The sequence below is a fragment of the Rhamphochromis sp. 'chilingali' genome (assembly GCF_963969265.1).
Source record: "Rhamphochromis sp. 'chilingali' genome assembly, chromosome: 15".
Classification (NCBI taxonomy): Eukaryota; Metazoa; Chordata; class Actinopteri; order Cichliformes; family Cichlidae; genus Rhamphochromis; species Rhamphochromis sp. 'chilingali'.
Window position 1 is genome coordinate 23,258,639 of NC_137942.1, and position 264,365 is coordinate 23,523,003.

General features: G+C 42.7%; 14 protein-coding genes, 2 long non-coding RNA genes and 1 pseudogene across 29 annotated transcripts; 7 read left to right on the forward strand and 10 right to left on the reverse strand.

Moving 5' to 3' along the window:
* Positions 1-6,959: 6,959 nt before the first annotated feature.
* fscn1a (fascin actin-bundling protein 1a) lies at positions 6,960-25,997 on the forward strand. The gene is made up of 5 exons (XM_080904704.1): positions 6,960-8,006; positions 19,770-19,926; positions 20,996-21,117; positions 23,113-23,280; positions 23,572-25,997. Exons 1-5 carry the CDS (start codon positions 7,166-7,168, stop codon positions 23,778-23,780), a joined length of 1,497 nt encoding a protein of 498 aa, XP_080760830.1. The 5' UTR covers positions 6,960-7,165; the 3' UTR covers positions 23,781-25,997.
* A 7,123-nt stretch (positions 25,998-33,120) lies between these two features.
* Positions 33,121-52,474, reverse strand: rnf216 (ring finger protein 216). Of its 2 annotated transcripts, none has more exons than XM_080905001.1 (17): positions 52,340-52,474; positions 51,193-51,326; positions 50,185-50,315; positions 48,730-50,079; positions 48,499-48,575; positions 47,489-47,597; positions 46,444-46,605; positions 46,246-46,354; positions 45,988-46,121; positions 44,496-44,546; positions 43,124-43,261; positions 42,572-42,720; positions 41,154-41,232; positions 35,338-35,435; positions 34,632-34,854; positions 34,177-34,246; positions 33,121-33,753 (listed from the first exon to the last, which is right to left on the reverse strand). In XM_080905001.1, exons 2-17 carry the CDS (start codon positions 51,257-51,259, stop codon positions 33,362-33,364), a joined length of 3,339 nt encoding a protein of 1,112 aa, XP_080761127.1. In that variant the 5' UTR covers positions 51,260-51,326; positions 52,340-52,474; the 3' UTR covers positions 33,121-33,361. The 2 variants fall into 2 exon arrangements, with proteins under 2 accessions (XP_080761127.1, XP_080761128.1); XM_080905002.1 differs by lacking the exon at positions 52,340-52,474 and adding an exon at positions 51,925-52,293.
* Positions 52,475-54,152: 1,678 nt separating this feature from the next.
* smurf1 (SMAD specific E3 ubiquitin protein ligase 1) lies at positions 54,153-73,365 on the reverse strand. 2 transcript variants are annotated; one of them, XM_080904457.1, is made up of 18 exons: positions 73,078-73,365; positions 66,551-66,589; positions 65,927-66,035; positions 60,767-60,900; positions 60,589-60,654; positions 60,379-60,454; positions 59,930-60,141; positions 59,753-59,837; positions 58,430-58,576; positions 58,003-58,237; positions 57,776-57,879; positions 57,332-57,446; positions 57,072-57,250; positions 56,811-56,948; positions 56,576-56,696; positions 56,199-56,400; positions 55,831-55,906; positions 54,153-55,745 (listed from the first exon to the last, which is right to left on the reverse strand). In XM_080904457.1, exons 1-18 carry the CDS (start codon positions 73,130-73,132, stop codon positions 55,646-55,648), a joined length of 2,193 nt encoding a protein of 730 aa, XP_080760583.1. In that variant the 5' UTR covers positions 73,133-73,365; the 3' UTR covers positions 54,153-55,645. The 2 variants fall into 2 exon arrangements, with proteins under 2 accessions (XP_080760583.1, XP_080760582.1); XM_080904456.1 differs by having other exon boundaries at positions 55,831-55,915.
* A 7,243-nt stretch (positions 73,366-80,608) lies between these two features.
* On the forward strand, positions 80,609-105,009 carry LOC308411786 (myosin-16-like; annotated as a pseudogene). Its single transcript has 24 exons — positions 80,609-80,775; positions 82,802-82,969; positions 83,075-83,168; positions 83,206-83,303; positions 83,394-83,445; positions 83,643-83,741; positions 90,499-90,566; positions 90,744-90,868; positions 91,073-91,216; positions 91,299-91,464; positions 91,558-91,690; positions 91,774-91,943; positions 93,826-94,081; positions 94,958-95,047; positions 99,371-99,480; positions 99,814-99,955; positions 100,042-100,123; positions 100,211-100,381; positions 100,679-100,759; positions 101,113-101,259; positions 103,466-103,604; positions 103,707-103,839; positions 104,225-104,426; positions 104,543-105,009. The product of its transcript is annotated as a myosin-16-like (transcript).
* A 1,357-nt stretch (positions 105,010-106,366) lies between these two features.
* LOC308410816 (WD repeat domain phosphoinositide-interacting protein 2-like) lies at positions 106,367-109,777 on the reverse strand. Of its 2 annotated transcripts, none has more exons than XM_080904463.1 (6): positions 109,624-109,777; positions 109,304-109,411; positions 109,028-109,192; positions 108,228-108,335; positions 108,041-108,138; positions 106,367-107,808 (listed from the first exon to the last, which is right to left on the reverse strand). In XM_080904463.1, the coding sequence occupies exons 2-6, from the start codon at positions 109,378-109,380 to the stop codon at positions 107,696-107,698; spliced, it is 561 nt and encodes a 186-aa protein (XP_080760589.1). In that variant the 5' UTR covers positions 109,381-109,411; positions 109,624-109,777; the 3' UTR covers positions 106,367-107,695. The 2 variants fall into 2 exon arrangements, with proteins under 2 accessions (XP_080760589.1, XP_080760588.1); XM_080904462.1 differs by having other exon boundaries at positions 109,298-109,411.
* Positions 109,778-112,481: 2,704 nt separating this feature from the next.
* LOC308410818 lies at positions 112,482-113,533 on the forward strand. Its single transcript, XR_013974265.1, has 3 exons — positions 112,482-112,594; positions 112,892-112,972; positions 113,332-113,533. It is a non-coding gene; the product is annotated as an uncharacterized lncRNA (long non-coding RNA).
* Positions 113,534-114,041: 508 nt separating this feature from the next.
* LOC308410817 lies at positions 114,042-116,023 on the forward strand. Its single transcript, XR_013974264.1, has 4 exons — positions 114,042-114,176; positions 115,010-115,534; positions 115,674-115,812; positions 115,915-116,023. It is a non-coding gene; the product is annotated as an uncharacterized lncRNA (long non-coding RNA).
* Positions 116,024-118,574: 2,551 nt separating this feature from the next.
* wipi2 (WD repeat domain, phosphoinositide interacting 2) lies at positions 118,575-131,240 on the reverse strand. 5 transcript variants are annotated; one of them, XR_013974263.1, is made up of 13 exons: positions 130,911-131,240; positions 130,018-130,100; positions 129,593-129,751; positions 127,011-127,180; positions 126,801-126,897; positions 123,101-123,198; positions 121,955-122,047; positions 121,735-121,805; positions 121,512-121,625; positions 121,242-121,406; positions 120,438-120,545; positions 120,251-120,361; positions 118,575-120,019 (listed from the first exon to the last, which is right to left on the reverse strand). XR_013974263.1 is itself a non-coding variant. In XM_080904458.1 (13 exons), the coding sequence occupies exons 1-13, from the start codon at positions 130,982-130,984 to the stop codon at positions 119,907-119,909; spliced, it is 1,443 nt and encodes a 480-aa protein (XP_080760584.1). In that variant the 5' UTR covers positions 130,985-131,230; the 3' UTR covers positions 118,575-119,906. The 5 variants fall into 5 exon arrangements, 4 of the variants coding, with proteins under 4 accessions (XP_080760584.1, XP_080760585.1, XP_080760586.1 ...); XM_080904458.1 differs by having other exon boundaries at positions 120,251-120,348; positions 130,911-131,230; XM_080904459.1 differs by having other exon boundaries at positions 120,251-120,348; positions 121,518-121,625; positions 130,911-131,227.
* A 4,265-nt stretch (positions 131,241-135,505) lies between these two features.
* On the forward strand, positions 135,506-152,052 carry mmd2a (monocyte to macrophage differentiation-associated 2a). Of its 2 annotated transcripts, none has more exons than XM_080905991.1 (8): positions 135,506-136,174; positions 139,588-139,669; positions 142,149-142,309; positions 146,833-146,907; positions 147,000-147,101; positions 147,284-147,353; positions 148,866-149,062; positions 151,914-152,052. In XM_080905991.1, exons 1-8 carry the CDS (start codon positions 136,146-136,148, stop codon positions 151,996-151,998), a joined length of 801 nt encoding a protein of 266 aa, XP_080762117.1. In that variant the 5' UTR covers positions 135,506-136,145; the 3' UTR covers positions 151,999-152,052. The 2 variants fall into 2 exon arrangements, with proteins under 2 accessions (XP_080762117.1, XP_080762116.1); XM_080905990.1 differs by lacking the exon at positions 151,914-152,052 and adding an exon at positions 151,060-151,197.
* An 822-nt stretch (positions 152,053-152,874) lies between these two features.
* ap5z1 (adaptor related protein complex 5 subunit zeta 1) lies at positions 152,875-162,335 on the reverse strand. The gene is made up of 18 exons (XM_080905989.1): positions 162,204-162,335; positions 161,749-161,886; positions 160,755-160,935; positions 160,348-160,498; positions 159,885-159,997; positions 159,536-159,701; positions 159,217-159,264; positions 156,816-156,956; positions 156,680-156,717; positions 155,279-155,441; positions 154,939-155,117; positions 154,712-154,854; positions 154,499-154,617; positions 154,134-154,261; positions 153,931-154,028; positions 153,706-153,838; positions 153,369-153,583; positions 152,875-153,270 (listed from the first exon to the last, which is right to left on the reverse strand). Exons 1-18 carry the CDS (start codon positions 162,242-162,244, stop codon positions 153,018-153,020), a joined length of 2,448 nt encoding a protein of 815 aa, XP_080762115.1. The 5' UTR covers positions 162,245-162,335; the 3' UTR covers positions 152,875-153,017.
* A 2,364-nt stretch (positions 162,336-164,699) lies between these two features.
* card11 (caspase recruitment domain family, member 11) lies at positions 164,700-185,266 on the forward strand. Its single transcript, XM_080905590.1, has 25 exons — positions 164,700-164,914; positions 169,589-169,788; positions 169,894-170,031; positions 170,468-170,644; positions 171,444-171,592; positions 171,733-171,912; positions 174,559-174,705; positions 175,083-175,208; positions 175,289-175,483; positions 175,598-175,753; positions 175,896-175,965; positions 176,053-176,249; positions 176,425-176,531; positions 176,642-176,682; positions 176,803-176,920; positions 177,024-177,225; positions 177,498-177,624; positions 177,705-177,948; positions 178,235-178,319; positions 179,091-179,186; positions 179,372-179,489; positions 180,454-180,636; positions 181,240-181,361; positions 184,188-184,303; positions 184,836-185,266. The coding sequence occupies exons 2-25, from the start codon at positions 169,599-169,601 to the stop codon at positions 185,038-185,040; spliced, it is 3,489 nt and encodes a 1,162-aa protein (XP_080761716.1). The 5' UTR covers positions 164,700-164,914; positions 169,589-169,598; the 3' UTR covers positions 185,041-185,266.
* Positions 185,267-187,203: 1,937 nt separating this feature from the next.
* LOC308410866 (carbohydrate sulfotransferase 12-like) lies at positions 187,204-195,158 on the forward strand. Its single transcript, XM_080904521.1, has 5 exons — positions 187,204-187,393; positions 190,023-190,538; positions 191,155-191,307; positions 191,461-191,640; positions 192,030-195,158. Exons 2-5 carry the CDS (start codon positions 190,173-190,175, stop codon positions 192,576-192,578), a joined length of 1,248 nt encoding a protein of 415 aa, XP_080760647.1. The 5' UTR covers positions 187,204-187,393; positions 190,023-190,172; the 3' UTR covers positions 192,579-195,158.
* A 3,085-nt stretch (positions 195,159-198,243) lies between these two features.
* Positions 198,244-205,403, reverse strand: c1qtnf6a (C1q and TNF related 6a). The gene is made up of 3 exons (XM_080906087.1): positions 205,296-205,403; positions 202,204-202,386; positions 198,244-201,137 (listed from the first exon to the last, which is right to left on the reverse strand). Exons 2-3 carry the CDS (start codon positions 202,376-202,378, stop codon positions 200,584-200,586), a joined length of 729 nt encoding a protein of 242 aa, XP_080762213.1. The 5' UTR covers positions 202,379-202,386; positions 205,296-205,403; the 3' UTR covers positions 198,244-200,583.
* A 15,172-nt stretch (positions 205,404-220,575) lies between these two features.
* Positions 220,576-230,756, reverse strand: il2rb (interleukin 2 receptor, beta). Of its 2 annotated transcripts, none has more exons than XM_080905992.1 (10): positions 230,565-230,756; positions 229,887-229,984; positions 229,633-229,765; positions 229,413-229,479; positions 229,233-229,323; positions 228,953-229,098; positions 223,519-223,714; positions 223,227-223,350; positions 223,034-223,112; positions 220,576-221,768 (listed from the first exon to the last, which is right to left on the reverse strand). In XM_080905992.1, the coding sequence occupies exons 1-10, from the start codon at positions 230,567-230,569 to the stop codon at positions 221,043-221,045; spliced, it is 1,665 nt and encodes a 554-aa protein (XP_080762118.1). In that variant the 5' UTR covers positions 230,570-230,756; the 3' UTR covers positions 220,576-221,042. The 2 variants fall into 2 exon arrangements, with proteins under 2 accessions (XP_080762118.1, XP_080762119.1); XM_080905993.1 differs by having other exon boundaries at positions 223,227-223,329; positions 230,565-230,755.
* On the reverse strand, positions 225,049-228,920 carry LOC308411934 (uncharacterized protein). 4 transcript variants are annotated; one of them, XM_080905994.1, is made up of 4 exons: positions 227,934-228,269; positions 226,725-226,775; positions 226,369-226,464; positions 225,049-225,825 (listed from the first exon to the last, which is right to left on the reverse strand). In XM_080905994.1, exons 1-4 carry the CDS (start codon positions 227,946-227,948, stop codon positions 225,508-225,510), a joined length of 480 nt encoding a protein of 159 aa, XP_080762120.1. In that variant the 5' UTR covers positions 227,949-228,269; the 3' UTR covers positions 225,049-225,507. The 4 variants fall into 4 exon arrangements, 1 of the variants encoding a protein (XP_080762120.1); XR_013974475.1 differs by lacking the exon at positions 227,934-228,269 and adding an exon at positions 228,284-228,920 and having other exon boundaries at positions 225,783-225,825; positions 226,721-226,775; XR_013974476.1 differs by having other exon boundaries at positions 225,783-225,825; positions 226,721-226,775; positions 227,947-228,277.
* A 9,131-nt stretch (positions 230,757-239,887) lies between the features above and the next one.
* LOC308410690 (SUMO-conjugating enzyme UBC9-like) lies at positions 239,888-244,931 on the reverse strand. Its single transcript, XM_080904238.1, has 7 exons — positions 244,590-244,931; positions 244,253-244,338; positions 244,044-244,127; positions 243,170-243,242; positions 242,231-242,340; positions 241,919-241,998; positions 239,888-241,364 (listed from the first exon to the last, which is right to left on the reverse strand). The coding sequence occupies exons 2-7, from the start codon at positions 244,316-244,318 to the stop codon at positions 241,301-241,303; spliced, it is 477 nt and encodes a 158-aa protein (XP_080760364.1). The 5' UTR covers positions 244,319-244,338; positions 244,590-244,931; the 3' UTR covers positions 239,888-241,300.
* Positions 244,932-246,860: 1,929 nt separating this feature from the next.
* LOC308410867 (3-mercaptopyruvate sulfurtransferase-like) lies at positions 246,861-250,142 on the reverse strand. Its single transcript, XM_080904522.1, has 2 exons — positions 249,417-250,142; positions 246,861-248,518 (listed from the first exon to the last, which is right to left on the reverse strand). The coding sequence occupies exons 1-2, from the start codon at positions 250,018-250,020 to the stop codon at positions 248,220-248,222; spliced, it is 903 nt and encodes a 300-aa protein (XP_080760648.1). The 5' UTR covers positions 250,021-250,142; the 3' UTR covers positions 246,861-248,219.
* Between the last annotated feature and the right edge of the window lie 14,223 nt (positions 250,143-264,365).

Here is a 264,365-nt window from a genome sequence, read left to right on the forward strand (position 1 = left end):
TGTGTGAAGAATGGAGGTGAAGGCAAGTAGAGGGTGGGGGGCTGCCCAGTGGCTTCAGCTTCCAGTTCTTTGTTGGTGGAGAGGAGGCCCTTGGTAGGGCAGCAGCTGTGTGCACACACTCACAAGAAAACACACACACACACACACATTCCTTACTGATTGCAAGAGACACCAGCACGCACACACAGGACCCTCTCAGACATCCACTTTCAGGATTGCTTCAGTCCATCTTTCAAAAAGTTTTTTTATGCAGTTTTCTTCATATAACAGTACTTATAGAAACATTTAAAAGGCTTTAATTATGACTGACTGGACATTTAGCAAACCTGAAGCATGAAATCTGGAGAACTGTTTCTCAAGAATTTAAGAATATCAAGTATTTAATTTGTCGATGGCTGAAATCAAAGCCAACATAAAGCATAAGAACAAAAAAAATCCCTCTTACATTTCTGACTTTATTCAGCTTTGATAATGAGACAGATTTGGTTTGAGGTTTTAAGTTAAAGTATTTCCACTATCAGTTATTTAGATTCAGTTATTGCTTAAGAAATTTGACTCTCAGACATTAGAGCTAACTATAGGAGCCCTATTGGGGGCTTTAACCTGTCGTTAGCATTTTTCAGGGAGAACTTCACCAATTTTCAAGCTCTTCTTAGTGAGAAAGACTCATGAGGGCAGGAAAACAAAGAGAGGGAAAACAGGCATTTGTTGGTTTCATGACACAAGACTGTAATGACCAGGAAAGTGATCAATACAATCAATGGAAGGACCCTGTTGTAGAACAAATTTAGCTCGTTATGTCTCCCACACTAGACTGGAGCACACTAGGGATCGAGCAGTGATGGGAGGCTAAGAAATCATTTGACGCTCGGGTTTGAAATGCTGGCACGTTTGCTACAACCTTCTGTCACAGCATCATATGATTTACTGCAGCAGGAAAAGTGGGACAGTTCATTCATGTCTTCACTGAGTTGGTCAATGCTCACTGTAAAATATAGGTTAATGCTTGAGAGGTGACGCAGATTCTGTTCCAGCCGGTTTCTCATTATTGCTCTGCCGTCCCTGGCGAGCTAAAGCTGCTCTGCGCTCAGTTGTGCATGTCTGCTCAGACCTGATACAACCCTAGCTGACCTAATATGAGATCTGTAGAGCGAGGACACTCCATACACTTTGGTTTGCGCTTGCCTGCTCGCACACACTCACCATCAAACAATGGTTTCCGCAAGTTGGGGTTTGTAAATATAGGTCAGAGGAGAGGGAGAGTCCCCCTGCTCTCCCCATCGTTCTCCCTTTCTTTCTCACCCTGTTCATATCTGTCCCTTTCCTGCTCCTCACATTATTTTCTTTGTTCAGTTTCAGTCAGGTTAGTGAGTCACGACTAAAAACGCTGCAACAACTTCTCCACAGCTGCAGACAAAAACAACGGCAGGGAAAAATGTTGCCATTACTTTAATTAGACTCAGGCGTCTTATATAAAAAAAAACAACAACTCTGTTTTAATAAAAATGTCTCCCAGGCTTCCCTTTGATTTGCTGTTTTGTCCAAAGATGTTTCCTGATTGGTTGATGTCATAATGCAGCTGTGGAAAAGGAGGTGCCATTGGCTCCAGTCCAGAGGTGTGTGTCAAAGGCGGAAGCTTATTGGTCAGCTTAGCGTCCTCTGATGCAGTGCTGCGCCGTCTGCAGGTACTGAATGTAGTGCGCGCGCGCGTGTGTGTGTGTGTGTGTGTGCCATCTACAGCAGAGTGCCTGCCCTTCATCAACTGACAGATTTGAGGCTGATCACTATAGCAACCATCCTCAAAGCTGCTTTGAGAACAAAGATGGCGTCCCTCTCTCTTTCCCTCCCTACCTCCCCCACTGAGTCTCCACAGAGGCTTGTGCTGATGGGTGCTTGACTGAGGTGTGGTATAACATAACACCGCAAATATTACCACTCTCATCAGGTCCACAGCATCTGTAAGAGATGCATAATGAGACTGTGTGTGTGTGAGAGAGTAACTACCTCTCTCTCAAACATAATTTAAAGATGCATCAATGGAGGCAACACTGCATAGCGTGAGAGAGGTGTAAAATGTTCACACACACACTCTATAGTAATGAAATGCCATTCCCATAGGCTGTATATAAAAGATGGCATAGCTGTCGCGATGTAGCTGATTGGTCAATGAAGTCGTGTTTTGAAGGCTTGATTTAGAGCTGTTATTATTTTGTTTGTATTTGTTTTTTTTAAAGAAGTGTTTCTTCCTCTGTCTGTGTGAAGCCACATTTTCACTGTAGTTTACAGACCCTGATATTAGCCCCCGACTTATAGAAGTGAAACGTCTCACCTGTGTGTTTCAGGCTCCCAGAGGACTGTCATGCAAAGCTGACCCACAGTCATCAGAATGAATTCGTTGCTTGGATGAAAGTCACTCTACGTCTGATTGTGTTACACGTTTATGTTGCTGTGAAATGAATTACTGTGAAATACTTCAGATTTACTGCCCTCGCGTCATTATTGTTGCTTCATCTAAATAAGCACGGCACAAGTAACGACGTCTGAATGTTGTATGAATGTTCATCCATTGGTTTCTGAAGTCTTGTTTAAAATGTGCATTTTCAACTTTGTCATTTTAGTTTAAAAAAACAGGTGATAAGGATGAGTGAGTGTTGCTCATTGGCTAACAACTTGTCAGCTATAAGTCGTTAGCCAATGGGAATTGACTATGTGCACGTTAGCATATGCTACTTCCAGTGCGGAAACTCCTGTGGGGAGCTTTGTTTCCGGTGTCCTATTCGCGCCCTGTTTACGGTCCAAAACAAGTTAAGCAAATGAATGAATCAAGCAGTGATTTACATTTCTATAGATGTCTCGGGCATTTACCCAATATATCTGTAAATGATGTTCATTGACTTGTCGATATTTTTTCCCTGCGCCTCAGAGCAAAAGAGAAAAAGGATTCAAATGTTATATTTCTCAGTATCTGTAAACAGCGGTCCCTCGTTTTGTTGTGTTCTAAAAATAACCAGCGAAAGGTGAAATCAAGGTGAAATCAAGGTGAAATCAAGTAGCCAATTTTATTTATTGACGGTGCAAAACGTTTCGTGGACATCGTGGACATACAGTACTGCACCTCAGAGTCACACTGCTAGCGATCGATGCAGCGATTCTGTACTGTACAGGAGAGACGTCACGGAGGAGATCGTCTGCAGCGATCAGGACGCAGGACACAATGTGACGTAAAAAAAATAAGCATGCAAACTTGCACTAAAAAATCTGCGAAACAGCGAGGTGAAAGGTGAACCGCATTATAGCGAGGGACCGCTGTAATTTTTAAGGTAAGTCACAACATAGCGTTCGTACATGTTACCAGCAATCATTCATTTTGTGTGTGGGTTTTTTTCACGGTTTGTTGACATGCTGTGTAGGTGTGTACTTGACTAGCTGATATCGACATAACGGGGGAAACATCTGGTTTGACTATTCTTCACCTGTAGTTTGAATGCTGAACATTTGCCTGTTTACATCATGAGACCAGTCACTATACAGAGATGTGCTTCTGAATGTGGACGATGTGTCTTCTGCAGTAATGCAGTTCTGCTTGTGTTGAGTGATGTAAACATCTGATCGATCTAAACTCTTTAAACGTCAAAATTGATCATTAGATTTTTTTATGACACAACTTTCCGTTTTCGAGTTTTGGACATGATTTTGGAGTATATCTTCACAGTAGCGATTGACCGCAAAGTAAAGCTACTGGAAATGTACAACCCCACATCCGGTCTCAAACCAGGAAGTTAGCATTTTCTCGTGCACAGGGTCTATAATAATAACATTCTTTCTGAAACATAGAATGACCAAAAGTACAAAATCGATTTCATTTTCTTTTCAGCATGATCCAAAATGAATGACTGAGCCCACAAACACATCAGGAAAGTGTTGACAGAGGTCAAGTGAGAAAGCCATTTTCTTATAGACTTCTATAGGACTGGAAGTCTTTTATCAGCCACAGCTATCGCCATCTGGTGGCCTTCAGGTAGGTTGCAGGTTTAACTATCTTCTGCATTGGCTTCACTTTCCCCACCTGGAAGCTCCATCCATCATGTTTTATTCTGTCTAAGAGCTCGATTTACTTTTGGTGCCAGCCTCCAGTGGCCATTAGAGGAACTGCACTTTTCATTCCTTGGTTATTCCTTGAATGTTGTTGTCGTGTGAGTGATTCATCAATCATTATGTTTCTGATTTCTTTTTATTAATTTTTTTGCTGGGTACACCGATTTGTTGTCAGTGACTTCATCGTTTCCACACACTTAGACAGAAGTAAAAACATCAGTAAAAACATCTACAAACATGTAGCATGACGAAAAAAATCACAAAGTAGTTAAAGATGATTTTCCTAAACAGGCATGGCCGCAAACTAAAGCTGTAATTGGGATTTTGGTAAAGGGGATGAAATTCTCTGAGCAGCAAACAGCCTGAGAGAGGAGGGGAACATGTGTGATTGTTGACATGTCTGCTAATCCCACATCAAACCCGAATCAATTATTCATCTGAATCCTCTCAGTTAATTTGAGCTGCGTTTGTCAGCACATAATGAGAAGGATTCTGCACTTAGGAGAAAAAGCTCACTGATGATGCTGCAGGCAGGCAACCCCCCACCAAAAAACAGCCGATTCTTTCCAGTTCAGCAACACAAGTTGTCCTACAGATAAGACTACCTCTAAGATGGATGGGTGCCTGAAACACGATCTTTAAAGGATTGGCTAGCTCAGCTCAACCTAAAGACTAGAAACAGCTACGTTGAGTGTGTCCACAGTAACAGAAATAATCTACCAAGATCTCAAAACCTCACAAACTGAACTCTTGAATGATGTTGAACTTTTATGGGAAGCTTGATTATTGCACTTTTTCTTTCCTTGAGCTGTTTTTAAAATGAGCATGTTGTGCATGCGTGACCCAGAAGTTCTTCGGTACATTGAAAATAGTTGAGGCTGGTGTGCTGACACATTTTTTGCATGCTGTTAATCTTTCCATGGAAGCTCCACTGGGATCGCCACAGCTTCTGTACAAAAGTACAGATGCAAATGGGTTCTGTGTGAACTGCAATGACTCAAAAGGTGATGTTTCCGTGCTGATCTGCAGTTTAAAGTCACTGCTTTACCACACACACACACAGACCCTTACACGCACATTTTAAAATTAAGTTTTGCAAAATAAGGCTGTTAGAAATGAAAACAACACAAGCCCCCAAAACGGAAAAAAATACATGAGAACGAGTGTGGTGATTTTATTAGAGTGGAGCTGAAATTACACAGAGATTTGATTTGTTTGAAGATGTTCTGTCTGAAGATTGGATTTATTCAGACTGCAGGAGAGAAAGGCAAAGATTACTAGTGATTAGATTACTGGTTAGGGGTCAGATTACTTTGCGTTTGCAAACCCAGCAGAGAGGGGAGTAACAAAGACCTCAGAGCCTCGTGATCAGTTCACCAGATGTGACAGTTATTAGTTTTTTTATTAAATGAAAATGAAAATCCTGTGTGTTTCTAACTATTAAAGTTGGTATTGTATTGGTTAAGATGTATAGGACTAGAGTGTGATGTACATCCAGGCCAGCTGCACTGTATGAATGATCCAACAACAGAAGCACCCATTCATTCATGAAAGTGAGTGGGAGTACATCACTCTTTACTCCTCAGCTCCAGACACAGCAGATGACAAACAGAGCCACTGTCTGTTATAAATATAACTCAAGCACTCATTAAATAAAAATATGATTAAACAAGAAAAATCACAGTGCAGGGAGGTTTCAGTGCTTTGGCTGGAGGGGGGGCATTTGGCACTCTGAACCTCTGCTCCTGTTGGCAAAGTTAAAAAAGAACCAAAACTTTATTAGTAATAACATTCAAACATTAGAATAACAGAACATATAATGAATGCATATTTAGAAGTTGTTTTTAACATGATGTAACACATCCTTTCTACCAACATGTGCAACACTTTTTACACTGTGGTGCTAATTTTTTATTTCTGAAATAATTTTTGTTGTTCTCCTGTTTTGTTTTGTTGGGTTTTTTTTGGGGGGGGGGTTGTTGTTGTTGTTGTTTTTTAGCTCGATGACAGATCTCTGATCACGATTGACGCCAGCTGCAAAGGTAGCAAAGCTAGCTTGTGATTGATCTTACTTTGCATAGTTATGCAGGTGGAAAGAATATTTGTGTTTTTTTTCTGTACCCAGATTGGAAACTCCAGCGCTGTCGCTCTCATGGCGCCGTGCCATGGACGTGCACGGGTCATGTTTGGAACAACTGCCCTTGAAATTTCACTGAGCCATGAGCTACTTCTGCGTTGGCCGATATCTGTTTGTATGTTTTGTTTTGTTTTAAAGTGTACACTTTGTGTACTTTTGTGTGTGTGTGTGTGTGTGTGTGTGTGTGAGAGAGAGAGAGAGAGAGAGAGAGGGGGGGGGGGGGGTGCTCACTCATGCACATGGACTGAGAAGATGCCAGTGTGATCTGTTTGACCTCTTTGTTTCCAGCCCTCTGATGTGCATGCTCGGCCCATGAATAGAGCTGTTTTGTGAGCGGACACACGCACACGGTCCTCGTGATTTGAATGCTGAACCGGTCTCATATGTGTCTGAAAGCGAGAGAAAGTGATATTATTTTAATGCTTGGGTGGAAATCGAGTCGCTAGATATTAAAATAGAGGGCTTTTTAAAGAATTTAAGACAATTTTAAGAGTTTTGAGCTTGTACCAACACACACTGTTCACAATTAGACTTCTAGGGAATTCTGATGGGAAGCGGGAAAACAGGGGAAAATACCTAAACTAGACGGATAAAAGCAACAGGGTTCGAGCAGAGGAGACAACCAAGCTCTGCTCCCAGATTGCTGGTCATCCTGGAGGGCGTGGTTTGATGTGCGACGTCACTGATGGTTATATAGGCTGCAGCTGTGGCGGCGGTCTCGCGCTGCTGAGACAGGCAGAGCACCGAGGACCGGCGGCGCGCGCTCACAGACTCCCCCAAACAAAGAGAAGCACGCGAGGCTGCACAGCATCCCACCCTTTCAGCCGCGAGCTCACTTGCAGAACCGCTCCTCCTCCCCTCTCCTCCTCCTCGTTCTTCTCTCATCCCTCTCAGGACAGAACCGGTCCGAGGCTCGAGCGCACAGAAGCGACAATGACAACTAACGGAGCGACGAACGGAACCAGCGACATGCTGCAGATCCAGTTCGGTCTCATCAACTGCGGGAACAAATACCTGACGGCGGAGACCTTCGGCTTCAAAATCAACGCGTCCGCCACGTCCATGAAGAAGAAGCAGATCTGGACCCTGGAGCAGAGCGGCGATGACTCCAGCGGGAACGTGTTCTTCCTCAAGTCACACCTGGGCCGGTACATCGCCGCCGACAAGGACGGGAACGTCACCGGAGACAGCGAGACCCCGGGTCCGGAATGCCGGTTTGTCATCACCGCTCACGACGACGGCCGCTGGTCCCTGCAGTCCGAGCAGCACGGCCGCTACCTGGGCGGCACCGAGGACCGGATCATCTGCTTCGCCCAGACCGCCTCGGTGGCGGAGAAATGGAGCGTGCACATCGCCATGCACCCGCAGGTGAACATCTTCAGCGTGACGCGCAAGCGGTACGCGCACCTGAGCGACAAGGTGGACGAGATCGCCATCGACCGGGATGTCCCGTGGGGAGTGGACTCCATGATCACGCTCGTGTTCCGAGATCAGCGGTACCACCTCCAGACGTCCGACAACCGCTTCCTGAGGAACGACGGCGCGCTGGTCGCCACGACGGACAAGAGCACCGGCTACACGCTGGAGTTCCGCTCTGGTAAGGTGGCCTTCAGGGACTGCAGCGGCAGGTACCTCGCGCCCTCCGGGCCCTCCGGTACCATGAAGTCCGGCAAGAGCGCGCGCGTGGGCAAGGACGAGATGTTCGTGCTGGAGCAGAGCCACCCGCAGGTCGTGCTCACCGCAGCCAACGAGAGGAACGTCTCCACCCGGCAAGGTGGGTGTGGTGGTGGTCCGGTCCAGATCCCGTGTGTGTGTGTGAGAGAGAGAGAAGAGTGTCTGGTAGAGGAAGGGTTAACGTGATGGAATTTTGAGACTGCATCTCCCTCCTGCAGCGCGCTCTCTCTCTCTCTCTCTCTCTCTCTCTCTCACTCACACACACACACACACACACACACACACACACACACACACACACACACACACACACACACACACACACACACTCTGAATGATGGACACAGAGCATGGCCTAGACTTCTAGTCCCACACCAGAGGCCTGTGCGCACTTACACATGTTTAAACAATGTCTTTTGGGCCAAATCACCCTCTTTTCATAAAAAGTACTCCTCGTGTGCCATACCAAGCAAATACAGGGCCAGTGTTGTTGATACCAGTACCAATACTTTTAACCTATAATGGCAGCTTATGTAGGGGAGAGCAGTGTGTCATGATTTATGAGAGGAATCTCTAATTTGCAAATTCTGAGCACATTTCAATGACCACTGAATCACTGATTTTTACATTCCACTATAATTGGCACTAATGCAACAAAAACCCACCTTTCAGCTTTTCATGTACTCTGAATCTAGGTTTTTGTTTTTTGCATTTTTCATAGTGCATGTTTGGGGTAAATGATTTCCATTGATTCTATCACGCTTGTATCCATCTGATGTCAATACCAGCATTGGTATCGATACTATCGATATTTGGATCGATCAGCCCACCTCTACAAAACGCAGCACGAAATCACCACCACCACCACCCCTCCCCTCCCACCCCTCACTATTCCCAACCCCCTCAGGCTGGAGCGGATTAAAAGCACTGTTGTATCGTCTATGGTCAGTAAACTTTACAAACCACCACCATGTACACAGAGTTCTCAGCCTCTTACACACAGAGCACGGTGTGCACGCGTGCCTTCATTCAAATGTAAAACAGTCTTAAACTGGAAGGCTGACCGTGCCACCGAAGCAGAATGGCTCCACAATTAGAGAAAGGGGAGAAGATGACTGAAAACTTGGTAGGCAACTGCTACTTTTGTCTTTATACCAAAACAGCTTGCTTAATTTAGGTCGGGTGAGGTTCTGACTGATATGACCAGGAGCATTTAAAAATGCAAGACTAGAGTCCTCACCATCTGTGCAGCAGAAAAAGCTCCACAGTCTCAGCTGTCCAGTGAATGTGGATGGAAAAGCTGAAACTGGAGCCTTTGTGTCTCATTAAGAGAGATGCACAGCAGCATCCACAGCTGATGTGATTATTAGCTTCGATAAGGCGGAATAGTTTTTGTTTTTCTTCAATCTCTACTCCCCCTTCCCTCCATTACTGTTTGAGTGAGAGCTCATGGTCTTCATGCATGTCTGATTTTCGGCTGCATGACTGGGCAAGGACACAAGCTTCTCCCTCCACCTTCTTCCTTCCTTCCTTCCTTTTTTCCTCACCCCTCCTTACTTTTTTCCCAGTCTCTGTCTCCTTTATTGTTCTAACCTTTGTTTTTAACACCTCTTCTATATTTCCCCTCCTCCTGCCTTGCCACCCCCTCCCCTCCCCCACTCATACCAAGCCTTCAGGCTTGGCTGCTGTGTGTCTCCAGTCGTCATCGATGGCATGCCGCATGCTGAACAGTTGTCAGCCTTGATGTGTGCCTGAATATCTCTTTTCCCATCATTAATCCGAAACAAAAAAAAAAAGTATGATGAACTCAGCAGAAATTTGAGATCAGAGCGAGAGTGTGTGAATCATTCTCTAAATATCACTGTGAGCCAGCGCAGTAATCTGAGTATTTGCATGAGGCCGCGAGGCTCTGAAAGTAATGAACGACTTATAACTGATGCTCTCTGAATCACTCTGAATATCTGGCGTCTGCTGAGAAGACTGGTGGTTTAGTGGCTTTTTTGCTTTGTTTTTTAACTACAGCTTCTATTTTCATGAAGTGTGATCTGTCTATCCTTTCATTTTCCTCTCTCATCGTTGTCACACCCGGGCATGTTTGCTCTGTCTCCCTGCTTTGTTTACTTGTCACAGAGACATTCATCCTCGACTCACAAAGTAGGAGTTGCTACTTTATTTTTTTTATTTTTGTCCAGCTTCAAGCTCAGTCCCAACCCACAAAATGGTGGTCCATTTTGAAGGTGGAGGTTGCGGTATTAAAAGGATGGGCCCCTGCAATGAGAGCACGAACTGCTCTTTAATAATCCACCACAAAAACAATCACACTGTGATATGAATGGCTGGCTGCTCCACCACAGTTTATTATGGAAGGTGCAGTATCCTGCTTACATGCATGTGTTTAAGCAAATTTTGATACTAAGTGGCTTGTAATCGAGGAAACTGCAGTTTGTCATATCTATCTCTTTACGATTTGAGTGACACATGGAGTATTGGATGCAGCGTGGTGGATCTGCATTGATGGTTACCTTGTAGACAAACAAAAATGTACTTGCACGCGATGTTTCTCAGTGAGAAAAAGGTCAAACAGAGGTGTTGGGTTCAGAATGTCTCTTGCCTGCGACCAGAACTCGTCTACAAACCAGCGAGTGATGTCACAGGTGGTGTGAGTCACTTTTAAGTGCGTTGCTTTAACTTAACGGTGCAGGGAAAGGAGCACTGCTATCAGACTGCTTCTCGTGTCTTTAGATGCTTTATGCTGAAATATTGGAAATCATATCAGACATGTACCCATGATGCCTTGCTCATGGGTGACTCAACCCAAGTCGTCCCTTCTGACCGCTACAACTTATAACGAGCAGAAGATCCGAATCTTGAGAGGGGGGGAAAACCACATTCAGCCCGCCAACAACGGGATCATTGTGATGCAGATTAAATGCCAAGTGGAATTAAACTGCCTCCAGATGTTTTTTCAAATCAACAGCTGCTTATAGTCCCCTCCACTCCATTCTAAAGCAGCTATTTGGCTGACAGACCCAAGTCGTGATGATGGTTAAAATCGGCTGGCTTTTTTTTGGGGGGGGGGGGGGTTGGCTCGGGCCAGCTCAGTCGGGTCACTCTGAAAGCTGGTTTTGTCCAGTCAAAACTGTTGATTTGGTGACTCGCGCTTAATTGCTGTTTGTCAAGTTCTCACGCTCAAAAGCAGTAAATCCAGTTTAGACATCCTTTCATTAGTCGGCCATGATTATTGAGTCATGAAATTCTCTTTTTTTCTTTTTATCTTTCTCATGCACCCCTACTTTAAGATAAAATTATGGTCTGCATTGTGTGTTTTCAGTTTTGGCTACTGCAGGTTAGTTTGCACAGACACAGTGTTACAGTGGAGCTCGCTGGAGGAAAAAGATTCAGCTGCTCGTTTCAGGTTTAGCACATTTGATTTGTTGTGGTTACGTCATGGGAATCTGCATCCGCACACCTCAACGGTGCAGATGGTTAATATATTATGAATGCAGCTTCAGCTGATAGTATTAAGTCAGCTCATCCAAACACACCTACCAAAGACTCTGAGCTGAATGGGATTAGAAACGTTATCAGTGCTTTTGTTTGCACTTCTTCATGAGACCTCCGTTAATCTAAAATGTTGCAAATAACTCAAATGTTGCAAATGTTTTTACAAGAGAGGAGCTGACTCTTTACTCCCTTCTGTGATTTATTTTATTGTTACAGCCCAGCAGTGTTTTAATTAATCCAATATTTCATATTGGTTCACGTAAAGTCTGATGTCCGTCATTGTGTGACTTTAAACAAAACCCAAACGGTGCCACAGTTTTTGCTGTTCACTAATCTGAACTCACAGCATTTGTAATTGCTTTTTAAACTGACTCAGTGCTGCCGTTTGTTTCCGGCTCATAACATCCACTCTTCTCGTCTCTGGTCACGAATTCTCAGAGAGGCTGTTTAACGACCCGCATATGGACTCGGACGCAATTATCAGTCAGTTAGCCTGCAGCTCGGTGGCCCTTTAGTGGCCTGTTCTTCCTCTAAACTGTAGGGCAAGTGTGAGTGAAGACTGAGTGCTGGTTTGTCAGCTAAAACAATAAGAATCCGTCACATCCTGTTGGCGACCGGTGGTTGCTTTGTGACCACCGAGTGTTGACTGTTCTTTGTAAGCAACAATTCCCTGAGGGGCAAATGTGAGGTGACTCGGGGGGTCTTTGGTTTTTGGTGACAAAGCTCCTGCTGTCTCCATAAAACCCAAAGGACTATGAAAACAACTAGATTCAACCAAACCTCCAACCCCCATTGTGAAACAGTTAGCTTACAGTACTGTGTACCATCTTAAGTCTCCCTTTATTTCTTTGTAATTTACTAGGAAAATGAGAAAGAAGTGCAGCAGCTTGTTGAAACATGCAATATCATATACTGTATGTGTATAGTTGTGTATATAATAGAGATGGCACGATACCACTTTTTTATGTCCGATACCGATATCATAAATTTGGATATCTGCCGATACCGATATGAATCCGATATAGTGTTTTTTAATCAACAAAACTGTTTTTTAAATATCTTGCTGCATTTTGTATAAGTTCATACTCAAGTTTAAAACAACAACTACACTAAAGCTATTCTGTTATACCTGTATGCAAAAAAAAATATTTCATAGTTCAGCAATACTGATCAATCTAATAAACTCAAACCTGCACCATCCTCCCTATTCTGGTATTTTAAAGAGTACTTAGCATAAATATTAAGCAACCTAACTAATAGGGTTCCAACTCCCAGCAACAACAAAAATAAATAAATAAAAAATAGGGAACCACCCCTCACGCTCCACCTCATGATGCTTAATCGACGTAATCAACCTTAATTTGATGCAGTGTGAAAAAAAAATGCACAGAAATCAATTATTTTTCAAGAAATATTAAATAGATTCAACATCTTTCTTCAACAGAATTGCAGACTGCACAGATGGTACCTTCCCAAAGGAAAAAGTACTATAGCTTACAAGGGTATATATATTAGACTTAATAGTTACTATATACAGTAATGGACTTCTATTCCTTTTACATCAGATTAAAACTTTGGGTGTCAGATAATTATTTATTAAAAGCTAGACATTTTAAATGAGAATAAGAAAGAAAAGTATGTCTTTGTGCCCCCTTTTCCCTGTTAATGCCCTATCGGCCCCCCTGGCTAAACTTTGCTAGATCCGCCCCTGCACAGTTACCAGCGTCAGCTACGTAGAAAAAGATCCTGGTGTAGAAAGTAATATTAAATACATTCTAACAACAGCTGATCAAGCTTAAACGTGCTGCTGTTGTTCAGCCGCTGGTTTCCTCTTTCTGGTGCAAAGTGGGCCAAAAGCAAACTAGAGACACGGACTCCCGACAGAAAAGCCGATCAGCTGATCGTTAAGCAGTTTCATGATTGAAGTAGCAGCAGGAGAGGCAGTCGCTTGTTAAGCTTAAGCAGGAATGCTTTACAAACATTCAGAGATGGACTTACACACTTGCTTTACTTCTCTCGGGATAACTTTGTCGGAGATGAAATGCCAGGTTGCTAGCGAAGCTCCACATGCTATCCAGACCACCGACAGGTCCCGCATGCCACAGCCGCTCTATCACGTGATGCATACTGCTCCGACGTGCTAACGTTCTGAGGTGAGTTACGGCGTGTTGCAAGTTTTGTGAGGTGCTTTCGTGATATTTAATGGATCGGATTACATTTTTTTATTTTTCTCCGATATCCGATCCAGTAATTTAGGTCAATATCGGACCGATACCGATACGTAATATCGGATCGGTCCATCTCTAGTATATAATACTTTAAGTAATCTTCAGGAATAGTTCTCAGGGCTTCTTTAAGGGCATTCACAGTTCTTCTTTGGGTTTCGGCTGCTGTTTCTTCTGTTCTTTGTCAAGATGATCCCAATAATGTTCAACAAGGTTGAGGTCTGGGGTGTGGAGGCCAATCCATGCCTCTCAGGTCCCGTGTCAGGCCTTTGCATTCTTTTTTCACCTTTATTTCTTAATGATGTAACTTTGGCATTTTTCAGATATTCAAGTAAACAAAATGTGAGCTAATGTTTTGTTTTTTTTCTCTTTTTTTTTTTTTTTGACGGGATGCTAGTAATAAATTTACTATTTAAAACTGGTTCTATACTAAGTTGTCCAGTATGTGCAGACACTATGCTGATTTATCTCTAGAGCTGGGAGTCGGTTTTTAAATCTCTTGAATGATTCGGTGAGTAGTAACAAAAAAACAACCCCATTCCTCTGAAAATGATCAATTGCAACTGATGCAACGAAAAACAGCCTGAAGATGACATATTTTAAGAAAATCCGGCTCCTTGGAAGCGAAATATCAGAAAATGAGGTGTGACTAAAGACACTTGCACAGTCTGGGGATCGAACAAACTGAGCTTTAAATGTAGCCAGCCTAAACATCTCTATTGCCTTACAAAGCTCACTCTTGTTAAATGGTTGCTTCTCCCTATAAAGTCATCTATACGGATTACAGATTCATCTGTGGTTGCTTTGCATTAATTTGACAGAATCCTCATCTCCTAATTCATAAATAATTTTTAAGTCTGCACATTAGTCAGGGTGAAACCAACCGTGCAATGTGTGGTAAACTCAGGAAGCAGAAACACTGGCTCCATGTTGTGTCTGGCCACGAGTCAGCCCTGACACCCTATCTGCCTCCTTCATCCCCACCCGCGAGCAGGAAATGAGACGTGAGAGGCGCAGCTCTGACCTTGGCTGGTGTGCGATAATCCCCGCGGGGTGAAGGGCGACTATTTGCTTTCTCTCACTGCAACAAGGTCGACCAGTAGGATAAAAAAGATGGGAAGCATTTAATTTATGCATCCTTGGTAATGCTCGCTGGCTGTGACTGAGTGGGCACGCTGGCGTTTTAATGTTTGCACGCCCTCTGCGTGTTTGTGTGCTGGGAGCGCGCCAGAGGATCGGCCTCGCGTCAGCTGCATACCCACGAGGGGGGGAACCTCTCCTCCTCGATGTCTGCGCTTTATTATAGGTTAGGGTTCAGCTGGTCTCCAGCGTGTCATCCTGCCGTGCTCTGGGTGTGTCTCCACATCGCCGTCCTTGAGTTCACAGCAACTGTACTTCAGTAGAGACGAGCTGAACACACAGTTTGAATCAATTTGCCCAAAGAGTTGGGGCATCCCCGGGCACGATACTCTCTCACATGCCTGACCTCCTTTTCTCTGCATGCATGTGTGTTGTTTTTGTTTTTTGAGTTGAAGCAGCAGTGTTTCAGTCAGTGTGGGCCGGCTGGTTACACTCTGTGTGTTTGGATCAGAACAAAAGCTGATGATCTGGCTCCCTGTTTGTGCCCCAGCTGGTCGCCTCCTCAGTCAGGGCCTGGTGAACAATAGGAGCCACACAAACACACAAAGTAGGCTTGATAGAATCGCGTGCGTTCACAGCAGGCCTCTGGTGCTGGCTCACTGAGGACAATCTGTGCCTGCCGCCATTAGGCTGAGTGCGATGGGTGGAGTGGATTGTTGTTTAAGTAGAGTGTGTGCATGAGGTTTGGGAGGAATCGGCATGTGTGGTTTGCTGGTGTGTGTACATGATTGCAGACCCTCTCTGTCCTCCTTCATAACCCTGTGAGCTTCAAGACTGATCAGTGTGGACAGATCTGGTTGTGTAGCGGCCTCACGGCTGAGGCTGCACGGCCTTCAGGGTGACTGTTTTGTCTGTCAGTCTGGTATTTTTATAGCAGTTTTTTTTTTTTTTAAATGTCCTTGTGATAACTCAAGACAAGGCAGCTGAATGTGTGAAAGTGTCTGACACCATCTGCAAGGCTGACTGAAGTTTATTCAAATCAGATATTCAAAGAATCATTTACTCAAATCAGCTCAGCATGCAAAACTGCGTCTTAGTTTCCGGGTTTATTTTCATATAGTGAAATTCATGTTTGTTTTTCCGCTGAAACTAACAGTTCCAAACTCACGCCAGACTTTAGCCGGTGCCGGTTTTCAGTGTCTGTGTGAAAATGCACATTAGACATGCACGTAAAAATCAGACGTCTTAGATTTGTACAAAAATGAAGTAAATGAAAAACATTGAACTGAGAATGAAAAACAGAAGCTAAAGTGAACCCTGCTGACCTTTTATTCAATATTTTAAACTGAGTTTAAAAGTGTGTGATGCTTGATATTACCCCAAGTCATCGGTCACTGAAATGAACGTATTCGAGCCTTGTGATGATTTGGTGTCAGCGGTTGTTTTATTTTAGACTGAAGTAGTTGTTTTGCTTGGGCAGAGCGCAACTGAATAAACTGTTTGTTTGAAAAATTCCCCAGTTTGGGAAGTATGCTTATCCTCTTGACTGATGACAGTCAGATAAGATGTGTGGTTACACAGCTATACGTTTTGAAGCTGTAATCTAATTTCACCGGTCGCCTCATAAGCAGAAAGAAAAAATCTCCCAAAATATTACCCCGCCAGCAGCAGCCTGAACTGCTGGTACAAGGCAGCATGGATCCACACTTTCATGTTATTTATGCCAAATTCTGTCTCTAACGTGAATGTTGCAGCAGAAACTGAGACTCCTCAGACAAGGCAGCATTTTCCAAGTCTCCTGTTGTCCAATTTTAATGATTTTGTGTGAGTTTTAGCATCAGTTCGATGGGTTTTCTTCTACTGTGGTCTTCTGCTGCTGTAGCTGAACTGCTCAAAGGTTTGATGTTTTACATTCAGAGATGCTCTTCTGCATGGCTTGGTTATAACGAGTGGTTGTTGGAATTACCGTCTCCTCAGCATAAAACAGCTTGTCCATTCTTGTCTGGTATAAACAAGCTGTTTTATCCAGAGAATCATTTTTCTTCTCAGACCATCCTCTATAAACCGATGGTTCTGTGGGAAAATCCCAACAGGCTAGCAGTTTCTGAAATACTTGGACCAACATCATGCTATGTATAAAAAGTAACTTGCATCACCTTTCTTCCACATTCTGATCCTCGCTTTGAACTTCAGCAGGTCGTCTTGAACAGATCTACCTGCTTAGATGTGTTGAGTTGCTGCTATGTGGCTGACTGTTGAGAGATTTGCAAAAACAAGGAGTTGAACAAGTGGCCAGTGAGTGTGCAGTCTTTGAAAGCAGTTAAAGGATTTTCATGCAAGTTATTTTTCACCATATGAACATATCTAGCTCTTTTCACCAGAGCACTGATTTAAAAAGCCATGCCAGTTCATAATATGGAAACAGCCAGCAAAGAAAAATGATAGGAGGACGTGCATACTAATGAATAGATATGGCCGCCACCAACACCTGTGCTCCATGTGTCATTGATGAGTGGCTCAGGTTTCCAGGTTTGGCTCTTGATTGGTTCTTTTGGAGGACGACGCGAGAAAACCACCAACTTTGCCTTTGAATAGATTTCTGTTCAGTGACTTTGAGTGCTGTGAGTCTCGTATGTAATTCATCACATTTGTATGAAGCTGAGGTTAGCACCAGGTTAGCTTGAAATGAACAGATGTAAGCAGCTAGCTTGGCTCTGTCCACAGTAACAAGTCCACCTACCACCTGCTCTTTAAAGCTCAGTAATTACCACACTGATTTGTTCGCCTCGCCCTGGTTGTCTGGTTTGACCCCAAACTTCCTGAGCTGGATATCAAACTGCTTGTTTTTCATAGAGCCGCCTCGACACTGTATCAAAACAGAGCCCATGCTACTGCTTTGAATGAACAGCTCACATTAACACAACCCAGATGACATAACTCACGCTTGACGGGCTTTTTCTTTGTGCTCTTATCATTTACAAGTCAAAATTTCAAAAGTAAAGACCTCATATTAAAATGAGGTTTTGAATGACTTTCATAAGAGTCTTTTGTAGTGTTTTTAAAATTAGCACATTTGCTATTTGCATTGTAAAGTCGTCTCTAATACCAGCCAAAAGCTCGTCATGGGTCAAAACCACCAGCAGATGGTTTGATCCACGCATAGCCACAGTCTACATACATGGGCTCTGCTTTGCTACTAGAGTTGCGTTGGCTGAGCAGGAAGCAGCGAGCATTAGAGGAGAGTTCAGAGACGTGTCCCATCTTGGAGGACACGGATCTTTTTTGCCAGTTTTCTTTCTCCTTGTCCTCTTCAAACCCTTCTAAATGAACATTCTTGTTTCCTCCGTACCCCCTCCTCTCCATGTGGTTCCCATTATGGTTATATTTTCCTTCTTAATCATCTGTGTGTGTGCACATGTGTGCATCTCTGCATTTTTCTGCAGAAACTCAATCCCGAGCGCCAGACACAGTCCGTGAGCAGTAACTGTTGAACACCTTTATGTAACGCTGGCTCTGTGTGAATACTGTTACTGAGTGCTGCTGGCAGAATAGTTACTGTTGGGGTAAAGGTTCCCCTCTTAATGTGTTCACAAACATGTTGTGCCACTTGTGCGGCTGTTTTTTTTGTTTTGTTTTTTCTTCGTCTTCTCCTGATTCGCCCTCTCACCTCTTGCTCTGCACACATTTACATAGCAGACAGGCTCTCTCTCTCTCTTTTGTGAGCCCTCTGGCTATAGGTCAGTGCACAGTATGATTTCATCATATACAATGGCGGGCTTTGTGCTGCTTAGATTGTATTTGTGCGTCTGGGTTTTCGCTCTTAGGTAAACACATGAGTCAACCATCTTTGTTGCTCTTGAGTGCCTGACTAAGGTTGATTTGATTTTAATGAGGTCTGCTGATCTGTACAAACACACACATGCACTCACAGACTCACTGATTTTTGTAGTTTTTTTTTTTTTGGACTACAGATATACAGCAGGGGAAGAAGGACGTGGAAATGACAATTATAACTGTGATGTATTTTAAATGTTCACAGAGCTAAAGCTTTTTTCTTTTTTTAAATTGGCCTACAAGTTTTGTCAAGGCTAGCTGCCATCGATTAAATAGCCAATCAAATTATTCAGATAGTTCCCATTGCTTTTGGTACACCTTAAGGGACACCATCACTCTCGTTTCGTATTCTTGGAATCTGCTATAGTAGCTTTGCATGATTCACAGTTCAAAATAATCCTTTTATCTTACACTGGGCCTTGTTGCAGTTTTCTTCTGATATCTGATTGGCTGCCCCTCATGAACAGGAGGTTTGAACTGCAGGTGGGTGGAGCTTCTGTGTGCCTGAGATGACCATATTAGGGATATGTTCTCACTGACATAATGCAGAGTGGGGGGAAAAATATCTCTGAAATACTAAATGCCTACAAAACCAACAACTTATACTTTAGTTGAGTAATGTTTTCATGCTAAAAATGGAAGCATGTTAATATTTTATCATTATTTGGGGATGTAGATGTAAGTATTTAGCATCAGAGCTGCTGTGCCTTCTCAGATTCCCGCAGAGACTGTTGTCACTGCTGGCTAGCAAACTCTGTGTGCTGTGACCGTCCACTGTGACACCTGATCCTTTGAAGTGTAGTGGGGTCTGTCTAGACCAGGACAGATGTGAGTGGGTGGGTGTGGGTTTGTGTGCAGCTGTGTTAAATCCTTCACTAATCTAAGCAGACTGATGTTGTTCATTTGGTACGTCTGATCCTGACCAGCGGATGTGAACGTGTGGGCTGTGTATACCTCGGTGGGTATAAGGGTGCATGCAGCGCTGTCCGGACATATTGAATTATGTGGACAGGGCTGATGTCCTCATAATCCTTGCAAAGAAAAAGCTTTTGGAGAATGTTTGTATAGAAGTTTCAGAAGAAGTCCTTACTATACGGTTACCTGCCTCACGTGTGCGTGCGTGTGTGTTGAATGTTAATGATGAATCTTCTGTGGTTATTCATATCCCTCTCATATTCATCAGCCTGACAAGGTCTCCCCAACATTTTAACCCCACACAGGTATGGACCTGTCAGCCAATCAGGATGAAGAAAGTGACCAAGAGGTATTCCAGATGGAGATCTGCCGTGAAAACAGGAAGTGCGCATTCCGGACTGCCGCTGGGAAATACTGGACCCTGACGGCTAACGGCGGCCTGCAGTGCACGGCCTCCACTAAGTAAGAATCGCACACATCATCACAGCTACCCCTGCTTCAGTGAGGTCCGTTCATTGTCCGTGTGTGTGTCTGCTGACTGTGGAAAACTCAAACTGGTCCGTCATAGCTTCTGGTGTTTAGTCCTCACTCGTAATTTGACCTGTGTGTGGGAGGGATTGATGGCATGTTCATAGCTGTGGCATGCTGTGGGAGTTGAAGTGCATTTGTGTGCAGCCCTAACCTGTGGAGTCATTTGCTTTAATGTACAGTAGTTCAGTTCAACCAGAGAGCTAGCTATTAACCCCTGACCTTTGACCCTATGCTCTTGAGTCACTTCTCTGTGAGTCCCCAGACAGATCCAGGAGTGGGAGTCTGGTCATTTTACATGTCATGAGAGTTAAGAGAGTTTTACTTTTAAAGCCTCTTTCTTGAGGAAACTATGTGCGGTGATCAGGAGGAGCTGCAGATGTTTAGCATTAGCGTGTTTGCACGTGTGCAGGAATGATGCAGAGGACAGCAGTAAACTGATCAGCTCGGTCACAAGCATGCGCTATGAGGGAGCTCAGAAGCAGACCATTCTGTTTAAGATAAGACCGAGCAGATCCTCAACACTGAGGGGGGCCTGCAGGAACTTCACCAGATTACTCAATCACATTCTTGAGATTTCCCTCTGTTTACTTCTCGCAGATTAGACCACCAAAGTGCTTTTTTTCTTTTTCTTTTTTTTCTTTTTTTTTTTTAAACCAGCTGTGGTCTGCTGAAAACATTTTGAGGATGTTTCTGAGCTTCAGAGAATCAAAATCAACTTAAAAAAAATTCTCTCCCAAGTGAAAGGATTTAGTAAGCTACTTGATTCCACTTAACCAAAGACTTCAAGCTTATCCCTCTACCCGGGTCCTACATATCTAATTACCCAAGAGTCACTTGCACTGCGATAAAGCTGCTGGGCGTCTCAGTCTGTGAAGATGTTTGTTTTTTGTTTTGTTTTTTTTAGCTGACAATCCTGCGAGTGCATTACTGCATATCTGACTGCTGTGTAAGGTTTTTTGGGTACTCCTTTAACTCTTTAATTTTCTCTCCGTCTCTGCAGATCAGCTAATTGCTACTTTGACATTGAGTGGCGTGGGAAGAGGCTGACGTTCCGGGCTGCTAATGGGAAATACGTCGCCGCCAAGAAAAACGGCCAGTTGGCGGCCACCATCGACAGTGCAGGTTAGTGCGACGTGTTGATACAGCCGTGCAAACAGACGCACGGGGGATAACCAATTTACACCTCTGCAGTGACGGGGAGAATTTCAGTGCAGTGGAAGTAATTCAATTGTGGCTCCAGTTGTGCACTTGAGTGGAGGGGTTCTGTTTTGTAAGCTGTTTAATGCTTTTTAACTCTGTTGCAGTCTTTTCGTTTGCGTTTTTTGCCAAGTTTTTACTCGATGTATTGAATTAATGGTGCTGATTGGAAACATCATGGGAAAATTCCTGAGCAAGCAAGAGTGTGTGTGTGACACTAAAAATAAATAAGGGCTGGCTTTTGTTACCAGTGTTGTGCAATGAGTGAAAAGCTTCCTGCTGACTAAAAACAAAAAACCTCTTTATATCTCTCACAGCCATGAATGTGCTGTTTATCAGCCACAACATGGAAAGTGAAACCATTGCCCAACACATTATATTGGCATTTTAGAAAATACAGGTTATGCTGACATTATGAAGGTTTTTTTTTTTAATGTTACCTTCAAACACTGAATATTTTAAGCTCTTCTAGTACTTCAAAAACTGAGTTTATACAAGACTGAAAGTCAATATTTGGTAAGATCCCCTTTAGTCTCCAACACAGTCTGAACTCTCTTGCGCAGGTATAGAACAGTTCTCCAGGCTTCTTGAAGGACATTCAAAGCTCCTCTTTGGATGTTGACTGGCTTTTGCTCTGTTCTTTGTTAAGATGATCCCACACTGCTTCAGTGGTGTTGAGGTTTGGGTTCTGGGGAGGCCAATCCATGACTGACAGTGTAACATTGTGTTTTTTCTATCGAGATATGCAGATATGCTTTTATCCCATTGACAGCGTGTTGGGGATCACTGCAAAGCGCATTGACACAGATTTTCAGTCCAGTTCTTGTATAGTTTGGTATACCTATTACAGCCTTTTCTCCCCGTTTGTCAGTAAGAATGACTTCTTGACAGTCACCTTTCTACTGAGACCATTTCTCGTGAGGCATCAGTGAACAGTAGATGGGTCAGGTGAAGTTCTGGATGCATCTCTCAGGTCGTGTGTCAGGCCTTTCACCTAAGAGCTCTATGCGGGGGAAGGAGGAAAAAAAAGTGAAACAAATGTGTTCTTTTTGGGGGGTTTTTGCAATAGGCTGCTAGCAACAACGTGCCTAAAGGTGCAATTTAAAATTGCTTGTGTTGGGTGCCTTTTCTTCATTCTTGAATGATTCATAGTTCTAAACAAAAGATCTTCCCTGTGAAAATGGTCAGATATAAGAAGACAATGTTGAAATAACAGCTTCTCCTAACAGTCTTTTGTAGTTGTAGACAGATTTGATGTCAGTGCTAACCAGCTAGCTAACCGGCTAGCTAACAGCTGCAGATTTTCCTCATACACTGATGCCACATATTGTCAAGTAGTTTGGTTGATTTGTGTTACATTGATGTCCTTACATTGACATTACACTGAATTTTTATACATGTAACGCTTGGCCAGATAAGTTTTTATTAATAAGTGTTTATTAACTTTGGCTACAAGCACATGATGAAAGTCTTTGTGCTAACTGGCTGCATGTAACATTAGCATTTAATAGGCAGATCAACACTCTGCAAACACCTTTTTCCTCACATTAGTCGGTGGCACAGAGGTTCTAAAAAAGGAAATGCCAAGCTTTTGCACAGAATTTAGGCTGACAGAAACTACAAGTCAGCAAGCGGATCACAAGATGCTCCGCTTATAGATCAGGCGTTGGTCTCCAGCATTGGCGGATCAAAGCTGACGGGTTTTTGCTTTGTGCTGCAGTTTCTCTTTCAGGAGGCTTTGGCAGCTTGAGCACTCGCTGACACAGATTTCTGACATGAGTTGCATCACATACGTTATTTTTTAATGAGAACAAAGAGTCAGCATTTTTAATCATAAGCAGCATTCCAGCAAAACAAAGAAGCACAATGTGCTGATGTGAAGACTGCACATTGCTCTGACACATCTGTTGTCTCTTTCAGGTGAGTCTGAGGAGTTCATCATGAAGCTGATCAACCGCCCGATCATCGTGCTGCGCGGGGAGCACGGCTTCATCGGTTGCAGGAAGGTGACCGGGACGCTGGACTCCAACCGCTCCTCCTATGACTACTTTACTCTGGAGTTCAGAGATGGAGCGTACAGCCTGCAAGGTCTGTTTTTGACACAACTGGGTCCTGCAGAGGAGAAGTCATATTAATGCAAACTTTCATTTGTAGTAACCTTAAACAGTCAGCAAGCTGATGCTATAACGTCAGTATGTGGAGAGACACGGACACGGGGGGTTTAATCATTTATTCTCCAAGAGATTTAGATTTTCACTATGGACTCACAAGGTGTCTGTGCCAAAAAAGGATTTCAATCTTTTGTTTCTTCCCCATGATTATCATTTTTAATCCTCACTTTTCCTCCTCCCCTGTGCCTCCTCTCCACTCTTCCTGCAGACTCTACAGGTAAATACTGGATGGTGGGGAACGAGCAGTCGGTGGTGAGCAGCAGCGACACGCCCGTCGACTTCCTCTTTGAGTTTTGCGACTACAACAAGCTGGCCATCTGCCACGCCGCTGACGGGAAATACCTGCGCGGCGACCATGCCGGCGTGCTGAAGGCCAACGCCGACGACCTTGAGACCGCCACACTGTGGGAGTACTGAGGGGGAAGCGGAGGGGGAAAACCCGCGGCGAACGGGGATGTGGTCGCCTGCCGCCGTGATGCCGGAGGAGGGAAACGAGAGCACGGCGGCGGCTCGACGACACCACCCGTCCACACATATATGGTGTCCTCACCCCCCCTCCCCTCCTCCCTCCCCTCTTGCTCCTCAGTATATCCTGTACTTATAACTTTATATGTTGATGAACTGCACAGAGAGAACAGGAAGGTTAGAAGAAGGAAAGAAGGAGACGCTCCTTTTTCCTTTCCTTTTTATCCTTCCTCTCTTTTTTCCAGCTCTGCTCTGCAGTGCCGACCTTTATCTGTTGCCATAGTTACCACAGGGCTGTGCACTTTTCTTCTGCTCCAATCTGGTTTGCTGCTCGACCCATCCCCACCCCCCCATCCTCCGCCACTCACTCCGTCCTTGCCTTACGATTGGGCTGTTTCTCCCCCCCAGAGCAGAGCAGAGCCACGTTTAAAGAGCCCCCTCCTCTCTGAGTGAACCCCCTCGTCTTTCCACTCGTCTCTATTGTTTGTGTGAGCGGCACACGGTGGCAGTATTTATGGTGTCTGAGCTGATCTGGTAGAGTCCTTTTTCTACTTGATCTGATCTCTGAAAACAGACTCAAACCTCATTGCTGTGTCCTGTCAGGTGGCTGTAAGATAGGAAGGAGGAGGTCTGTTTCTCTGATGGTTGGCTCTTGTAGAAACTGGTTTTCTCACCAGGCTGTTTTCTATATTTTCTTAATTTCCTTTTCTCTCTCATGAGCGGGCCTCGTGCGCCTGTGATGACTGTGATACAACTGGAGTGGATCTGCTGATGATAAAGATGTTGAAGATGTTCTGATCGAAGGGTTCAGTCTCGCCCGTTTTTCATCTCAAGTGTAGGAAATGTCCAAACAGTTTCCCGTGTAGTTCCTCTAGCTGTTTCCTCATTGGTTTGGCAGGAAGTCTGATTTCCTAGACCAAACGATGGGAAGTAGGAAGTTGATCGCTAATACAATTGTCACAAGAATAGTGTAAAGAAACTAAGTGAAGCATTAAAAATGATGGGCCACGTGTGGTATGTGTAATGGAGGAGGAAAAAAGTCTGTGAAACACAGTTGGATTCATTTCTTTTTCCATGTCCGAGGCACAGACATTATCATGGGTAAGTGTACAGTAGGTAGTCCTAAAAAATAAAAACTGGAGTAAAATGATTTATAAACTCTTTGAAAGCTGCTTTTTCGATTCCCTCGACTTGGCGCACGCCTCAGCCTTTACATGTAGACCAAACCTTTGATACTGGAACCGACAAAAACTGGAACCTGGTGCTACTAACAACGTCCCGTCGAACATCTCGCACACCGTCCGGGGACGGTTTTCCTACTGCCTGTCCACCTCTACACCCATTCCCCATTCCCTAAATCTGCTGCTTCTTTTCGGTCCGAGCAGCGCCATGACCGCATTTACAGCGACGTCTCCATTTCTGTTTGCGTTGGATTTTTTTTTTTCTTATGTCTGAACTGTTGGTGAAAGTTCAGTAGAGACTTGTTTTAAAAGGAGGAAAGAAGTAGTTTGATTACAAGTGGTCTGTAATGCAGTCATGTAGCACGCTGCACCCACGGGTCCCCCCCCACCTCTTCGATTCTCCACCCTTCAGCAGTCTGCATTCATACTAACAGAAGCAGAAAGTTTCTATCTGCTGCTTTTTTTTTTCTTTTTCTTTTTTTAACGATCCAGCAAAGATGATCTTGGCACGTGCACCCCCGCCCCCACCTGAATTATTGGGCTCTTCCACCCATCATCATCCAGCATTCCTCTGATCTGAAGGTCAGTATGGAAAACCAATCACTGCTTAGCCCACGTCCAACTTTCTGAAGGTTTTTATTTTTTTTTATTTTTTGGCATGAATGGTTGAGAATCTCGAGTGAATAAAAGGAGCAGTTGTCCTCGGAGAAACCAGCTTCTCCAAGGTAACCAAGACATGGGCTTAGACAAACGGATGTGGAAGGGTAAACATGTGGTAATGACTGTGCCTTACTCTTGAGTTTTCGGGCAGTAGACAAATTAGAAAAAAAAGAGTCCACATCTTTGCTTTGTATAACTGGAACTTCCTTTTGTATTATTTTGTATAATTTTTCTTTGATATTTGTGAATTAATCTCTTTCTCTCTCTCTCTCGTGCCATTGGTTCACCTAAAATCCAACGACCAATAAAACTGGGATTTGGAACGCTATGTGGCTCAATGGTATTTTTTTCTCATTTCCTGGCAAGTTTCAGACAAAACCCTGGTGTCCTCAGTGACCTCCTCTCCAGAACTGTTTTTTGTTTTTTTTTGTTTTTTGAACTGCATGTAGTTTTAATAATAAAAAAAAAAGTGCACATCTGCTGCAGTAGTAGTGCTCAAAGCTCTGATTACATTGATCACGCAGCTCACCTAGATACTCGGTCAGTTATAGTTTCTGTGAAAAAGAAGCAGTCAGGTATGATCAAATGGAGGCTTTAAACTTTAGTCTGAGGGGTTTAATGTTAATATTGCATTACTGCTGTGGAATTGCAGACATTTTTAATATTTTCCTATATTTTCAAAAAGAAAATCTGCTTATGGAGCAACGTAAGCCTATAAAAATCAAAAACTCCAAAAGGCCTGAAAGACTACAAAAGAGTGCATGATGACAGAATTATTTCCATGGTTAAGAAAAACAATGTGAAAACCTCAAACTAGGAAAATACTATTGGATGCAAACCAGAGGTATCGCATCACAAAAAGGTAGGGGCAAGATTTAAGCAGTCTGATCAGTCCAGGAAAGACATTCATGGACAAATTAAGATTAAGAATTAAGATAAACTTCAAGAATGATGGGAAGAGAAAAGCCTGGAAAAGTACTCCTGATCTGAAGCGTGGTGGAGGTGTGGGCACTCAAAAATAACTGGGTCAGTTTTTTCATATTGTGGCTGCTGATTGGATCCGGATCTGAGAGCTACACTTTATGACGGATTCAGTCAGACGCCGCAAATGGATTGTATTAGAAGCAGCCTGCATGTTTCTGAAGCAGTGTCCTATCAAAGTGCTTCTTTAGGAAAACTGGGGATTTAAAAGCGCCAAGATCACAATGCAATAGCATTTATGTCACTTGCTGAAGGCTACCTTGAAGCTGCAAAGACCTACAAACAGCAGCACAAAATGGTTCCAGTAGAGACATGTCAAAGGGGGATCTTTACAGGTTCCAGACTTTAAAAATATTTACAAATATTTGATTCTTTTCATCTCAATTCAGTTATTTATATAGCATCAAATCACACCAACAGTCAGATGATCAGCTATGAACAAGCACTTTGTGACTGTGGGAAGGAAAAACTGGGTGAAATCTCCAGCAGAACTCTGAGGGGAGGCTGTTCTTGCAATCTTAGTTTGCCTTTTACTTTTTTTTTTTAAGTATTTCAACATGTGAAATGTCAGGAAATAAGACTATGTTCGTGTCCATCTTGCACTTTGATGGTCTCATTTCACATGCTTTATTGTGAAGGTAAACTTGTGAAGGAGAAAACTATCCAAAAGCTTCACAAATTTTCTTTCTTCACTACTTTCTTCAACCGCAGAGGACGGATCAGGGCGATGAATGTGCCAGACTAGGGGGGCAGGGTTGTTAACACATATAAGGAGAAAGTCTGTGCATTTTACTCGACATTTAAAGCTTACTTTGAAGCCCAAGACTTTCTCAGGCTAAATTCTTCTTTTGTTCTTGCAAACTGATTTATTTATTGTATCCTCAAGAAGACGACATTTTCCAAGTTCAACCTGGATAATTCTGGAAACCCTAGTCTTTTCTTCCCCTGCTCATTTCTCATGTAATCATAGCTTCATTTTTAGACTCTTGCCAGTTTCTGACCACAGCAGCTCCATTTGTTGCACACACACAGACACACACACTTTTTTTTTCTGTCTCCTGAATGGAGCCGTTGTGTTGAAACATTTATTCTAGCACAGAGAAAGGGCAACTGCTCACTCACACACACAAATGCACATTTCGGGTGGTAATGTAATGTTGGGGCCTCCAGAGAAGCCCTCTAATCCATCCACCCCCCCCCCCCCCCCCCCCCCCACACACACACACACCCCTGTCAGGTTTGCAGATCCCAGGGGAACACCCAACATAGCAAGACAAACATACACCACCCTATCTAATCTGCCCCCCAACCTCCTCTCCTCCTCCTCCAGCTGCTGACTGATTCTTCTGAAAAAATGAGTCACTCAGAATATGACCCAGATCCCAGGAATGGGTGCAGCGGTTTGTGGGTGAAGTGTGAGGCTGCAGGCGGAGCTGGTTTGGCTCGCTCTCTCTGCCAGGAGGGGGAGAGAGAGGGAGGAGAGGTTGTGTGCGAAATGGCCGCTGTCTCCACCCACATCTTGTGCACCCCAGCAGTGTTACCATGGAAACACCAGCTGCTAGAAGCTTGGATAATGTGTGTGTGTGGCACTGTCAGGGCGTGAAGTGTCAAAAACCTTCATTGCATTACTGATGCTCAGGCCTGGTTAGGTTTAATTTGAGGGGGTGGGACTGCACTGAAGGGTGAGGAGCCTTTAGGGAACAGCACCAGGAGGAGGAGGTCCCCCTTTGATCAGAGAACAGCTCATTGAGTATTTAGTATTTATTTATTTATTGTCATTGTCAAGAACAATGAAATTGCGTTTGGGGCTTCCATACAACCCAAAAAAAAAGAAGAAAATAAAAAATACCCCTTAAAACCCAAGTGTACATATTTAACCCAGTGTGACTCCAATGCAATAAGACAATCCTTAGCAATAATGTTCGTAGAAATTCAGACAAAGACCTGAGAAACATGACAAAATACAACAATGCAACCCATTCAATATTATTGTACTGTGAGATATGATATCAGATATGATAGTTATCTATTTAAGAAAGAGGGGGGGGGGGGCAGGAGGGGGAAGAGAATAAAGATATGATGCACCAATGCAGACCAGTTCATTGCTATTAAGAAGTTGGATATGGTTATTGTCCGTGAGAGGGGGGCAGAGAGTTCAGGAGCCTCACAGCCTGTGGATACAGGCTGTTGGCCAGTCTGGATGTTCTGGCCTGTATAGACCTGTACCTTCTCCCTGAGGGCAGCAGATGGAAAAGGTGGCGCGCAGGGTGATGTTGGTCCCGCAGGATACTGTGCACCCTCCTCAGACAGCGAGTGGGGAAGATATTACTGATCTCTGGCAGACTTGTTCCAATAATTCTGCCAGCTTCTTTCACCACCCGCTGGAGTGCTTGCTGATCGGCCTTGGTGCAGCTGGGGAACCACACTAGAAATCCATACGTCAGAACGCTGCTGATGGCACAGTTGTAGAAGTTCAACATCAGAGATCTGGGAATGTGTGCGCTCCGCAGTCTCCTCAGGTAGTAGAGGCGCTGTTGGGCCTTCCGTACAACTGAGGTGATATGGTTGCCCCAGGACAGGTCCTCGGTCACAGTTACCCCCAAGAATTTAAAACTGCTCACCCTCTCCACCGCCTCACTGCCAATGAAGAGAGGCAGATGGTTGTTATGACCCCTCTTCCGGAAATCTACAATGATCTCCTTGGTCTTTTTGGTGTTTAAGACCAAGTTATTGTCGTGGCACCATGACTCTAGTTGTTGCACCTCTGTCCTATAGTTTGTCTCATCATTGTTGGATATAAGTCCGAGCACTGTAGTGTCATCTGCAAACTTAACACGCTCTACTGTGCGGACTCCTCCTCCAGCATCCATCCTGTGTGAACGTACACTCTCCTCCACCTTCGCTATCAGCTCTCTCCGCTCTAATCAAATCTACCTCCCACCATCACCATGTTTTTCCACTCTCAGGCAGTGGGTCAGTGGGTCAGCGTGTAATCTCTTTAGGGGATGTGAGTGAGCAACATGGGTCTGTGCAGGATGAATAGCAGGTTGACTCATTTTTACAAATCAGCCATCAAAGGCACGAATGACGCTTTCTGCATAGTTTCACATCAGCAGTGGGTTGGTGGTAAAGGTAGCTGTACTGAGGGGATACAGCTGCATAAGCACATGCTCATTAAAAACATACAGAGCCATTAAAGAGACACACAGACGATAACACACACAAACAAAGCCAGCGGAGGTGGAGCAGCAAAAACCATCAGGGGACCAAATGCTGCCAGACACCAGCGCTCCCTGAGGAGGAGAGCTCCAATATGCATGCACACACACACACATGCACACACACGCCTGCAGTTCTATTTTTGTGAGGACCTCTGTTTATATGATGCATTTCCTTGTCCTGATTCGGAGCAAGAAGACATCCCAGATTGCTCTCACTCTGCTCCGCAGAGGTTGTGCTGGTCACCATGTAACATGCAAACAATATGTATACAGCAGTGTGAGCACAGGAACGTGGATGCAAAATAACAGGAAGCAGCAGGAAGCCGAGGCACTATTTGTCCATCACAGGTGTCCCAGAAGATATGTAGGTCACGTCTGTGGTTTGTGTTTTCAGGCCTGCCAGAATGCGACGCATTTAAAATCCGTTTCATCGTTCAATCCCACTCAGAGCTTCGGCTCCACAACCACTATTCAGGGAAAAGACTCGGTGTTTGTCTTTTAGAGGCTTGAATAGCCCATGGTGATACTGTTATTGTTCACATTTATGCATCGCTGCAGATAAGGACAGTCTGTGCATATTTACATGACCTTTTCTGCACACAATGACCATTCGAGGTACTCCACCTATCACACACAAGACTTCAAACTAAAAGTACAGTCTGTGTTGGTGACATAAAAGAAATCCTCTAATCATAGCTACTTATGGGATTTGCGTCTCCTAACTGAAATTAACTACATTGGAATGGCTGGTTTTGACATATTAGTAAAGATATGCAGCAAAATATAGTAACACAGCTGGAGATAATAAAGGTATTGCTACCTTAGGACAAATAGTACGGTGAAAACGCTGATGAATGTGAGGTTTAAATAGATGACGGCGATGCTGTTATTGTACTGACTGAACTCCTGATTTGCCCTTTTATGCATCAGTGCAGTTAAGGACAGGCCCATGTATATTTATATGACCTTTTCTGCACACAATGAGCATTCAAGGTACTCCACCTATGACATACAATAACATAAGGGACGTCTGTGTTGCTTCTGTGACTGAAGTCCTCTATTATTGCTACTTTTGTCTGCGCCCTTATTCACACAGCTCCACATGTTGGATGTAGCAGAGCGTTTGCACTAGATGCAAACACCCACACTCAAAGGGATTTGTGTCTCCTACCTGGTGTGAAGCAGGTAGCAAATGTGCAAAGCACTACTCTGGGGATGAAACCCTCTGTCAGCTGCTGCTATGTAATTAGCACTAGAAGTATAGTGATCTAAACTGACTGGGCCAGATGAAGCGGCCCACAGTGGACGAACTGTTTATTTTTCTTGTCGGCTCTGGACTGGATGCATTAGCATGCTGTTATCTAAGCAGGAAGCATGGCTGAGGCTGACTTGGTGGTTCAAGCCAACCTTACTGAAGTCGTGGCACAGGAAGTACAGGAGGTCCTCTACCAATCGGAAGCTTTGATCCCTGTCTCTGCATGGCGACACTGAATCCTGAATTACCCTCAATGCATCCATCAGAGTCTGAGTGTGTGTGGATGTTAGATAAAGTGCTTAGAGGTACAGAATAAAAGCACTGTGCGTGTCGCTCGTAGCAGAAGGTCCTCAGTAAACTCTACAAGTCCCAGTCCGTTTACTGCACGAGCAGCACATTAACACACACACCCTTCTCTTCAGATGTACTTTTCAGTATGTTTGCTATACTTGTGTACTTACACTTTCCTCTAATACTGTAAAAAGCAATGCCTCCATCCATGACAGTGTTTCAATCATAATACCAGGGTAACTATTGAGAGCTTGAATTGTGTAAGTGACAGCATCGACTGCGTTGCCAGAAATCTCCTTTATTCAATCTAATCATGTCAGCTAAGCCCGCCCTTTGTTGTTTGAATTAAATGAGTCATTAGGAGATAATTCCCTTTAATGCTATCCAACTGTAATCCATGACCCACACGCTCTTCTGGCAAGCCCTGGGGTGTCTTTGGGGACTAGAAAAGAATAGAGTAGAATAGGATTTCTAATTAAAAGAAAAGATTGTTTCTCAGGGATTCAAACTCATGATGCCGGCAGCAGTGACAGTCGGGATGAATTCTTACAGGCTCTGAGGTCAGGGCTAACAGAGGGTGGCCACAGCAGTCATGGGGTTAGCTGGAAACAATGAATCTTTGAAGGTACAGTCCAGTGAGTTTACACATTAGTCAGTCATCATGAAGGCATCACTCAGCTTGTAAAAATAGCACATGGTGTTATGAACAGTGACCCCCCTCCCCCTGTCTTTGGAAAGGCTTTTTAATCACATCTGGAAACTAAACTGATGATGTCACAGTGATGTCAGCAGAGCTTTTTTTTTTTAGTTCATTAGTATAATAAAATCGCTCAGTTATTTTAGCTCAGATAGAGTTAAAAAAAGGTTTCAAATAACTTTAGCTATATGAAGAAGAAAGAAAAAACCTAAAATGATGCAATCATGCGTGAACGTGAATTTGAGTGAACGACCCAAAAACGACAAACGTCTGTGAGCCTCATTTACATGATTCAATTCATGTCGGCTTGGCTGGTTTAAGATGAAGAGTCTGATTAAAGTCTAATTCCAGCTCTCGAAGTCTGTCTCCCACCACCCATGACTAAAACCATTAGGACCCCCAGGCTAAAATGGAGCTTTGCTGTTTGCTAGTGTGCACGCAGAAATAAGAAGACAGCAAAGTGTGTGCTGCAAAGTGATTTGTCACACTTGCAGCACGCTTGGCTGAACAAAGGAGTCCCCTCTGCAACATCACAAAGCCCGGCTGTCGCGACACGGCGATTGGTGGAAAACAGTCCGTCTGTCATGTGATTGGCGCATAGCCCTGAGGCGGGGTGGGGGCTCAGTTATCATGAGTCAGCCCCTTTTTCTGCATGAGCTGAAGGAGGAAGGAGGGGGTGAAAGAGAGGCTCAGACAGAGAGAAATGTCTCCCAACATCGGCTTTGCAGCAGGTCTAAAAAATGCGAACAGAGGACTTTATTAAAAAGTTTGCAGTCTCACATGTTACACAAAAGATACAGAGCAAATGCTAACAATATTTTTTTAATTTTCCGCTTTTATTACTCAAAAATATCTGTATAAACGGGAAAGAAATTGCCTCAAGATTCTCAACTGTCCGTGAACATTTTAACGAAAACAAAAAAAAGGTGGAAAAGAGTAACAAGAGGATCTCGCCATTATTGAAGCCCAAAATCAACACGAGAAGGCAAAAGTATCTGAAAGTGTGTTTGTGATTCTCTAAAAACGCACTTTCAGTGTGTTTTTCTTTATTTGAATTGATAAGGAGAGGCTAGCTCGCAGAGCTATCAAAACGGATGAAAACACTAGAATGAAAAACAATAATGCACAATAAAAGGAACGAAAAATAATAATCAGACGGGGGAAAACTTTACTGAAATACTGTAGTGAGGGTACATGAGTGTGTGTGCAGGGGCACACCGGGTCAAAGCAGGATTCACGCCATCGCGTTAGAAGCGTCTGTAGTAGCGGTGCGGTGGCCCGTAGTGCATCGGCATGTCCATCACATCCATGTTGTGCTGATGAAGGTTGAAGGGACCGGGGTTGTGGTGGTGATGGTGGTGGTTGTTGTTGTTGTTATTGTTCAAGGGTGGGAGGTGCTGCAGCGGGGGCACGTAGGGCGCCGGGCGAAGCCGCGGCATGATCACCTGGGGGTAGTGCGGCGGTGGCGCCGGTGGGTAGCGGGGACGCGGAGGGACGAAAAGGGGAGCTTGCACTGCCTGGGGCAGAGGAGCGGGCGGGGGGTTGGGTATGGGTGGGTTTTCTGCAGGTGGACCGACACGGGGCCGCTTGGTGTCTGCGACGGGCTCCGGTGGTGGGCCGACTCTCTTCCCTGAATTATCTGAGAGGAGAATGAAAATAAATAAAAGGATCGGTGAGGTGCACAGCGGGATCAAATGTTTCCCTCACGCCTATCCTTCACATAAACCACACACAGGAAACACTCATGCAACTGCTGCCAGCACGCCTGAATAAATAATAGTCAAAGGGATGAAGAGGAAACACCGGAGAGGAACAGTGTTGTCGTGGCAGTGCCACAGTTTCCTGCCAAAGAACATAATTCACTGCAAACTGAGCGATTAATAGCAGTTTGATGAGTGCCAACATTATTTAATATGTTATTATTATTAGGGGCTTTTTGCTGTTATTATATAGTGCAGTGAAGAAAAAAGTGGGGCGGAGAGACACAGCAAAACCGCTGCACTCAGCCTGACGGCGTATGAGTTAAAGCTCATCGTTTTCAGAGCATGTTTTTGTGACTGACCTGTGCACTTCTTATTCAGCTCCGCCTCCCCTTCCTTCTGGATCTCCTGAATGATTCGCTCGTCATCTTGCTGTAAAAACACAACACACAGAGAAGTTGACACATTTCCAAAAACGCTGTTGCCATTATTACTTGACCTTAAACGACTGAGCTGGTTCGTGTGTTAAACGGTCGTTAACCTGCAGGTCTGCATTATGTAGTTCCCTAAACCAAACTATTTCTAGTAGCTAGAGTTCGCTTTACTTCCTGCTCTGTGCTACAAGTGACCGAGGACATCAGACTGGAAACTGACTGGAAACTGACTGGAAACTAAAGGCTGCCTGTTGGTTGCCAGTGATTCTGTAGCCAGGCCGCTGTGGGCAGCCACGGCCTCAGATGGTCAAGGTCAAAGTGCAGTGGGAAACACAACAAGAATCAAGATCTGTGATTGTGAGAGTTTTGAGTTTTGAGCGCACCGTGGGGTCGGTCCAGAGGGAGCACTTGCGGCAGTGGCGGCAGGGAGCGCCGGGAGACCGGGCGTGCTGGCAGAAGTGGTTATAGCCGGTGATGGGCTCTCGGCAGAGGTAGCACATGAAGCTGCCGCAGCGGCACGACATCCGGTTGCAGCCCTCCGATTTGACCAGGCCCGTCCCACACTTGACGCACTTCCTCACCCGAGCTGCCGTCATGCGCTCCTCGCTGCAGCACAGAGAAAGTTTAGGAAAATGTGACGAAAGAGGATCGGTTCTGGGATTTTCATTGAGACACACACACACACACACACACACACACACACACACACACACACACACACACACACACAGTATAACAGAGACATTTTCTGTGAATGAACAGATCCTCTGGATGCAGCAGAACAAACTCCTGCTACTATGATTCCCTTTTAGTTTTGTCCTGTTAGAATCATCAGACCTCGATCCTCTGATCTGTCTACCAGGCCGCTTCCCGTCTCCTTCAGCGCCTGGAAGTAAGACGATCTGCGACCGGCTCAAAACAGGAAGCACTGCAGGAAGCAGCCGGCCTCTCAGTTTCCTCAAATGTTGTCCGGGAAACTGAAGTGTTTACCCAGCATCCTCTCTGGTAGATGTTAAATCTAGCTCTCCTCACATGTTAAATCTGAGCACCCTGTACATTACTGATGAAGGATTCCTGTGACCCACTTACAAGCGCACCCTCATGCGGATCTCGTCTCTCTCCAGGACCTCATCGCAGGTCTTCCCAACATGCTGCTTCCACTGGACGTGGCACTTTCGACAGCTCTCCTAAACAGAAGAAGAAGAAAAAAAAAGACAGGAAGGGGATGTTGAGAAAGAGGGTGCTGCTTCTGTGCTTTTCTCATCAAAAGTCAGGAGATGCATCCACCCATAGTTTTCCCATTAATGCTGAGCAGGCGGTGTAAGTGGGTATTACACTGCAGTCAGAGTGTCTCCCACACACACATACACACACACCGCTGCCTCTGCTCAGCATGCTGCTGGTGCTGCCACTGCAGGGACTCGGGGCTTGCACGGTTAGGTGTGGCTCTCTCTCTGCATGACTGCAGCGAGAGCGCTCGTCGCTGACTGCTCGGTTGCCTAGAAACAACGACTCCAGGCTCCAACCTTTCTCCGTCTCCTCAGCCAAAAGCGCTAGGTTAAAGGGATGTTGGGGAGTGGCGGGGTGCAGGCGGCTCAAGACTCCCACTCTTCCTAACCCTTAGCTAAGTGGTGTCACCATAAATATTTGAGCCCCTCATCTAATATTAAACAGTGTGACAGCTGATGCAGCAAAGCATGATCCACATCTCCACCGCTGCTGCTGCACCTTCCCTCTGTGTCCTGTGACCTCCTCACACATCCTCCTTTCACTGGGGGATTTTTTTTGTTATCATGCATGTAAGTCAGAGCTGATTTCACAATATTCAGTGGGACAGCTCTGCATGAGTAAGGTCAGCCAGAGGGTGGTGGGGGAGAATCTATGGTTTTGGTTGGTGCTTGAGTGATGAGCGCTCCCTAAAAAAAGGCACAAGATCTGGATCTAGTTTAGTTGTTTCTTCAAAAAGAGAAAAAAAACATTCTGAATAAAACTGATATAGAGATGAAAAGCACGGATTCAAACCATATGGAGGTTTGGGGTTCATTATGTCAATTATTATAAAGACCCAGTGACCTAATGGATAAGGCAACAGCGTGCGGGGCTCAGGATTGTGGATTCAAATCCCATCTGGACTACATTTTGTCAATTTCCCAACTGTGGAACTAATAAAAGTGATATTAACTTATCTAACTGAGGAGCAAAGACATTAGAAACACTGTGTGACACTGATCTTGTAACTTGTGTTCTGCTAATAAGCTAATAAGTTGCCAATAAGTCTCCCCGACAGCAGTGGTCTCCCAAGAAGATAACTGCAAAACTGGAACATCTCCGGGACCCCGAGAAAGTGTTTAAGATGCTGACTCAACCTGACACAACCAAGTCAAGAAAAGCCCAATCATCCACACACACAAAATATGATGTCTCAGCCGTCACAAAAACATGTTAATCTGCAGGCCGGCTGATGTAATCATGCAGACGAGTGAAAGCTAAAGAGGAAAATACCCCTATAGTCTGTAGTTAGAGAATAACTGTTAGAGATTACAGAAGCGGAATAAACAGGAAAAGCTCAGGTGGAAGAAATATTCTGCTTAAACCTCAAAAGAAAAGAGCCAGAGTGAGCATTCCTGGACTCAAGTGTCACAAAACCCCCCAAATCAAAACAAGAAAACGCCAGCTCACACAAAGCCAGACCAGGGCGAGAACGACAGAACGATGAGAGATCGCCCCCTAGTGGTGACATCGAGGAACGAGGAGAGCAGAGCGAGCGCGCCTGTCCGAGACCTGTTTGACAAGACACTGAAAACCAGGAACACACCTGAGTTCTTATAGTGCAGCTAAAAATACAGCTGCTGATGTCACAGCCAAACCTCGAAGGGGGTGTGTCGTCCACGCCTTCACTTACACACACACACACACACACACACACACACACACACACACAGGAAAGAAAAAGAAACGAAAAAAAAATTGAAGCAGGCTGAAATGTGACAGAGGTCACAGAGATAAACACACAGCAGCAGCACCACAAGTTTGTCTTTTTCACCCTCTCTGCATTCATTAATTCACACTCACTGCTCCTGCTATTTTTTCCCCAGCATGTTCCAGCTCGCCTTACTCCTTCATTCACTGCTCTCCTTTTCTGCATGCCACTCCCTAACAGCACCTCCTTCCTACTTTCATTCATATTTTGCGTCTCCTCTAAATCTTTTTCTTCTTCTCTTGCGGTGGACGCTACAGCAGCCCTTATAAGGATGTGCACAGCTTCTGATGGGCTTGTAAGGGGATGTGTGTGTCTGTCAGTGTGTGGCTTTTGCTGCAATCAAACTCGAGTGGCATTTCGAATGGCAGGAAGGAAGAGGTTAAACCTGACATGACAAGCCATAAGCTTGTTGCTTGCAAGCCCGTCACAGGACTTGCTCCTTTGAGAAAATTCATCTGATGTACAGGAACAGCAACACCAAGACTGCAGTGTACAGATTTGCACAGTGCTTCCACTTCCAGTGTCTCACATATCACATTCCTCAACAAGTAATCATGCACAGGCCGGGGACAAACCTGTGCAAATGTCCTCACAACCACATGTGGAATATGTTTGTGTAGGTCAGACAGAGCCAGGACAGATTGGGAGAAAGAAAAAAAAACTGAAGGAGAGGACAGAATCTGGGTCAAATTTGATGAGAACCACATTTGAAATGGACGAGGAAGTGTGACCGACCAGTCAGAAACCAGTATGAGGGGAGTGGACAGTGTGGCTAGCCAATGAGACGGCGGTGTGGAAGAAGGCGGGTGGGCTTACGGAAGTGTGTCAGTTACATAATGAGGCCCCGCCCTGCTTGAGCGGGCTGTGGGGTAGACTGTACAGTGTGTGTGTATGGGAATAAAAAACACACACACACGTGAAAACAAGAGAGGAATTAACACCTCAATATCACCCGTCTCTTATTAAACACTGGTGATAGTACCAGCGTGTGTGATGGGGGTTTCCAGGTAACAACACACATCCCAATTCTAAGTGGAAGTGGAAGCAGCTTTTTGCGGCATACATAAGCAAACATAACAGAGCTTAAACGTGCTGGCTTTAAAAGCTGACTGAATTTGCACTGCAGACGAATCACTGAGCAAGGATCAGACCCAGAGTTATCTGGAGCATGTCTAACTTTTACGTCTCTGGGTGTGTGTGTGAGCTTGTAATGAGGTGCAGCTGTGCAGTGATGCTGCAAGGCCAGCAACTGTAAGCCTATGGCTCCACCTACAGGCTGCTGGCAGGAATTGCATTGGATTTCTATTCTTCACTGCCTGAGGCGAAAATCTGCAACAAATGCAAGCATAATGCCGAGCCAAAAGGAGGCATCTGAGAGCCACGTGCTAATAGAGAAGCTATGGTAAAGACAAAACGCTACTGTGGAGCCACAAGTAAGAAGAACTAGTCCAGCTTGGGCCAAGTCAGCAGATGTAGGATTACAGAAGAGGTTTGCTATGGAGGAAAAACCCTGCTGGCACATGGAAAAGCTCAGGTGTAATTAAGAATCTGGTTAAAACCTCAGTTTTAGTTTCCTCCAAAGTTCCTATAAAATCTTTTAAAAAGGCCTCTGGGAAAGTTGATGCTGGAAACACCCTAAAATACCAAGGCAGCAGAAATGCTGAGGAGGATAACTCACATGACTCATTTCTTACTGTTTCAATGTGGTGTCTGCACTGCTTTGAGAGCCGTTTAAAGGGCAAACAAGTCTTACACTGATGTCTCACAGCCCTCTGAAACTAAAACAGGGTTTGCTCAAACACAAAGACAAAGTGCTGCTCTTGTATGAAAACAAATTAAAAAGTTAAGTATATCCCATTTTCAAAACAGAAAATGACAAAAAGGAAAAATATTTTACACTTTGGAAGAGACTTTTTAAATATGTGCTTACACCACAGGGACATGCTACACCATGAAGCCAATTCACAACAACCTGTTTCACAAGCCTGAATATGAGAGCTACTGGCAGCTTCGGGCATTTAATAAAATATTTTTTCTCTTGACTTGTCTGAGTCCAGGTTCTGTGGGCAGCACTCTCAGCAGAGACACCCAGAGCACCCTCCTCTCCCAGCTCATCTAGGAGAGATTCAGTCTGTCCACTGTCCCTACTTCAGGGACTCCGCTCTTTAGGAGGTACCCAGAACACTTCACCTGTGAGGGGGTCCGGCATCCTAGTCAGATTTCCAAACAACCTCAACCTGCTACCTTTGCTGTGAATGACAGCTCTACCCAAACGCCTGCACTGCTCCCACTGTCCCTGATGACGAGCTCAGACTGCCTTCAGACGAAGCTAATTCCTGCTGCTTGTATTTGCGATCTCATTCGTTCATTCATTTGGTCATCCACTGTCACCAGAGCTTGTGACCACAGATCTGCTCAGTCACACAACAGTGCCTGTACAGATTGCGAGCTTTACAGTTTTACTAATGTTTATGTGCAATGCCGCCATCTTGGATTGTTAAATTGGGGCTGGTGGGGTTGCTTCAACTGGGAAGTCTGACTTGAAGGGCTGTTCAAGTCGAAAATTTCAATTGGGAACTTGGAAATTCTGACTTCAAACAGAACACACCAGAAGAACCATGTCCTCAGTCTTGGAGGTGCTAATTCGCCCCTCTCCACTTCACACTTGGCTGCAAACTGCCCCAGCACAAGCTGGAGGGGCTCGCCCGATGGAGCCAGAGAAACAACATGATCTGCAAAAAGCAGAGAGGTGATCCTGAGACCACCGAACTCGATACCATCGGCTGCACCTAGAAATGAAAACTTGTCTTTTCTTCTTGACCGTGTTTCTACAAGTCTCACAGACCTGATCTGTGCGGGCAAGATCCTGCAGTTTGCCTGCACTGTACAGACTGGCCTTCTGCCATGAAACTGGTTGAGCTCACCAGCTTTATAACCATGTTCTCCGTCCATTGGCTACCAATTGGTTTGAAAGCGATTGCACTACTCCTGCTTCTCTTTCTTCTGCTTGGTCTTTTAGCCTTTTTCTGTCAACTACTTTGTTAGCTTGCAGGTTTGATCTGTGTTTTTCATCATGTACATGTGCGATGTTTTGTTGGCCAGATTAAAATCTTCAAACGGCCCAAATCTGGCCCACGGGCCTTCAGTTTGACATGAAAATTGGAAGAATGCGAGCTCATCGGTTAATGAAGGGTTTGACCTTATACCACTGTGCGAGGAGTCACACATTTTTCTTGTATGGCTACTGACATAACCCCCTCCCAACTTCTCTCCTACCTTTGAGGGAATGCAAAGATAGCAGAGGTGTGTGTGTGTTTGCTTCTCTTTACAGTTGTGAGCAGGAGTGAGTGCGAGACGTTTACAGAAGCAGAGCTCACAGAAAAACAGAGGAAAACGGGAGGGTTGTATTTATGTGGGGAAAGGAGCGTGAATGAGCCTGTGTGTGTTTCTGCCAAATAATGGGGGTTTTTTTTTTGGCCTGGAATTTGTGCGACAACTCCGGCAGACAAAGAGCATCGCCTCCCCCTGCATTCCTCAGACAGAGGGAGGAGGCCCCGAGATAAACAGAGAGGGAGCCAGAGGTGGCGACCTCGCCACATGGAACGGTTCATCATTTCCAAAAGCTGCTCATCAATCTCTCCTCTGCCTCTCTCTCTTATGCATGTCGGGCTTCGTGTCCAGGCTGCACGGAGATGATTTATAGGTAGACACCATTTTGCTGTCACGACGCTCTGAATTATTCACGATTCAGTCGTCCACTCTTGGTTTGAAAATTTAGATTAGATCTTCTGTGCTGTAAGTACTCTTACCCAGGGTCACATCAGAAGATGTGCAGATGAGTGTCGACCTACTTTGGTGTACACTTCTTTGCGAGAGTGTTGAATTTACTTTATAAACAGAGAGAGAGCAGAAGAGCAGAACTCACCTTGCGGCACCGAGGGTTGGGACAGCTAAACAGAGACATGTCTTTGTCCAGCAACGCTGGGAAGTTGCAAAACGGACACCTGGAAGAGATCAGAGAGGAAAAATGAGCTAGACAAAGCAGCCAGATCTTCAACATCCCACATTAGGAGAGACAAAGTGCTAATCATAAATAGGTTAGGCTGCAGCTAGCTATTATCAATCTGCGGACCATTTTCTCACGGCAATTTCTCTAAGCCCCCCTTCCTTTCGTTCTGTAAAAGTGAAGATGAACCATACTGAACATGAATCTCAGCTGACTGGCTTTTGCATTACAGCTGAAATATTTTCTACCGTTTCTGTTTGCATCACCTGATTTGAATTTCCACCCACCCATGTTGTCGTGTAGACTTTGAATCTACTCCTGATGCTTTGTGTTTGCTTTGAACACATGATTAGCCCATGAGCCCAAGTTCTAGCCAATATTTTAAAAGTTTGATTTTTTAAATGAAAATTTTACATTTTCAATAAAGGCTGGAGGCCACTTCTGCAAAATGACAGGGGGCTCAGCAGCCAGTTATTAAAAAAATAACTGATTATCATTTATCATGATTGAATTTCATTCAGTTATATTTTCATAGCACTGAATCACAACAGTTGCCTCGAGGCGCTTGGTAAGACCCTGCAATAGGACAGAGAAAACCCCAACGAAACAAATCAAACGACCCCCTCAAAGCAAGCACTTGGCGACAGTGAGAAGGAAAAACTCCCTTTTAACAGGAAGAAACCTCCGGCAGGACGAGGCTCAGGGACGGGTGGCCGTCTGCCAGTTGGGGCAAGGAGAAGGAGACAGGACAAAAGACAGACAGAGAGCCAGAGATTAGTAATAACTGATGACTGCATGCAGAGGTGTGTATAAACAGAGTGAGTGTGAAAAAAGGTGAGTGAAGAACACACACTTGCAGTGCATCATGGGAAGCAGCCTAGGCTTATTGCAGCATGGTCACCAGGGTCACCTGAAGCCCTAACTACAAGCTTTATCTAAAAGGAAAGTCTTAAGCCTAATCTTAAAAGTAGAGAGGTTGAATCCAAACTGGGAGCTGGTTTCACAGAAGAGGGGCCTGAAAGTTGAAGGCTCTGCCTCCCATTTTATTTTCAAATATCCTAGAAACCACAAGTAAACCAGCGGTCTGAGAGCGCTCTGTTGAGGTGGAATGGTACTGTGACGTCTTTAAGATAAGACAGGGTCTAATTATTCAAGGCCATAATTCTATCCATCTGTAAACATTGCTGGAATCTCTTTATTCAATTTTATTAAGTCAATTAAAAATCTGTTTGTGGACAAACTGGCACCTCGAGTTATCAGTTACTTTATTATACCTATAAATCTGGGAGCAAAGAAAAGCAGAATCCAGCTACAGAGCTACCCCCACACACACTTACCTCACTAACTCATCTGCACAGGTGGCAGCAACCGCCTCCTCCGCCTGCCTCTCGTAATATTTACACAGTATATTCTCTGGTAGGACCTTCTCCAGCTCACACACAGGGTAGGAGCACGGGCAGCCCCCCTCCATGCAGCTCAGGTCCGACTACAAGAAGAGGACGGAGCGCGACTTCATTACAGAGCAGAGACGCTGCACGTTCACAGCCACCTCCAGTTTAACTGACCATTATTATGACACATTATTAGGTACAACAGTGCGCTCAGATGAGGCGGATGAAAAACACGACAACCTTTTATGCAATACAGGATACACCAGTACCAGCAACAAGGCACCTAATAAATGGGAAAGTCTTTATTTTCACAATAATACATGGACAACAAACATTGATGATATGCGAAATCTGTGCCCCAGCTCATATTCAATCTTGACATTTATTTGACAGCTCATCACTCAAAGAGGTGTGTATTATTATGGGATTAGTCAATTATAGTTGCCAAGCAACATTACCAGTTAAGTCGTATTGAAAACAGAAAATGTCTGCGTGTACCTTCCCAGAGCCGAACACCGCCTCCTGAGCGTATTTGACCAGGCACTCTTTACAGAACAGGTGACCGTCCGAACACTGCGTCATCTTCTCAAAAGCAAACTCCCCAAAACAGCAGCCACACTCTATCAGCTGACCATCCTGGAAAAACAATCGGAACACATCATAAGTCAAAAACCTCACATTATGCAGAAAATCCTGACAATATCTAAAATGAACCTCGAATGAAACCAGCACATTCTGCAAGCTAACAAGTTTTATACTGGATTTATTATGATTATTTCTGAAATAGAGAATATGAGGCAAAAACAGACATCGTAGAATTCTAAAAAGCTTAAATTTCAGTATTTTGTACCACAAAAGACCACATTTATTCTTCAACACAATCTGAGCTCTCTTAGGCAGCTTTCTTGTCATTTCTTTAAGTCATCTTCAGGAATAGTTCTCCAGGTTTCTTTAAGGACATTCAAAGCTCTTCTTTGGATGCTGACTGCCTTTTGTTTCAATCCATGACTGATACTTTCCATTGTGTGGTTTTATATCTAGGTTTATTTAACTGCATTGCTGGTGTGTTTGGGATCACTGTCATGCTGAAAGGTTAACTGTTTCAGGTTAGATACTGAGTAAGATCCTCAATAGTTTCTCAACAGCCACCCTTCCACAAAGACCATTTCTGATGATCCTTCAGTGGATTAGTTGGATCTCTCAGGTCCTGTGTCAGATCCTTGCTTATGTCTTCAGGACACGACTTTCAGACACTGAAATCTGCTGTAGATACTTCTTTAGACCTACCACTTCTTCTTTCATCCTCCACTTCTCCAGTTTCCGCACTGCTGACCAAGCCAAGCTAGACAAGCTTTCAGGTAATACTTTGGGAATCATGTTATATTCAATTTTATGCCTGTCAAACTGTGTTGTAGGTATTTAGCATTTTTAGCAGATTCAGCGAAAGAAATGGGAACAAATAAGTTTTTTGTGACAGGCTGCTGGTAAAAAATTGGCTAAAGATACAATCAATATAAAACTGGTTCTAAGCAAAGTTATCTGTTATGTGTAGGCACAGCACTGGTGTCACAGAAGCTGCCTTATTATCATTATCATTATTATTAATACTATTATTATTGTTGTTTAAAAGCTTGATTGAAATGAGTGAAAAGGCAGCCAAATATCCAAAGAAAAAATGTAAGAGCTTTTTAAAGCCGCAAAACCACGTTAATTAAAAAAAACAAAAACAAACGTCTGGCTCCTTGGCAACACTATAAAAAGAAATGAGGGGTGTCTCAAGACTTATTCACAGCACAGTGTTATCTGGAAACATCACTGAAAAGCCACTTTAGACTGAATCAACAGATAGAGTCCTATAGATGAATCCTACCTTTTTATACTCATCTTCATTGACCTGAAGAGCAAGGAGGAAGTCCTCATGCTGGGGAGAGAGAGAGAGAGAGAGAGAGAGAGAGAGAGAGAGAGAGAGAGAGAGAGAGAGAGAGAGAGAGAGACAGAGAGAGAGACAGAGAGAGAGAGAGAGAGAGAGAGAGAGCGAGAGAGAGAGAGAGAGAGAGAGAGAGACAGAGAGAGAGAGAGAGACAGAGAGAGAGAGAGAGAGAGAGAGCGGGGCAGTCGATTAATTGGTGAAGATCGGGCGCACGAGGTAAGCTGTAAGTCAACATTGCAGAGAGTGACCTGAAAGCAGAGGTGACCTGAAAACAGAGAGTCCCTGGGACTGAACCGGCTCCGCTGCTGGGTGTATGATGCCATGGGTGTATGCTAATTTAGCTACTGACTGTGCCTAAGTTTGACTAACATATTCACCCTACTAAGTGCTTGAAATCTAAATGACTGAACATTAGCCTCAGAAACCTCTGTATTCCATGTTATGCAGCACATCACAAGGTTATCAACAGTTACAAAGCAGCTCTATGCAACATATCCAATCATTATAATTGTTCTATTCGCTGAAGCAAGGCGCCTTTAATATACTGAGCAGCACCACATTATTCCCTGGTCTTCGAACAAATGCAGCTTCTAACAGTGGAGTTGTCCAATTAGTAACTTAAATCTTCAAGCGGCAGATAAATACAACCGCCTGTGCAAGGCAAGAAATTATCATCATGAAGCTGACTGCACAATATGAAGCTCCAGACTAGTTCCTATATGCTTCAGTTTCACTATGCAGTTCTATCACCTGCTAAATGGTTAATGGCACAAACAAAATAGGGAGAGGATAGCTACTGGTGGCAACCACAGACAGGGGAAATAGCAGACAGTGGAAACTCTACTCAGCAAAAAAAATAAATAAATAAATAAAAGGCCTGGTAAACAGAAGCAAAGAAGGTGAAAGAGACCTAATAAAAACAAGAAGGAGCTTTGGATACTGGATGGAGAGACCTCCAGGAAATGAGAGGGATTTAAAGCAACATAATTAGCCCCATATACCCGACTGCTTTAAAAGCCAAAGCTATCCAGTCTTTGAGACAATGGTGCAGGGTGGGGAAGGGTACAGTGGGAAAAGCTAGAAAGAGTGCTTGCTATACAAATGAGTTACTGCATTAGAAAGCTACTGTTTAGATAAGTGAAGTATATCATTATCTGTTAAAAAATGAAGGCTTATAGAGTTCAGGGTTTTCTTGCACAGAGGAATTCTTGGTGCAGAAAACAAAGAGGTTTTTACACAGCCATAAACACCCCCGTAAGGAATGTAAGGTAACACAGACTTGCTGCCTTTATACTCCATGAACCAATTATGGTTGTTGTGCTCAGTTCACTCCGCCACCCCCCACATAGGGCCATTCTGGGCTATAAAAATCGTGATAAATGCAACACTGAAGGAAAACAGAGTGCCCGAGTGAGTGTATTTGTGTGTGTACCTCTGCCCATTCCTTTGCCTTCTGCTGATAGAACGAAAGCTCCTTCTGCACAGATGCCTCCAGACTGCTGTATGTCCTACAGTACCGACGGTCATTCTCCAAGAAGTACATCCTCTTGTCAAACTTAACCGAACCTGGCGGACAAGGAAGAAACCAGTTACTGAGAGTTTCCAGTGGCTTGTGAAAGCAATTTCTGAATGTGCAAAAGAGCAATAAGTAAAAGATGCAAAAACAGGTGCATGCTAAAAGTTTTCTCACCGTACTCAAAGTGGAAATCGACGTAGCAGCGTTCCGAGGTCCTGCTCCGTCGTTTCTTTCCCGACGGGTCCCCTGACTCTTGCCACTTCTTCAGCGCTTCACATAAGGCCTGGGAGGAAGAGCGAGGGAGAGTTGAAAGGTACGACAGCAAAGAAGACAGAGGAGGCATGGTGTGCTCTCAGATGGGACTTTAGGTACCTTGCGTGTGATTGCATAGTGTCCCTTCAGGGCGTTGAGAGCCCATTTAATGTCCTGACAGCTGAGCATCCTGAAATCTGCCATGAGCAAGTCAGCGGCCTGCATCACAACTTCAGGTCCCACTGCGCCCAGCTTGCCATAATCAAACAAGTCCTCGGTCACCTGAAAGACCGCAAACATGAAAACAGAAACACACATTAATATACGATTCACAGATTATATGAAGCTGTAGTCAGTGATCGGCTTGAGTGGAAAGGTAAAATAAATAAATATCGGTAAACCTCCAGCACTTAAAAGTCAATTCAACAATGAAAAATTGCAGTGTTTACTTGAACTAACAGCTACACCCTGACACAGGCAGTCATAGCTAATAGCTGTCTGCTAGGCCTCACCTCCACCTATTTGTATCACTGATGTGAACCTATTCCCTACATTTACATCGGAGGAGACGTCTGGGACATTTTTATTATAATAATCTCAAAAATAAAAAGGCCTACTCTGAGATACATCCATAAGGATAGTCCCTCAGTTTTGCTTCTATTACTTCTGAAGTCCACGAATTGGTAGATATTAGGGTCTGATTGTTGCAGTTAGCTAATAACTTAGCACTCAACCCTTTGGTCTTAATATAATCACTTCTGACATCAAAATACCCCCAAAGAACATAGACAGTCTATATTTACATACAGCATGATTTATTTCTTTTAATTTGGTTACTAGACGGAGCCTCAGCACATCCATTCCATCATTCTACATCAACACTCTTTAACCACATTATAGACATAATCTGATACCAGAAATAGTTCCATTAGAAACTATAATGGTCTGCTCAGCTTGAATTCATGTAACGAGGAACCACGTCTCCGTTATTAATTTGTATCTACACTTTACATAACTGTCCTAAAAGGGCTTTTAAACCCTGACCCACACTGCGAGATCCTAGCTTACGTTGCACTTTTTACTGATTGAAATTCTACTGTTTGCACATTAACACCATTTACACACATTTTCTGTGCATCTAACACGCACACACAAAGACACCTGCCTCATTTTGGGTGCCACCAGACTCTAGTAGGATGCTGGTGGGAGCTGATGTGGCCGCTGCCGTGTCTTTCCTCGGATAATCTTGAGTCTCCAACAGCAGGTTACAGATACTGGGAACAGAGCAGAGGGAAGGGGGGCTGCATGTGTACAAGCTCTCACAAACATTCACACAGTTACAACTGCACACAGTTGGCAATCATTTCATATGTGACCACCTACACCTGTCTTTATGACGCTGTGTAACATACAAGCTAAAACAGAATGCAATAATTTGCAAATCCTTTCAAAGGATAAAGGTACTACCAGAGAGTTAGAGACTGTATTGCTGACAAATATCAAGAAAACTGAGAAAAATTGTTATACTATCAGTCCAGAGGCCAAAAACTCTTGACCCCGGGCTCTTTGAAGACAGACTGAGGAAAAGGGGAAAACTGCCCTGTGATCAGACCAATCAGTAACTATCTTTACTGTGTACTCTGCACTAAAGCAAAGAGTTTAAATCAGCTTTTTTAAATCAGTGTACAGATCAAGACCCAAGAGCCGTGACGATACAGACGTACATATATGAAGGCATCACTAATACTGGAGAAGGTTCTGCTTATTTTAGCTAGATAATGGGAAACCACATGTTGCACAAAAATGATATATTATACATGTAACCACTTGAAATTGCAGCTTAGTATCCAAAAACTTGCAAATTGCTGATAAAAGAAGAAATGACACAAAAGAGAGGCAGATTTGACCTTGTCCCATCTTTTTCTGAATGTGTTCTTGGCATAAATTCCAAATAAACTTGTGTATTTAAAGGAAATACAATTTCTCAGTTTCATCATTTCTTTTTTCATTTGAACTATTTTGAATTAATCACAGACTTTATATGACTTGCAAATCACTGCATTCTGTTTTAAAATTCACATGTGGCACATTGCTTCGAACATGGTTACCCAACAAGATATAGGTATCTATTTTAAAGCTCTACGTTAAGGTTAAATTAGATAAGATGATTCTTACACATTCAAGTCTTTCACATTATTCTTTTGGATCAGTTCTGCTACATAGGTTTCTTGGACGTCGGGGAGTAGATCCAACTGTAGAGGATATTCAAAAAGTTGAGGAGAGCATGGCCGGAAAGAAGAATGGGGTTGGAACGGATGAAATGCGAGACAACACAGCACAATTACACTCATTTAACTTTATAACAGATAAAAGAGATGCAAACAATTTTCGTAATGAGATACTCACAACACCATTGATAAGGGCTCTAACGTGAGGCTGGTGCTCTGGTCTCTCCTGTTGTGCGGAGGGTCCAGGCCTTGCATCCTCTATCTGGGGAATGTCCTCTGGTGCTGGAGGCACTGCGACCAGATTAAGTCTTTCGGGGTTCTGACCCAGAATAAGTCGTGCTTCTTCTCTGTTGTGTGGGACTGAAGCTGCGGGAGCGGGAGGAGCTGGAGGAGCAGGAGGAGGGTTAGAGTTCACACCAGGTACCCTAATGTTAAGTCTGTTGGCTGGCTGAAGCAGACCCGAGGGACCAGCCTGAGCTGGAGGGTTTGGAAGGGCATTTTTGGGTGCCTGGCTCCCCAGGATGATCCGGTGACCTGCTTCTGGAGGACCCAGTCTCTCTGGGGCTGCAGCTATTAGAACTGCAGGGGGCATCCCTGGTATAACCTGAGGGGGTTGAGGAGGCTGGGCCGCAGCCTGGGCAGGGGCCTGAGCCAAGGGCTGCGGCTCAATCTGAATGAGATTGCCCCGCATTCGAGTGACTGGCACAGGCTGCAGCAGACCCTGGGGCTGGGTTATTAGAGCCGAAGCTTGATTTGGCTGTGGGGGAAGAACAACTAGCTTCACCTCCTTCAACTGGATGAGGTGGGGCTGCACTGGCACTGTTCCACCAGACTGGAACAGTGAAGTACTAGGCTGAGGGTGCGTCCGTATACGAGATGGAGGATGTGCAGACGAAGTACTGGCCTGAGGATTGTCTTGCGTAAGGCTACTCGTGCTAGCCTTTACTTGAGTCTTTGTAGAAGAACTTGAAGCAGTCACTGCAGCAGCACTAATATAGTGTGTGGCACTGGCAGAGGAGTTCGCGTGATGCTCCAACCGTAACTGTGCTGAGGAGCCAGGTTGTGGATGCGCGAGTCCAGATGTGCTAGGCTGAGGCTGGACAAGCACTTGTTCAGGTACTTGTGCAGGTATTCTGGATGAGATGGTGTTGGCCTTGGCATTTGTGGAGGTAGATGGGGTGTGGACAGAAGAAATTGCATGGAGCTCCCCACTTGTGTCTGCTGATGTACCGTTGTGCTGCTGTGAGTTTATGGTCGGTTTTGGCTGGGAGAGTGATGAAGGGCCGAGATCCAGCAGTGTGTTTCCAGATGTGCTCGAGTGCGCCGGAAACTGTACTTTAATGGCTGCTTGGGGAGACGTGGTTCCCTTGGCATCTCTGGAGGTAGAGGGGGCACAGGCAGGGACTGGGTCCAGTGTGGAAACCCCAGAAGATGCGCTACTTTGACTTACAACTTTAATTGGGTTGTGCGAGGCCCCGCTCCATTTCGCCGCTGGGCGGATCACGTGTCTGCGCGCAGGCATTAGCGGCTGAAGAGAGCAGAAAGAATCCCAGAAAAATGTATTCAAACATATATAAATAAGTCTCAAGTGACATACACGAAGAAAGGTTCAAGAATAATCTGCATCAGTTACCTCCAGTATGCTGACATCGTCGTCATCTGCATCGTCCGGGACCAAAACGGGACTGCTCGGTACAAGAGTCACAGGCTCTTCATCCGAGTCATCAGAAATAGTGATGAGCTCTCTCAAATGAGAGCGCGAGCCTGCACAGACACACGCACAGTGGAGTTATTAAACGATGCATTTACAGGGGATGTAAAAAGGGACATTCACTGCATCGTGTAGAAATTTAAGACAAAGGAGATGAGCGATTGCAACATGAGCCAATGCTGAATTTCTTTGCAGAAACCGTTAGTTCATCAGACAACTAGCTGAGGTGCTGAAAATAATCTGCACTTTTGCACTTCCTCCTAAAAAGTACAAAACACGAGGTTTATATGCGTGTGTGCAACAGGTCAAATACACGAAAGTGGCTGGACCTCTCAGAGCATAAGCAGAACATTTACATCTTAAAACGTGAAGCTCTGCAAGGCAAGATATTCGAGCACATTTTGATAATTGTTTTTAGGTTTTTATTAACATACTGTTACTAACCTGAAGTTTATAAAGGTGCTGACGGGTTTATTAGACCAGCAAATTATTTTTTATGTAGTTATGGAGCATCTGTTGCACTTTTTACACTGTTACAACAAATGCATGTACTATGCATGTCTGTGACTTCTCTCTGTGTACTCCAGCTTCCTCCCACAGAGCAAAACATGCTTGGTGTAGCAAGGCTGACTTACAATTCTAAATTGACCATAAAGCTTGATTTAGACTTCTGGTTGAGATTTATGGAAGGAGTTGAATTGGAGTGTTAGTGTGAATGGTTGTCTGCCTCTATGTGTTAGCTCTGCAACAGACTGGTGACCATTCCAGGGTCTACCTTGCCACAGATGCGAAAGGCTCTAGCCCTTTCCTTGGCCCTAACTTGGACAAGTGGAAGCAAGCAAATGGATAGATGCATAAAAACAATAATCATATATCCTGGAGACAGACAATTGTGTCTACATGCATGCCGGTGTGGATGTGAAGTCTCACCTTGGCTGCGGTGAACGTTGAAGCTTGCCAGGTGAATGACCTCATCATCGCTGCCTCCATCTGCCATTGTGAAACTACACTTAGCAGCTCCCTGAATCAGCCCACATACACAATCACTGCTCAATCAGTAACATCTACACCCACACACACAGACACACACATACAGAGAGTTATGTTTCCATCAGAGGACATTACATACACACGCATTACTTTCCTGGAGATTTACCATAACCATAATCACTGCCTTTTAAACCCTTACCACAAACAAACTCTTGAAACGAAAATAGATTCGTGTTATGGGAACTTGTTTTATTTTATTTTTCTCGTAAAAAGGAGGCAAGTCCCTTCAATGTGACTTTTTATAACCATTAATTTCTATCGTTAGAATGTCTATGTATGACACGCGCACAACAACACTATCACCCTGCTGGTATTCCCCTGGAATCCAGCAAATGGTTTCAGTTTAACATCTGTCACATTTACAGAAAACGAGGAGAGCTGGACTCCACCCTGAGAACACAACTAATCTAATCGCACAGACTACTAAAGACTCAGGAGCACGTTAGTGACTCCCCCAAACACGTTACTAGAGAGAACTCAACAAAGACGGAAGCTCCACGGGGAAACAGAATGCGGAGTTGGGCTCATTTAAATCACCACCGACGAATAACATTAGCGCTACCACTGATGTGTTCGCCGGCACAGTCGTGTAAACAAATATGTGCTAACGACCTGTATCGGCTTTACTTGCGGGCGCAGCTCTGATCGTCCTCGATCTGATCAAAGGTGGCACAAATCTTGTGTTGTTAAAACAGGACACGCTAACCCAGCGAGAAGCTGCCTGTACACGTCCCCCGCACTTGCACCGCTTTCCCCGCCGTGACATTAGGTTTAACATGGCCCTTTTAGCATCAAGTTTAAGGCGGTGTTTGAAAACAAGCATCCCATCATGGCTATCGATCATTTCCGCTGACACAAACAGAACAAACTGCTCTTAGCCAAGCTAGCATTCGTTAGCTTGGCTGGCTAGCTAGCCAGACTAGTTAGCTGACTTGTGCGAGGCTTCCTGTCCACAGAACCGCTTCAAACAGTCCCCACACGGCTTGAAGTCACAACACGAGAATATCTATGTAGAAAAGTACTATACCGCAGCTCCGTCTTGGTTCATGAGTACAATACGTCTTCTTGGTCAAGTGACAAACCGTGAATAACGAAACAAACTGCCAAAACAAGAAGAGCAGAGACGTCACGACGTTAAAAACACCCAGTCACCACGTTCAGAAGGCCCGTGGGAAATGTAGTCCCACCCACACTTGCCTGATTCTTCACCAAGCGTTAAGTCCAAGATACAAACGTACCCATTCTGTCGCGAAATACAGGTTATCTACTGCGTGAGGTATTGTATTTATATGTAGGGCTCCTTAAACAAGAAGCAGAAAAACTTTGAACTATTAGCTCTCTCTCCCTTTTAGTTAGGATTAAAGAAAACCATACTCAAACAACAGATCAAAATAATATACTTAAAATGACTTTGAATATGAAAATCATATGTAACTATCAAATCTGTATGTTTAAATGCTCTGTAACGCTATAACCTATTTACAGGAAACCAGCTATGCTTTTCACGTTTTCCTAACATTTATAGGATTCTATTGCAATGATGAATTAAATAATCATAAATAAACAGTTCAGTGTCTGTCCAAGTTATCCCACAGACTGCACTAAATACTCTGTTTCAGATGACTGACTCAGCCACTGAAGAATCTCCAATTTCTTTGCCTCTTGGGTTATTTTTTACAGTTTGCTTTGGGTCATTATCCATTTGCAACGTGAAGCTCTGTCTTGCAGGATTTAGCTGAATCTGAGCAGACAGTACAGCCCTATACACTTCACAATTCATCCTGCTGCTTCTATCAGCAGTCACATCATCAATAAACACTGTATGGCAGCCATACCTCCACCATGTTTGACAGATGATGTGGTATGTTTCAGATCATGAGCCGTTTCTTTTCATCTCCAGACTTTTCTCATCATTCTGGTAAAAGTTCATCTGAGTTTCATCTGTCCATAGAACTTATTTTGTTATTTTACAGAGATGCAAAGGCTCTTTTAGATGTTTTCTTGCAAAGTCTAATCTGGCCTTATTCATGAATAACAGTTTGCACCTTGTTTTGAAATTTCATTCATGAAGGTGTTTCTTGATTGTAGACTTTGATAATGATATGCCTACCTCTTCCAGGGTGTCTCAGGTTTGTTACATGTCGAGAGCACCCTGGAAGAGGTAATCTGCTTTTCTTAACCTTGGGAGTTACCTACTGAGTTGTTGAGCAGGTCAGGACATTCTGTCTTTTACAAATGAACCAGATTGTTGATTTGCGCTCTCTCTCTGCGGTTTTATTTTTGCAGTCTAATGAAGGTCTCCTTAATTTGCATCAACATTTGTTTGGCTCTCATTTTGAAAAATCCAGTAAACAGCTACAAAATCCAACACTTGGAATCAACTCCTGATACTTTCTGTGCTTCGGCTGTTATGGAATACCATGGGAACAGGCCTCACCAGACTGTGAAACTGTTTGTCAGTCAATTGCCCAATTACTTCAGAGCCTCTGTAAATGGGGGCACTGTGCATAAAAATGGCCCGAATTCCTAAACAGTTGTTAAACCCATTGAATTCAAACTGAAAGTGTGCACTTCAATCACAGTTCCTTTAAAATCCACTGTGGTAGTGTACAGAGGCAAAAATGTCCAAATACTTAAACTTTACTGCAAATATTAATCATTTTGAATCGATTTGTGTGATTCATGCAAAGTCCAAGAGCAAAGCAGGTCTCTTTTGCTTACATGCTCTCATTAATGTTAATGTTTGAAGTGATGGAAACCTGCTTAAGAATACATATAATAAATGTGTTTGGTTTAATTAGACCCATAAGAGTCGACATAGAGACACAAGACACAAGCAATGTATTTTCAATGTAATTTCTTTTAATATAATCTTATTTACAACGCAATTTTCATAAATGTTTAGTACATAGTAAGTTACAATACTTCTGCATCCATTACACAGTGAACTCATACCCTTGATAATACAGACTGAAATGGTCCTGCTTATTAACAGTCTTCAATTTAAAACAGAACTTTCTATGTTGCTTGCTCAACTTCTAAGCTTCTGATTTCGTTCAATTTGGAGCATTAATGACTGCTAAGAAACTCATTCATGGTCTTGACGATGACTTCTTGCCAACATTCAGGCTATGGAGAGAAAAAGGGGCGGGGATCAGGGCCACAAAAAAAAAAGCAGGTAAAATGAGGGCTAAAACTTGTATAAAAGGCTTAGGAGATGTAACTATACAGAATTCCAGAAACACGTTCTTTCAATCCTCGGTTTAAAAAAAACAAAAAACAAATCCAGATGACCTCTCCATAACATCAGTAGAGTTAGAATTTTTTTAAATTAAGGCTTGGGAAAGCCACTTTGATTTCATTTTTAACAGATGTAACAGGGCATTTAAAACACCAAAAACACTAGCAGGTTTCATACAATGACAAGGAGTATTTCTCTGCAGTAATACGAATGTTAAAAAAATGTAACAAAATTCAATAGAACCCACTTTGTGGGTTACTTGCATGTGAATTGACCCTTCAACTATGGGGGAGGGGGTGATGAGGACATTAGTGTGGGCTCCACGCAGAGCATATAGCAGCTTGGTCAGTAATCACTTAGTAATAAATAATAAAATAGAGTGGATCAGAGTGGTCGCAGATACAAACAAAGGAATTAAGATTAAAAAAAAAAGAGAGAAAAAGAGGAGCAGGCTCATTTGATCATTTTTACAGCGTAACCGAGTGTCATGCCTGACACAAACGCAAAAACACGCAGACACATAGATCTGCACTCTCTCACATGCACACACACCCAGACAAACACGTGTACATACATGCGCTCATTCTGAGACACGACAGTGGTTAAACACGAAGCATGAATACTAGTCAATCAATCGACTCGTCAGGCAGAAAGACAAACAGGCTCTGTCTTTTTTTCTTTTTTTTGTTTTGTCGTCTTCTTCACAAATCTGATTTCTATGTTCCCGGCTTCGTATCCGATTGGCTGAATCCGTCCCGAGACTTCGCTGCGGTGGTTAAACATTCTGAAGGATGACATCATAGCTTGTTAAAACAGAAGGATAAAAATGCTTCTTCAAAACATTTGAAAAAATTTTTAGTCCTTTTTTTTTTTTTTTCTTTTTTAAATGTTCTCCTCCCGCTGTGCTTCCTCCTTTAACCTCCAACAGGTTCGGGAGGTGAAGGTGTCGCCGGAGAGTGAGTGTGTTCTTGTGATGCTTGGCTGCTCTGTATACTTTGTGTATACTTGATATTCGGTTTGTGTGTGTGTGCATATATGTAAAATGTCACATAGTCTGTGTGCACGTGCAAGGGCCAAGTGTGCGCAGATTCATCACTCCACAGCAAAGCCGCAGGTCTCCTCCACAGCAGTCAGCAGTTTCTCGTAAAGCTTCTCGTAAGACTCATAGGGAGGGATGTCTATCCTGTTGAAACTGGAGGCAGAAAAGAGTGAATTACTTCACTAACAAAAAAATAATTGACACAAATATAGACACACTAAGAGAAATCGGTTCTTACCACGTGTGAGCCTTGGGCAAGTTTTCTGTGTTAGCATCTATCAAATGGATGGTGAAGAGTCTTGGTCCTGCAGAACCTGTAGAGCCTTACACACATACATTCTAGTTATCACTGCTCTGGTACACAGAAAAGACTTTAAATAGAAAAAGCTCTCAACACTCTTTAATGGGTTTCAGATTGAAACGTGCATCTAACCATTCTCACATGAAGCTAATATCGTTCTAATTTGGGTTAAAAAGTTTGCATTTAAAGGCCTTGTATATGAGTTATGTGTTGAAAAAGTGAACTAAATGTTACCATCAAAGGAATAGCAGAAGCAAAGTGTAACCAAAAGGTGTATGTTGTGTTTGTACCAGTGCATGACCCACCCTGCAGCGCTTTGAATCCCTGTAGGGGGACCCTGGTGGAGCCTGTGACAAACTGCAGGAGGCGTCCTCTCCTCTCCTCACTGAAAGCCTCCACTGCTTGCCAGAACCACCGCACCACATTGCTTTCACTTGTGCAGTGTTTCAGACGGGTGTTAGTCTTCCAGTCTGCAAGGTCTATTTTTCCTAGTCCACCAATGATCAACTGAAGAGATTTAGAGACGGGGTGGTGGGTAGGGGTTTGAGATGGATATAATGAATTAGATAACAGATTAGAAGAAGAAATTTAATCAAAACTACCAATCCAACATGCAGATATGGTAAAAGTCATATAAATATTTAATAAGTACTAATATATTGTTGACGTATCAAACGCGTACCTCAAGTTCTTTATGGTCGAAGGGTTTGAGGAGGTGCTGTGGGATGAGCTCACTGAACCCCTTCTGCAGAGCCAGAAACTGGGCTTCAATTCCACGCATAAACCTCCAGTTCACATAAAGTCTGAAATGAATAAAATAAAATAAAAAATAAGTAAACGTCTGGCAGACGTTTGCAAGTAATGTTTACACTCTGTATCCGACACAGAGTTTAGAGTACTACTGTGGAGTTATTTACCTTACATATTCTTTCTTGTTCTCCTCAGTGACGGGGACATTACGACCATTAGGCTTGAGTTCATGTTGTGAGAACTTCCCAAAGGCATTGTGCTCTACACAGAACGTGTGATCAAGTACTGAAGTGATGTCATTCTCCCTGCACACAACACATCAAAGTAAAAGCTGAAACGGAAACTATGTAGACAAGCACGCAGGACACAAACTAAGCAGTCTGCCTGCGCCAGGCTGAGAGGATTCATTTATTGGTGCTTTTGCTCACAATATCCAGACGAGGCTCTTGTGCAACTCGGGGTCGGTGGTCTCCAGGTCGTTGAGTTGGATGGGTTTGCCCAGCAGCTGTTTGTAAAAGGGCAACGTGAAGCTCCCGTTGATGTAGTGACCGTGAAAAACTGCCAGGCCCATCACACGACCCACAAAGTGGAAATATGACAGGTGGTCCTTAAAAGAAAGACAGTGTGATACACAGAGTCGGGACTTATTAGCATTGTTCGTTATGTGGGTTTACTTGTGTGTACTCACAGGATTGATGGAGGAGTCTGGGTTGATCTGTAGTGTGTAGATATTGTCTGTGGAGTACTGGAACAGGCCGTAATAGGGGTTTAACATCTCGTGACACAGCAGGTACAACCACTCCCTGCAGACAGACACCACAATGATCACAAAGATGAAGTAGCACCAAGACTTTAGTGAAAACAATCAAATACAAGATCCTGTCTTTGTATCCAGTCTTTTGTACAAGCAGTTGATGTAGCACTTTTTCAAAACATGGGGTAAATTTATAAATTATATAGTAATTAAGTTCACAGCTGTATGTCAGACTACCCCTTACTACCTGTAAATTCTCGGTGGGAAACACTGCAGTAACATTTAACATTTAAGCGCAGGCATTAAAAGAGCTGTCACCGTGTACTTAGCACTGGTACTTGGACGATAGGATGATAAAAGCACCGTGCAGCAAATTACCTGGCCACTCCACCATAATCGAGTCCTTCCTCTCCCCTGAACTTCACCATTAGCCGTTTCTTCAAGTCTTTGGGCCTCATCTTCATTATCTGCCGGTATGACTCCTGTATAACGCACACAGCTTTAATTACAGGCTATCAGGTTTAGATCAGTTTTCTTTTGTTAATCGGTTATTTAATATTCACAGCCAGTGCTTCTGTGTTTCCTCCGCTTCCACCTGCACTCACCTCAAAGATCTCCTCTCGGGACACCTCTATACGACAGTGTCCCGCTTGAGGCTGCTGCAGCGACAGCTCGTGGCGGAGCAGCTTTAATTTGTGCACCAAATCTCTTTCGTATCGCGCTGCCACATCTCCATCCCCTCCTCCTCCGCCGCCGCCACTTACTCCTCCACCGCCCCCCTCCTCACCCCCCACATCCATCTGGGGGGCCTGGGAAGATTCCTTCACTTGTGATTGCTGACTGGAGGTGGGAAGAAGTAGAGGAGGAGAACAGAAGGGAAATATAAGGTTGTGGAAGAACGATACGCACAGGATTACACACAGCCCCATTCAGCATAAGCAGTGAAATCTACCATAAGCTCATGTTTCTGTATATCACACCAGTCAGCAGCGTTAGTAGGTCGGTGGCAGATTAGATTGGTCCATGCTTTACCTGATAATGTTGTGTAGGCGCGGGTCTGTGAACTGTGTGGTTCGGTTGTTGTGGTCCACAAAGTAGATCCGGCCAGACACAGTGCTTCGGACCTCCCAGCCTACAGGTAAAGGCCCGAGTTCCTCACAGCTCACGCTGGCCAAATCCCTGCACCAGTAACAGATAAACACAGTGAGACAGAGCACCACATTTCCACCTGTTCTGAACATGCATACTAAGTAGTATAATCCTCATACTGAACTAAACTTGGACCCCAAAGGCCCATGAAAAGCTACTAAGAGTTATTTTATTTATCTGCTGCTGAATAAGAGCATAAAAAAGACAGCGGGCATGCTCTAAAGACACATGGAGCAATGTGTTTATGCACTTCTTTTAGATATCGCTGCTCATTACAGGGTCGAACTGTGTATTTAGTGTCGGGTCACAAATTTGAAGAAACTGTTAAACCTCTTTGGGCTACAAACTTTGAGAACCTTATTAAAACCAAAACATTTGTTGAAGAAATGCTTGTACATGTTTACTGTGATCAGTACCTCACCATAACAGATTTTGAAATTTTCCTCAGTGTGAAACAAAACACTTGAATTTCATCATTTTTTTGGCCCTCTTTACGTAACCCTTGAATCAAACTTTAAAACACAGTCATTTGGACATGTTTATGATTAAGGTCAGCATATAGGGTCAGAAGTAATGGGCTGTTATGACAGATTTATAGTTAGCAGACATTTTTATGACCGGGGGCAGTTCGTACTGTCAAAACCATCCATAAATCTTACTAATTAAGAATTGTAAGTGGTGTAAAACTGTCACAGTCACCCATTAGCACAAATTATGAGATCATAAAACAAGATGTATCTACACAAAGTATAACTTGTAGATAAAGTATGATATAAGATGTAGATAAGGCCTAAAATGTTAGCCTGAGTGTATAAGTCAAATGCTTAAAACATTAATTTTAGTGTATTGACAAGTCAACCATATCACTCTAGTTTAGAATAGGTACAATATTAGAGTTATAATCCCAACTATCCGATGGTCCTCTATGAGCATGCACTCAGCAAAAGTAGGAAGGAAGAACTCCCTCTCAACATGCAAAGAAAAGTTTAAATTACATGTAAACCTACATGTGAATGCACTCACTTACAGAAACAGACTTTTCTTGTAAAGCCTTTAGAAAAATTTTATACAATCCTGAGTATAACCCTGAGAGTAGAGTACTTTAAGGGTGTGTTAAGTCTGCAGATGCAGTGGCTAAGTCTCTTTGTAGGCTTTCACCTCTTTTCCAGTTATGCTTGGACTAAATGAAGTGCAGCATAGTCATACCGTGGTATCCGGGGGTCATGCCAGGTGCTGACGCCTGTCTGTGTGTGGAGGAAGTACACCTGGCCCTGCACTGTTGTTCGCTGCTCTGTTTTAACAAGAAAAGAAAGCCATTAAATGGACTATGTGAGGTTTAGGTTAAACAAATATCTATAGCCACAACAGGAGTTCATCACTGACCGTATCCCTCTGGCAGGTCAGGCGGTTGGTGTCCATGTGGTCTGTTCTGAGGGGTGTGGCCATGACCTCTGGAGTCCTGCCCTCTGATTCGCTGGGTCTGAAGACGGCTCTCCTGACTGGGAGAGTCGAGCCGACAGTTCCCGCCTCCCGCGGCACCGGTGGAGTCGGAGTAGGGCAGCGGTTCTTCACTGAAACACCCCTCAAACACAGGCCTACACACAAACGCACAAAGAAAAACACACTGGAATCACATGACGGGTCAACTGCTTTTTATTTCAAACTCAGCGCAACAAAGACAGCAGGAGGGACAAATACTTAACAAATAGAACTAAAATAATCCTCTGACCTAAAACAGGTTGTTGTGTAACATCACATGAGATCCAAACAACAGTCTTGTATTTAAAAGTTAGGGTGTGATATTAGCAGGGTTAACATCTGGTGACACTCACCCATCATTTTCTAACAGTCCTCTACAGTCCACAACAGGGCCTCCGCTGCCAATGCGGTCTCGTGTTTGCAGGCTCACTGTAAACAAGGAGGACGGACAGGTCAGAGAGTTGACGCCGTGTTAGAGGGGGGAGTGCAGAAAATGCACACAGTGAAAGAAAAGCAACAATATGACTAATCTGTACATACGCTCCATCGCTGTCCAGCCTTACCTACAATCTGCCCCCGCACTGCATCACTGTCAGAGGGGTTCAGCTTACATAGATCTAGACGCTGGTCTGAAACAGGAAGCAAATACATTTTTATTTTCTTGACAGAGCAGCACTAAATAAATGGTGTGAAAATGTGTGTATTTAAAATCAGAGCAGTAGATAAAGACGACGGCCTTACATCCTGTGTCTTTTAGCCTGCTGATGGCATTAGAAAGCAGTCGTATGCAGCCCAGAAAACCTGCCCCCTGTCGTTTATGGATCTTCTTGTGGTTCCATATACTGATGGTGATGGAGTCTGTTTTACCAATGTAGCTAAAAAAAACAAAACAAGTGACAAGTGCAACAGGTCTCTTTAATCCAGCTTTTTATAAAGGCGAGCCATTTTAAAGGTCAAAGATCTGAATGAATGAAACAATCAACATCTGTAGATCTTCTGCATCTTTAATGAGTTGTTACATTTACATATAACTGAAAATCAATTAAAATGACAAAGAATAGATGAGTTGCTGCCAAAAGTGCTTCAAGATGGCGCCGAGTATGGCAGCCTCGTCGCGAGCTCCCCCAAGCAACGGCTTTCTTCTGTGTTTAATTTTACTTTTCCTTTATTTTTTCACGAGCAGCACTTGTCTCCTTGTGTACGACCAACAAGCCTTACTGGACATAAAAGACGGTCTTTCTTATAACTTTCCGGAGTTCAAGTTTTGCAACACGGACGCTCCGTTTGCAGACCCCCCATTCATCTCACCTGAGACGCCTTTGTTCTCTGGCCCTGGAGGCCGCAAACGCCGACGCAGAGGGAGAAGATCTGGCGTTCTGGTTCGACTGAGACGGCGCACTTACAGACCACCGTTACCCAGTTTATTACTGGCTAATATGCAGTCTCTGGAGAACAAGCTGTGCGAGCTTCGGGCACGGATCTCATTCCAGCGAGAGATGCGGGACTGCTGCGTGATCTGCCTCACAGAAACCTGGCTATCGGACAAAGTACCGGACTCCGCAATACAACTGCCGGGGTTCTCTGTGCACCGCGCGGACAGGTCACAGGATCTTACTGGGAAAAGCAGAGGCGGTGGTGTGTGTTTCATGATCAACAACAGCTGGTGTGATTATGCGAACGTGCACCCGGTCAAATCCTTCTGCTCACCGGACCTGGAGTACCTGATGATTAAGTGCCGGCCATTCTGGCTACCGAGGGAATTTACAGCAGTGATTATTACGGCTGTTTACATTCCCCCACAAGCCGACACTGACCGTGCACTCAGGGAACTGTACAGCGCGATCAGCAGCGAGGAAACCGCACACCCAGAGGCAGCGTTTATCACAGCCGGAGACTTTAATAAGGGAAACCTGAAGAAAGTCTCACCAAAACTCCATCAACACATCCTTTTCAACACACGTGGAAACCGGCAACTCGACCACTGTTACACCTCTTTCCGGGATGCGTACAAAGCCCTCCCCCGCGCCCCATTCGGCCAATCAGATCACTGCTCCATCCTGCTCCTGCCCGCCTACAGGCAGAAGCTGAAACAGGAAGCTCCAACCCGGAGGGCGGTGCACTGTTGGACGGACCAATCGGAGTCTGCGCTGCGGGACTGTTTTGATCACGCGGACTGGGAAATGTTTCACGTGGCCGCCAGAGACATTGATGAATACACAGACTCAGTCTGTGGATTTATCAGGAAATGCGTGGAAGATGTCGTCCCATCCAGAACAGTCAAATCCTTCCCAAATCAAAAACCCTGGATTAACGGAGATGTTCGCGCGGCACGGAACACCGCCTTTGCCTCCGCGAACACATCGGACTACAAACACGCACATTACCAACTCCGGAAGACGATCAAAGCAGCCAAACGTGAGTACAGGGACAGGGTGGAACAACAGTTTGACAACCCTCGGAGTATGTGGCAGGGACTAAACACGATCACAGACTTTAGAGGGAAAACCAGCACACCGCAGACCACGGCCTCTCTGTGTGAGGATCTAAACGTATTCTACGCTAGATTCGACACAGCGAACACCATGAGACCGGACAGAGTGCGCACCGCGGATGACGTCAGTGCGCACACTGTGTCTGAGGAGGATGTGCGGAAGTGCTTCAGGAAGGTGAACGCACGCAAAGCTACTGGTCCGGACGGGATTCCCGGCCGCGTCCTCAGGTCATGCGCGGCTCAGCTGGCTGGAGTGTTCACGCACATCTTCAACCTTTCCCTCTCTCTGTCTGTAGTCCCAGCCTGCTTCAAAATGGCCACCATCGTCCCTGTACCCAAATCCTCCACCATCTCCTCATTGAACGACTGGCGACCTGTAGCCCTGACCCCCATCGTAAGCAAATGCTTCGAGAAGCTGGTCAGGGACTTCATCCGCTCTGCACTACCCGACTCACTGGACCCTCTACAGTTTGCATACTGCCACAACAGGTCCACTGATGATGCCATAGCCCTGACACTACACACTGCCCTGTCACACCTGGAGAAGAGAGACACGTATGTGAGGATGCTGTTTGTAGATTACAGCTCAGCATTCAATACCATCGTTCCCTCGAAGCTGGACAGGAAACTGCAGGATCTAGGACTGAGCAGCTCCCTCTGCAGCTGGATCCTTAGCTTCCTGTCTGACAGACGCCAGGTGGTCAGACTGGGCAGCATCACCTCATCCCCCATCACACTGAACACTGGTGCTCCACAGGGGTGTGTACTGAGCCCTCTCCTGTACTCACTCTACACCTACGACTGCACGGCCACTAACAACTGCAACATCATTGTGAAGTTTGCGGACGACACTACAGTGGTGGGTCTTATCACCAACGGTGATGAGACGGCTTACAGGGAGGAGGTCAGCGCCCTGACCCACTGGTGTCAAGACAACCATCTCACCCTCAACGTCGCAAAGACAAAGGAGTTGATAGTGGACTTCCGGAGGTGCAGAGAAGTACACACCCCCATCACCATCAACGGCGCTGCTGTGGAGAGAGTGAGCAGCTTCCGGTTCCTTGGCGTACACCTGGCTGAGGATCTTACGTGGTCAGTACACACAAACAAAACAGTGAAGAAGGCGCAGCAGCGCCTCTTCTTTCTCAGGAGACTGAAAAGATTCGGCATGAGCCCCCGCATCCTCAGGACCTTCTATCGCTGTGCCATTGAGAGCATCCTCACTGGATGCATCACCACCTGGTATGGCAACAGCACCGCCTACAACCGCAAAGCTCTCCAGCGAGTAGTGCGGTGCTCTGAACGGATAATTGGAGGTGAGCTTCCCTCCCTCCAAGACATCTACAGGAAGCGCTGCCTGAGGAAAGCGGGGAGGATCATCAAGGACTCCAGTCACCCCAGCCATAAACTGTTCAGACTGCTTCCATCAGGAAGGAGGTTCTGCAGCATCCGGTCCCGTACCAGCAGACTGAGAGACAGCTTTTTCCATCAGGCCATCAGACTGCTGAACACGTCATAGACACCTCAGCTTCACTACTGGAACTTCAACATTATGCACTCCACACTGTATATAAATGCCACTTGTTTTGCACATATTCAACTCTGTATATTTTATATATTTTATTATTATTATTATTATTATTATTATTATTATTATTATTATTATTATTTTATTTTATTTTTTTACTATTTAATTTGTAAAAATGTGTATACACACACACACACACACACACACACACACACACACAGGAAAATATTTAGTATACACATCCAGAAATGCATACACTATTATATATTGTACATATATTTATTAGTTTCAGGTTGGCCATTCTTGTATTTTGCTCGTTTGTGTTGTTGTGTTTGCACATCTCTGTTGCTTGTGGGGCTCGCACACAAGAATTTCACTCGCATGTGCTGTGCCAGTGTGCCTGCACATGTGATGTGACAATAAAAAGTGATTTGATTTGATTTGAAAGTGGAGGAGTTTAAGTGTCTTCAGGTCTTCACAAGTTCAATTCAATTTTATTTATACAGCTCCAAATCACTAGAACAGTTGCCTCAAGGTGCTTTAAATTGCAAGGTAGACCCTATGATATTACATACAGAGAAAAACCCAACAATCACATGACCCCCTATGAGCAAGCACTTTGGCAACAGTGGGAAGCAAAAACTCCCTTTTAACAGGAAGAGACCTGCAGCAGAACCAGGCTCAGGGAGGGACGGCCATCTGCTGCGACCGGTTGAGGTGAGAGAAGGAAGACGGGATAAAGGATATGCTGTGGAAGAGAGCCAGAGCTGTGAGACTGACGCGGGGATTGGGGGCAGATGCTGTACTGATCTGTGGTGATGAAGAGAGCTGAGCTTAAAACTGAACCTGTTGATTAACTGGTTGACCTATGCTCCTACCTTCACCTATGGTCATGAGCTCTTGGTAGTGACCGAAGGAATGAGGTGGCGGACACCAGTAGCAGAAATTAGTTTCCTTCGAAGGGTGGCTAGCCTCTCACTTAAACAGATTTCATACTTTGTGTCTGTGAGTTTGCTAGGATCTGTTTGGGTCCCAGTGACGTCAAACTCATCATCAGACAGTCAGTGTGAGGATCAGCTCAGGCATCCACGTACCTGCCTGTTTTTTGTAACCGCACAGATTCACCTGCAGAGAATTTACATTACAATCCACCAATGACGCATCCCATCAAGGCAGCGTACTTCAAAGAAGTATAACAGGAATGAATATTTGGCTGTAGGGTCTCCAGCAGTCCGTGTCCCCAACAGAGCATAATGCAGGCTTTAGAGACAGGGTGAGGAGTTGAGTCGTTTGAGAGGGATTCAGAATAGCGCCACTGCTACTCCACATCGAAAGAAATGGTTCGGGCATCTGAAAAGGATGCCTCCTGGACACCAGGCCTCAGGTTAGACCCAGAACCTGCTGGGTCCAACCTGCTGGCTTGGGAATAACTCAGTGTCGCCTGGTGGTGACTGGGAAGAGGTGGCTGGGGCAAGGGGAGCCTGGGTCTCTCTGTTTGAGTCCCCAGTATACCTGGTGCGTTTATTGCTTTGTGTGCTGCCGGTAATGTCTTTAAAAGTCACTTCTACTCATGCCCTGTGATAAGGCACAGGCAGCCGCTAATGTCTTTTCATGAATGATAGGTGTCGCCACTCAGACAACACCAGCACATCTGTGCTGATATAAGACAAGAAGTCAAAAACTGTTGTTTTATTTTATTCTGTTTAAAACGCACGACAGAGGACTGCTGCCTCCGTGACCTGAACACAGACAAGTGGTAGAAAATGGATGGATGGCTATGTTAAACTAATTATAATTCATTTTAAATATCTATACCTAAGCAGAAATTACTTTACTGCAAACGTATAGTAGATTTGTTTTTAGAGCTGTGGACGAGACTCACAGGTCATAGTGCTGATTCCATTTGGGGTCCAGTGTGCTCTTTACTGTATCTGTAGAGTGGCATTGACCTGATCCGTCCACCACGACTTTGGCAAAAGGATCTGGCAGACCTGCACACAAAAACTTGTAATTAAAAATCTGTTGCCCATAAAGTCTCTCAAAATCCAAAGTGGCTTAGGTGCTTCTCATAAACATGATCTCCATGTTAAAACATTTAACATAAATGGAGTTGTTGTATTTGTATCTAGACTCATACTGGCCTGCAGTTTAAAAACAAACAGGAAATTCAGTTTGTTTGCCATTCTTATTAACAGTACTTGAGATTCACCATCTAATCTGACAGGAAATGAAGACTCTAATCCAGGCAGCCTTTAACAAATTCTGACCAAGAACAAAACTGGGCACACTCGGAGAAGCTTTGCAGCCTTAAACAAACCCCTGATTGTGGGGTGACAGTCAGGGTCATTGTTGTATTCCAGCGCTACCACAGGTCAACAGTTATCCCTCAGAACAGCAAATGAGCAACATCAATGGCACTCTGTTTTCACAGTCGCTCCTATGTCACACGGGCTCTTTATAATGCCAGAAATATGCATGTGAAAAAGATCACAATCAGAGTACTTACGAAAGAAGTCTTTCTTTGCGAGGTTCTTGGCACATAATACTGCAAGAGAAAGGAGAAAAAAATTACACAAATATATGTAATATCACAGCACGTAGGCTGACACAGAGGACGCATCTGAGGGGAAAGAATGTGGGTCAGGATAAATGTATGAATGCCAGAGGACGGTCATGAAAGTGGATATGACACGGACAGAGAAGTACAGGCTAGTGTCAGGCAAAAGGCACAAAGACAGACACACGCTGAAAGACCACCCACGGATAAAGCAGGAGACCACTTTCTATACCCACACCATCTTTGTAGAGTCAGAGAGCAGAGCTCAATCTGACCAAGACTCTGAGAATTTGTAAGTGTGTGCAAACTGTTGTTTATCATGTACGTGGGTGTACACAAAGTCTGGTTATTTGTTTCCCCAGACAGCTGGCATATGACACCCTAGGCTAGCTCTCCTCTAACACTGAAAACACAAGAGAGCAACAACTTTACAGCTATTTCTTTCTTCTTCTTTCTTTTTTTTTTTTTAGAAATACACTCAAGTGTTTGTTTCAGGGCAGAACAAAAACAAGCTGCATGTTGGTTTTCACAGCTGATGCAATGCAATTCAAAAGGTAAGCTGTAATCAACACGGATAATGTTTGCACTTCAAGTCCACTGGGCCTTTGTCAAATTTATATGCAGTGTTTTTATTTGGGCTGGTAAGTAAAGTGTAGGGTGTATACCTGTGAGCTCTGCTTTGTAAAGAAACAGTAAGGTTTTTGTTCTGACTGCATGTGAGCTTTGTGTTTGCTGTTTGACACACTTATCTGTAAAGATCAGCTGATCACTGTGCATTAAAAAGGACCTTCAAAGTTCCGCTTTTTTTAGTTAACTGTCCTGATGTTTCATCTCTTATTTCAGCGTGTCATAACAGTCAGTATGCTTAAGATTAGATTATCATCTTCTTCCGGTGCGCTAACATTTCTAAAGGTTAAAAAAAGAAGAATGTATTGGGCTAGCTTCATTTAGTCACCATCAGCGTCCAGAAGACACTGTAGTATTTCTGGCTTCTCTTCCCGTCACAGACGACGGCAGACCTAAACTTAGTTTTAGTCATTTTTAACTTTAGCTTTTAGGAAAAGAAGAATCCACACACTCCATGTCATGACTACGTGGGCAACAGCACAAATGCACAAACAGCACTTTCTGCCATAATTAGTAATCGTTTGCTTTGGAAGGCACTGAAGAGTGGAAATCACTAAAGCTGCACTAACTAACAGCTACAACTAACAACTAACAGCTTGAGTGAAAGTGACTACGTGCAGGCAAACACAGCTGTCCCAATGCCTCTAGCCTCTGCTGTCAATGCAGAAAAAAACCACAGTTAAGCCACTGTACTGGGTTATTGACAACATATAGGTTATGTGTGGATAAAGTATGATTTCCGTTGGTGTCGTGTTGCACATTTACTCCTGTGTTACTGCAGAATGTCAGTGTGAGTCTAGTGATTCACAGTCACACTGATATTTTAAGGAAGTAAATGCAAAATCTAACATGAACAGCACATTTCTTGAGCTGGACTGCAATGTCAGCAATTTATTTATTTTTTGATTATTCTTTAAATATTAAAAATACACACCACTATGGACCAACATAAAGGTCGCCAGAAAGTATTTATGAGTTCTTGTGCTAGTTTCAGCTCAAACTGTTTGACATGACACGTAATTAAGATAAACGGCTCTGTGGCCAAAAACAAGACAGCCTGACAGAACCTTAGAAAAATAATGTGGCTTCATCTCTCTGTTGTTCATTTTCATATTAAAATGAATTGGGGTGGGGTGGGGGGGTCAAAATCAGATCTGAGTTAGAATGTGTAACCCAATCAATCACCTGCATGGAGCTTGGCAGGGGAGCAATGGGTGCATGAAGTGGGTAGGAGAGTCATCCCACACATCTGAGGGGTTTTGTGGCCTTCATTACACATCTACCGCAACTTTAAATTACCTTTCATGGCAAGTTGAAATAAGCTGACTCTGCACTTAGTCTACTTTGATGATCCCTTAATTATTTGCCCTTCTTTTTTTACCCAAATGACCAAATATTTGCGTTCCTCAACATGTAGATTTGGTGCTTTTCTTGTTTTGTGTCCATTAATAGATTTAATCTTTGAGCTTCACGCTGCTGACCTGATAAAGCAATATTTTCATTTATTACCCCAGGCACTGGACTAGATCAGTGTAATTAATTCTTTAGAAGCTGATTTAAAAAAAAGTATTCTGCATATTAATAAAGATAATCTCAAAAGTCCTCCATCCAATCTACACTAACTGAACAATGCTGGTGAGACACTGGGAACATTTCAGAGTTAAGTACTGCTGGTACCGTCAGGGGAAAACAACCTTAGATCTTAACTGATCTGCCACACACCTAAACTGCCTTTTGATTCGGTTTGGCCCAGACAGCTATCTAGGAAGTTAGTCAGGCAGTCAGTGGTTTAGGATGTGGTGACCAGAGTGGCACGTACGTGTCTGGTGTTGCCTAGTCCATTTCCTGTGATTAACCAATGGAGAATGGCTTCAGGATATCCTTCCCTGTTCCCTGTCAACCTCTTCCAATCCTTTCCTCCTGACTCACACATTCCACACTGAGACTTCATCTTTTCTACAGACGTAATGAAAGAAACGCAGTGTGTGAGGAAAGGGAGGGAATCGAGTTTCTAAAGTCTGCCACCTATTTCAGACTGGAAGTAAAGGAAGCCTCTGTCGCTGTCCCTGCTGTGCTATTCACCAATTCTTCCCACAATGTGTTTTCTGACTTGCTCTTCTGTGGCCCTGAATGTGTGACAGGACCTTTCTCAGCATCTCAGGAAATTCCTCATTCTGCGAAGGTCATGGCTGGTAAAAAACACACAGAGCTTACAGCCTAACAGCTCAGCTGGTTCTCAGTTTCTTTCCCCACTGTCATTTCCCTTTCTTTTTATTTGCATTTACTGCCTTTCTGTTTAAAAAAAAAAAGTATGAAAAAGCTAGACAGTCAGTAGGGTAGTGATGGCGGGGGTTCTATTCATCCAATCTTGATGGGACAAGCAGAAACAGTTTGAGAGAGGTGAAGAAAAAGTGAGCCTCTTTTGCACCAGTCAGTCAGCTACATAAGGAATTTAAAAATCACATCAACCATCTCCTACAGACGTTAGCAAACTTGCTCTACACCTCTTTGACACCAGATATTCTTTGGATAATGACCAGAAATGCACAACTGCAGCGCCTAATTAAAGCTTCCTAAATCACCATTAATGGCCGAGTGCTCCGGTAACGAAGCCAAGGTAGTGCAATCTCTTTGCACTTTGATCACAGCTCGAGTCAAAAAACATGATGAATGCTGACAAACTTCGAGCGGTCTAGACTTTCTTGTCTCAGCAAGCGCCCGCAGCCTTACAAGCAGAACAACTCGTGAGCTTATGATGATGTCATTTCCTGTATGACCTTCTTCTTTCGGCAACAAAAACAAAGCAGTGGTTGGTGGACATGTGAGCAAATATCACACCTGCTTAATAACAAGTAGCCTGCAGTACACAGACGCAGGACAACAGAAGGGCTTGCACAAACACCCAGACAATGGTTCTGTAATGAAGAATAAGTGGACGCTGAGGCTCTTTAACCTCTTCATCCATGTTTCTACATCCTGTTTTGCATGCTTTTCTGTAAATGTGTTTCTGCACATACTGCAAGCTTAGTAAGTGAAGGGATTAGAAATGCTTATGCTGCTTCCTAAGTAAGCATGAATCGGACTCCCCCCTTCTCTCCTCTGTTGTATCCATCACACAAACACTCATTTTTATTTCACTGCTTTTTTTCTCCTTTTCTTTGATTGTTCCTCATTCCCTCGCACTTTTGTCCTCCTCTTTTCAGCTCCTTCACCCCTTCCCTCTCAAGTAACCTCTTGTCCTGATGCTGCCCGGTATTGCAGCTCAGGCAAGTTAAGCACTCAATCCGACTGACTGGCACCAAAACCTGAGCGGCACGTGTTGCGTCCACTAACTTTATCCTACTAAATGACTGATTCTTTAATTCCTTTCATGGCATTTTCCACAATAAAACACAAACAAAAACACCCTTTTCTCCACCATTTTTGACCAACTTATGTTCTGCATCTTGCCTTGACCATATTTTTGCATTCAAATGTTATGTTTCACAAGCTCAAAAACCAGAGATACACTACAGCTAGTTATTTTATTTATTTATTTTTTAAAATATTACTGCAGTTGCAAGTTTTTGGTATCAAAACTCACAAAATTAGCGTATGATCAAACATTTGGTGCTTTTTTTTCAAAATATTTAACACTGTGTATGACATAAATAATTTGGTTATACATTGGTTTCAATACAGAAGCTACTTCTGACTGTTCCCTTCTCACAAGCGGTGGATGCACTAGGTTGATTTGGTAGAGTTTTATGCCAGATGCCCAACCTAACGCAAACCCAGGGATTCGTGTGTCTCTGGCTGGAATTCAACCAGTATCCTTTTGCTTCCTAAACAAATGTCTATACCGCATTACACAAGTTTCAAAATAGTTTACATTTTTCCCCCCTGTTTTCATTAAGTATTTCACTTACTTAGGTCTTCCGTGTTATTCAAAGCAATACTTAAGCTTAAGAAAAAGATAACGAACACAGGAAGACACAACAATCACTTGTAAACACAACAAAGTCTCTCAGATCTGACCCAGTGTCAAACATGCTTATGTCCCTACTGCACACACACACGTGCACGCTTTCCAGATATACTGATGTTAAGGGGGGGAAACAACCAACTCTTTCTGGCAGACTGAACAGAGCTGGCCAGCCTGGCAGCATTGCACTCCCATTGGCTCATTGCACATTCCTTACCCAATTAGAATTCCACTCATACCTGTGGAGGCGGGGCACAGTCAGGGGCAATAACCTCTGGTTGCATACAAGTTTACACACACATACCTTCTCTGCTTGCTTTCATTTTAACTCACCTGATGAAACACTTTACGATAACATACTTCTTGTAGAGCTTATTTTACCAGAGTCGCTTACAGTAAACTTTATCATAAGAGGACACGATCTATTATAATCCCAGATGACTGCAGTGTTTTAACTGATTCTGATTAAAATGATTTGTTATCAGTTAATCTACCAATCTTAGTAGTATATAAAATACCCGCTTACAGTTGATACAATGACATAATCTATTTTGATCACAGATGTCACTCTTGAATGTCAAGAGTGACATCAGTCCTTTGTTATTATTTCAAACAAAAGGAGCGATGAACTGTTCTTTTGCAGATCTACGTGGCTAAGTGAGACTCAGTGATAACGTCAAGCGCAGATAACCTCAACCTGAAATGTATAAACAGTGGGATAAGTGACGAAGTGTGCTAGATCCGTTGGTCTGATTCCCGCCCTTCCTTCTTGAAATCCACTCTGAGAGGAAGAGTCAGTAAGTAAACAGCATGTGGGGTGCATTTTCAGACAGCACTTCACCACATCAGTGCTGACAGGAATTTGCTTTAAAAGACATCCATCACAATCATACCTTTGCAGTACACTGCTGCAATGTTCCATAAAAACCACACAAAGAAATATTTAGTCTGACGGAAAGCAAATTTTAGTGTGTGTCATTGCTCAGTTTTGACTCAGGGGGACAAGGCGTCTGCTCAGCGGCTCAGATGGGTCATTTCCATTTGAATAGAGGCCCTTGGATGCCCAGTGGGGTTACATTATCAACAGTAGGAACCTTTGTTCCAGCTGTGACTGTATGTGGAGCGGAGGAGGAAACTTCTATATGACCTACAGGGCAGACTCCGACCCACAAACTGAAAAATATTTTTTTTTAGCTCAATTCGGTTGAATAAATGACCCCTGAAGAACAAACATGCTGCACTTCCTTCAGTGGGGACAAGTTCAACGAGTCCGACATTTGTGCAGCTACAGCTGACACAGCAGCGAAATGCCAATCGATACTCATTGGTAATCCGGACTAGGATGTCAAATCTAGCGGGAGATCAATTTTCATACAGGCTGCCGCTCCACATTTGCTCTCTCCCCAGCGTTAGAGAGCTCGCCGCATTCGGCTGAAGCGGAGGTTTCGGCTGGTGGTCAGCACCCCCCAAAAAGGGTGTAGCTAGCAAGCGCTAGCGGTCAACATTAACCACAATGTTACTATTAGCTAGCAGGCTAAGAAGCCACTGTTAGTGGTTGATAAAGTTTCTGAGCGTGGCTTTCAAGCGTCGGCATTCACCACGACTAGCGGACTAGTCGCCTGTCTCAGCTGCAAAACGCACAGGACAGTGAACAGCTCCTCGGCTGTCCTCTCGGTAATTTACTTAGCATCTAAGCTAACAAGCTAGCACTCGGCTGGTGTTTGCCACACAAAAACCGGATGTTTGGGCGAACAGCAGACCCGAGAGGCTCAAAGACACTTCGCGTTGTCTCGTTGGGTTTGCTAAAATCAACACGTTACCGAGCAAACACTGAGTTCCGGTTTAAACGTGCACCGTAAGCTCTTTCTTTCGCTCTCGCTTTTACCTGTCAGTCGGATTTTGATGCTGGACCCGTTCCTCCGACTCCCAGGATTCGACATCACTCCGGGAAAAACGATCACACAAACTTCCCTGTCGAGCCAGCCAAAATCACAGTTTCACCAAGTAATGGAACTGCGAATAACTTCAGTTTCCACACATGCGGTTTGCTTTTGGTTTCCTCACGGATAAAAATGTATTATTTCACCGCAAAGTCTTGCGCTCCTTCGAAATCCGACAACACGGGAGAACATTTTCGGGCAGGCTCAAGCACGTACTGACGTATTGTTCTCAGTGTCTGTACAGTACGTGCTCGCTCCGGGAAGCGTGGGCGTGCCCGTGGTGATCAGATTCTTTCAAGTCTTTAGACATTCTGTTTTGGTTTTTATTTCAGTAATTAGGGCCCGGGCACTAAAAGTACGAAGACCCTACTGGAATTGCTCGTTTATTATTATTCAGACAAAACAAGTGGCTTTTTGAGGGCTTTAACATACTTAAAAACAGAGAAAAAATAAAGAAATGTTGCACACGTGTCAGGTCTGGTAAAAAGAAATTGGTATTTTAATAGTTTCGCATATGCGTGGTGCAAAATGGCTCTAGAGCGCCACCTATGCGTTGTTAAATAAAGTCCTATGACCACATAGTTTGAGCTACATGAATGAAATTTGGCACAGACGTGTAACATACCAAGACGAACAAAAAAGTAATTGGGCCCATCAACGCAAACCCAACAGGAAGTCCACCATTTTGAATTGAATGTGAGATTTTGGCACCGATTTTGCCATTTCTAGGCGTTGTACTTTTGCGAACTCCTAGGAATTTGATCAGATCAGCTTCATATTTGGTCTGTGTCAACTACACACCTGGGCCATTTAATTTACAACAGCATTCATTTTGTTAAAAAAATACAAAAATAGAACAACACACAGAACGGGCCAACATTTAACTAAAAATTGTTCAACTCAACAAAACTCAATCATTTTGCTGAAATGATACTGCTAGGTGTTTTGTTAGCTAGGCTATCTCACCTTGTTCAGGGATATTAGCTTCAAGGGGCAGTGTAAAAAGCATTTTTTTGCGTTTTTAAAAGTGACAGTTATGGATTGAATTTGATTGCTAAACATAATTTTCCACATAGTTTTCTTTTTCGTGTTCAACACTTCAAGCAAGCTAACATCAAGTGTGTGACAAACTCATAGTCGATCGATGTGGTCTGTGTGTGCCAGGTCAGCAGTCAAATCAGTTAAGATATGAAGATGCCTCTGTTTAGAAATATATGACCAAAAGAGGGTATCTTAAGGTGTGAGACGCCCCCTGCTACAGGGGAACGTCACTTACATTGTTGTTAAAAAAGCATTTGCTCCCTTCCAGATTTTATGGACTCCAGTGAACCACAGTGAGATCCATTAACCACAATTGGAAAAGAACTTGTAACAGTCGTGAACCTTACCAGGAGTGGCTGGCCTACCAACATTCAGTGCATCGATGACTCATCCAGGAGGTCACAAAGAACCCAGAACAACATTAACGAACTACAGTCCTCACTCGCCTCAGTCAGAGTTCATGATTAAACAATAAGAAAGAGACTGGACATAAATGGCATCCATGGAAGTGTTCCAATGAGAAAACCACTGGTGACTGCAAAGAACAAAACGCCTCGTCTCACATCCACCACAGCTCATCTTGATGATCCCCAAAACTTTGGGAAAACATTCAAAAGTTTCAGAAGGGTTAAACAGTCCAAAATGTCTCCGCAGAAATGTGCCACCACTGTAAAATGTACAATATGGACGATAAATATAGCCACTATTTACAGTTTTCACACAAACATTTTCGCACCAGTGTACCGCAGTGAAGTGTTGCATTATTTGCAGGTGTACACCATAAATCTAGAGAGTCGTTATCTGATGGTTCAAGGGGTCCCAGAAATTGGGGTTATAACTTGATTCAGCTGTTTGCCCTCTATGGAGCTGTAGATGAGTATAGGCCCCTGGATGAGTATCCTGCTGAGGAGTTCACAGAGGTCTACTTTGTAAAGTTCCAGAAACTGTTCGTTATGCATAACTGGCAAAGTCTGAAGAACCTTCGGAATAATTTGGTTTCAGTTCAGCAAAGCGACACATGGGTGAGAAAAGTTTCTATGGTGGTGTGCTGCACATGTGCTAAGTCCGTATAATTTTATACCTATAGGTTAGATTTTGCTTCACAAAATCCACCACTCCAATAAACAACAACTTAGTTCCACCTTAGTCCGAGCAAACCTAAGGTAAGATAATCACACACACACACAACTAGTCACTTTACATCTTTTCATTGTTTCTTTGTACATTTCCACAATTTCCCTTTGGCACTTTTCTTTTAATTTGACTGGGATCTTTTTAAATGATGTTGATTTTTACACAGAAAGAGGACACGCAAGAGGAGCCTTCTTCATCAGAAAAAACTACCACGTCAGACGACAACAACCTCACACGCAAACAAACCTCTGGAAATGACAATACAAGGGAAACTTCAAACATCAGCTGCTATTTAGACTTTACTCTTCTGCTATTACCTCCCCAAGAACATCATTACTATGGACCTAAAAGTCAACATAGGGTTTTACTGACAGAGGATAAAATAGGGACTTTACACAATACCTGTGCTGACACAGCGAGAAGTGGATTCAAGGTGCAAATAGACCTTCTCAAATAGAGACAAGCAGCACATCAGACCACTGCAGTCAGATTTCTCCTTTGGACCACACACTTGGGAGAACCCTAAAGGCAAAATGGAAGAGGCTGAGGAGCCCTCCATTACTGTTTCTGGTCATAATGAGCCTTTGATTGGGCCAAAACGACCACATTGGCATCAAGATCATAGTCCTGTGGGAGGAAGCACCATTGGCAGAGCTGGTAAATTATTTACAGACCTGAGAATTTTTTTAATATTTTTATTTTTTGGAAAACCACGTGAAAACAGTTTTATCTGTGCAGCAAACAGCTCACCATCTTTTTCAGTATGATCTCCACCAGGTCTTTGATTCCTTCGTCAGGGTCCTCATTGGGCCGTCTGATGAGCCTCTCCTTCAGAAAATCGAGCATCTCCTCTCTAGAGATGGCATTGTCACCATTCAAGTCGTACATGCTGAAGCAATCTGAGCCATGCCAAACATAGGAATTTGTTTTAGGCAGATAAGCTACATGTGTTAAGGTGTGAGAGTGAGCCTAAGCAAAAAAAGTAAGATTGAGGAATTACATTTAATTTTTTCATCCAAGGTGCACCGAAGAAAAACAGGCAGTCCCCTCAATCCACTCTTCCATGCCGACAATGCCGTCTTTGTCTTTGTCAAATGTAGTGAAGACTGAATGACAGACAGTTACACTCACAACATGTCTTGGATTTAATTATAGATTTTAATTGTTTGTATTGAAGATATTGTTCATTCCCAACTCTGTTCTCCTGGACAAATGTACTGAAGGATATGATTTAATCATTTTGAAAGAGCTGGTGGAGGTGAGTGATTCCTTTGTGCTCCCATATTGGAAAGTGGACAGGGCTATTGTATAATAAGAATTCTGGGTTGTGCCAAATTGGAGAGTATTTACAGGGTGATAGTGATGATTTGGAGATTTAGTTTACTTGCCACCATTTTATCGACATTTTACTATAAATAAATATAAATAACTGTAAACTGAATACCTCTACCTGTGATCCTGTCATCAATCAGCCCAAAGATGCTGTGCAGTATACTTAGGAACCTCCCACTGTCCAGACTGTGCACTGCTCTTCGAGAGTTGTCAGACTCCACCATAAGCAGGTTAAAGTTAACATTTAAAATTGTGTTTTAAACATAAAAAGCTACAAATATTTTAGTGAATGTTGTAAAAAATGACTCGAAAAAACATGTTTTTGTAAGGTTTTGAGCTAAAAGTGGAAAAATGTTGCTGTTAATTCCAGCATGTTTCAGTTTACAAACGGCCCCCATAATGAAGAGCACTAAACTACCGCTATAACAAAGTTAGCCGAGTTTAGCCCGGAGATTTTCCGATTCAGATCGATTTTAGCTTGAATAAAGTGATATCGAATCATTAATCCTCAATTGATTTTTTATAGGTGTAAACCTCCAATGTGAGGAAGGCTTTCTTGTTATATGGTCGTTTTCATGGAATATTGCAAAATAGCTCCACAGCACCCCATACAAAATTTCAAAAGACCACCCCCTACTCTATGTTTCATCTATGTGTCTGAAATTTGGCAGGCTTATGTAAAATGCCAAGATGTTTTCAGGCCTCGTACTTTAACGAACTCCTCCTAGGGATTTAATCACATTCACGTGATCTTCAACGGGTGAAATCTAAAGACCTTGATGATGCTAAATTGCAAAGCTTTTCACGTTTTGTGAAACCATGTGGTCATGGCGACACGTCGACCTTCAATCACATGATCAGAAGAAGCATTTAACTGTTGTAACTAAAAGATACACTTGGCTTTCCCCAAACTTTCCCAAACTTAACAGGCAGAATGAGAGTCCAGCCCCGAACCGATTCATGTGCCATTTGTCAGTAATGGTTAGAGCAGTGCCTAGTGGGAAGAGGAAATGCAAAGTGGGTTATAATCATCATTGAACGAGATAAAATTTTAACTGGTGGTTCTACTCATGATATGCGTCAGTGGGACATCAGATTGGATGGTAATCTCCATCGCTGCCTGCTGGGCGTAGGTGTTGGGCTTAGCTTGATGCGCTGGGGTGCGAGGGCCCTCTCGTCACTGCTTGCAGCTTTAATTCTACTTATTTATTTTTTTTACATTTACTTCATGAAAAATGAATCAAATATAATAATACATAGATAGACATACATTAAAATCTATTTATAGAAGGTCATAGCAGTTACTTTTTAATATAGCGCTCTTTTACCTAATTTCTACTTTAACAATATCCCTACATAGAATCACTGCCAATAAAAAATGGTACGGTCTCACTTTTTATGGCTAACCTCATCAACCCAAACCTAGTTGTTTAGGTTTTTGTCAATAATTGCTCACTTTAAAAATAACTTTTAAAACTTAGTACCTAAATTAACCCTTCAACAACTCTGCTTTACGTTTCTTATTCAAAAATCAATGAATATCACTAATATAAAAAAAGCAAACAACAAACTTTTGTAACAGCTTTGCAGATGTTTGGCAGAGCTTCCATTTTAATTAAAACTCAGACAAATGCTGCGGAAAAATGGGTAATATATGATAATACATGCTGATAGGAATGGATGACGGTCTTCCTCTAAAGTTAGGCCTTGAATGCTGTTCACCCCAGCAATATTTAAATTGCATTATAATCCTTAGTTCCTATAATGTTTCACTCAGACCCACAAATGTTAATTTATGGTGTCAAAAGGAAAAGTTGGGGTTTCAACTGAGTCATGGGATTCATCTGCACAGGTACCAAAAATATAAAATACCTGAACTGTGAGAGACTTACACTTGTGCAGAATTATAACTTTGATGGGAATATGAGTGAGACGATAAAGTCATGGCAGATGTGACATAAAATTAAGTTCAATTGGATGCACCATTTGCATCATAGTAGCATAACAGGCTTTAGGAAATGTTTAGCAGGAACATGAAGCGTGCAGGCAGCTAAAACACAAAAAGACTGAAGGAAAGCCGGGTGACCTGAGATTATAGCTGCTTGGATTTGGCTCTTTAGCGGCGGCACAGTTAGCTGCAGTATTAGCAGTGGGAACAATGGTACCTCTCACCGGCCTGTTTACACACCACAGTAAATCCATATGAGCAGACAAATGTCTCGCACACGTCCCAGGGGCCAGACACAAACACACATGTTGCAGTTTCAACTCTTTCATATTCGGCCCATTGGCCACAAACCCTTAAAACAGAGAGAGATACAGGTGGAAGCAATAATTCATACACCTTTCCACCTTCCTCTTCATATGAGCAAACCTCTTTATGTCTTTAATATCTTTCCCCATTTTGTCCTCCACTTTTAAACTACATCTGTCTAATTCCCAGATGATGTTTGTATTTGTCTGTTTAACTATGTCAACACTCCACAGGTGGCTGTAGTCACGCTGGGGACACACACACACAAATCGGTCTATCCTTCTAGCCATCGTGTACAGCTGTTAGTGTGATTATGTGATTATGTGGGTGTATCTTTTATTCAGCTGGTCTCAGGGGCTGTGGAGCCCCTGAGACCAGCTGAGTGTGCTCACAACAAAATCATTCCTATCATGGAGACAGACTAAAACCGCAGGGACAAGCAGACACATAGTTAACAAAGATGAAGTCATTCTGTTTAACTGAGCAGTTGGGGAATAATACTGGGTGGCCAAAACATGAAATAAAAATCAGAGGCTGAGACATGAGACGACGAGGAGGAAGATGAAATTACACCAAGAGAAGAAGGGGATGGTAAAAGAGAGGCTCCACAGAATCTGTTAAATCATTTTAAAAAATAACAAAAGCACAATTTAGAAAGCTGGAAAAAAATAATATGATTGAAATGCTGTGAAATGAATGATGAAGAATATGGAACCAAGTCAAACCATCATCCCCCTGAGGCTCATTCTCTGTGCCGCTGAGTCAGTACGAATGTGAGTGCCCCCTTTGGGAAACTGGAGCAACAGCTACTTCAGCTCAGAGGAAGTTGGGAGTGAGGCTACAGGCTGAGAACAAAGCAGTGATGTCAGAAAATTTCAGCTTCTGGGAAAGCAGCAACTTTTGGCATTCCCTGGAATTTTTCTTCACATCCTGGAATTTACACATCCTGGGAAAAAAAATCAGCTCTTTTATATTTGACCCAGAGCTGTTCCTAGCTGAAAAAAATCCAAATGTAATTACTTACACACCAAAATACACTGAGGGAATCATTGTTTTAATATAAAGGATTTAATCTGGCTGTAGGTATTTCAAAATAATCAAGATGGACAAAGATCTAATTGAATTTGATGGACAAAAATAACCCAATGGCACATCAGTGGTTTCAGTTTAGGGTGCCATACTAATCCTAATGTACACACACAGATAAAGTAATAACTGCTTAACAGCAGAGACATGGTGGAATGAAACTGGAGGGGTGGAAATCAAGAGGGATCGGGGAAGATAACTAAAGTAATGGGCTGAGAAAAGGAGACGGTTTTGATGGCTTTGCAGGGAAACCCAAAATGGACCAAGGCAGACTAAAGAATTCCCAAATCCACATTCCCAGGGCCAAAAGGCACACACCTATAGTGCTCCTGAGCTTATCTGTACATCCTGCACTGGTGAGTACCTGAGTCAAACACTAGCTCTTGTTGGATCAACATCTACTATCCTTTCTCTCACTCCAATTAACAACTCTGCTTTCTTTAAACTGCCAGTCTGTCTCTGATGAAGTCAGTGGGTGAGCAGGCTAATCGGTCACTAGGTTGAGTATGTTAGCGGCAGCAAGCAAGCCTGGTGTCTATAAAGGCGATTGCAGGGATGATGTGGACCCCCTGGAGGGCTAGATGTCATGAATAAACCACATGAAATCAAACGCCCCTGCTGGGTCAAAGATGACGGACGACATTCTTATTGTTATCGTCTTCTCTAACCAGACGGTGAAAGTGAGGCAGGATGATGTCCAGCAGATGAAACGGCCTAAGTTCTACCAAGCCAGTGACATCGCTGATCACACGTTCCTCAACGAAGCCGCGTCTCGGAAAACCTTCACCGCCACTATGTCAGCGCAAGGATCTACATAAGCAAGCTTCACAGCACTGAGTAATCCACAGCACCATTAAAAAGCAGTCAAACCATAGAAAAAAAGCAGTATAGGAACAGAAAAGCCTTTTGTAACTTAGAGAATTTTATTACTTTTGGTTTTCAATGTGTTATTCAATATGTTTCCCATCAATCATAATCAATCATAAAGATTATTCACTGCGCAGAGAATTAATCACGCCATGTGGTTGATGCATACCCCCCTCTTTTCTGTTCTTTTGCCATAATGGTTATGCAAGCTTAAAATGATTTAAGATTATTCATACAACTGATGATTTATTTGATGACAAACTATAATTTATCACATTTAACATTAAATCTACATGTGTAGCTTTGTACTACTTCTTCAGTTAGTAAAAGTCTGAAACCTTCCAGAATGCCTAGAAGGGGTAACACCATGTAATCCTCAAGTTAATAAATTGTAACCTTGTAATTAATCAAACTTCATTAACAAACCGTGAAATTGTATCTTATAATCTTTGTTTATCTTTAGTAAAAATGACAGCTTGTGATGACAATGCAAAACAATTTTTACATTATGTGTTAGTTATTATTGGTTATAATTCCGATCAGTCGTTAGCCCGTCCTGTTTATTTGTGGTGCAGTGCTCCATAAATCTGTGTGGATTTGAGGATAAGGGCCAAAAGGCATATTTATGCTTTACAAAGTCCTTAATAAGCTCAACTTCAGATGTAACTTCATTAAAAAAAGATTCAAACAATATTCATGTATGCTTTACAAATAATTTATTATTCATTTGATATTTGTTATAATAGTTTTTTCATGTTTACAACCAAATAATAACCAATTAGTAAACACGATTGTTTGTGATGTATTATTTGTGAACTATAAAATCCTCCTCCTACTAATAAGAATAATAATGATTTAATTTAAGAATTGTAAGACGTGACAACTTCTTTTCCCCCCATAAACTAGCTGATGCCCATCTGCATCTGCCTCGCAAGTTTCAGTATACATTATTTTCATGTTTATTCAATTCAATTTTATTTATACAGCGCCAAATCAGAACAACAGTTGCCTCAAGGCGCTTTATATTGTAAGGTAGACCCTACAATAATACATACTGAGAAAAACCCAACAATCATATGACCCCCTATGAGCAAGCACTTTGGCGACAGTGGGAAGGAAAAACTCTCTTTTAACAGGAAGAAACCTCCGGCAGAACCAGACTCAGGGAGGGGCGGGGCCATTTGCTGCGACTGGTTGGGGTGAGAGAAGGAAGACAGGATAAAGACATGCTGTAGAAGAGAGCCAGAGATTATTAACAAGTATGATTCAATGCAGAGAGGTCTATTAACACATAGTGAGTGAGAAAGGTGACTGGAAAGGAAAAACGTTTATGTTTATCCCAGTAAAGCTTAAAAAAATAAAAAAATTCAAATTTTTTGTAAATGGGTTGTTTATTGAACCCATTGACGAAACAAACAAACAAAAAAAAGCATTAAATACTAGCTTCCATATATGATTATTAATTTGTGTCATATTTGCTACATCTGGCATTTCATTTGCAATGTACTGCTTAAAAATAAATTGTGCAATTATGATGATACATTGATGATTTAGAATTATCAAAAGTATACAAAAACCTCATGTATCATATCTGATACATGAGGTTTTACATACAGGAGGTTGAATTACACTAAAAATGTAACATTTATTTTTTAACACAGTACAGGAAATAGCATCAACATGTAAAGGTGCCACAAAGTTGAAAAACTTTCCATCATGTTTTAACATCATTGACCGAGCATCCTTAAACCTTTAAACCCACGTCTGGACATGCACACGCCTCTTCTGTGTGACAGTCAATCCATATAAATGGCTTTCTATCTATGGAGCTAAACTGGCCCAGATATACAAGGCGGAGCAGAAACGTGCAAGTGGCCTGTCGTTACGCAGTTGTATGTTTTAAGACGGCAGTTGCTGGAGGTGTGTAATCAGTGTGCCGTGTGATGATTTGTTAGGGGAGTAGAAAAAGGTTTTGCGGCATCGGGACAGCTGTCTGTGTTGTTCACAGTGCTGACGGAGGGAAATCAGCAGCAATTACTCTCCTCTCTCACATTCACTCTGTTTGTCTGCCCCCTTTCATGTCCTGTCATCGCAGAGCGCGAGCACCAGTCTATGCTGATCACGTAAGGATAACACGCGTGTTCCTGTTTCCGACTTTGAGCTCCCTGCAAAATCATGTACACCGTGTAATCACACCGTTCTTTTGATCTCTGGTCCTTTCCTATCAGTGGGGAATCTGGTGCAGGCAGGACTGAAAACACTAACGTTATCCAGTACTTTGCCAGTTTTGGAGCGTCCGGGAGCAAAGCCTCAGACTCCAAGGCTCAAATAATGGGCATTTGAATGTTGCTGCTTCCAGGGCTCAGTGGAGGACCAGATCATACAGGCCAACCCAGTGTTGGAGGCATTTGGTAAACCCATCAGGAACAACAACTCCTTGCACTTTGCAGGGATCAGATTTTAAATAATCAGATAAACTATTAATGTCTCGCATGAAATGAAATAGAAAAATTGTTTCCGAATATGTGCGTCTGTTTTCCTTCTAAGGAAAGTTCATCCTCATCCACAGCTAAGCCGGCTGGCGCTGACACTGAGACCTGTGAGTGGATGTTACTCTTGCATTACTTCTGATCAGGCTTGTCAGTGTCAGGGGGCCTTGTTAAAAATAACACGCCTTGCTTTTTATGTGCCGTCGTCCGTGACATGAAGATGTCACGCCGTGACAAAACATCAAGTGAGAAATGAAAATAATTTGGATAAATGGGCCCTTATGAATTGCGTTTGTCTTGGTGCTAGATCTGCTCGAAAAATCAAGACTGATTTCCCAGCAGGCTGCCGAGAGAGGATCTCACATATTCTACCAGCTCCTCTCTGGAACGAAACCAGAGCTCAGAGGTAAAGCAGATAAATCTGCAGTGGATAGAATTAAAATGACTGAATGTGAAACGACAGACTGGGGAAAAAAACATGTTTTAATAATGTCATATGCTGCATGCTAATATGCAAGAAAATGAATAAATAACAATTTAAAATTCAACGTTTTAAAAACTAAAACACTTGTAGCGGTTTTAAAAGCAAAGGCTTGGTTTGTGTGGATATATGCAGTTTCACTCTTAGGAGATTATTAATCCTATTAGGCCAAGATCCAGCAATTCATTCTTGTCCTCTGTAGTAGACATGAGTCTACATGACTTCTACATGACATCAATCATCATTAATTCCTGCTGTACTGTCAAGAGGAGATCCTGGGCTTTCTATTGATGCCACATTTGTGGAGGTTTCAAAATGACGGGCAGTGCAGCTTCCACATTTTACAGCAGCAAGGGAAGTTAAGTGATACAGTGTTTGCAAATATTATGTTTCTATTGCTAAAAATCTAATTGTTTCTTCTACATGTGACTCCAAACATCATCCATCCATCCATCTTCATCCGCTTTGTCCGGGGCCGGGTCGCGGGGGCAGCAGCCTAAGCAAAGAGGCCCAGACCTCCCTCTCCCCAGCCACCTCCTCCAGCTTATCCGGGGGAATACCAAGGCATTCCCAGGCCAGCCGAGAGATATAATCTCTCCAGCGTGTCCTGGGTCTGCCCCGGGGCCTCCTCCCGGTGGGACATGCCTGGAACACCTCACCCAGGAGGCGCCCAGGGGGCATCCTTGTCAGATGCCCGAACCACCTCAGCTGGCTCCTTTCGATGTGGAGCAGCAGCTGCTCTACTCTGAGCCCCTCCCGGATGGCCGAACTTCTCACCCTATCTCTAAGGGAGAGGCCAGCCACCCTTCGGAGGAAGCTCATTTCTGCCGCTTGTATCCTTGATCTCGTTCTTTCGGTCACTACCCACAGCTCGTGGCCATAGGTGAGGGTAGGGACGTAGATCGACCGGTAAATTGAGAGCTTCGCTTTTACACTCAGCTCCCTCTTCACCACGACGGACCGGTGCAGCGTCCGCATTACTGCAGCTGCAGCCCCAATCCGTCTGTCGATCTCCGGCTCCCTTCTCCCATCACTCGCGAACAAGACCCCGAGATACTTGAACTCCTCCACTTGGGGCAGGAACTCATCCCCGACCCGGAGTGGGCACTCCACCCTTTTCCGGCTGAGAACCATGGCCTCAGATTTGGAGGTGCTGATCCTCATTCCCGCTGCTTCACACTCGGCTGCGAACCGTTCCAGTGCGAGCTGGAGGCCCTCACCCGATGAAGCCAACAGAACCACATCATCTGAGGCCACCAAAGCGAAAGCCCTCCGCCACTTGGCTGCGCCTAGAAATCCTGTCCATAAAAATTATGAACAGAACCGGAGACAAAGGGCAGCCCTGGCGGAGCCCATCACCCACCGGGAACGAGTCCGACTTATTGCCGGCAATGCGAACCAAGCTCTTGCAACGGTTGTATAGGGATCGAATGGCCCGTAGCAATGGGCCAGACACCCCATATTCCCGCAACACCTCCCACAGGACACCCCGAGGGACACGGTCGAATGCCTTCTCCAAGTCCACAAAACACATGTAGACTGGTTGGGCAAACTCCCATGCACCCTCAAGTATCCTGGAGAGGATAAAGAGCTGGTCCAGTGTTCCGCGACCAGGACGAAAACCGCATTGTTCCTCCTGTATCCGAGGTTCGACTAACGGACGAACTCTCCTTTCCAGCACCCTGGCATAGACTTTCCCAGGGAGGCTGAGGAGTGCGATCCCCCTGTAGTTGGAACACACCCTCCGGTCCCCTTTCTTAAAGATGGGGACCACCACCCCGGTCTGCCAGTCCACAGGTACTGCCCCTGATCTCCACGCAACATTGCAGAGGCGTGTCAACCAGGACAGCCCTACAACGTCCAGAGCCTTCAGGAACTCGGGGCGGACCTCATCAACACCAGGGGCTCTGCCACCAAGGAGTTGTTTAACTGCCTCAGTGACCTCGCCCCCGGAAATTGGTGGGTCATTCCCCTCATCCCCAGACTCTGCTTCCTCCTCGGAAGACGTGTCAGTGGGATTAAGGAGGTCCTCGAAGTATTCCTTCCACCGCCTGACAATTTTCTCAGTCGACGTCAGCAGCGTTCCGCCAGCACTATACACAGTGCAGGTAGAGCACCGCTTTCCCCTCCTGAGACGTCTGACGGTTTGCCAGAATCTCTTCGAGGCAGTCCGAAAGTCTTTTTCCATGGCCTCTCCGAACTCCTCCCACACCCGAGTTTTTGCTTCAGCCGCTGCCTGAGCCGCATTCCGCTTGGCCTGTCGATACCTGTCGGCTGCCTCCGGAGTCCCACAGGCTAACCAAGCCCGATAGGACTCCTTCTTCAGCCTGGTGGCTCCCTTCACCTCTGGTGTCCACCATTTGGTTCGGGGATTACCACCACGGCAGGCACCAACCACCTTGCGGCCGCAGCTCAATGCAGCAGCTTCGGCAATGGAGACGCTGAACATGGTCCATTCGGACTCAATGTCCCCAGTCTCCCTCGGAATGCTGTTGAAGCTCTGCCGGAGGTGTGCGTTGAAGATCTCGCGGACTGGGGCCTCTGCTAGACGTTCCCAGCACACCCTCACTACGCGTTTAGGTGCACCAGGTCTGTCCAGCGTCTTCCCCCGCCACCTGATCCAACTCACCACCAGGTGGTGATCAGTTGACAGCTCAGCCCCTCTCTTTACCCGAGTGTCCAGAACATATGGTCGCAGATCTGCTGATACGATTACAAAATCGATCATCGACCTACGGCCTAGAGCGTCCTGGTGCCACGTGCACTTATGGACACTCTTATGTTCGAACAGGGTGTTCGTTATGGCCAAACTGTGATTAGCACAGAAGTCCAATAACAGAGCACCGCTCGGGTTCAGATCAGGGAGGCCGTTCCTCCCAATCACGCCCCTCCAGGTCTCGCTGTCGTTACCCACGTGAGCATTGAAGTCTCCCAGCAGGACAACAGAGTCTCCAGGTGGAGCACCCTCCAGCACCCCCCAGGGACTCTAAGAAGGCTGGGTACTCTGAACTGCCACTCGGCGCATAAGCGCAGATGACAGTCAGGACCCGTTCCCGACCCTAAGGCGCAGGGAACAAACCCTCTCGTCCACCGGGAAAAACCCCAACGTACCGGCAGCAAGCCGAGGGGATATTAGGATATCCACCCCAGCCCGCCGCCTCTCACCAGGGGCAACTCCAGACTGAGACAGAGTCCAGCCCCTCTCCAGGAGACTGGTTCCAGAGCCCAAGCCATGTGTAGAGGTGAGCCCGACTATATCTAGCCGGTACCTCTCAACCTCACGCACTAACTCAGGCTCCTTCCCCACCAGAGAGGTGACATTCCATGTCCCTATTGCCAGTCTTGGCAGCCGGGGGTCAGTCCGCCAGGGCCTCCGCTCCTGGCCGCCACCCGGCACACAATGCACCCGACCCCTATGGCGCCTCCTGCGGGTGGTGGGCCTGCGGGAGGATGGGCCCATGTCTCCTCTTCGGGCTGTGCCCGGCCGGGCCCCATGGACTAAGGCCCGGCCACCAGACGCTCGCCCTTGGGCACCCTCCCCGGGCCTGGCTCCAGGGCGAGGCCCCGGTGACCCTATCCCGGGCAGGGTAAACTGTTCCCTCTGTGTCCTTTTCATAAGGGTCTTATGAATCGCTCTTTGTCTGGTCCCTCACCCAGGGCCAATTTGCCATGGGAGACCCTACCAGGGGGCAAAAGCCCCCAGACAACATAGCCCCTGGGATCCCTGTGACACACAAACCCCTCCACCACGATAAGGTAGCGATTCAAGGAGGAGCTCCAAACATCAATTTCAGAAATATACAGAAATTATAACGCTTTCAAAACAAAGCTTTTAATCTGTGTTCTTTAAGTGTTCTTTCACTGTTTTCTCTGTGTGATTGTAGGGTCTTTACCTTACAACATAAAGCAAATTCAGGCACCTGTTGCTGTGATTTGGCTCCATATAAATAAAGTTTAATTGAACAGTGGACAGCAGGACTTACTAACTCCCATTGCAATATGTCCGTGCTTCAGAAGGCAGAGGTTTGAATGAGGAACAAAGGGTTTTAGTCAGAGCTGTAGAAGGGGAGTCAGACTTCTTGCTGTCAGGGGATGAGGCGGAGGAGGGCCAGACATTAGAGCGGGAAGGTGAAAGCTCAGAGGACGACATACCAGCTTTCAAGGAGCCTGCGCAGGGACAAACTGACAACGCTCGCCACTCATTATAGATAAAAAGCATCGTGTAAGATAGGGCTCTGACGTTTTTTCACATTGCAATGTGTAGAAGTGGAACACACACACACATACAATAAAATAAAAGTTTGGTTTCTTAAACTATTTGCTTTGCTGATTTATATAATTAATATATTTCCCAAAGGTGCACTAAACTCCAGCTCTTCTTTCCATATCAGTTCTGTTTCAAACCTCCTAAAATTGGGTTTAAAAAAAGTTTACAATATGAAAAATTAAAAGTGGGACATTGTTGCCCACAACCACCAAAACTGGAGGCTCTTTGATTACATCAAACAGTTAATAAGCAACCAGGTTTTTTTGGGGAAAAATGAGTCACAGCACATAAAACTACAAGAAGGTGCTGCTATCTGAAGGCATCTTTAAAACTGAAAGCATTTTTTAGCATGTGTATGTTCACAGTATGACTCGGACATCCTCCATCCAGACCCAAGTCAAGTACCCTAGCTTACACAATATAATGGATTCCTGGTGTCACGTTTTTGTCCCTGCGCAGGCTTCTCAAAAGCTGGTATGTCCTTCTCTGAGCTCACACCTTCCTGCTCTGATGTTTGGCCCTCCTCCACCCCATCCCCTGACAGCAATAAGTCTGACTCACCTTCCACAACTCTGAGTAAAATCTTTCCGCCTCACTCAGCCTTCTGTCACATCCACGGTGAGGTGACATAACAGCACAGCTTTAGGTGCCTGTTAGCTGCTGAATGCAGTTTGACCAAAAAGCTTGACTAAGAGAAGTTCTTTTTAAACAGGGTTTTTGTGTTGAAATGTGTTTCTTTCATTTTTAATTTCCACAGTTTTAATGCTCATAAAATAAAAAGGAATGTTACCAGAAAAAAAATGAAAATATTATTACGTTAAATCATTTTGGGATATCATGAAGGACAGACTATCCCTGGGTCTCAGAGATATGTTCTTGTGGCTACTCTCTGTTTTCCCAAGGGGTCATGGTGGTGAATTTATCCACATGTTTGAGTTGACAAATTTTGCACCAGTTGCCCTTGTGACACAACATACATTTATCCAGGCGTAAGACCAGCAAAAAGAATACACTATCTTGTGATTTGTTCCTCTTCTTGGTCTCAAACCAGGGGTCTTTTGTGTGTTAGTCAAATGTGTTAGTCATTACACTGTGGAGCCACCAAATCTATTTTAATAGGATCAGTTTAAGCTTTCTAGAGTCCCAGTTTTGAAAAAGTGCCACCTGAATTACTGATTCCCAAAACAAAAACTTGCAGGAGATACCAGTGCAGCTGTAAGGTAGCAAGTGGAGAGTTCGAGGTGTAGCTCAGCTAATTCAATGGAATAAATTTTAAATGAATTTTAAATGCATTTACTTCAATAAGTTGTAACTTTAGTAAATGAAAAGTAGTCAGCAAGCAAGTGAGTAGACTGCTGACTCAGTAACGTAACATGGTTGGAGTAATGTTAATTATGTTAGCTTTAAGACTCAGGGAGTTAAAAGAAAATAGCGAAACCCACCAAAAGCAGTAGATTAAAGGTTGAAACTAAAAGTAAAGCAATACACGATTGAATAATTAAATGTGAAGGGAAACAGCGAAGAATGCGTATCAATATGTAAAACCGCTACAAAGCTCTGGATAAACAGATCCAAATAGTGGCTTAACACAAATTTAATATGTCTGAAAAATACTAAAATACAAGTATAGTTCAGCAGTTCAGATGGATGTAGCCAATGTCACACCATCTGTTGATTTGTGGACTCGTATTTTACATTTTGAACCAGTAACTTTACTTGGAACCAGAAGTCACCATGTTTGGCCAAGTGGGTCTAGCGCTATCTAGCTAGCAAACCTCATGAAAAGGCAAAACCACTGTTTGTAGCTTTTACTTATTAAAAGACTGAAAAATTGCAGTTTCATTCACCAAACCTGGAGGACAAATGTCTTAGGGGCAGTTACAACAGGGTATTTACTTATCAGTTAAGAAAAAGCAGCTAGTCTTGGCTACCTGCACCCAATGCTCATGCTAACAGAACCCCAAAGTGGACTTGTGTGGCTGGCTGAAACTGAACCAAGCAAATGTATAAACCTTACTAAACTATGGACCCATTTATTTAACTATCGTGTAATTGCATTAAAAACTCAAAAAGGCAAATAAAGCACCAGTTAGTGGTCTAATTTATCTGTCACGAAGGACTGCAGACAGCTAGTAGCTAGCCTCCTTGTTTTTATATACCTGCTGATCAAAGTAACCGCACCCCTAATGTTAAACTTTAAAGGATTTTTTTGTAGCAGGCCATAAACAGTTTTATTTCTATTTTTTTGCTACAGTTAAACGTATTTGGGTGTGCTGATGAGTTTAAGTTTGTTTTTTGAGTCTAAAGGACATACTTTAAGAAATCAATATTTTATCAAATCTTGTAGTGTAGTAACTGTGGTGTCTCTTTTCATTATAACAAAAAGGTAAAGTATCATTACCTTACCCGAAACAGTGTGGGTGTGTCAGGGAGTCACTCTGGTGGACAACGTGGACGGCGGCGAGGAGCTGCTGCTCACTGATGTGCGCTCACTCCTGTGCTCACACTGAAAGCTTTTATCTTTCATTCAGAGTTTGTATATAACATTTGATTATGGAAACGTACTGGACTGTTGATGGTGCTGTTGCCTCTTTTTGTACAGCTTTATTGTGATACTTTGTTCCCAGTACGCTCTGTTCTCTCTGCTTGTGTGTCCACAGGAGGCCTTCGGTGTCCCGGGCTTCACTCCTGAGGAGAAGATGACCGTGTACAAACTGACCGGAAGAGTAATGCACTTTGGAAACATGAAGTTCAAACAGAAACCCAGAGAGGAGCAGGCTGATGTGTCTCCACTGAGGGTAGAGAAAGTTTACCTCCCTCTCTCAAGTTTACCCCAGTTCTTCTCTTTTTAGCTCTCTCCTTCTCCTAAAACATGCCCTTCCATTTTGACATACAACCAAATATTTTTTCATCCACTGCATATTGTTTTTTTTTTTGCTTCCATTAATCACAGTCTTGGCAGCAACCTATTTTTCAGCTGTGTAATTAGATCCGTGTCCTCTCTCTCCTCTAAAGTGGCTGACAAAGTTGCCCACCTCATGGCCATCAACTCCGGGGAGCTGCAGAAGGGCATAACACGCCCCCGCGTCAAGGTTGGCAATGAGTTTGTGACCAAAGCTATGAGATCACTTCAGTACTAAAGGTCCTTGTGATTACTTATTTAACAAAGGTGCCGATGGACTCATTCACATTTTAAAGATCATCCAATTTTCAAGTCAGAACCAAGACCAGTGTGTGTACTCCATCGATGCTCTGGCAAAAGCCACCTATGACCGCATGTTCAAGTGGATGGTGACCCGCATTAATAAGACACTGGACACCGAGATGCAGCGGCAGTTCTTCACAGGAGTGCTGGACGATGCTGGGTTTGAAATCTTTGAGGTAAGCTTTAAGCAGAGTGGTCTCGATCAGAAGCTACAATATGCTACTTCCTCTTGTCAGCTCGCAGGGTCATGCTCTGTGCTTTGTCTCCAGTTCAACAGCTTTGAGCAGCTGTGCATCATCTTCACCAACAAGAAGCTGCAGCAGTTCTTTAACCACCACATGGAGCAGGAAGAGTACAAGTAGGAGGGTCTTTGTCGACTTTGGCCTGGACCTGTTGCAGAGGGTAACGCAAACATACTCTCAGAAACGCTGTGTGCACTCACGGGGCATTATTTCCACCTTAATGTATTTTATCCCCCCCTCCAGCCTATTGGGATTTTATCCGTCTTGGAGGAGCAGTGTGCGTTTCCAAAAGCAACAGATGCAACTTTCACAGCAGCTCTGTATGAAAACCACCTGGGCAAGTCCTCCAGCTTCCTCAAGCCAGAAGGGGGGAAGAAATTGGCCAAGGCCCACTGATGCACTATGGCGGCACTGCAAGTACTTCTTAAGAGATTACTGGCTGGTAAATACACGAATGGCTCCAAACATGTGTATGTGATGGAATAAAGTTATTTCAAAATGCTTCTGTCAATGAAATCAATGCTAATGTGTGACTTTAAGCTGTTTTTACTAGGGGTGCAACGATACACAAAACTCACGGTTTGGTTCGATACTTTAGTGTCACGGTTCGATATTTTTTCGATACAAAAAAAAATGTTCATGCCTTTTTAATTTGTCATTTATTAAAATTATAAATATATATTTTAACTCAAAAGTACAGTTTTTAAATTTAACCCTAACCCTTGTGCGTGTTTTTTATTTTGACAGCGAATGCGCACCTGCGGACCACTTATGTGCAGCCCTGGTTATTTAGCTCGTCATATTGCAGCCACAGAAATTCTTTTGTCCATGAAACCATAAAGCTGCACTTTCTTTTTGCCTTATAGTCTGATTTGTCATAACTTTTCCGTTTTGTGGTAAGCTTTTCTTTGGCTGTCACTTCTTCACCCTGACCTGTCTTATTTGGCTCAGCAGAACTGAAATATATATCCTGCTGCTTTTACACACGACTCACATAAGCTCAGCGATTCTCTGCGCGATCAACCTCTCACATGTTTAAGCTTGCTGCGGGAGATTTCACTTGTCATGTTTGTGTAGTAAGCTACCAATTAATAAGACGATGTCAGAGGAATTGGTGCACAAATTATCATCACTCACAGATCAGTGCTGTCGCTCTCTATACACAGTTCGCGCGATTGCAAAGTGAAAGCAAAAAACAAGAGCAAATTCAAACGCGATTTCAATATGTCACATATTGACAGTGGCTCACCGATGCCAATGACATAATTACCCAGCTACATTTCTGAAAGAATGCAAAAGCATTGACATATATTTTTTGCTTCCTACGATAGGCCGACGGGCAGGGCAGAGATAGATTTTGGTAGCCCGACTGGAAAAATCGCTAGCCCCAGGACGTTGGGCTAGCGATATTGCAAGCCCTGTATCTGATTGAGGAATTACTCATCTTTGGAAAAGAGAGTTTATTACAGAGAAATGTCTCTTTCCAAAATAAAAGCTATACTATACGCTTCTTCTGGGCTATATTCTCAGCAGCATATTAAACATATCAGGTCCCCATAAGGAGACTCATGTGCTAACGGCTGTCTAAATGACTCGGGTAAAGTTTGTAGCATGCGTGCTTATTGTTTTTGTCTGCTTCCACTTGTCTTTGCACTAGGATGCTGTCGGAGTAAATGTGCAGTCATATTCGTTGTGTTCCCACTAGTGCTTTCAGGTTAATCTCGTTCAAATGACCTTAACGCCACAACACGGCAAATCTCCGTTAACGAGCTACCCCTGATCGCCCCGTGCATGGGGCTAGACTGCCAACACGTTAACGAGCTAACTGCGCTAAACACACTAGCTCCCACCCATGTAATTGAGCATTGCGTGGCACATCCAACATACTGTTTTACTTTAGTCCATGACTCGCTTACCTTCAGGGTCATACGTCACATGAAAACCAAAATAATTCCAAACGCCAGATCTGAATGAGGGTGGGGAGGTTCAATTTGCCATGTTGCAAGGAGAGCTTAACTTCTGTCTCGCTAGCTTGCCCTGCGCTCTTCCTCCTGACTATGCTGTCTGTGTTGAGCGCTCAGTGGATCTGCGCTTGACAGTGCAGCCTAGGCGGAGTAGTCAAACGCAGATTCACTGAGCGCTCAACACAGACAGCATCGTCAGAAGGAAAGTTGATAAAATAAATTACAAATTTTGTATTGTTCGATACATATGCGTACCGAATCGAAAGCACTGTATCGAACGGTTCAATATCGATACGAATATCGTTGCACCCCTAGTTTTTACCTCTCATAGGTGGGCTACAATATGACAGCGTGGCTGGATAAGAACAAAGACCCCCTGAGTGAGACAGAGGTGGGACTCTTCCAGAAGTCGTCAATGCCCTTGCTGGCCCCTCTCTTCAAAGAAAAGGACACTTCCGGAGGATCCAAGAAACAGAAAAAAGGGTCTTCCTTCCAAACAGTCTCCAAATTCTACAGAGCAACTCACACAGCCACAGGAACAAATACACATCTGCAGATACTGCACGATACCCATAAAGTAACAGAGGGTAAAAAAGGACTTAAGGACAATACAAAACGTAAAATTCAAGAAATAAGAACAATGCAAATGTCATAGATTGCTCATAGTCTACCTTTAACTACTTATGAACAACATAAGTTGTTTCTTGTAAAACAAAGGGGGGCTCTGTTATGGAGCGGCTGTGTGCAGACAGGAATCGTGGACCCAAAAGTGCAGACACTGAGAGGCACCAAGTAAACTCAAAAAACAGCTTTAATGCTGAACTAAAAAAGAAACCAGAACTGAGACTTTAAACATAAACTCAGGCACGCAGACAAAACACACAGCAAAATAAACGGTAGATCGCAACACAGAAACACAGGGCTTAAATACACAGAGGGAGCAATCAGGGAATGGGTAACAGGAGGGAAACACAGCTGGGCCAAATCAGGCCTATCGAGACAAGGGGAAGCGAAACCAGATACATTAACCTCAGACAAGGACCTTCAAAATAAAACAGGAAACATGACACAGACTGAACTAAAGACGCAGACTCGCACACACTGCAACAAAGGGAACAGAGACGTGGGACCAGGGCAGACACAGACACTGACTGGACACGGGGATATAGCAACTAAGGATACACAGAGACGCGAACTAGACAAGGGAATACAGCTGACAGGGGAGACAGAGCAACTAGAGAAGACAGAGACATAAACTATAAGACAGAACTCAAAGAAACCAAAGGCTAGAAATTATAAATAATATAATAAACTCAAAAACCCTGGGTCAACGACCCAGGCATCCTAACAGGCCCAGCAAAAAAAGTTTGGGAACCACTGTCATAGACATTGGTGAATAATTTTAGTTTCCAAATCTGATCTTGGTATTCGTGATTTCATTCTTTATTGTTTGTGTTTCAAAGGTGTGACAGACAGTCTTCTCATCCTGCACCAGCATGCCTGTAGTGGGGTGTTAGAGGGAAAGGATTTCCTAACCCAGAGTTCAAACCAAGGTCTAACTACATCTGTATTTATCCCAATCATTCTAGTGTATATACACATACACAATGTAACTAGAGTTTAGTTAGTTCGATCCCAACAGAGCACTTCAATCTTGGACTCTTTACCTTAAAATAAGATAAGATAACTCTTTATTGTCATTGCACAGTCATACATAGTACAGTAGTACAATGAAATTGGAAAACTGTCCTAACTCCGAACTGTAGTAAAGGGACCTCTGACTAATAAGGCGGGGTCCCTGTCGGCTCGTAGCCGAAAAATAGCTTTACTTTGTTGTGTGGGTCAACTTTTTTTGACAGAGACAGAGAGAGGCGTTGAAAGGCTGCTCCAACGGAACTTATTGTTTTCGGAGGAAAACACGAACACTGTGTACAGTCGAGTCTTAATAGCTTACTTAAAACTGGGCTCGTCAGGCACTCTTCTTGGCTGAAGTGGTTATTATTACATTTACATGCTTCCAGCTGCCGTTTTTCCTCGACGACAACTCGTACCTTTCCACTCCCCTTTTTCTCCCTCCTTGCGCTCACAGACCCATAACGTGTATGGCAGTCCATTCTCCCTGCAACACGGACTACACTGCCCATGATGCTACATTGTTTAGAGCTATGCTTGTAGCATTCTGCCTGTTAGCTTAGCACAACAACAACAACAACAAAAAGGCGCTCTCTCACCCAGGAAACACACAGTTGCAGAGAGAGAGAGAGAGAGCGTCGCCCTGTAACCATGGCAACCGTAACGCTGCCGCCTGGAACAACAGAACGTAGCTGTCAAACAAAACCCAAACAGTCCTGACCCGCGACAAAATGAAACAGGAAAGTACCGCAGTGTAATCCATTTATTTCAACAAAGTAACTGTATTCTGAATACCACCTTTTTAAACGGTAACTGTAACGGAATACAGTTACTCATATTTTGTATTTTAAATACGTAACGGCGGTACATGTATTCCGTTACTCCCCAACACTGACGATATGACACATCACAACGCAACAAACAACACACAGTATATTAACTTAGTATAAAAAAGAAGAATAAGTGTATGTGTATTGCACACTGTTATTATTGCACATTAATTATTATTGCACCTTGTTATAAATATAAATATTATTATTGTTATTATTTTAAACATTGTTACCTCCCCCCTAAAAAAGTCCAGGGAGGTAGCCAGTCAGGTCAGCTATTCGCATTGATCAGGGCTAAATACACAGAGTCCTCAAGTCCTCAAGTCATGCGCGGCTCAGCTGGCTGGAGTGTTCACACACATCTTCAACCTTTCCCTCTCTCTGTCTGTAGTCCCAGCCTGCTTCAAAATGGCCACCATCGTCCCTGTACCCAAATCCTCCACCATCTCCTCATTGAACGACTGGCGACCTGTAGCCCTGACCCCCATCGTGAGCAAATGCTTCGAGAAGCTGGTCAGGGACTTCATCCGCTCTGCACTACCCGACTCACTGGACCCTCTACAGTTCGCATACCGCCACAACAGGTCCACTGATGATGCCATAGCCCTGACACTACACACTGCCCTGTCACACCTGGAGAAGAGAGACACGTATGTGAGAATGCTGTTTGTAGATTATGTAACGGAGCGAAGGTGATTTTATTTCCACAGTGTCGTTTTTTTTTAAAGGAAGGAAACCTTCCTCCAAACGGACAGAGCAGTGGAGCCGCCAAGGGAAAGCACACGATTAAAAAACTGTATAATTAAAATATAATTTATATTTAAATAGTTAAAAATGCAAAATGAATTAAAACAACCTTGGCCAAGGGGTAACACAATAAAAAGCAATAAAACACAACATTAAAAGTCCAGTGGCATCCGCCACGATATAAAAGTCACAAAGAACTAAAAAAGTCCAGCGAAGTGATGTAAAAGGGAAACCCAGCGGAGTCCTCGCCTTCCTCCCCGCATTCCGCGTCCTGGTACGCTGAAGAAAGGGAGGGAGCGGCAGTCACTATTCTTTTCGGCAATTTTCATTCAATAAAAGGGGCTAAGTCGAAGACTTACCCCGGGTGGGCAGAGCTCTCAACTCCGCCCGCCGCTTCTTTAAAACTGCAAATCGGCACCAGCTGTCTCGCCGCCTCTGCTCTCCCGCAGTGCACAAGCTGGGCTCCCGTTACTACTGCCGTCCGCCTGTTCGCTCCGCGTCGCTGGTGCTGTCCGTCCTCCTCGAACGCCAAGCTCCAACCCTCTTATGTGTCACTCAGCACTCTGTAAATTACACTGCCTTTCCTCTCAGGTGTGTCCAATTAGTAAAAATGGGGAAAGGCGGAGTCTCTCCAGGACAATTTGACGGTATAACCAAAACATGCAATCTAAATAAAACACTGCACAAAATATAACCAGTACATGCAATATAAAAATATAAATAAGTACACTTCACATTAAAATACAGCACAGCAAAACAACATCCGTCCTTCCCTGGATGACATCTACAGCTCAGCATTCAATACCATCGTTCCCTCGAAGCTGGACAGGAAACTGCAGGATCTAGGACTGAGCAGCTCCCTCTGCAGCTGGATCCTTAGCTTCCTGTCTGACAGACGCCAAGTTGTCAGACTGGGCAGCATCACCTCATCCCCCGTCACACTGAACACTGGTGCTCCACAGGGGTGTGTACTGAGCCCTCTCCTGTACTCACTCTACACCTACGACTGCACAGCCACTAACAACTCCAACATCATTGTGAAATTTGCGGACGACACTACAGTGGTGGGTCTTATCACCAACGGTGATGAGACGGCCTACAGGGAGGAGGTCAGCGCCCTGACCCACTGGTGTCAAGACAACCATCTCACCCTCAACGTCGCAAAGACAAAGGAGTTGATAGTGGACTTCCGGAGGTGCAGAGAAGTACACACCCCCATCACCATCTGCGGCGCTGCTGTGGAGAGAGTGAGCAGCTTCCGGTTCCTTGGCGTACACCTGGCTGAGGATCTTACGTGGTCAGTACACACAAACAAAACAGTGAAGAAGGCGCAGCAGCGCCTCTTCTTTCTCAGGAGACTGAAAAGATTCGGCATGAGCCCCCGCATCCTCAGGACCTTCTATCACTGTGCCATTGAGAGCATCCTCACTGGATGCATCACCACCTGGTATGGCAACAGCACCGCCTACAACCGCAAAGCTCTCCAGCGAGTAGTGCGGTGCTCTGAACGGATAATTGGAGGTGAGCTTCCCTCCCTCCAAGACATCTACAGGAAGCGCTGCCTGAGGAAAGCGGGGAGGATCATCAAGGACTCCAGTCACCCCAGCCATAAACTGTTCAGACTGCTTCCATCAGGAAGGAGGTTCTGCAGCATCCGGTCCCGTACCAGCAGACTGAGAGACAGCTTTTTCCATCAGGCCATCAGACTGCTGAACACGTCATAGACACCTCAGCTTCACTACTGGAACTTCAACATTATGCACTCCATACTGTACAGTAATGCCACTGTTTTGCACATGTCTCAACTCTGTATATTTTTATATATTTTATTTATTGTTTACTCTATTTAATCTGTAAAATATGTGTATACACACACACACACACACAGAAAAACATTTAGTATACACATCCAGAAATTTTTTTTTGCATATACTATTATATATTGTACATATATTTATTAGTTTCAGATTTAGCCATTCGTATATTTGCCTGTTTATGTTATTGTATTTTGCACAACTCTGTTGCTTGTGAAGCTCGCACACAAGAATTTCACTCACATGTACTGTGCCAATGGACCTGCACATGTGATGTGACAATAAAAGTGATTTGATTTGATTTGATTTATTGCCCTGTTGTAAAAGCTGTCCTTGAGTCTGTTTGTTCGGGACCTCAGCAGCCTGAACCTCCTGCCAGACAGCAGCAGCTTAAACACCCCGTGTCCTGGGTGTGTGCAGTCCCGTAGGATGCTGCGTGCCCTCTTGAGACAGCGAGTGCTGTACAGGTCCTTCAGGGAGGGAAGAGGATGTCCAATGATTTTTTGGGCCATATTGATGACCCTCTGGAGTGCCTTTCTGTGTGCTGTGGTGCAGCTGGAGAACCACACACCGATGCAATATGTCAGCACACTTTCAATGGAGCAGCGGTAGAAGACGGTCAGCAGCTCCTTCTTCAGGTCCATTTTTCTGAGGATTCTCAGAAAGTGGAGACGCTGTTGGGCCTTCTTTAAGACCGCAGAGGTGTTAGAGCTCCATTGGAGGTATATAAAGCGCCTTGCGGTGAAAGTTGTTGTGATTTAGCACTATATGAATAAAATAAAGCAATCATTTGAGTGTGATCATATTTTTTGTTACTCTTTTCCCTCTCTGGTCTTCTCTGTACTATGTCCAGGTACTATATCCTCAACACCCACATCATCCTCAAGGGACTTGCTGACAACAAGAAGGCCTCTGAGCTCATCCTAAATTCCATCGGCCTAGATAACATGGAGCCACTCCAAGGTACACCACTATTACAAAGACCCAGAAGAATGAATGCTACAATATTCCTTCGCTTCAATAAAATCATACATTGTCTAAATTTTCTTATGATTTAAATCTTCAAAAAGTACAAGTGATGATTATGACTGTTAAATACTATCTACTATTGGCATCTGGTACAGATATAGTATAGTATATAATATTGTAGTACTAGTATAATACTGTCTGTAATATGTTCAAAGCTGTTTATCTAAAGACTGACCATAGGTCTTCTTTTTTTCTATCATTTCCTTTTTCCTTTGTCTTTCTTTTTTCCATCTTTTGCTTGTCCGTGTTTTCCTCCCATCCTGCCAGGATTCTTTTTCCATGCGGGCATCCTGGCAAAGCTGGAGGACATGCGTGATGAGCGGCTGGCAACGATCATAACCATGCTGCAGGCTCAGCTTAGAGGATTTCTGATGAGGATTGAGTTTAAGAAGATGCTGACCCTCAGTGTGTGGATCTGTTTGTATATGCATGCATGCACAGTACTGTAGCCGTTTTGGTTGTTCTTTCTGCATTTATGTGGCGCGTGTTATGTAGAATTGCACTGATGGGTATCCAGCACAATGTGAGGAAGTTCCTCCAGTTACGCTGCTGGGGTTAGTGGAAACTCTACACTAAGGTCAAATTTTGAAATTACTCCTCTTGACAAATGATTAATTATCATCATCATATTTTCATCATCATATTTCTTGCTTTGTGCCGACAGGTGAAGCCCCTGCTGATGGTCAGATGTCAGGAAGAGACCTTCAAAGCTAAGGAGGAGCTGAGGGTGGCAGTGGAGAAGGTGAAGGGACTGGAGAGCTAGATTAAAGATCTGGAAAGAAAGCTTGTCACTCTGTCACAAGAGAAGAATGACCTTGCCCTGTCATTGGCTGCAGTAAGTAGATCATTATGTCTACACACAGCACTGCTTAGCAGATGTTTCTGTGCATTTATGCTATATTTAGAGTCCTGCAAATTAAATTCCTGTAGTATATTGGAAATCTTTTTTCTGCAAAGTAGCACAGTAAAACAACCAATACAATAAAAGGCTGATGCCTTTGTTGTTTCTTTAGTGTAAAGGATGCTTATGAGCCAATGTTTGTGCTTCCCATGTGTTACCGTTACATCAGGATAATACATATTATACATCTTTAAATCGCTTTGTTTCTCTTGTGCCTTTGTCTCTCTGCAGGAGCAGGACACAGTGGGTGATGCAGAGGAGCGCTGCACACGGCTGATGCACCAGAAGGTCCAGCTGGAGGAGACTGTGCAGGTAATTTGCAATACAGGATCTGTACTGTGTTACAGACGTCTTTAGCATCTACCAGTAGAGCTCAGTGGAGGCCATTTGGTATAATCTGCAGTAATACAGCAGCAAACAGGATAAAGGGAATTTTTTTTGTCAGTAATAATAACTTGGATCGCCAGTATATGTGAATATAAATGGAGTAAAATTTAATGTTGGGATAACTAGCAAAATGGCCTTGTGTATGTTTAGCACATACACAAGGTCGAATACTCATTAAATGAGGTCATTATTATTTAGAGCTTTTCATTTCTTGGAATCCACAAAAAGTCTTTTTTTTTCTTTTTCTTTTTCTTTTTTACAAACAATTGTGAGTTTAGGATCTAAATGAGCGCCTGGAGGAAGAAGAAGGCAACACAGCGTCTCTTCACAACCAGAGAAGGCAGCTGGAGGGGAAACTGCATAAGCTGAGGAGAGACCTGGACTCCCTGGAGTCTACACTGGCCAAAACTGAGAAGGAGAAACAGGTTAAGGGCACAGGGAACAGGAGTGTAGCAGCTGATGAGATGTAGCTCATTTGCATTTTCTGTGCCTGCAGACATTTGGACAAATAACCACAAAACCAGGAGATTTGATGCAGAATTTGAAGGTTATGACTAAATGCTGGTGACCTGTCCAGAGTGTACCCTGCCACTTGACGAATGGGAACTGGCATATGAAAAGTGAGAGAGGGGACAAGAGTGCTCTCTCACACACACACACACACACACACACACACACACACACACACACACACACACACACACACACACACACACACACACACACACACACACACACATGCAGATTTACATTTATTTCCTGGACACTTGCACTTGATAAACAAAACTTTCTTCCTTGAAAGCCTAACCTAAAAGTAAACTAAAATTTGTCTTCATCTCAAAATTTAAAGCCCGACATTATAGATACATGCTTTTTGTCTCATCATATTGACCTCATCTGTAAGTATAACATAGAAGAAGATAAAGGTTTACACCATTTCTACATATATTTGTGTATGTTCCTGTTATCTACAAACTGTCAGTGGAAATGGACCCTCTTTCATGTTCTGCTGTGTCCATTTGTTGTGTGTTTAAAGGAGAGACTTTGAAATTATCAACACGAACTAGAAGGAGGAGGATGAGCAAGCTCTCAGCACCACGCTCACCCAGAAACTCAAAGAACACCAGGTTGGTGAAACTACAATAGCTTTTTATTTTCACTATATTCTTAATAAGGGTTATTTGAAACTGTTCCTTCTTCTGTCAGGGCTAACAGGGTGTCAGAAGCACCGTACAAGATGCACACTTTAGCAGTTGTAGATGCTATTTATGCAAAACCTGAACTACAATTGTAAATTATTTTTAGCAGCACAGATGGCTGTACTAGTTGGTCTACTGTTTATACAGAAAGTTCCAACACTCTGAGTCTGGTGGTCATCTGACCTCTCTGACGGCATCATCATGAAGCTTAAATTTCTATTCATCCATTAAATGTCTTACCAACAGTTGGAGGATTGTTCATTTTCTTTTGGCTGCTCCCGTTAGGGTGAGCCACACATCATCTGCCTCCATCTCACCCCATCCCTAGCATCCTCATCTGTTACGCATATCCACTATCTGTCCTCTGCACATGTCCAAACCTTCTTCTAAACCTCAACCGGAGGAGTCAACCGGAGCCGTCTCTCTGATGTATCCTGTCCATCCTGGTCACTCCCAAAAGAATCATAGCATCTTCACGCTACAGGATGAATTCTAATAAATACACTGATAAAAGTGAACTTTTATTGGAAGTGAAGAGAAAAAAAGATTAAAGCTTGGTGAAAGCAAATGAAAGCTAACCGGACGGCTAAAATGACAATGATGGGAGCAAAGAAGCATTGCAATGTGAAAATTTGGAAATAGGAAAGTGAGAAGCAAAAGAGGATAAAGAGCAGTGATGATTAATAGTCTGGCTTTAAAGACGCAAGGTTTTTGCTGTGAGTGCTTATGCACGCGTTGATTCGTTTTCTATCCTCTTTCAGGGACGCATCGAGGAGCTGGAGGAGGAGCTGGAAGCTGAACGAGCCATGAGAGCCAAGGCACACGGACAGCTTGTATCACAGCTTTACCTAGCAGTTTCATCTTTGAGAGTCTATTTCAGTCCAAACGTGATACATACCTGACCACTACGCATATGAATTCAAGTAAAAAATACGCAGACATGTGACATTATGCTACAGCTAGAGAGTCAAGTTGTTTTCCTGTTAGGTAGAGAAGCAGAGAGCAGAGCTGTCACTAGATCTGGTGGACCTCAGTGACAGACCGGAAGAAGCGGGAGATCTCAGCGGGAGATCTCAGCTTTCAAGCTGCTCAGAAAGCAAAGCTAGATCTTTAGACTATTGTGTGCTTAACTCTTTCAAAATAAAACAGCCACAAACATAGACGCTCAGCCACTCTTATAGATGAACTCTGAGGCCCACAAAGTGGAGGACAGCGTGTCGGAGGCAAACACTCGCCTGGCTGAGATGGAGCACACTCAGACAGAGCTCAGTGCTGGCAAAATCCATCTGACTGGTGAGAATGCGAATGCATGCGTTACTGTTCCTTGTTGAGCTGGATGCATCATGCATTTGCCTCTCCACCTCTCCATCCAGACTACCTATCCACAGGCTCATAACTCAGCCTGGTGAATGCCCTGCATGATCTCTTGCAGTTAAAGGAGCAGCTGGATGAGGAGTTAGAATCCCGTGGGGAGATCCAGCGTCTTGTGTCCAAGCTCACTGCTGACGTCACCACATGGAGGAGCAAGTATGAGACGCCATACGCCGCACCGAGGAGCTGGAGGAGACCAAGTAGGTTCAAAAGAATTTTAAAAAAAGAGTCTTATGAATCATGACAGTGATAAAATTTTAATTTAAATTCCACTCTGGTTCTTTCCTCCCACTCTCTCCCAGGCGCAAACTTGCAGTGCATCTCCAGGAGGCTGAGGAGGCAGCAGAGGCGGCTCAGGCCAGAGCTGCCAGCCTGGAAAAGGTCAAGCAGAGGTTGCAGGGAGAGATGGAGGACTTCACTATAGACCTAGAGAAGGTACACATGCACAAAAACAAAATCTCAATGTGTACAGGACACAGAAGCACCAGAGGCTATTACACGGCAGAGGTCATGCACATGAGGTTAGTTGCTAACAAACAAATCCAGCAGAGAGCAGTCAAGAGGCAAAATTCCAATAAACAAGCAAAGTGTTTTCAACAGCACTGGAAACAAGAGCAATGCTGGAACGTCTGATTATTCAAAGCTATTACTTAGAAACTTAGTTACCCAACTAATTTCTGATCCAGTTATCCTCACCTTTTGTGTGGATAATGCACTTCTTTATTATATTAATGCTTTCTGTAATGATATATCAGCAACAATTAATAATAATAATGAATCTAACTAACTGAGTTTGCTATGTCTGCCTTTGTGTAAGCAGTCCAATGCGGCAGCTCTGGATAAGAAGCCGGGAGTTTTCGATAAGATGGCAGCCGAGTGGAGCCAGAAGGATGAGGAGCTGCAACTGGAACTGGAGAACAGCCAGATGGAGAGCCGCTCCTACATGATGGAGATCTACATGCTGGAGACGGAAAGCCAGGATCACTTGATGACTGTCTGCAAGGAGAACAAAACCCTCTCAGGTGCTTTCTAACTTGTCCATTACAGCTGATCATAACTTGCAAGCATTTGAAGAAAGGAAAATATGATTCTCAGTGATTAACTGTTGTGTTTTTATTTCTGTGCCATTTCGTTTCAGAGGAGATCAAGGAGTTGACTGTCAGCTTGGGGAAGGAGGCCGCAGCGTCCACAAGCCAAGAAGAACGTGGAGGTGGAGAAAGAGGAGCTGCAGATGACTCTGGAGGAGGCTGAAGCTTCACTGGAAGTTGAGGATGTGCCTTATTTTCCCAGTGTTTTAAAAAATATTATGATGTTATTTAGAAAGGTTTAAGATTTGACATGTGACATGAGTGAAAGAAAGCAGACACAGTGTGTGTGTGTGTTTCCAGGTGGAAGAAGGTTGGTGCTGGAGCTGGCAGCTAATTTGTGTGTTTCTGTAAGAATAGCAGGCCAACAGCAGCCTGTTTAAATACATGAAGACCATCCATGACCTGGACGATGCTGAGGAACGGGCTGAAATGGCAGAGATGACCCTGACAGGAAGTGGTGAACAAGGTCTTAAACTATCAAAAGTCTTTAACATCACTGATAGTCATAATCAGTGTAGTCTTAGGAAATAGCCTGCATGCTGTTGATGTTTTTGCTGATGTGCTGTAAATGTACTGTATGTGTTTTTGTGGAACATCGGGTTTGGGGCTTTGGTTGTTGCTCTTAAAGTTTTGCAAAACTTTTAGATCCTGTATTGTCGATTAACATAGCAGAAAAATGTTTGAAATGTTTTTCTGTACATGTGGAATGTGATTTATATCATCTCAGCGTTGGTGCATAAGCCCTCTAGGAAGGAGTGGTAAAGCTGTGGTCTCACGTCAAGGATAGAGTCCACCCTCGCGTGTGAGTGTGTGTGACCTGCTGCAAAGTTCAATAAGCTGCAATGAAGCAACTTCTTGAGCACATTATTACTCTAGTAGCAGAAAATTTGTATCTTATTGTATTAATTTATTTTTTCCTTGTAGGTGATTCAGATTTGGTCGACTTTCCTTTAAAGTGGTAGCGTTTAAAGTGTCTACAAAAGATTCTGACAAATGGCTCCTTCACGTCCTGAAATGTTACATGAAATGTGTAATTCAGTTCAATTTCATTTCTAAATCTGGACTACTTTGAAGTTCAAGTTCGTGGCATTGTATTAACACACAGTGCCAAAAAATTCTCCTTTTATAGGTGCTCACACTTGCCGATGATCAGTTAATGAAGTGCATTTGATTTTCAGCACCTGGCTGCCATGTCATGTGGAAAAAGTAAGGGTGTAAGTATTGCTTTTGTACTGTCAGGATAACTTTGATATTATGGCTCTTGGCATTACCCCCCTCCCCAAAAAAAGAAAAGAAAAAAAGCATATTCTGACTGAGGCAGTTGGAAAGGGGAACCCACATCACATATGAGCAACATGGGGTACTATAAAAAACAAAGCCACATGTGGTTGTGCAATGGAAAGCTAAAAATTATTTTTCACCTACACGGGCAGGGCTCGAGTCCCACATGAAGTCAGCACTGACATGTACAGAGCATGCACACATCCCCATGCTCTTTTAGTAGGAAGGGCATTAAACTGAGATGGGAGGCAGGTCTATTTTTTAGATGCGATGTTATGTTACAGCACACTGCTCTCACTCGGGCGTTCTGGTCTGTGGGTCAAAGGTTTCTGCTTAGCAGGAGTCATTCTTTCACATACATATTATAGTAATATTACAGTGTGGCATAGAGGATGTCTGAAATTATGTGGTAACACCTAAAAGTATAAAATTCCGATGCTTAAAAACAAATAAAATAAAAACTGGATTTTACCTGACTTCTATTGCTCCAGTAGCTGTGATGCTGGGTAACACATCCTCCCATTCAGTTGGCCTAAGATGCTCTTTATAATGAATGCAAGATGCCAGTGCAACAAGAACAAAAGGCACTTAACTTCATACATCAACATGAATTTATTTTAGTTTCAGATGAACGTTTCACATTTTATACAAAATCATTAGAAAATGCCCGACACTCCAAACTCCCACATCTAATCCTTACTTGGTGGCTTCACACACTGAAAAGGATTATTTGGGGAATCATGCAGCATCCCGGCCCAGATGATGAGGCTCAGCCCGACCTCCAGATCACAATCGAATGATGATGCTCAGCTTGCTCGTTGGCCAAACACTCCCTGCGTGACACAGTGATATCTCGCCACATCTAATAATGTACAGAGTAAGATACAGTAGGATGAGTTGTTAAGAGGAGACCGGAGAGCTTCCTGCTTTTCTCCGTCGATCATCACCAACCACCGCTTAGATGTATGGACACAGTACCACATCAACAACACCATGCATGTTTTCATACGCATGACACATCATTGGTTATGATTAGCTATGTAGTTTAAAAAAAACAAAAAACAAGATTGATAGTTTAAAAATTAACCAATGACTGCAGGCCTGAGGACAGGGAGAGGGCAGGAGAAGGTCCACTGAGCCTCTTGTTTGGATGAGGTAAAGTGAGCAGGGGCAGGTGTATAAGCTCATGACTAGATGGTTTGCTAATGTACATGCCCGAGCACACACACGCACGCACGCAAGCAAACAATCACATATTTGTCAACACCTCTGCCTCATGCCAAAAACCTTAGACTGATGCCTCGCCCTCTGCAGGACAGTGTACAAGAAAGTGTGTGTGTGTGTGAGAGAGAGAGGGGAAGGGGTCAGAAAAGATAGCACACACCCTCGATTAAGATTGAACAAATGAAAGAAGATTTTATTCAGCCAATGAAAAGAGGTCGCCCCTCTCAAATACAAAAAAGCCATCACAGCAAGGGCAGAGAGGCACTTACACAATCGGTTTCTACTCACACACACAGGCTCGCTGTGTGTGAGAGAGTGTCTTTAACAGCGACACAGCTACATTTTTTATTTTTTTTAAATGACACTCACACTCTCAGATACTCATTTTCACACTTAAGCTTTTGGCACATGTACATGCAAAGCTTCAGTTTGGCCTGCTCAGGCTAAACTGAGGGAAAAGGGAGCGGAGGGGGGGGGGGGGGAGGAAAAAAAAGAAAAGAAAAAAAGACAACGTGTATGTGAACGGACGGATGCATGAACAAACTGGCGGACAGGCTCTTGAACACTTTAAAAGAAAAACAAAGACACGCCCCCCTCCCCGCCTCCATCTTTGATCCTGTCCACGCCCCTTTCGGGGTCACGTGTCTCTAGCAGCACCAGAGGAGCCCTCTGATCGGTGGGTACACCCATCAGTCCAGTCACTCGGTCTCGAGGATGAGCGGCGGTTGCTCGTTGTCTTCCTCTAAGTGTAGGTCGCTGAGGTCGTCGTCAAGCCCCACCCCTCCCACAGCGCCCTGCTCTTCACAGTAACCTAGGAAAGAAGAGTTCACAAGTCAAACATTGATGAGATTTCTTCTGATTGGATCACTTCCAAACTTGTCCCGCCTTTCTGCACAACTTAATTACAGATAGTCGCTCCAGAACAGCCATCTTTACAAAATAGAAAAAAGTTTATTCGTTTTTATTATTAGTTTTTATTTACCTATTGCCTTTTTTTCCCCCCAATCAGAAAAAAAGAAAGATATCAATACTGTGTCACCTACCCTTTGAGACAGCAGCACTGTAGGTCTGGGCCACAAGTGGGCGATCATGTGACCCCTGCTCAAGGATCTCATTGGGGGGCTCGGTACTCCCGTCTAACCTGAAGCCAAAGACTGAAATCCTCAGTTTAACTCCCCAAAATTTACCTTACCAGCTAAAGCGAGCCACAATCTGCCAATGCTGTGTTACCTGTGCTGCTTCGTTAGTGTGCATTCGCCTCCCTCCTGTGGATCCAGGTTGTACATATACAGGTAGCCATCAGCCGCTGCTACAAGCAACCTGGGAATCTTCTGAATCCTAATTTTTAACAATTAAAAATGGAGATTCATGAAAGATCCACAAATCCAATCCAACACGTCAATCACATTTATCCTCTTCAGCATCTTCTCTTCTTCAGCACCAGATGTGACATACCAAGCAGCTAATAAGAATCCTACAAGCTCATTAATATTTTCCAGTTTCCTATTCTTAGATTCCTCCTCTGATTCCTTGGCACACAGATGAGGAGTGGCAGAGGTGACGGATGTTACATTACTCAAGTATTTGCATTATTTTAAGTGCCTGTCAGAAGCTCAGGACCTATTATGGAAATGCTACTAACTTCAGTTCTCCATACAAAGTGGTACAAAGGCAGAGTGACAGAAGCCTGCACATCCTCAGGAAAACCACCTTGTAAAAACTCATTTTGATTATTATTAATATTAATTATTAATACTACTCGCTACAACTTTAAATTGAAAAAAAAAAAGTAGGTCAAAGGTGACCAAAGATTAAAATCAGTCAGTATTTTAAAACTTCCTACAATCAAAGTGCAACGTAAATAAAATGTGCTAGAAATTTTGTATGACCTGTGATTGTAAATTCAGTCAACGCTACTTCACATTTTTTCCCCCCCCTTTCTCTGGCGTGATAAGAAGTAACAATTTCATAATGTCTCAAACGCAGTGTTGCATTTGTGCTCACTGCGAGTGTGGAAAGTGTGTACTCACACAGCTAAGGCGCAGATATTCTTATGCCCGCAAAAGGGTAGACGTACAGTGGCGAAGGCTCGCCCCTGGGTAAACATTTCCGTGACTTGGGAAGGCAGGTAGGTGGTGGACGCCATCAAGACCTTCCCCAGGTAACCTCCCCACGTGGTGGGCTCCTCGGCTGGCCTGAGCGAACACGTACAGAATGTGAGATGCATGTTTTCGTTGGAGGAAGCAGCAGCTTGATAAGTGGCTACGAAACAAGCCATCCAAAGACAGACAGCTACGTACACATACTTCTCCTTCTGTGTTTCTAATTTGAAGATGTGGACCGTCTCTGTGTTGCTGGAGGCAGAAAGGTACAGGCTGTCCATACTGAACGCCAGCGAACAGATGCTCACGCACCTGAGAAGACAAGCACGGCAACACACGTGCACAGAGGAGATGGTAAACGCGTACAAAAGCGTGCACAGATGTTACGAAGAATCAAAACTGCAGTGCATGAGCCGTCTACCTCTACGAGCTAACTGCGCTAACACACTAGCTCCCACCCATGTAATTGAGCATTGCGTGGCACATCCAACATACTGTTTTACTTTAGTCCATGACTCGCTTACCTTCAGGGTCATACGTCACATGAAAACCAAAATAATTCCAAACGCCAGATCTGAATGAGGGTGGGGAGGTTCAATTTGCCATGTTGCAAGGAGAGCTTAACTTCTGTCTCGCTAGCTTGCCCTGTGCTCTTCCTCCTGACTATGCTGTCTGTGTTGAGCGCTCAGTGGATCTGCGCTCGACAGTGCAGCCTAGGCGGAGTAGTCAAACGCAGATTCACTGAGCGCTCAACACAGACAGCATCGTCAGAAGGAAAGTTGATAAAATAAATTACAAATTTTGTATTGTTCGATACATATGCGTACCGAACCGAAAGCACTGTATCGAACGGTTCAATATCGATACGAATATCGTTGCACCCCTAGTTTTTACCTCTCATAGGTGGGCTACAATATAACAGCGTGGCTGGATAAGAACAAAGACCCCCTGAGTGAGACAGAGGTGGGACTCTTCCAGAAGTCGTCAATGCCCTTGCTGGCCCCTCTCTTCAAAGAAAAGGACACTTCCGGAGGATCCAAGAAACAGAAAAAAGGGTCTTCCTTCCAAACCGTCTCCAAATTCTACAGAGCAACTCACACAGCCACAGGAACAAATACACATCTGCAGATACTGCACGATACCCATAAAGTAACAGAGGGTAAAAAAAGGACTTAAGGACAATACAAAACATAAAATTCAAGAAATAAGAACAATGCAAATGTCATAGATTGCTCATAGTCTACCTTTAACTACTTATGAACAACATAAGTTGTTTCTTGTAAAACAAAGGGGGGCTCTGTTATGGAGCGGCTGTGTGCAGACAGGAATCGTGGACCCAAAAGTGCAGACACTGAGAGGCACCAAGTAAACTCAAAAAACAGCTTTAATGCTGAACTAAAAAAGAAACCAGAACTGAGACTTTAAACATAAACTCAGGCACGCAGACAAAACACACAGCAAAATAAACGGTAGATCGCAACACAGAAACACAGGGCTTAAATACACAGAGGGAGCAATCAGGGAATGGGTAACAGGAGGGAAACACAGCTGGGCCAAATCAGGCCTATCGAGACAAGGGGAAGCGAAACCAGATACATTAACCTCAGACAAGGACCTTCAAAATAAAACAGGAAACATGACACAGACTGAACTAAAGACGCAGACTCGCACGCACCGCAACAAAGGGAACAGAGACGTGGGACCAGGGCAGACAGACACTGACTGGACACGGGGATATAGCAACTAAGGATACACAGAGACGCGAACTAGACAAGGGAATACAGCTGACAGGGGAGACAGAGCAACTAGAGAAGACAGAGACATAAACTATAAGACAGAACTCAAAGAAACCAAAGACTAGAAATTATAAATAATATAATAAACTCAAAAACCCTGGGTCAACGACCCAGGCATCCTAACAGGCCCAGCAAAAAAAGTTTGGGAACCACTGTCATAGACATTGGTGAATAATTTTAGTTTCCAAATCTGATCTTGGTATTCGTGATTTCATTCTTTATTGTTTGTGTTTCAAAGGTGTGACAGACAGTCTTCTCATCCTGCACCAGCATGCCTGTAGTGGGGTGTTAGAGGGAAAGGATTTCCTAACCCAGAGTTCAAACCAAGGTCTAACTACATCTGTATTTATCCCAATCATTCTAGTGTATATACACATACACAATGTAACTAGAGTTTAGTTAGTTCGATCCCAACAGAGCACTTCAATCTTGGACTCTTTACCTTAAAATAAGATAAGATAAGATAACTCTTTATTGTCATTGCACAGTCATACATAGTACAGTAGTACAATGAAATTGGAAAACTGTCCTACGTCGGCACTACATATAACACAACACGACACGATATGCAGTGTTGGGAAAGTTACTTTTAAAATGTATTCCATTACAGAATACAGATTACATGCCCCAAAATGTATTCTGTAACGTATTCCGTTACGTTACTCAATGACAGTAACGTATTCTGAATACTTTGGATTACTTAATATATTATCATGCTTTTTACAACAACGTGAATGTACTATTGCTGTGTGATTTATTACTATTACTGAAGGTCCGCGACTCCGAACTGTAGTAAAGGGACCTCTGACTAATACGGCGGGGTCCCTGTCGGCTCGTAGCCGAAAAATAGCTTTACTTTGTTGTGTGGGTCAACTTTTCTTGCGAGAGACAGAGAGAGGCGTTGAAAGGCTGCTCCATTATGACTGTTAAATACTATCTACTATTGGCATCTGGTACAGATATAGTATAGTATATAATATTGTAGTACTAGTATAATACTGTCTGTAATATGTTCAAAGCTGTTTATCTAAAGACTGACCATAGGTCTTCTTTTTTTCTATCATTTCCTTTTTTCTTTGTCTTTCTTTTTTCCATCTTTTGCTTGTCCGTGTTTTCCTCCCATCCTGCCAGGATTCTTTTTCCATGCGGGCATCCTGGCAAAGCTGGAGGACATGCGTGATGAGCGGCTGGCAACGATCATAACCATGCTGCAGGCTCAGCTTAGAGGATTTCTGATGAGGATTGAGTTTAAGAAGATGCTGACCCTCAGTGTGTGGATCTGTTTGTATATGCATGCATGCACAGTACTGTAGCCGTTTTGGTTGTTCTTTCTGCATTTATGTGGCGCGTGTTATGTAGAATTGCACTGATGGGTATCCAGCACAATGTGAGGAAGTTCCTCCAGTTACGCTGCTGGGGTTAGTGGAAACTCTACACTAAGGTCAAATTTTGAAATTACTCCTCTTGACAAATGATTAATTATCATCATCATATTTTCATCATCATATTTCTTGCTTTGTGCCGACAGGTGAAGCCCCTGCTGATGGTCAGATGTCAGGAAGAGACCTTCAAAGCTAAGGAGGAGCTGAGGGTGGCAGTGGAGAAGGTGAAGGGACTGGAGAGCTAGATTAAAGATCTGGAAAGAAAGCTTGTCACTCTGTCACAAGAGAAGAATGACCTTGCCCTGTCATTGGCTGCAGTAAGTAGATCATTATGTCTACACACAGCACTGCTTAGCAGATGTTTCTGTGCATTTATGCTATATTTAGAGTCCTGCAAATTAAATTCCTGTAGTATATTGGAAATCTTTTTTCTGCAAAGTAGCACAGTAAAACAACCAATACAATAAAAGGCTGATGCCTTTGTTGTTTCTTTAGTGTAAAGGATGCTTATGAGCCAATGTTTGTGCTTCCCATGTGTTACCGTTACATCAGGATAATACATATTATACATCTTTAAATCGCTTTGTTTCTCTTGTGCCTTTGTCTCTCTGCAGGAGCAGGACACAGTGGGTGATGCAGAGGAGCGCTGCACACGGCTGATGCACCAGAAGGTCCAGCTGGAGGAGACTGTGCAGGTAATTTGCAATACAGGATCTGTACTGTGTTACAGACGTCTTTAGCATCTACCAGTAGAACTCAGTGGAGGCCATTTGGTATAATCTGCAGTAATACAGCAGCAAACAGGATAAAGGGGATTTTTTTTGTCAGTAATAATAACTTGGATCGCCAGTATATGTGAATATAAATGGAGTAAAATTTAATGTTGGGATAACTAGCAAAATGGCCTTGTGTATGTTTAGCACATACACAAGGTCGAATACTCATTAAATGAGGTCATTATTATTTAGAGCTTTTCATTTCTTGGAATCCACAAAAAGTCTTTTTTTTTCTTTTTCTTTTTCTTTTTCTTTTTTACAAACAATTGTGAGTTTAGGATCTAAATGAGCGCCTGGAGGAAGAAGAAGGCAACACAGCGTCTCTTCACAACCAGAGAAGGCAGCTGGAGGGGAAACTGCATAAGCTGAGGAGAGACCTGGACTCCCTGGAGTCTACACTGGCCAAGACTGAGAAGGAGAAACAGGTTAAGGGCACAGGGAACAGGAGTGTAGCAGCTGATGAGATGTAGCTCATTTGCATTTTCTGTGCCTGCAGACATTTGGACAAATAACCACAAAACCAGGAGATTTGATGCAGAATTTGAAGGTTATGACTAAATGCTGGTGACCTGTCCAGAGTGTACCCTGCCACTTGACGAATGGGAACTGGCATATGAAAAGTGAGAGAGGGGACAAGAGTGCTCTCTCTCTCACACACACACACACACACACACACACACACACACACACACACACACACACACACACACACACACACACACACACACACACACATGCAGATTTACATTTATTTCCTGGACACTTGCACTTGATAAACAAAACTTTCTTCCTTGAAAGCCTAACCTAAAAGTAAACTAAAATTTGTCTTCATCTCAAAATTTAAAGCCCGACATTATAGATACATGCTTTTTGTCTCATCATATTGACCTCATCTGTAAGTATAACATAGAAGAAGATAAAGGTTTACACCATTTCTACATATATTTGTGTATGTTCCTGTTATCTACAAACTGTCAGTGGAAATGGACCCTCTTTCATGTTCTGCTGTGTCCATTTGTTGTGTGTTTAAAGGAGAGACTTTGAAATTATCAACACGAACTAGAAGGAGGAGGATGAGCAAGCTCTCAGCACCACGCTCACCCAGAAACTCAAAGAACACCAGGTTGGTGAAACTACAATAGCTTTTTATTTTCACTATATTCTTAATAAGGGTTATTTGAAACTGTTCCTTCTTCTGTCAGGGCTAACAGGGTGTCAGAAGCACCGTACAAGATGCACACTTTAGCAGTTGTAGATGCTATTTATGCAAAACCTGAACTACAATTGTAAATTATTTTTAGCAGCACAGATGGCTGTACTAGTTGGTCTACTGTTTATACAGAAAGTTCCAACACTCTGAGTCTGGTGGTCATCTGACCTCTCTGACGGCATCATCATGAAGCTTAAATTTCTATTCATCCATTAAATGTCTTACCAACAGTTGGAGGATTGTTCATTTTCTTTTGGCTGCTCCCGTTAGGGTGAGCCACACATCATCTGCCTCCATCTCACCCCATCCCTAGCATCCTCATCTGTTACGCATATCCACTATCTGTCCTCTGCACATGTCCAAACCTTCTTCTAAACCTCAACCGGAGGAGTCAACCGGAGCCGTCTCTCTGATGTATCCTGTCCATCCTGGTCACTCCCAAAAGAATCATAGCATCTTCACGCTACAGGATGAATTCTAATAAATACACTGATAAAAGTGAACTTTTATTGGAAGTGAAGAGAAAAAAAGATTAAAGCTTGGTGAAAGCAAATGAAAGCTAACCGGACGGCTAAAATGACAATGATGGGAGCAAAGAAGCATTGCAATGTGAAAATTTGGAAATAGGAAAGTGAGAAGCAAAAGAGGATAAAGAGCAGTGATGATTAATAGTCTGGCTTTAAAGACGCAAGGTTTTTGCTGTGAGTGCTTATGCACGCGTTGATTCGTTTTCTATCCTCTTTCAGGGACGCATCGAGGAGCTGGAGGAGGAGCTGGAAGCTGAACGAGCCATGAGAGCCAAGGCACACGGACAGCTTGTATCACAGCTTTACCTAGCAGTTTCATCTTTGAGAGTCTATTTCAGTCCAAACGTGATACATACCTGACCACTACGCATATGAATTCAAGTAAAAAATACGCAGACATGTGACATTATGCTACAGCTAGAGAGTCAAGTTGTTTTCCTGTTAGGTAGAGAAGCAGAGAGCAGAGCTGTCACTAGATCTGGTGGACCTCAGTGACAGACCGGAAGAAGCGGGAGATCTCAACGCCACCGTGAAAGCTGCTCAGAAAGCAAAGCTAGATCTTTAGACTATTGTGTGCTTAACTCTTTCAAAATAAAACAGCCACAAACATAGACGCTCAGCCACTCTTATAGATGAACTCTGAGGCCCACAAAGTGGAGGACAGCGTGTCGGAGGCAAACACTCGCCTGGCTGAGATGGAGCACACTCAGACAGAGCTCAGTGCTGGCAAAATCCATCTGACTGGTGAGAATGCGAATGCATGCGTTACTGTTCCTTGTTGAGCTGGATGCATCATGCATTTGCCTCTCCACCTCTCCATCCAGACTACCTATCCACAGGCTCATAACTCAGCCTGGTGAATGCCCTGCATGATCTCTTGCAGTTAAAGGAGCAGCTGGATGAGGAGTTAGAATCCCGTGGGGAGATCCAGCGTCTTGTGTCCAAGCTCACTGCTGACGTCACCACATGGAGGAGCAAGTATGAGACGCCATACGCCGCACCGAGGAGCTGGAGGAGACCAAGTAGGTTCAAAAGAATTTTAAAAAAAGAGTCTTATGAATCATGACAGTGATAAAATTTTAATTTAAATTCCACTCTGGTTCTTTCCTCCCACTCTCTCCCAGGCGCAAACTTGCAGTGCATCTCCAGGAGGCTGAGGAGGCAGCAGAGGCGGCTCAGGCCAGAGCTGCCAGCCTGGAAAAGGTCAAGCAGAGGTTGCAGGGAGAGATGGAGGACTTCACTATAGACCTAGAGAAGGTACACATGCACAAAAACAAAATCTCAATGTGTACAGGACACAGAAGCACCAGAGGCTATTACACGGCAGAGGTCATGCACATGAGGTTAGTTGCTAACAAACAAATCCAGCAGAGAGCAGTCAAGAGGCAAAATTCCAATAAACAAGCAAAGTGTTTTCAACAGCACTGGAAACAAGAGCAATGCTGGAACGTCTGATTATTCAAAGCTATTACTTAGAAACTTAGTTACCCAACTAATTTCTGATCCAGTTATCCTCACCTTTTGTGTGGATAATGCACTTCTTTATTATATTAATGCTTTCTGTAATGATATATCAGCAACAATTAATAATAATAATGAATCTAACTAACTGAGTTTGCTATGTCTGCCTTTGTGTAAGCAGTCCAATGCGGCAGCTCTGGATAAGAAGCCGGGAGTTTTCGATAAGATGGCAGCCGAGTGGAGCCAGAAGGATGAGGAGCTGCAACTGGAACTGGAGAACAGCCAGATGGAGAGCCGCTCCTACATGATGGAGATCTACATGCTGGAGACGGAAAGCCAGGATCACTTGATGACTGTCTGCAAGGAGAACAAAACCCTCTCAGGTGCTTTCTAACTTGTCCATTACAGCTGATCATAACTTGCAAGCATTTGAAGAAAGGAAAATATGATTCTCAGTGATTAACTGTTGTGTTTTTATTTCTGTGCCATTTCGTTTCAGAGGAGATCAAGGAGTTGACTGTCAGCTTGGGGAAGGAGGCCGCAGCGTCCACAAGCCAAGAAGAACGTGGAGGTGGAGAAAGAGGAGCTGCAGATGACTCTGGAGGAGGCTGAAGCTTCACTGGAAGTTGAGGATGTGCCTTATTTTCCCAGTGTTTTAAAAAATATTATGATGTTATTTAGAAAGGTTTAAGATTTGACATGTGACATGAGTGAAAGAAAGCAGACACAGTGTGTGTGTGTGTTTCCAGGTGGAAGAAGGTTGGTGCTGGAGCTGGCAGCTAATTTGTGTGTTTCTGTAAGAATAGCAGGCCAACAGCAGCCTGTTTAAATACATGAAGACCATCCATGACCTGGACGATGCTGAGGAACGGGCTGAAATGGCAGAGATGACCCTGACAGGAAGTGGTGAACAAGGTCTTAAACTATCAAAAGTCTTTAACATCACTGATAGTCATAATCAGTGTAGTCTTAGGAAATAGCCTGCATGCTGTTGATGTTTTTGCTGATGTGCTGTAAATGTACTGTATGTGTTTTTGTGGAACATCGGGTTTGGGGCTTTGGTTGTTGCTCTTAAAGTTTTGCAAAACTTTTAGATCCTGTATTGTCGATTAACATAGCAGAAAAATGTTTGAAATGTTTTTCTGTACATGTGGAATGTGATTTATATCATCTCAGCGTTGGTGCATAAGCCCTCTAGGAAGGAGTGGTAAAGCTGTGGTCTCACGTCAAGGATAGAGTCCACCCTCGCGTGTGAGTGTGTGTGACCTGCTGCAAAGTTCAATAAGCTGCAATGAAGCAACTTCTTGAGCACATTATTACTCTAGTAGCAGAAAATTTGTATCTTATTGTATTAATTTATTTTTTCCTTGTAGGTGATTCAGATTTGGTCGACTTTCCTTTAAAGTGGTAGCGTTTAAAGTGTCTACAAAAGATTCTGACAAATGGCTCCTTCACGTCCTGAAATGTTACATGAAATGTGTAATTCAGTTCAATTTCATTTCTAAATCTGGACTACTTTGAAGTTCAAGTTCGTGGCATTGTATTAACACACAGTGCCAAAAAATTCTCCTTTTATAGGTGCTCACACTTGCCGATGATCAGTTAATGAAGTGCATTTGATTTTCAGCACCTGGCTGCCATGTCATGTGGAAAAAGTAAGGGTGTAAGTATTGCTTTTGTACTGTCAGGATAACTTTGATATTATGGCTCTTGGCATTACCCCCCTCCCCAAAAAAAGAAAAGAAAAAAAGCATATTCTGACTGAAGCAGTTGGAAAGGGGAACCCACATCACATATGAGCAACATGGGGTACTATAAAAAACAAAGCCACATGTGGTTGTGCAATGGAAAGCTAAAAATTATTTTTCACCTACACGGGCAGGGCTCGAGTCCCACATGAAGTCAGCACTGACATGTACAGAGCATACACACATCCCCATGCTCTTTTAGTAGGAAGGGCATTAAACTGAGATGGGAGGCAGGTCTATTTTTTAGATGCGATGTTATGTTACAGCACACTGCTCTCACTCGGGCGTTCTGGTCTGTGGGTCAAAGGTTTCTGCTTAGCAGGAGTCATTCTTTCACATACATATTATAGTAATATTACAGTGTGGCATAGAGGATGTCTGAAATTATGTGGTAACACCTAAAAGTATAAAATTCCGATGCTTAAAAACAAATAAAATAAAAACTGGATTTTACCTGACTTCTATTGCTCCAGTAGCTGTGATGCTGGGTAACACATCCTCCCATTAAGTTGGCCTAAGATGCTCTTTATAATGAATGCAAGATGCCAGTGCAACAAGAACAAAAGGCACTTAACTTCATACATCAACATGAATTTATTTTAGTTTCAGATGAACGTTTCACATTTTATACAAAATCATTAGAAAATGCCCGACACTCCAAACTCCCACATCTAATCCTTACTTGGTGGCTTCACACACTGAAAAGGATTATTTGGGGAATCATGCAGCATCCCGGCCCAGATGATGAGGCTCAGCCCGACCTCCAGATCACAATCGAATGATGATGCTCAGCTTGCTCGTTGGCCAAACACTCCCTGCGTGACACAGTGATATCTCGCCACATCTAATAATGTACAGAGTAAGATACAGTAGGATGAGTTGTTAAGAGGAGACCGGAGAGCTTCCTGCCTTTCTCCGTCGATCATCACCAACCACCGCTTAGATGTATGGACACAGTACCACATCAACAACACCATGCATGTTTTCATACGCATGACACATCATTGGTTATGATTAGCTATGTAGTTTAAAAAAAAACAAAAAAAAACAAGATTGATAGTTTAAAAATTAACCAATGACTGCAGGCCTGAGGACAGGGAGAGGGCAGGAGAAGGTCCACTGAGCCTCTTGTTTGGATGAGGTAAAGTGAGCAGGGGCAGGTGTATAAGCTCATGACTAGATGGTTTGCTAATGTACATGCCCGAGCACACACACGCACGCACGCAAGCAAACAATCACATATTTGTCAACACCTCTGCCTCATGCCAAAAACCTTAGACTGATGCCTCGCCCTCTGCAGGACAGTGTACAAGAAAGTGTGTGTGTGTGTGAGAGAGAGAGGGGAAGGGGTCAGAAAAGATAGCACACACCCTCGATTAAGATTGAACAAATGAAAGAAGATTTTATTCAGCCAATGAAAAGAGGTCGCCCCTCTCAAACACAAAAAAGCCATCACAGCAAGGGCAGAGAGGCACTTACACAATCGGTTTCTACTCACACACACACAGGCTCGCTGTGTGTGAGAAGTGTGTCTTTAACAGCGACACAGCTACATTTTTTATTTTTTTAAATGACACTCACACTCTCAGATACTCATTTTCACACTTAAGCTTTTGGCACATGTACATGCAAAGCTTCAGTTTGGCCTGCTCAGGCTAAACTGAGGGAAAAGGGAGCGGGGGGGGGGGGGGGGGGGGGGGGGGGGAAAGAAAAAAAGACGACGTGTATGTGAACGGACGGATGCATGAACAAACTGGCGGACAGGCTCTTGAACACTTTAAAAGAAAAACAAAGACACGCCCCCTCCCCGCCTCCATCTTTGATCCTGTCCACGCCCCTTTCGGGGTCACGTGTCTCTAGCAGCACCAGAGGAGCCCTCTGATCGGTGGGTACACCCATCAGTCCAGTCACTCGGTCTCGAGGATGAGCGGCGGTTGCTCGTTGTCTTCCTCTAAGTGTAGGTCGCTGAGGTCGTCGTCAAGCCCCACCCCTCCCACAGCGCCCTGCTCTTCACAGTAACCTAGGAAAGAAGAGTTCACAAGTCAAACATTGATGAGATTTCTTCTGATTGGATCACTTCCAAACTTGTCCCGCCTTTCTGCACAACTTAATTACAGATAGTCGCTCCAGAACAGCCATCTTTACAAAATAGAAAAAAGTTTATTCGTTTTTATTATTAGTTTTTATTTACCTATTGCCTTTTTTTCCCCCAATCAGAAAAAAAGAAAGATATCAATACTGTGTCACCTACCCTTTGAGACAGCAGCACTGTAGGTCTGGGCCACAAGTGGGCGATCATGTGACCCCTGCTCAAGGATCTCATTGGGGGGCTCGGTACTCCCGTCTAACCTGAAGCCAAAGACTGAAATCCTCAGTTTAACTCCCCAAAATTTACCTTACCAGCTAAAGCGAGCCACAATCTGCCAATGCTGTGTTACCTGTGCTGCTTCGTTAGTGTGCATTCGCCTCCCTCCTGTGGATCCAGGTTGTACATATACAGGTAGCCATCAGCCGCTGCTACAAGCAACCTGGGAATCTTCTGAATCCTAATTTTTAACAATTAAAAATGGAGATTCATGAAAGATCCACAAATCCAATCCAACACGTCAATCACATTTATCCTCTTCAGCATCTTCTCTTCTTCAGCACCAGATGTGACATACCAAGCAGCTAATAAGAATCCTACAAGCTCATTAATATTTTCCAGTTTCCTATTCTTAGATTCCTCCTCTGATTCCTTGGCACACAGATGAGGAGCGGCAGAGGTGACGGATGTTACATTACTCAAGTATTTGCATTATTTTAAGTGCCTGTCAGAAGCTCAGGACCTATTATGGAAATGCTACTAACTTCAGTTCTCCATACAAAGTGGTACAAAGGCAGAGTGACAGAAGCCTGCACATCCTCAGGAAAACCACCTTGTAAAAACTCATTTTGATTATTATTAATATTAATTATTAATACTACTCGCTACAACTTTAAATTGAAAAAAAAAAAAAAGTAGGTCAAAGGTGACCAAAGATTAAAATCAGTCAGTATTTTAAAACTTCCTACAATCAAAGTGCAACGTAAATAAAATGTGCTAGAAATTTTGTATGACCTGTGATTGTAAATTCAGTCAACGCTACTTCACATTTTTTCCCCCCCCCTTTCTCTGGCGTGATAAGAAGTAACAATTTCATAATGTCTCAAACGCAGTGTTGCATTTGTGCTCACTGCGAGTGTGGAAAGTGTGTACTCACACAGCTAAGGCGCAGATATTCTTATGCCCGCAAAAGGGTAGACGTACAGTGGCGAAGGCTCGCCCCTGGGTAAACATTTCCGTGACTTGGGAAGGCAGGTAGGTGGTGGACGCCATCAAGACCTTCCCCAGGTAACCTCCCCACGTGGTGGGCTCCTCGGCTGGCCTGAGCGAACACGTACAGAATGTGAGATGCATGTTTTCGTTGGAGGAAGCAGCAGCTTGATAAGTGGCTACGAAACAAGCCATCCAAAGACAGACAGCTACGTACACATACTTCTCCTTCTGTGTTTCTAATTTGAAGATGTGGACCGTCTCTGTGTTGCTGGAGGCAGAAAGGTACAGGCTGTCCATACTGAACGCCAGCGAACAGATGCTCACGCACCTGAGAAGACAAGCACGGCAACACACGTGCACAGAGGAGATGGTAAACACGTACAAAAGCGTGCACAGATGTTACGAAGAATCAAAACTGCAGTGCATGAGCCGTCTACCTCTTGACTCCTCGTCGAAACTCAAAGAGCTTCTGTCCCTCTGGGATCGAGAAGACACGGATGACTGTACCCTGAGAGGAAGTGAAAAAAAAAGGCACAAGATGTACAGAGTTGCAACACTATTACAGGATGCAAGAATCAAAATCTGCATTTCCTCATGTGGAAAACAAAATTAGCTGCGGAGATGACAGGGTAATGTCCTGCACAGCAGCTGAACTACCTTCTCTGATGCTGTAGCCAGCTTAGTTCCAGTAGCATCGAAAGCCAGAGCCGCTAATGGGCTGTCGTGGGCTGGAATCATATTTGCTGCTCTCTGGAAAACGACACACAGATTAACTACTTTACAAACCTGCTTTCAGGCCCAGAAACACCTTCACACAAAAACAGCCAAACGCACAATAAGCACTGCAGGAGTGCTCAGACCTTTATATAAGAGAAGCCAAACCACCAATTTACAAAACACACGGCACAACACAGGAGAACCAGCTGAAGAGGAAAAGACTCAACTCTAAGCCTGCACTTTAAAGACAAAGGTCGCTCTTTCAAAGATGCAAATGTTCACATTTTAGGCCGAGAAGATGGAAAAGTAAAGGAGGTCATCCACGTCCACTATGAAAGACCATCAATTAACCAAGTTTGTGATTCCGGTCAGACACAGGGGCCATGCAGTCCTTCAAGACTCCTCCATCACTGTGTGTTGCTGGAAGCGCATGAGTTAAGTATTTGCTGAATGGTGATTGGTTGACTAGATCAGGGAGTGACAGCTGAATTAACCAGCAACGCTTTTAAAAGTAATAACTGTGGTTCTTCACTGCAGCTGGCTGACCGACCAATAACAGCACTGCCTCCATCTGACAACAGAGCTCTCTGCAGGCAGACGGCTCTGTGCCCCGACTAGAGCGACTACATCTGCTGTTACAGGCTGTTCAACCCCCGCTCACACTCACACTGTGCCTCAGGAGACCTCAGCAGCCACACAATGGTTGGGCGGGGCAGTGGCTGACGGAGGTTTCACACTTCGGTGCTCAGTGATGGTAATGACCCAGTCTTTTTTCACAACTTGGCTGATGATTAACAACCCTTAGTGGAAAACCCCCACTAGGTGTTAAACACCTCTCAGCCCAAGTAGTTTTAAAACTGAAGAAGCCTCTTTGATGAACCTAAAGAAATCCAGCTGATTTCTTTTCAAGCACTCAAAGCTACCATGACCTGGACGACTGAGTATCTACGCAGACATTCGTCAGAAACTGAAACACTACTGTGGCACAGCAAGCGTATGCCCCGGAAAATGCTTTGTAATAAATCCTGATGATGGCTTTATTTAAAAACAGGAGCACATAAAGTATCATTGTCTGGGTTCACCTACCAAGTTGACTGTGTCAAACACTTGGACCTCTCCTATCGTAGCACTGCCTGGGTATGCCAGGTAACAGTTATCATTGCTGATGGAAAGGGCACACAATCCTGGAGAGATACGAGCACAAAGACAAACTAATCAGTAAAAAAAAAAGATGGAGAGAAAAAACAAAACGTGTCAACACAACCAACTACAACAATGGTATCGGTAACATTAAAAGAAAAGAGGAGAAGAAATGAAGTCTTAGTGTTGAGAGTGGCAGACAAAACAACGCTGTTCAAAATAAACTGAGAAAATGAAAGTGGAGACACTTCTCAGCTGATACGAGAAAGTCATATTACTGCTTTCAGTGGGCCTCACTCATAAACCGCGTGAGCACACGTTACGCACACGTTACACACAAATCTGAGTCGTACTCTGCAAACAAATTTTGAATAGCTACGTATGAATCTTGGGCTAACTGAACAGGAGGAGGTTTAAACCGTGTCTGCCGTCTATCGTGATGGGAAATGTGCGATCGTTGGCAAGTAAAATCGACGAGCTCTCAGCACTGGTACGGAGTCAGAGGGAATACCGAGAGTGTAGCCTGATGTGTTTCACCGAATCATGGCTGCACCAGGTCATTCCCGATGAGAATGCTTCCGTGGAAGGCTTCCACACTGTTCGGGCGGACAGGGACAGCATCGCTAGCGGTAAGCGTAAAGGAGGTGGGCTTGCTGTTTTAGTTAACAACCGGTGGTGTAACCCTGCCAACATAACAATCAAAGAAAGGATTTGTTGCCCGGACACTGAACTGTGTGCTGTTGGACTCAGGCCGTATTATTTACCCAGGGAATTCTCTCACGTCATCTTGGTGGCTGTTTATGTTCCCCCCTCTGCTAACCCCACAGCTGCATGTGACACTATCCACTCTGCCATAGCTCGGCTACAGACTCAGCACCCGAGTGCCTTTATTGTGATCTCGGGTGACTTCAACCATGTATCACTGGACAATACACTACCAACATTCAAACAATATGTGGACTGTCCCACCAGGGGAGAGAAAACTTTAGACTTACTGTATGCTAACGTCAAGGATGCATACAGCTCCTCCTCCCTCCCCCCACTTGGTAGGTCAGATCATAACCTGATTCACCTCACCCCCCGCTATGTGCCAATTGTGAGGAGGGAACCTGTGACCACCAGGACTGTTAGGAGGTGGTCAGAGGAGGCAATAGCGGAACTACAGGGCTGTTTCGAGGTGACCGACTGGGAAACACTCTGTGAGCCTCACGCCGAGGACATCAATGGGCTTACTGAGTGTATCACAGGCTACATAACTTTCTGCACCGACTCCATTGTTCCAGCTCAGACTGTTCATTGTTACCCAAATAACAAGCCGTGGGTGACTAAGGACATCAAAGCCCTCCTCAACAACAAGAAGAGGGCTTTCAGAGGGGGCAACAAAGAGGAGGTGAGGAAGGTCCAGGTGTTACTAAAGGACAAGATCAGAGAGGCTAAGGACAATTACAGGAGGAAGCTGGAGTGGAAACTCCAGCAGAACAGCATGAGAGAGGTGTGGAGGGGCATGAAGACCATCACTGGATTCAGGCCAACCAACAGCAGGGGAGCTGAGGGAGGTGAGAATAGAGCCGACGAGTTGAATCTGTTTTTCAATAGATTCGACACCACAGTGTCTGCTCCCACCCCCACAACCTCACCTGCAGTCAGCCTGGAATCCAGAGCCACACCACTGTGCCAGCCTCTCTCTTCACATGTTGCCTCCTGTGAGAGTCCTGACACCCCTCCCCCACCCATCACCTTCACTCAATACCAGGTTGAGATGCAAATGAGGAGACTTCACTCAGGCAAGTCTGCTGGACCAGACGGAGTGAGTCCCCTTGTCCTCAAGACCTGTGCCCCCCAGCTGTGTGGAGTCTTTCATAAACTGTTTATGCTGAGTCTGAGTCTGCAGAGGGTCCCGGTGATGTGGAAGACATCATGCCTCGTCCCTGTGCCAAAGACGCCTCGTCCCAGTGGCCCCCAGGATTACAGGCCCGTGGCACTGACCTCCCACATCATGAAGACCCTGGAAAGGCTCATCCTGGACCAGCTGCGACCCATAGTAAGACCACATCTGGATCCCCTTCAGTTCGCTTATCAGCCTCGTCTCGGAACAGAGGACGCCATCATCTACCTGCTCAATCGTGTCTACACCCATCTGGACCAGCCGGCGAGCACTGTGAGGGTCATGTTTTTTGACTTTTCCAGTGCTTTCAACACCATCAGGCCGACCCTCCTGGGTGATAAGTTAGCAGCGATGCAGGTGGATGCTTCTCTGGTGTCCTGGATTGTTGATTACCTGACAGGAAGACCACAATATGTACGTCTCCCACAGTGTGTGTCTGACAAGGTGATCAGCAACACAGGGGCACCACAGGGGACTGTCCTCTCCCCCTTCCTCTTCACCCTCTACACCACAGACTTCAGCCACTGCACAGAGACCTGCCATCTTCAGAAGTTTTCTGATGACTCTGCGGTGGTTGGATGCATCAGCAGGGATGATGAGACAGAGTACCGGGCTGTGGTCGACTCCTTTGTCACGTGGTGTGAGCAGAATCATCTGCAGCTCAACGTGGCAAAGACCAAGGAACTGATCGTGGACTTCAGGAAGACCAGGAAACACTTGACCCCTGTTTCAATCCAGGGGGTCAGTGTTGACATTGTGGAGGACTATAAATACCTTGGAGTACACATTGACAATAAACTGGACTGGGCTAAAAACACCACAGCACTTTACAGGAAGGGCCAGAGTCGTCTCTATTTTTTGAGGCGACTGAGGTCCTTCAACATCTGCCAGAAAATGCTGAGGATTTTCTATGAGTCTGTTGTGGCCAGTGCGATCCTCTATGCTGTTGCATGCTGGGGGAGCAGGCTGAGGGTCGCAGATGCCAACAGACTTAATAAACTGATCCGTAAGGCCAGCAATGTTGTGGGGATGGAGCTGGACTCCCTCAAGGTGGTGTCGGAGAGGCGGATGCTGTCCAAGATAAAGACAATGTTGGATAACACCTCCCACCCACTCCATGACATGTTGGTCAGTCACAGGAGCTCGTTCAGTGAGAGACTGAGATTACCGAAAAGCACCACTGAACGACACAGGAAATCATTCCTGCCTGTGGCCATCTCCCTGTACAACGCATCCACTTAACACACTGTTTGCTGCTACAACTACACATGTTTCTTTTCCAAATATTTATTTATAAGTGACTTATGTATGTATGTATGTATGCATGCATGTATATATATGTATATATTGTACTATTCTTAGTTAGCGTATTGTCTGTCTTGTCTTAATGTTGGTTTAAAATGGAGCACTGTAACAAAAAATAATTTCCCCCAGGGATCAATAAAGTATTCTGATTCTGATTCTGAGATGGTCCTTTCACTCCAGCTCTTTATTCTCTTTTGATTAGTTTTATTCATTCGTTTTTAAACCTATGCTACAGTCCAGATCTACATACAGTCATGGAGGCCCAAGATTTTTTCCCTTTCATTTTAAAATGAAAAAACTAGATTTGTACATTTCTAAATATTCACGATGAGGCCCAATACAAGCACATACATGTAAAGTGGAAAAAAAGGTAAACTTTTATAAAAAGCACATATTACATTCACTATATTTTCCTATTTATATGATGATGATGACAGACTGTTTCTTCAGACTCACCTGAAGGGTTAGGCGGAGTCTCTCTAATAGTGTGCAGCACTTTCATGTCTCTGATGTTGTGAATATAGAGCGACTCTTCCAGGCACACAATCAGCCTCTGCGGAGGAACCACGCAACATCAACTTGTGTGTACTTAGCAAACAAAGTCGTCACTAGAGGGTAAATAAGCCTCTTCATATTCATGAACACTGCAAACGACCCCTGGCCTACCTGTCTGTTGAGCTTCACAGCCAGTATAGTGTTTGAATAGGAGTAGTTGCAGATCTCAGTTCCCTTCTTGAAGTGACAGACTTTGAGCTTCCGGGGGGCCTTCAGACTAACTATAGCCACCAGGCTGCTGGAGAACAGACGCTCCACAATGCACACATCCTCAGTGTCAGCTGCAGGAGACGGACACAAAATTATTATTTCATCAGTGCTCTGACATTTTATAATCACTTATGTGATTAAAGGATTAGATCATCTTAAACAGTTTGACAATTTGGGCTTAGACATTAAAGCATCCCATAATAACTACAATACTGTAATAAATAATCAGCTGATGAGCAAAGGAATAAAGCTCCAAGCATGATAGTGCATTTGTAGCCTGCAGGTGCCATAGAGCACTGTGCAGACCCACATACCCGTTTACTGTCACCAGGGGGCAGTGTCAAAAATACAACAAAGGAAATATGTGCTACGCTGTTGTTAGCGTAGCACGTACCATCCAGAAGAAATAACTCAAAAAAACTTAATCAGTGAAGTGAAACCAAATGTTAAAAACAGTAACCTATATCTGCTCCCAGTGAGTGCATTTCCCCATTCCTCTTTGTGGTGAGCTCTACCTTGTTTCCCCTTTCCTAGTTAAGCTAATTGAGCTACACATTGTTGCTTCTTCATAGCTAAAGACTTACACCAATGTGTCTACCCTTTATTTTTTTTGACTCTACTCGAGTTATTTTCTGTGATTCAGACTTCAAAATATACATATCCACCTATAGTGGAACAAAGAACCACAGTGGCATCACTGATAACTGAAAGAACTACTAAATGAAGTAAAGCTGAATTCATGTTTTTCTACTGCTATCATACTTAAAACTCAGCTTGGATCCTTTGTTTTAGTGATGATTAATAACATTGGTGGAATATGGGGCACAGCTGTGGAAGCGGGACATGCCACAAACAGGAGAACCACTACTTAAGGAAGCTGTCTTCTGATTGGCTGACATTTGAAAACAAAAGGTTTCAACAGCAGCCGTATGGGTTGCTGTCTCAAAGCCAGAGGAAATACAAAAGCAAGAGGGAGGGGAAAAAAATTATTACTTGCACAGATTACTCATAGTTTTAAACTGACCATGCTGAATGTGCACCATGTAACAGTGTGTATGAAATGTGAGCAAAACATTCTGGGACTGGGAATACCCCCCCCAATTATTCTCTCTTTGACAATCTTCAGCGTGGCTGCTATTTTTAGATCACTCCATGGAAGTCGCGTTAGGTCTCATTGCATCTGCGCCTCTGTAAGACCTGCTGGATCTCCTCCAGTGTCTCAAATCGTGATCCTTAAAACTTTATTTTCATTCTGAAGAGTGGAACAAGCTGTAGGAAGCCAAACGGTCCACGTGGCGAGTGAAAATTGGTTTGGTGAGGCCAAGAAGAAAACTCCTGGTATGCAATGCGACTCAGGGCTTTTCATCGGGTGCGTGAGCCCTAGAGGCCTGGAGTATTCCACCCCTGATCTAAACATCATCTCTCCAAGTCCAGAACTCTGCAGAGGGAGGGCAATTCATGAGGCAGGGTCCTAGGAATATTGAGCAATGATTTCTCTCTCACACACACACACACACACACACACACACACACACACACACACACACACACACACACACACACACACACACACACACACACACACACACACACACACACACACACGGTCAGTGCTTATCTGCTTGCAAGTCTGAGGTCTGTGGTGAAACTGCAGCATGCACAGTTCCAGTGGTCAGAAAGGGACTTCCAGGGAATGATCCAAAAATACAGAGTGGGCTGGAATCTGTCTGGTCTTGCTCAAGAAGTATAGATGTGGATAGTTTTGCATTTTATACCTAGACTGTGTGAACTTCTTTCCTTCTTTTATCTAGGGTGCAAAAACAATCAAAAAGCTAGCCTTTAACACTTTGTTTCATGAAAGAGTCGAACGAGCGGTGTTCAGAAATTGTAGAAATGGCTTTCCCATTCTCTTGTGCTGACTATAAAACTTAAATCACCTACTCCCGTCTTCTTCTTTGGTATTTAAATATAAATTAATTAGCAAAAAAGTCAGAATACAACATATAGGTTAATAAAAGGGATGCAGCAGAAATCATATGTAACCTTTGTCCATATACAAGGAGGATGGTTGATGCTTAAGCATACTAGTGAGAGGAAAGGGCAGACATACTTCATTAATTATTTAAAGTAAAAGCACTGCACGAGTGGTATAGTGACTCCAAACTAACAGGAACAAATGCAGTAATACCTCATAAAATATAATCAAGCAATGAAGTAACAGTTTTTATAAGACAAGTACCTTTAAAGCCAACTAACTTAAAACAAATTATTTGCTCCGCTGCAAATACCTCAATGGCCAACTACATCTGGACAACTAGATAAAGGTATATCTGGCAGCCTCTCCAGCGAGACTGTCCTGCAGATGGACTGCTTCAGACTGCAGCTGGTAAAGGTAGTCGGCCATTTTATAACAGGCAAACCTTGCAGTGTCCTCCTTCCCCTGTGCAGTTTTTCGCGTTACGCCGCATGGACCGATTATCTACCTGTTGAACGTTGCTTCAGCTCTACAGTGTGCAGTCGATCGCCGTCATCGGCATCAGTCATAGGTAGCACAGATGGAATCTGTGCCTGGGAGTGAAGACTAACTGGAGAGGCAGAGGAAGAGCGACATCGAGGACCACCGCAACAGGGGCCTACTCTGTCTATGCCATTAGCATACACATGTGTGGTTAAATTACTGGAAAGAGTTTCATGTTATGCAGCCTCGTGCACCATTACCACCACCATTACACCCAAGTCGCACTTTCACAAAAACAAACCAAAAAAAATGCATGCCTTTAAATCAAAACAGCTAACTGCATGCAACTATTGTGTGTGCATTCTGTTTAGTGATTGGATGAGGAAAACAAACACAAACGGGTGAGTAGATGGAAGTAGAAAGCCAGAACAGAGGTCAGTTTATACTTACTACATTCATATATCTGCTCCAATTTGTCCACAGAGGACAGGGAGAAAAACTTGTATCCTGATTTGGTGCCAACAGCTAAGGACCTGTACATGACACAGAAAGGAAGCGTGGCAGTGACCAAGCACGGTGTCACAGACATACACTGAATAACAATGCACTCTGTGGTCGTTGTTACAGCCACATTGTATTAGTCTACACAATGAAAAACAGGGGGTTCGGTCTAATTTCAGTGATATCGACTAACTCCGCGTACCCTAGATACATTGGTCACTGTGGTCTCAGTGTGATTGTGATCACACGACTAACGCTGTGTTGCAATAATACCAGGCCTCTGCTGCTGAGAGCAAACACCGGCAAATTTAGTACATGACCGAGTTTAAATTCGACATGTCTATCTTAATCATATTAAAACAAATACAGTGACCCAGTTCGAGTCACAATTTCCTACAACAATTTCCAGCAGTCTTCCAGCTGTTCACCAGTAATGAGTCCAAAACACAGAAAAATCGAATTGCCTTTTACTATTTCTATCTACCGCCAGCCTGAATAAGTAATTACAATTACCCGTAGCAAATATGCGCCTACAGCACACTTAATTTACGAGCATGTTGCTAGTTAGCCTCGGACCACAAAACACTATGCTAGCTAGCAAGCTATGCTAGCATCTGATAAAATAAAAGGTAAATGGGTAGTTTAAAAGAGTAGCTAACCCAAAACACGACGCCTACTGATAGTCTTTTCTAGCATGACAAAAACTACATCTAGGAGATTTCAAATCCATTCCTGTGACCCCGCTAGGCGTCCAGACAAGTCCAAGCTGGGTTAATTAGCATTAGCTAGTTTCACAGCACAGGCCATCCGATCCCAAGCCACTTTCCCCGGCCCTGCCTTACGTGTTGTCCTGGTTAAAGTTGGCGAAGAGCAGCTGGCTTCCGCCAGCGTCTCCGCTTTGACTGGCCAGGTTCATGGGTTCGGCACCATCGACGTATAAAGCTTCAGTAGAAATAGCAGCAGCTGGACTGAATACAGTGGTAAAGACCAGAAGTGTTGAGCTTTACGGAACCATCTCTGTTTGCTGCTCTGCTCTAACGATTGTTGTTGTTTTCCACAGGAGCTTGTTGCTCACCCCCAATACGCATGCGTTATGCGCACAGCGTGCAGTTCCTTTAAAGGGCCATGACAGATTTTAATAAATGAGCTCCCCGGACTCTAAACAGGAAACGATACAAAACAAAAATATGAAATGAACAAAAACAAAACATTTAAATAAAGAAAAACCCCACAAACAAAATTATGGTAAAACGGTAAACATACTGGTATCTCGGTTTCTGTCCTTTTTAAACCAATAGGGAGACAGAAACCAGGACCAATCACGACTCTATCAGAAGACTCCTCTGTACATTGAGGATTTCAGAGAACCAGCGCCCCCCATCGTTACATTGTGTAAAAGTCATCTACAATGGAGGCGCTGCTAGTAAGTATTTATTCTACAGTTCCCATCTCCTCATAACACCAGCATGAAAAATTATATTGTTGTATCTTTAGCTTTAATTTAGTTTAAAATTTTAACCTCCTGTTATTCTCTTTTTTAAATTATTAAATATATATAAACAATCATCAATCGAGGCAACGGGATCCTCCCTAAAATGACGATAGTTTATAGTGAATTTTTAAAATGATAAAAAGTTAGTTTTTTTTTTCTAATTTGAAGCCTCTTCATACTCTTCAATCTACAATTTATGTGCAAGTTTTGTGTTTATTTGCCACTTCTTTTTTTAATGAATTTGTGCACTTCTTATTTCTTACTGAGTGCAGTTCCTGCTCTACACTATTGCAAAGCAAACCTCCAAATAACTAAAAGAACACTGATTGCGTGTGTGAGATTTGAAAAACTCAATGTACTGACACTTTCACTTTCACATAGTCAGATCTTTGTGTTAGAGAGAGGCAAGTGAGTGCAAACTAAGTAATGCCTTTAAAAAAAGAGTTGCAACATTTCATACATCACCATTTTTTAGCCATTATCTGTTGCCTCTTCAGTTAATGTGCCGCAGTTTACAACATTTTAACAGATGCTGAAAGGATCATGTAGAGCAGCTTTCAACATATGTGAACATCAGATATTAAAATTGTATTACATATATGTCTAAGTAGCCCGCGTTTTTTCCTTTTAGTATGCCATAATACTGAAAAATAGAAAATTAAGCTTAATAAAGCCACTTATTTTGAGCTTTCTGTGCTTTTGCAAATGCCTTCAATGACTTCAAATGAAAAACGTTCTCTTTCCTCTTTGAATTCTCATGTGGGAGCACTGGACTAAAAACTTTCACATAGCATGACAAAAGTCCCAAATTCTGGCAGTTGGAACAACAAAGTATAAGGCGTGGAATGAAAAGGAAACAGCGAGTGATCCCATCCACTGACTGAAATGTAATTTAGAGCATGAGTCATAGAATTTCTGTCTGTGTATTGGTTTCACTGGAGTTTCAGGTGTAAGTCTGAGCATGTTGGAGTGGAAATTATTCACTCACGCAAATCTGACAGGTAACGTGAAACACCAGGATGAGACAGTCTTTCCAGACAGTTTATCAGTGAGGATCTCCCGGGAAAACAAAAAGGAAGTGTATAATGTTGAAATACTGTCACCTAGTTGGCAGAGGGGTAAAAGCATAGAAAACAAGAACACGAGTAAACTAAACATACCTTAACCAGAACTCAGTCCACTGTGACAGACTTTTAGTGTAATGAATTACCCTGTTTACCTACAAAGATTCCACTAGAGTAGCTTTGCATGAGTCACAGTATAAAGAAGGATTATTATTAGTGCAGCCTTTCAGTTCATTCTGTGTAGAACAAGTTGTTTAAACTCTCCTCTTTAACACCACTTACCTTTCGTCCCATTGGCTGCTCCTTGCAAACAGAAGGTTTGAACAGCAGGTGGGTGGGGCTTGTGTGCCCACAGCCAGAACAATGACCTTTGATCTCGTTGAAAGTCTGGTGTATCCAGGATAAACACAAAACATATGGAAGCTTGGCTTTAAGAGCAGGAATCTTTAACCAGTTTCTCTCTAAGGCTCCTCTCAACATTATTTGGACTGTTTCAACACTATCTAAACTCTCATTATGAACAATATTTTGCATTTTCATAACCATGGTGACGACTCTAGTTTTTTTTACACAATCAAGATCGATTATAGAGCATCGCACACACATTTATTATAACCAGTGACTCCACCGAGAGCTTTTCATTTCTTCGTCTGCTCCAGTGCCTTCATCGATCTGAGTCAGCCGTGTCCTTTGGACCAGCCTGCCGTTTCCAGGGGCCGGGTGGCCGCCTCTTCTCCAAAGGTCTGTCAGCACAAACATGATGGGCAGAGATGTGCAGACATATCTTGCTTTTCAAATAGAAAGCAAAGCTGCAGTCCTGGCATTTGAGAAATTTAAAGGCGATTACAGTAGGAGACAGAAACCAGCATGTCTGGCCTACACAGATGTTTGTCACCACACCCCAATCTACCAGCTGTGTTACAGGATGTTAGTTTAAAATACATTCAGATACGCAGTGTTTAAAACTGAACGTTTGCAGTGAGGCTAACCACAGGCAGCTGGTATTTATAAGTATTATTCACCTGAACAAATATGGTTGTCAGGTCACTGTCCCTGATATGGAATCTTATCTGCAAACACAGCCGGGGTGGTGGCAGCAGTGTTGGTCGCCTGTGTGTGTGTGTGTGTGTGTGTGTGTGTGTGGGGGGGGGGGGGGGGGGGGGGGGGAGGAGGTAAATGTATAACACATTTCTCTCGCAGTTTGGGTATCTGTGCATTTGCATAATGGGTCTGTGCTGTCTCTCACATCTGCAGCACGGTGCCAAAAAGGGCTTCTGCTGGCCACTTTTACTGTTGGATAATATTTAATTTTCCATTCAGTGGAGCACATGTGTTTGAAAGGAAGAATAGGGGTGGTGGGGTTGTGTGTATGTGTGTGTTTATGAGTGTGTGTGTGTGTGTGTGTGTGTGTGTGTGGTGGGGGGTGTCTGTAAAATGCCAGGCACATAAATGAACTGTAGAGCCAGCAGTCAGCAGTGTATACTTTCCTGTTATACACAACATTTGTGTATTTTATGGGCACAGAAGAAAACATTGCTACAGGGAAGGACTGCATAAATTAAAACACTGTTAGTCCAAGTCCTAGCAGCCTTCTTCTTTACTTTAAATACACTTGCTGGCCACTTTATTGGGCACATCTGTAATAATCTAGTAATCTAATAATTTTATCAGCCAATCAAATGGTTTGCAACTTACTGCCCGTATTCATGTAAACATGGTCAAGATGATTTACTGAAACGGAGCATCAGCATGGGGAAGAAAGGTGATTTAAATGGTTGTTGGTGCCAGATGGGCTGGTAAAAAAAATGCCTTGTTGATGCTAGAAGTCAGAGGATAATGACCAAATGGCTTTTCACTGTTAGGAAGGTAACAGTAACTCAAATAACCACTTGTTACAATCAAAGTATGCAGAAGAGCATCTCTGAATGCACAACATGCTAAGCATTGAAGCAGATGGGCTACAGCAGCAGCAGAAAACCACATCGGGTGCCAGTCATGTCAGCTAAGAACAGGAAACTGAGGCTATAATTTACGCAAGCTAGCCAAAATAGAATAACAGAAGAATGGTCTGATGAGACTCGATTTCTGCTTCGAGATCATAAAATCGCATAAAAAACATGGAAGTGTGGATCCATTCTGGCTTGTATCAGCAGTTCAGGCAGCTGTTAGAGGTGTAATAGTGTGGGGGATATTTTCTTGTCACACTTTAAGGCCCTTGGTACCAACTGAGCAGCGTTGGCTCATTAGCCTGAATGAGTTTTGTTGCTGACCAAGTTCATCTCTTTATGACCACAGTAGTTAAGACACCTTAATCATTTCAAACTTGAACACGACAACAAATCCTCTTTAGTTTGGAAACTATTGCACAAAGAATTCAAACGGCTATAACTTTAGCTTATAAAGTGGCCAGTGGTGTAAATATCAAAAATCTAATAAATAAAATAATTCCAGTGGCTCCAAACCTTGAGGTCACTTCTTATTTGGAACATAAGCGAATAGCCAATAGAGAAATTTCTTTCTTTCTTACTATTTTGTTTTTCCAATCTTTTGCGAAATTTCTGCATATCTGTCCTTCCCTGTTCCTGGACTTTATCTAAATGAAACGTCAGAGGAAGGGGATTCCCTGGAACAACACAATAGCACAACAGAGTGATGTAAAACTACTTTCCCGAGAAGAATGTTGAGAGAATCCCATTGAATACTTTAAAACTACAAGTTGTGTTATCTCAGCTGGTCACAGTTTTATTATATGAATCTCTTGAAGTATTTGAAGTTATTAAGAAGTCACTCAAACCCCCAAACAGCTACTTTAAAGCACAGTGGAAAGAAATTAGAGCAATGGAAACAGTAAAGGAGATAAATAACAAACAAACTAGGTAACAGAGGTAAATGTCTGTCCAGGATGTGTTTGGCATCATTTTCGTTGCAACAGCGCTCGCTCCAGTCTCTTGAGTTCAGTTGACTCATTTGGTCAGGTTTTGTTATCACCTTTGTGCCTCCCTTCCTGTCTTGTTTCAGTCCGGGTTTGTGTTTCAGAAGCGACCTGTTCACATGTCACACTTGCAAGTCACAGCAGAGGGTGTCGGTGCTTTGTGGTGAGGGGTTTGCCTTTCGTTGGTGAAGTTAGCAGCAGCCAGGAGAGCGAAAGGGGAGGGGAGAAGAGGGCAGGGGAGGGGTTACGAGCCCAGTCCCGCGGAACATCCTGCGACCACATCTGAGAGAGTCGGAACGAAGCTCGGCAAGGTCCCCTCACCGCCAACTTCTCTTGCTGCGCGCCGATCGTCGCTTTCGTGCCCAGTCGTTTAAACCCCGGAGCAAGCGCGGGCCGGTTGTCCTGGTACCCGCTCTGCGAGTCGCAGGCTCTCCTGGACTTATGTTTTTATCTCTGGACGCGCGGTGGTGGGACATCCGGAATGGGGAATCCGTAGGAGAAGACTGCGCTGGCTGGTTTTACTGTTTGCGATAAAAAACAAGAGAACGCAGGCGCGCAGACGCGCTGGCCCGCATAGCCTACGCACGAGATGGACTTCAAGAAAACAAAATTTGGAAAGTAAGTTGAATTCCCAGGAAAATAAGAAAAAAAGTTTGAGCGTTGTTATCTAGCAGCATGTTTTTGTTTTCGTTTGTGACAGATCCTGTGCATCCATGCGTACTGACGCGCCGGCACGTGCGCGATCAGAGGGATATGTTATAGATTAGTTTGTGTGAAAAAGCCAGAGAGAGGGAGGGGGGGGGGGGGGGGGGGGGGGGGTGTGCAGAGCAGCTATCTTTATTAAAAATATAAGAAGATTTTTTTTAATCTTACTGCGGTGATCGATCCCTTTGATGTATAAGTCGCTTTGTGGTATCTGTGCAATCCATCGGGCTTTCCTTGGGAAGTTGAAAATAGTTCAGTGTCAGTTAACTTTAGACAGAACCGGTCTGTGTGTGTGTGTGTGTGTGTGTGTGTGTGTGTGTGTGTGTGTGTGTGTGTGTGTGAGAGAGAGAGAGAGAGAGAGAGAGAGAGAGAGAGAGAGAAAGTGATCTGGGGACGTCGGTAATCATGAGAACCAGAGTCCCAGAGGAGATTAACTTGATCTTTGCTGTAAAAGGAATAGCCTTGAAGTCACAAATATTGGATACACACACGCACACACAATCTGTGGGGGGTTTATTCGTTTTACTGCATTCCTTAGCTCCTTACCCTAGCCATCACAGTTGAATGCCAGCATTCCCATAATTCTGGCCTTTACCCTAAATCCAAGTCTTGGCCTTGAAAAAAACCCAGCGTGATCTAACTAAACTAGCTTGTGTTGGTACAGTCAGGTCAAAGTCCCCACTGGGCTTGATAATGTATGGAATGTGCTGTAATGCTCAGTGAGATGAAAACAGGGGTGCCACATGCATGCACGTAACTGTGCCGTGACACATCTGCCGGAGAGGAAGAGGTGAGCGCACGGAGAGGGAGACTCTCAATAGAAAAAAGGGATGCTGATACAATAATGCCCTGTCTGATCAGCCTTTGAATTTCCATCCCTCTATTTCACTTCATTACTCACACACACACACAAAGCCCTCCTGTCATAACTGATTAGAACACATCAGAGTACCACACTGAGCCACAGTACAGCAACAGTGCTCAGAAAAATACTGCTCCCTTGTTCTGTTGCTTGGCAGAGCCTAAAGGGACACCGGACAAAGAAACGAGGAAAGGCAGTCACAGAGCGATCTAATGTTATCTTGCTAAATGCTGTTTTTGCTTTTTATTACACGTTTATTACAAGTTTAATGTGTCCAGAATTGTTTTTTTTAATTTTGCAGTAGGAAAACATTTAATAAAAGCACAAGAAGATGGAAGGGATGAGTCCTGGTGTGTGTGGGAGACAAATGGAGGTTGTTTGTAAATGATAGAGCCCTGATGACACCAGCCAGACCAACAACAACCCCCCGAAAAAGCACCAACTTTCCTGTTATGAGGGAATACATTCATATTTATGCATATTTATGTTTTAATTTTAGTCTAATTAGTCTGTTAGTCTAATCTCAAACAGTTATGGAAACCTAGAAATGTATCTGTTCATGCTTTTTCATCCTTCAGGGTTAGCTGGGTCCTCGCTCTCGTATTTTGGTAAAAACTATAAAGGCACAGATGCTGATCTGTTATTAAATTCTGCTATCAGCCGCTGGCTTAGCTTCTGTGTCAGCAGACTCGTGCTCTGTAGATTAGTTTGACAGGGAGGGAAACCCGAAGTCTTCCTGCGTGCGAACACAAGTCGGCCCACACGGACCTGATGTCAGGGCGAACTGGCAAAGTGTAGTTTTAGCACGTTGCCTTGGTGTGAACGTAGATGACGGGGAAGCCGTTTTTAAGTGCAAAGAGGTGAAAAGGGGTTAAGAAGTCCACGCTCCAAAACCAGAGGGAGCTCGTTCCCAGCATGTGGGCACAAATTGAGGAAATGCTTTTTGTCTGGGAAAAAGCGATCAGGCAGGAATAATGAAATAGAGGGAGAAGCTGGAGAAGTTAGTCCTGGAACAAGCATCAGGTTCTTTCACAGCTTTGAGGGCATGAGGACAGATATCACCTGAAGGAGAATGTGAAGGAAACAGCAAATATTAACTCAAAATCTACAAAGAAACAAAAAATGAGAGGATGAGCAGGTCATAGCGAGGCTGATTGCCAACGTGTTGCCATCAGTTAATGAGCACAACTCAAGCAGACTTGACTCAGCTGGCTTCCAGCCACTGACAAAGTTACATTTGGAGGATGAAATTTGAAGTTAATTAAAGGTGATAAATACCAATGCATGCTGTTACAATACTCAGCATAATGACAATAAAATCCTAACATGAGTTAGAAATATTGTGATAAAAGTATCCTCTGCCCTCTATTCCCCAAACAGTGAAGTTTTACTGCTTTACTTACCTCTCCACAAAGCTGCGGCGTTCACTGACACCAAAAATACAAAACAAAAAACCCCCTGCTGTCATCTTGGCATTGGTCAATAAAAATGAGCACACAGTTTGTGCATTTTAAAATCTGATATTTTTTGAATTTGAAAGGAAGTCACAGTGGTTTCCTTTCTCCCACGAGCTGCATTTTGCCAAAGATACTTTCTTTTTCATAGTCACGTGACTTTCAAAGGGTTCCTTATCTGTGATATCTGTGAAGCGTCAGAGGTTTGGATTCAGAAAGTGTTTTTCTCCCTCTGATGTCTGGTCAGAGTTCACGTAGCCTCGTATTTGGTAGACATTTAGGTGACTAGTGTGTGAAGTCGTAGTGCATAAGCTTAAGCAGCCACGTTACCTTCCCTTATCTGCTCTCCTTCTTCTGCTTTACTTTCTCCCGACTTACTCTTTCCATTCATCTTTTATAAGAACGCAAAGACGAGGCACGTGATGGTGAGTGCGCGGCCTAAATGTGTAATCAAATAACACAGCTGACCAACAGCGACGCACCTGTGGCCCTGCATGAGAGGCTTCTTTTAAACCAGTGTGTGCGTGTGTTCATCCTGATGTAAAAAAATGTGATTTCGTAACATCTCCAGATGTGTTTTTTCCCTTTAAGCTGGGATTGAGAGGTTTACTGCTGATTACGTAAATACAACACACACACACACCTACGCATATACACACACCCGCACACACACGTAGCAACTTTCTCATGGCGAATAATGCAATGCGGTTAATAGTTAATGGCCAGTGGTGTCCCTTTGTGGTGGTAACAATGAAGCACTCTAAAATGCAGACAGCGTGATGAGGATTAGAAAGCTGCAAATCCTTTCACAATGACCATCTCACACACACACACACACACACACACACACACACACACACACACACACACACACACACACACACACACACACACACACACACACACACACACACACACACAAGAACAAGAAGTAAGGCCTCCAGATCTCCTTTCATTATCTAAACACATACTTTCGCCTCTCCGTCTTCCCCCTCTCGGCCCTCTCTCAGGTTCATGAACTGCAGGGTGCCAGCCAGCAAGAGATACCAGCCCACTGAATATGAACACGTTGCAAACTGTGCCACACATGCGGTAAGTCTAAACAAATACGTACGTAGAGCAAACAAACAACACACAATACATGTACACAAAGAAATACACGTGTCGCTGCTGTGTTAGCTCAGAGGATCCTCTAAAAAAACGATGAGGAGGATTGTGAAGAATGAGGCACGGTGATGTGTGATGGAAGCATTGGGCTGTAATCTCTGAGTCAGCCTGTAGTTTCCTGTAATCTGCCGTAATCCCAGTGTGTCCCTATGGAAGACTACGACTGCCAAAATCAAAAATTAAATAGACATGAAGTGTAAAATAGTGACTTTCACCTCCCATTCTTTACTTTTCTGTTTCATTTACAAAATATTCCTCAATGTATAAATAATAAAATAGCTAATTAAAACTGATAATTATGTAAAACTACAATAGTTTTTAATCAATGCTAATTCATGCTACAATATTTTGTAGCATTAATGATGAATCATAGATACAGAAGATCTAATACGCCTCTAAATCTCTCATGGCAGTTAAAATACGTTCAAACGTGTACACAGTGAATATAGATGTAATGTCGCCGTTTGGTGCTCAGTTGAAATGTCAAATGTGCAAATATATGTAGTATTTGTACAAAATATTTGTATACACCATATAGATGTTCGCACTCAGTCCCAGAGGGAATGTTTATGCAAAGTTTCATCAACATTGGTCCACTTGTCTAGGAGGAGATAGGGAACATACAAATATAGATCCATACGCTACGATCACTATAGTATGATATACATCGTTACTGCTTCCATAGGAATTAAGAAGGTCAGTAGCAGCCAACTGCTTCAAATCAAATGCACTGGATTAACTGCTCAGTGGGGTTCCCACCTGTATAAAAGCAGAACTTTTGGCAGTTTGCTCGTCAGGAGTTCGCAGGCATGTTAACACAATGCCACAGTCTTACCAGGTGTGGACGTGCCAGCAAACTCGTGCCAAGGTCAGACCGTGCACTGCTCAGAGAAACTGTAAAATACCCCAAAACCCACATCTGGGATTCCACAGGCCTCAGTTAGCATGTTATGACAGCACAATTAGAAGAAAAGACTCAGCAAGTATGGCTTGTTTTGAATGGTTACCTGGGAAGTTGCATCTGATTGAACCAGATTGCTTCTGAAACAAAGTGGAGATGTGAGACCATAATGCAGCCGCATACCTGGGCACCTTGCAGTCACTGAGTCGACCATGACAATGGCAAACTGTCTGACGGCTAAAACTTGGCCAAAACTGGGTCATGTGACAGGACAGTGATGCCAAACACAGTCTACACAGTCTGAAAAAGAAAAGACGATTCAGTCAATGTTCAGACCCCAGCCCGACTGAAAAGCTGTGGCGTTACCTTAACAGAGCTGTGCATTAACAAATACCCACAAAACTCAATGAGCCGAATCGTCGTAAAGAAGAGTGGGTGGAAATTAATCTGGGATGATGTGAGAGACTGTTAAAGTCAAAAATGAGTCATAGTCATTTATATATGACATAGCCTGATATATTTAGATATGATTTTGGCAGCTTGTGTCCTCCATATGCATCTTCTCAGTGAGAGTGAATGATACAAGCAGCGAGAGGAGACACTACAGCTCTAATGGCCGTAAAGCTTTAAACAGGATGTTCTATAGCCATTTGTGTTCATGATGTATGTTTTGATCATCCCCTCTCCTGCCACAAAGCCCATTAGCATGTGAGTCGGTGTATCTCGTAAACATACAAACAAAATGTCCTACTTCTTTTACCAAAAAAAGTTCAGTTTTCATCAGTCATTAACACTTATAAAGGATCCAAGTGGACTTTTAGTGAAATCGTGGTTAATATTTTCTTTATATCCCACTTTTGTCCCCTGGTTGTTCACAGAATAACATCAAATACAAAATCCATGAATATAGTTCATGACCTTTTTGGGAAATATACTTACGTGCTTTATTATTATTATCATTATTATTATTATTATTATTATTATTATTATTTCTTGCTGGGAGTTTGATGAGAAAACACGACGCCACAATGAGTGGAAATAAAGCGGAAATTTTATTGGCTCTGCTCAAAGGTAATAAACTCCTCGTGGATTTATGGGGGAGTTATACGCTGGTATAATAACCACGGAGTTATTAAGTCTGGCAAATAAATAATCCCACACATGAAAGCACAATGTGTTATTTTTCAAAGGTGTTAATCAGCGTTGTTTTGGACAGAGCCAGACTTTCTGCTAAGCAAAACTTTACTAGAGCTCAAGAGTGCTATCAAAAAGTGATTTCTCCTGGGCTCAGAGGAAGAGAAATGTGAAAAGTTTCATTTTTAGGAAGAGTAAAAAATGCAATTTTTCATGACGGCGGTAAAGAAAGTTAATTGTGTAAGGGGATGGAGCTCTGGGTACATTTATTTACCTGTTTGGAACTTGATTAGCATTATGAACATGAGTGTGAATGAACTGCACATATTAAAGTCTGACATGATTATTGGATATTTGAATCTTTTCCAGTTGTGGATTCTTCCCAGTATGGTCGGTGGGTCCGTCCTCTACTTTCTCTCCGTGGACCGATGGCATCGTGTCGCTGCCTGGCTCTATGGGAGCGGCCTCACCGGCTTATTCATCACCTCAACTCTTTTCCATACTGCTGCCTGGAAAATCAGCCACCTCAGGTGTGTGTTTGTGTGTGTGTTGGGGGGAGGAAGTGCTGATAGGGATTTGGCAGATGTGCCATCATGTACTTATGAGCTGCTCCGGTAGGTTTACGACACAGTTAGATGAACACTTTGTTTGTTGCAACCCAAAGGTTTTACAAAAACCAGACGAGGAACAATAATCAAGAAATTTCATGTCACTTTGGCTCACAAAAATGTGTTTTTGGTGAGTTTTTTGTTGTCAAAGTGTCCAAAACAGAAGATATTTGTGATACTGAGGTATGACAAGCAAATTTTATTTTGGCTAACAGCTTTTCCAAAACAACAACAACCAAAAAGTCCCACAAAGGAGAAAAAAAAGATTGTTATGGAATGGAGAGACAGGTTATTGATGGAAAAGATGGCAACTGAAGCGTTGCTTATGCACTTTTTATCTACTTCCAGGGGCAGTAGTCTCGCTTCTTTATATTTTGCTAGGAAAATGGGAACAAGGGGCCATGATTTATTGAAACATGCACAAAGATACTTGGAAATGCAGTTTATGAGCCAAAATTGGGTTTTGTTTAATTCTAACAAGCTTGAAAGTCAATATTTGGCATGACCACCTTTATTCTTTAACAGAGCCTGAACTCTTTTAGGCAGCTTTCTCAACATTTCTTTAAATTGTCTTTAGGAATACAGAGCTCTCAAAATTTCAAAATCCCTGGTAGCCCTTCGGGCAGGGACTCTTCAGTTTTTGGTAGCCCAAAATAAATTTAAGTAGCCCGAATAAAAAAGAGAGCAATTTTTTGATTGATGTTTTGTTTCCTTTACAATATTATACATTAAAGTATAATATTGTAAAGGAAACAAAACATTAATCAAAAAATTGTTGAAAAACAAATTACAACATTGTATAAAAATTACAATCATCACCTCAAATACTTGGTTCTAATTGAACAGAAATTTCTATGAACTTGTAAGAACTGTGTAGGACATGAATCAGTCTGTGTCAGATCCTGAATTTGAAATTTCCACTGAAGTCACGGGTAAGAGACAAGTGGAACCAAGATCTAGGCCATTTGCTTTTTAAAGTTTGCAAAGACTGCTAAATTTTGCCAGTGGTAGTTCACTCTTTGCAACATAGTACGCTGTTCTAAACAGATTTTTCAGGTTTATTTTTAGTATGTTATTTGCAATTGGTGTTTGTTCTGGGAAAGATATTGCAGACTGAGCAATAATACGTTTCTTGCATTTCTCATGGGTTCTAATGGGGGCCTTTCTTAAAATGACTGGTCCCAGTAACAAAGGCGCTTATCGACTCAGAAATCGAGAGAAAACCAACAACACACCCGGCAGAACATTATGTTATTTACACAGGTGCACATAAGTGGTCCGCATGTGCGCATTCGCTGTCAAAATAAAGCGCACCAGATAAGAAGTTGCAACGCGCGTTTGCGTCCATATAAATAAGCACTGTTTTTGTCCGCTAGAGTGGGATTTTCACGGCACATTCCGCACCACATCTCTGTGCGTTCATCATTTGTTTGAAGCCAGCTCACCTCCTGCAACCACTTTTCCGAGAATACGCGCTTCTTTTGTGGTTCGGACTCCTTCTGACATTTGTCTGGAGGTGGAGGAACACCAAAGTAATTGCTTAAAGGAGCTTCTTCGACATCTTTAAGAGTTCTAAACAAATGTCTGTCCTCCTCCAGAAAATCTTATGTATGCAAACACGCGTTGCAACTTCATATCTTGTGCGCATTTTTTTTTTATTTTGACAGCGAATGCGCACCTGCGGACCACTTATGTGCAGCCCTGGTTATTTAGCTCGTCATATTGCAGCCACAGAAATTATTTTGTCCATGAAACCATAAAGCTGCACTTTCTTTTTGCCTTATAGTCTGATTTGTCCTAACTTTTCCGTTTTGTGGTAAGCTTTTCTTTGGCTGTCACTTCTTCACCCTGACCTGTCTTATTTGGCTCAGCAGAACTAAAATATATATCCTGCTGCTTTTACACACACACACATAACGGTCAGCGATTCTCTGCGCGATCAACCTCTCATATGTTTAAGCTTGCTGCGGGAGACTTCACTTGTCATGTTTGCATAGTAAGCTAACGATTGATAAGACGATGTCAGAGGAATTGGTGCGCAAATTATCATCACTCACCAATCAGTGCTGTCGCTCTCTATACACAGTTCGAGCGATTGCAAAGTGAAAGCAAAAAACAAGAGCAAATTCAAACGTGATTTCAATATGTCACATATTGACAGTGGCTCATCGATGCCAATGACATAATTACCCAGCTACATTTCCGAAAGAATGCAAAAGCATTGACATTGTAGCGGGTCAGGGCTGTTCGGGGTTCTGTTTGTACAGTTACGTTTTGTGTATGTTGCCATGGTGATGGGTGATGCCCTCTCGCTGCGACGGTGTGTCCTTCCGGGGTCAGAGGGCGCCCTGTGTGGTGTTGTTATTGCTGTGCGGTTGCCGCGCTGAGCAGTTAGCTAGCGGCAGTGTTCTTCTGCAGATGTCAATAAACGGCTGTGCTCCCTGGCTAGCTCACGGGAAGCAAGACCAAACGATACCTCCGTCTCCTCCTTGTCTGAGCTCGCCACAATATATTTTTCCTTCCTACAATAGCCCGACGGGCAGGGCAGAGAGATTTTGGTAGCCCGACTGGAAAAATCGCTAGCCCCGGGACGTCGGGCTAGCGATTTTGCAAGCCCTGGAATAGTTCTCCAGGCTTTGTGAAAGACATTTAAAGCTCTTCTTTGGATGTTAGCTGCCTCTTGTTCTGTTCTCTGTCAGAATGATCTCAAACAAATTAAGTTGTTGCCAGTCAGATGCTTTTCAGATGGTATTGCATGATGGTTCTTTCCTGTGTTTGTAATTCAAAGAATTGGACAATAACACAATCCTAATCCATAACAGAGCCTCTGCTGTGTTTTACAGATGGCTGTAGACACTCTCTGTTGTACCTCTGTCCTGTCCTTTCCATACATATTAAAATGAATCTGAACCAGAAAAACGTTCAAATTGGGATTAATCACTTCATCTGACCTGTTGTCACTGATTTTCAGTTCTTTTGCAATTTGCCGTACTTCAACCTTTTCTCCCCATTCCCCTTCCTTAATAATAGCTTCTTGACAGCCACACTTCCACTGAGACCATTTCTGATGAGGCTTCAGTGAACAGTAAATAGGATGCATCTCTCAGGTCCCGTGTCAGGTCTTTGCAGGATTATCTCCGACTTCTTGAGGTCATGACTTTCAGATAGAGTTCGTCTGCTGTAGATAGTTTTTAGGCCTGCCACTTCTTCTTTTGTCCTCCACTTGCCCAGTTTACTTAAGTGTTTTAAGGACACACTGCACACCATGCTGATATGGCAAGTTTTCAAAAGAAATGGGAACATGTGTTGACATGTTTTTACTCACAACAAAGTGCCTAAAGATACTATTTAAAATTGGTTCCTTGCTAAGGTGTCTGTTATTTGTGGACACAACACGGCATCATTTCTTGAGTTAGTCACCTTTTTGATCCTTGAACAGTTCACAGGTCAATTTGTTATGTTTCAACAAGAACAGGTATTTTAATGCTGCTATATAAAAATACATTTCCAGGAGATCTAAAATTATTACATGGATTATGCTTATAAAATGTGCTCATGGTTTTGGTTTAACCCTGTAAGATCAAGCCTGCACGAGGGTTGATCTTAGCAGGCCACGTCACCGGGTGACTATTCTTGTATGAAGAACAGCAGATGTTTTTTTTGTCCCATTGCTGCAGGTGTATAAAATCAAGCATCTAACCATGCATTGTAAATAGCTCACCAACTTTACACTAACTGTAACAGGATGCCACCATTGCAAAAAGTCAGTTTGTGAAATTCCCTCCACAATCTACTGCAAGTTATATTATTGCAAAGTGGAACCACTGCAAGGCAGCCACAAAGTGTCACACCAGGTAAAGTTACAGAGCGTGGTCGGCGAGTCCTGATGCCCACAGCACGTAAAAATCATCAGTAACTGCAGTGCTCCAAACATGAGCATTAACGCAAAAAGCATCAAGAGCTGTTTGGGTTAACATTGTAGTGCTGTAATTGTAATGTGTAGGTGATTCAGTTCATTTTGTTATACAGCCCCAGAAACGTGGATGCGTATTAAGAAAAGGTGCATGATTTGTAGGACTCACTTTGACAATTTAAATGTGTTTCTACCCTTTACACAACATTTTCAGAGTCCTCCTCTGGTCTTTCAGCCATATTGCTGTCCAAAAAACAAACAACACTTTCCACACTTTGGTGGACAATCATATGACCCCCTATGAATAAGCAGTTGGCGACAGTGGAAAGGAAAAACTTCCTTTTATCAGGAAGAAACCTCCAGGAGAATCAGGCTCAGGAAGGGGCAGCCATCTACCCCAGCTGGTTGGGGGTGCGGGGAGGAAGACAATAAAAATCTTCATACAGCCTGGATCCTTTAAATTTTAGACTTATTATGTTACTCTAACTGAATCTTCACAAATGAGCTCATGCCTCCTCCTCTCTCCGTGTAGGAAGGTGGAGCAGCGCTTCCACATGTGTGACAGAATGGCCATCTACTTCTTCATCGCAGCCTCCTACTCTCCATGGTGGGTCATGTGACTACAGCAAAAAAATAAATAAAATAAAGACCAGAGCGAACACACTGTAACTGTGTAGGTGCGATGTCGTGTTTCCTCAGGTTGATGCTGAGGGAGCTGGGACCCTGGACGTGCCACATGCGCTGGCTCATCTGGGTCATGGCGTGTATAGGATCGGCGTATGTCTGCTTTTTCCATGAGAGGTAACACAGCCTCCGTTTGTACTGTGTGCACTAATTTGACACAGTTAACCTGAAGCCAAACGCCTCCATTCAAGTGTTGACAGAAAACACAAGACTGCTGTTTGGAGCACAAATAATTAGGCAGGAAAATGGAGGTATTGTTATTTTTATTATGACTTCACGGTCCAGTTTTCTACCTGCAGGTACAAGCTGATCGAGTTGCTGGGATACGTGGCCATGGGGGCTGTTCCTGCTTTGGTCATTCTCTCTATGGTAAGTCTACATCACATAGATGAGTCTTTCTCAGCGTCTGCCACTCCCCTTCCCCCCTGCAGACTTCCTTCCACTACCGTTACTATTTAAAGAACCAAACCGCGGCTTTTGTTTGAGTGCCCCATAACCCACAGATGCGTCTAATTGCTGGTAATAGAACTGCTGACTATTTTCCAATGCATAAGTCTTACATTGACTTCCCCTGTTGCACTGAATCACTGATTTCCATTTGATTACGCTCTTGATTTCAACTTATAGAAGCCTGAAATTGTCACTTTGAGGGTAAGACAGTCAACACCTACTGAAGTAGCTGCCACGTTCACTTACAGCCCGAGCCGTTATGGAGTGATTTCTTTTTCATGTCCCCCTGAAGATAAAGGTAGTAACGTAGCTCATTCTCTGGCTCCATAAATCACGCTGTGTTTTAGTTTCATGTCTGAGAAATTGTATTTCTTGACATCTCTTTTATTAAAGGGAAAAGCTGGCATAAATCTTATAGTCATATTTTATAAAAAGGCCTTAAACAATGTGCTCAGAACCTGAATCTGATTCCTTTGGGTTTCTTTTACCCACATGGAGCTCCAGGCCCTTATTTTTCGTAGCACTTCATAGTTATGGTGCAATTTTCTAATGTCTATTTGAAAATTCATGCTCCAGATTTCAGTGCATAAAAACACATGAAGGACAGAAGAAACAGAAATCATTTAGGCCAGGCAGGGCATGACTTGATATACAGTATACTCCCAAAGGTATTCACTCACCCATGCAAATCACTGAATTTAGGTTTTCTAATCACTTTCATGGTCACAGGTGTATAAAACCTGGCATCTAGGCATGCAGACTGCTTCTAAAGATGTCAGGAAATCAGCGAATTCCAGCATGGTACTGTGATAGTCCAGCCCAGTCATGAAATTTTCTCACTACTAAATATTCCACAATCAGCTGTTAGTGGTATTATAACAAAACGGAAGCGACAGGAAACGACACCAACTCAGGCACAAAGCGGTAGGTCGCACAAATTCCAACATGCACCTCAAAATCACGTGTTATTACAATGTAAGGATAAGTGGTTAGGATAGTCCGTGATACAGCCTGGGCCCTTAATAAGTCACCGTAAGAAACATTGTTGGTCTGATCTTCTAAAATAACCAAAAACTACTCATTACTCAGTATAATTTGTTGCTTCTTTCTTTTAAAGCTTTGTTATCATGCTGTACCTACAGGTAAGGAATTTTAGGTATATAAAGTTACACTCTAACCTGTGAAAAAGTCCTTGGTAAATGTTGGAAAACTACACCAAGTATTGGGCTGTTCGATGAAGTGCTACTCCGTCTTTTATGGAGTGGGCATGTAAAACGGCATTTCTCAAAAATTTGGGAAACCTCTTTTAAATAAGAGTATTTCTTATTTCAGATGAATTCAACCAAAAACTGGATACATCTTTAGCAAACAAATATACAGTTAAATAAAGCATCTTTAAATTAAATACCAGCAAACTTTCCTATGTTCCAGGTGGAGCGCACAGGTGTGTGTGAACTGGCCGTGGGAGGTGTCTTCTATGGAGTAGGCGTGGTCTTCTTTAGGAGCGATGGCCTTGTGCCATTCGCCCATGCGATCTGGCATCTATTTGTGGCCGTTGGAGCAGGCATTCACTATTACGCCATCTGGAGGTACCTGTATTTACCGGGGACACAGCTGCAGACGTCGAGGTGACCGGCTGCATACTGACGTTAAGCGTTTCCATGCCGACAGGCTGAATGACAAAAGTGCATTTCATGTAGTTAGGACGTTAGTGTTTTGACTACGGTAAGCTTCACTTACGAAGCTGGGCCACCGGGGACCAATTTTTGTACTGTGTGCTGACTATATAACATCTAGCCTCACTACACCAAATTGACGCTAATTTATAATGTCTAATTCTGCTCTTTTAGACGTAATTAGCGACACTGACACTGGTTTGCGTGCCATGTTGACTGTCTGTAGTGTTTCAGACGAGATCCGAGTGCCAGGCCTGCATTATGAAATCTTCCTTCCTGCTTATCTCCGCCAGTTAGAGGAATAGTTTCTAATTTTGGGAAATGTGTTTATTTTCTATCAGAGGTAGATGAGAAGATTGATAACAATCTATAATGTTTGTGGTAACCACGATACTGTGCACAGACATGTTCAGATCTACAGATTCTACATCGCGCCATCAGAGAGACATTTGATCACGTTAACGATCTGACCCCTCAAAGAGCCCTGATCCCAGACAGACATCATGGAATCAGTTTGGGATCACATGAACAGAAGCAACAGCTTCAGGTTATATTTCACCATGTTTCAAACATCCTCAGTGACGGGCATCCTGAAAAACACGGTTCAAGTGCAATGAAGGAGAACGGGTGCAAATTCAGACCTGAAAATAATGCTCAGTGTTTTGTTACGGCCTGCGGTTGAGCGTTGAGGTTGGACAGCGGTGTGCACTGGTGCGTCACAGCCTGCTCGGAGGTTTGCTTTTGCCTGGGGGGTGTTGGAGGTGTTGCCCCATCACTTGTAAACCCCGCCGAATTATTTAAAGCATTTCATTCCTATTATAAAAAATAGACATCATCTATTTTGCACAGTGGCACGGCAGTTGCCGCACAGCGAGAAGGTCCTGAGTTCAATTCCACCATCAGGCCGGGGTCTTTCTGTGTGGAGTTTGCATGTTCTCCCCGTGTTTGCGTGGGTTCCCTCGAGGTACTCCGGCTTCCTCCCACTGTCCAAAGACATGCAGCTTGTGGGGATAGGTTAATTGGATAATCCAAATTGCCACTAGGTGTGAATGTGCGAGTGAATGTGAGTGTGAATGGTTGTCTGTCTCTGTGTGTTAGCCCTGTGACAGACAGGCGACCTGTCCAGGGTGTACCCCGCCTCTCGCCCTATGACAGCTGGGATAGGCTCCAGCGCCCCTGAAAAGGAAAAAGCGGAAGTGAATAGATGGATGGATCTTTTGATGGGCTCTTACCGGCAAATATGTAAGCAATCAGGAGATACAACTCCATTGCTACACAAGCACTCACAGTACACTTAGCTTTAAACCCCTGCACACCACTCAGGTTTCTTGACTCATTGTTGCTGATGCTGTTGCACTGACAGACATTTACTTCCTAAAATACACTGTTATAAAAAAAGAAACACATTTTAATCAGATTATAGCACCAAGTCAATTAAACCTCTGGGGCATTGATCTGGTCTCTAGCAGAAGGTGTTTTCAGTCAGTTTCAGCTGCTTTAGTGTTGATGAAAAACAACAGGTGCACTAGAGAGGCAACAATGAGACCCCCACCAAAACAGGAATGGTTTTACAGGTGGAGGCTATTTTTCCCTCCCCATCTTTTTTGATTCTTTTTTTCCACTACTTTTGCGTTTGACTAGGGTCAGTGTCAGACAGTCATGCTGGATATCTGTGGTGATATGAACTGGGTAATGTTTTAACTCATCAGCTGGATCGGCATCTGCTTCTTTGTGTAAGGAGGAACATAATGAGCACTGCCAGAGCCACAAAATGACCCCCTGGAGGCCACCAAACAATTTGAAACAGACTTCATGAGAGTGGCTTGATGGGCCGATGTCCTCTAGTGGACCCTGTGCTCACTGCCTGGAAACATAGAGCCTGATTAATATTTGCTATAGAATACCAGAATTATCAGGTCCACCACTGACACCCTGTGCCTTTCACACAGATTCACCCACGTGACACAGATGAAAAGGCCTGAAGCAGCAGAGGAAAACATTATACTGCCAGTAACATTGTCCAGCATGACTGATTTGGTGGTAGATCAGACATAGTCTGGGGAGCCATATCCTCTACAGGCAAAGGCACCATGACTGCCATTTGGTGTTGGGATGAAACCTTTGGACCTCACAGACCCTACAATGGTGCAGTGTGTACTGGGTTCCTCCTGCTGCATGACAATGCCTGGCCTCATGTAGTAAGAGTATGCAGGCAGTTTCTTGGAGGATGAAAGACTTGATACTACTGACTGCCCGCAATTCTCACCAAATCCACCTCTGGGACATCGTGTTTCAGTCCATCCGACGCCACCAGGCTGCACCTCAGATTGTCCAGGAGCTCAGTGATGTCGTGGTCCAGATAAAGATTTCAGGGTATCTTTGAATTCAGCCCTCTGTAGGTTGATCATTTTAATTTCCTTCAAACGATGTGTCATCTTTTGGTTCCTCATTACCCGTTCCATATGGTTTTCTTTCCCACTGAGATATTTTGTGTATTTTAAAGTGTTCCTTTTGTCCACACCAGCTGCTCAACTGTTGGTCACGACTATTCTGGGCATTATTTTACAAGCATGAGGTTACTGGAAAATCAATAAAGAAACCAGAGTATCACTATTTTTATGCCAGACTAGTAAAACTGTAAGAGTCTTATCGATCTTCTCGTCTTTACAAGAATATATATGCACTTTCCCAAAATAATGAAGCTTTACTTACTGGCATATCTGTTACTGAGCATTCCTAAGCTGTTAAACTCCCTACTTTCAGTAATCCAACCACAACTAATGTGCCAAAACTCACTACACAGGAATCCCTTTCTGCTGTTGGTGCTACATCCTTGGTCGGTGGTAAAATATGACAGTCAGGAAGTCGCCCAACAAAGCTGCCATTGACAGGCTTTCAATATTGATTTGGCTGTAAAAGCTGTTACAGATTTTTACCACCTTATGTGACCCCTTGAATATTTATGGACGATCTGAGAACTGTCAACATTGCCTGGGACGAAGCTGAAGCAGTCGCTGCTGACCGACATCGATGGAGATCACTAGCTGCCCGATGCGCCGCTCGGCGTAGGAGGAACTAAGTGCTAAGTAATGTGACCCCTTGAGAGGATCTGCTTTTGACTTCTGTTCATTTTCACAGTACATGCACGACCCCTGGTTTCGTAATTAAACATACTCATCTTTGGCCGACTGAGACCGAATTAAGCAATCTGCAGACAGACTTTAAGGTCACACATGTCTGTGTGACACACTGTAGCCAGACTGTAAATGATCAACCTGATGATAAGAGACGCGAGTAGAACCAGCTACTCGTGTGTGGCTGTGACTCAGTTTTGAGTTTTATTTTTTTTGACTTGTGTTCCAATTTAATTTTCCTAAAACTGTAATTTGATTTAAAAGACAAAGAAGTCCGTCTCATTATGAAAATGTCAAGGTCTAATGCATTTCGTGTCCCGTTCAGGGGAATTTTAATGCCAGTTGTTTTGTCTAAATGGTGCGCTCTTGACTTCTGAGCACTTTTCTATCAACACTGATGTGTAACGTAGAATTTGCTACAGTCCTCTGACTACGACAGAATCAACGTAGCTCGTAAATGCAAATTTCTATTTCCACATTTCAAGATTTTCTTAACTTCTAGTACTTTCATTACTTCTGTTTTAATTCTTGAAAACAGAGCACCTACTCAGGAAATGAGCAATTTTTTAATCTTTTTTTTTTTAATCAGATGATCTATTTTATAAAATGATATTTCTGTCAAATCACTGTAATAAAGAAGAAAAATATTACACTGAAAGGGATCTGTGTGTTTTATGAAAATCATATCAGCGTCAACATCAAACAAATCAATTACAAAAATGCATTGTCAGCGCAGGATGATGTTGCGTTTTGTACATGAGTGTGTGTTTGTGTCACTGTGAGTGTGTGAGGCTTGTGAGGGCTCGCAGTTGAAGCGGCAATGCCACATTAGTGTCTCTGTGCCACTGCGGTGCGATGACATGGGGAGGTGGTGTCAGGACACTCTGAGCTACGCCGGGGGCCTTCAGCAGCGACCACAACTCCTCCCCTCGTGTTACTATAGCAACGAGGTCCTCCTTATCAGAGCACCAGGCAACCGATCCGCTTCTGGTTACAGTTCTTAGTTTAGAGAGGAACAGAGACACCCTAAAAAGAAAAACAAAACACACACAAATGATATCAGAACATTACAAAGTCCTGGATGAAGAAAAGAAAATATTGCATCTTTAAAAAGAGTCTGTTACCGAGGTATGAGGTCATGTGACCGTGACGCCAGCTTAGCGAGAGCGCTCATTAAAGTGTTGATGACTTTAGGGGCCGGGCAAACCGTTCCAGTTGGAGGGGCAGACGAAGTGATCTCAAACAGCACCGCCTCCAGTGCTTCAAAACAGGAAGTGATGAGGCTCACGGAACAGCGAGAGTCACATGACACAGAGAGGTACTCTCCCAGCACCCACACCTGAGAGACAAACAAGCTCAGTGCTGTTTCCGCATCAGGTTTTGAGCAAATGCTGAAATGTGAGAAGCACTGGGTTTTTGCACATAACCCAAGATACACAGAAGAGTCAGCACTCTCTTTACCACATGTGTATAGAGTTCCTCTTTGCTGTAGACGTTGGCTGTGCTTCCAGCAAACTCCAGCAGCTCGTGGGACTGGTTCACGACCAGAGAGGGGTGGAGCTTACATAGCCTCAACAGGTGGCAGCTGAACACCCTGCAGAAACAGTGAGAAGTGGTTGGAGCGAGTGAGTGAGGAGATGAAGATGAGAGTGAGGCAGCCAGCAGCGCTTTAGTGTTTCGGTGTACCGGTGTATCTCTTTGATGTACGCAGGGATGTTAAGGAGCAGGCTGCTTCTCTCCAGCATCACCAGAATCAAATGAGCCAAAAGCTTCTCGTCAGCGATCTGAAAGAGACGCGCGACATATTTTTTTAATAAGGTGTATATTGTAAACTGCAACACAGCAAGTACAGACGCAACGAATTTGTAAAGAATGTCGAATCTTTTCACCGTAACAATTGTGTTGAAGAAAACGTGCAACAACACGGGGACCGTCCGAGCACACTGAGTGACTCTCGGCCAGTCAGCAGCTTCAACCAGCAGCTCGTGGAGCGTGCTCAGTCGGTCAATTGTGTCACCTAAACAGGGAGATACAAAATTACAATGATTTCATTGGCTAGAGCATAATTTAAGAAGCTACCTGCCCCTGCTGCTTAGATTTAAACAGAATTACAGAAGAAACAAAAAGCAAATATACTGTGTGTGCAGTGAAGAGAAGACAGGAAAGCAGGGAGGAGCCTTGGGTCAGAGCAGACCTGGAACAGTTTGGCCTTTTATTCTTATTTGATTTCCTTCTGTTCTGTGACTTGTCCTACCTGAGCCTGCCTCCGTTCGGAGCACGAAGAGGAAAAGCCCTCTGAAAGAAGGGTTTCGAAATGCATCCAGTGACACGAAGCTGCGACCGACTGGCTCAGAGATGGGCAAACATGTGGACCTGTGACACATGAGACCCAGTGAGACAGGGATAAAAACTGTGCATGTAACCAAATCCCTGTGGGAAGCAGTTTTTCTCCTGCGTGTGCCTGAACCTGTGCTGCAGGACCAGCGTGGCAGAGAGACAGGGCAGGTCAAGCAGGGTGTGAAGCAGCTCCACCGCAGTTCCAGTTGTAACCATAGAGGGCAGCAGATCCACAAAGTCGTCCACCATCGCTGGACTGTCCCATGCTAAAAACTACACAGAAAAAGAAAACATGTAAGGAATAAAAAGCACATCCACAATCTAACAATTGTTGCACATGTTTTCTCAGCTTTTCACCTTCAACAGATTTGGAAAGTAGAGCGTGTACTGTGGAACCCGAAGCTCTATGCTTTCCACGTTAAGTCGAAGGAAGCGTAGAAGCTCGTGTGCCAGGAATGGGTCATTGAAAAGCTCCGTAGGAAACCGACCGAACACCACCTTCCACACGTTCTCACAGTCCACTGCAGCCATCTCGCCTGATCGGATACAAATAAACATATTCAACCTTGCACGCACAGAAAAAGGGGTCATGTATGATGTCATCGTGTGAGCAACCAATTTACAGTGAACACACGTGACCCTGTTTTCCGTTCTAAACTTGTGGCAGCTGCGAGCACATGTTGCTGTGTATGCGCACCGTGGTTGAGGTAGAACTGTGCTATGGGCAGCAGGACTCTGGCATTCGACAGCTCTGAGCTGAGGCGACCAAAGAGAGCCTTTATGCAGGGGAAGGTCCTGTAGACCAGCGAGGCGTCCTCAGCACACACGCAGTCCAGGATGCACACGGCCTCCACCAGACACTGAAACAGGAAACAGGACACAAGGGCAGCAGAATAAATCTTGATAACACTGCAGAACTTTCTTTTGGTTAACACCAGTGGTTTCTCTAATGCAAGGGTGTCAAACATAAGGCCCTAGGGTTAGAATCGGCCTGCCGAGGAATCCAATCCAGCCCACTAGAAAATGTGAAGGAGGGCTTAGTTTTTACACGCTAACTACATTTTCGTAGCTTTTACAGCTTTTCCAACCGATAAAAACCTCAGTCATGGCCAATCATACTGCACTAAAAAACCAAAGTAATAGATAAACGTCTTAATGACAGAAGAGTTCCTCTTTTTTATTATCTACAACAGAAATGTCTTTTTTTTATAGTGGGTCTGGAGTTTAAAAAAAGATTCTCTGTACACGTCTATTCCTTACAATTTAATCATGCTGACAGGTTTCCTCCACTTACTGCAGCTGCATTTCTCAATTGTGTCAAAAATCAGAGATGCACTGTTGAAACTGCACTTCTTTTCTCTTATATGAAGCTATCTGAGGGACTCGGTGCAGTTAAACAACACAGGAAGGGGAGTTTTCTCTGGTCTGGCCCCTTTCAGGTCAGAGTGGGCTGTGACGTCAAGGGGTGATGTCACCGCCCAGACTTGATGTCTGGTTCAGCAACATTTATCCCCAAATGAAGAATGACTGAGCACTTTATGCACTCAACAGCTGTAAACAACCTCCAGAGGGATACATTCCACCTTCCCTTTGAGTCACTAATTCACATAGTTTGGCTCTTTTTTGTTTTGACATGTTTCTATTTATTTACATTATACTGCAAGTCATTCCCAAACTGTGTTACATATCCACAGAACTCAGAAAAACAAGTCAAACTGTGAGCTTGTATCAGCAAACAGCAGTGCATCTTACAACACCATTGTGTGGAAGTGTAACGCAAAGAATGTAAAATGTAATTAGGGGGTTAGGGGCAGAAAAGGACAGTGTAGATCAGCAACTGAGCCAGACTAAGCCAAGCATCCTATCTAGGTCTCCTTCTTTCAGCCTGACTTCTTAAACAGAACACCAGGAGGCGCTCTTTACTACAACACAGTGAACAGGAAAAGCTACAGTTATCTACATCAACACTGTGGCTCTTAGTTTAAGTATTAAAGGAAGTCAGGCTAAAAGTGTCTAAAAGTGATTTAAACCCCTCAGTTTTACAAACTGCACCATGAAATGTGTTTCCATAGTGATAATAAGTGATCTGCAGACTCACCGCTTTTTGCAGTTCTGTATCGGTCTTCTTGTGTGCCTCTGATGGAAAGAGAACAAATAAAGATCCGTGCATGAGGAATTCTGCTACGCGTCTCACTTTTCTCTCACCCGGTGCAATTTAATGCGCACACACTCACTGCGGTCGCTCTGTTCGATGAGGCGCTGGCAGTACTGGAAAGCCTTCTCTCTGAGACGCTCCTTTGGAGGCAGCAGTCGGCTGGAGGAGGACGTCGCCGAAACCATAGAAACTACGGACCCGTCCACCTCCGATCGGTCATCTGTGACAACGTGTAACGGCTTGGGAATTAGAGGTCGTGACCTTCTCGGTATAATGATTCGTGATTAAGGTCTATATCCGATTGCTCCGAACACATCAGGAGTCGGAGTTAAATTGTGTTTCTGATGATGTTAAGTAGAATCACTACAGGTTAGTAAAATGCCTCATGCCTCGACTGAAACCTACTGTTGCGGTCTCTAATTTCACCTCTTAGAACACACAGAAATGAAAGAAATCAACACAAATGTGCTCATATTTTTGTGATGTTAATCAAAGCTTAGTTACAGTATTCTTAAAGTGTACCATGCAAGGGATCAAAAGAAGCATTATTAGACCACATTAGCTAGTAATAACTTTGATATACACTTTCATTTTAGGAACCTTGTTTTCTTTGCTCATATTTCAGACTCCAGTACTGTGAAGCAGGATTTGAGGCTCTGTAAGCTAACATCAAGTTTAACCCTTGGATTTCAATATCATGAAGGGCGTTCCCATCTTACTGGGATTCACCATCATAGCACCCACAGCACAACCTGCTCCAGGACAGATCCACATGACTACCAAAATACCACCTATTGACCCTGCTGCACAGACAGTGACAGGATCTCCCTTTTAGAGACCGTCTAAATCCCGACAAGCATCAATAAGAGACACAAATTCTCAACACAGGGAGCATTACTCCAGTCCAGGTTTGAAAGAAAAGGGGACACTGGACTTTCACTGTTTTAGCCATAACAGATCAGCTCCCTGATAGCAACACCCTGAACCGCTGTTACATGCAGGACGGATTCATGCTTCTGTGCTGTTTACACCAAATTCTGACCATCTGAATGTTGCTGCAGAAACTGAGATGTAACCGGGCAATGTTTTCCCGATTATCTTTTGTCCGATTTTGGTGAGCATGTGTGAATTGTAACCACACTTTCCTGTTCTTAGGTGACAAGAGTGGCACTCGATACGTTCTTGTGCTGCTCCATCTCATCTGCATATTTTGGTTGCAACGAGTTGTTATTTGACTTCTAAGTCTTGTAAACTTGAAGCGTCCTGACAATTCCGTCTTCCACAAATGACTCGATTTTCTTTTCATTTTCCTCAAATTTGTATTCTTGTGGGACATTTATGGGTTTAGCCGTATCCATGTTTGCGTTTGGTCACGCCTCTTTTACATTAACCAGCTTTTAGCTTGATTTGGAAAATCTTGGCTGACTTGTCAGGCTGACGCTGCTCAGCAGAACTATGGTATAGCCAGGTAGTAAAACAGATCTCAGGGATCTGTTGAACTTTCTTTGGTAATCTGTAACTGTTTCCGTGCCAAATTATACAATTAAATCATTGCGAAAAATGTATGCCAGTTCAGAGTGATCAGAATATTAAGCTCACATAAATCCTTTACAGTTTTGGTAAAAGATTCAAAACGCCATCAGATTACAGTTTTATAATTCATGCTTACAAAAACATGTTTTGACCGTGTGGAGAAAGGCCAACCATCACTGCATGACTAAGACTAGCTTCATATTTTGTTTGTATCTTCGAGCCAGTCTGTGGGCGACACTGATTTACCCAAATCACTCATATCGGCATCTGTTTGTATCAGTGGATTCTGTATGAGGCCAACTGGACTGGATGAGTCACACTGACAATGTAAACAAAACAGCGTCTACGTTAAAACTGAACAAATTCACTTTGTTAACAGCAAACCGATGAACTGGCTCTCTGTGCACACAGGACTCATTAAGATCTTTAGCTTTAACATGAGCTCACTACCGAGGGCTAGATGTAAGTAACCATACACGTTTGAGAAAGTGACGATTATCACTGATGACACAATGACTAATAATTGTCGGAATGCTATTATAAGAAAGCAACACAGTCAAATTAGGGTCAAAGACCACAAACATCCAAACACAGAAGTTTCAAGATGAAATTGAACTTGCCGCCCACACTTTACACAACACATGCAATGTGTGGCTGTGTGGCATTTGCAGTTCAGCATCTCACCCTTAAAAGTGGCTGCTGTCAGAGCATATTTGATCATGATTAGGACCTCATAAGAAAAATTAGGGGAAGGCAAATGACTGTGGAAAGAGGAGGTTAAAAGTCAGAGATTATGATTTCTGATTAGAGACTTGTTTGTTAGTTAAAGTTTAGAGTTGTGAATTGATCTGTACCGCCTCCAGTTAAAGAACAGTGGGGGAGTTCAGCTTATTTAATTCTTAGAATCAGGCACATGCAGGGAAGGTTCACAAACTCTCATGTCTTACCATTTGAAAAGGAGTGGGAGACTGACAGGCTGAGTTGTAGCCTGTTTGCTGAAGATGATGAAAACACAGAGCAGGTCATCTGAGACTTAGTCATATGAAGCAATAACAGCCCTAATACATCCTACCTTGAAGCAAAGGCTCCTCAAAAAATAGAATAGTCATTCTTGGAGAAGTATTATACGGCCATTCAAACACCTGCCATTTAAGCTAGTTTATAACTAATAGAAGCAAAAATGGCTCAGATGGGCAGAACTGTGGAGCTGTTTGTAAATAGAAACACATAAAAGTGTCACTAGCATATTACAGCAAATGGTCATACCTGCATCTACTGTGCTGCAGCTGGAATGGTAGGTGAGAAGCCAATGACGCAGCATGGAAAAGGAGTAGACGTTCATCCACTGGTCTTCAGTGAAGCCCTGACCCACACATAGGACAGTGAAGAAATCTCCGGACACAGACCCATCCAGCTCTGCTATAGGCACCGGCTGACAGTGGGAGAAGGGAAAAAATCCACAAGCAATCCAGTTTAGCTTTACTAACTTATATATTCACTAGTTCATTACCTTCCTGGAAGAGTCACAAGCTTAATGTAATCCTATACTTGCTAATACTAATAATACTTACCTAACTTACCTAATACTTGCTCAATATGAAAATTAACTGCTCACCTGACGGGATCTGGGCCCCGTGAAGAATCCTCCAGAGGAAGTCCCGACTCCCTGCATGACGCTAGCATAACGCAGCCAATCAACAAGCTTTTTGCTTACAAGGGTCATTTGATCTGCAGACAGTCAGAATTGGAGAGAGATCTGAGTGCAACTCTCTCCAGTGCAAACAACTTAAAGCAATAAGATAAGACACACGGAGGTGAATCCAGAGGTTTCCCTTTACCCCTCATTATCACTCTTCTCCAAATTAACTGTACTTTGAAGGACTAAACAGGCTTGAAAACACACAAAAATTTTCTTTATATACATTTTAATTTTATGAAATTACCAACAAACATAACACAGTGTGTTCTACACTGTATGAACAATTAGTTGGTGCACATAGCAGATGCAGGAAGTGATGTGGAATTATTTTTTACAACATTTGATAAAAGTCCAGATCTGTATCTGTATGTCCCGCTACCTTCGCTGAGGCACTCTGGGCTGTGTGTGAGGACGTTGTTGAGGACTGGCAGGGTGTGCATGAGCGAGTGAGTCGGCCCTTCAGACGGTCGACTCTCCAGATTGCGAAGGAGTTGAGTGCAGAGAGATGAAAGATCACCCTTGGATACAGCCTGTCAGGATTAAAAGTGTGAAAGAGGATTGCATTAGATAATGCCTTTAAAAAAGCCCAACAAGTAAGACACACACACACATACAACACAAACTGGGACTGTGTTACTAAATGTCTTCTATATTTAAAATTACAACAATACTGGCTAATTATTTTTCCAATATCCTGAGCTGAAAAAGGATGTGGTGAGTCTTTTAAATACATGTCTCACAGTAATGAAGAAGTAGGCTCAACCACACAATTTCAGTTCTGCCCACCTGTGAGAGCAGCAGACCAGCAGCGTGACTGTTCAGCTGACCGAGATTGTCCTGGTTGTAATTCAGCTCCTGACCAGTGAGGGGCAGCGTTTCTCTGAGCACAGCGGTGCTCAGCACCTGATGCTGCTCCGCAGGTGATGAGAGAAGCGCTACAAACCTCTTCTGGAGCTCTAAAGGCAGCCTTGGGTTGACGACAGCAGAAGAGAAATAAGACAACGCACTTATTTATCCCACAGTGATGCAGACCCAAGACATTTGGCTTGACTTGCTTTTTAATAATTATATTAAGCTGAGGGATAGATTTAAACATTATTACAACTTTAATTAAAAGTGTGGGAAGAAAGGGAAGCTGCTGTTTACTGTGAAAAAAAGACCACATGGAAAGTGAGAGGCTGAACTGTTGAAAACACTGCCTTTGAGAGCACAGAGCAAAGGAACAGCAACTTGCAGACATAACAGCAAAATGTAAGACCTGACATTTATTCGTTTGAACTGCTGATTAGTGGAACTCTTAACGCTTAGGTGGTCACGGTGGATGAAACATAGTTTAGAGGTTGTTGCAAGCAAACAGATGACATAGGTGCTGATAAGATGATAGGCGCTGAGAGCAGAGGAGACCACGGCAGTGTGGAAATGTGGGTGTCTGATCACCGATTTCAACTCCGCCCCCAGTTTCTAGGCGTCCTGACTAAACCACAATCCCAAAGTTTTCAAAAGGAAACAGACATCGTGCACAGGAAGTGCTACTGAAATTGACAATAAAAAAAATGTAGTGTTTGCGTACCCTGAATCTCTGACACTAATGAGGAAAGAGTGGGAGGAGGGAGTGAAAAAAGTGGGTTTAGAGAAAGAGATAAGTAGCTTAAGTTATAAGAAATGAATACACAAAGGTGGAGATGAATCATTAAGTTTAAAATGTAGAGCAGTGAGAATGAAAACTGGTATCAGCTCATCCACGACATGAAGTATGAGAGGCGTGGGTGGGAGTTCTTACGTTCGGGTGTACTTGGTGGCAGAAAGGATGAGGTGCAGCCTCTGCAGGGAGTCCACTGTGTCGTGACCGAGCTCCTTGCCCTGAAGCATCTTCATTAATCTGCTGTAAAACTTCTGCAGCTCAGACTCCTGAATCTCTCTGCAAACGACAGAGTGCGGCTGGTTTTGATCTCTTTAAAGACCCCTGACAGATCTCACGGAAGCTAAACACGTTGAAAAAAATAAAAAATAAAACTCTGACAGAGTTATGTGACAGCGAACACATTTCTTTCTACTCAAGTTAAAGTCGCGAACGCTTGAAAGAGCCCTGAGAAGAATGTATCTTTAAAGTGCGTTTGAATAACATGGAGATATATTCAACATGCTAGCTAGCTTTAGTTTCAGTAGCTAAACAGATTAAAGGAAAGCGAAATGCGGGGAGAAAAAAAGAAAGCTATCCTTTCATTCTGCCCTTACCTTGCTTGTTTAATTAAACTCTCTGAAGCGTGAGAATACATTTTGAAAGAATATTATTCTGCCACATCTGTCTGAAGCGGAAGGTAAACAGTCCGTTTGCTAATCGAGTCCTGACTGGAATCACATGACGTGACTTTAGTTCCGCTAATGAACTAAAACCACTGCCGGACTCTCCCACTCCGTTTGTATTCAAACAGTTTAAAGAAAAAGTGCACGGTGGCAGGCATATAATACGGACGAACCGAATAAAAATGACTGTGCCTACAAACCTTCTTCCGAAGCATTTGAAAAGGGTCCAGGTTTTTGCGACAGTCCTTCGACTACACAATACGTTACAATCAGACGACAACGAATTTCTCAATTATAGAAGGGTAAATTTAATTCTTAATAGGTTACATTGTAACTTTTAATTTTGTTATGTCTTTATATTTAAACATTTACTTAGTTTGATACTTTTATAAATACATTTTTTCTTCTTCTCTCACCTCTCCAGCTTTGTCCTACTAAACCTGAGCTGTCCCTTTGATGTGATGGTTTCTAATTCTGTCCTGTTTAGCTCTGCCTCTATACATGATAGCAGGTCTCACTACCGTCTTGTAGTGCTGATACTTGTAGTGTTTAAACGAATACAGAGCCAGTAATGCCAATATCAATACTGAGACCGATACTTTCAACTTTCATGCTAGTATCGATCTGATACCAATACCAGTGTTGGTATCAATACTATAGATCTGCGGACCCTCACATTCTGTAACCTTCGCTTTCACCCTTCCCTTCCTAGGCATTTGTCCCACAAAACACCTACACCACTTGTCTCCACTCACTCCACCCTGCCTGCACTCTCTTCCTCACCTCTCTTGTGCACTGTCCATTGGTTTGCATGGTTGACCCGGGGGATTTAAACTCACACACATTCACTGTCTCTACTCCTTGCTGCTTCACTGTTACACCTGTCTCCCTCTCATCCACACACATGTATTCTGTCTTGCTTCTAATGACTTTCATTCTTCTTCTCTTCAGTGTATACCTCCACCTCTCCAACCTCTTTTCGACCCACTCCCTTCTCTCACTACAATGGCGTCCCTAAACATCACAGTCCACGGAGACTCCTGGCTGAGCTAATCTGTCAGCACTTCCTCTTCCATCACTACTGTCTCGCTGTCCTCATACGTCCCTCATGCAGTACCACAGTTACTCTCTTGGCACCTTATCATATTCATTTTTCTTTAAATCCACAAAGACACAATACTCCTTCTAATCTTCTCTGTGCGTTCCCATCAACACTCTCAAAACAAACATCCCATCTGCAGTGCTCTTTGTCATCATGAAGCCACACTGCTGCCTACTGCTCGTCACCTCTCTTCTTAACCTATAGCTTTAACGACTCTTTCCCACAGCTTCACAGTACGGCTCATCAGCTTCATTCTTCACGCATCCTCACACTCCATCCTCTCCTTATCTCCATGTCACCTGGACCAATCTCCTGACTACTCTTCATTTACTACTATAACTTATGTAAAATAAATTGTGTTTATTTTCTTTAGTTTTGATCGCTCATTGTGTTGAATTCTTTCTATGAGTCTGTCTGCAACACACAGTTGTTGTTTTTTTTAACTGTTTCTGAATCGGTCAAAGTAACACTTCTATTTGCTTTAATGCAAATTAGCCCCTAGTCGTGTGCTCTTTCTCCAGTGAAGAGAATACAGCTCCTTCTCTATGTTAATGATAGTTACATAATCCCACCACAACGTCTTCTTCCCCTATTTAGACGTGAAAGACATTACAAAATTGCGCACTATTAATACGCATTTTGCTCGCGTGTAAAGACCAGGTTTTTTTTTTTAGCCAGTTGTGGCTGAAACTTCACTTGTATGTGAAATCTAGACGAATGGCACATCGGCTCTTATGGACTAAAGCAACAGATAAATAGTTTATGCAGTGTCAGGGTGCTGAAATGTTGCCATCATCAATGTAACAATATGTAGGCCATATAAAGCCATAAAAATACAAATACCTATCGGGTGCCTATGGCCAAAGGGTGTTTTCACGTTATGATCGGTGAAGCTTGATCCTCGGGAATGCATTTAAGTGTTTCTCTTTCTGAAGCACAGCATCAGACGAAGATAATGAAGTGAAATAAAAGGGGGGAAAAGAAGCTGCCGTTAAGTTGATATCACCCAGCTGAGTTTACGTCAGATTGTTAGACAAGAAGCATAACAATCCTCATATAATACACTGTAAACTCACAGGTCCCTGTTAGAGTGGACGGGTTTATGGCAGGGCAGTGATGCCGTATCTGATCACAGCCACAGCGCAAACACTTGCAGGTCACGGCGGCTGCTGCGGGGTTGCGCTCTTCCTCACCTCCGTGCGCAGAGCTTGTTATTTCCATCCGAGCTCACATCGCCCGCCTCCTCTCTCTGTCTCTCTCTCTCTCTCTCTTTCTCTCTCTCTCTGTTTCTCTATCTCTATCTGAGGCAGTGAGTCGGGGCCGCAGCTCCCATGCGCTCTCCGCTCTCTTTTTTAAAAAGAAACTTCTCATTCTTTCGGATAAATGGAGACAACCTGAGCTTTTAGGATCCATGGTGGATAAACCGGTGTTTAGATTTTAACAAGGCAAGAAAAACAACAGAATCAGGCTCCACACCGCAGCTAGAGGCCAACTTTACCGTCTCTGCGACTCTTTGAAATTCACATCCGCCGCATCTCAGGTAAGCAAAAAAAATGGCCGGTATAGAATTGCCCGTCTCCCCTCCCTTTCCCTCATAAATATGTCAAAACTTTTCATATTTATTATTGAGGGAAAAGGTTCACCAACAGCCTTGTAAACGTGCCGCACTTTTTTGGAGTGGAAAAAGCGAGGAGTCACACAGGCTTTACACCTCATATCACCGCAGCGATGACAGACTTTCTAAACCGTGCTGTGTGTCATCTAGATTACAGCTATGATTAAAATATAGACCGCACCACCCTTCTGAAAACAAGGCAGGTATTCTCTCAGAAGAAACGACACTCGATAAAAGATGATGGCAAATCTGTCATCTGCATTTATGACTCCGTTCACCTGTTTTTCTGGCTCTTACATTAGAAAATTTATAGGCTATTAGATGTGTAATATAATATCTGCAATCCTGTCATGGTCTGCTCTTTATCTGGCAATATCCAAATGTTTGGGATTCCAGCAGCAGGTGGAGAAACAATGACATCCAGTGAGAGTGAGGGAGACGCAAGGACACACACATGTCACGGACAGCGCACCGAGATGTTATTGGCGTCGGCTTGTAAAAAACCAAAAACCTTATCATGTTTGCTGAAAGTGTTGAGTAATATTTGTCAGGAAATGGGACGATCTAATTTTAAAAAGTGCACAAAAAGGGACACCACCCCATCAACAGCATGCACTCCCTTTTCAAATGCTGTAAGCAGAAAAAGGAGTAATATTAACTTGTTGTGAAAGCTGGTCTAACAGGCATGGGAAGCTATGCCTATTGCCTGTCATCTCTGGGCTCAACTGTTCATTCTTTTCAGTTAAATTAAAAGTGAGATGCAAAGTATTTTTTTGCTTATTTATTTGTTCTGCTAAACTACGAAAGCAGTGCATATTAATCTTTTAGAGATGCTCGACGTCCGCCTTTGTCTGCTGTGTTCTTTCACCGATCTCCACAGAGGGAACCCAGATATCAAATTCTTATAGCTTCAGCTATTCGGCCAGACAATGGAGTCTTTGTGATGGTTTGTGCACCTGAACCAATCATAATCTGCCTATCAGCTAGCTGACCCGCCTGTATGAGGCCAACACTCTGACAGTAAGCCTTGACACCCCCCACGTAGGATCATATGACCTGATCTCGTGCACCTGGATGGACTGTATTTGAAAACTCAATGCAAAACATTTATCCGCAACAGAATAAAGCAGAAAATAGTACAAATTGCATGTGCGGATCAATGGCACTGTCATCCTATGTCACACATTGTGAGTTGCAACACTGTTAAGCTGTATATTAGATCAAAATTTGAATTATTTGTATTATTTTATTTAGAGAGGAATATCTGTGCGTCTTTACCGTTTGCATCTTCCTAATTAAATTCTTTCAGCACTCTGATTTTGCAGGGATTTATACAGAGATTTATGTTCTCTGGGATTTACAGTGAACACCCCCCCTGCCACTGACTTTTTCTTGTTGATTTGAAAATTAATCTCAGCTTCCATTATATGCTCTGATCTTAGATGGACCCGCAGAAACTAGTGTCATGTAAGTCTCAGAATGACTGCATATTCGCTGATTGTCAGAGAGTGGTCTCGAGCAAACTGATTCCCATGATACAACCTGGTTTCACAGCAGTTTGGTGTGTTTCCAAACCGGTTCACACCCGGCCCTGAAAGAAAAGCTTTCTAAATAGTCAGTGCACTGCAGACAAAGGATCACCATTTTAAGGACACTTTACTGCTTTCCATTACAGATGCACAAAAATGAAAATGGTTTCAGAATGAGTTTGATGCCGTTGTATTTGAGGTGAAACACTGACGCTCAAAGCAACTGAAATCCCGTTTGAAAACCATATAAAGTAAGTCTTTCACTTGGGTGCACAGGTCCTGATGTAGAGCAACGTTAAAGAAGCACTTGAAATGGAGGTTTCTTTATTTATCGTGTTCCACTGAGTGGAAATACTGAGGCGAAAACATGTAGTGTGACTTCTCCAAAAAGGAAATTCAAATTTTTTTTCTTTGGGTGGGTGTGTGTGTGAGTGCATTTCTTTCTTCACCTGCAAAAAGTCAAACTGAGTTTTCTAAGTATAGAGACATTAACAAAAAGGAAGGGAGGGTTAGACACACACACACACACACACACACACACACACACACACACACACACACACACACACACACACACACACACACACACACACACACACACACACACACACAGATGCACACGTCTGCGCACTGCTTTAAAATGGACAATCAACTCCTCTGACCGCAGTACTATAAACAAGAGTGGCTGTCTGTGAAGACGAACAGAGAAGAGAGGAAGGGAGCAGCTACTCACATCTGGTTTGAAAAGGAGGAAGCAAGGATGAGCTTTCTCGGTAATCAAGTCCAAATTAAGAAAAGAGAGAAGAGGAAACATGTGTGTGGTTACTGAAGGGGTCTGTGCGTGCATGTGTGTTTGTGTGTGTTTATAATGTGCCTGCATGCACTGTGTATTTGTGCATGTGCACAACTGCAGGGGTGTGTGTGTCTGTGTGTGTTGGTCTGAGTGTTTGTGGTTTTATCATCTGCAGTGACTGTGGCAGGGTATGCATGCTGTAGATACAAATAATAGCTTAAGAGTTGAGAGGGTGTGATGTTTGTGCTTGTATCGAACTGCGGAGAAGCTTGTCATTGATTTTGTTCACTGTCTGCACAAATATCTGAAGGCAGTTACAAAATAATAGAGGTAAAGCTGTTGAGAGGAGCTTAATCTCACTTTTAATTTACTTTCACATTTACAATAAAGATTAAACTGGGTACATCAGATGCTGCTCTGGCATTATAACCAGCATGTGTCATTTCTAAGCAGGACAAAAGCACAAGCTCCAGTTTTTACACATGCAGTTAGAGTATGCAAAAGTATGCGTGATTGTGTGTGTTTACATGTGCTGCGGCATCAGATAACCATGATTTGCCTAACTGTTGGCTTCAAGTCACAAAGCGGGCTTGTAGGATAACACCCACTACCCAAAGAGCATGCAAATGCCAGCAGTGCATGGACAGTGTGCATGCCTGTATAAGATGGAGAGAGGAAACCAAGTGGGAGTAAGAGGAAGATCAAGAGAGCACCAATTTGTCTCTGGAAAAGTAAAAATTAAAAGAGTGGAGAGGCAAATGGAAAGATGTCAGCCAATTAAAGTCTATGTCAAGAGTGTGTGGGACCAAAGTTCTGTTATACTTAGTAAGGCATGAAGCGGCTCTTTTAGATGCATCGGTTATCATATTTCAGGACCATATCAGCTATAAAGATAAATATAAAAAAAGATTTTACACCTTGGAGGTAATACAATAAATATGAGATCAGTTGGAAGTCTCAGATAGGAAAATGAGTCAATAATGATGTGTTTTCTCGAGTGATGTCAGTATATGCAGTTTTGGGTAGGACAAGGGATTTACCAGACGTAAGTTCTTTCACCTCATGGCTCTCGGAGAACGACGGAGGAGCTAGAGAATGACTTAAGCTGCTTACAATGTAGCAACACAGAAGCATATAATTCTTATTGTGCTTCCTTTTTTTTTTTTTACCATTGTTTATGAAGGCCATAAGATAATCAAGGCCTAAAATGGTGGTTTCTCTCTGTATGGAAACAATGGTGGCAGTGAAATGGTTCAGCAATAAAAACAACAAAAAAAATCTGCTTTAAAAAAAGTAGTGGCTTCATGTAATTACAGCAGTATCAGTATATACATCCTACCTGGCATAGCTTCTGGTTCTGTTGGGCAGCCACAGGTGCTCTGTCCTTGACCACTTAGATGAAAACTTGGTAAATGAGTGTTTTCATATTTAAATACAGAAATGTAATAATTTAGACATTTCTCTATGAGACAGCAGTAACTATATGCACTATATGCACTAAAGGTTTCTTTTAATGCCCTTTCTTTTAATTTAGCATTTAGCTTAGCATGTTAGCATGCTAACATCTGCTAATTGATGCCAAACATGCAGCTAGTTTTTGCACGTAGCTGGTGGCTAAAATTGATACACTTCCCTCTGTATGAGATGTGTGTATTATGTGTCACTTGGTGGTCTGTTCGGAAATTTTATTGAAAACCACAAATGTCAACTTTCTGGTAATAGTTGGTGGGGGTACTAACGGAAAAACTAGGAGGCTAAAAGTTCAATCAGCTTCCCAGAACCATTAATATGCATCCCCAGATTTTATCTGATGGCAACCCATCAGACCAAAGAAGGAAAGAGATTCCATCCATATGACAGAAATAAGTAGCATGAAATTCATAAACAGAAATTATTGTGGCTCACAAACAAAATCAACTTTTATATATTTAAAAACACTGTGTTATTCTGTTTTTACCAAAGTAGAAACTTCTTTCGGGATCATATAAATGTGTATATCTTTTAATTTGGTGCATCTTTCTTAGTCTTGCTGATGTCTGAAAGTAAACTAAGCTATCATATTTCAAATGTGGTTTCTCATAACCTAACAAATATGTCCTCTCAGTTCCTTCTCCTTTTTCATTCACCATTTTGTGCCTGATAACTGTTCAGGGAGCATTCACAGATCTGCGATGTCCTCAGCTAACTCGCATAAGTTAATTTCCAGTACGAGACATGTAAAAACAGACAACATGCTGCACAGCTAACCCCCCCCTGTGGGTTCTGCTACTTTTTAAGGGTGTAAGAAATGGAAAATGGGACATCTGATGATGTGGAGGCATTGTGGGAGAAGGTGGAGAGCCAACGCTACAACCTGTGTACTACGATCACCCCGTCAAAGCTCACGCCCTACCTTCGTCAGTGCAAAGTCCTGGATGAACTGGATGAGGATGAGATTCTCAACTCACTAGTGCTTGCCACAAAAACAAACCGCACAAGTGGGTAGAAAGGCGTATTTCCACATTTGTTAATTATTAAAGGCAGAACTCCTATTTTGCTTTCTTTTTCTTTGACCTCTCACATGTTAACCCTTCCTCTCTCAGGCCGTCTACTTGACATCCTCCACACTAAAGGCGAGCGGGGGTACGTGGCCTTCCTGGAGAGTCTGGAATTTTACTACCCTGACCTGTACAAGCTGGTCACGGGGAAGGAACCCACACGACGCTTCTCCACCATTGTCGGTGAGGCAAAAATCTTTGCATCCAGCACATACATGCATGAACACACATCTTCCGTGTACTACAAAGACTCATACAGGCTTTGATGGACAGTGAAGTGTAGAAAATTTCTGAAGTGAAGCGTGACATGTGTGAGTTGAAGGTTGGTTGGTGGATCGATTGCCTGCTCCTTCTGCAAGATGCTGAATCCAAAGTTGCCCAGGAGTATTTGACTCAAATGGAGTAGATAGCTCCAGTTCATAACTCCAGTTATGGGAGGAAACTTTGTGAACTGGTCGTTCTGTAGCTGCTTTATAGCTCTGTTCAGGCAAAAGCAGTCACTTCAGTTATGCAGTGTAAGAGCTGAATTGATCCAAATCAGCTTACTTTGCAATCCTGTTATAAAGTCAGAGGTGTATAATATACTTTGTTTTTTTTTTCCTCCTCTGCTCTCCTGCAGTGGAAGAGGGTCATGAGGGTCTGACGCAGTTTCTGATGAATGAAGTCACGAAGCTGCAGCAGCAGTCCAAAGTCAAGACCCTGCAGCACGCTGAGCTCAACAAGAAGTTCGTCACTCTGGAAGATGAAAAAAGGAAGTTAAAGCTGGCCAATCAGGAGCTTCAGGCCTTCCAGCAGAGTAAAGTTTTTGTTTTTGTTTGATATATTTCCTGACCGCAGTTTACTAGCTTCCCACCATCTGTGTCTCTACGCTGAATTTGTATTAATAAGACTGACAATGCAGTTGCGTGGCTGCACTAAGGTGTTGTTTGCCATTCTCACAAAGCGAATAACTTACAGTATATCATTAATATGTTTACTGGGATGCATTTACCGAAAAGATAATGCTTCCAACCACTGCTGCTGATGTCTTGGATGCTTAAAACACACACACACACACACACCTACTCGCTGCAGACAGTAAAGACAGATGACTATTGTCTCAAATGGTTAAACCTAAAATCTAAACCAAAAGCTTACCACGATTTGCTGAAACTGCAACCCACCACACAGGCTTGGTTTGCCCCGCCTGGTGCACCACATTCAGGTTCGATATGGATAAACTCTGTTGTCTCTCAAAGACTACCAGTGAAACTAGGACGCTGTGGTCTTTATGCCCCATGCAGTTAAACACTGCAGCTGGAACACCAAGCACAAACAAATAAATACTAAAAATAGTGCAAGTACACTCTTTAGGCTTTCACATGCTCATATAATTAGCTTTGCGACTTTTATCATTTTTTTAATATATCAGCGTTGAGCTTGTTTTTGGATGTCATGTAATGTGCTGCAAAACATAAAATGATGTTAATCTTTACACATAAAGGGAAGCCATATTCCTTATTTCCACCAATGAAACAACTGCTGCCCAACAGCAAAGCGAATAAAGAAGAAGGATCTAGTAAAGCTACATTTTCACATTTTTGGTTGCCGCTTAGGGTACAATAAGCTGAGAGAGGAGAGAAACACCTACAGTGATGAGCTCCTGAGAGTAAAGGATGAAAACTACAAGCTGGCCATGAGGTACGCCACGCTGAGTGAGGAGAAGAACATGGCTGTGATGAGAAGCCGAGACTTGCAGCTGGAGGTACTGCCTGACGTATTAAAGCACATGCAGATAAACGCCATCATCACTCTGTGTATTAATGATAATCAATGAAAAAAAAAACAAAACAGTAAGAGCGTTCCTCTAGCTTGGTGCTGATCACTGTCTTGTCTGCGTTATAGATTGACCAACTGAAGCACAAGCTGAACAAGGTGGAGGAAGAGTGTAAGATGGAGAGGAGACAGAGTCTGAAGCTGAAGAACGACATCGAGAATCGGCCAAAGAGAGAGCAGATCTTTGAGCTGGAAAGAGAGAACGAGATGCTCAAGATCAAACTGCAGGAGCTACAGTCCATCATACAGGTACTTGAGCATTATGTAATAAAGCACTGACATTGCCTGCTCTGCTATCATAACTTAAACCGACTGTAATAAATACATTTTCACCACTTCAGAGCAGCACAACAAGCTGTTAGCGTGAGCTGTCAAATGCTTATCTCCGCATGTGTGTAAAAATATCTTAGCAGCTAAATGCAACACTGAGTTTGCAGCCCAACTGCTGTTTGTCTGCTGCTGTAAGTGCAAAACAAAAGTGTAAGGTACAAAAACCATCGACACCAAAGGACTGAGCTACTGAGCCGGGTTGGACTAACTAATAATAGAACCTATTATTCATTCATTTTTCAGTTCCAATTGCATAGTTTTCTATTTGCATGATTCACAGATAAAAAATAATCTTATATCATCGGTCTATGTGTGTTTATTTGCTGTGGGAACTTTTAACTGCTCTGCATTTTTAGTAAGTAAGTAAGTAAGTAAAATTTATTTATATAGCGCTTTTCACAGATAAAAATCACAAAGTGCTTTACAACACAGAAAATGGGAATATAAAACAATATAACAGTAAATAAAACAATGTAAAACAATAAAACTATAAAAACAGCATAAGAAGAAATTAATCAAATGCTTTTCTAAATAAAAATGTCTTCAGCTGTTTCTTAAAACAATCAATGGAGTCCGTGCAGCGAAGAGACAGTGGGAGAGAATTCCACAACCGTGGTGCCACAGTCTGAAAGGCCCGATCACCACGAGTTTTAAAACGAGTGCGTGGTACCACCAACAGTCTCTGATCTAATGACCTTAAAGCCCGAGAAGATGTATGTGATTTCAGCAGGTCAGATAAATATTGAGGAGCCTGACCATGCAGGGCCCTAAAGGTTAGAACTAAAATTTTAAACTGAAACCTAAAATTTACAGGCAACCAGTGAAGGGAGGCCAAGACTGGAGTGATATGCGATCTTCTCTTGGTGCCTGTTAAGAGACGTGCTGCAGCATTCTGCACAGTCTGAAGACGATTTAAGGCTGATTTGTTAAAACAAGTAAAAAGGCTTATCTACCTTTAAGCCAACTTTTTTCTTGCCTGCCTCTCATAAACAGAAGGCTTTGAAAACAAGTGGGTGTGGCTTCTGTGCTCACCGACAAACCTGTTTGCCTCAGATGACCATATTGGGAAAATCTGCTCTCATTGACATCATAGAGAGCTAAGAGTATTTGGTCATGTTTAATATGAACATCCACCATCTTTAACAGTAGACACGCTCACTGGCCACTTCATTGGGTACACCTTGTTAGTACCAGATTGGGCCTCTTTTTGTCTTTAGAACTGCTTTAATTCTCCGTGGCATAGATTCAACAAAATGCTGGAAATATTCCTCTGAGATTTTGGTCCATATTGACATGATAGCATCACACAGTTGCTGCAGTTTTGCCAGCTGCACATCCATGATGTGAATCTCCCGTTTCAACAACACCTCAAAGCGTTCTATTAGAGACCATCTGAGTACAACAAAGTCATTGTCATGTCCAAGAAAGCACCATCCCTGCACCATTACACCACCAACAGCAGCCTAACCTGCTGAGGCGAAGAAGGATGGATCCATGCTTTCATGTTGTAATCTGAATGTCGCACCAGAAATTGAGACCAAGCATGTTTCTTCAGTTGTCTGTTTCCCCTTTTGGTGAGCAAATATGAATTCCAGCTTCAGTTTCCTGTTGTTAGTTGACATGAGAGACCAGATCCAATGTGGTCTTCTGCTGCTGTAGCCAATCTGCGCCAAGGTTACATAATTCTACATTCAGAGATGCTCTTCTGCATAACTTGGCTGTAATGAGTGGTTTTTGAGTTACTGGTGCCTTCCTCACTCTTCCTAATCTGGGAAAACAAGACATTGGACTCAAAACTAAGTACACATACACGGGACAGGAGGCTAGCAAAAATAAAACAGGAATCAAAAGACAATGGATGTAATATAATGATGGGAAAGGGGTTAATGGTAAACAATAACTATAGTTACAAAATATAAAAGAAAAGAAATTCTGAGCTGAAAACATCATGGAAAACCAAACAGGAACTAAAGTTAGAATACAAACCTCTAAAGAACCAAGAACAGACTCCCAATCAGGCATTTCTACCCAGAGAACTGCAGCTCATTGGATGTTATGTCTTTTTCAGGACATTCTCTTTAAACTATATAGATGATTATGTGGGTAAATCCCAGTAGATCAGCAGTTTCTGAAATACTGATCTGCCCGACTGGCACCAACAACAACGCCACCTTTTAAACTCCCTTAAATCACCTTTCGTCCTCATTCTGATGCTCAGTTTGAGCTTCAGCAGATCGTCTTGACCGTGTCTACACGCACTGACTTGTTTTGTGTTAATAAACAGCTGAAAAGCTGTACCCATTGAAGTGTTCAGTGAGTGTGCCATGAAATAAGGGAACGGACAATAGATGCATCATTTTATTTTTCTTAACTTTGCTCTATAAATTACTCTGAAGAAGGTCTAAATGTGATGAGGTGTTCTATCAATAAACTCACACTTATTGGTTGACTCACTATTTCCTTGCTGATAAGCATAAAAAGGAAAGGTTGACAACTGCAGTGTAGCAGCCAGTCATATGATTTCATATCTAACAGTGTTAATGTGTGTGTGTGTTTCTTACCCAGCCCGGCCCTTTACCTGAGTCAGACAAGGCCATCCTTGACATTTTGGAGCATGACAGACAGGAAGCACTAGAAGACAGACAGGATCTGGTCAACCGCCTCTACAACCTGCATGAAGAAATCAGACAGGCAGAGGAACTACGAGATAAGGTTACAACCACACACACACACATAAGAATGTATGGCTGTATGCTGTAAGTGGGCTAAATGGGAGTTTAGCAGTCATATTTCTGTCTGGCAGCTTGTTTCCATCTGTGTTTAAATGTGTGAATATGTAGCAGTGTGGTGCAGAGAGGCACACTGAACAAACAGGCTTTGCAGTAACACACCCTAAAAACCTAAACCAGTGCCCCATGAGACCTTTGAAGAAAGCCCCGTCTCAGGCCTCTTTCTGCATAATCTGGTGGCTCTTTATTTCTCTCCCGCTGTTTCTCTTCCTGTATTTCTCTACCTGTTTTTGTCTAACTATAAATAACCGTTAGTTTTGGTCTGTGTGCGTGTGTGTGTGTGCGTGTCCATGTATGCAGTACCTGGAAGAAAAGGAGGACCTGGAGCTGAAGTGCTCCACACTGCAGAAGGATTGCGAGATGTATCGCAACCGCATAGACACCATCGCTGTACAGCTAGACGAGGTGGAGAAGGAGAGAGACCAGGTGAAAACACACACAACACACATGATTTCATACATACAAAATCATTCATACTTCTGTGTTAACTCCTCTGCTGCTTGCAGGCGTTTCGAGCCAGAGACGAGGCCCAGCACCAGTTCTCCCAGTGTCTCATCGACAAGGACAAGTATCGCAAGCAGATCAGAGAGCTGGAGGAGAGGAGCGATGAACTCCACCTGGAGATTGTACGCAAAGACGCTAAGCTGGTCACTCTGGAGTCTCGCCTGCGACGAATGTCCAAAGACATCAACCTAGACCAGGTCAGACACAGTAGTGCGAAGGGATATTGTTTCTTTTCTTCACATATCGATTTAAAAAATGCTCAAGTTTTCGCCAAACATTCCTCCCCTTTAACAGTTTCACTGTTTTTGCAGAGTCTACCAAGGGATTTACCTCCGTCCATCATTTCTCAGGGAGATGATAGTAAACTGGCACAGGGACAGTCTGAATGCTCCAGCGACGAGTCGCCTGACGACAAGTTCTTCTCCGAGGAGCCCCGACTCAGACGCAGACTCAACCTCAAAGCGGGGGTCAGTTATTCTCTCCTTAACCTTATAGATCATGTGAAGCAAAGACCAAACTCAATACCTTCTAATGCACAGAGCAGAGATTTATCAAATGGCTCTGCTACACATGACAAACTGATCAAAATGACTGTGTTTTGTCTTTTAGAATAGAGTAAAGTCTCCAGTCTCTTTACTGAAAGACTTTCCAATCAACTCAGAGAACAGTCACCCTGCAGGTAACACTACCTACCGCCGCATTTCCTACAGCAACATGTGACCAATCCTTTTGTGCAGCTTTATCAAAGTTTATCTCCACCTTCCAGCTTCGGCTCCTACCAACGGAGGCAACTTTCTGGAGATCAACGTGCCGAATTATGGCAACAGCAGCTCTCTCCCTCCCTCACCCAGCATCCCTATTTCCCCCACATATCTGCCCTCGTCGGCTCCCCCGCTCACCTGCTCTTCGTCCACCTCCCAGCTCATGTTCAGCCCGGTGGATTCACCCAGCAACAGGCAAATGGTGCGACTCAGTTGTTTTTGCTTACTTTTAATACCAGTGAAATTGCGCCGCTCTGATTTTGGTAAAAAATAATCATCCTGGCTGCTCTTTGTAGAAATCCTGGTCTATCCAGAATCTAATGCAGTGTTGACGTAAATGGCTTGTCCAGCGTATAATGGCGACTTCTCCCTTTCAGCTGCGTTGCCGTAACGACAGCATCCTGTCCACTCTTCCTGAACCCCCTGAGAAAGCGTCCCTTTACCGTCGAGAGAGGGAGAAGGAGCACGACTTCTACCCCCGCAGGTACTGAATAAACGTCACGGAGACGACCGATTGAACTTCATGGCAGTAAAGTTTGAAGAATTTCTGCTGGTTTGCCTTCCCTTCAGTCTGATTTGTTTTGTCTGTTTTAGCATCTCTGACTTTGACAGTGACAACATGGAAATGGAGCTTGGTAATGCACTTTTTAAACATCTGCTATTTGTGATCTGAGATACTATGTTTACCTTCAGTTGACCTGGTTTTTCTTTTTGAAGGAAAAAAAATGATCCATCTATTTCTATTCTTTCCTCAGAGGATGAGCGTGGTCCTCCCTCTGTGCACTCATCTTCCTCTTCCCATCAGTCTGAAGGAATGGACACTTATGACCTGGAGCAGGTCAACAACATCTTCAGGAAACTCTCTTTGGAGAGGTACAGCATGTCCGCTGGTGCAGAAACGCACACAGGAATAAAAGCGAAAAGTGATGCTGACTTACAAACACCTTCTGCTTTGTGTCTTTGCGTGCTCGTGCAGGCCGTTCCGCCCGTCTCTTTCCTCCTTCTCCAGACTCAGCGGGTCCCTGAAGCCGGTGCAGGAGCTGTCACTGCAAGGCGACAACCTGCTGAAGGACATCAGGCTGATCGGTGGCAACGACAGCGGGATCTTCATCTCGTATGTCCAGTCTGGGTCCAACGCAGAGAAGGCGGGGCTACGAGAGGGCCACCACCTCATGTTTGTATGTCATCTACCTCCTGAATGTTTTAATTGTGAAAAGATTCATGGTGGCAGTAAGACGACCTCAGTTAAAACAGCTGGATGTGCAAAAAGAAAAGCTCTTTAGAGAACTGGGAACGTGGATGGACATTTAGAGAGGAACGAGGAACACGCCGAATTCATAATTTTAGACACCTGCTTGTTTTATTTGTTCTATTTCTGTTCCTTTTCCTGTGACAGTTTTTAGAAGGGACTAATCGGTAATCTTTGTTTCTGCTGTGATTGGCTGTCCAGCTTGAAGGGTGCATACGTGGGGAAAACCAGAGCATTTCATTGGAGACGAGCACTCAGGAAGAAGCCCACTGGACTCTGCAGCACTGCTCTGGGCCCATCACCCTGCACTATCGAGCCAGCCACGACTGTAAGTGATGTTTATATTGGAACATTTGTTTAATGTGACTCCACAGCATACATGAACTCAAATATATGCTCGCCCTGCAGCTTATCGCCGTCTCCAGAGCAATCTAGCAGATGGCACTTTAGCATCCGGCGACTCATTCTACATACGTGTCAACCTCAACATCTCCGGACAGTCGGACAGCTGCTCTTTGTCCGTGCGCTGCGATGAGGTGGTGCACGTGCTGGACACCAGGCACCAGGGCCGCTGTGAGTGGCAGTGCGCCCGTGTGGACCCCTACAGCGGCTCTGACCTGGCTGAGCGAGGCACTATACCCAGTTACTCACGGTACAGACTTTGTATGCTTTTGTTTTTTAAACTGAAGTTTGTGAGTGAGTTTTAGCTCAGATTTTCAAAATGCAGTAGCAGCTGATTACCACTGATCTCCTGAAAGATTACACATTACACCAAAGAAGCATTAACCTGAAACATCTGCAGAAACAGCCTGTTGTAACCTCAGAGCATAATAAAAAGAAGCCCGAGGGAGGACGAGTTCGTACACGGAGGGAGAATCTTGACAAGCATTCAGTGTGCATGTGTGTGTGTGTTTTTGTGTGTTTACGTGTGTGAATAGAGCCCAGCAGCTGCTCCTGGTAAAGATTCAGAAGTTAGTGTATCGAGGGGGGAAAGAAGAGAATGAAATTCAACGGAACAACAGGGTGAGAAACCTCAGCCTCTTTCTTTTTCCTCTCGCTCTCTCACTTAGTTTAAAAAAGTGCATTGAAAATTTGAATACGGGTATTTGACTAAAGCAAAGATGCGTAAATAAGTCTGATAGTCTGGGTTGCAAATTAAGGGTTCGCAAACTAACGCGTAATGTGGGGGAAAATCCTTCCTAGGTCATTGGATTGGCGGGGGAGGTGGTTTGATGTGCACAACCGGAACAACAAAGGCAGTTTTCCCAGAAATGATTAATATCCAACTATTTCTCAATAAAAAATTTACCATTTAATAGTTCTTATCCTGGCCATCTCTGTATATTTTGGATATTTCTTTCCAATATTGATTGCAAGCAGTTTGCATGCAACCACGCCTGCATGATAGTTGCAACCCTCCCCTCGAAAAAAAATTTCTATGCATTTCCAAATAATCTGAGACTAGGCGATGGGTTTCCAGATTGCATTCCAGATTGGATTTATTTTGCAGTTCATCCATGAGATACCCTTTCAGGTACCTGCATTGCATGATAAACAAGCCGTATACATGCCCATGCATCTGCAATCAAAAAGAAAACACTCTAGAGTGCTCTTTGATAACACGCTAGAACTAAGCTTTCTGCTTAAGCTTGGGTCAGCATCAGTTTACATTGATGTCAGGTTGGTTGAGTAAGTAGTTATTTCAGGGCGTTATTCTGCTATGTTGTGCTCACAAAAGCGTGTTTGTTACAGTTTGGATCACAACATTCATGTATGCTTTTCATTTCTGCCTAGAATAATTTACAACCAGAAGAAACCAGCCACTCTCCTGATCCCAGAGCCAGCCCGCGCTTGTCTAGAGCAAGCATCTTCCTCACTCAAATACTGCAGGTAATAAAGTTCAAACAAAACCTCCAGTTGTCGCGATGTCGAGAGTTGTTCGGCGGTGCGGAAACTTAAGACAATGAATCAAGATTGGTCCTAATAAACTCTTCGTTTTCCATAAAACCGATGCGCAACTGCCTCCACGTCTCAGTAACTCAGGCCTTTTTTTCTATATCTGCTTTGATTTGCAGTTTGTGAGCAGGGTGGACATCAAGTACAAGCGAATGAACAGCAATGAGCGTGTGAGGATCATCAACTCAGGCAGCACAACACTACCCAGGCAAGGCTTTGAGGTGCTTCGACCCGAAGGTGAGCACAAAGCGTTGCAGTCGGTCGGTTGGGGGGGAGAGACAAAACAAAGACGGTGCACATGTGCTAACTACGGAAAATTCACAGCTGAAGCATTTGAAGTGGCTGTCAAAAGCGCAGAAAGTGAAAGCAGCAGTGGTAAAGAGCTGCTAAAGGGTGCATAGGTGCCATTTTCCATGCAAGCAATTCTGGTGAAGCTGAAGCGCGAAAAAAAGGAAGAAAAAAAGCTGAAAGGAGTTGAGGATTGAAGACACCGTGAGCACAGAGAGCAACTGAAGTAAATCGCGTCTAAAAAAGCAAAAGTTGTGGAAAGTTGTTTTGATGGTTTTTGTTGTCAAAAAGCTCAGAGCGTGTGAAGTGTCAGTTGTATAAGAAGCCCTGACAGGAGCTGAAGGAGTCATTGGAAGAGTAAGATGAAAGTGTGTGAAATGTCACTTGATGTAAACACAGACGGGTGTGCGGTGGAAACGGTTGGAAGTTGTGCTCAAGTGTAAGACTGGAAAGTGCTTGAACTGTGTGCTCTGCATAACATGTGTGAGCCAAAGCAGCAATTTAAACATTTAAATTACATAGCGAGGTGTGAAAAGGCCATGAAACTAAAACTGCTATAACAGTAACACTATAAAAATATGATAACGTGGAATTAACTGTTTAGGTGAGAGCATGAATGAAAGGCTTTAATAGAACATGGGGGCGGGGCTGTGACTGGAAATGTTGCTGCACAAGATTCATGTTAATTTTTAAAAAGAGTACTGAAGGTGTACAATGCAGTGCTTAGTTTCTTTTATCTGCACTGAGCCCTTCTTTTGCTGGCTGCTTTTTCTCTTTTCACTCTGTTGCTCAAATTCAGACTAGATATTCGTTTGCTAAAATTATTTTTGGCAGCTCTTCACTTTCTGTTCTCAAACTGAGTCATAATTGTGCTATACCTCTCGTTGCACGCTGTGGCTGTTGGTGCAAACAGATGCCGCTGACGGAGATGGTGAGCTGAGCAGGAGCTTGAGCCTGATTCCCTACAGTCCCGTCACCCTCCAGCGGACCCAGAGAAGAAGACCGGTCCTATTCACGCCCGCTGCTCTCGCCAAAACCATTATCCAGAAAATACTTAACATGGGGGGAGCCATGGACTTTAATATCTGCAAACCAGGTCAGTGTATGAAGGCTCACAATGAGGAATCTTTATACCTCATTGAGATAAGAAGTATATAAACTATAGACAAGTCGTTGAGAGAAGAGGAAGCAACTACTCAGATGTAGGTCAGGTATTGTGCTGTGTGTAAATGTTAAGGAGTATAGCCAAAGAGACAGCAGAGGCAGGATTTAAGATGACCCAGATGATAGTTAGAATGACAATGCACAGAGATGACACAGATAGTTTAGTTGCGACACTTCAGCTGACCCACTGTAATGTGAAAACGTTGCCGGCCCCGTCAGATTTTTAGAGAATTAACACTCCGGTCACATGACAAACCGACCGGTCCCAGTGGACCAGGGGCGCGACAAGTTGCCGGTGTAAAAAATGTTGAACATCTGGCGAACTCAAGAGACTGCTTGAAGTCTCAATTACGTCGACATTCCCCACGGCAAAAACCACAAAGGTTTCTGTTCCTTGTGCTAAATGTGCTGTGGTGACTGTTAACAAATGAACAGTTTCATCTCTCTGCCCTTAGAGCCACAATTTGACAAGACAAGAAACAGACTTGACATCTTTTCTTTTTTTGTCCTGTTTCCTTTGCATCCTGCTGAGCAGACAGCTTGACCAAGGAGGAGTTTCATCTAAAACAGAACGTGGAGCCCTTCATTCACTACAAAGAGAAACAAGCCACTTTTGAATGCATCACCAGAGAAAACATAGAGGCTGTCGCTGCAAAAGTGAGTTTATATTGTGTGTGTGTGAAAATGCAACGTCTCCTAATGTGTTTACTCCTTTATAAACGTTAAGGGACCACTTTAGTCAAAGGGGAGTGTGGAAGACTGACATGACCCCCGTTGTTGTGGGAATGTTATTCTAATGTAATTATTCAGATTTGTAAAGTTAATAATGATCGAGACAACCTGACACTAAAAGACATACAACAAATGTAACCAGTGATAAACCTGTCATATTCACAGGCCTAATTATCGCACACATAGAAACTATAAGGCTTTATTTGTTAACTTTACACTAAAGTGTACACTGTGTGTGATGAAACTGAAACAAACAAGCCTTAAATGTGCTATCATCCTAACCCCAATCATATAACTTACCCCTACTTCTCACCCTTTAAGAAATAGCTGTAAAAATGTAGTAAACATGCTATAGTAATGCTATGTGATTACAGTGGAAATCCTGATGAATATATTAACAGCAAGATATAGATTTTTTTGAAATATTGTTTCTTTTAGTAAGCGCACATATTTACAGGAATTCAAAAGTTAAGTTTAACCCTTTAAACCCTAAACTAATTTATCCTTTAAACCAGGGGTGGGCAACTCCAGACCTCAAGGGCCAGTGTCCTGTAGGTTTTAGATGTGTCCATGATCCAACACAGCTGATTTAAATGGCTAAATTACCTCCTGAACATGTCTTGAAGTTCTCCAGAGGCCTGGTAATGAACTAATCATTTGATTCAGGTGTCTTGACCCAGAGTGAGGTCTAAATCCTGCAGGACTCTGACCCTCAAGGCTTGGAGTTGCCCAACCTTGCTAAAAATGCTAACCGTCACCGGTGACAGGTTATTGTTTAAAGGGTTAAATAATCCATTTATGAATATTTTGCTTGTTATTTCAGTTATTTTGTGTTTAGTGGTGCAGTGGTTAGCACTGTTAACGCAAAATAAGAAAGGCCCGGCTGGTTGGAGCTGTATGGACTTTGCATGCTGGGTACTTGAGTTTCTAAACTGGCTAAAGGCATGAATGACTGTCGTCTGGCTCTCTGTGTTAGCCCTGTGACAAACTGGCAACCAGTCCAAGTGTACCTATGGCTTTCTTAGGATAACACTGATATACTGTCATAATATGAAAACTTAAAAAAAAGAAAATAAATTGAGAACATGAGAGTCGCAGCATTTTACAGTAATAAACTGTTCATAGAAATTACAGGGGGGAACTAAAATAATAGTATAATGGTAACCAAAGATCCTACAATATGGTATTACATATCTTTTATTCTATACAGCATGATTATTTAAAAACATATAAAAAACAAACCAATATTACAGTTCAGTTTTACTTTTATTTGTCATGTGTGATTTACGACAAACACTGAAATGTGTTTGATGAGATGAAAAACAAGAAATTAAGATAAAAGAAGTAAGTTAGTAAGTAAGTAAAGTTTATTTATTAAGCGCTTTTCATAGACAGGTAGTCACAAAGCAGAGATTAAAATAAACAGTACGATAAATAGCAAAATGCACGATATACACAATATAGAGTTTAAATGTAAATTAAAAATATAAAAATGTAAAAAGCATTGGTCAACAGAAAGCTTGTTTAAACAGTAAAGTTTTACTGTAGTAATAAATAAGGTTAAAAAAGTAATGAATAAATAAATGTACATGGGATGGGGGGGGCGGGGGTGCAATATGCAGCATGTTGCACATGAGGAAACTGAGAACTGTAAGCAGCAGTTGGGTGTTGCTGTAGAGGCGTCTGATGGCTTGATAATAAAATGTGTTCTTTAATCTGTATCATCTGCTGTAAAAAACAGTTAAAAGCTGGTAAATCCAGTTTCTACATCCAGACACGGTGCACGCAATATTAAAACACAGACACACAATAAATAAATATGCAAAATAAGGAAACATTAAAGATGTAAAGCGTAGTTGTTCAGTGCAAGTCTCGGTCTTTTTTCTTCTCCTTAAAAAAAAAAAAGTCAAAGAAAGTCAACTGCTCTAAAAATGACATCGTTGTTTGTCAGTCCTATTCATACCTTTTGAAATAAAGTGGGTCAGTTAAGTGATCCCCCCCCCCCCCCCCTTCCACCAATGTAAAGAAATTGAACTGCACATTTAATCCCTCATATGTTGGTTTGAGAAAAAGAGGTGGAGGTTCAACAGTATGTTTTGGTTTTTCTGCCTGATAAAACAAATGCTGCTGTAGTAAAATCCCCCCCCCAATTTCCCAGGTGAATATGCTGACTGACTAGCTGTAGTCCCGAGGTCCAAGTAGTGCTAGTTTGTCTCCACCTGTGCTTCATATGCCAAGCACGGAAACACCTGTGATACTCGAAGCAGGGGAGCTAAAATGGAAAAAGTGTGTCCAGTGGAAATGGGGTGCAGGCTTCTCAATCACAATGCTTCTGAGGGAAGTGTGAGTCAGAACGCAGGCCTGTAGGAAGCTAGTGCCCTCTGAATGAGCTGTCACCGGCTGTGGCTAATTAAAAAATAGACGTTATCTAAAGGCTAACCACAAGACACACATTTAGGTCTGATGAGCCTGTGGTAGGCCTACCTCAGCTGACAGCGTCTTGCAGTTAAAGGCCGAAACACAGCGGTGTCAAGATGTTAAGCCTTCAAGGCCGACCTCATTTAATTTATTCGTAGTGCAGAGAAATCAGGTTGTAAGACCAAGTCCTCACCTAACTCCTCAACAGAATGAATAGATATATATGCGAAAGCAGTTAACTTTAAAATCTTTTAATGAGACTTCCTTGTTCATGTATGTACGTAGTAGATCTGTATTTGTCTGTAAAGGCTGTTTTTTTCCACCCGTCACCAGGGCAAACACTGCCTGCTGGAGGCTGAGCTGAGCTGCGTCAAGGACCTTCTGCGGAGAGAAATCTACCCAATCATCATCTACGTCAAGATCTGTGACAAAAATGTCAAGAAATTAAGGTAGACCTAGCAAAGCTTGTTTAATCTTGCATGTTTACCCTGTGACTCAAACCACACAGCTGCAAACCGCAATTCTTTTTTTCCAAGAACAAGAAAAAAAAAAAAACCAGTCCCTGATATTTTGATATGACACCAGATAAGAGTTGGCGTTGAGCCGAGGATGTCAGTTTAATGTTGTTGTTGCTTTTGAACTTTTAATCGTAGCTGGCTGCAATTACCTTTCTTTTTGTGTGTGTCCTGCCCAGAAAGGTACCAAGATCTAGATCCTTACTCAAAATATCTGTGTGCGTGATCCCCTCAACTGTCCGTTACGTGATTTTAAATGAAGCCAGATGTTTGACGTGTGTTATGGTGGATTGTGTCTTTAAATAGCAGTCCAGCTCATGAACCCATTACCGTCAGCCTTATCTTTCTGAGAAAAAGCATGCAGACCGCTGTTGCAGACTGTCGACAGGATCTCATCAGAAACACTGGGTTCTAAACCACACTCACCACCTCATCGCTGCTTCCTTCCTGTTTCCTCTCCACACAGGAAGTTGCCTCTGCGCGTGGAGTCAGAGGAAGACTTTGTGAAGCTGTGTCGCGCAAAAGAGAAGGAGCTGGAGGGCATCCCATGTCTGTATGCCACCCTGGAGCCGGAGGCCTGGGCAGGGACGGAGGACCTCATCAGGGTGATCAAAGACCGAATACTGGACGAGCAGAAGAAAACCATCTGGGTGGAGCAGGACCTGCTGTAGGCAAACACAGATACACGCAATAGCCTGTACATGTGGCGTTAAACACAGTAAAACACAAAAAGCCTTCTATATCATGCTTTTCTGCGTTTATATTTATGGTGAAACTCAAAAATGTAAGTGTGGAAATTGTTAAATAAATAAATGCATTATATATTTTGTAAATATGTCTTTTATTTAGAAAAATAAACAGTTTGAAAACATGAAAAAGAATCCTTTCTTTGCCTTGAATTGCATGTTAAAAATAAGATTAAAAAAATGAAACTTAGCTGTACTTTCAATAAGAGTGAGACCGGACCTACATGAGATTGTGCTGCCCTCTAGTGACTAAAATTGGAACGGCCCGATAAGCAGCTTAATTCATTTAGCATGAAAATGATCCCAAACGCACTGCCAGTGGAGTAAAATCAAACTTGGATAGAAAAACACAGAGTGGAACACTATGAGTCATGGATTGGCCTCCCAATCATTTGCAGAGCTCAAAATTATTGAAGCAGTGTTTGATCATGTTGATGGAGAACAGAACAAAAGGCAGAAACATCCAAAGAAAAGCTTTGAATGTCCTTCATGAAGCCTGGAGAACTATTCCTGAAGACTACTTAAAGAAATGACAAGTAAGCTGCCTAAGACAGATCAGGCTGTGTTGAATAATAATTACATCTGCCGTAAAACTAACACAGCAAAAGATCATCAGCAACAGTGGAACATGGTGGTGGTAGTGTGATGGTCAGGGGCTGCTTGTCGTGATTGATGACAAGCAGCCCCTGAATGAATTCTTCTCTCTACCAGAAAATCCTGAAGGAGAACGTGCATCCATCACTTTGTGTCCTGCAGCTCAACCGTGCTTCACTTATGCAGCAGGAAAAACATGCCAGAAGGTCCGAGTTTGGGCTTAAATCCGATTGAGATGCTTTGGCATGACCTTAAACAGGCCGTTCATGCTTGAAAACCCTCCAGTGTGTCTGAATTAAAACAATTCTGCAAAGAGGAATGAGCCAAAATTCCTCCACAGTGATGTGAAAGACTCACTGGCAGATATCACAAATGCTTGATTGCAGTTTTAGCTGCCAATTGTAGCACAACCAGTTATTAGGATTAAGGGGCAATTGCTTTTTCACACAGGACCAGATAGGTTTGAACAGATTTTTTATCGAATATGAAAATCTGTTTGATGATCTGAAACATGTAATTGTAACAAATTGTAATGCAAAAAATAAAAGCTTTCTTGCAAACTACAAAGACATAAAGAGTGGCTCTAGACTTGCTCACAGGTCCACATGAAAAGAACTTCTCTTCTTTAACTCACTGAATGTTTATCATGGTGTTTTCTAAGGCTTAAAATCAGTGTCTGGATGTTTTGGGGGTTTTTAATGACCACATTTGGATTCAATCTAGTGAGAATGAGGCTGCCAGAAGGGGATTTAGAGTAAACTCTTTCATATGGATGCAGGATAATCTCCTCATCTGCGTGAAAAGACATGCTTGTGTCCACAGTAGTGATCATAACGGGCACACACTGAACATAACAAGCTCACCAGACTTTAACTCCAGTGTATTAAAAACGTATAACATACATGCACATTATAAAATGTATAGAAGGAATACATGGCTTGACATGAAAATAATCAGGATGGATGTGCCCCCACCCCTTTCTTTTTTTTTTCTTATAATCCGCATCTATCTGTTCTTAGGAGTGATGTTATATATAATCTTAGTTGTGTGTGTGCGTGTGTCCAACGTATAAATACTGCCAGAGTACAGAGTACAAGGTTATAGTACATTTATGAGAACACAGGGGCCTAGGAGCGGGGTGAAATATGTGATGCTGATTGAAAACAGATGATTTTGTGTGTGTGTGAGGGGGATGCAAAGTAAATCAGCTGCTCTGTGGGGGCTCCTTGCTACGTTGGAAGTCACAGGATGAAAAGAGTTCACAAATAACTGGATTTTAACCGCATCAGCCCGAGGCAACGGAAATAATCACTCGTACCCACGAACACATTTACTTAGGATCATTCTTAGGGTCTTATTTCGTGTGTTTGAGAGGAGGGTGACATTTAGGATTGCAGGTACAATATGTTATTTTCAGTACTCTGCTCCTGTGGGAGGTTGGGAGGGAGGGTGGAGAGGCTGTCTCCATAAATCATCCCCGAGCAGAGACACGGTATGCTGGAGCTGACCCAGAAAAGTGAATTTTTCCCTTCGTGCGCTCAATCTGCAGAAAGCTCAGCTTGTGAACTCTCGCGGTGCTTTGGGTGCTCGCGCTCCAACCAAGAGGACAAAACAAGAAAAAGCGGCTGGCAGCACAGACAGGTTCAGCTGACGCGGCGCTGGGAGCTAGTGGACACAGAGCGAGGTGAGAAATGTGTGTTTTTCCCACGTCGTTCCTGTCGTTACATAGAAATCTTTAAAGTAACGCAACGTGTCGGCTCTTATTAAGCAGCTAAACAGTTTTGCGCTGACCTTTTCTCCAACGCCGAGGACTACTTTAACACCAAGACACACCGCTAGGCACACTATCAGCCCGCCTTTGGCTTCTCTTCATTATTTCCCACGAAAAAAACCCGATAAAGGACAAACAGCTGCACGCGACGCTTTAATTAACCGAAACCCCCTCGCGGAGAGCTTTCCGGCGCGAGGAACAACCCGTTCCCGCGGAGCTGCTTTCGCGTCAAAGGCTACATTGTGTCCGGTCTGGCATCCGCTGGAGGCGGCTGCGGACAGGACGGAGTGATTTATCTGCCGCTCGGTCTACCGGCACACGGCTTTGTCTTTGGTTTACACCGGCGGGGTTACACCGGCGGGGACGTGCCGAGAAATAAAACAAACGCGAAAGAGTTTTGAAGCGACTGTTTAAATCGCTCAGAGGAAATGTTTCCAATAAGTCCGTCTAAAATCCAAAGCTTCAGCCTCCTGTCCACGGATAACAGTGCTGACTTGAATGAAAGAAATAACCACACATGTTTTTCACAAGTTTTCTTAGACTTAACCAACTTGTTTAGGCATAAAAATGAAGGAAATATAATATTAATGAACAGATTTGGGTAGTTTAAATAGCATAAGCTTCATATGTGAGTTCTTATGTGGAAATCGTGGCCTCCTTGACATTCAGTATCCAATCGAAAAGATTTGGTAAATGTACTCGTATGAATGTGAATTTCTTGTTGTGCTGTTTGAAATGCACCAAAAAAATTCCACACAAACATACAGCGCAAGAAGATGAAGAAAATCCAGCGGATTAATTATTCAACTAATAATAATAATAGTAATAATAATAGTAGTAATAATAATAAATCACAACATTTACAAAATTCACAGCAAAAACAACGCATATGAGTAACATGACTAGAAAGTAGGCAAGCTAGGAATATGAAAACATAACATAACAATACATATAAAATTAACAAATTATCAAACAAAGAAAGTTAAGTGCTGTTTCTTCTATTATTATTTAGTAATGATGATAACCCGGTGTGGCTTATTAATTTATGTGCTTCTTTGTGGCAGCACGGTTTTTTCTAATGTGCTCGATCAGTTGTGAGTTTTTTTTAAATTATTTGATAGACCTTTATATATTTCTGTGTGTCAGATCTAGACCTAGAAGTACTGTAGCTGTGGTTTCAGAAAGTGTGCCTCTGATATGTGGTGCAGCAGAAGTAAAGTGCTATGAGACAGAAATACTGATTGGGGAAAAAGAAGAAGTATGTCAGAACTGTACTTATTTAGCGGAATTAATGTACGCTCATTTAGTGACTGATGAACTTAATGCATTTGGGCTTATGATGTATATTATAGAACAGCAGTTAATTTGTTTGTGCACAGAGAAGTGCCATCTGCAGGCCGCCGAGTAGGCTGATGATGACTTTCCATGTCAATGGACACCTCTTAGCTTCAGGAAAGAGGAAATAATATGAGGACTGTTGCAGAGAGCTCCAATTTTAGACGTGCGTAGGAATGGAAAGTAACGCCCTGCGACTTTTAAACTGAACATGAAGGAGCAGATAGACTGGTGGTGGATTAAAACACATGAATTGCGGCTGAATTAAGTCACGGGGAGGACAGATCCTTTATGTATTCCATCACTTCCAGGCTGTTTTTTTCCCTGTAGCTATAGAAACAAACCCATTTTGTGCATCACTTGAAGACATAGGGCTTCAGTGTGTTTTGTACATGCAGACTACATCGTGGTCGGGTATGTAAAATATTTGGTGTTGACCTTTTTCACTGTGGGCTTTTACTTCATTACTCACTATTAACGTGTTGTGCCCTAATCAGCTGGAAAGCTGCTATGGATACAGCTGGATACTTGTGCAGTGCAAAACTTTTATGGCGTGCAGAGCCTCCTAAAATGGAAATATTTGACAACCACTCGTGATTTTACTGCAGGGAGTGGGAGTGAGGTCAGCTCCGAGCACTGACAGAGAGATTGAGTGCGCGCCTCGTCAAAAAAGCAAACTCAATAAACTGTCATGCTCGCTTGAGTTTGCTTTAGATTTCAAGTTCTTACTAATAGGAGAACCAGAATACCTTAGTAGGTTGTCATTTTACTTTAGCATCAACGTGTATGCTTTAGTAGGTTCGCTTAAATGTGGGGAAAAGTGGAAAAACAGTGAAAAGAGAGACGAAAGGAAGGGGATTATCCTATGAAAGATTTATTGTTGCATTTAAAAAAAAAAATTGTCAGATTTTTTTTTTGTCAGATACTTTGAATCTTTTCACTGTATGAAAGTAAAATCATTAGAAAGCTTCTGTCATCCAGACTGCAGTTCTGTGCTTTTTAACCAGACTTCTTTTTTGAATTTGCAAAGCAACAAAATAATTAATTTAATAAATTATTGTTTCTGTGTTAGTGTCAGAACAGGTGTTGAACCCTGTACTCCAGCTGGACATTAAAGACACGACTATGCTTTCTGTGTGTTTGTGTGTGTGTAGGTATGACACAGAGGTGAGTTTATTGATGTTTGACCCCTTCTTCTCTTGTGCAGCGCGCTCCTGCAATGCACCAGCACCACAATAAGTCTGATGCTACCACAGACTCCGTGCATCTATCGCCATGGTGAGACAGAGAGAGAGAGAGAGCGCTCCTGGACCTTGACTCTGTTGCCATGGTGACCCTGTAGCAAGCAACAGTCACCATGGGAACGTCCAGGATGTTCCGCATTTTTGTAGTCCTGGGCTCGGCCTTTATGATCCTTCTGATCATCATCTACTGGGACGATGTCGGTGCCTCCCATTTCTATTTGCACACTCCTGTCTCCCCGGGCCCCAAAGTCCCACACCCCGTTCCCCAGAAGAGGCCACAGACCTCTCGAGCCCCGTCCTTCCTGTCGGACATCGATGCCTTTGTTAACCAGTTCTTAGAGCCGGGAACTGGTGAGCCCACTGACGCTGCCCCGGCTGACACAAGCAACCAGTCAGAGAAAGCAGAGGAACGATATATACCGCGGCGGGAGTGGAAGATTCACCTGACCCCACTGGCTCCAGAGCTCCGTGACAGACAGGTTAACTCAGTTTTTATTGTTGTTAGTAGTAGTAAATGTTTACTAGTTGATTAAAAGTTTTACTGCTGGCATTTTGAGATGTCTTAGCAGGAAAAGCACAGTTGCTGCACAAAAAATGAATCATTCTGCGTGCCGGTTTCTTGCTTCTTCAATGAGATGACTTAAATAGAGTCACTTAAGTTGTTCTTATTTCCACCTGTGTGCCTTCTCCCTGCTCCAGCACATCCAAATGTCTGTCATGTAACAAAGTCCAGTGAGGAAATCTGTACTAATGAGCAGAACCTTCACATTTCTGGGCTGTGAGTAGTTGACAGGAGCAGAGCTTCTAATTGAGACAGTGTTAACCTAGTCGCAGATTTAAGAAATTCAAACTGGCATTAAAGAAAAAGAGCCTGTTATAACTATAATCACGTGTGACAGCAGTAACCTTAAAGGCACCCACAGAGGTTGATACTGTTGATACTTCTTGCTGTAGATATAATTTTGGTTAATATCCCTAAATATGTAAATGAAGGAGCAAAAGCTCCCCAGTCAGTGAGCAATGTCTGAATATGAAGTATTTATAACCTCAGTTGGTAATTGTTAATTTTCCTGTGCTTCACGAATGGAACGATAGGAGCAGAGGCGGAGGTTGCTTCAGGAGATGTGCGCCAATGACAGCATCTTATTTCATGGCAAAAACCGTTCATTTGACGACATTCCCAACAAGGAGCTGGATCATCTAATCGTGGATGACAGGCATGGCATTATCTACTGCTATGTTCCCAAGGTATGCAGACACATGCTCCTGTAAAACTTAATAAGGCACATGTAACAACGGCATACATGGTTCCCTCCTGTCAGTGGTCACACGCTCATAGACAGTGTGTATCTGCCTGTTTCACTGTGACATCTGAGTGGACAATAAACTTTCCCTTCTCAGGTAGCGTGCAGTAACTGGAAGCGCATCATGATAATTCTCAGTGAAAGCCTGCTGCAGGAGGGCGTTCCTCAGAGAGACCCCCTGGCCATCCCCAGGGACCTGGTCCACAACAGCAGCATGCACTTCACCTTCAATAAGTTCTGGAAACGTTATGGCAAGTTTGCAAGGCACCTCATGAAGGTCTGTCCAAATTTCCCACCTTCTTGTTCTCTGTATGGTAGTAAAAAAATATAATTTAACTTGGTAAATATGCTGTTGATTTATTTTTTTTATCTTTTGATGAATTTGCTTCGAGCTACCTGGAATGTGTTCTGAACCTTCTACCTCAGTTAGATGTTTATTCTGTTTTATATAAGGCCCTTCAATGTTATGGGGATGCATGACTGATCTCTCACAGAGACATTATTGATGCAACACAGGAAGATGAATACTGCTCTCTGCTCTGCTCTGTTCTTTTTTTTTTTTTTTTTTTTTTTTTTTTTTTTTTTTTTTCACCTTTACAGTTTTGAAATGCACATGTGTGTATTCAATAATTGAATGTTAAGAAAACTGTAATTTATTTTTCCCAGGTGAAGCTGAAGAAGTACACCAAGTTCCTCTTTGTGCGCGACCCTTTTGTCCGTCTCATTTCTGCCTACCGGAATAAGTTTGAGCTACCCAATGAGGACTTCTACCGACGCTTTGCGCAGGTCATGCTGCGCCGCTACGGCAACCAGCCGACGCCTCCTGCTTCTGTGGATGAAGCCTTTTCTTTGGGTATCCATCCCTCTTTCTCCCACTTCATCCAGTATCTCCTGGACCCTCAGACAGAGAAGGACATGCCCTTCAATGAGCACTGGCGGCAAGTGTATCGGCTTTGTCACCCATGTCAAATTCAGTATGACTTTGTGGGACACTTAGAGACGGCAGAGGAAGATGCTGAGCACTTGCTGCGACTGCTGCGGGTAGACAACGTGGTGGAGTTTCCCACCTCCAGCAGGAACCTTACAGCCAGCAGCTGGGAGTCGGACTGGTTCAGCACAGTTCCAGTAGAGGCACGCAGGGAACTGTACAAGCTGTACGGACCTGACTTCAGGCTGTTTGGATACGAGAAACCAGACTCACTCATCAATGAGTGACTCGTGATTCTACTGAGCTGATGAAGCCACGCAGACAAGATGTGTTTTTGTTTTTTTTATTAAATGTTGACCCCAACCACAGTGACACATCCCTCCTTCTTCTGGGTTGTGCAGATGTTTTCTCCAGTGTTGCTTATGCTAAACTAAACGTCTAGACACTCAATCTTCTGAGGAAGCACACTAATGAGTCAAAGCCATTATCAGTTATGGTTTTTCTCAACAAAGCTAACAAGAAGCACAGAGGTTAGACATGAACAAACGGATAAAGTGTGTTCAGTGTAGTCCTTAAAGAGGACCTATTGTGTTCTCTCCTTATTTTCTTTCATATATGTGCTGTTACAGTGGTGGATGCTGATACGAAACGTGGCCAAAGTTTCAAACCCTTTTCAAGCCCTAATGTTTAATTTCAAACTGTGTTTTTTGTCTCTTTTTCCTACTCTTGAATCTGAATGACATCAGTGGGAGCAGCTATTCCTAATGTTGGTTGTCTCATAGCCAGCTGCTCCACCCCTCTGCTGCTCGAACCTCCTGTCTACAAAGGGCAAAACCAATCAGAAGAAGAAAGCTGGCTTAAAGGGAGGTGAAAGGAGGTGAACAGCAGATGAGCTGAGGTTCTTCACCGAGGCCCAGTTTTTTTTTTTGTTTTTTTTGTTTAAACTCTGATTCGTGCGTAGTTGTGGCAGTAACATGTCCCCTTTAATTCAAAACTCCATGCTGCGTGTGCTGCAGTCTCATCTTTGATGTCCCCTTCATGCCTGCCATTTGTGGCCACAGTTGTGTTGTGACTAACTGTGATGATCAGAGAGGCTTCTGTAGTGCGACGTTTGAAAGATCCCACCTCTGCGGGGGCACGGAAACCATGCTCGTTGTGATGCTAGCACGGCTGCAGCAGTTTTGGAAATTTTGGCCTGCTTTAAAAAAAAAAAAAAAAGTCTGCTTGCTTAGTTTTAATTGTAGTTCCTTTAATTGTAGGTCAGCTTATTTATTTCACATTGTAAAAGTGCAACGTTTATGTTAAGCATGAAAGGGATTTTTCTGTTGAAAATGCATACTAATGACAGTTCAGTTATACCTCATACACGGACATGAAGAATATGTTCATGTTGCTAACTCTTACAGAGAAAACCCTGCTGCTTTTTCACACCTGGAACATTTGCATGGCCCATTAAATGATACCAACAGTTTATTCTGACAACATTTTAGCTGCTTGCTTTATTTTAGCAGTTTCAAAGCATGATGTAGCCTCATCGTACAGAAGCACAGCAGCTCCATTAGGCAGCACAGCAGGCAGATTAGTGGGATTTTAAAATATAAATCCCTGGTGTGAGGATTTTTTTTTTTGGTCTTCATAGTTGTACTTGTTCAAACGTGCCTCTGTGTATTTAAACAGTTTGTAAAGGGAACATTTTCTTTTGTTTCATGTTGTTGCCATCAACACTTGCTTGGTGTTTCCATGCACAGTGTACAGTTTTTAACACTTAATTATGCTGGGTAACCCTGAAGACTGCAACAGTGCCATAAAAGGCTGATGGGGTTGACGGGGGTAACCGGGGTGGTGTGGACACCCAACTTTGTGAACACGAGGCAACTTAGGAATTTCAAATTGATGCCATAGGTGATAACTGACCTCTTCTAAGGTCAGAGGTCAAGTTCTGAAAATCTTGTGAATGTGATAACTGAAGGAGGATACCATAGGTGCATCTAATAGGAGGCTGAGGGGGAGCATTGATAGGCAGTAATTTATTTACATTTTTTAAAATCTAAGGGCAGAATTTTCATGGGATGCATTGTTTTTGTAGCAAATGAGCTGAGCACATTATATGAAGCCAGCAAAACACAGTTTTCAGTTGTGCAACGCTACTGCGCTGCTGTGAGATGCATCGAGTTGGTTTGATGATAACATCAAAGTACAACTGTAACGTATAATGAGGCTATACTCGGCGCTAGCTGAAGGGCGAAGGCGTGAACACGGTTAGAGTCGGAGCTTCGCAGCATGAGGCTGGGTCAATTTTAAGGGAGAAAAGTGCAAAGGGAAGACAGTGCCTTTGGTTGCAAAAGTTTACACAGCAAAAAAAAAAAAGTATTTTTGTAGGACTTAATTTTTACTTAAATCCAAATACAGTAAGAGCTGTATGAAGCCACAGCAAAGTATGTTTGACGTGCTGGCCTGTGTTTATCGTGTGCAATCATCATTTGGGGGGGGGGAAAAGGAAACACAGGAGCCCTTTTGGAGAACCGTAAATGTCTTTATGTGTGAATTTGTATGAATTTGTTTCTCCAGCGTGCCTGTGTTTGGTTCAGACTGTATGTGAGGTCATGCTCTGTCCGACATTATTCTGCACGTTCTTATGTGTGTGCACTCACAAACACACACACTGAGTCAGTGTCGTTTCAATGCTTTTTGGTTTGTTTTGTGCAACTGTGGGGTGTTGTTACTGTAAAAAACAACAACAAAATAATTAAAAATCTAATGTCATCTCAACATCATTGTTCTAAATATACAAAAAAAAGCTTGTTTGTATGAAGATAATGGAAAAAAACTGCATTTCAACCTTACTCGTGTTTTTTTTTTTTTTTTTTTTTTGCAAGTCAGTCATCTTTAACAAAAACAAACTTCTGTTCTTTGGTCTTTTTTTATGTGAGTGTTCACATTCATTCAGTTAAAAATGATATTTTTCATTTCTGTGAAAGTGCAAAGAATTGACTTTTATTTATTGGCAGAAATAAAAATCATGAATAAATGCTGCTTTCTTTTTTCAACGGGAGCCTTGAACACTTTGTTTACACGGCAGTGCAAAAACCATAGCGTACTTCATCTCAACTGATGTTAAAAACACAAATGTCATATTTGAACTTGATGGCACATTTTAGAAGTATTCATGTAGCTGGAATTCAGAGAAATAATGTTGCGGGGCAGGAAAGGTTAATCTGCTCTTCTTTAGTGTGATTATGTGCAATGCTAACATTAATCTACCAGACTGCGAAAGGTTACACAATGTAAAACACAACTATCACTTTGAATGAGAGCTGAGAATCGTGGTGAAAAACACATGGCTTGTAAGAGAATAACAGGAAACCAGTGCAGCCCACAAAAATGTTAACAGGAAATGCTGACCGTGTCTCCAGTGTGAACACTTCAGCTCGCCACTTGCTTTAGTTTGTTTGTGCTTGTATATGTTTGTGATTCATATCACAGGTGGGACAAGCACCTCTACTTTTATTCCTCAAGGTGTCAGTGTGGACAAGTTTATCACCATCTTCCAGTCATTTTGTTGTGGCTGCCAGTGCTGATCTGGGCACCTATATACTAGAGCAAACCTAAATATTCGTGGCTTTAGTTCAAACTGAAAAGACAAAAGTGTACCATAAACATGGCATGTCTTAAATATGCTTCCTGATTATGCCCAGTAGATTATGTCAGGCAGATAAGGTGCTGTGATGTATGTGTGATTGGCTGGAAACCCACCTTGATGATATACCCTGACAACAAATCAACAAATCTAAGTTTAATGATGCAGGTTCCAGCTGAAGGACTGACCCTAGGGACACATGATGGTAATGTGAACAAGTGAATGGCAGAAAATAAATAGTTTAGATGAGTAGAAACAAATGAACAATAACCCGTTTTCTGCTTCTTTCATTTATTTTATATAACTCATGTCAGTCTGTGGGGACTGACATGAGTGGACATGAAATAAGACGGTCTCACAGTGAGAATTACATTGAACATGTGTCCAAAAAGACGTTCTTATCATTATTGTTGCTGACTACTATAAACAACATTCACTTTTTATTCCAGTCACGGAATAACCAAAGCTGGATAAGCAGTCACTGCTGTTAGATCATCAACGGCACGACCTTAAAGGTGGAACAGACTGTATATAAAAGATGGATGTAACCCCCATGACGTCACCCATGGTGAGTGAGGGTCATGCTGCGTTCCATTTGTCTCAGAAGTGAGAACTGGGAGTGATTTGACACAAGTGTGGAAAAACAGCACAACACCTGCTTTTGCTCTTCAAAACATCGCTGCAGTGCTTTCATGGATATTGGCTGGTCAGTGCTCTATGTATGGCTTATTTAGCGAGTCACAAATACACAACAGTGTATACACAACTTCAAATGGAGCGCACTGTTAGATTTAACCATGAAACTGAGGCCCACGGCACGCTCACTGCCTTATGACTTGTGAGTCGTGAGCAGAGATGGGCAGTAACGCGTTACTGTAATCTGATTACTTTTTTCAAGTAAGGAGTAAAGTAAGGGATTACTATTGCAACAACGGTAATTAGATTACCGTTACTTTCCCGTAGGAACGCTGCGTTACTGCGTTACTAAAACCGTGATTTTTTTGCGAGAATGTCTCATGACAGTGACGTAAGCGAGTGCGACGTTCGTGACAACAGCTGTGTGCAGATCAACAGTGGATCATGTATCGAGTGCGGGAGAGAGTATGAGCGTGCAGCGTTTAAAGCGAGGAAGCACTGACCTTACTTTGAGTTTGATTCCATAAAAAGTGACAAAAACATTAGCGTCCGTTGTGCGTGGGAAGAAAACTTTTTACAGCGAAAAAACACCCTAAACAAGCACCGAGTGCGCTACGGCATAATGGGAAACTCACAGAGAAACTCACGGATTCTTCAACTGACCGCTGCGGCACACCTGCACCAGAGCACACCTCCGCCTGCCCCACTCCTGCTTTACAGGTGAAAATAGAGCAACAGGACCGCTAGTCTTTGACTTTATTTATTTTCTGCTGTGTTTTACTTGCATCTATTTGAAAGACTGAGTGTAAACACAAAAAATATTTTATTTTATGTGCTGGAATGTGCAGAAAATAGGTTTAAATGTTAAACTAATTTCTTCAAGTTAGAGAATGTTGCATATAATTTCATTTTTGCTTGATGCATAAAGTTAAAAGATTAACACTGATAAAACAAGTTTAAAAAAAAGAGACTTTTCCATTTGATTACATTTTGTATGATGGATTATGCAGAAAAAGTAGAATTGGGCTGAAAAGGGCAGAAGTAATCAGTAAAGTAACTGGATTACTTTTTGGGGGAAGTAATCAGTAATTAGTTACTGATTACTTTTTTCAAGTAACTTGACCAACACTGGTCGTGAGTATACGCTGATTTATCCTGTTTTGTGACTCTAATAATAGTCATATTTACAACGTGAACCCAACTGTGACCTGAAATTAGTAACTGAGCACATAAAGTCATAATGAAAATGTTTATTCTCGTCACAGGGAAAGGAAAGTAACATTACTTATTTTTCTTTTAACAGCCTGATAAGTCTCCCCCTGCTGGCCATTAGAAAGAATGCAGGTTTAAAGCAATACGGCAATGGCTCACTTTTTAGTGTATACAGTTTAATTAATGCTTCATTCTCAAATATTACATTATGTATCAATGTTTGGAGTGCTTTTAATATTCAGATTAGTATTTGTGTTTTGTGCTGCATTAAGCTCTGCAGTCCAGAGGGCAGCGTAGTTTCATTTTCCTTCACAGCTTTAGTGACATAACTTTGTCGGGTTGTGTGTCTGCACTTCCCTTGTAATATCTAACGAATGCTATCAGGGAATTTCCTCAAACTGACACAAATGTTTATGTGGAATCCAGGACGATTTAAAAAGTTTTTAGTGGTTAGAAGTGAAGGTTTACTCAGATGAAATGATGACATCATAAAGGTTAAACATCGCAGTTTTGCAACAAAAAGACTTTTCTGGCTGTTATTTATCTGTTATTAATGCACGACTCAGGATTAGAAGGTGAGAGTTATTCATTTGCTGTCGTCTGGAGAATCAGTTTTCTCACTCGTTAGAGTGTCGAGTCATTTTAAACTATGACTGCCAGAGCTTAGCTATTTGTGTTTTTAATTTATTGGTTTTGCATGCATAAAAGATTAAAGTTAGCTGAAGATGTAAATCTTAGAAGGAAAGGAGAATACTTTGTAAAATATACATTTCCAAAACCCAAATTCAGCAGGAGTTCAGTTAGCACCGTGTTTTAGCAAAACTCACTAACAGCAAATCTTCCCAGTGAATGTCATATAAAATGCTTCTGAACACCAAATACAGATAATTTTTCATGTTAAATAAACAGATTGAGCCTGCATCTTTGTAAAGTTCATGCTTTGTTTAATGCATCTAGTTTTACACATCAGGGGCAGGAGTGATGGATTCCAAACCAAGACTTATTTGATATTTGATGGTTTAAAAACATGTCTGTGATTGAGAAACACAATGAAACTGCTTTGTGGGTTATAAAATGTTATATAATGCAAATTTTTCTTTTTTCTTTTTACTGTGGGGTTCATAAGAATATATTTACCTCTCTCATTTGGCAAATATGAAACTACAGCTGCCAGCTTAGCTCAGCACAGTGGAAACAGTCCCCCCACCTTTAGGTAAGGGTAACAGAATCTGCCCACAGTCACCTGTAAAGCTAACTAATGTGCATGTTTCACATTTGTGAGAGCTAAGACTAAGCACCATCTCTTACAGGCAGGTGTGGGCAGTCATTTTTTTCCCTTTATGAGCACAGCTGAAAGCAATGAATCTGTTTGATTGACGCTGGATCAGTATAAGAGTCGTTGGTGCAAGGAGGTGATGCGACTGATCGTCTTGGTTTTCCAAAGTCAGACTGACTTTGGCTTTGAGCCCCCGGCTGAAGAAAAGAAGGGCTTATGTTACACTCCTGTCAGAAGCTCAAAGCAGACCCTGCAACCGTATCCTGTGATACCTGTTGAAATGTGAATCTAATCTAAAGACAGATTTCAGGGCCTAGGCTATTGCACACCTATTGTTTGATGTATCCTGTTTTAAATGGTTTTATTTTTTCCTCCCTGAGATAAAGATATTTAATTCAAGTTTTTCTTTTTCTTTTTAATAGTGATACAGAGCATTGCCCTTGTAGATACCAATCTGGTGTGGTTTTAGGGTTGCCAAACCCTGTTTTTTTCTTTGCTTTTTTTGGTTCTAGACCGGCGATATCAAACTCATTCTATTGAGCCACATGCAGCCCGCTTTGATCTTTGGGTCAAAGCGGTCAAACGACATAATAATTGTGTAAAATGACACAAAATTTGACGATAGTTCATTGCACACACTGTCCTATAATTATTGTTATTCATTTAGAGTGGACTTAGTGGAACAACAGGAACGTTTCCTGTCATTTAATTGTTTATCTGTTAGTTAAAAACTTTTCTTATTGATAAAGACTGCCCACCCCCATTGCCAGTCTTTATCAATAAGAAAAGCTGTAAAACTTATGGAAATACAGTTAAAAGTTAAATATTTATGCACTCCTTACATTTACTAAAGCCGTCCAGTGGGCCGGAATCGAGTCTTCGCTGGGCTGATTCTGGCCCCAGAGCCTTATGTTTGACTAGACAGTGGAAGTGCTGCAGAGAGCTGGTGTGGTTTTTCTCACTGCTTCTTGCATGCAGTGCAGTAGATCTAAGCGGTAGAGGCCACTTGAGACTTCTTGACAGATCTCGCTGTTTTTTCTGTGCAGTTGACGTGTGAACATGTGGTGATTGTTTTTTTTATACTTACTGCAGAAAGCACACTGCCCATTTTATTTAGTTAGGCCACTCACTGCTGTGCAGTATTTAAATTATTTAATATTTAACTCATTATTTGTTGATTTCGTTAAATGTATTGTTTTGTCTTCTTAAATCGGTGACGACTTCATATTTTCTTAATATTAATATTGAAATTTTGAATCTGAATGCGCGTGTATGGCTCTTCTTGAACCTAAAATTAGTATAAATTTATACTAGTAAAACAAATGTTTTAACTTTATACTATTAACAAAGTGTCATTGGGTTTTACAGTGTTGTGTGGATTTTTTTCAGCCCACCAGTGAAATCTGGTAAAGCTAGGAGTCTTTCTTTTTATATAAACATTTTGATCTTGTTGAGTATGTGTTTATCTACAAGGACAGTTTTGTGGTAAATTGCTTTCGAGCTCGACCGGGTACAGTAATACTCGGCCGATTCATTCCTTCTCTTCACTGGGCTTGATGAGGTATCCACTGAACGTTATGTAGATATCTACATCGTCACTGTAAATGGCGTTCTCTCTCTCCCTCTTGTACAGGCGGACCCACACCTCATCGTTCAGCTCCAGCTCCAGCATCAGGCTCTGACTCTGCATGATTGAGCGGTCGCTGGGCTGAGCGTACACAATCGCCCGCTCTGTGTCGTTCTGCATTATGTGGAGGTACGTCTCCTTGAAGTTCCACGTGTGGATGTTGACGTTGAAGAAGTAGATGCCTGGGATGTGGCAGACGAACGTTCCCTTGAACATGTTGAAGTGGTCGTCGAGGTTAACGAAGACCGTGTCGAACACAAGTGCCTGATAGGAGTCCAGGCTGTGAAGGGATTTTCGACGGCCAACGGAGAAAGCAGAGTACTGGACTTTGCAGGGGTCTCCTGGGAGACCAGCCTGACCCTTAGAGCCTTTTGATCCCGATGGCCCAATAGAGCCTGGAGGTCCTTCAAGTCCAGCTTTGCCTGGTGTGCCTCTCTCACCACGGTCTCCTTTGTCACCTAAAGTGAAAATAATTACACGACAGTATGAGATCATTTTTAAAAAGTCCAAAACCCAGAACAGTCGTTTGATCCTGTTTGAAACTCTACCCATAGATGGTAGAATCATGCCCTTCAGAAAAATGGTGAGGATGAATTTAGCAAATAACATGTGTGATACTGTCATGTCACCAAGGAATGCTTCCAGCACCTTGCTGAATCTGTGTCATGAAGAATTAAAGCAGTTCTGAAGGGAAAAGGGCAAACCAGTATGAACCTGGTGGCCAGTGAAGTTGAAGCAGAGCTTTTAACATGAATGCCGTTGGGGGGGGGGGGGGAATTGAACTAAAAGTACATATAAGAAAACTGTCATCTTGCAAATGAAAGAGCTTTGCAAAGAAAGCTGGTCTAAAATTGTCTTTGAGGCTGTCGGATAATCATCCAAAACCTGCAATATGTTCTGTGAGTGGTGTGATGCTTCCTTCTGATGCCAATGACCAGCTTGCTTTATCATAACAAAGAGCATCATGTTAGCTGATGTCTGTGCTTGAAAAAATAAAAACAAACAAAAAACAGGTAACTGGATTTATTTAAGTTTTTGAAGACTTTTCACCTCTAATCTAAAAACTATATTTGCTGATATTTTTTGTTGAATAAAGTATTGAAATAAATAGTTTTCCCTCGCCGTCCATCATCTTTATCTATAGTCTCAAACACGACCAAATACTTCAGCACAGCCATACTTTCTGTTTTTGCACATTATACAGTGTAGAAACACTGGGCCTGTTGTGTTGTCTTTGGCTCGGTTGTCCAATGACCTGCATGGCTTCATAAACATGTTGCCTTCACTCTTTTTTTGTTGCCATAAATTCCATCCCAACATAACTCTTTATAAAACAAGACCTCTCCTTAAATTTCAAATACACATGTGTTTAAAAGTGTTTTTCCCCCCAAAATTCTGGCTTTATTGTGAAAACCTGTGAGTCTGCAGATGTTCTACTACATATATTACACAGGTTCACACAGAAAAATGATTTGGTGCTTGGTGACTTGACTTGACCTCAGATGGCTGCTATAGATGTGTTACCTTTCAGAATGGTCATGTTGATATATGTGCGGACCTCAGGGGCATAACTACTTGGCTGGGCGCCGCTGCCCTCTGCTGGCTCCAGGTGATCACAGCAGTGTCTGCAGGGGACTGGAGGAGGCACCGTGGCCACCAGGCAGGACAAGGACAGGAGCAGGAGGAGGATGCCCGACATGGCTGTAACTAAGGTGAGAGCAGAGAGTTAATATCTGCTGAAAAGGGACTCGAGAGACTTTTCTATATTATCTGGAATTTGTGTGTCATCATCCTGGTGGTGTCCTGGTGACACTCACTGTAGCAGAGTTTCATCATCCAGTTTCCCAGACGTATGTTAAGTCTGCTTGTTGGCTCAGACTCAGCAAAGACCTTCAGCGAGAAAGGTTTCTAATCCTGGATTATTCCACGTCTGGGAACTTGAGCCTGCACTTCTAGCTGTCTTTTTACTTTCTGAACGCGATAAGTCGCACAAAGCATGTAAGATAAAGTCATGAAACTTTACCAGTTTGTAGCTGAAATCAAAATGAAACCCAAGTGGTGTAATCACATAGCGAGATGGCCTATATGTGGGATGTCAGTTGTTGGACAGCTGCTTTGAAAGTGAGATAATGATGTCAGAAGCTGGAAAAAGAAAGAGGAATCTGAAGCAGTGAGCCAGCAAAAACATGCATCAACCTGGGAAGAAAAATCAGGAGACTGGAACTGTGGAAAAAAAAATCAAGTAAAGCTTTTTGTTTTTTTCAAGACAGTCAGTAAGTTTGAATCTGGACTGCAAGAACCATAAATCGTTTGAAAAATGACCCTGGGCTTTTTTTGTTTTCAGATAGCAAACTCTGGAGAACTGGGGGATAGGTGATGGCCGTCTGCCAGACTCTCTGTGTTCAGAACAGGGTGTACTGCTGTGTTTATAGGACAGCTCGGTCCATAACCACAGTTGCATCCTTTACACACAGGTGGCTGCTCAGCTAAAGACCACGAACGCAACCTTTGCACGCTCTTAAAAATAACTTGCTCTTGTTGTTTTGCTATAATCAAGAGAAGAAACAAAGTAAGAGCCACCATGAAACAAAGTAAGTCTGTAATGCGCCTTAGCAGATATGAAATGCCGGTATCCACCTTCACAGCGGCCGATATTTTCCGAATGTTTACTTGGCACCCTCAGGAAAGGGTTCTCGTGTAACGCTGTATCACATCGTACGGGTTTTCCTGAAATGTTACATTCACATTTATTTGCATATTTCTATGGGACATTACTCTTAATAATCATAGGGGCAAAATAGAGGCGCAACCACAGAGTACTTGAGAAATGCCATCAAAACATCAGGACACTATCAGATGCAGAGTCAAAATTGTGTATAAAATGCATGTTTTTAAGGTGAAGACTTGGATTAAGACTTCACAACAAAAACAGGATTTTTGTAAACGGAACTAATAATTTGAAAATGCTATTTAACCCCCCCCCAATTATTTATTTATGTTTTTGCCTTGAATTAATCCTGATAAGGACTTAGTTTTCAGGATTCAGCTGTGTCTAACTCTCTCTCCTTTTCTTTGACAGTCCATTTCAAAGGGACACTTTCCTAAATGAGAGAAGCAGGAGGTTTTCTGTGTCTGAGTCATATTTTAGCACTTATGTGTCCACCTTTGTGCTACAGACAGCTCTGAGAGGGTTTGAATGGTTGAGTTGCAGTTGATTAAACTAAAGGTCATCTTTTTTTGTTCACCAAATCCAAAAAGTAACAGAGTCCAAGGGTAAAATGATGAAAACACAAGAAGAAAAGAAGCAAAAGAACACGGAGAACAAAACAGGAACAAAAACTGATGACACGACAAGAGCAATAAGAAGGACAGGGCTATTTATACACCGAGGACTAATTGGGAGAAGGTAAAGAGGGGAGGGGAATGAGACGCAAGTTAATGTAATCAAGACAACCAGGACAAACTGGAAGTTTCAGCCAAAACAAGATGACTCACTCCAAACATGAGACAAGCAAACACTGGAGGACAAAAGTTAGCACAGAAAGATGAGCCAGAGGGTGGGGATGGCAGAGAAACACCAAGGACACTCAAAGTACCCCTAATAAAGATCAAGAGCAGAAGCAAAAATAAAGAATAGAGAATGAAAAGCAGGAATGAAAAGTCCAAACACAAAAATCAAAGCACAACAATAACAGGATAACCTGAACTCAAATATATTTAGGGAGAATTCAAAATCCAGAACAAACACGATGAGGAAAATCCTCTCAGACCACCTCTGTGAGCAGTCTAATAAAACCGATAAAAACCATCCCCATGGTGTGAGGTCAGCTGACTTCAGGAGTTCTAACAATAAAACTATGACTCCATCCTACAGTTCGTCTGTCTGAGGTGCAGAAAGCACCATATGCTTGGAGCAATTCATAGTTACGTAACGCTAATCAGGGGTTGGATTTAGCGCTATGTGGGTAAATGTGCACTGTTTTGCAGATCTTTAGGAGTCTCACATAAATTCTGCTGATCTGCTGCTTCAAATTAAATAAAGTAGAAAGCAACAAAAAACAAAACAAACGCTCCTTTCCCAGGTTACAGGTTACATTATTGGTCATTTGTGCTTAAACTTGAATTTATAATAATTGATTGTGATTATAGATTGATGATTCCCCCCACCCACCCTCACCCCGACTGCCTGAATGGTGTTTTCTTCCTTTCTCACAGTGGAAATGTGCTGCTTGCTTGTATTTGGGTCCTTCTGGGATTTACCCAGATGTTTGACATGGCTCACGCTCTGACCAAGGGTATTACATAAGATTTTCTCTTTTTTTCTTTCTTGCGGAAATCTCTACTTGAACTGGAAACTTGTAAATCAAACGGGATTTTCTCCTAATATCACGATGAAAGGCATGTTTACATACCGATGCTTCTTATTTCATAGCATCCATAAGTACATGCAGTTATTATGCTGGCTGTGTAGTCCACACTGCAGCATTATACAAGTTAAAGCCAAACTGTAGTTAGTGAAGCCTCCGTGCTTTCTAGCAGACTGTCATGCATCACAATCTCACATCACCGCCACAGCGCTCCCATGCAGCCGACTGATCTCTATCTGAATGACTCACCTCATTCACGTCTGCACTGCCGCTTCACACCGCTCAGAAGACGGGGACGGAGGAGGGGGAAAGTCCTGAGTCAGCAGCTCCCTCCCTCCTTCTCTCTCTCTGTCTGGACCTCTTTGTGAATTAGATGTGAAAAGTTTCCTATAGAAAGGAAGTCCTTCTTTTCTCCCTGACCCCTCCTTCGTGGAGCAAGTATCAGTCCGTTCATCTGACAGTAAAAGATGCTCAGTGATCCGGATCTGAGTTTTTTCCCCCCCTGAAACATAAAACTGATGAACATGTGAAGCACCTAAAGCCTTTCATTTGCTCAGAGTTGTATCCCCAATCTGCCAGATGCTAATTAGGATCAAACAACACGCCTTGTTAAAGTTTAGCAGCACAACTTAATGATGATAATACCACCAGCAGCAGCTGGTATGTTTAGGGAAAACTCTTCATATCCTCTAGGGTGTGAGCTTCCGCTGCTGAATATCTGCAAACTTCCAGACCTCTCATCAGGCGCAGCTGCCAGAAGAAAGAGAGGGAGAGCAGAGAGAGCAGGAGTATAAAAAAAGAAGGAATGTCCTAAAGCTTAAGTAACCTACCGTCATATTGTGTATTATATCACATGAAAGGGCACGGAGAGAGCTGTACAACACACTTTTTATATATTCAACTTTACAATGACACCAGAAAGTTTTTCAAAATTACACACGGCATGAATAGATCTTAAAGTCTCAAGTTTTTACATCTTATAGAAGCTAAAGATTTCAGCCAGTCTCGCTTTAATCATATGGGTAAAGATAATAAAATACACCATTTTAGTATGTAATGCTTAAAGGTCATAGGTCAAAAGGTCAGACATCACCACGTTGTTATAAAAACAGGCACAGTTCGTGTTTCTGTTATCTTTATAAGGACCAAGAATAATAAAAACATCATAAAATATAAGCTTTATCAGGTACAAGCAGATTGGATTTATCTGCCAGAGCCAGTTCACTTTCTGTCAAGACGAATCCCAGAATGGCTGCAAAGCCCGAAGGGCGCTGACCAGAGAGTCCTCAGTGAAGGAGCGACTGGAGCTAAAGCTTAAAATAACCACTTTGCTGTTAATTGAAGTTGTTTTTTTAAATATAGGATTGATTTAACATTCAAAGTGAAATGAAACAACCCTTTCTTCTTTCGTCTTTTTCATCATTTCATGCGCACAATGAAAACTGGCACCAAATTTAGAAAATGATTACATGTTTGAGCCTCATTCTTCAGCTTGGAAACAAGTCCATGTCTCTTCAGTTTCAGGCGACATGCTATGTTACGTCAAAGGTCTTTGTTTTTTAAAATACCTTTACAGTCAATGCAGCTCATGGTGATTTATCACCAGTGATGGGTAACGGCGTTGCTAACAGCGTTACTTTTTTCAGTAACGAGTAATCGAACTAATTACTATTCCTATCGTTACAACGCCGTTACAGTTACTAACAAGAAAATGCGATCCGTTACTATTTTTCAACAAACAGACGGTTGAAGCTGTGTTCAGCTTACAGCATCTTATATCAGTTGCACGGAAGTAGCTGTAAGTAATCTGGACGTTACAGCTTTAAGCAGCTGCGCGCTCCCGCGGGCGGTAATCACGATCACTTTTTGGCGCAACACCTGGAGCTAAGGGGGCAAAACAATCACATGAGTGCTGCTGTTTGACTGAGGAAGAATAAAGTAGTCGTGGTAAGCCAATCACATGACCACTTAAAGATAAAGCAACAAGGTGACATACACCAGTTTATAAATTGTGTTGATAGGCCACGTAAAGCCAGAGTCATCATAAACAAAATATATGCGGCGTTTTTTCCTCAATAGTTTCGTCACGTTTACTGTCTAAGGACAGCGCAGCAAGCACTCTCTGCTTATGAGCCAAAACAAACAAACAAACAAACAAAAAAACAAACAGGGGAAGTTAGGAGTGACGGCGAGAGAGAGAGCAGAAAGAGAGAGAGCGAGTTTTGAGATGTGAGAGATTTGTGACGTTTAGCGTGTTTGGAGCGTGTAGTTAATGTGTTGTCTTGTGTAGTTAGTGTGTAGTGTTGTGGATAGTATTGTGTTGTGTGTCAGAACAATGAGGCGACTGCTGTCTCCAGGTAGAAACAGGAGTGTTACACCTGCTGCTGTCAGACCTGCAGGTATCAGGCTGTGATGTTCTCCTTCATAGTGGACAGAAATAGTTTTTTTGGAGTGGCACAAATAATTTGTGAGGCATCTTATTGAATGCAGAACAGCTGATGGTTCTGTAAATAGTTTGAAATGGTTGTTTAAAAAAATCGAGGTAAAAGGTAAATGGATGCAAATAACTTTGTTGTTTGCAAAACTTGTGCAGAGGATTTTAAAATTGACAATTTATATTTGCATTTAAGGTTATGAAATATGATTCAATAAACATGTTTGTGGTTGTTATAGTAAAAAATATAACTTTCTACTCGGATTTTATGTTTTTTGTCTGATTTTAGATCAATTGTGTTAATACAGTATGTAAAAATGAAAACATAACTGTAAATTCAGACACGTGAGGTTGTGCTGAAAAGGATGATACCAAACAAGGCAAAGTAAATAGTTTTCAAAGGTGAAATGTGGAGGGAAAATCAAAAGTGGTTAAAAATGGCCAATTATACCCTGGACCCCAGAGGGTTAAACTTTTTTTTAAAAGTAATGCAATAGTTACTTTTCAAGTAATTAATTACTTTTAGAATATTGTAACTCAGTTACTAACTCAGTTACTTTTTTGAAGAAGTAACTAGTAACTATAATTAATTACTTTTTTCAAAGTAACTTGCCCAACACTGTTTATCACTGAATTATTTGTGTTTATTTTGTTTTTACAGTTACTCCCGTGGAGTCCCTGAAGTACCTCAAGGTGATCTGTTTTATGTTGAGCACACATTAGCCAAAGACAAGGATGCAATCCAGAATTTCAAAGAAGAATGTCTTTGTCTCCCATTAACTTCCCTGCTATGTGCATTCAACCAGGCATTTAGCCACTGTATAGCCTGAATACCAATGCCTTCATAAAAACAGTGATGGTAGTAATAACAATACCTCATTATCTATTGTAGCAGATGTGGAGGAGGATGAAACATCAGCACCTTACTGCTGTTGCATTGGTTCGTATTTAGAAGTAAAGTCAGAGGAGGTTAGGGATGGTTTGTGCACATGTGGCATGAGAACAGCTGTTGAGCATTACTGCCTGTGGGGCCCGAGGGTTGAGGTAGACCGTTCTTCTGTGTTGGTTACGCCCGCAGAAAATTCCTGTGCTTTTTCCGGCCACTGTTGACTGATAAAGAGTGACATCTGAAATCAGCCGATGCATCTCATTTAGTGTCTGCAGTCTTTGAGTAATCAGACACTGACATCCCAGCACAGCTCACATTTCCTCACTTTGGTGTCTCTCTGATAGCTGCATCAAGTATTTTCCTGTAGACTTTTGCTTATAGAGAATATTTTATTTGGAAGCATCTGGTCTTAAATAAAAACTCTAATTTTTCAAGCAGCAGGAAGAGCATCTCAGAAGCAGCATGCTACTGCACACAGCTTATCCTCTAAGGAGCTGGGGTGATAAATATCTTATGCCACTGACCTTTGGCCTTGCAGGTGAACCACACACACCCGGGTCTAAGGAGCTTGGAAAGAAAAGCGTCTGGACTTATTTGAGTTGCTTGAAGATGTTTCACCTCTCATCTGAGAAGCTTCTTCAGTTCTAAGAAGAGGGGGGAAACTCCGACTGGGTTTATATCTGGGACTCTCCACCATTTGACCTTAGAACTGAAGAAGCTTCTCAGATGAGAGGTGAAACGTCTTCAAGCAACTCAAAGAAGTCCAGACACTTTTCTTTCCAAGCTCCTTAGACTATACGATGACCTGGATGACTGAGAACCTTCACAGACACACACACACCCGGCTTTAAAATATACTTTAAAATATGAAAGATACTTTATTTGACCTTACTGCTATTTTGCTGCCTAAATGTTGGTGTTTTTGTAATGAGGACTTTGTGCATTGCAACCCTACTTTCCTCTCAGTGTCACCGTTCACCGACCACGCTTACTAGTTACTAGCAATTATTTGCAAATCTCGTAAACACATCATTTATTGATGCAGATAGAAAATGTGTCAAACGTTTAAACTGCAACAGTTTAAAGAAAAGTACCTGTACATGTTGAGTTCGATGGCAGCAACAAGTCTCAAAAAAGTTGGGACAGTCCCGTGTTTACCACCGTGTAGCATCGCATCTTCTTTCAATAGTCTGTAAACATGTGGGAACTGGGGAGGCATGTTGTCTCGTTCATGTCTGATGAGACGGTCCCGAGACGTTTTTGTTGTATTTCTTATTTAATTCCATAACCTCCATACCATCAGAGATGCAGGTTTTTTAAATCGAGTACTGACACCAAACTGGATGTTTTTAGTCTGGAGGACGTGGAGTCCACATTTTGCAAAAATAATTTTGATTTGTTTAATTTATTTTTACTCATCAGAACTGTTTTCCACTTTGACTCAGTCCATTGTAAACGAAATTGGACTCAGATAAGATGGCGATGTTTCTGGATCATGTTGGTTTCTTCTTTGCATGATAGAGCTTTAAGCTGAATGTGTGGGTGTCGCCGTAAACGAGCTCACAAACAGTGATTTACATAACAGAATAATTCCTGCTTTTTTAAGGCCAGACGATCACAGACATCTAATGATGATTTTCAGCCTTTACTTTGCGCACAGAGATTTCCCCAAATTCCCAGAATCTTTTGATGATACTACGCAGTGTAGATGATAAGATGTCCGGTCTTTGCAAAGTCATTTTCTCACTTTAAACATTTGATATGTTTTACATGTCTGTATATGTGAGTAAAATATGGGGTTGTGAGATTTGCACATCATTGTATTCTGATAATATTTACATTTTCCACAATGTCTCTCCCCTTTGCTCTTTTCCTCTTCGTCTCCTCTCCGCACAAAATCCAAATCTGACTGCTCAACGCTTTCATCCACAACACAGAGCAGGATTAAAAGCGTGCAGCTCACCTATGTGGAAGCACCTGCATTTGTTTTACAGCGACTGCAGTTGTGTAGGCAACCAGGAAGATGACTGCAAAACCTGTTGTTTCATTCTGACATAATTATGGGGAACTGCATTCAAATATGAAAACCAACAGAGAGTTGAAATTTCAGACCTCAAAGCATTCTTGTGGTTCAGCTCAGGAAAAACAAAGAAAGTTGGTGACAAAGCTCATTATTGCTATTTTGAACAAACCCCCTATTGATTTAGAAGAAGACGCTTAATCACTATTTGTGGTATCGCAAGAAATAAGTGGTTATATAAATATGAGTATACATAATAGTTATTATTCATAGATACCTACATCCTAAGTTCCTGTTAATCTTCTGAAAGAAACAGAATGAATGTGTTGTTACAATGGTAATGCCAGGAGAGGCAGTATTAGTTCTGTGTTACATTAATGTGTAAGGAAGTGGAAGAAGAGTGTGTCCTGTAGGAGGCAGTAGAAAAATGGATGCTCATGTTCTGTACATGCCCTGAAAGTAAGGTTCAGTAAACCAGTGCAACGATACCCCGGTGTAAGGCTCAGTTATTGTATTTTTATTTTTTGAAGATGCAACATCTTTTTGGCGACGAGGACGTTTAGGGGGAAGGAGTTTGGGCGATCGGACTGAAAGAAAAGAGAAGAAAATAAAGTGATGGAGTCGGCTACAGGTTTGGCTAGCTTTTCAAAGAATGCAAAAGTTTTCGGCTGGAAATAGAAGGCAGTGACCTCGAAGCGGAAATGGCTACAATTGGTACGCTAGTAGCGTTCGATCCAAAGAATCAGACTTGGGATGAGTACACGGAAATACTCGAGCAGTTTTTCGCAGCTAACGGGATCGACGATGCAGAGAAACAAAGAGCGATATTAATAAGTGTCGTCGGAGCAGCGACGTACAGCTTGATGCGAAACCTTCTCAGCCCGGCCAAGCCCAAAGACAAAACCTTCCAAGAGCTGGTGCTTCTGATGAAAAATCACTTCGATCCGAAGCCCAGTGAAATTGTGCAAAGGTATAAGTTCGACTCTCGCTCCCGCAAGCCGAATGAAACCGTCATGGAATATGTAGCGGAGCTGCGTCGCCTGGCACAGGATTGTAACTATGGCAACACGTTACAACAGATGTTGAGAGATAGGATCGTCTGCGGAATTAAGGATGACCGAATTCAGAGACGTCTCTTGTCAGAAATAGATCTCACTTTTGACAAGACTCTGTCAATTGCAGTAGCCATGGAGACTGCAAATAAAAATGCACAGGATCTGCAGACCTCAGGGGCGTCAGCAAAATGTTTCAGTCTCGCTAGAGGACAACAGGAGAGTCGTACCTTTAAAGCAGAAAATAAAGAGTGTTATCGTTGCAAAGGAACCAAGCACACAGCAGCAGACTGTAAGTACAAACAAGAAAAATGTCATGCTTGTGGTAAAATGGGACACATAGCTAGAGCTTGTAAAAGCAAGACTAAACTGAACCAGAAAAAGTATGGATCGACATATGTAAAGAAAGAAAAAAAGCAGAGTTCACACTACAGTACTCACAATGTGGGCGAGAAAGCAGATAACAACAAAACTGATAGCTCTGAAGATGACTCTTTTATGTTGAACTGTGTCAAGTGCAGTCAAGGGCACAAAAGAAAACTGTTCAAGTTAGGGTGTGGCAGTGCGGTACACTTAAGAAGAGTAGACCCCTACACTGTGGATATGCAAATTGATGGAAAAAAGGTGAACTTTGAAATAGACACTGGATGTTGCCTAACAGTCATGAACGAAGCAACATTCAGAGAAACAGGGAAAGACAGCAAGCCCCCCAGCCTGCAGCCCATCAAAATCAAGCTCGAAACTTATACAGGGGATCCTGTTAAGGTGATTGGTGCAACACGAGTCAGCGTCAAATACAAGCAGCAGAAAAAACATCTGCCCCTGGTGGTGGTCGAAGGCGACGGCCCCAGCTTGCTAGGTCGAGCTTGGCTCGAGGAAATTAAATTGGACTGGGGTGAAGTGAAAAACAGTCCTAACAACAGAAAGCTGCACCAAGTCAAAACAACAGAGAAAACACTTCAGCAAGTGTTAAGTAAACATGAAAATGTGTTCAAAGAGGAGTTGGGCACCCTGAAAGGAATGAAAGCTGCTATTCATGTGAAAAGTGATGCCACCCCACGCTTCTTCCGTCCGCGTTCTGTCCCCTTTGCTATGCGAGCAAAAGTCGACGAGGAAATAGACCGACTGTTGAAAGAAGGCATCATCTCGCCAGTGAAATATGCGGAATGGGCGGCACCAGTAGTGCCACTCCTGAAGCCCACAGGGACAATAAGACTGTGTGGGGATTACAAGCTTACTGTAAATACCGTGGCTTCACTGGAGCAGTACCCCATACCAAGAATGGAGGACTTGTTTGCCACACTGTCCGGGGGTAAGCAGTTCTCAAAATTAGACATGAGCCACGCTTACCAGCAAATCCTCTTGGATGACGAATCGAAAAAGTACGTGACAGTAAACACATCGCGGGGGCTGTTCACGTATAACAGATTGCCTTTTGGAGTGGCCTCTGCTCCAGCAATATTCCAGAGGACCATGGAAAGTCTTTTGAAGGGGATACCTCATGTAGCAGTGTATTTAGATGACATCTTAGTGACTGGAGTGGATGAAGTAAGCCATCTACAGAACCTGGATGAGGTGTTGACCCGGTTGGAGGAAGCTGGGTTGAGGTTAAAGAGGTGCAAGTGTGCCTTCATGCAAGAGAAAGTGGAGTACTTGGGGCACATAGTGGACGCCCAGGGGCTCCACCCAGTGGAAAAGAAAGTTAAAGCAATCATGGACGCACCTACCCCCACAAATGTCACTGAACTGAAAGCATACTTAGGTTTGCTAAATTACTACAACAAATTCCTTCCAAACCTGGCAACCCGGTTGGCACCCTTACATGAACTTTTGAGACACGAGGTACGGTGGACATGGCAAAAGAGACAAGAGGAAGCATTCCAGAAATCTAAGAACCTGTTGAACTCAGCAGAGGTGTTAGTTCATTATTCTGCTGACCGTGAATTGGTTCTCTCATGTGATGCATCCCCATATGGCGTAGGCGCCGTATTGTCACATAAGATGGAGGATGGAAGCGAGAGACCTTTGGGGTTCATGTCACGCACACTCTCTCCTGCTGAGAAAAAGTATTCTCAGCTTGACAAAGAAGGTCTAGCTGTGATATTTGGCATCAAGAAATTTCACAAATACTTGTATGGCCGAGTTTTCACGATTTACACAGATCATAAACCCCTAATCTCACTGTTCAATGAAAAGAAGCCTATACCTCAGATGGGCTCACCAAGAGTACAAAGATGGGCCGTGACATTGAGTGCTTACGAGTACAACATCAGGTACAAGCCAGGAAAACATCATGAAAACGCGGATGCGCTCAGCCGGTTGCCGGTACCAGACTCAGCACCTGAGCGAGAGATGGCTGAGCAGGTTTTGATGATGGATGTACTGGATGACACATTAGTGGACACTGCACAGATCAAACGATGGACAGCTAAGGATGTCTTGTTGTCGCAAGTCCACGAGTACACCTTAAAAGCCTGGCCAACTGAGACCGACACCTGTTTAAAGCCGTATCGACAGAGAAAGCTGGAACTGAGTGTGAGGGATGGTTGCGTGCTCTGGGGAGCCCGAGTAATTATTCCCACCAAAGGCCGAGACAAAATATTGAAACTCCTGCACCAGACTCATACAGGCATGTCGAAGATGAAAGGCTTGGCAAGGTCGTATGTATGGTGGCCAGGGATGGATGAGAACATTGAAAGAGAAGTGCAGGCATGTGAGGAGTGTCAGAAACACTCCAAGTCACCACCTACTGCACCATTACACCCTTGGGAGTGGCCGGAGTCACCATGGTCCAGAATCCATGTGGACTATGCAGGGCCTTTCCTCGGGGAGATGTTTCTAATCATTGTGGATGCTCATTCCAAGTGGATGGACATTTACCCTGTGAAATCCTCTACATCACAGGTAACTATAGAGAAACTGCGCCAGAGTTTCAGTGTGTTTGGACTACCTAAAATGTTAGTTTCAGACAACGGAACATGCTTCACAAGTGCTGAATTTGAGTCATTCATGAAGCAGAATGGAATTGACCATGTAAGATCAGCACCTTTCCACCCTTCTTCAAATGGGCTGGCTGAGAGGGCGGTCCAGACCTTTAAGGAGGGGATGAAGAAAGTCAAAGGTGATACCTTGCAAACCAGACTGTCCCGATTTCTGTTCAGTTATCGCATCACACCGCATGCCACTACTGGTTTATCACCTGCAGAGTTGATGATGTCACGGAGACTCAGATCAGTTTTGGACTTGCTCATGCCTGATGTGAAAACAAAAGTGCAGCACAAACAATCGAAACAGAAAGAAAATCATGACACCAAGAAAAGACTGAGAAGTTTCACACCAGGAGACAAGGTCTTCATCAGAAACTACTCCTATGGCCCGAAGTGGATTCCCGCAGTCATTGTGAGAGCATCGGGTCCAGTGTCTTACATTGTTACCATTGGATCAGGTCAAACTGTGAAGCGGCATGTGGATCAGGTGAGAGCAAGAGTGGCTGACACTGTTCCCAGTACACCAGACAGGGAGGTGGAGCCATTGCTTGACAAAGAATCAGTGCCTGAGTGCTGCTTGCCATCAGAGTTGGACACATCGCCACAACCTCCGGCAATGGAGTTGCCTTATGCTCCGGAGACTCCAGCTCCCGGAGACTCCTCAGGGACACCCGTGTTGCGACGTTCCCAGAGAGAGAGACGTCCACCAGAGACTTTAAAGGACTTTGTTAGGTAGTGTGAGATCTTCCAGAAATAGAGCAACAATGCGCTCTGATCTCACAGGAAGGACGTACCTTCCTAGTTAGAAAAAAAAAAAAGAGAAACATGGAAACCTATGTACAGTTGTATGGTTGTATGGTTACCTTAATTACATGTTGATTGTTTGTTAAGCATTCTTTGGATAAACAGTTATTTTGTAAGTCAAGGGAGTTGTTGACTTAAGGGGGGAGGAGATGTGGTATCGCAAGAAATAAGTGGTTATATAAATATGAGTATACATAATAGTTATTATTCATAGATACCTACATCCTAAGTTCCTGTTAATCTTCTGAAAGAAACAGAATGAATGTGTTGTTACAATGGTAATGCCAGGAGAGGCAGTATTAGTTCTGTGTTACATTAATGTGTAAGGAAGTGGAAGAAGAGTGTGTCCTGTAGGAGGCAGTAGAAAAATGGATGCTCATGTTCTGTACATGCCCTGAAAGTAAGGTTCAGTAAACCAGTGCAACGATACCCCGGTGTAAGGCTCAGTTATTGTATTTTTATTTTTTGAAGATGCAACACTATTCAAAGTGTTTTTTCAGATTTTTTTAACGATACGGGGAAGCAATTTTTAAAAAGCAGGAATGCAATGCTGCTGTGTTCGTTTAACGGACGAGTTGTATTTGTTAAGAAAGTGTTTGGCCTCGGACGTGATCACGACTCCTGTGCATTTGCTGGTTTCTGTTGCTGCTTCGTGAGGAGAGTGAAACACATGGTCACCTCGGCCTCGCACCCTCCCATTTCACTGTGGCTTAGATCCAAAACACAAAACAGCCTGTGGTTTTTCAGCAGAATCTACAGTTCTTTTTCAATCTCTCGGTTTATGTTTTTGCACACACCTCGCTCTTCTCTCTTGCTTTTAAAAAAAAAATCTTGGCCAGCTGAAAATCGAAACTTAATGAAGCGAGGTGGATTTAAACGCATAAAGACTCCTAGCTGAATGCCAAATGGATACTCCTGGCATACTCTGCACATAAAAATAAATTTAGTTTTTTAATAAAAGTGGAAAAATTAATGATGAGGTCCCCCCCGAGTTCCTGAAGGCTCTGGACGTTGTAGGGCTGTCCTGGTTGACACGCCTCTGCAATGTTGCGTGGAGATCAGGGGCAGTACCTGTGGACTGGCAGACCGGGGTGGTGGTCCCCATCTTCAAGAAAGGGAACGGAGGGTGTGTTCCAACTACAGGGGGATCGCACTCCTCAGCCTCCCTGGGAAAGTCTATGCCAGGGTGCTGGAAAGGAGAGTTCGTCCGTTAGTCGAACCTCGGATACAGGAGGAACAATGCGGTTTTCGTCCTGGTCGCGGAACACTGGACCAGCTCTTTATCCTCTCCAGGATACTTGAGGGTGCATGGGAGTTTGCCCAACCAGTCTACATGTGTTTTGTGGACTTGGAGAAGGCATTCGACCGTGTCCCTCGGGGTGTCCTGTGGGAGGTGTTGCGGGAATATGGGGTGTCTGGCCCATTGCTACGGGCCATTCGATCCCTATACAACCGTTGCAAGAGCTTGGTTCGCATTGCCGGCAATAAGTCGGACTCGTTCCCGGTGGGTGATGGGCTCCGCCAGGGCTGCCCTTTGTCTCCGGTTCTGTTCATAATTTTTATGGACAGGATTTCTAGGCGCAGCCAAGTGGCGGAGGGCTTTCGCTTTGGTGGCCTCAGAATCTCATCTCTGATTTTTGCAGATGATGTGGTTCTGTTGGCTTCATCGGGTGAGGGCCTCCAGCTCGCACTGGAACGGTTCGCAGCCGAGTGTGAAGCAGCGGGAATGAGGATCAGCACCTCCAAATCTGAGGCCATGGTTCTCAGCCGGAAAAGGGTGGAGTGCCCACTCCGGGTCGGGGATGAGTTCCTGCCCCAAGTGGAGGAGTTCAAGTATCTCGGGGTCTTGTTCGCGAGTGATGGGAGAAGGGAGCCGGAGATCGACAGACGGATTGGGGCTGCAGCTGCAGTAATGCGGACGCTGCACCGGTCCGTCGTGGTGAAGAGGGAGCTGAGTGTAAAAGCGAAGCTCTCAATTTACCGGTCGATCTACATCCCTACCCTCACCTATGGCCACGAGCTGTGGGTAGTGACCGAAAGAACGAGATCGCGGATACAAGCGGCAGAAATGAGCTTCCTCCGAAGGGTGGCTGGCCTCTCCCTTAGAGATAGGGTGAGAAGTTCGGCCATCCGGGAGGGGCTCAGAGTAGAGCAGCTGCTGCTCCACATCGAAAGGAGCCAGCTGAGGTGGTTCGGGCATCTGACAAGGATGCCCCCTGGGCGCCTCCTGGGTGAGGTGTTCCAGGCATGTCCCACCGGGAGGAGGCCCCGGGGCAGACCCAGGACACGCTGGAGAGATTATATCTCTCGGCTGGCCTGGGAACGCCTTGGTATTCCCCCAGATAAGCTGGAGGAGGTGGCTGGGGAGAGGGAGGTCTGGGCCTCTTTGCTTAGGTTGCTGCCCCCGCGACCCGGCCCCGGACAAAGCGGATGAAAATGGATGGATGGATGGATGGAAAAATTAATGAATAACGACAAAGACACTTTGGAAACGATAAAACCCAACAGACTTCAAAGGAGAGGAAGGAATCGCTTTTCTTTTTCCGTCAGTTTTCTAATATCAACAAAACACTGGTTTTCTGTATGACTTTATCAGGTTCCCACATCATTGCTGAGGATATTTTTGCCCACTTTTCTTTACTATTTGTTCAGTTTATTGAGGTTTGTTTATGAACAGTTGTCTTAGGGCCCAACCACAGCGTTCAGACTCAGGTTGAAGTCTGGACCTTGACAGGCCCATTGCAGCACCTTGAGTCTGCTGTGAGAATGACTAAAGGTGTCCAAATCATCACCCCTCAGCCACCGTGCTTAACAGTTGGTGTGAGGTGTTTGTGCTGATGTGCTGTGTTTGGTTTTCCCCTAACATGGTGCTGTGTGTTGTGGCCAAACATCTTGACTTTTTTCACATTTGGCTAAAGGGCAATGTTCCAGAAGTCTTGTGGTTTGTGCAGATGCAACTTTGCAAACATTCAAAGCTGTTCTGCCATGTTTTTGTGTAAGGAGGCTTTATCCATGCAAACCCTTCCAAACAAGCCACGCTTGTTCAGTCTACTGTCACGAACTTTGACATTTAACACGGTAACTGAGGTTTGTAGAGTCTGAGATGTGGCTCGTGGGAACAGTCTGACCTTGTGGTGAATTTGCTCAGACGTCCACTCCTGGGAAGATTGTGGGATTGCATTAACGCATTTCTAAATGCTCCAAACCAGCAGATTTGTTCATACTTGCTCATGATCAATTAATCAAATGCATTTGATTAGTAGCAGCACCCGGCTGCTACTTAATCTCTTAATTTCCATGGAAGCAGTAAGGGCTCAAAGACGCTGGTGAAAACTTATTTTTTTACATTTGACTGTAGATGAGAATTGAAATGCACACTAAAAATAAACTGGGCATAAATCTCGTCAGCATGCACAAAGTCACTGGATATAAAACTACTGGGTAACCAGTATCAATTCAAGGAGCTGTCCTGTTTTACCCAAGCATTAGTGCTGTTTTGTATTGTTCTTTGACCATTTTCCAAAAGAATGGATGTGCAACTGCATGTCTTTATGTAATGCTACTAAATCATCACATATTGTGACAGGTTGCCTTTTCTACAGTGTGTGAAATATAAATACTCATGCAAATACAATATGTATGAGTATTTGCCTCTAGTGTGTCTGTATCTTCACCCTAGATTGGATGCTTTAGTTGCATAATGAATTACTGTTGGTCAGCGTAACAGGCTACCTAATAGCGAGCAACACTAAAAACATACAGACACAAATTGCTCTTTTTAAAACAACTATTTTCTGTGTATTTTAATCAGGGGGCTCAATGTAATTTATCCCTGATATAATACGTTTGAAGCTGCTGTGACTCTGATGCAGACAAACTGGTGAGGAGCAGAGTCTTGCACGACAGCACTGACATGGCTAAATATTGTAAATTCTGTGTGAGGTGAGCGGATGTTGCTTGTTGTGTCAAAGTTAAATGTCAAACCACACTCTAATACACACGCTCACTCACACATACGCTACCAGGACCACCTGACAGGACATGTAAAAACTCAAAAGTACACACAGGCCCACACACACACACACACACACACACATATATATAGAAACGTGCAAACACACAGGCTGTCTCCCACACTCTTTCTCAAGTCGGTACATGCCCACCCCTCAGCCCTCATTCCACAGAGACACAGGAAGTCAAAGGGTGACCCATTTCTACTAGAGCTTTTACTTTGTTTGGCGTCTGTACAGATGCCACTGAGCGTAATGGAAACATACTGCATGCGTAGAGACAAGGCGACATTTTACACTGACCTCAACGGCTTACACTACACAAATCTACAATGAGCAGTCCAATGAATTTAGCAGATCTGCTAAGCGTGTACTGTAAGCACAAACACAATTACTCACTCTGTAAAGTTTATTTAGATTTATTGGCAGATGTCAGCTCTGAGTGATTATAAATGTTCATCATTACAGACAGAAGAATAAAGACTATATCAGCACAATAGCAAATACACACTAAAAACAACACAGAGGCAAACCAGCTGCCTTTTTTTTCTTTCTCAACAACAGGTCAGTGTTAACTCGAATCAACATAATGCTTACTGCTGGTGTAGACTTGGTCCCTTCCCTTTCAATTTTATGCAGCCAAAAGGCATCATGATTACCATAATAAGCACACACAATACGTCACCAAAAAAAGAACATTTCACTACTTCAAAAGTTCAAAATCAACCTGCAGCAACAAATCATTTTCTGTCTAACAACAAAACAAAAATAGGAGCTTTAAAGCACTCTCATACTATTTGATTATTTGGAATTCATTTAAAGTAATAAAAAGCAAACTTTAAAAGGGCATTTATGTGTTGTTGTGGCATTTATACTTTTTTTTGTTTAAGGCTTTTTTCTAAAAGTACGACATGATGATGAGATGCTAAGTATGAGGCTAAATGATGCCCCCGCAGCAGCCTACATGCTGGTTAACTCTGCAGCGTTGTACTGCTTTCAGGAGTAGGTTGCTGGTTAGCATGCTCTGTCAGAAACACTGATTTATGTGCATATTTTTCTTGCTATGATACCAGTTATAGGTTCCAAACCATCTAAACAAAAGACCAGAAGTGTGAAAGTGAAACCTACATTAACCGATTAGCATGTAAACAGGAAAGCTTCTCTACTTTTATAGCAACAGCTGATTAAATGACTATATATGTTATATAAAATTGGCCTTTTTCATAGTTTATTGGCAAAGAAATATCACTGGAGTTCCCCTTAGACCTATGTAGCTTTTTGTTTCTTTATTAATGTTCCTTAATGCCAAAACTCAGATCAGCTTGCTGAATGGGAGCTTTCCAACAAAAATACATTCACCACTAGCATTCAGCAGCTATACAGCTACATGTCTGATGGAAGGAAACGATAGAAAGAGTATTACGCTCGCTTTCACCATGATTACACTGGGTGATTGCCGGCACACTTGCCATAAAGCTTTATAAAGTAACGCTTTGCTTCTGGAAGCAAGTCTAAGCACTCAGCAGCCATGCTGAAACACATTCAGGCACTTATTTAGGCACTTGTAATCAAAACTGCACGGCGATTTGCCGTGTATCCCGCTCGTGCTCAACATCTTTGTTGATATGTCAATTTTGCATTTTCTTTTGTGCTCTAATGTCTGCAAAATAACTCGTACACGAATAAATCATGTAGGCGATCGTGGAATTCGTTTCTTTGTCAGACTAGAAGTTACACTTTGTTTGTTGTGTAAACAGAAGAAGTTTTAATTGACTGCACAGAAACTCTAATTGCAACTTTTCAGATGGATTTGTTGCTGAATGTTGCCTGCAGCTCTTTCAGTGTCAGGTAGCCGGTTTTACCGGGCTCCATGGGCATGGAGGAAGATCTGCACATGGCGCCAGGCACGAGCCAGGCTGAAGAGCTATCATCGCTAGCAGCTGTCATGGGTGTATCCTCCTGATGGCTGTCAGAGGACATCTGTGGTTCAACAAGGAGGCTGGGAGGTGTTGGAGGAGAGAAGGCGGGGCATGTGTGTGGAGGAAAGCGTACAGGAAGGATGAGGAAAGGAATGTTGTGATCATCCAAGAGAAATTGCTCTCCTCCTTCCATGTACCTTTCTTCCTCATTGTCAGCTTCAAGTTCGATTCCGAAGCCCGAGTCTGGGCTCTGCGGCTCCCTCTTCAAACTCTCGTAGGTTGGAAAACCGCAGAGCGAAGGGCAGAAGGACGGGTGAAAATCATCGTGGTAGGTAAAGTAGGCCGGGGTGGGGTCAATGCATGCGAAGCCACCGGAGGAGCTGGAGGTGAAATAGCTCCGGTTGGAGAAGATGGATGAAGAGGCGGAATTGTTGACGATGCCGCTGGTGTCTGAGTTCTGGAAGTGAAGCAGGGCGCTGCTGGAGCTGGAGGAGGGAGAGGTGGATGGGACTACGTCAAAGTCCTCACACACCTCCACGGGGGAGATTTGGTCGATGGGCTGTGCTGTGAAGAACGACTCTGAAACTGAGAGCGGATTCAGCCATTTCTGTGGGGGGGAAAACACTCAGACTATAATATTCACCCAAAGAATCACACAACAGTATCAGAATGTGTGTATGTGCGTCACACTCTGAAACTGAACAAACTGAAAGGTGAATTAGCACTTTGCATAGTAAGGACAGGTTTCACGAGTGAGCTTAAGTGCATTTTTAGAATATTTTGCTTGAACAAGGGTCAAAATCACGGAGCAGGAGGGATTAGGAAAACTTATCTTTTGCTCCCACTGATGCAGCCATTAACATCTGTTCTAATTTCCCCCTCAAATTGTTTGAATTTCACATTTTCATTGCAGAAATTAGGCTGTCCACTTAACAAAAAGGCTTCAAACCAATTGCAATCCAAGATTCTTGGTACCTGCACTCGCTGTTTAAGCATATGTGTAGGACAGACAGACAGTTACAGCACCATGGGAAAAACTGCTCTAATAATAAAAATGCTGTTCTCGTTTTGTTCAGTTTGAGGACAACTGTTAAAAATGTCTCATTCTTAATGATCCGTATGCATCAATGATTATTTTATGAAATATGGTGCTTTTTGGATGCTCAGACTCACATTTATTTAAATGCTATATGTATTTATGAAGTTACTTTGCTCAGTAGAAGTTTGTGTGAGATTTTGAATGCAGAATTGAAGTTGTGCGTATGTTTCTGTGATGGTATTACTCGTTTTTTCCCATAAAAGGATGTCAGCAGTTCTCTTTTGGGATACCAGCCTTACAGTTTGTATGATGTAGAGTGAACATGCGCAGTGACAGTTTAACTGGTTGAATCTTGGCGAATGTGCCAGAAAGCAGAAAACTAGAACTTTACAAAGTATTTCAGGTGTGGCGGGAATCCAAACCCATCGCCACAGACAACTGACGGGAGTGCGGTTCAGGTCTTTCTCCCTTTGTTGTGGGCTGTGGGAATCAGCGCCTTTGATGAAGAGCTAACTTTATGACATTTTATCATTTTAATCAAACTTCATTGTCTTCATTTAATAAACATTACTGAGAAGGAGAAGCAGGTCATAAACTAACACCGTGGCCTTTGCATTATATACTTATATGTTGTTTTGATCCACATCTAAAGTGAACAAATTTAGCCAGCGAACAGCGCACACACTCACACTTAAACAGTTAAAGGTCCCATGAATACCACATAATATACTACTTGCTGTGTGTTGACACCTCTGCAGTGAAGCGGTCTGTGTTGCCTGCGGCTGGATATTTTGATAAATGGATTGTTAGTCGAGAACATTTATTATTTTTACCTTTAGGTTTCCTTCGTGGACAGAGTGCAGCGACTGGAAATACTTTGAAGGGTTCGGTACTGCCTTCCCTTCGAGCAGCCTGAAACAACATGGGGTCGAGCGTGTATATCAGATATACAGAGTGTGTAGATATACACACATACATGCAAACATATGCGCACTCTGATAACAGCCAAAGTCACAGTTTACTCACCCCCTGGTGTTGCATCTTTTGTAAACGACCAGCACAACAACAATAATGAAACACACGGTGCCGAACAGTCCCATCTTCACCAGTGAAGACAGACTAAATCCCTCTGAAACAGAGAGCAGACAGACTGAACATGCACAAATGTACATATTCAGTTGACCTTTACTTTGTTGCCTAGACAACGAAGCAGACTGGATGCATCCTTTTTTCCAGCTGCACTTATTCCCAATGAAAAGGTTGAACTGTGATGCTTTTAAGACTGACAAGAGATAAGCAGAGTGTTCACCAAGCTCACCGTTTACACTGTTTGTGTTGTTACCAAGGTTGTCCGATGAATTCACTTTCCAGGATGACGCTGGACTCCAGTGGCTCCAGTGGCCGTTATATCCAGATTTTTCAGTTTTAACTCTCACTCTGACGTCCCCATGCCCCTTTAGTTCAGACAGAGCTAATCTCAGCTCTTTGTCTGGTGTTTTGAAATCTCTGGCCTCCTGAAAAATTGAAAATTCAAGACAGGGTCAAAATAAAGGAATAAAATACAGAAATACTTCTCCAGGCTTCTTAAAGGACAATCAAAGCTCTTCTTTGGATGTTTGCTGCCTTTTATTCTGTTCTCTGTCAGGATGAGGTCCGAGCTCAGGGGAGGCCAATCCATGACTGATCCTCCATTGTGTGTGTTTTTTCTATCAGGTATGCTTTTACTGCATTGGCAGTGTGTTTGGGATCGTTGTCATGCTGACAAATCAATCAGACACTTTCCAGGTGGTGTTTGATGGTGAATCAAACCCTGATGGTGGTTTTCTTTGTTGATAATTCAGTTTGACAAGATCTCCAACACCATGGGCTGAAAAGCAGCCCTAATCCACGACAGAGCCTCCGCTGTGTTTTAGAGATCACCTCCTCCATACATCCTTTTTGAATCTAAAAATTTCAAATTTTCTCCCTTTTTCCTTTTGTTAAGAATGTCTTCATCTACTGCAGATAGTATTTAGGCCTGCCAACTTCCTCTTTTGTCCTTTGCTTTTACACGTTTATCAGTTTTTTAAGCTTATGGCTTTTTGGAGTCTTTGGTTTTATTCTTGTCCTACCGTATTATCTGATGTGTTTTTGTAACAGGGTTCTGGCAACAACGTGCCTAAAATACACCATTTAAAACATTTTTTTGTGCCAAATTCATCTGAACATGATCAAATACAAGGACTGGACTAAAAATGAATGAAGAAGCAGAAGATGTCCAAAGCAAAAGCCTGAAAAATCTTGAGAAAGCCTGGGAAACTTTGCTCAAGTCCTCTTTAAGACCCAACCCATCAAAAAATACCCAGAAAATTCTGATTCTTTTGGAACTGAGATGTTTAATAATCCTTATAACAAAATCTACACTGTAAAACCTAATAAGTTCACAGAACTCAAAAATTGTTGTGTAACAGATTACACAACAATTTTTTAGTGATGTTTTTAAAAGTTTTAAGTTTAACTAAAATAAAAATTATAGTTGCAGTTGCCTTAAATTACCTCAATGTTAACTCATAAATGTTGATATTCCTCAACTTATAATTAGGGAGTAATAAACTCAAAATGTTCAATTTTTTCAACTTAATTAAGGTGGGAAATACACTCAAAATATTTTACATATTGCAACTCATACGATGTGGGAAATAAACTCAAACTTTTTCATATTTTCTAACTTATAATATGGGAAATAACACTTAAAATCTTCAATATTTTTTAAAATACTGTGGGAAATACACTTACAAATAATTCTAAACTGTTTACCCAGTAAATTATAATCAGCTAAAAGTGTTAGAAAACATGAAAGTAACAACACTAACAATTTAACAACTTTTTATTAAACACAATGTGCTTTTAAAAAGGCACAAACAACAGAGCTCACTCATAAAAAAGTGCTTCATAAATAAAACAAGAGAAAAAGACTCCAAGGGTCTCCATCTCAATTCTAAAATTCAATAACATTTTCAGTATTAACAGCAATTGCAGCTATTAGAACATTGATGCATTTAACACTTACTGTACCTTGACAGCTGCAGCTCACTTTCTTTTTTAAAAATACATAAAAAAAACAGTACTGGTTTCCACTGCTGTACTTATAGGGAACAAACATCAAGGCAGTGCATTTACGTATTAGGCAACAGAACATTAAACATGAATAGTGAACTGAACAGTCATTCATCTTAAATGTGAGGTAGAAGAGGCAAATGATTAGGAAAAAAACAAACAAAAAAGCTTCCTCAATACTCAGCTTAACAAGTAGTCCATTCTGAGTGATTCACTCATTGAACAAATCATTCTTCAGCATCAGTAGACGCCCTTTCAGTGGTTTGTTGTCCTCAAGGCACATCACAACCTTCTGGATAAATGTGAATGTAAGCTCAAGTTTCTTTGGGTATTGTAGGTCTAATGCATAGATGTACCCAAAGAGCAGGAGAAATGACTCAACCAGATTTGTGGGACCATTCACAAGTATTTCATCCTCAACGACAATGCAGATGCTTTCGGGACTGAAGAGGGCCGAATCAGTAGTGTCATCCGTGACAACTGTCAGCAGAGCCACAGGAGTGTCAGTGAGGTCTGGACCATCTGCTGACTGCAAAACAAAAATAATACAAGAATGAGTTCAGCCCCACAAGGACACAAATCATGCTATTGATTAGAGGTGTGAATCTTCATAAGTCGCACGTTTCTTTTAGGATTATAATGTCAACGATTTAATTTGATATTGCGATACATCATGATGCATTACAATAATCTTAATTTGGGTTTGGTTTCAAAACATATGTGTAAATAAATGTTTTCAATAATAAATATATGCCAAGATATTTGTTTTTGTTATTTACCAAACATTTCTCTGACCACAACATGGCACCTCCAAAAAAATAGAACACTTGAATTTTAAAAAGGGAGATAGTTTTTATCTGCAGATTTTTTTTGTATAATAATCTTTCAACTATTTTCATGTTTTCTGGTTTATGCGTAACAATCTTCTTGCAATCTTATTCAACAATAGTTGATATATGGGAGAAAACAAGTCAGATGAGGACTGTGTTGAACATCCTTCCTGATATACACCCTGGTTCTCCTTGAGTTCTGAGCGATGTCATATGGTTGATGCTGAGGCCAGTACACTTACATCACAAGTCCTGAATAACGTGGAGGCATCTTCACGCAGGTACACAGGAAGTGCACGAAGGACGAGGGCCCGTCTTGTATTTACATCATGCTGTTCCTAGATGAACACACAATATCTATTAGAATAGTATTTACACAAATGCAGAGTAAAAACAAAGTGTTGGATAGCCATGTTCTGATTGTCATTGTTATAGATCAGGGGTGTCCAAACTTTTTGTGTAACGGGCTAAACCTGTCAATCTAGAAGGGTAACCCAAAAAAAATCTAAAAATTTTGAATAATTCAAGGCAAAATTCTCTAGTTTCTTTGTATTTATTTTTTATTTAAATTGGGACACAAATTATAAAACTCACCCACTGACAACTGGTGAAATGTTGACTCTCTGTAGCGCTCTTTGCAGTCTGATATCTGTAAACAATATGTGCACAAAGACGACTTATTAATGTTCAAAAACATTTTTTGCACAGCACACACACACAAGTAGTCAGCTGATCTCATCTGATGCAGATCTGCTCCTTGATCAAGTGACATTTGTCCGGATTTTTGGCACGAGTGACGTCGAATCAGCACCGCAGCTGGATGGCCCGATTTACATACCCAGCGCAGCTGATACTCACTACAATAATTTACTAAGATTATATGCACTCCTGTTATTAAGTCCAGTTCAGTCTGTTAATGTTAACCGTTTCAAACTAATGTTGATAGGTGTGTTGCTAAGCTTAATAACTTAAATAACAAACTTGAAATTTACCCGTCCTATTTTCCCTTTTATTGTTTTTTCTCTGTGCTGTAAATCTTCTGTCTAAGAAGAAATCTGAGGCTGCTGTTCTGAAAATAAGCTACCAAAGCTTTTTCTGAATGAATCAATAAAGATCCATTTATGGAAAGCTGTGATGAAAGCAGTTTTGTCTTTAATTATATTCAACAATATAACATATTCGACCACTTTTAAGTGATTTTGTGATCTTTAATACACTTTAATACACTAAAGTTAAGGTTATTTACCTAATTTCTAGTAAGTAGCCCTCAGTGAAAAAAGTTTGGACACCCCAGCCTTACAGGTTAGGGAGTATTTGTGATCCGCACAGTCTGCATCAATGATTCTTTCTTAGCCTGGGAGCAGAACGCGGCTCTTTATTTTCATTTCATTTCAATTTATCTAGCAAAGATCGATAGGGTCTGGCTTAAAGGTGTCAAGGAGGCGCCTCAGTCTGGCTGGTTGAGCCTTGTCGAATTAGCGCGAACAATTTAGCTGAACTTCGTTCGTAGCACCGAGTTCGACCAGTGTATAATGTTAGGCTGAATCAGGCGATGCATTTTTCCGCAAGCCTTGACTTGTAGAGCTCGCTTAGTGGAATACCCCTCTAAACTGTTAAAAGGATTTCGAGATTATCTCACAACCACACATTTGAGACTACGAAAAAATACAAACGTGTCTAATTACCATCATGATAACACACTCATGTTGTTTATTATTGTTCGCTTCATGCTAGCACACACACACAGCTCAACAGCGTAAACTACTGACTGTGTAACACGGACACTTATTGAAATAAGTATACTCACAATACGCACGTACATTACCGGCGAATACGACAACCAGTGGAAAGTTTTAGTAGAAAGTTCAAATGCATGGAGCTAGAACTGCCACCGTCAACTTCCCGGGCAAGAATACAATGCATTATGGGAAATGTTGTCCCCCACGGAAAACCGCCAAAACGTTACATCATTCTAATTTGAAATAACATTACGTATTTGTCACATTAGAAAACTTCTAAAATTACAATTACTTGGATTCGAATTCATTTATAACAAACATTCACTGTGCACAAAGTACGAATATATTTCCAGTAAAAAATAAAAAAGAATGTTTATCGAAATTAAATTTAAACAAAACAAAAACACGTTAGACTTACCAAATTTAGGGCAGTTGATGAAAAAAAATAAGGTGGTGGTCGTGGTGGGTTGAAGTTGGGGACTCTTAATCCACACGGGCTGGCCAAAACTTCCCCGTATCAAGGTAAATTCAAGATGGCTGACTAAGCTTTCCTGAGGGAGCGACAAGACTCCACCCACCAGAACGTCACTAATATATGCTTCTTAAACTTTTTGAGCGTTCCAAAAAATTTAGCTAAAAAATATTGAGCCCTGTTCAATTAAAGCTGCATAAAAGCCAACAGAGCTCAATACTTTATAGTTTGCTCAACTACAAAACGACATTTGAGTGTTATGAGCTTATTAGTTATGAGCTAGAACAACTGTTAGGGATTACAGTGTACAAAACATGTTTTGCTGTATCATGTTGTTTATGATATATTTTTATAATTTATTTATTATATATTTTTTCTATCGCATTTCATACATTGGGCATTTTCAGCAACATTTCGTTAAGAACAATGTTAATTTTAGACCAAAAAAAAGAGTTTTGTCCATAACGTTTTGAAATCATGGCAAGTATTGCTAATGTTGATAAGATGAGGTCTCAGAAATTGATGAACATGTGGCAAATATGATACAAATGGCTTTATTGATTTACTCAGTAATTTGTCTAAAAACTCTGTTACTGCATGTATGTAGATGCTCACCGTCCAATCTTGGTCACTGGTTTTGGTCTGGATATGGAAGTAAAGGGCTGACAAGTACGGTAAGATTTTTTCGCCTGGGCTCCACGTTATGTAGAGGTCTGTGCCGTTGATGCTGACATTGGGAGCACTTGGAGGATTCATTATAACTGCATACACAGACGCACAAACAAGGCAGATTATTAAATGTTGGTAATTGTTGCAGTTATTAATCCATCGTTGTAACTTATTCCAACTGTGCGGTGTATCAACAACAATTTGAATAGAAGTCAGAGCTACTCACTGCAATCTACTGGGCGATAGTTTATTAGGGCCTCCACTAACACTCCATTACAATTCACACTAAAGTTCAGTCTTTTAAAAGGATTTAAAGTCTGGAAGAAAGCAATAAACCATTAAACAATGAGGATAGAACTTGTGTGAGTAATCCAGTTTGCCATGTTTGCATGTGTCCGATACTTACTTTGTTTTCAAAGACAATACTGCAGCCAAACAGAGAGTTCTCATGTTGTTCAAGCTTGCATTTTTGGCTAGATGAGAAAAGGACACAAAAAGGGCAAAATCTTCACTTAGCACTGACGTTTTGTAGCCAAACTGTGACCCATGATGTTCCTTTTTGTAAAATTAAAACCTTTGTCCCCCAACTAATACACACAGTTTTCAGTATGTCAGAAATATCTTACATATACAGGGCAGGACTGCCATGTGTCCAGATTGTCATCACACCCGAAAGCCAACAGTCTGCACCGGGACCCACGGCAGAGCTGTTCAGCGTGCAGCTGACATTGTTGTAAAAGTCATTTGCACAGGAAAGTCCTTGAGTAACAGAGACACAACAGAAAACAGGAGTTGGGATAGTGTTGCTTTATCAGTATCACGAGACTTTACGTTCAGATTAGACTGAACTCTGTGTGCACTCAAATATATACACTCATACCATGTGAGAGTCTGTGGGAGTGGGCCGCATGCACTGAAATGATAACTATCAGGAGGTGTGAGCACAGCAGCACCTCCATCGCTGCGAATGTGGTATGACTGTAGGCAGAGAAGAGCGGTCATACACTGAGCGTTAGAAGGGCGAGAGGAATAAAAAGTTGTAAATACACCAGCTTAGACCTGGAAGTCAGCTAAATACAATCACCACAAAGCTTCTAGGAAGGGCAATATTCACAGCTTGAAAAGCTGTGGCAATATATCAACTGTGTTTTACAGTAAGGACCTCCTCTAAGCCATACTGTTAATGCAAGCAACACCTTATCTAGTTTACAGTAGCTGACTTCATACTTTGCAGTGTGTGTGGCTTTATGCTAATGAAACAAATGAGAGAAGATGAACAAACCAGTCTAAAAAAAACCTCGGGGAACATTATGTGACCTGAAAGAGATGAATCTTCCCATCACGCTATTTTGACTCCAAAAACTCACTAAAACTATCCAGTACAGTAAAAAATCATCAACTCCAAGCTGAAAGACACACTTGTGTTTGTGTGTATGTACTTTAAAATTATTACATCAGCAAATGATTGTTTTTATTAATTAACATAGTAATCCCCCCCCCCCCCCCCCCTCCCCTTAAACAGGACTAATAAAAAATGTTTGAAGAAGTAATAAATTACCTCATGAGTCTTGGTAGCAGGTGGTCAGGAAACACATTGTTGCTTCCTCTTTTGGACTGACGAGAAGATTTCCTTCTGTTCCTTTCTATTTGAACATCGCCGTCTTTTCTGGTGCTGTCGTTCTGTCACTCACAGTCATCCCCCTGCCTCCTCCTCCTCACCCCTCCCTCTTCTCTTAAGTGCCCAGTGATATTTTCCACTTGAAACCACAGCTTACAGGGGCTTACAGGAAGCTTCGTGCAGCGGTGAGTGATAATGAGAGACGATGGGCCGGGGTGGAGAGTGAGATGATGATGGTGGTGGTGGGGGCGGTGGGGGCTTGGCTTGTTGTACAACACCTCCTTCTGCTCACCACCAGCTGCAACTGCTACCTGAGGCCCCGTTGCCTTGTTTAAGGTAATAATAATTGTACCGAAAACAAGAAATCCAACCACATCCTGTTTCAATCACAATTGTAAAGTGGGTTGTATAAAGAGAAACTCGCGAATTGCTCTATGAAGTGGTTTATGTCAATGAAACTCATCTTAAAAAGGACATTCAAAGGATTATATAGGCTAAAGCTACCCGATTTAGAATCGTGGGGTTATTTAAAAATGCAAACGCGAGAAGCTGTGCATGAAAACCGCTGCTGTTACAGCCGCAACCGCTGCAGACACATACTGAAGTACTTCCAAAGAGACAGAGAGTAAAGGAGGTTGAAAGTTAAAGCAGCAGACAGCTCTTCAGTCAGTGGCCACCAGGCATTTCTGTAGTCAAAGGCCACCTGTTATTCCGTCTCACTGTGTCAAACGTTAACCCTTACAGCGAGGGCTATGTGGCAGTTGTTAATGGTGATATGGGGCAAAACGGTAAGCAAGCGAGTTTCTAGAAATACAAAATGACGAGCTGGAAGGGCATCACTTGTTATACAGCACAATCTGGTTAATTTGCACCTCAAAAGGTTGTCACAAGAAAAGTGACCGTAAGAAACCAGAATTTGTCTTTGTGCATATTGCCAGTAAAATCCGAAATATATAAAAACAATACCAAACAAGCTAAACGTGATAGGTAAAGTTGAAAAAAAGAAAAGAAACAGAGAATCTCCTGTTTAACAAGACACACAAACTTTTGTAGGTTTGTAGGTTGCGAGCACAGTGATTGTGCAAACCAAATCAGTGAGATCAATTTAAGTTTGCAGAACGTTTTTGTTCATCTTTGTCTTAAAGGTCATCGGAGGCCATTGTGTAACTTGCCTTTATACTAATCATATAGGCCTACAAACCACACGCACAAAAAAAACTTTCATGCAGAACATTACAACTGTTGCGACACAGTGTTTTTGAACTCAGCTATACTTTGTCTGCCTGAGTGGGCTTAGGCCTGCAGTAGTAGGCCAGAGGGTGATGGCGTGATGCAGCCGCCACGGGTTCCTGCAGTTACTTAGGTGTCAGCATCAGTGAGAACCAGCGAGACGAGAGCAGGGGAGGGTTTAAATGTGCAAAGGAGCGGGGGGGGGGGTTGGTGAGCGTATATGACACTCACTGAAAGGTCAAAGTCCGCTGTGCCTGTGGCAGGAAGTCGTCGAAAAGACCATAGAGATGTTTGTGCTCGGAAGGCAACAAAATCATCATACCACAACCATAGTGGGGAAATGTTCAGTGGCGAGAAGGTGAGAAGAATAACAAGGGAGGGTATACTCATAATACGAACCCTACAGCTCTATAAAACAAAGCACAGTGCTGCTCTTGAAAACTACTGGGTTAACACTGTTTCAAGATTAGTTCTCCTAACTGACAGAAATACATCATTTATTGACTCATCCCCCCCAACAATCAGACTCAACTAATATAACCCCCCCAATAAAATTATGAATTATCTTGCATAAATAGGCTGTTGATTTTCTTTACTCATTTCAGGTATTACCAGCAAAATAGTTGCATGTTTGATCATCTTGGAATTTACCCAGATGTATTTATTTATTTAGACAGCGATTGTGACACCCCCCCCCCCCCCCCCCCCCCAATGTTCAGCACAAAGTTATGCAGATGCATACATTCATATACAGCATTATTGTACATGCTTTAACAGAGCTAAACTCACCAGTTAACCTAACTGGTGGGCTGTGGGAGAAATATTTGATATTGTTGGGACAGGGAAAAAATGCAGGGTCCGTGCAAAACATCCCCAACTATCAGATGTTTCCAGACATTGATGGTAAATGTGCTGCAGTGTTATTCAAGCTTTGGACTATCGACTTCACTGATGAACAACAGCGTGTGGGGCCAAAGACTAGATAAGTTGCAAATGTTCAAAACAAATGTGGTAGATAGCATAAGTGCCCTCTTATCTGTAGTTCCATCAAGTGAACAACCCAATGTGTTGGGCCAAAGATAGCACAATCCTGTCAGAATTCATGCACTACATATGTATATGGTGTATATATGTGTAGTTTCCACATATATAAGTATATATATGTGTGTGTGTGTGTATACACAAAATTTATATGCAACTTAAAATAAACAGAGAAAAAAAAAAACGTAAAACATGTTAGCTTGCTGTGATAAACCAGAGCTAGCAGCTAGCAATGCTGGATTCTCTGTAAAAGGGAACATGGCACCACAACGCGGAACTACACACTGAAAGCATGAACCACTGGACTTTTAATTCATCATAGTGAACTGATGACATTTTGTATCTACATTAAACTTCTGCAAAAATGTCAAATTAGCTTCACACAGGCTTCATAACAGATGAGCTCAGACATGAAAGCTGTACTATCTGCTGATCAGTTCACACTTAACACATTCAGCTAGAGCTGAATTTGACAGTTTATGCATTGTCTAGTCAGCATATACAACTTCAAAGAGACCCCTCCACCTCCTATCTTTGTGTAGTAAAGGATCAGATTGCTACTACAGATACTTATTATATAGGTCTGGGTTGACAGGAGAGGCAGGAGGTTGTGACAAAAACACAAGTTTCAGTGGTTTGTGTTGAAACCACCTCCATTCTACTGCCTTTACACATCACACAAAGAGCCAAATAACCGCTTTAGCTACTACTGTCATTTACAGACCCAGTTCTCCAAGTTATAATATGAATTGGGATTGCATTTTATAAAAGCGGTTATTTTATTCATTCATTTTTGTTTACTTTATATGCACATGAATCATATTGCTTTTGTTCTGCAAACTAAAAAAACTTATGTTAATTGAGCGGGATATTACAGAACTTCCCCTGACTAAGCTTTTATTTCGAGCGCAATATTTATCTCTGTTTTGTGCATGCTAAAAGTGCAAGCAGCACCATCTCCAAAATAACCTACAGTGAGTCATAAGACTGGTGTGTGTGTTGTGGTATCAGAGTAGGAAACAGGACCTCGTTTTGCAGTGCCCTTTTTTTTCTTTTCACCATTTTCATCACATGCTTGGTGAGCTGCTGTTTCTTTCTGTTATACAGACAAAACAAACGATATATTAAAAATAGAAAATAGTGTAATAGTAGACCAAAAAAATTTGAAAATTAAGGTCAAATAAATATATGTTAAGCGACAAAGTAGAACAGGAAGAGAATGTCTCTACCGACTTCATCTGTCTTGTGACGCTACCACAGATGTGGTCTGCCAATCACAGGGCAGCAGCGAGGAGTTACTATGATACAGGGGAGTCTAAGGACAGAATATTTTGTGTAACATAATTAAGAGAAAATCTGACTAAGACAGTCATTTGGACCTTGGGCAAGATACTAACCCCGTGTTTGCCTACTGGTGGTGGTCAGAGGGCCCGGTGGCGCCTGTGTCCGGCAGCCTCGCCTCTGTCAGTGCGCCCCAGGGCAGCTGTGGCTACAATGTAGCTTGCTATCGCCAGTGTGTGAATGTGTGTGTGAATGGGTGGATGACTGAATGTAGTGTAAAGCGCTTTGGGGTCCTATGGACTAGAAAAGCGCTATACAAATGCAGGCCATTTACCATTTACCATTTAGAATTTTAAGTGTATGAGGAAATGGTGACTTAAATCTGAGGATGCAGGTGATAGTATAAAAATATTTTCAATAATAATGTATTATTATCATATAAATGATAGTTATAGGCACCTTTGAACACACTCAAGGACATCTTACATTAATTAAATACCAAACTCACAGTATTCATAAATTAACAACAATGCAGAATCAAACAGAATAAGCGGGCTTTAAACTCTCTTTGATATTTGGGCATATTGGGGCCCGATGAATGTAAAAACAAAGAATTACCAGATTTTTTTTTTACCTTATTTTTGTTTTTAAGAAAAATAAGCACCACATATGAAAATATTTGTTTAAAATTTTGATAGAACAGTAGCAGTATAATGTCCTCGTAAGTGGATATCAGGCCCCTGTAGAGCAAAATTGAGTATTTTGGTCTAAATAACCTAAAATGTGATGTCCACATATGTGGACGCCAGGTCCTAGGAGGTTAAAGGCTTGCCTTTAAAGCCAATATTGTAAATGTGGTGCAGGACATGCCACTCAGCTGTGAAGCCCACAGTGGTCTGGTAAGAGGGCAGTATAATCTCAGCATACGGGACGTACGAGTGCCACTGTGCAGAAGATCAGAGAGATATGAAGGTGTGAGGTTACAGAGAGACTAAATAAGAAGCAGACACTTAAAATTAATGTGACATTTATCACACATATGGTTTATGGAAGAGGGTCTGGTAACACAAGCAGCCACATACTTTGAACCAGTTTTTTGTGCGGTAACCCAGAGAGGACAGAATTATATTAATCAAGTAATGCAGAGCATGAGTGAGAATAGAGGCACTGTCATGAATGGGTGAATTAATATTATGTAAGTGGAGATATTGATGCGTGCTTCATTAAAGGAGGAAAGTAGAAGGAGAGATTAGAAAATCAGAATCAGAATCAGGAAGACTTTATTTATCCCTAAGGGGCAATTAACATACAACAGAGCAGCATGACGTTGAAGATAAGGACAGGGCATAAACAGGCAGTAGGGGTGAGATAATAAATACACACAATATAGAGTACATACACAGTTTTAAAATTACACAGTATTAAAATTAAAGTGACTGAAAGGTGAATAAGTGAGTAAAAGTGAGTAAAAGTGAGTAAAGTGTCGACAGTATAAAAAGAGTGTAGAGTAGTTTATGTTTCTTCAGTCTGTTCCTCTTCTGAAGGCTGAGGGAGTGGAACCAGAAGGCGATGGAGAAGGTCATGATGCTTTCCAGGAAGGCATAGTAAAAAGTCATCATGATGGGTGTGCTGACTCCAAAGGAGTTGAGTTTTCTAAGGAGGTATAGCCGTTGGTGGCACCTCCTGAGAATCTCCTCAGTGTCGTTGGAGAATTTCAGGAGGTTGTCAAAGATGGTTCCCAGGTATTTGTACTCCTCAACTACCTTCACTGGCTTCCCATGGATGGTGGTGGTGACTGAAGCAGCCAGATCCCTCTGCCTACTGAAGAAGGTCACCACCACTTTGGTTTTGCTCACGTTCAGTTCAAGTTTAGAGCTGTTACACCACTCTACAAACTCCTGCAGAGCGGGCCCGTGGTGTTGTGAGGGGCCTGTCAGCAGTGACAGGAGAACTGTCTTGTCAGCATTTTCACCAGGTGACAGTTGGGCTGTGTGGATCTGCAGTCATCGGTGTAGAGGATGAGGAGCAAGGGGGAGAGCACACAGCCCTGGGGGGAGCCAGTGGAGGTGGAACGGAGACCGGAAAGAGAGTTGTTGACCCAAACTTTCTGAGTCCTGTTGGTCAAAAAGTCCAATATCCACAGGATTAGCTGATCATCCAGGTGAAATCGGGAGGAAAGTTTAGTGGCCAGGATATGAGGCTGCAGAGTGTTGAACGCTGATCAGCAAATAGAAGTCTGGTGGAGGAGTCAGGGAACTCCAGATGTTTGTGGATGGAGTCCAAGATGAAGATTTTTGCATCATGGACACCTCTGCGTGCACAGTAAGCAAACTGAAAAGTCATGCACAGACAGAATTTATCACATATATCCCAAACAGTTCCTACCAGAAGAACCTCTATTTCATCACTGTTTAATTTGACAACCACAATTCAAATCAAATCAAATCACTTTTATTGTCACATCACATGTGCAGGTACATTGGTACAGCACATGTGAGTGAAATTCTTGTGTGCGAGCTTCACAAGCAACAGAGTTGTGCAAAATACAAGAATGGCTACATCTGAAACTAATAAATATATGTACAATATATAATAGTATATGCATTTCTGGATGTGTATACTAAATATTTTTCTACGTGTGTGTGTGTGTGTGTGTGTGTGTGTGTGTGTGTGTGTGTGTGTTTATTCAATTTTATCTTCCGTAAACATTCAGTAAGAGAATAAGGCAGGAAAGTGGAACTAGACTTAGTGGAGAGACAGAGCTGTGTGTCATCAGCATAAGAATGAAAAAGTATGACAAATTACCTACAACTGTGAACTAAAGGTAAAAGAAATGATAAATATAAGGGGGACCAAGGCAGAGCCCTGTGTAACACCACTAAAAACTAGTCATGTGGAATCTTATGACATGGATATAATTTGTGGTCGAAACTCTGAAATGATTGAAGGTAAAATCGCAGTTTAGCAGCCTTACAAGCAGAAAGCCATTAAGGATATTAACTAACTTAAAAAATATTTGTGTTCCATCAACGTGTATCTAAAGCTTGAGGACTGAAAAAATATCAACTGGTAGGTTGTTGAATTTGGAAATTCATGTATATATATCCTGGCATGGTGGTTAGCACTGTTGCCGCACAGCAAGAAGGTCCTGAGTTCAATTCTAACACCAGGCCGGGGTCTTTCTGTGAGGAGTTTGCATGTTCTCCCCGTGTTTGTGTGGGTTCCCTCCGGGTACTCCGGCTTCCTCCCACCGTCCAAAAACATGCAGCTTGTGGGGATAGGTTAATTGGATAACCCAAATTGTCACTAGGTGTGAATGTGCGAATGAAAGTGAGTGCGAATGGTTGTCTGTCCCTGTGTGTTGGCCCTGCGACAGACTGGCGACCTGTCCAGGGTGTACCCTGTCTCTCGCCCAGCTGGGATAGGCTCCAGCGCCCCCCGCGACCCTGAAAAGGATAAGCAGAAGTGAATGGATGGATTGATGGACGTATATATATCCTACACCTAAAGAGATTTAGTTCATTCCATTGAAATGTTGGATTTTGGCATATTAAGGTAACGGTATTTGGAAGAGAACCTGGAGAGAAGCAGAAGCAATACATTTGTGTGAAAAGTGGAGAGCCAAGGAGTAGAGTTAGTGAAGGTAGATCAGTTTAAAAGCCTGGGGTCAACTATGCAAAGCAACAGTGGGTGTGGGTGGAGATGAGTGTTAACATGAGGATAGCAGCAAGAGTGAAAGCAAAGGTTTAAAAGATGGAGCCCTTCTGTGATGTATGGTGTGGCTCTGACAAAAATACAGAAAGCCGAACTGAAGAAGATGGAAGAAGTGTTTGGATAATTTTCTTATGTGAATTAAATCCTTAAATTAATTTCTGCTAGCAAACATTAGCAAGAAAAAGAGAAATAATGTTATTTCACCATCTTCTGATCGTCTAGGAGTGGTGAACGGATCAAAGTCACTGAAATTCAAAGGACTCCCCCCCACCACCACCACTATGGTCAGCACAAACTGCTAACACTAAACGAACCTTGGAGTTAAACCTCAGTTGAGAAAGACCGCACTCTTTTGCTAATGTGTTGGGGTTTTTTTCTAAATGCTGGTCAAACATTAACATGGATACAGGAAAACAAATGAGTCATAAGCAAGTGTGTCAGGCAGTTCGGTTTGTTGCACATTGCAGTGGACATGTCTATTCTGATACTCATACAGTGGTGTGAAAAAGTACCACCTTACTGCTTACACGGGAATTAAGAGGGTGAGTAGCAGCCAGATGCTGCTAATCAAACATACTTGATTAGCAGCAATCATCAGCAAGCGGAGCGCCTCTATAAAAGCAGAGGTTTCGACAGTTTGCTGTTCTGGAGCATTCAGGTGTGTTAACAGGGTGAATGTCATGCCCCCGTGTTGGTCATCATAATAATGCTGATCCAGGATCAACATTGCAACTGACCAATCATGTTGGCTTTGCAATGTGTGTGTGGTGGAGTCTGCTAATTAGCTAATGTCTTGGCTAATGTTAACAGATTACACAATGTCCTTGGTCAGTTTCTCCTGGACCAACATTGTTATGATGTGGAAACAACACCATCACCATCACGGGGATATCCAACTGTGTTGACACAATGGCTAGGAGGAAAGACATCGGCCATGATTATAGAGAAGCAACTGTTACTGCCCATCATCGCAGGAAAGGTTATACGGACGTTTCCAAACAATGTGAAGTCGGTCATACTGTAGTGAGAAAGATTATTCACAAGTGGAAAACACTTGACAGTTACCAATTTCCCAGCAATGGACATCACAGCAAATTCAGTCCAAGGTCAGGTTGTGCAATGCTTAGAAGTTAACCACGTAACTGGCAGCAATGTGCTTAACATAAATTTAGCTCAGATGTGAAAAGACCTCTGGTAGTTGAGAATGCATTTCAAAGCAGGAAAGAAAGGCGCAAAGTGGTCCAAGCTGCCACAGGTGAGGTGACACAAGGTTGATCCAGGACAAACTTGGCGATGTGATAAGAGCTTTCAACTTTTAACTGCCCTAAACCTGTAGCAGTGTGGTCAGAAGAAACAAACAAGAAAACAAAAAAACCGCTTCGCAACATTTTGATTCCTTTTTTGGTCAGATGAGATCATTCAGAGATAAAAAAAAAAAAAAAACCCACAGCAGAGGGGAAGCAAAACAAAAGGTGTTAGATTTCTTAAGAATATCATGCAAGACATCCGAGGACATTACACCCTTTCATCTTCTGATGATAATAAGAAAAACATATTGGTCTGCAAAGGAATTGTGCTCCAGATTCACTTTGAACTGTAGTGGTAACGATCCTTGCAAGCAGCAATGAGCCCGGAGAACCAATGAGACGGGCTGGAATCTGTATAATCCCTTTAGGCACTTATTTTCAAATCTCCAAAGAACAACTTTGACTGGCAACTAAAGCACCGCAGCTCAGTTTTTCCTGATCATTTTTCAGTAGACTGCATTTTTCTTTCAGCCTGTGATGGTTACAAGCTAATCCATGTCTGGGAAATGGCTGCAAAGGTGTGCAAGGGCTCAAAGATCAACCTCATGCTGGATTTTCCCTTTATTTAAAGCCAGATGAATACAAATTAAAATACTAGTAAATAACAAATTTCATAAATACGGAGACAATAAATGGCCAGACACCCCCCGTTCCCCGAAAAAGAAAAACAAGAGATCTGCAAAAGAAATGTTTTTCTTTGATTTTATTTCACAATTTGATGCATTTAATGTGTCCTTTGTTATAATACCACACACAAATGTCAACTGGCTAAAACAATATAAAACATAACTTCCACAATTTTCCGTTATTTATATTATGTACATGCACTCATATATTTAGAGGCAAAGAAAGAAAAATATCTCAGGCCATCTCTCACTCTCAAGTGCACTTTCATTTATCTTCTTTGCTGGCTGAGAGGCCATTCCAATGAGGATGCTTCAGTTTTTCCACGTGGACTTGAGTTTGGACTTTTTTTGTGAGCACTGTGGCATAAAATAACTGGGTGGACGGGGCCAAAAACAAACACACAGCAGTAGTTTATAACCTTTACGATGCAATTTTTCTACACAGCATGTTTGGAAGGTGATGACACACTGATGTCAGATGGGCGTAAAGTTTGGTATGGTGACAGTTTCTATTTCAGGTGTTTGTTTTTTTTAACACCATGTGGTTTCACTGCAATAAAAGATTATCAAGGCTCAAGGGAAGAACCAAAGGCCTGACTCAAGTGCCTTATTACTCCAAAGTCAAGCCATGGAGGTTATGTTTTCAGTGTTCAACAGGGGGTATTTGATCCCTATCAAACTTGTTTTGGGAAAACTCTCCAAATACTTTTAGTGGCCTTGGTGGAAGTCTGCACTCTCTCCCTTCCTGTTGCTTCTTGTTACTCTCCTAAGTGCACGGCTTAGCTGAGCACATAAGAAATGCCAGGATTGTCTTTTAGGTGCATTTACCTTTAGATGGTTTTTGATGGGTCACTGCCAGTTTTCTTTAAGTGCTTTGTGCCAGATGGTATGCCTGTGTATTTGTCATGATAATGAAACAGCGGGCAGAGAGAACAAAGGAAGAACAGACAGACTCCTGTTGTGCTTCTGCTTTGTCACAGTGAGAGCCCACATTCATGAAACACTATCTACAGTACTCCTGGCCTCTGATGGTTTGATAAAGCGTGTAAGGTTACCAAAAGGGCAAATCTCTGCTGAACATCACACTGAGTGGGTTGGGCATGATGTCTTACTTTTACAGCTCTGTCAGCACATTAGTCACACGCAGTTTTATTCGAGGCATGACCAAAACTGGATATGGATAGTACACATATTACAAATGTCATACTGACAGCAGGATTATCAGTTATGCACTGAAAATGCATAAAAACTGGATTTTTTTTGAGGACAGGTAAAATATATGATATTACTGAATTGTCAAAAGAAGGGAAAAGAAAAACAGGCTCACTTGTAGCCTGTATCAAAAAATATATTTAGAATATATTTAGAATACTTAAAAGTGGATTCTTATTGGAGTGGTCCTTCAGGTGCTGCCTGCCACCTGTTTGTGAGCTCTCGGTTCAGGCTGCTCAGGCCAGGTCGAGGCCACCTCTCCGCTCTATGTGGGGGCAAACTTCTTGGCCTGCGCCCTTACCCTCTTCTCGTAGTCCATCCTGTTCTGACTGAATGATCAAACGAAAAGAAAGTGATACAACAGCCTTGCAACCACACTAATAACACATCACTGTTTAAAAAACAGGTGTGATTTCCCCTTAAAGCTTATAACAGTGTTAATATATTAATTTTAACTTGAATACATAAGTGACCTTTGGCAAATAGAGGCCTGTTCTTCCTGTAAAGAGGATGGTGCAGTTCAACATGCACACCTGATAATGTAGAGAGCTAGCATTTCAACTTCAGGTGACTTTTGGCTTTACAAAGGGTCGCCACAGCGGGTAGCTCTCTGTGCTTGATTTAGCAGATATTTTTACGCCGGATGCCCCTCCTGATGCAACCCCAAAAGAATGTATATCTCTGGGGATCAGTCACTTGTTAGGCTAATTTGCAAACCGCAATCACGTAAAAAGCAGATGCGGTTGTTAGTAGTTATCATGTTGCTATCAAATCACATGACATTACTTAATAATATCACAACATTGCTTAATAAAAATAAATAATTTCTTTCTTGATTCTTTTTTTGTAGGATCCACTGAGTAAATCAAACAACCACACTTACCAGTAAATTGTGTAAGCTTCCGCTTGTGCTGGATCTTGAATGTTGGGCTCATTCAGCAGCTCCTGGATTCCCAGAAGAATCTAAAAAACACAGCAATACAACCATAAATACATATAACTTAAAAACAAAGCAGCCAACTCCAATGCCATTGAATTGAATCATTACTAAGGAACAGAGGGCTGTATAGAGAAATTACAGATGCCCTCCTTTTATGCTCCAACACTGTGAAAGTAATTGGAGTAGTCACAAAAACAAAGCTGCATTCGCGGTGAAGTATGGAGGACGGGACTATGAACACAGGAGCTTTCAAACCTGTTTGATGGTGATAGCAGGTCTCCAGTCTTTGTCCTCCTCCAGGATGGACAGACACACAGTGCCTGATGGGTAGACATTTGGGTGGAATATCGGTGGCTCAAACTTGCCTGAGGACAAATTATTGAAGACAAAGTCGTACAATCAAGCACGGGAACACTGACCACAAAATACATTAGAATCACTATAAGAAACCATCATTAGTTGGAACTAAAATCACAAGAGGCTGTGTGAAAGTGAATTTACACAATAGTGTTATTTTCCTTTAATTTTGTCTCAGAGATCAAAAACAGGCCTTTGAGTAAATCATGGGATTGTAGCGCTATCGTAGCACTGTTTCCTAACATCAGAGAGGGAAATTCAGGCATATAATATACAACATGTGATTCAGAAGTTAACAGTACAATGACACCAGGGAATTCTGGGATTGAGCTTTGGTTATACACTTTCAAATCTTATGTTGTGACTAAAAACATGACGCTGTCTTCTATATGTAGAGATGATAGTTATTTATCTTAGAGTCATGCTTTGACCAAAGCAGTTCACTGACCACACCGGCTTCGTAGCCCGACGCTGTTTTTAACGTTTCTGCTGTCTGTAACTTTCCAACATCAAACATTACACCGAGCCCGTCCTTTTTCTAACCATGTATCTTTTTCATTGTCCTAATGGATTATTTCTGCTACAAAAGCTTTTATATTTTCAAATAAAGGAAAACTACAAGTTATTTTATTTGTTTGCAGTGTTTCGTGCCATCGCTATAAACTTTCCTTTAATCCTGTTCTCTTTTTGTCTCTAATGTGTGACTTTCTGTATGAATTTAATGTTCTGCTTTTTTCACTCGCTTCTGTAAACCCTGTTTTTAAAGGTGCTGTTTGAGTTAAATTGTTATTATTATTATTACATACCGAGAGTGGAGAAGAGATAAGAGGTACTCACATTTGGGTGGAGATGAAGGGTAGTCATCCTTGAACAGCATTCTGAGTTTATACAGTCCTCCTTCCCACAACGTCTAACGAAGAAGAATGAAAACAACTGTGTAAGCAAAGTAACTAACAACATACCAAGGTTATTTAACAACAGCAAAGCAGCGTTACAAAAGTAACTGCATAAACAAATTTCTAAACTGGCGTTTTCGTTCAGCTCATCTTTTTATCCCCATTCTTTGGGAGTACAAGAAAAATACATACAATGTTTTAAAAGCATAATTTCATAGATGTTAACACTAACTTTACCATCACAGTAATTGTCGCCACTACTTATAATACTCTTGACTGTAAAGTTTTGCTATTAAAGCTTGTGAAGAAAAGCAATGTTACTTTTTATTTGAGAAAAGAGTGGCTTGAAGTTGTTTTGATGATTTAGCCTATGTGTAGTACTTCCAAAGAGAACCTCGAATAGAAGCACATTACTCAGTTTTTGTGTCAAATGTATCTGATCAGCAATGAAGACATCCTGTAATTTAGCAGGTTTCTGTCCTGCATACAAAACTGTAGTTATACTAAAGCATAGCACAGATTTCTACTTATCAAAAACACAAGAACATGTAGAGATTTCAGACAAATAAAAGAGGAGACTGTAATTGCTCTCACTGAAGTAGGATTCCTGGTGCTTACATGCATGGGCACGTGCAAACGGCTCAGTGTGATCCGGTTTGGTACTAATGTGCAGACAGGTTGGGTAATAAAGTTGCTGAAGGAAATGGGGTATGCATTTTATGTGTGTGCGAACAAAGTTTGTGCTTAAAATCCAGCATCTTAGAAGGCCTCCTGCTGGTTATTTCCTACTCTACATCCAGCTCCAGGTAACTTACTCCTTTCTTCCCTGGGATGGCACACTCCCAATTCATCAAGTTCATGGTCCCATCTGGATTCTTAGTGGGAACAGCAACAAATCCCTGTGGTTTACATGACACGCAAAACATCAGCTGCCAACCCGAGTCTGGTTTGTGTTAGAAACACTCACAACAGTTAGTTTCAAAAAACACTGGACATGAAGTTGCTGCAGATGACAGATGCTTACAAAAGGGTGGTCTTTTCTCCAGGCTTTGCGCTCCTGGGACAGTCTGCTAAGAGCGATGCCAGACATTGCTGCTCATCAACGCCCCCCTGTGGAAAAACAACCCCAAAACAAATTGATTAAATGCGAATCGTTAACAGGCGGGTAATGTCCTTGTTTCTACTAAAACGGCGACACATGTTTAGCTTGTTATTACCACAAGTATGACTTGTTTATGAGTCCTGCTGTAACGCAACGGTAAGTACAGGTGAGCTCCCACAATGCTAACAAACGCTACACATGAATCACCTCGCATTACTGTGGGTCCACTGTCTAATAACATCACTTCTCGTAAACTCACCTCGTGTTTTATTTGACTAAATACCAAAAGTGAAGTTATATAAGTCTCAAAGGTGGCTCGTTTGCTTCGCTAATGCTAACGTTGCCCCCGTTACGACGGCGACCGAAAAAAAAAAACACACCCTTCGACGGTAAAAAAGAAAAAAACAAATACAACCGGGCTAGCTAGGCTACTAATGACCAAACCGGAAGAACAGTTTCTTTTATCAACATTACTAAAAACACTTTACTCAGATTACACTGAAGGAATTTTTCCCACAGTTTTGTAAAACAACGTGAGTCTGAAAACCGTTTCGACTCGCTAGCCTATCGCGAGGAAGGACCCCAATTTGTTTATCTCGTTAGGACCTTCAGGCAGCGTAACGGGCAGCCTAGTGACACCCATCAGAGATGACGTGATGCGTAGTTCACAGCCGTCTAGTGATTTAATCCTTTTGAGTCACGTCCAAACCCAAAATGTATCACCAGTCACGTCACAATTTTATATTTACCTTAATAAAAACCCACCTTTGTCTGACTGATATTCATATCACCTGGATAGCATCGTTACTATCAGTGATCGTTTTATTGTGCACCATCCCATCATTCAAATCAAATCACTTTTATTGTCACATCACATGTGCAGGTACATTGGTACAGCACATGTGAGTGAAATTCTTGTGTGCGAGCTTCACAAGCAACAGAGTTGTGCAAAATACAATAATGTAAACAAGCAAAATACAAGAATGGCTACATCTGAAACTAATAAATATATGTACAATATATAATAGTATATGCATTTCTGGATGTGTATACTAAATATTTTTCTACGTGTGTGTGTGTACACATATTTTACAAATTAAATAAAGTCAACAATAAATAAAATATATAAAAATATACAGAGTTGAGACATGTGCAAAATATCTGCTTGTCTGATGCATGATAAGCAGGGTATTGCAGATGCACCTCTCCCAGTTTTATCTTGTGTGATCCGAAGATCCTTCCAGGACAGGTGAAACCTGCTATTTGTGTCTCTACCTGCTGGTCTTCATAAATCTTTACATGCCCAGGAAATGTCCCAGGGAAAGCTGGCACCTTTCAGTGCACAAGCTCTTGAGTTCCTCATCCTATGGACAAAACTTATGCTTATGCTTCAGCGGGAAATATATATTGTAATGTAAAATCTAACCTAACGTGCACCTCCTGAAAAATGTAACTACAGTTCCAGTTAATGCAGCCCAGAACTACTGTGATTGGCCTGTTCAGCATTGTTGACTTCTCCTGAGCATTTCCAGCTTGTAATTTGCTGCAGTATGAAGAACAATCATAGCATTGATAAAAGGACTCACAAATATCCGATTCCTGGAGGGAGATTGCTGAAAGATCCAGAATGCGCATGAAGGAAGGTACAAAGTAGAAAAACCTGACAACCGCACAATAATTAACAAGTAATGCACCACACATGAACATAAATGAAGACAAACACGTCAGCCACTTAGGAAGTTGATTGTAGGCTCTCCAAAGACTCCCCGCAGAAATCCAATTAGCAAATTTTGTTTTTCTTCCTTATGAATCTTTACAATAGATTCATTTAACCTTCATATGATTTCATGTAATCTACATCACAACATGCCTTTTAGGTCAATATATATTAATGAGGGTCAAAATAAAGAGCAAGAGTGATGTATCTGCTGCCAGTTGCAGAGCGGAAAGTTTGATTCATTTTTAGACAATGCGTTCAGCTGCTGCCTCATCTTCAGCCTGAGAAGAATCATTTCAAATGAGCTGTTCGTTCCTTTTCGCCCAGTTGGAGCGCTCTTTTATTCCGGACTCGGCATTTTTTTTTTTTTTTACCTCAATGAGACATAGCAACAGCTGACATCATACAGAGTGGCTAAGATTACCCCTTTGCTACATTGTTAATGAGAAACAAAGTGCTACTCGAGGAAGAATAGAGTTGGAATAAATATATACTCTGATCAGTTTTTTATGAAGCTTTCAAAATAGCAGTCCTCATGATTGATTTAATGATTCTTTCTCAAACTGTAAATGCGTATTAGTGCACTTACACTTCCTGATGACCTACATGGTGTGCACAGAACAGCTGCACGTAGCTCATCCTGGCGTGAGCTATAATCCATAAACTTTATTTTGGCAATCGGGCATCTTTCCAGACACCTCATATAAAACTGCAGGAACCGGCTCAAACTGGTTTCCATTTCCTCTGTGTCAGCAATCTTTTTTTTTTTTTTTTCCAAAAACGCTGTGCATGTTTTAGAAAAAGTGTATTAAGTATTTTTAATTAGATTTTTATTATTATTTCTTCTTGGGTGCACACTAACAATGAATTACAATGACTTACGTTTTCAAAACTGGCAACTTTTACACAGTCCGATCAAGTGAAAGCAAAAAATCAAGATAATTTAACCTACCTACCCCCCCCCCCCAAAAAAAAACAAAAAAACAAAAAAAAACAAAAACAGGATCTGAAACAACATGTTTCCTACAACCCTGCGAGGTCACCTGAGGAAGCTATATCTGATCAACAGTGAATTTTGCCCTGTGTGGCCTTCTAACAAAGCTAAATATTTACTTTACTGGTTACCCAATGCACGTTTTCCTCCACCTTGTGAGCTAGACTTACTTTTAAAAGAAAAAGAAGATACCTGTGGTGGTACCCCATCAAAACGGAAGCACATAACATATTCAGGTTATTGTAATGGAATTCTAATGCATCACTTTTGGTTAAAGAAAGAACCAAAACAATACATATGAAGTGAAACTTTAGAATGTTACATTTGCTTAAAACATTAATTATTAAATTATTTGAAAGGTTTCTTACAGCTGAGGAACCTTACAACCTATAGTGTGTATAATATACTCGGGGGGAAAAAAAAGGATGTTAAGGCGTAGGTTTAAAGTTCAGGCACAATCTGCTGTCCCCGTGTTGGTGCTGTTCCTACAGCATAATAATGCATGTTGCTCGAGGACCATCAGCGCAAGTGACCAGTTACAGCTCTGCGACTTTGAGAAATAAGATGGGAGGGAAAAAAAACAACATTTTTTATTGAACTCTAACCTTTAAAACTGTGTAAAACAAATATGGGTGTGTCATGGGGTAGATGCACTGGTTAGAATTGGTGCCACATAACAAGAAGGTCCTGGGTTTGGACCGACCTCCTGGGGGGAGTTTGGGTGTTATTCACCTGTTTTTGTGGGTTGTCTCCAGCTTTCTTTCGCAGTCCAACAGTCCTAGGCTAACTGGCAATTCTAAATGTGCCGGTGCGAACATGACTGGCCGTCTGTGCTGCTTAGCCTTAGACCTATCGAGGGTGTTCTTTCCGCTTCTTGTCTTGACACCTAGGCTCTTGTTAACCCAAAGCAATTTGTCTCCCCTGCATAACATTTGTGAAAAAATATGGTCCTAACCCTAACTAAACGGTTCAAGCCAACCAACTTGCCAGATTGCTCTTTGTCACTTCACATGACTTTTGAAAGCCAAAGTCTGAAAGCAATCACCTCACACATCTATGCAACTGGTCATTTGCGATCACAGTCCTAGAGCAACACTGTGATGCTGTGGGAGAAACACCAACACGGTCAGGTCAGATACACCTGTAGCTTAGCTCCCTCTAAAGAAGTGACTTTCCCCTCACGCCTTCTTTCCCTCCCCCTCTGAGATGATAAGTTCTGGTGATGCCTTTTGAAACCACTCGCACCAGGAACCATCATAAAGGCAAACCCCGGGATGCCCGAGCAGGTGGGCGGCCAGAATGACTTGACACGCTGTGACGCCTGAGCCGCAAGAAGCCCAGAACGGTCGCGTCATGTCCACCCCTGCATCCTTGAAAATCTCAGCCAGGCTCTCGGTATCCTTCACCTTTCCAGAGGGATCCAGCAAAGTTGTATATGGTATGTTGATCGCTCCGGGGTAATGTCCAGGCAGTATGTCTGTGACCGGGAGAAAGAAGAGTGAGAAATTTAGGGGACGTATCAACATGTGACAGGTTTTTATCTTAAATTTCTTCCATAGCTTTTAGCAGCATCTCCTGGACATCATCAGTGGATGTTTGCTTCAGTGAAAACCACCAAGATAGAAGCTGAGCACACAGTATCTGCTGGTTATCTGCACGTGGCTCAAGAGCTGTAATTAGCAGCTGAAATAAAATTTGGGTGATGGCTTTCAACACGGCTCACAGTTTCTATCAGCAGCTTTTTTGTGTAATAAAAAAACCCTACAGAGACTCTTCAATAATATTTGTTTTTTAGTTATCAATTATCATTAGATTTTTTTCCTTTTCATTTCACATTCCGTACCTACTTCAGATTTTACTGTAGTTTAAGTTCACTATAGTAACCTTACTGAAGAGTTATGTTCAGTGACAAAAAGCAGGAGCAGAGGGCAAGGCCACCACAGGACACGGCCACAGGGCACGGCCTTTGATAACAGCCAAAGGTTTCCAAGATAACAGCCAGTGTATACAGAGTACCTTAAAAAACAAAGTACAAGTACCTCTAAAACTCAGTGCTGTTTCAAAGGCAAAGAGTGCTGAAGCTAATTTATTTTCCTGCACTTTGTGTAAAAGTAGCTATTATATAAAAAGTGCTGATATTAGTATTTTTTGAAAGCATGTTCACTTTGGAGTATTGCACACAGCACTGTGTACACGATAAATGACAGCAGCAACATGTGAAGTATGCAAAGCAGTCTCATCTTTCTTGTTTTGATGCAAAACCCTACATGTTGTATCTTATGCTCTAAGCTGTTTTTAACCCTTGGGGAACTAACACGACTGACAGATAAACTGTTGGCCTCTTCTTAAGTTTAAACGCTTAAAGTTTGACTCACCATCTCGGGGCTCTGGCTCAGTACCCTTGAACCTGCCAGGAGACCTGGCGTCCACAACCTGGACCTGCTTGGTTCTGATGTTTTCCAGCACGTCCTCGTAGCTTTTAACCCACGACTGGTTCAGAGTGGCCTTAAACTCTCTGCTCTCCGGCTTCAAGTACTCGGACGTCACTGGATAGCCGTCAACCAGCCAGTTCTTGAAGCCACCATCCAGCAGCGACACCAAACTGTGCCCGAACAACCGGAACATCCACCACACGCGGGGCGCGCTGTACGCCCCGGTGTCGCTGGTGTCGTACACGACGACGTGCGTGTCATTCCCGATGCCCAGATCTCCCACATATTGCGAAAAGTAGCTGGCAGTTGGCAACATATGATCAAACGCAGAGTTCTTGTCAGAACATTCGTCCAAATCGAAAAAGGACGAGCCCGGGATGTGCTTCTGCGCAAACTCCTCTCTGGTGTTCCGTTTGGCTTTCGGCAGGTACCAAGAAGCGTCGAGAACGCGAAGCTTGAGACCGATCAGGTCATTTCTGACAGCATTTGCCAGCCACTGACCTGACACCAGAGCACGGGTCTGAGCCGCCATGACGAGCCTCTGCATGAAATACAAACCCGGAGCGCTAGAGGGAAGTCACTGTGCAATTTTGTTTTTGAGGAGCGAACAAGTTCGGCACGTAAAGATCATTTTGAGAATAAAGTCGCAATTTCGAATTACAGTCAAAGATGAAGACGGTTAATTTAAGACTAACCGCCTGTTCAGCTGCTTATTAACGGAAATATCTAATCATCCAATCACATGGCAGCAACTCAGTGCACACAGGCATGTAATGTAGGAATGCTCAAACTAAGCCAAATGGGGATGAACGTTTAATTCAAGTGACTCTGAATATTAATGACACACTGGTTGGTCTTAGTATTTCACAAACTGCTAATCTGCCCACCTGAGTACAGCTGCTGACCATTTCCATTTTTGACCATAGTGTACCCACCTTGTGGCGACAGCAAGTAAACGCACCACATCACAAACCCGAAATAATCTCAAACTGGTTTCTTGAACATAACAATGCATTGATTGTACTCCAAAGTCATCACATCCTTTGGTATGTGGTGGAACGGGAAGGTCACATCATGGAAGTGCAGCAACGTTGTGACCCTATCATGCCAATAAGGACAAAAAAATCTGGACTTAAATCAAAGAATCAGAAGTGTCGTAACTTTTAGATTAGAGTGTTGGAGCACTAGAATAGCTTCAGTGTGTTTTCCAAGAGCTATTTCCTATTTTGGTGTCGATGATGGTGATGCAGTGCTGCGTAACACGATGGTCCTCCCATAGAAGGTCTGCTGGGCTGAGATCTACTGACTGAAAAGCCTAATTTTCATATTCATTAAACCTGTACCTGTTGAAGACATTGCTTCCACCAGGATAGAAATGATTCATCATGTAAGACAAAGATGACCAATCAGGACACCTTTGCATTGATTTGCAGTCACCCCTTGCTGTTAGGTAAGAGTGTTAATCATTTTAGATCACTGGCCATATACAGCTCAGTTTCATCTCAGGTAGACTGGACCAGTAAATCAAAAATTACCAGACGCTAGAAGATGTAATTAATTTCTTTTAAAAGTATTTTTCTTATTTAACAAGTAGTTCATTGAGAGAACAGAAGATGGAGAGCCTGAGATGTCTTAAGGAACATCTTTAAGTGCACTTAAAAAAAAAAAAAAAAGCCACTTTTTCTACTGTTACAGCGGAAATGTGGAACCTCTAAATTCACATGTAGAGTTTCTGCACTGAAACAGCAGTATTTATATAACTCATTTAGATACAGACATACTTTTCATTGCATCAGTTCTTATAAATACTGGCATATTAGTACTTTTTAGCAATGCAATTGAATCAATGATTCGATTGCATTTTTCAAACTTTGCACTGCACCATCATCAGTGAGATTTCCCCCCTTTGGTGGGACAGTTTCTTCTGTTCTCTACATGTTTATTCTCTTTAAATCTTTCTCTTTTGAGTTATGAAAAAATGTCTTTATCAAGCACAAAACGTCTTATGTATCTAATATTCATGTGAAAATTGCCCAATAAGTACTTTCTTGCTTTCTGAGTTTAAAACCGAGGTCACAATGAACTAAAAAACCTCAGAGTCAGATTTGTAATCAGATTTTATTTTTATCATTCATAAATCACAAATAAAGATGATAATCATTTCTAAATAAAGTTGCGTCACTGCTTATTTATCCTCAAAGCTTGCTTTTAGCCTCTGAGAACCTCTCAGACGAGGAAATACACGATGGCGCTGGCATCATGTGAGCAGCCAGCATCATGTGACAGGCCGTCACACTGGAGCCACAAAGCGGCTCACTCAGGTCCACCTGTGACCTCAAAGAGCTGCTTTAGCTCCTGCGTGGAAAGCATCATGCGGTCACTATCAAGGCAATTGGGAAAAAATGCATGAATCTGGAGTCTGGGATGCGACCTGGTTGGACGCCTGTAGGATAAAACACTAGTTTACATTTCTGCACACATCTGTAGCGCTGCTTAGTCAGGCATCCACACACTTTACATTTCCTGCAAACTCTTTTTCATAATCAGCATCACATGAAACAGTTTACGGTAGTTCCCCTTCCAGAATGTCTCACAGTCTTGTTGAGTGTTGATATACTGTAGGTGGTATTGCTGCAAAAGTGACAATGCATCTGTTTTCTTTTTGCATTCAACAGTAAGAGCTCTGAGTTTTAATGATAAAGAAAATTTTCATCACTCATGTTCTGAACAGTCTCCAGAGTTTGGTGACTTCGTTGGGACTCTCTTTTTCTCATAGGATTGATGCTAGTGCAGCATTAGTGTCTTTATTCAATAACCTAATAATACTTTAATAATCTCAGACACTGCAGGTGACTTTCTGTATTATTCTACAGTTTTTATGCTTCAATCTTTGTTTTTAGCCATTTGTTACGTACAGGTCGTCCACAGGTTCAGTCCTGTCTGCTGTGCTGTATGTATTTAATTAAAAACCGGTCTAATTAAATACATATTAAAGCATGGCGAGCGGATGTATTTAAATGCACATTTCATTGAACCATACTGCAATGAAATAATCCATAATTGTGCATGGAAATGCTGTCTTTGTGAGATTATGGCAACATAGGCAACATATGTTTCTGTTACTATCCTTTTTTTTTAGAAACATCCATGCCGGTTTCTTAACAGTGAAAGAAATCCAACAGTCTCTCTGGATCATTTCTATCCAGAAGATGGAACTCTTCTTATGCAAACACATTTTGCGCAAAGACAAAAATCATCGGACAAAACATGTGGTGATAAAACATCTGGTGACAAAAGGTCATCATTTTGTCATGCTGTAGTTCCACCTGGTGACAAAATTGTGACATCTTGTCTGGTGAGAAAATGTCACTTTTTTTCAAAAGCAGATTTTCTCTTATAATTTTCATTTGAAAGGAGAAAATCAGAGCTCCTAAAACTCCTAAAGGGATAAAGATTGAAGGGGATGATGATAAAGATTGAAGGGGATGATGATGCACAAAGCAAGCAAAAACACGATCTGTAAATGTTTAGTTGCATGAAAAATATCCTCACATTATTTTCACATGCAATATAACAAAGTGGTCATATAACTTTTCCTGTGAGCTTGACTATATGTGATCATTTTTTTAATCTCTACTTATTTCCCATACTCGTCACAAAATATTTATGATCTACAAAAAACTGCATATATATTACATTCGTGTGAACAGAAAAGTGCAAACACACACACACACACACACACACACACACACACACACGCACACACACACACACACACACACACACACACACACACACACACACACACACACACACACACACACACACACACATGGCGTAAAGCAGAAGTTGATCCCGGTATAAAAAAGGGGCACACCGTTAATGCAGATGTACTGTTGTCTGCTATACTAACACAAACTGCTGAATCTCTCACTTCCTAAGACGCTACCTGATAAAACTCCAGGAATTACTTTCCTGAGTGTATTTGGCAGTTTTTGCTGCATTGTGAGGGTCCAAATTGTGTGAGAGAGGATTAAAAAAAAACACTAGAGAAGAACCACTGAGGGCAGAGAGCACGAGGACGACTGAGTGAGAGGTATTGAGAGGTAGAGAAAAGGGACAGGCAAGAGACTAAATTGCTTAATTGGAGTCACAGCCTGTGTGTTATAGACAAAGCCTTGTCTCTCCAGTCCAACCAAGTTTTATTTCCACTGAGTGGTCTTCCACCCTACCAGCTGGCCAGATCTCGAGACATCTTCATAGCGAGGTAAGTTTATTTTATTCTAAATAAAACGTACAGGTGAATAAAGGTAAAGGGTTCATGTTCTGGTGTTTATGGAGCAGTTTTCTACTGTTACTGCACTCAAAGCCCTTCAAATATGATGAGAAGATAATGATTTGATTTGTATTGATGCAGTTACATGTACAGCATACAGCATACTAACGTCTAAGGTGAATTGAAGATATTTCTGAAGTACTGACCCTTAATGCACAGACTTCAATATTAAGAAATGTTATAAAATCAATTTTTTGTGGATCATTTTCTTCAGATAAGCTTTTGACAACTATTTCTGTGGCATGAGTTTTGTACGTTTTTGGAAATAAATAGTGCTTCAGAGGCTTAAAAAATATCTTTTTAACACAATTACAATAACCTTTGTTATATTTTGGTTTCCTCTGCAGAAATATTAACAAAATAACACCCACCATTTGGCATAACCAAATGAAAATCTTATAAGAGATGAACTATAAGGCCAAAATGTCTGTAAGTGAGTTGATCTGAAAAGCAACATTTTCTAGTTTCTTAAACTAAACTAAACTGTGGTTCAACTGAAATCCAGGCCCTGCCTCTAAGAGCTTTGCTGGTGACCCAGTATGTGATGAGGTTAAAATAATAGATTTTTTTATTCTTAATTCGTTTAGATTTTTTCAAAAATAATGTTACTGTTGCTTTATTGCCCATCAGTTGGCTATTTCTACTCTATGATGTAACACACAGTAGTAGTTCTGGTAGCTGAGCTTTTGGAATCACAAGACCTGCTTCCCTGCAGAACCCAAATCCATCAGATGGAACACAAGATTCGGATAAAGGACAGACAGCCAGCATTGTGTGGGTGATTCAAACTGATGGGACCAATCAGGAGAAATCTAATTTCCCAAAAAGTCATTTGGCGAGGGACATGTTTCCTTGACGACCAGCAACAAAACAACCCTGGCCAACTTAAGTTAGGGAAAGGGAGTAACTGCTTTCACGTGTGAGCAGATGAGCTTAGTTATGAGCCATTACAAGGCTCTGTATAGCTGTAGAGTGCTGGGGGTATTGTCTAATACAGAAGTAAAATCTGGATGCATTCCATTCATGTTCACCTCATTGAAGCACAAGGAAATCTGTGTTTCACTCAGCAGGCTCTTAAACATAAATCAGATAATTCACTTACAGGCTCCGCTAATGTGAGAATGGTTGGACATCATGTGAGGAAACCGTAAAGGGAAAATGTTCTGTTATACAGTAGCTATATGGACAAATACACTGCGGTGTGCCAGTTTGTGTAGTTTGTGTTACATGTGAGATCTGAGGTGTAGTTTGCCAATAAAAACTGTGGAACAAAACAGCTGTTAAAGCGAATTGTTAAATGTTGTCATTTTTATGCTTACCATCTCTACATTGTTTCATCACAGAGTTAAAACAATGTAGAGATGGTAAGCATAAAAATGAGAACATTTAACAATTCACTTTAACAACAGCAGTAATATAGTGATATATTGGAATATTATAATATATAGAGTAATATTTTGGAATATTCATCATTCTATGTTGATAAGCTAACATTTTCTAATCAGTACAAACACAAAAGGCACAGCTTAGGGTACAAGCTCTATACAAAAGATGCAATGTCACATTTTTGTTTGTCAAGCTCTGTTTAAAGTTCCTAATTTTACCATTATGGATGTTAGCTAGCTTTGATAGAAGTTACATCCATAGCAGGGCCCTCGAATGGTAAGAGTTATGTCAGGGGTGGTCACGTGGTTCATGTAGATAGTTCCCTGGAGTGCTTAGCAGAAAATAGGAACATGTGAATATAGAGAGACAGAACTGGTAACTGGTAATTAATAATTATAAATACATTGATCTACAAAGGTTTTAATACCACATGTGTATGTAGTTAAATGTTGTGTTAGAAAACCTTACCTGATTACATATTTATGGTGGTATTACCCCACGTCTTCAGTCTCAGCTGACTGCAAGGCCAGGACCCAAGGAACTGACCTCCCAGTCCATTGTTCCCTCAGTGGTGCTGGTTTAAGTCATTATGCAAATGTACAGTTTATAAGATTGGGGAAACCTGCAGTCAGCTGAGACTGAAGAAGTCACTTGGATGAGTGATGAAACGCTTCGCCCACAAAACGCTACGTCCAGATGAACAGAATCAACTTTTGGGGATTTACTTACCTGGATGATTGAGCATGCATCAATATGATATCCAACTGCCTCTCTGAGACCAATTATAAGATATTCAAGGTTTTTGGGAGAAAAGCAGAAATGACCTCTCTTCCTGTCTTGCTCCTGTGACCACATTTTTAACATTTTAGTGGATCTGAATCTCCTCTTTCTGTCTCTGATTGATGGATACTTTTACAACTTGTCCTTCTCTCTTAGACTGACAGTTGAATATGATTATAGAGCCCTCCTTGAAATGAATCTACACACATTTTCACCCTCTTTAAACCAGTTCAACCATCTGCATGTCATTATCCTGAACTGTCTGAGATTTTGCATTTGAGGTTACAGTATGGGAACAAAAACATACTTTTAGGACAGTTATCCCAGGTCAGGTCATACTCCAGCTTAAACAAATCATCACAGCTTCAAGTATTTAAGCTGCTGTTCCCAGTTTTAAATTGTGTTAATCTGCCAATTTTTTAAACACACATACTGAAGGTCTGCTGTGTGTTGCTGGAGAAGTCCAGCAGTAGCAACAATTCCCCTACAGGTTCTCCAGAAAGTGCATAGTTTAGTTACTTTTACAAATATCTAATTATAAACCAAACCTCTAGATCCTTACAAAATGTGATTTAAAAACCACTTTTGACTGTCATATTACTTAGACATACTGTATTACAAAGTAACTGTGCTGCAAGAATAGTGTTCTACAGCTTTTACGTCAGCCCCATTTGTTTAAACTAAATCCATCAGTCTTCTGACTTGATAAATGTGCACAAGTATTGGTATCTGGTTCTTTTTGTCTTTGACTTTGATTTTTGACTTTGATTTTGATTTTATTGATTAGCATTCAAATTCAAATCTCAGTGAAAACAGTGAAAAAAAACAAAAACAGTGAAAACAGAACAAAAATCCACCATAAAGAAAGAAAGCATGAGACAAGGCTAATCAAAAGGTATTGGCTGAAGCATTTGCTTATTACGCCAACCCTTTTCACAAAATATCTTTTTGTATGCAGCTCCTGTACACAGGGCTTGAAGAAAATAATAAAACAAAGCAAAAAACAAACAAAAACAAAAACAAACAAAAAACAAAGAAAAAAAAACAAAACAAGATCAGTCTTGGTTCTTTGCATGCTTGGAAAATCTCACAAAGTACCTGGAGCGGTCATGGACTTTCTCTCTTTTTCTTTCTTTTTGTCAAGCCTCCTCTGTATTAACAGGATGACCCTTCTCGACTACCCCATTCCAGATCTGGATGTTACCTTGCAAGAAGTGAGCCGTGTTCTGCAGCTTACTTTAGGACCCGATCTTTACCCAGAGTTCAAAAGTACGTTGCAACAACAAAGAGAGCTCCTTGAAGAAGCCCAGCAGAAATTAGCAACCAGTGCTGCAGGCCAAGAGAACTGGGTGACAAAGCAGTTCAAAAGAGGTCTGTTGTCTTGTGCTGACCCTCTCCCCATCTCCACAGCACTCCCTGTAGTTCTTCTTCCATCTAAAGCAAAGAAATGTAACCAGCTTAGTAGAGCAGCTGCTCTGCTCTGGGCAGCAGCAAAGCTTTACAGTGAGCCCGTCTTATTGGAAGGCAATATTCCAATGGAGCATACCCAGCAGGCTGAAGTATTCGCTGCCACCCGTATTCCTGGGAGGGTTCAAGATGAAATTAAGGTGAGATTAATAGCAGTACAACTATCTTGATGAATCCTAAAAGACTTTATTCTTTATCTATTGATGTACTAACCTACTGAATGTATATCAAATATTTTCTAATCTGTAGACTTTGTAATTGCAGATCTTCCCTGACAGCCTCCATGCTGTCATTACCTGTGTTGGCGGAGTGTTCCCTGTTGACATACTGTGGCGACCGAGCACTGGTGGGCCAGTTTCTGCGCGGTCATTTATTGACATCTATAACCAGCTTGCTCAGGTGATGGATCAACCCAGGGCAGGGAAACAAAATGATCCTTCATCCATTTGCAACCTCACAGCTCTGGAGCGTAAGACCTGGGCTGCGAGAAGGGAAAAGATCCTTGAGGAAGGAGGAACAGCACTGACATCACTGAGGCTGATGGAGAGTGCTATACTTACGCTCTGTCTGGAAGACTATGATGCACCCTCTGAACTGGCTGATATCCTCAATGCAGTGAGGCTGGGAGGAGGAGGACACAATCCATCTCTGAGATACTATGACAAGGTAATGGAGGGAAACTAGAACAAGCTTAGTTCAGCTGTATTAGCTCTTTACTGCGAAACTTTATTATAGTTTTAACAACTGTTAAAAGATTTAAAGCCTCAGAGTAGTAATTAAGAGTTATAATTAAATAATTTGTTTATTGCTTGCTGATTTGTAGAGGACATCCATCCATCCATTTTATACTACTTATCCAATTCAGGGTCAAGGAGGGCAAAGAAACCCAAAATAATCCCTTTCTTTTCTGTGTTTTTTGACAGGTGTTGAACCTGGTTGTGTTCAAAAACTGCACAGCTGGAATGGTGTTTGAGCACAGTGCTGTGGATGGGATGGTGGCTGGGCTTGTGACTGAACATGTGTATGATCTGTCGGAGACTGTTGACTTAAACCCACTGCATACTGGCACTGAAAACATGACTGGATCTGTTGCAGTAAACAATATTAATTCTGTTTGTCCCCATCCTCTAACATTCCCTTTACAGGGTGTAAATACCCCCCAACAGAGCCTCGATTTAAAAACAAACCACCCAGTTCTCACCTTTGACATCTCCTCCTATCCTGATGTCTTCTCTACTCTCAGAGGGCACAGAGGTCTATATGATGCCTGGATCAACTTCTCTTTGCAGCTCTCCATGAGGCAGACCTTTGGAGAAGCTGCTTCAAATCACATACTTGTCACACCTTCCCATATGCGCCACTACAAACATGGTCGTTGTGACCCTACATACTCAATCACCACGCATTCTCGTCAGTTAGTAGGTGCCCTGGCATCCTGCATTGGTCCAGATAACGCCATCCAATACACTACTGACCTACTGCAGTTGTTCCATGTTGCATTTCTGGAGCATAAGAAGCTAATAAAAAACACCAAAAGTGGTCAAGGTGTTGGCCCCCACCTAGCTGCTCTGCGCCGAGCTTTGCCATCTGAAAATCCCTTGAAAAGGTTCCTGGACCCCTTTGGGTGTCCATCTGTGTATCTGACAGGTACAGATCTCATGGAAGGAGTAGAGTGCGGAGTAGGAAATGTCTATGCTCAAGATCAGTTAGCTGTAACCTACCTTGGGAAGAGGGACAAGGTTCGCATTGTGCTTAATGGGAAAGGTAGCTTTGCTCTTGCACTAGACAAGCTCCAACAAAACCTCAAGATGAACCTGAAGTTATTGATGCTTCTAGCTGTTAGATATGCCATTGCAAGTGAAATGGGAGCCCTTGAGTGTCTACTTCAGCAGGGTCAAAGAGAGAAACTTAATGGAGAGAAAATTCATTATCCAGAGAGCACAGACAAAAGCACTGCTGGTAGTACCCTTGGCATGAGTCCAGACTACACTCTAGTGATTCATGGGGGTGCTGGAGAAGAGATAATGCTGAACTCCCAAGTAATAGGGGTCATTGAGTTTGCTCTACAAACAGCCTTAACTCTCGGATCCCAAGTGCTTCAACAAGGTGGCAGTAGTCTGGATGCAGTTCAGAGGTCAGTGGAAGCTCTGGAAGACTGCTTTCTGTTCAATGCAGGTAAAGGTTCTGTATTTAACAAAAATGGCAAAAATGAAATGGAAGCAACCATTGTGGATGGCAGTACAAAGAAGTCAGGATCTGTTGCCTGTGTGCAAAGTCTAAAGAACCCAATAAAAGCAGCCAGGTGTGTAATGGATAAAAGCTCACATGCACTGATCGTGGGAGACGGAGTTGAAGAGTTTCTTGAAGAGCTTGAGGAAAAGCAGAAGCCCGTTGGCCCTGAGTATTTCTACACTGATGTACGTCACAGAGAGTTAACTGCAAAACTCAGTAGTGGAAAAAACTCCAAAAACAATCATCCACAGACAGTTGGTGCTGTGGCCTTGGATCGCTGGAATAGATTGGCTGCTGCAACCTCTACAGGCGGGTTGGTAGGAAAGCTGAAAGGGCGAGTTGGGGACACAGCAGTAGTAGGAGCAGGTATATATGCTGATGAAAAGTTAGCCATTACCTGCTCTGGAGATGGGGATGTTTTTTTGAGGAACACAGTTGCTCAGAAAATAGCAAGTCTATACCATCATAAAGGCCACAGCCTTAGGGAAGCGTGCAGAGAAGTGATAGCTGAAGATCTGAAGGAGATCTGTGCTGGAATCATTGCTCTGGACGCTAAAGGTGATGCTGTCATTGAGACAAATGCTGGTGTGATCTTTGTGGCCTCAATGATTTGTGGCATTTCACGAGTAGAGGTCCTCAGACCCCTGAGAGATCCCCCTAATGTTATCTGGGAAACAGATGAGCTTGTTGCTTATCTAAATCTCAAACCCTGGATCCCTGGAGCAACGATTCTGACTAGAAAAACTCTTAGTGGGGCAAGCAGCATCTTCCACTTAGCTACAGCTGATTTTGTTGCTATGCTACAAGGAGCAAGAGTTGTCTCAAACTTGTTATGTGAGCGACTGGGAGTGCAACGTTGTGCCTTGGTATTCAATCCAAGTCCTGGTGAGCCAGCACAAATCAGACTCCTCCCTCTTCATGGCTTAGAGCCAAAATGGCAGCCCCATCTTGCTAGTGAAGAAGAGTTCCACGCTTATAATCCTGGCTATTGCACCTCAAAAAGTGGTCCACGCTGGGATAATGAAACACTGGCTCGGGTTCAAGATAAGATTAGAAGTGCACTGCCAACACCAAATGCACCTTTTTGCTATGATTTTTTGGGGGACCTATCCAATGACAACCTGTTCAGTCGCATTGTTCGTGGGGAGCAGCAACAGTGGAGAGTGTGGGAAGACAGTGAGTTTGTTGCCTTTCTGACACCTTATCCAAACAGTCCTGGTCTAACTGTTGTGGTGCCACGCAAACCTCTGTCCAGTGACATCTTCAAACTGAAGGAACCTGACTACACAGCACTGATCTTGGCCACTTACAAAGTTGCTCGACTGCTGGAAGAGGGGATGAAAGCTCCAAGTGTTGCACTGATCTTTGAGGGATTTGAGATCGACTATGCTCATGCCAAGTTGATCCCTCTGTTACCTTCACCAGATGGCACTAAACCTGCTGAGCTGCAAACAGAATGCTTCCAAAGCTACCCTGGATATGTTTCATCACTGAATGGCCCACCCGCTGACTCTGAAACCCTCAAAACCATCCACTTGAAAATTACCCAGTGCAAGCCTGCTCGTTCCTGGACAGATCCTGAGTCTCACTCCATGGCAGCCATCAAGAGCCAGTGGTATCGAAACCTTTTCAAGATCCAAAACACTCTTTTCCACAGCACAGTGGAATACTTCAACAGTTCCTGCCAGTACGCATATGCTCTGACACCTCTCACCACTGACACCATCTCCTCACCAATGGGCTTGGGTTCTGACTCAGAGCCAGTTTCTGTCAATCTCCTGGGCCAGGGTGTGTACCTTGCTGACTCAATGCAATTTGTACTGGAATACTTCCTTCGCTTCCAGGAAAACCTGCCAGGGACCTACTACATATCTCCCAGCTTCAGAGGGGAAGATCCTGATGCCACACACTTAAACCAGTTCTATCATGTGGAGTGTGAACTGCAGGGTGACATGGACAATGCAATGTCCATAGCAGAGGGATACTTGGTTCATCTCACCAAGTCCATGTTGAAGAAACACTCAGATATAATCCTGAACACTGCTGGGACCCTTGCACATGTCACAGCTCTGCTCAGTAAGCTGGAGGGAAAATCCAGACTTTCAAGAGTCTCTCTAGACCAGTCCATCCCCATGATGCCCTCTGCTGACTGTTTAGAGTGGGTCCAAGATGGTCAGCCGAATTTTGGCAGAAAGTTAACACGTAAAGGAGAGCGGGTTTTAATTGAGAAATATGGTGGAGCTGTTTGGCTGACCGAGATGGACCATCTGGCAGTTCCATTCTACCAAGCATATGTGGAGGGCACTGGGCAACGCAAAGCCAAAGCTGCCGACCTTTTGCTGGGGCTGGGTGAGACTGTAGGTCTTGGTGAACGCCATTCAACTCCTGAGATCGTACAAGAGGCTCTGAGGCATCATGGAGTGTCAGAGAAATCTTATAAATGGTACATTAACATGCGCCAAGTGAAACCACTCCTCACCAGTGGATGGGGTATGGGGACCGAGCGCTACTTGTGTTGGTTGCTCCAGCATGATGATATCAGGGATATACATATCATCCCCAGGATGAAAGGGGTTAAGTACATGCCTTGATTATGAGTTTTCCACATTTTTCAAGCCATTGAAATTGACTTGAAAAATGGCTATAATGCATGTGGAATTGTACCATGAAAATGTTTCAGTAATCCCTAGATTACTAGAATTTTCCACATATGTCTTGGACAGAAGAAATCTCTTAGAGCTCCCTTAGTGCAACCTGGTCATTGACACTCTGCAAATTTTTACAACTCCAGCAGAAGCTGTAAAAGAAAAAATATGCATTTAAATGTAGAGTGGTAAGATCACAGCATTAATGTGTGTGGAAATGCATGAACCGTTAATGGATTTTGAATTATGTATACATGTTCTTGTAATGAGACTGATTTTCACTATTGACAAAATCATTATTTACTGGGTTTAAATTGTAGTAAGTAAATACATTTTAATTGAGTGATAATTTGATGACTTTACATAAACGTTGTATACTATTTTAAGTGTCACCTCTTTATATTTTTTCCATGATGTCGTGTTTTTTGTTGTTGTTTCTATCACATTACCTTTTTATGTAAATGTTTTTGCTGAGGTCAAATGGATCGTGACTCACTGATGTTTGCACTCAGTATTATCGATATTCAAAAGAACTATTGGATCCAAAATAAATATCAGTGACAGATTCGTATGGATTACTGATGTATCCAATTGACCCTTTTCATAGGAGATCTACATTCTTGAGACTAAGAGATATATGTTTTCATGCCATTGGAGTTTATCAGAAAAAAAAATCAGAATACGTTAATAATCCTGTTTAAGATAGTTTAATGATATATATCAACTGTTTAAAATGATAACAGTGTCAGCTGCCTCAGTGTCATTTGGCAAAGTTGGTTGGATTCACTGATTCTCCAAATAGTCTCACATTGCTCAGAGCTATTTGGTTTATTGTTGATTTAATAAACATTTGTTGATGCAACTAAAAAGATCATGACTTTGATGTTCTTATAAAGTCTTACATACACATACATATTTTATATATATATATATATATATATATATATATATATATATATATATATATATATATATATATATATATATATATATATATATATAATATTCTGTAACTCTGTAACTTCTGTCGGTGCTGTGCTTTTTTGGAAATCGAATTTCCCAGAGGAACCCACCCGAGGGATTAATAAAGTTCTATCTAATCTAATCTAATATATATATATATATATATATATATATATATATATATATATATATATATATATATATATATATATATATATATATATATATATATATATATATATATATATATATATATATATATAAAACACCCAGCACGCCCCTGCGGGCGGTTTATCCTTCAAGCTCGGGTCCTCTACCAGAGGCCTGGGAGCTTGAGGGTCCTGCGCAGTATCTTAGCTGTTCCCAGGACTGCGCTCTTCTGGACAGAGATCTCCGATGTTGTTCCCGGGATCTGCTGGAGCCACTCGCCTAGCTTGGGAGTCACCGCACCTAGTGCTCCGATTACCACGGGGACCACCGTTACCTTCACCCTCCACATCCTCTCGAGCTCTTCTCTGAGCCCTTGGTATTTCTCCAGCTTCTCGTGTTCCTTCTTCCTGATATTGCTGTCATTGGGAACCGCTACATCGATCACTACGGCCGTCTTCTTCTGTTTGTCTACCACCACTATGTCCGGTTGGTTAGCCACCACCATTTTGTCCGTCTGTATCTGGAAGTCCCACAGGATCTTAGCTCGGTCATTCTCCACCACCCTTGGGGGCATCTCCCATTTTGACCTCGGGACTTCTAGGTTATACTCGGCACAGATGTTCCTGTACACTATGCCGGCCACTTGGTTATGGCGTTCCATGTATGCCTTGCCTGCTAGCATCTTGCACCCTGCTGTTATGTGCTGGATTGTCTCTGGGGCATCTTTACACAGCCTGCACCTGGGGTCTTGCCTGGTGTGATAGACCCCAGCCTCTATGGATCTTGTACTCAGAGCTTGTTCTTGTGCTGCCATGATTAGTGCCTCTGTGCTGTCTTTCAGTCCAGCTTTGTCCAGCCACTGGTAGGATTTCTGGATATCAGCCACCTCCTCTATCTGCCGGTGGTACATACCGTGCAGGGGCCTGTCCTTCC

Coding starts and splice junctions, on each gene's coding strand:
- il2rb (XM_080905992.1), bottom strand. Junction 229,480..229,632: donor GGCAGTCCTGCCCTGTATAT/GTAAGATATTTC, acceptor TTTCTCATCTAG/CCAAAAATGCAAGCTTGAAC. Junction 223,715..228,952: donor CCAGTGACCAAGATTGGACG/GTGAGCATCTAC, acceptor TCAATTTTTCAG/GAGGCCAGAGATTTCAAAAC.
- ap5z1 (XM_080905989.1), bottom strand. CDS start 162,244: ATGTATTCTCACGCTTCAGAGAGTTTAATTAAACAAGCAAG. Junction 161,887..162,203: donor AGTTTAATTAAACAAGCAAG/GTAAGGGCAGAA, acceptor TGTCGTTTGCAG/AGAGATTCAGGAGTCTGAGC. Junction 159,702..159,884: donor CGGGGCCCAGATCCCGTCAG/GTGAGCAGTTAA, acceptor TCCCACTGTCAG/CCGGTGCCTATAGCAGAGCT.
- LOC308410867 (XM_080904522.1), bottom strand. CDS start 250,020: ATGCAGAGGCTCGTCATGGCGGCTCAGACCCGTGCTCTGGTGTCAGGT. Junction 248,519..249,416: donor TGAGCCAGAGCCCCGAGATG/GTGAGTCAAACT, acceptor TCCCGGTCACAG/ACATACTGCCTGGACATTAC.
- mmd2a (XM_080905990.1), top strand. CDS start 136,146: ATGGACTTCAAGAAAACAAAATTTGGAAA. Junction 139,670..142,148: donor CAAACTGTGCCACACATGCG/GTAAGTCTAAAC, acceptor AATCTTTTCCAG/TTGTGGATTCTTCCCAGTAT. Junction 147,102..147,283: donor GTCTGCTTTTTCCATGAGAG/GTAACACAGCCT, acceptor TTCTACCTGCAG/GTACAAGCTGATCGAGTTGC.
- LOC308410690 (XM_080904238.1), bottom strand. CDS start 244,318: ATGTCTGGCATCGCTCTTAGCAGACTGTCCCAGGAGCGCAAAGCCTGG. Junction 243,243..244,043: donor CCATCCCAGGGAAGAAAGGA/GTAAGTTACCTG, acceptor CTTCTTCGTTAG/ACGTTGTGGGAAGGAGGACT. Junction 241,365..241,918: donor GAAGCTTACACAATTTACTG/GTAAGTGTGGTT, acceptor TTGATCATTCAG/TCAGAACAGGATGGACTACG.
- wipi2 (XM_080904458.1), bottom strand. CDS start 130,984: ATGAACCTGGCCAGTCAAAGCGGAGACGCTGGCGGAAGCCAGCTGCTC. Junction 123,199..126,800: donor GACTCCGCCTAACCCTTCAG/GTGAGTCTGAAG, acceptor GTATCTCTCCAG/GATTGTGTGCCCTTTCCATC. Junction 120,546..121,241: donor AATATCTGCGCCTTAGCTGT/GTGAGTACACAC, acceptor GTTAAAAATTAG/GATTCAGAAGATTCCCAGGT.
- rnf216 (XM_080905001.1), bottom strand. CDS start 51,259: ATGGCAGATGGAGGCAGCGATGATGAGGTCATTCACCTGGCAAGCTTC. Junction 50,080..50,184: donor ACGATGTCAGCATACTGGAG/GTAACTGATGCA, acceptor TGCTCTCTTCAG/CCGCTAATGCCTGCGCGCAG. Junction 33,754..34,176: donor GCTGAATAAGAAGTGCACAG/GTCAGTCACAAA, acceptor TTCTCCTCTCAG/ATAATTCAGGGAAGAGAGTC.
- LOC308410816 (XM_080904462.1), bottom strand. CDS start 109,380: ATGGACAGCCTGTACCTTTCTGCCTCCAGCAACACAGAGACGGTCCAC. Junction 108,336..109,027: donor AATATCTGCGCCTTAGCTGT/GTGAGTACACAC, acceptor GTTAAAAATTAG/GATTCAGAAGATTCCCAGGT. Junction 107,809..108,040: donor CAGTGCTGCTGTCTCAAAGG/GTAGGTGACACA, acceptor CTTCTTTCCTAG/GTTACTGTGAAGAGCAGGGC.
- fscn1a (XM_080904704.1), top strand. CDS start 7,166: ATGACAACTAACGGAGCGACGAACGGAACCAGCGACATGCTGCAGATC. Junction 8,007..19,769: donor GAACGTCTCCACCCGGCAAG/GTGGGTGTGGTG, acceptor AACCCCACACAG/GTATGGACCTGTCAGCCAAT. Junction 21,118..23,112: donor GGCCACCATCGACAGTGCAG/GTTAGTGCGACG, acceptor TGTCTCTTTCAG/GTGAGTCTGAGGAGTTCATC.
- LOC308410866 (XM_080904521.1), top strand. CDS start 190,173: ATGGGAACGTCCAGGATGTTCCGCATTTTTGTAGTCCTGGGCTCGGCC. Junction 190,539..191,154: donor CAGAGCTCCGTGACAGACAG/GTTAACTCAGTT, acceptor ATGGAACGATAG/GAGCAGAGGCGGAGGTTGCT. Junction 191,641..192,029: donor TTGCAAGGCACCTCATGAAG/GTCTGTCCAAAT, acceptor TATTTTTCCCAG/GTGAAGCTGAAGAAGTACAC.
- smurf1 (XM_080904456.1), bottom strand. CDS start 73,132: ATGTCGAATCCTGGGAGTCGGAGGAACGGGTCCAGCATCAAAATCCGA. Junction 60,142..60,378: donor GGACTGTTAGAAAATGATGG/GTGAGTGTCACC, acceptor GTTTGTGTGTAG/GCCTGTGTTTGAGGGGTGTT. Junction 57,251..57,331: donor CAGACTCCTCCATCAATCCT/GTGAGTACACAC, acceptor CTTTCTTTTAAG/GACCACCTGTCATATTTCCA.
- c1qtnf6a (XM_080906087.1), bottom strand. CDS start 202,378: ATGTCGGGCATCCTCCTCCTGCTCCTGTCCTTGTCCTGCCTGGTGGCC. Junction 201,138..202,203: donor CAACATGACCATTCTGAAAG/GTAACACATCTA, acceptor TTTTCACTTTAG/GTGACAAAGGAGACCGTGGT.
- card11 (XM_080905590.1), top strand. CDS start 169,599: ATGGAAAATGGGACATCTGATGATGTGGAGGCATTGTGGGAGAAGGTG. Junction 174,706..175,082: donor CAGAGGAACTACGAGATAAG/GTTACAACCACA, acceptor CCATGTATGCAG/TACCTGGAAGAAAAGGAGGA. Junction 177,949..178,234: donor ACTATACCCAGTTACTCACG/GTACAGACTTTG, acceptor GTGTGTGAATAG/AGCCCAGCAGCTGCTCCTGG.
- LOC308411934 (XM_080905994.1), bottom strand. Junction 226,465..226,724: donor CAACATTTCACCAGTTGTCA/GTGGGTGAGTTT, acceptor GTGTTCATCTAG/GAACAGCATGATGTAAATAC. Junction 225,826..226,368: donor CGTTATTCAGGACTTGTGAT/GTAAGTGTACTG, acceptor TTTGTTTTGCAG/TCAGCAGATGGTCCAGACCT.